Genomic DNA, 283,013 nt, shown 5'->3' with positions numbered 1-283,013 from the left:
AGGTGGTACCTCAGAGTGGTTTTGATTTGCATCTCTCTAATATTGAGTGATGTTGATTATCTTTTCATGTGGTTTTTTTTGGCCATCTGTATGTCTTCTTTGGAGAATTGTTTGTTTAGATCTTGTGCCCATTTTTGATGGGTTGTTTGTTTTTTTGGTATTGAGCTGTGGGAGGTGTTTATAAATTTTGGAGATTAATCCCTTGTCAGTCGATTCATTTGAAAATATTTCTTCCCATTCTGTGGGTTGTCTTTTTGTTTTGTCTAGGGGTTCCTTTGCTATGCACAAACTTTTAAGTTTAATGAAGTCCCATTTGCTTATTTTTGTTATGACTGTCTTTATTCTAAGAGGTGGGTCTGAGATGTTGCTGTCATTTATGTTGGAGAGTGTTTGGCTTATGTTTTCCTCTAAGAGTTTTATGTATCTGGTCTTATATCGAGGTCTTTAATCCATTTTGTGTTTATTTTTGTGTGTGGTGTTAGGGACTGTTCTAATTTCATTCTTTTACATGTGGCTGTCCAGTTTCCCCAGCACCATTTATTGAACAGGCTGTCTTTTCTCCTTTGTATATTCTTGCTTCCTTTGTCATAGATTAGTTGACTGTAGGTGTGTGGGTTTAATTCTGGGCTTTCTATCCTGTTCCACTGATCTATATTTCTGTCTTTATGCTAGTACTATGTAGTTTTGATGACTGTAGCTTTGTAGTATAGTCTGAAGTCAGGGAGCCTGATTCCTCCAGCTCCGTTTTTCTTTTTCAGGATGTCTTTGGCTATTCTGGGTCTTTTGTGCTTCCAAACAAGCTTTAAAATATTTTGTTCAAGTTCTGTGAAAAATGTCCTTGGTAATTTGATAGGGATTGCATTGAATCTGTAGATTGCCTTGGGTAGTATATTCATTTTGATAATATTGATTCTTCTAATCCAATAGAATGGTATATCTTTCCATCTGTTTGTGGCATCTTTGGTTTCTTTCATCAGTGGCTTGTAGTTTTCAGAGTACAGGTCTTTTGTCTCTTTAGGTAGGTTTACTCCTAGGTATTTTATTCTTTTGGATGTGATGGTAAATGGGATTGCTTCCCTAACTTCTCTTTCTGCTCTTTCATTGTTAGTGTATAGAAATGCCATCGATTTCTGTGTATTAATTTTGTATCCTGCAACTTTGCCAAATTCGTGGATGAGCTCTAACAGTTTTCTGGTAGAGTCTTTAGGATTCTCTAGGTATAGTATCATGTCATCTGCAAATAGTGATAGTTTTACCTCTTCCTTTCCAGTTTGGATTCCTTTTATTTCTTTTACTTCTCTGACTGCTGTGGCTAGGACTTCCAGAACTATGTTGAAGAGTAGTGGCGAGAGTGGACGTCCTTGTCTTGTTCCTGATCTCAGGGGGAATTCCTTCAGCTTTTCACCATTGAGAATGATGTTCACTGTGGGTTTGTCGTATATGGCCTTTATCATGTTGAGGTAGGTTCCCTCTATGCCCACTTTCTGAAGGGTTTTTATCAGAAATGGGTGTTGGATTTTGTCAAAGGCTTTTTCCACGTCTATTGAGAGGATGATATGGTTTTGATTCTTCAGTTTGTTAATGTGGTGTATCACACTGATGGATTTGCGGATATTGAAGAACCCTTGCATCCCTGGGATAAATCCCACTTGATCATGATGTGCAATCCTTTTAATGTATTGTTGGATGCGGTTTGCTAGGATTTTGTTGAGGATTTTTGCATCGATGTTCATCAGTGAAATTGGCCTGTAGTTTTCGTTTATTGTGGTATCTTTGTCTGGTTTTGGTACCAGGGTAACGGTGGCCTCATAGAATGAGTTTGGGAGTACCCCTCCCTCTGCAATTTTTTGAAATAGTTTCAGAAGGAGAGGTGTTAGCTCTTCTCTAAATGTTTGATAGAATTCGCCTGTGAAGCCATCTGATCCTGGACTTTTGTTTGTTGGAAGTTTTTTACTCACAGTTTCAATTTCAGTTCTTGTGATGGGTCCATTCATCTTTTCTATTTCATCTTGGTTTAGTCTTGAAAGATTGTATCTTTCTAAGAATTTGTCCATTTCTCCTTGGTTTTCCATTTTATTGGCATATAGTTGCATATAGTAGTCTCTTATGATTCTTTGTATTTCTGTGGTGTCCGTTGTTACTTCTCCTTTTTCATTTCTAATTTTATTGATTTGAGTCATCTCTTTTTTTTGCGTGATAAGTCTGGCTAGGGGTTTATTAATTTTGTTGATCTTTTCAAAGAACCAGCTTTTCGTTTCATTGATCTTTTCTATGGTTTTCTTTGTTTCTATTTCATTGATTTCTGCTCTGATCTTTATGATTCCTTTCCTTCTGCTAACTTTAGGTCTTATCTGTTCTTCTCTCTCGAGCTGCTTTAGATGTAAAGTTAGGTTGTTTATTTGAGCTTTTTCTTGTTTCCTGAGGTGGGCTTGTATTGCTATAAACTTTCCTCTTAGAACAGCTTTTGCTGCACCCCATAGGTTTTGGAGTGTCATATCTTCATTGTCATTTGCTTCCAGGTATTTTTTAATTTCCTCTTTGATTTCTTCAGTGATCCATTGGTTGTTTAGTAGCATGTTGTTGAGTCTCCACGTGTTTGTGTTTTTTGCAGTTTTTTTCTTGTTGTTGATTTCCAGTCGTATAGCATTGTGGTCAGAAAAGATGCTTGATATGATTGCAATTTTCTTAAAGTTACTGAGGTTGGATTTGTAGCCCAGGATATGATCAATCTTAGAGAATGTTCCATGTGCACTTGAGAAGAATGCATATTCTGTTGCTTTTGGATGGAATGTCCTATAAATATCTATTAAGTCCATCTGGTTTAATGCATCACTCAGGGCCTGTGTTTCCTTATTGATTTTCTGTCTGGTTAATTTGTCCATTGCTGTAAGTGGGGTGTTCAAGTCCCCCACTATGCTTGTGTTATTGTCTATTTCTCCTTTTAAGTTTGTTAGCATTTGCCTTATATATGGTGGTGAACCTGTATTGGGTGTGTAGATATTTAAAATTGTTATATCATCTTCTTAGATTGATCCTTTTATCATTATGTAGTAATATGCCTTGTCCCTTAAAATATTCTTCATTTTAAAGTCTATTTTGTCTGATATGAGTATTGCTACTCCAGCTTTCTTTTGATCCCTGTTTGCATGAAATATTATCTTCCATACTCTCACTTTCAATTTGTATGTGTCCCTAGAAGTGAAGTGGGTCTCTTGAAGACAGCATATATTTGGGTCCTGTTTTTGTATCCATTCAGCCAGTCTATGTCTTTTGGTTTGGGTATTTAGTCCATTAACATTTAAGGTAAGTATTGATATGTATGTTCTTATTGCCATTTTATTAATTGCTTTGGATTTGTTTTTGCTGCTCTTTTTTCTTTCCTTCTTCTCTTGTTCTTTTCTGCCTAGAGAAGTTCCTTTAGGATTTGTTGTAAGGCTGGTTTAGTGTTGTTGAATTCTCTCAGCTTTTGCTTATAGGTGAAGGTTTTGATTTCTCCTTCAAATCTGAATGAGAGCCTTGCTGAGTAGAGTAATCTTGGTTGGAGGTTTTTTCCTTTCATCACGTTAAGTATATCATGCCACTCCCTTCTGGCCTGCAGAGTTTCTGTTGAAAAATCTGCCGATAACCTTATCTGGGTTCCCTTGTATGTTATTTGTTTCTTTTCCCTAGCTGCTTTCAAGATTTTTTCTTTGTCTTTAATTTTGGTCAGTTTGATTAGTATGTCTTGGGGTGTTCCTCCTTGGGTTTATTTTATATGGTACTCGTTGTGCCTCCTGAATTTGAGTGAGTGATTCCTTTCCCATGTTAGGGAAGTTTTTGGCTATTATCTCTTGGAATATTTTTTTCTTTCCCTTCCCTCTCTCTTCTCCTTCTGGCACCCCTATAATACAGATGTTGGTGCATTTAAATTTATCCCAGAGTTCTCTGAGACTCTCTTCATTTGTTTTCAATCTTTTTTCTCTTTTCTGTTCTGCATCTGTAATTTCCACTAATCTGTCCTCCACCTTGTTTATTCGTTCTTCGGCCTCCTGTATTCTGCTGTTAGCTGCTTCTAGTGAATTTTTTATTTCAGTTATTGTATTTTGCATCTCTTCTTATTTAAGGTTTATATCTTGTATCTCTTTGGTCAGTGTTTCCTGTAAGTTATCCATCTTTGCCTCCAGTTTATTTCCAATGTCTTGCATCATCTTCAGCATCAACAGTCTAAAGTCTTTTTCCTGGAGGCTGAGAATCTCCTCATAGCTTAGCTGTTTTTCTGGGGTTTTTTCTTTCTCCCTCATCTGAGTTATAGTTCTCTGTCTTTTCATTTTTATAGGTTTTTGGTGTGGTGACCTTTTTATAGATAATAGAGTTGTAGCCTCTCTTACTTCTGGTGTCTGCCCCCCTTGTGGCTGAAGTCAGTATGGGGGCTTGCTGTAGGCTTCCTGATGGGAGGGGCTGATGCCTTCCCCCTTGTAGGAGGAGCTGATTCTAATCCCTCTGGTGGGTGGGGCTTAGTCTCTGGATGGGATTAGAGGCAGCTGTGTGCCTGAAGGGTCTTTAGGTAGCCTGTTTACTGAGAGGCAGGGCTGTGATCCCACCTGGGGTGTTGTTTGCCCTGGGGCTTCTCAGCAGCTGCTGATGGGTGGAGCCAGATTTTCCCAAAATGGCCACCTCCAGAGAAAGGCACTGCTGCTGAATATTCCCAAGAGCTTTGCTTTCAATGTCCTTCCCTTACAATAAGCCATGTTCACCCCTGTTTTCCCAGGATGTCCTCCAAGAACTGCATTCAGCTTTGACCCAGATTCCCTTGGAGACTTTACTTTGCCATGGGACTCAGTGCACGTGAAAGCGTGTGTGCACCTTTTAAGAATGGCGTCTCCTTTTCCCCCAGTGCCGTGGAGCTCCTGCGCACAAGCCCCGCTGGCCTTCACTGCCAGATGCTCTGGGGCTCTTTCTTCCCGTGCCAGATCCCCACACGTGAGAGTTTGATGTGTGGCTCAGAACTCTCACTCCTGTAGGTGAGTCTCTGTGAACCAGTTAGTTTCCAGTCTGTGGAGCTTCCCACCCAGGAGGTATGGGGTTGTTTATATCGTGAAAACGCCCCTCCTGCCTCTTGATGTGGCCTCCTCTTTTTCTTCTGGAGTAGGGTATCTTTTTTAAGGTTTCCGGTCCATTTGGGTGGAGATTGCTCAGCTTTTAGTTGTGAATTTTGTTGTTTTTAGGAGAGAAGTTGAGCTCCAGTCCTTCTATTTCACCGTCTTGATCCTGTCTCCTCAATAGAGCTTTGATGCAGACTAAATACTGTTGCTACTGTAATACCCATTCCTTGCACTACACCCTGTTTCCTAAGGACATAGCCTAGGCATAGTGCTTGCCAAGGGACCTTGCCTTATTCCTAAGCAGAGTATTGGTGCTAGTTTCCAGCCTCTGTTTCTTCCTGGGAACCTGAACTGTAAGAGGTGGGCCCTGGGAGGCTAGACCTAGGCCCCTGCATTCTCCCTCCCTCTGTCCATAGCTGACCACAAGCCACCTTTTTGCTGGTTCCTCACCCTGAACACCCCATCCCTGCAGAGTCATAAGTGCTTTCCAAGCAGAATGCCCCTCCCCTCCAAGAACCATCTCCTTTCTCGGGAAGCTTTTAGGGACCTTGTTCCCTCCAGAGCTCTGAAATTTAAACCCTTCAAGGGATCAGAAGCCCCAAGTGTCTGTCTTCTGTTCTATCAAAATTGGTCTTTGTGGGAGATTTCCACTCTTGACATGCCCTGGAGGTGCTAGAGTCATTCAGAGTCTCTTGCTGGAAAAAGAAGATACAGAAGAATGAGAACTTATGGACCCTAAGCCCTAGGCTGCAATTCTCAGCCTGTTTCTGATTCTCTGAACAAGTCATTCTGCCTCTCTGTACCCTGCTTTTTATTCTGTAAGGGAAGATGGCAATGGTACTCAACTCCACCAGACATTTGTCAAGCAAACGAGCTCTATTTCAGACACCAAAGAAGAATTGCAATGCCAAGTCTTGGAATTATCCTAAGGCCTTCCCAGCACCATGCCCTCCCATCTGACAGTACTGCCTGGGTGCCCCCTTGTGCCAAGCTGTGTTGACTGCTCTGGGAACCACAAAAGAAGAGGGAAACATGATTCACACCTTCCAGGAGCTCCTACAGGAAAAACTGACAGGTACACAAGTGTCTACCACAAACAGAATGAACCCCAAGTGCTATGTGTTGGAGTAGTGCAGAGGTGAAAGAAAGGCCCTTTTGGTATGGAGGAGGAGGAGACATCAGGAGGGCATCCTAGAGGAGACGATGTTGAGCTGAGCCTTGAGAAGTATGGGCATTTCCACAGGTAGACAGGGAGAGGCCTTCCAGGTAGAAAGACAACAAGAGTACATGCCTACTCATGATTTTCTCAGATTACACTAGATTTTCCCACAAAAATGATGTGTTCAGCAGATCTGTGCTCTGATTCTGGGATCAGAACTAACATCTAGAAACTTTCTCCTTAAAGTCAGGCAACTCTGGGACTTAAAGCAGCCTGAGTATTTATATACAAATACTAACTTCTGGCTGAACCCAGTTTATCCTATTTATTCTCCCAGTTGCAACTTCATCCTTATTATGAGGGATGTCTAGATGTTCCATGGAACTTTGGCCTACGCTTGATCCATAAGCATTTACTAGACATACCAACCCCTGCACTGTTGCTAAGGTTCAAGAACCCATATTTCTCTGAGTCAAAGAAGCAGAGGGTTGGAGTGTCTGTTAGGATCATATTGTCTAACTCTATGACCTCATTCTTAAACATTTATTGAGATGGGAACCTCACTACCTCCAAATATAGCCAATTTCAACTTCAAACCATGCTATCTCTTAAAAATGTCTCTCTTCTATGCAACCAAAATCACCTCCCAGAATATAGTTAGTATATCTAAAACTTTGATTCCATACCATGAGTGTTGTTATTAACAGTAATGATCATGCCTGATTTCATTAGAAACAGAAGCTGATGTTCTACAACATGTGTAGCTGCAACTACACATTTGTTCCAATAAACATCTGTATTGAGTCAAAGCATCCTATTTGGCTTGTACGTTTTTCATACACTGATGGTTCTGGTGAGTTGTGTTTTCATTTAGCAACATTTTTCTGTATCCAATTAGGATCCCTGTGCCATGAAGAGACAGGTCATGATGGGAAGATCAAATTATCAATACAAAAGCACTTCTTAGTCTTCTCAGGTCAGTTCTGATTGAATACCTTGTCCTGTTGTTCCTATAAGTTATCAATATATCCCAGGATGTTAATCTTTCAATATCAACATTGTATTTCTTGATTGTCACCCACACCTAGAATAGAAAGAAAATTTTTTTCCAGATCATTCATTCACTTGTTTGGTTCAGAAAATATGGCACCAGGTCCATGAGTGGCTTATTCTGAATTGGAGTATGTACTTTCCTTCTGTCATGAGTCAATCTTATTCCAGGTAGCAGTAATCAAAGAATCAATGCCACTATGTCCTTCAAGTAAAGGTAGGCAAAAATCATGAAAGGGAAAATCTATATCCTTCACACAGCCAATCTGGGTCTAGAAATCCAAAGACTTATGTTCTAATGCAAGCATAGGTTGAATTCTTTATCCATTTAATTTCTCCATCTATAAAGTGGCAGAAAAATCTTTGCCCTATCTCTACCTTAGAGTTGTTGAATCAGATGAATTAACATATAGGGAAGAACTTTGGAAACGAGATTAACTCAATATAAAAAGTTCTACAGGGAGTTCCCACTGTGTGCAAAAGGATTAGCAGTGGTGTCTCTAGAGCACTGAGATGCAGGTTCAGTGCCCAGCACAGTGGATTAAGGATATGGTGTTGCTGCACCTGAAGCATAGGTCACAACTGCAACTCAGGAATTCCACATGCAGTGGGGCAGCCAAAAAAACTTAAAAAAAAAGTTCTATGGGAAATAATCACTGGTACTTTTGGGTATTTACCATATGATTGATACAACAAGGGTCTTAGCCTTTTCTCTATTTTACTCCTCGTAATAACCAATGACAAAAGTACTGTTATTCTGTAGTTCCCATCATGGCTCAGTGGAAACAAATCTGACTAGCATCCAGAGGATGCAGGTTTTGATCCCTGGCCTTGCTCAGTGGGTTAAGAATCCGGCATTGCTGTGAGCTGTGGTGTGAGGTCACAGATGTGGCTCGGATCTGGTGTTGCTGTGGCTGTGGCATAAGCCATCATCTACAGCTTTGATTCAACCCTTAGCCTGGGAACTTCCATATGCTGCAGGTGCAGACCTAAAAATACAAAAAAAAAAATACTCTTATTCTCCCCATTTTATTGTGAGCAAATAGAAGCACAGTGAAATTAAAAATGTGGCCCCAGATATAGCAATGCCCCAGTAGCAATGAGCATGTGTACTATCCAGATTTGGGGCTCTAATATTACTCTCCAATGAAAGAAATAAAGGCTCCTTGAAGACATGGATGATTCTAGGACCAGGGCATGAAATAGACAAGATGAGACTGAAGTATCTTGTACCAGAAATTAAGGAAGTCACCTGATGATGGAGGTATGTCAACGGGCACAGGAACCAATTGGAAGAGCTCCAGTGGTAAAAGGTGGTACAATTTGAGCAGCAAAACAGATAAAATAGTATTGGATTATAACCCAAAGTATAAAATAAATATCCATAAATACATACTTATATGAATAAATAAATAGGGGGGAATAGCAAATTTATGTGAATACTTTTTCATAAAGGAAATGGGGCATAACTCCCATCCCTTAAGTGTGGGCTGTATATAATGACCTCTTTCCACAGAGTATAATATGGAAATGGGATGAGGGGAGAGCAACTTTATAGTGGAAAAACCAGACAAAACACTGCCTTAGGTGATCACAGTTAATATCAACAGTGAAAAGTCACATTGACAGTTTTTGATCTTGATATCCTGTGAGGAAAGGGTCACTGTACCTCTGCGTTCTTCTTCCCCATCATCTCATAACTCTCCTCTAATCATGAGAAATGTATCAGAAAAATTCCAGTTGAGGGGTATTCTACAAAGTATTTGACCAATACTCCTCAAAACTTTTAAGTTCATCAAAAACAGGGAAAGTATGAGGAAATATCTCAGTCAAGAGGAGCCTGTAATAGGTTTAACTGTATCCACCCAAAATTTATGTGGAAGTGCTAACCCTCAGTACCTCCAACTGGGGCCTTATTTGGAAATAGGGTCCTTGCAAATGTAATCAGGTAAAACAAGGTCATACTGGAGTGGGGTGGGCCCTAATCCAATATGACTGGTGTCCTTAGGAGAAAATGGGATCTCATACAACAACAAAATTACGACCAACTGCTGAAAAACCTTCAATAAAATAGATTGGAAACTATCAAAATAGATATCCTACTCCAGAAGACAAAGAGAAGGCCACATCAAGTTGATAGAAGGGGTGATTATGATTACATTATATAAACAACCTCCTACCAATCAGGAGGGCAGCCCACAGACTGGAAAGTAACTATGTCACAGAGGCTCACCCATGGGAGTGAGAGTTCTGAGTTCTATGTCAGGTTCCCATGCCTGGGAACTGGCATTAAGAGGAGGAGCCCCCAGAGCATTTGGTGTTGAGGGACAGCCGGGCTTGTGAGCAGGAGTTCCATGGAACTGGGGGAAATGGAAACTCCAATCTTAAGAGGCACACAAGGGTTTTTGTGTGCACTGGGTTCCAGGGCCAAGCAGAGACTCCCTAGGAATCAGGGTCGGACCTGCCTGCAGTTCCTGGAGGATCTCCTGGGAAAATTAAATGTGACTGTGGCTCATTGTGGGGGAAGGACACTGGAGGCAAAGGTCTTGGGAATAATCATCAGCATGTGCCCCTTTAGAGGTGGCCATTTTGGGAAAATCTGGCCCCACCCATCCGGGCTGAGAAGCCCCAGGCCAAACAACAAACCAGGTGGGAACACAGCCCCATCCATCAGCAAACAGACTGCCTAAAGTAAAGACACCTCCAGGTACATAGCCACCTCTAATCCCACCCAGAGACAAAGCTCCACCCACCAGAGGGATAAAAGTCAGCTCCACCTACCAGTGGGCAGACACCAGTCCCTCCTATCAGGAAGCCTGCAGCAAGCCCCCATACCAACCTCAGCCACAAGGGGGGCAGATGTCAGAATCCAGAGAGGCTACAACCCTATTGTCTACAAAAAGGAGTCTACACCCAAAATCCACAGACAATGAAAAGGCAGAGAATTATGACTCAGATAAGAGCACAGGAAAAAAATCCAGAAAAACAGCTAAGTGATCTGGAGATTACTAACTTCCATGAAAAAGACTTTATATTAATGAGAGTAAAGATAATTCAAGATCTTGGAAATATACTGGAGGCAAAGATTGGTAAATTACAAGAAACATTGAGCAAAGAAATAGAAAATTTAAAGATTAAGCAAACAAAGATGCAAAAGTAAGTAAGTAAAATAAAAATTCACTAGAAGGAACCAATAGCAGAATAAAGGAGGCAGAAGAACAAATAAAGGAAGTGGAAGACAGACTAGTGGAAATTGCTGATGCAGAACAGAAAAGAGAAAAAGGATTGAAAAGAAATGAAGATGGTCTAAGAACTCTGGGACAATGTTAAATGCACCAATATCTGTATTATAGGGGTGCCAGAAGGAGAAGAGAGAAAGGGCCAGAAAAAATATTTAAAGAGATAATAGCTGAAAACTTCCCTAGCATGGGAAAGGAATCACTCGTTCAAAATCCAAGAAGCATGAATACCAGATAAAATAAACCAAGGAGGAAGTTCCCATTGTGGCTCAGTGGTAATGGGCCCAACTAGTATCCTTGAGGATGTGGGTTCAATCTCTGACCTCACTCAGTGGGTTAAGGATCCAACATTGCCATGAGCTGTGGTGTAGGTTGCAGTCAAGGCTCGGATCTAGCATTGCTGTGGCTGTGGCATAGGCAGGCAGCTGCAGCTCCAATATGACCCCTAGCCCAGGAACTTCCATATGCTGTGGGTGCAACCCTAAAAAGAAAAAAGCCAAAAAAAAAAAAAAAAAGGCAGCTCGGGAAAAGAAACAAATAACATATGAGGGAATCCTGATAAAGTTATTGGCAGATTTTTCAACAGAAACTGCAAGCCAGAAGGGAATGGCACAATATACTTAAAGTGATGAAAGGAAAAAACCTCCAACCAAAATTACTCTACCCACCAAGGCCCTCATTCAGATTTGAAAGAGAAATCAAAACCTTTACAGACAAGCAAAAGCTAAGAGAATTCAACACCAATAAACTAGCCTTAAAGCAAATACTAAGAGAACTTCCCTAGGTGGAAAACTAGAAACAAAAATATTACAAATGACAAGGCTTATTGATAAAGGCATACATATAGTAAAAGTAGGAAATCACCCACACACTAATATGCTACCAAAACTAGAAATCATGAGAAGAGGGTACAAATGCAGGATACTAGAGATGCACTTGCAATTAAGAGACCAAAAAATTAAAACAATCTTGTATATATGTGTATATAGACTCCTATATCAAAACTTTGCAGTAACTGCAAACCAAAAATCTGTAATAGATACACACACAAATAAGAAAAAGCAATCCACACACATTAAAGATAGTCATCAAACCACAAGAGAAGAGAACTAGAGAAGAAGGTAGTAAAAAAGACCAAGAAAAACAATTCTAAAACAATTAACAAAATGGCAATAAGAACATACATATCAATAATTACCTTAAATATAAATGGACTAAATGCCCCAACCAAAAGACACAGACTGGCTGAATGGACACAAAAACAAGACCTATATATACACTGTCTTCAAGAGACCCACTTCAGTTCTAGGGACACATACAAACAGAAAGTGAGAGGGTGGAAGGAAATATTCCAGGCAAATAGAAATCAAAAGGAAGTTATAGTAGCAATACTCATATCAGACAAAATAGATCTTAAAGAATGTTATAAGAGACAAAGGAGGACATCACATAATGATCAAAGGATCAATCCAAGAAAGAGATATAACATTTGTAAATATATGCACACCCAACATAGGATCACGTCAATATATGAGGTAACCGGTAAAAACCTTAAAAGGAGAAATTGACAATATCACAATAATAGCAGGGGACTTTAACACCCCACTTACAGCAATGGAAGACCATCCAGAGAGAAAACCAACAAGGAAACACAGGCCCTGAATGAAGCATTAGACCAGATGGACTCAATAGATATTTATAGAACATTCCATCCAAAAGCAGCAGAATACACATTCTTCTCAAGTGCACATGGAACATTCTCTAGGATAGATCACATTCTGGGCCACAAATCAAGCCTTGGTAAATTTAAGAAAATCAAAACTATATCAAGCATCTTTTCTGACTGCAATGCTATAAGACTAGAAATCAGCAACAAGAGAAAAACCTCTAAAAAACACAAAAATATGGAGACTAAATGATATGATACTAAACAACCAATGGATCACTGAAGAAATCAAAGAGGAAATTTAAAAATTCCTAAGACAAATGATGACAGAGTTCCAAAATATATGGGATGCAGCAAAAGCAGTTCTAAGAGGAAAGTTTTTAACAATATAAGCCCACATCAGGAAACAAGAAAACTCTCAAATAAACAACCTAACTTTACACCTAAAGCAACTAGAGAAAGAACAGACATAACCCAAAGTTAGCAAAAAGAAAGAAATCATAAAGATCAGAGCAAAAATAAATGAAATAGAAATGAAGAAAACCAAAGAAAAGATCAATGAAACTAAAAGCTGGTTCTTTGTAAAGATAAACAAAGTTGATAAACCCTTAGCCAGACTCATTAAAAAAAAAAAAGAGGACTTAAATCAATGAAATTGGAAATGAAAAAGAAGTTATAACAGACATCACAGAAACACAAAGGTTCATAAGAGACTACTACAAGTAACTCTATACCAACAAAATGGACAACCTAGAAGAAATGGACAAATTCTTAGAAAAGTACAATCTTCCAAGACTAAGCCAAGACAAAATAGAAAAGATGATGGACCAATCACAAGAACTGAAATTGAAACTGTGATTTAAAAACTTCCAAAAAACTAAAGCCCAGGACCAGACGGCTTCACAGGCAAATTCTATCAAACATTTAGAGAAGAATTAACACCTATCCTTCTGAAACTATTCCAAAAAATTGCAGAGGAAGGAACACTCTCAACCTCATTCTGTGAGGCTGCCATCACCCTGATATTGCAACCAGACAAAGATACCACAAAAAAAGAAAACTACAGGCCAATGTAACTGATGAACATAGACACAAAAATCCTAACAAAAAAACTAGCAAACCAAATGCAGCAATTCATTAAAAGGATTGTACAGCATGATCAAGTGGGATTTATCCCAGGGATGCAAGAATTTTTCAATATCCGCAAATCAATCACTGTGATACACATTAACAAACTGAAAAATAAAATCCATATAATCCTCTCGGTAGATGTAGAAAAAGCTTTTGACAAAATCCAACACCCATATCTGATTAAAAAAAAAAAAAATCTCCAGAAAGTGAGCATAGAAGGAAACTACCCCAACATAATAATGGCCATATGTGACAGACCCACAGCTAACATCATTCTCAATGGTGAAAAGCTGAAAGATTTCCTAATAAGATCAGAAACAAGACATGGATGTCTGCTTTTGCCACTACTATTCAACATAGTTTTGGAAGTCCTAGCCAGAGCAATCAGAGAAGAAAAAGAATAAAAGGAATCCAAATTGGAAAGGAAGAAATAAAACTATCACTCTTTGCAGATGACATGATATTATACCTAGAAAATTCTAAAGACTCTACCAGAAAACTGTTAGTGCTCATCAATGGATTTGGTCAATTTGCAGGATACAAAATTAATACACAGAAATTAACTGCATTTCTATATATTAACAATGAAAGATCAGAGAGAGAAATTAGGGAAACAATCCCATTTACCATCGCATCAAAAAGAATGAAATACCTAGGAATAAACCTACCTAAAGAGACAAAATACCTGTACTCTGGAAACAATAAGACACTGACGAAAATAATCAAAGATGACACAAACATGGAAATACATACCATGCTCTTGGATTGGAAGAATCAATTTTGTCAAAATGACTATACTACCAAAGGCTATCTACAGATTCAGTGCAATCCCTATCAAATTACCAATGGCATTTTTCACAGAACTAGAACAAAATATTTTAAAGTTTGTTTGGAAGCACAAAAGACCCAGAATAGCCAAAGCCATCCTGAGAAAGAAAAATGGAGCTGGAGAAAACAGGTTTCCTGATTTCAGGCTATGGTACTGGCACAAAACAGAAATCAGAATGAATGAAGAGTATGGTACTGACACAAAAACAGAAATATAGATCAGTGGAACAGGATAGAGAGCCCAAAATTAACCCATGTACCTATCGTCAACTAATCTATGACAAAGGCGGCAAGAACATACAATGGAGAAAAGACAGTCCCTTCAATAAGTGGTGCTGGGAAAACTGGTCAGCTACATGTACAGTAATGAAATTAGAACCCTCCCTAACACTATACACAAAAATAAACTCAAAATGAATTAAAGAACTAAATATAAGACTGGATACTATAAAACTCTTAGAGGAAAATAGGCCGAACACTCTCTGACATAAACCACAGCAATATCTTCTCAGATCCACCTCCTAGAGTAATGACAATAAAAAATAAATAAACAAATGGGACCTAATTAAACCTAAAAGTTTTTGCTCAGCGAAGGAAACCCTAAACGAAATGAAAAGACAACCCACAGAATGGAAGAAAATATTTGCAAATGAAGCAACTGACAAGGGACTGAGGTCTGTGTCTAGGGCTGGAGCAGCAGGGCAGTTGCCTCACTTTTCTGTGATTCAGCAGCAACAGCGTAACTAAGGCATTTCTGCATCAGCAGACGCTGGAGAGAACAGTGCTCTTTTACTTTGCAGTGGTTACTGAAGAAGGAGAAAGCATTGCAGACAAGGCAGTGGCATATGCAGAAGCAGAAAGGTTAGTGAGTAAATGGGGAAAACTGAGCAGGGATGTGATGTCCCTGGAGAGCCAGACAGACTCGGAGAAAAAAGAACACCAGCAGAAAGTGTTGACCTGGGACGCTCAGTGTGGTTTTGGGACTGGGGAGACATTTGACGGTTTTAGACCAAGGAGAGACGTGATCAGCTTTACCTTTCAAATCAGACCGACTGCAGAGAGTAAACAGTGAGAAGAGCCTAAAGCCAGGGAGACTCAATATCGCTTACAAACAACTGGCGAGGGACCCCCTGGTCCTGAACGAGGGAGGCCTGAGGAGAGGGAGGGCAGGACTCCAACAACCTAGGGCTGGGCCTAGAGAAGCCAATTTAAAGAGATTCAAACCTCTGTTCACACTTTAGGGTGAATTAGTAGAGAGTGGAGGGGAAACAGGGCAGGGGCCAAAACTCAAAAGCAGTGATGGTTTTCAGATCCCTGAACTTTCTGTGACCCGCCAGCATCAGTGTTGTCTCCAAAAAGGAAGCCACGGCATTTTCTGAACTTGAGAGAAGGAGACAAACAGCCTTTGTGACCACCTCCTGTGTCTGGTATGTACTGGCCTTTTTTCAAAAAGATAGGGAAAATGTCTTTTGTATGCAAAAACACAGGCTCCAATCCCAGCAATGAGCTTCTGATCACAGGAAAAAGAGCTAGGGCCCTGTCAATATTTAGGCAGTTTATAAAGGCTTCAAGGGAGCCCCTCTGGGGAATGGGGTGTTAGGACAAGGTAGTGTTACGACAAAGGGAAGATGCCAGGACAGTGACCAGGGTGAGCATGTGGAATGATGAATAGATTCATGTGGCGTATCTCCCCTCCAACATCCTCCAGTCCTAATGGAGGCCTCTGCAAAGTAACAGGACAACAGGCCATCACAAACCAGAGCAAGCTCTGGAGATCCCAAGGGTGCAGTGTAGATGCTGTCCAAATCCAAGGTCTCAGAAGATGCTTATTTATTTTATTTTATTTTATTTTATTTTATTTTATTTTATTTTATTATTTTTTAATGGCCACATCCAAGGAGTATGGAAGTTCTCAGGCCAGGGATTGAATCTGAGCCGCAGCTGCCACCTACACAGCAGCTGCAGCACAGCCTATGCTGAAGCTACAGCAATGCTAGATCCTTTAATCCACTGTGCTGGGCAAGGGATTGAACCTACATTTCCGCAGGGACCTGAGGTGCTACAGTTGGTTTCTTAACTCACTGCACTACAGCAGGAACTCCTGACCTATTTTAAAAGAGTGGATTCTCACCTCCCCTTGAGCTATTTACCCTGTGACATTATTCCATCTTGCCCATCTCCTAGGCTTATCCAGCTTATTTAACCCATGCCCACTAAATAGTCACATGTGACCCAGGCCTGCCAACAGGATCCCAGACAACAAAATCCTTCCTTTGAACAACTCTGACAACAGCTTCCTTTGGTCTTAGTTTGCATGTCCAGTGCCCAGAATATATGTTGGTAGTCTAAGCCTCCCAGTCTTTTTACTTCAGTGCTTTTTAACATGATGAGATACTTTAAACGTATTGAAAAAAAAAAGAGACAGATCCCCCTCTAGGCTCAGATCTGATGAAACAACACATCCCATGAAGGGGACGGGATGGGGGCAGGATTCCAATCCAAGGAGTAAGCTGTTGCTATGGGAGAGGAGGTACTTTGGACCAGTAGAAAGAGCTCTGGACCCTGCCCCTGAAGACCTGCCCCAGCTCTGCTGTCTAAGGGCTCTGAAAGCTTGAGTGGATCATGTTCTCTGTGCCCCAGTTTTCAAGGTCCCCTATGGGTTTCTCCTTCTTTCCAACCTCTATACCCAGGGAGCCCCAGGGCTCAATCCTAGGGTTTACCATCTATACTCTCTACCCTTAGTTCCTGAGTAACATTTTGTAATCTCAGGACATTTGATATCATTGAAATGCTAATGACTTCACTTGCATCTCCTACCTGACCCTCTCCTCTGACCCACAGGTACGAACATTCAACCACCTTGGCATTTCTCAGTTCGAAATCTAACAGGAAGCCTTAAAAGCATTTCAGGCTTTATATATACACGACCAAGCTCTTGATAAGGTCCCCAAATCTGTTCCTCACATAGCCTTCCCCATCTCAGAACGTAATATCTCCACTCTTCCAAACAACCAGACCAAAAATATTAGGGCATCTTTGCCTCCTCTTTCTCTCAGACCCCACATCTGAGTTATCACAAACCCACTCAGTTCTACTTTAAAATATAGCCAGATTCTATCCCAGTTGCTACTATCCTGGTTTAGGTCCACACATCGTCTTTGCTAGATTGTTGCAGGAGCTTCCCAGATAGTCTTTCCTCTTCCATTCTTGTCCCTCTATGGTCATTCTCAATATAACAACAGTAAATTGGAACACATCACTCCACTTTTCAAACCCTTAAGTGTCTTATTTAAACTAAAAACCAATGTCCCAGGAGCTACCCTTGTGGTGCATTAGAAACAAATTCGATCAGTGTCCATGAGGATGTGGGTTCAATCCCTGGCCTCACTCAGTGGGTTGGGGATCCAGCATTGCCAAGAGCTGTGGTGTAGTTTGCAGATGTGGCTTGGATCCCACGTTGCTGTGTAGGCTGTGGTGTAGGCTGGCAGCTACAGTTCTGATTTGACCCCTAGCCTGGGAACCTCCATATGCCACAAGTGCTACCCTAAAAAGCAAGCAAACAAACAAACAAAAGCCAAAAACCAATGTCCTGATAATGACCAATGGATTATAGGCTCTGACCCTAATTGCCGGTTAGTAATGACCACTAAGCCTCAACTGCATGGTAGCCACATTGCCTCTTCATGGTTGAACACTCTAGGTTGCTTCTACCCCAGGGCCTTTGCACATGCCCTTCCCCTTACTCAGTTCCTTCATCTTTTTTCAAATGTCACTTTTCTTAGTGAGACCTACTCTAGCTACCTAAAGTTGTAACTCCATCCCTTGCCCTTCCCATCCCCCTTGCCTACTTTACCCTTCTCCTTAGTACTTAACATTGTATAGTATACCACATAGCTTCTTGTATTGTTTACTGTTCCTCTACTCTCCATAAGGTCAGTAATTTAGTCACTTTGCTTGCCAGTGTATCCCCAGTGCCTAGAACAATGCTTGACACACAGTATGTACTCAGTAAACATTTTGTCTAGTGAATGAATCTTGAAAATAGGAAATATTTTATTATGTCCTTCAAATAGTACTATAAGCCTCTTAAGATGGGAGTGAAGAATTATTTGGCTTTCCTTTTCCTGTCTTTTCTTTTTTCTTTTTAGGGCCCCACCTGTGGCATATGGAAGTTTCCAGACTAAGGGGTCAAATTGGAACTGCAGCTGCTGACTTACTTCACAGCCACAGCAGCATGGGATCCGAGCCACATCTGCAACCTACACCACAACACATAACAATGCCGGATCCTTAACCCACTGAGAAAGGCCAGGGATCCAGCCTGCATCCTCATGGATAATAGTCAACTTCATAACCCACTGAGCCACAATGGGAACTCCATTATTTGGGTTATTTTAAAAGTAAGAAGATGAGACACAGACTGAAATTCCTTATGTAAGGCGACACCTCTCAAGGTAACTGCTTTTCAAAATGTAACTACCTTTAGAGAAAGAGTAAGATATATATATATATATAATCTCACAATTTGCTTTCAGAAAAGAAAGAAAAGGAAGACATTATTGACATTCAGAGAAGCGGGTCAAACTCTGGGCTGACTGAGGCAGACTGAAATCTTGGTATAACAACTAGACTTGTTCAAGGGGTCAGGGTCAGCACACCATCCCAAATGACAAGGACAAATGAGGCTAAGCAGCAGTGTTTGAGCAATGTCAGAGCTAACAGGGATGCTGTAGATCACCTTTACCTCTTTGCTTTACAAATGAGGAAACCTATACCCAGGGGAGGGAAAAGACTAGGTCACTGAAGGTCAGCAGCCTAGACATCTGGATAACGACTAAACCAGGGCTGAAACCCAGGTTTCCAGCTCTCAGGCCTATGAGCTTTCTATACTACAACCACCTCCCCACCCACCCTCATGAGGCCCCGTCACAAAATAGTCATACTACAAGTGGATTTCATTTCCCCAGTGCATGTGGCTGTACCCACGCAATGCTGAAAATGATTCCAAAGGAAATTTCTTAGCTGGGAGTCCTACAGAGAACCAGAATGGGGCTTGGAAAAGAAATAAATTCCTTCTGGGGTATTTCAGCCAATGGGAATGGAGCCCAGAAATCACGGATGTTTTCTGTTTGGCAAGATTTTTTTTAAAATAGCTATCTTTGAAGAATGAAGAGTAGCAACCATGCTGCTAGAAAAATGAAGTCATTGCTTTGTAAGAAATATGAGGGGAAGAAAAGAAATGATGCTACACATATTAAACCAGTTCTAACCCTTGGGTTGGGAAATTAACCCTACTTTTCATTTTTTCCTAAAGTATTTACCAACAGAACTGAAATTACAAAGAGAAAGAGTGCTTCAGGGCTTAAAGGGGAGGTTGCCAATTGAATGGGAAAGGAGAAGAAAGAAGCAGCTATGTGTTCAGTCTCATCAGAAAAAGGAGAGTGAAAACAGGCTCAGGAATGTCACAGGTAATGTATTATTTATTCCTTACAATAACCCTCCATGGCAGGTAGTATTAGTCCCATTTCGACAAAGAGGAAAATTGAGGCTCAGGGAGCTTCACTAATTTGCTTAGTAACAGAACCAGGGCTCAAGTGCTTTTTAACCCCAGATTTCATGAGCTTACCTTATTCCATGCTGCATAGTGCTGGTCAGCTTTCAACTTTCAGGCTTTCTCTAGGCTTCTTCTCCATAAAATAAGGGCCCCACTGTCAAGACATCTCTAATCTGTCTTATAGCACTGATGGCCTGTGGACTTAACTATGTTGAAAATTATCCTTGGTTGGTGATCTGGGTTCTCAGGACTCCTGAGTTCCCAGAAGAGTTGTCCCATTAGGCTGGATCCCTGTCCTGCTGAGTCTGAGGGAAGTGATCAAGGCATCACTTCTTGCTGACCCTACACTAAGGACTGCAGCCTCTGGAATCCCATTTCAGTGCCTATAGGTCTCCTCCTGGCTTGAACACCAAGACCAATGCACAGAAGCTCCAGTGGGACAGGCTTGGGATTCTGGCATGTTCTTTAGGTGTTTATTTATAATACCTAGGGTACATCTAACAAGTTCATCATGTGGCCATGTGTGCAAAGAAAAACTTTCCCAGAGAAGTCTTTGCCAAGACCAGGGCTAAGCTGTGAGCAAGCCTAGAACCTCCCCATCTGTAGCAAGTAAAAGGGACATTAAGGGAGATAGGAAGCATTCATAGATTATAGCCATCTTCCTAGAGAGCAGGAAGAGGCTTAATGCTTTAGGAAAGAGTTCTGGACAAAACTAGGTGAGTGTTGGGCTCCTTGCTCTGCCACTACCTGGCAGTGGGATCCAGGGAAGTCACTACTGTGATCACGTTCTAGCAGGGACTATAGCCATAGAGAAGTAATTCCAACAAATTTGGATAAGCATCTGGCAAAGGGAGGCAGGGCTCAAAAATGGAGACTCTCGGAGCAGGATAAAGCCATTGTAACAGGTGGACAGGCAGAAGCGGGAGGTTTGAGGGAAGGTCAAGTTCCCAAGGCTAGGAGTGGAGAGTGAATAGGAAAGCTGCACTCTCATCTGGAGGACCCAAGGCAGGTCATCTAGGAAGTCTCAGGGCCAATTTTTATAAGCCTCTCTTCAAAAGAAAGCCTAGTCCTCAATCAGGAGGCATTATACCAGGCAGCTCAGGTGCATGGCCTGGGGGTCTTATTCTAATTCAGATGCTCAGGCTCCATGCCCAGAAAGTCTGATGCTATTGGTCTGAGGTAGTGGCTGGGCACTGGCATTTCTTTCAAAGATCCCCAGGATTTCTGAAGTACGGCCAAGGCTGAGAACTTCGGCGGTAAGCAGAGGTCTCTGAGAGACAGGGCCTGCCCCCTTAGTGCCCCCTGTTCCCAGCACCCACTTCAGGACTTGCCTGACAGAGGGCACTTGGGATATGCCTCCTGGACAAAGGAATGAACACTGCATATGTGAAGCAAAGGAAGTCACCAGCCGGTTATTAGAATCAGAGAAAGGGCAAGAGTCAGGCTGATTGTATGTTGAGTCTCTTGGATGACTGACCAAGGGCTACCTGCCTTCCTCCTGACTACATACACAACTGGCCCACACCTTGAAGCTGGAGCTAGATAAAGCTTTACATGGGGACCTCAAAAAAGGAAAAGAGGGGATGGGGGTGTCCAACAGCCCATGACAGTTCAGGGACACTGGAGAAACCCAAGCACACATTAATGACTACTAAGCCTGAGTGAATAAATACCATCTTTATTAAAGTACCCTGTCTTTATATAAGTGGCCCTCCTCCCTCTGCCACTACAGACCGTAGTGACTTTCCATTAGAAAGGGGGGTGGTGGAGGAAGGAGGAGGAGTCAAGTTATTAACAAAGGTGAGATGAATGAGGACCCCTCAAAATGCAGGGTGGCATCCCACTTCCTGCTTTCTGCCTTCCGCCAGACCCTATCTGCACCCCTCTTATCAGAAAGCCTTTTCCCTCTCCAAACCATATTACATCCCATTTGAAAGCAATCAGGATTCCACCACATATCTATGCACTTCTCTATGGATGAAACATGTGACATCTTTAATGCTCCCTTTCTTACTCATGACTCCCATCCCTGTGTTTCTAGGTGGACAGCTGATCTTTGGTGAGAGGGCTCATGTCTGGGCAATATGGGAAAGCCTCTCAACTAGGGTTTCAGCAAATAGTTCAGGAAGCCAGGCCCCTGTTTCTGTATTCTGACCATCAGAACCACTAAGAATCAGTCAGACTAGGTCCCTGAACTCTGAAGACTCTTCATTATAATGGAGAGTCATTAGATTTGTTTCCAGGAGATTTTGCACTTTGCTTCTAACACTCTACCTTCTAAACCGCTCCTGAATTCTCTGACAGTTCCTATGCAGTAGGTGGAAAGCCTAGCTCTATGGGACTCTACCCCACCACATCTCTGAGCCGATCAGGCCCCAGAATCCAGCCTGAGTGGAAGGAAGCTGGAAACCTGTAGTCTAGAAAACAGAAGCAAGGGACACTGGGTACCCAGGAATAAAGGGACAGCCTAGTGCCCCTCCCCCCTCGCTCTCTTCAAGAGGAACCAGAGCTATGGATGAGACTCATACTCTAGGCAGAGGCTAATTTAAGGCTACAGCTCCAGACATGGGCAATGATGAAGCATAGGGACTGAGGTTAACAAGAAAGCAAGGATGAGTTCATAATGGTGGGAAGGACTTTTGAGATCATCTGGTCCTGTAATTTTCAAACTTTTTTAAAGTAGTTGAATCTTTTTTTCATACAAAACTCATAATAAATTTCCATCTAACATGAAACTGTTCTAAAGCAAGAGGAGGAGGTGGGAACTGGGGATGGGCACTTTGACCAGGATGAGAAATCCAATCAGTCTACCTTCCAGATCCTGAAGTCCCTGAGGTACCCATGCAAAAGACTGGGGCCCTGAGTCTCACTTTGAAAAGCCAATGATCTAGCCAAACCTTTACTTTTATACATGGAAAAGTTGGGCGATTTGTCCAGGGCCCCCACTGAGTCAGTGGTGGCATCAGTGCCAGAACTTAACTCCACCCCCAATCCAGGCCTCTCTTCACCCCTCCGACCAGCTGGCAGGCCCCACAGGCCTTGGACCCCTAGTGTTCCCCTGCGCCCACCAAGAGACTCTTAGACGGAGCTGCGGAAAGAGAACTGCAGGTAGATGATCAGCAGCAGAACCGTGGCCCAAAACAAGCACCAGGGGATGGAGCAGAAATTGCAGCCAGAACTCCCCTCAGCCTGCTGCTTGGTGGGGCTAGGCGCCCGGGAGAAGGTGTAGGTGGTCGCCTCCTCCTCCAGCAGCTTCTCACTGGGCTTCCAGTGCACGATACCCTCCTGGCAGGCCTCACAGAACTCGCCGCGGTGCCGCCGGTTGTCTTGGCGGCTGGCCACATGGATGCGGTACTGGCCGCCGCGCTCCCCGTAGCACTGCTCGCGCAGGCTGGTGATGAGATTGTCCACCAGGCTCTCGATGTTCTCCTCCAGCATGCTCGACTCGTCCAGCCGCGACGTGCCACACTCGTAGCACAGCTGCTTGAAGACGCGCATGCGCACCGAGCCTGCACGCTGGGCACGGTCCAGGTGCATGTGGAAGAGGATGACCACGTGGGGCGACTGCCAGGTGTGCCAGCACCAAGAGCAATGGAACCTGAGAGGAACAGAGGCAGGAGGAGAGGATGGAAGGGAGGAGGTGGCAACAGACCCAAGAAGGAGGTAAGGCAGAGCCTGGAGGTGGAGGCAGTGTGTTTATGGTCCCCTGGGGTCATTAGCTTTCCGCAGGTGGCTGCCCAGCCCACCCCCTTGTGTGCTCTGCTGGGACCAGAGCAGGGGCCTCAGGATGCAGCTGGCATCCAGCAGAGCTTTGCCATCACTGGGCCCTCCTCTGTGATCTGCAGAAGCCTCAATGCCCTCTGTCTCAATGTCCTCAGGCCTTGCTTTGGGGCCTCTGGCTCTGAGCAGCTTTCTTCATCTGTAAACTGTGTACAGTGCACTAAATGAGTCCTTCCTGTTTAAACATCCCTTGAGGCTGGTAGCAGGGATGGTCTGCACCACATAGAAAATGCACAGTCCGTCCACCCACTCTTACCTGTCAACACTGTAAACAGGCTAGACCCGGGTCAGGGGAAAATGACACCATCTGACTTCCCAGCCTCTAAGCCAGTGCCAGAATTAATGCATCTACAGGACTGAAAGTGGAGGCAATCTATACCCAGAATGAATTGAGTGGGGCCAGCTAGGGATCTCAGGTCATCAGCCGTGTCTAGAAGAGACACAAGCCCCACTCCGCCTCACAAGATTTCCAGGTCTTTGAGGAGTTGCTGGACCCTGTCACCAAGTGTCCAGCCCTTAACATCCCTCCCACCAGTTGTTTCATGTTTTCATTCTCGTCTCTTAGCTTTTTCTCACATTCTTTGGGGACTGTGTCCCCTCTCCCAAACTAGACTACAGAACGTGGAATGGAAAATGTCAGAACTGGAGGGATCTTAGAAATCAATTAACCCTTTGTTTTACTCTGAGGCACAGAAAGAAAGCTGTCTACATAGCTAGTTAGAGGCAGAGCCAGTACCTAACATGTAACAGGTGCCCAATAGACATTATAATTGAATCGAATTGAAGGAGCTAAACCAGGAAAGGAAGGAAGGCCTTGCCTCTGACCTCCAGGCTGCATGACTCAGTCTCTCCATCTTATGCCCCAGAGGTAAGTATCTATATAATCCACCTGTGGTCAAGAGTGCTAGAAATTCATCTCAGTCATTATTGTGCATAGAATCACCTGTGGACCTTGTTTAATGCAAATTCTGCTTTGTAGATCTAGAATGGGACCCAAGAGTCTGCATCTTTAACAAGTTCCAGCCGATGCTGATGCTGCTGGTCCCTGAACCATGAGGCTAGGATCTAGGCTAATCTTCCTTCCACAAATAAGGAGAGTGAGGTCCAAGATGGAAATTGAATTGCTCAAAGGCCACAGAGTAAAGAGCAGAGATAGTTGCCAGCACACTTCAGGTGTTCAATATTTTATATTAAGTCAAGTGAAAGCTGATTGTTCCAGGATCAGAACACAACCTCTTGACCCCCAGTGGACCTCAAGGCCCCCTTTCTCTTGGTTTTCAAACATTTTTAAGAGGTTATCAAAACATAAAAAGATATGTAAAATGTCAGAGTTTAGAACTAATAAATAAATTCCACCTCTTTTCCAGAAGGGGAAGCTATGACTCAGAGAGAGAAACTTACCAGGTGTTCAGTGGAAGAGCTGGAATCAAAATCAGGTTTCTCACCTCACAGCTCACTAGTCTCTCTGCCTCCCAGTCTACGGTGACCCAATAGTGAGGCTGACCTTTAGCACCTGGGTTCTCCTAGTTTCTCTCTCTCCTAGGAAGGTGCTCCAGGGGCTGCCTGTGGGGCCCCTACTTTCTGGGATACTCACCTGCCAGAGGCATGCAATTCTAGGTACTGCTTCCAGCCAGGGGCCAGCACATTGTGCTTGAGATTGGGATCTATGATGAGGTCCCAGCTGTCAGCCGGCTTTGCCTCCTCCATCTTCTCATAGAAGACTTTCTTCCATTCCTCTGTGGTCACACTTTTACACATGGTCTCGTCAGTGGTGAGGGAGGGCAAACTCCACTTGAGTGAGAACACGGGAAGTGAGGGAAAGTGCAGGGCAGGGCAGCGCAGTCTCCACGGTCTAAAAATCCTCATTGACAGGACTGGGAGAAAGCAGGACCCAGCTCCCTCCTTTGTCCGCAGTGGAACCTGTTTCCACAGCAACCAGGCAGGGAGCCAAGAGACAAAGGCTGGGAAAGAGGGAGTCTCTGAAGGGGTATTTCAGGGCCCCAAGCTGAGGCTGCAGAGGCAGTGTTTGTGGTTCTGTGTGACCCAAGACAGGGTGGGGGACCTGAAAGGAGGCTGAACCTCAGACCATCTCACTCTGGCCTGCCAAGGGCATGCAGAGGCAAGGACCTGGGGGCTGGCTCAGCTTTACCCTGCTGCCCCTGGAGGAATCATCAGCATCTGGCTGCTATGGTAACCATGAAGCCTTAGGGAACCAAAGAGAAATAAGGCATGGGAAGATGTAGATCTGTTAATAGATGGAGCAATAATAATAAACCCTCTCTCTGTACCCTCACCTGTCTTCTTACCAGCACCTTGCCATTTACAAAAACTATTGAAGGTCTTTTGACCCACAGTTGTTACTGCCACTGTACCAATCAGAAGACTGGAACTTATTGAGTTGATAAATGGCAGAGCTCATAGCCAAATCCAAGCTATCGAGCCCACACTAATTCATTAATTCATTTGTTTCAAGCATACCCATGTGCTAGGCTCTATGTATGCCAGATATGTACCTAGATTTGTACCCAATAAGCAGAAGGCAGCAGGATCTGTGCTGTGACAGCCCTGTATAAGAGCAGCCACCTGTGCACAAAGGTGGGAGCCGTTGCATCAGCCTGGAAGGAACAGGAAAGGTGATGTTCAACTTAATTATGGAAGAGGAACATAATATCCAAGGGAAAAACAGCCTTTACTATTGGTACCTATTCAGCTCTTTTTTAAGAAATTATTTTTCCTTTATAAGTCATACTTTTAATTTTTTAAAAAGTTTTAAAATTATAGTTGATTTATAGTGTTGTGCCAATTTCTGCCGTACAGCATAGTGACCCAATGACACATTTATATACATTCTTTTTCTCATACTGTCTTCTATCATGTTCTGTCTCAAAAGATTGGATATAGTTCCCTGTGCTGTGGGAAAATATAGATAAAATATGGAAAATATAGATAAAATAATACTCTTCTAAATACCCATGCTCAAGAGCATCACTGTTAATTATGATATCTATACCCTGCCTTCTCTTTTTCTGTACAGGTATATATATAGGTGTGTGTACATATTTTTTGTACATGTACATATATACATTCTACATACTAGACTGTGATATGTTTTTATTTTCTATTTTATTTATTTATTTATTTATTTTTGGTCTCTTGTCTTTTTAGGGCTGCATCCACAGCATATGGAGGTTCCCAGGCTAGGGGTAGAATCAGAGCTACAGCTGCCAGCCTACACCACAGCAACACCAGATCCAAGCTGCATCTGCGACCTACACCACAGCTCACGGCAATGCTGGGTCCTTAACCCACTGAGCAAGGCCAGGGATCGAACCCACATCCTCATGGATACTAGTTGGGTTTGTTAACCACTAAGCCACCATGGGAACTCCTGTGATCTGTTTTTAAATAACGATGTATCACAAATATTTTTCTAGGTCATTTTCTAGGTCTAGGTAATTAATATTATTACATCTTGAAGGTGGCCTATATGCTGTTTTATGGTTGGGCATAATTTATTTGGCCAACCTTCTATTTGGAAGCATTAATTTTTTTTGCAATTTCTCACAGTTGTAATTTTTCTACCTATTCGAATAAAACTTATTGCTGAAGCTCACAACCTGCATTTCAGGCATCTGAGATGATGTTTCCTGCAGTTGGAAAACACATCTCTTGACTCTGTTCCCTGCAGAACCATGGCATGGCTAGAAGAATCTGAGCAGGCTCTTCAAACAGTATGACTTGTGGATACCCCTGAAGTTTAGGGATGAAAAAGAAGGGCCAGAATCTCCCATCTCCTACCGGAGACCATCTTCCAAGTGCTCCTCCTGCCTCTGCATGAATGCTTGATGCTTTGGCATCCTTTATTTCAGGCTCAGTTTATTCATCTTGGCAATGAGTTATTGAGGAAACAGTGTCTAGTGATTAGAAGCAGGGGTTCTAGAATTACTTGCCTGGGTTCTCTCCCCGCCCCCGCCACCCTCAGAATGCTCTTATAGGCTAATAATTAGCTATTCTAATATATTTAATAGGTAACATTCTGGCAAAACATGTGTTGATGTTTTATGTGAATATATTTTTAATTTGCATAGTAACAGCAATTATTATATAACACTAGGTATCAGGCACTGCCCTAAGTGCTTTATACATATTAATTTATTTCATCCTGATAGTAATCTCTGTACATAGGTAATATCAGTAGCAGCTCAGTTTTGCAAATGTATAAACTAATCCATAGAGGTTAGATAATTTATCCAAGATCCAACAGCTAATAATAAGTGGAACTGGGATTTGAACCTATATGATTGTCTCCAAAGCCCTAGCTTAATCATCGCTCTGCCCATCGTAGAACCTAAAACAAAACATTTGCTATGTAAATGTGTCTTTCTGCCATCTCATCACTGGATGTGGCCATTCCAGACTCAGAGAATTGAAATTCAAATAATTTCAGCAAATGGTTCACTAGGCCACCCTGAGATCCCAGCCCCTAGAAGACAAGGGAGTGTATTTAACCCTCTAGGCTCCCTGTCACCACTACAGATGCCACTTCTGCTGCTGAGCTTCATGGAGAAAGTGTCCACAGACTCCTGATGCCCAGTGCAAAGATTTTAGAGCTGAGACAGAAATTCAGCTTGAAACCTTACTAAAGGAAATACAGTGCATAAAGCCATCTCTAGGAACACCATTCTGTGAAGCTGTTAATCATTTGACAACAGGCACCAGGTTCAGTGGAAAAAGCACTGAACTGACAGGCAGGAGATATCAATATATATCCCAGCCCTGCTACTGGCTGGCTTTGTGACCATGGGCAAGGCACTTCTCTTGGCTTCAGTATGTTCACCTGTCCAATGAAGAGTTAAAGTAGGTGGTAAGGTTAAGGTCCCCTCTGGCTGTAGCCACATATGAGTTCAAAGAGCTGTAGACTCAGAAACCCGAATCCTTGGAGGGCAGGAGGTAGAATGGAGGCCACTGGATGGAAGAGGGAAGCTTTTACTGAGACACTGCAGGTAGTGCCTGAAGTTGGAGCTCTCTCTTTGGGGGCTGCTATATAGTTGAAGATCTCTGGCAAGGGATCACTCCACTAGCTTTGTACTAGACATGGTGAGCACAGAAATTAAATAGGAGCCACTGAACATTAACACTGGAAAGAATTTTTAAGTTCATTAAACTTTTTATTCTTCAAGTTGGCATTCTTGCCTCTGAACTAAGGCCATCAATGCCCAAAGAAGTAAAATGACTTAACCAGCCTCAGAGGTGTGATGGGAGCTGTCTTATGTTGCAGTTACAGGCAAGGAGAGAAGGGAAGCTGAGCACATTTCCGGAGCATATGTGAAGCTAGAGAAACTTATAGAATTTGCCCTGGAGACAAAGATTATTACTCAACACCAGAAACACATTCTCTAGAAGTGTTTTGCAGTTGTTGCTACCATAAACATCATGATGAAAAACAAGAACACAGAAGGTAAGAATCACTAGAGTTGTGTGTGTGTGTTTGTGTGTGTGTATGTGTGTATGTGCTTGTGTCTGCGTATGTGTTACCAGCTGATGCAATTCCCATTGGCACAAATTAAGTTTAATTTAGAACCTGAGCTTACTATGCAGAGAGCAATGTAATATATCCGTCTATAGAGAGAGTGTTTTCTCAAGTAAAACAGTATTTCTATCAAGACAAATAACCGTATGGCATTGCAACTTGCTCTTGAATGAACTCCAAGGCCATGAAATCCACAATTTGGAGATTCCCAGTCTAGACATCTTTAAGGCCAGTGGCCTCACCTCATCCAATTTCTTAAAGTCTGTGATCAAGATATAAATTCATAAAATGGTTCAAAACTAAATTCCCAACTAGAAAATAGAGTGGTAGGGGGAAAAAAGAGAGAGAGAAGAAAGAAAACCATGTCACTAATTTGTAATTAGGCTCAATACAAAATATTTTATTATGATTATTCTTTTATTGCTTATCAAACTGTTACAAAAATACGAATTGTCACTCTTTTTTTTTTTCCCACTGTACAGCAAGGGGGTCAGATTATCCTTACATGTATACATTACAATTACATTTTCCCCCAGCCTTTCTTCTGTTGCAACATGAGTATCTAGACAAAGTTCTCAATGCTATTCAGCAGGATCTCCTTGTAAATCTATTCTAAGCAAATTGTCACTCTTGAAATGATGCATTAATGACAAGTGATTGTCCAGGGATAATTCCATATCCCTAAAGGGCATTTGGGAAGGAGGAGGGGTATACTGAGGGTTGTATCAATGACTGGAAGTTTGTATAACCCAATCACTGTGCTGTATACCTGAAACTAACACAGCTACTGAAGTCCAAGTAATCACAAAAGCCCACTGATAATCAAGCAGTCCCCCAGCCTGACTCAAACACCCCCAGTGCCATGGATTGCGCTCTTTCCAGTGGCAGCGGATTTAGCTAAGCTCTAGCTGTTAGAAAGCTTTTCTTGACTGTATGCCAACCTCTCATTTCCTGAAAACCTCAGCTCACTGTACCTTGCAGTACAGAGCACTTCACATGGTCCTAGCCCGCAGTAAGCAGTCAATAAATTAACTACTTTTAGGGAAGGGGAGGAATATATTGTAGTTTTTCTATTGGGAGTCTCTATTTAAATAATTTTCAAAAATTTGTAGTGTCAGAGCACCAGTGCTTTTTTATTATATAAACATGAAAGCTTTTCTTAAGAATACCTTATATCTGGAGTTCCCATTGTGATGCAGTGGAAATGAATCAAACTAGGAACCATGAGGTTGCGGGTTTGATCCCTGGCCTTGCTCAATAGGTTAAGGATCCTCTGTTGCCATGAGCTGTGGTGTAGGTTGCAGTCAAGGCTTGGATCTGGCGTTGCTGTGGCTGTGGTGTAGGCCAGTAGCTATAGCTCCGATTAGACCCCTAGCCTGGGAACCTCCATATGTCATGGGTGCAGCCCTCAAAAGACAAAAAAATAAAATAAAATAAGAATACTTTATATCTACTCCCAGAAAGGAGGAGGCAGAAGAGGTGGTCTTTTCTGACCCCCACTCCCCTTGGATGATAAAACTGTATTCCATCTAATCCTCAGGGCAGAGCTGCCTTGGCTGCCCACTTGCATCTCTCACAAGTGTCCTATCTTAATAAATCTATTTCTTGCCAAAAAAAAAAAGAATATCTTTTATAGGAGCTGAATCACAACTTTAGGAGAAAGAGTGTTATTTATTCTATTCTCTGACATAATTTTCTGTAGTGGCAAAAGCAAAAGTTTCTATTTGTTAATCTACATATCATGGAAATTTTCAAACACATATAAAAGTGAACAACAAACAACAGAAAACAGTGGAGCTCCATGTACCCATCACCCAGCTTCAACAGCCATCAGGTTTCTGCCCCTCTAAAACATTTTCTGTAACATAATATTTGAGAGTTCCTTCAAAATAATATGGGTGGTGGCATAGATGAAACATGAATAACCATGAGTTCATCATTGTTGACTCTCAGTGAGGGGTACCTGTGCATTAATTACATTATTTTCTCTATTTTGATGTAAAAGTTTTTCATAGAAAGTAAAAAAATTAACATACTTACTTTTGCTCATAATCCTCTCCTACTTTTTTGCCTTGGAAACCATTAACTCATGCTTCTTGTAACCTGTTGCTGTAAGCATCTAGTTTAATCCTTTGTGATCTGAATTTTTCTGTATATCTGCCTATCACTGTAATAATAAGCTTATCTATACAAAATAGTCTAAATGTATTCCTTTTATAGCTTCACATGTATTCACCAACAAATGTTTATATTTGATATACACAGTGAACACATAGTATGTAGGTGAATCTGTTATTCAGATGCCTAGCTTCGTGGGACGTAAGGCTTTTATATTAAAGGAATTGGACAATCCTGGTGAACCATAAAAATTAGTTTCCTACATTCCATATCCATCCATTGAGTAACTTTATATGCTAGACGCTATGGCAAGTAAATGATGTAGCATGGCTATGGGGACACATAGACAAAGTATTCTTTGTTCTTGCAGGCTGTGTTCAGGTGAATCTTATAGTGTCAATCAAAATAAAAGACCACAGAAGGTTCCCACTGTGGTGCAGCAGAAATGAATCTGACTAGTATCCATGAGGATCTGATCTCTGACCTTGCTCAGTGGTTCAGGAATCTGGCATTGCCATGAACTGTGGTATAAGTTGCAGACATGGCTCAGATCCTGTGTTGCTGTGACTGTGGTGTAGGTCAGTGGCTACAGCTCCAACTTGAACCCTAACTTGAGAACCTCCATATGCTGTGGGTATGGCTCCCCCAAAAAAGGGAAAAAATGAAAGACCACAACAGTTCCCAACATCTAGAGTATGCTCAACATATAGTAAATGTTTGATAAATGTTTGTCGTGTATATGATGTATGAGTGCATTGCTGAATATCACATTATAATCCCAGCTACCAACAATGAATTAATTGTTGAGACGTGACTTGTGAACTCAGTGGGAAAAAAATGGGAGATTTACTCTCCCATATTCATCTTTCTAGGTCCCCAATTTTTGGTTGGCTTTGGCTTGGAGATTCATTTGAAAGTTTGACTTTGGCTGCAATATTTGGTATAGGTGAATGAAATTGGAGAGTTATGCACAGCACACAAACAGGAAAAAAGAACAGTGTGAAAAAAAAATAGGTACATCCATCATAGCCAGTCACATTGGTTAAGGCAATTGCGTTACCAAAATATGTTCTCACTTTCTCATAGCCACTAACATTGATCTTTCAAGGGCCTAACTTAACTGCTTTGTAGGAGCAGAAGAGTAAATGGGTCCTCACCTTTTTTTTTTTCCCTTTGTTTAGGGCTGCACCCACAGCATATAGAAGCTCCCAGGGTAGCTGTAGCCGCCAGCCTACACCAGAGCCACAGCAATGCCAGATCCGAGCCATGTCTTCGGCCTACACCACAGCTCATGGCAACTCCAGATCCTTAACCCACCGAGCGAGGCCAGGGATTGAATCTGCTTCCTCAAGGTTTCTGGTAGAATTCATTTCCGCTTCGCCACAACAGGAACTCCAGGTCCTCACTTCTTAGACATGTAATATGTTCAGAGTTCTTAGGATAGTATTTGCCACATAGTAAATGTTGAATAATTGTTAGTGTTATATCATCTTTGAGCTGGTATGGGCTTTAAAGTTCATCTAGGTCAACTGTCTATTCCAAGCAAAGAATCTTCTCTCTAATCTTGTTTCCAACTTCTTGAATATCTTCTCCTCTAGTCAACTCACTGCTTCATAACCTGCCTAATTTGAAAAGGCACTGTCTTCCCTTAAACTCTTCATTTCAGTGAGGTGAACCATTTGCTTTCCTGTTTCATCCATATGATGATCTTAGGTTTGCCTTATGAATCCTACTTAATGTGGATTAAGTAAATGATACACACTTCCTCCCCCCAACTCATGGCACCCTTCAGATATTTAAAGGCAGCAGCTGTTGTGGTCCTTGGGGCTTTCCTAAACCTCACTTCAAGACACAAGCCTCAGGAAATGGCTCTGTGAATAAACTATTAAATACAAGATGCTAAAGTCTTGGGAAACTTCTCTATACCTGTAGCTACCTGCCACCTTTGGAGTACTAATAAGTGAAAACACCTCCAAGGAAAGGTCCACTGGGCTTCTCTTCTGTTCCATTCTATCCATTCTATACTTTATCCAAAGTAAAATTCTGTAAAGGACATTTACTTTGAGAAATTGGGTCTTTGTTCATAATAATCTGGGCTTGAAGACCTGCAAAGTCTTAAAGCACTTCCAAATAACTCCCTGTCTGTATTCTTGCTACTACCCCTTATCTCTACTGATCAAAATCTGGCCTTTTTCTCAGGCCCAATTCAATGCTGCCTCCCTCAGGGAGCCGTCTCACATCATCCACTGAGGTGATATCTCCCTTTCTTGGTCTTACTCTTTTGTTATTTTCAGTCATTATCTCTTTGTACCTTGAATGAAGGCCAAATCCATGTCTGATTAGCCTCCGTCTCATTCATCACTGTGGCTGCAGGAGGAGTGAAATGTATGGGTGAAGATGAAATACCCATATTATGTACATGCCCTCGATATCACTCCAGATCTCCACCCAGATTCCCTCCTTTCTGCAGATGGCCCCATCCCTCAGCTAGGGATACTGGAAATGCTGATGGCTCACTGAGAATTGTCCTTCATGGTAGCTTCCCAAGGGCCAATGACTAGCTGATTCAAGGATCCAAAGGCCTGACCCGCCCCCCTGGCCTGATTTGAGGCAACTCTGAAAGACTATCTCACTTCCAGAGGCCCCCACAGGATAGACTGAGGCTTAGTTGCAACTGTATTGCATGTTCCTTTCTTGTCTCTCCAGCCCTGCCATCCTCCCCTTCCTATAGGTGTAACTGCCAAGAGCACTTCCCAGTAAACTCTGGATGGAACTCTCCATTTCTGAGCCTGTTTTCAGGAAACTCAATCTAAGGCACCCTTAGACTGTACATAAGGCATCACCACTGCCACACACCTGGTGCATTTTGCCTTCCTTAACAAGCCTCAGCAAGTGAATGTAGAGCCAAGGGAATCTGATGTAAGACATGAACTTAACCTCTGCAAAGGAGGGAGCCACAGGAAGAGAGCTTCCCCACCCCCTACCCCGGGCTCTGGCTCAGGGAGAGGACCAGGAACTTCAAACCCCAACCCTTCCTCCATAACACAGGATGGAGGATGAGGGGGAGATTTAGAAATGTCTACCATCTTGTCCTTAGCAGTGACTGTGTCAACTGAAAGGGATAACAGGAAAATAGGGAAAATTAGATGCAGAGGGAGGAAGAAAGGGAAGGAGGGAATGCGGAGAGGAAGAAAGAGAAGAGAAAGAGTATGGAATAATGAAAGCCTGGGGGAAACAAGGGAGCCACAGGAAGGAAGAAGCAGAATTGGAGAAAAAAGAACAAAAGCAGATTACTTTAAAGCATGTTTTTGCTTCCTATAGTAACTTCTTCTAAATTTGTACTTCCTTTGTAACTTTAGAGCATGACTATGCTTTTTGTGGCTTAATGGTTTTTAAAGATTCCATTTGGATTGGGTTTTTTATTTATATTTGGCTTGATTAAGGGGGAGTCAGTTTGCTTTCCTCTTTGCTCAAATTTGAAAGAAGATCCATGAAGGCTCAGTGTTTTCCAGCAGACAGATGCATCACATTGATTCCTTCCCTAGCCACTGCCTGCCTGGGGTTCCCCTCGTTCAAGTCACACCCTGGAGGGGGATGATCATCCTGTAGACATGCATCAGGAGTGACTCACTCAGACCAAGGAGGACTCTTTCTACTCTCCCCTTGCTCATTTGTACGACTGTGAAAAGGAGATAACTTTAGACCACCTTACAGTCATTCACTGCATAGCACCATAACAAAGAGAAGCACAATCCAAAAAGGCACTCTAAATAATTTATATTTTTATTGACATTTCTCAGAGAAGTGCCAGATGGGGAATTCCTTTGTATAACACAAAGGAACCTGTCCTAAACTTTATTTTCATCCATCCATTTCCCATTTACCATAGCATAGCCCTCTAAAATCCTTTTCTTTTTCTTTCTCCAAAGCAACACAGAAATCTATCCCTTACTGGCTCTCCTGGGTGCCTCCCTCAACAAAACTTGTTTACTCACCTCCTCTTCCAGCCTAGACCTGTTGTATTCCTTCCCAAATGGCCCTCCCCATCTGTGACTTCTCTTGGCACCAGAAAGCCTTATGGGGAGAGGGAGGAGCAGTGCAGTGCTGTCTCAGGAAGTCAAGCCCCCCAAGTGCCCTGCCTCCGAGGCTCTAATTCTCTGCTTGGCTGGGTTTATATCTTGTACCAGGAAGAAACAAACACAGCCACTTCCTTTGTTGTCCTCCCATCGAGGGAATTGCTGTCCAGTGGATGTGGTGACTTAGAGGTGAAGGGATGGCATGGCCTGGAGAGAGGAACTGGGGAGGGGAATGTCAGATCTGCTTTCCGGCCTCATCATGACTAGTCCTGCCCTTCTGTCTCACACGTCAAAGTGAAAAGTTTGTCATTTTAAACCATTCCACGTCTTGCTTGGGGAATTTCCCAGACACTAGCCAATGGTCCAAGACCATCCTTGATTTCCAGGGCTGTAGCAATTGTGTTCTTTGTGTGTTTTTAAACATTTTGGTGGGAAGTAGGGAGATGGCGCATCAAGGATGGTTAGGCTGGCTCTGTCTTAGATAGCCACATTCTAGAAGGGACAGTTGGTTGCCCGTATGAAGGGTGGATTGCCGAGGAAAAACAGCAGAGAGGCTGTTCGAAGGCCATGGTCATAGTCCACCCCTGGGAGGAGTTGGTGGGAAGCACAGAACATGCACTTTGTAGTCAGACAAGGCTGAATTAGGGCTCTGCCACTTACCAGGTGTGTACCTTTGGAGAAATTTATATCCTCCAAAGTCCTGTTTCCTCTTTCGGCTGACTTGGGGTAGGGGATGGGGGCAGAATAACGGTTCCTACTTCACAGGGTGCTTGTGAGCATGAATTAAATAATTTTTTATGGAAATTTTAAATTTACTTTTAAAACCTTGAGCTGAAACTAGCAGTGGGCAGAAAATGGGAGAGTTGCCTTCAGGGAAATGCCGTTATCAGTACAATGATCCAGAGTTAAACTTCAAGCAGAAGGAAAACAGTTATCAACCCAGATTCCCAGATGCAGCCTGGGACAAGGAAAGAAGCTAAAACATCACATCTCTGTGCCTTCTCCAGGCTACTGCAAATAGAAGTTTAAAAGCTCTCTGGGGGAGAGAATCCTGAATTCAGGCCCCAGGTTTTCCACAGATGGAGATCAACTAAGTAGAGGATTCCTGCAGGTCAAGGCCATCAGGGACAGGCCCAGAAGGCTCCGTTCCCAGGAAAGAATCCTGCACAGGGCAGAGGTGGCTGCTTCTCAAGCGTGGATCATGGGCAACCTGACCTCAGGTTCTTTTTAGGCGACAGTCACACTTGCCAATATTTTGACAACCTGGCCCATTCTGTTTAGTTGATACATTGACTATGCTTAGAGTCAGGCTTTATTTCCTGTTACCCTGTTTTTTTCTTTTTCTTTTAGAAATTTTGCCCTTGATTCATATACAGTTTCATTTCAGAAGATCTGGATTCAAGTATCAGAATGCGAGTGGACTTCCATATCTGATATGACTCAGGCTTGCCCTGTAGGCCTGCTTGTAAAGTAGACAGAGACATACCTACATTGCAAGTGTGTGGATGTGTTTCAGTTGGTACCCAGGGCAGTACATGCATATTGATTCATACATAACTGATTTCACACTGACAGCCAACTTAAATCCTAATCTAGTGTCTTCTGTAGATGCATTGAGTATTTACATTATGAAGACCTAATGCTCTAGTCCGTGAAGGTCCATCACTACTTGGCATCATGGTCAAGTTTGGCACTATGAGGCCAAACATGTAATTATAGAAGAATTTTATTCACTGGCTTTTCCAAAAGAAGAAAAAGTAATCAAACTCATAAGCTGTGGCAATATTTCTCATATTCCGTGTTTCTTCCCCTCCATGTATTAACCTTCTGTGTCTCCTACACCTCTCATTTGCTACCCCTATCTTTCCACCACATTGCCTACCTCCAGCCTCTGTGGCCTCAGTTTTCTTGTCTCCCATCCCTTTACCTTTCTCCCTAGGTCATTTCTCTCTGCCATAAAATCCTTAGGCCATCCTCACAAAAGCCTAGAAACTGGACTAGCAGTGACAGGCTTAGAATACAAGGGATGGGGAAAGCTTGGGGGAGTAGGGAAGGTTTGATCTGGCAATTATGGTGGTGTTTTTTGTGGACTGGGGGCGAGGGAAGTATATGGATAATCCTGCTTAATATTAATTTTCACAACAAAGTCTTATGTCTATAAATGATAGATATGCATATAATCATACATTTATTCAGTACCTTAAAAAGCATTATTACAATAAAGAAAATAAAAATGAATTCATGTCCTTGCTTGAAAAAGAGTTTAAAAGAGCTTTCAAAGATGTACAAAATATGACAGTAGGCTTTATATTTTGAAGGAGCCAAAAATACACAACAGAATATGAAATGCATTTCCCTTCAACCTAACAATCCCATGTTTAGAAATCTAGGCCTAAAATATACCGGCAAAAATAGAAAATGATGTGCACAAAAAGTTATTCATTGCAGTGTTTTTTATAGTAGCCAAAGACTGAAAACAATCTAAAGGCTTACCAGAAGGGTACTGGATGAATAAATATGGACTGTCCATCCAATGGACAGTCTATGGAGAACTATGAAGCTAAGCAAAGGAATGAGAGTTGTCTCTATAAACTGTTATACTCTCTAGGATATACTTTTTAACTTTAAAAAAGGAAAAAGAAAGAGAAAAACAAGGAGCAGAAATGTTTATAGAGATTGCTCTCTTTGGTCTAAGGATGAGAGAGAAATATTTGCATGTATTAAAAATAAATGGAAGAATAAACACAACCCAAAGTTCTTGCCTATCAGGGGAAAAGGGAATGGAGTGGCTCAATCATGAAAAGAAAGGCAACCAGGTGTCATGTGGCTCCTGATATAATGCTAGAGGAATTGTACAATTAGTCATGAAATATTCATGTCAAAAAATTAAATCTGAATCTAATCAGGCATCTAGGTAGTCTAGAGGAAATGCAGGTATGGGGAAGAATCTCATAAATTACCATGGGGATGCTATCAGCAAAGTCCAAAATGTGAAAAATTTTAAAGACACATAATTTTCCTCCAAATAAATAAATGGCAAAGGAAAAATAAGAGAGGGGGAACTATTACAAATTCGAGGAGAATTGAGATTTACAACCAAATATGATATGTGGACCTTCTTTGGCTACTGATTTAATTAAATAGACTAGTAAATATATTTGAGATAACATGAGAAACTTGATTATGGACTGACTTAGATGATTCTGAGGAATTCTTAATAATTTTGTTAGGAATGCTAATGTCACTGTGGATTTTTGAGAACCTGCCCAAAGTTTTTAGAGGTGTATGCTGACATATAATAAGAGTGAAATGGCATCATACTTGAGACTTGTTTCAAAATTCTCCAGGCATGAATAAAAAAGTAAAGGAACCAAGAATGCAAATGTGGCAAAATCTTGACAACTTGGGGGATGGATATGTGAAGGCTTATTGTACTCTTCTTTTTACTATTAGGTATGTTAGGAGATTTCATACCAAAAAAATTTTAAATCACTAGAGACAAAAAAGAGTACACTGTAGGATGGATCCAGGATTGGAGTTGGTGCACAAATGAATTCTGTGCACTCCTATGCACGTGTTACTTGAGTGGCTACATATCTGGCTTAGTGTTTGTAGCCACCAATGTGAGAAAGGAAATAGGAAGAGTGAGCATGTTCTCAGTGTCTACACAGCAAAAACAAACAAGATGTTCGGGCAGAGCACCATTCCCGATGCTGAGTCCCAAGCAAAACCTCTCCTATGGGTCTTCATTAGAGAGCCACTGAGAGGTGCCGTGAAAAGCACCGTCCTCAACAACACATTCAAAACAAACCCAGGCAGCCTTCCCTGGGGCTGTGACTGACCTCCTGGGCGCACTTCACTTCACCATCCTGTTCCCTTAGTTCTGTGAAACTTTGACCCTCAGAAATGCCTAGAGCTCAGGCAAGGGAAGCAGTGGAGATGAATCACCCCCTACCCTTTCCCTCTCTTTTCTCTGAAATGCTCTGGACAGAGGATGGCTCTCTGTTCTTCCCCTCTGGAAAGTCTCTGCAGAGCTGGGAGTTGGCCCTCAGTAATACCCACTTAATGAAAAATGAACACCGGGATATTAAGGAGCCTCCTAAGGGCTCATATGCTCCCAGAGATCGATTTTTCAGTGGTTTCCAAACTGAGCATGCTCTTTACCTGAAGTGACATGTCCAGCCATATTTTCCATCTTTAAAAATGAAATTCAGATTCTCTCTCTCACTACAGAATTCAAATCTAAGTGGATGAATTTTCACCAAACTCGGTGTATTTGAAATAGTCTGATTTAAATTAGAGGCTGTGTGGTATATATAGAAATTATGATGGTCCCTGAGTGACAGAGGAAAGAAATAGCCATCCTTCAGGGTGGCTGAAACAAAGGTATAATAAAAACTCATGATGAACACTCATCTGGAGAAGCACTCTATGCATACAAAGATTGTGCAGAGAAAAGAGTACTGTCACTCAGAGATACAGTGGTAATTTGGAAGCAAAGATATGTTTACTTCAGGATGATCGATGATGTTTCCAAGAAGCACTGGCACTGTCAGCCAGATCTAAACTCTTCACTCCCTGAATATGGCTTCCAAGCCCACACCATGTCTTTGATCATGCTCTTCCCTACCCCTAATTTTTCCTTGGATGAGGAAACTGGCATCCTGACAGTGACCATGGCCACAGAGCTACTACAAGGCAGAACTAGGATTCAGACACTATATTGTCTGACTCTGGGCATGACACTTTGCACAAAACCAAGACAATTCCAGAAAGAGAAGGCTTGAGGGAAAATGAAAAATAGGAGGGCGAGAGATATACAATGCAGAAGAGGTCGAAGAGAGCATCAAAGAGCATCCAACATTTTGCTGAGTCCTGAGTTATGAAAAAGCCTCAGTGGCATTCCCAAGGGATCAGGATCAGAGATCCAGCAAAGAGGGTTGAAGAGAAGAGTAAGTAACACAGGGCTACTCCAGCTCCCTAAATTGGTCCCGGTGATGTCACCTCCCTTGTCCATTTTTTCCCACAACAGTTCAGAAGTCCTCCTGCCATTGGCATTCTGCTGAGATGGACAGGCTGAGGCACTTGAGGATGGAAGGTTTGGTATAGCTGCCCCCATAGAATTGACCCAGAGCTTTCCTATCATCTGTAGTGGGCTGAGGGACCCAGAGAGTGGAAAGGGGAGAGAGAGGCCTGGGTAAACTCTATTTGTCCTGTCTGCTTTCCAAAAATTACAGCCAGGCCCTTTCTGAGATCAGCCAGGCTTTCTGAGAACTCCTTCCCACCCCCTCCATACACTGGGACTCTTTCCTTCATGGTTCCCAGACACAATCCCCTGGCTCTTCAGCATCTTGCTCAGTACCTTGTGATCTCTGCCCTGTGGCGGAGCCCCTATTACCAACCAGCTGGACATTCAGCCCTACCTCTGCTTCTAGAATCAATTCTGTGCTCTTTTGGAGGCAGGGCAAGGTTGAGGGGTAGATTTCTAGAGGCTCTACATTATTTCTAGTAATAGAAATTCTAAGCCAATATAGTATAAGCAATTAAGGGAACTTACTTAAAAGTCAACCTTTTAGGCACCCTTAACCATGGAGAGGTTGAGTTTCAAGACGGCTTGACCAAGTGGCTCAAGAGAGTCATTAAAGCCATTGTGTTTTGTTTTGTTTTGTTTTGTTTCTCTTTCTGCTCTATCTTTTGGGTCAGGAACTTAAACTAAGTCTGGCTGTCCTGGTAGTTGCAAGATGGCTGCCCACATGAAAGAGACAATATGTGTTTCTTTTTTCACATCCAGTAGAAGAAGAAAAGCTTCTTTCTCCCAATCTGAGAATAATGGTCCTGCTCTGCACCCCCCCCCTTAATTAGACCAACTAAGGCAATCACCCATACATGGTCCAATCACTGAGCAAAGAGGCAAAAATTACGCCATTGGTTGGGCCCAATTATGGCCCATCTTTGGAGCTGTGGGATGTAAGAGATGTCCGTGCTACTCAAACAGCCTGACTACTTGCTACCAAAGAGGAGAAGGAGGGATGCTAAGAAAGAACCTGACAATATGCACCGGTCTTCACTGCTGGTTGAGCCACAGCCAAGTCTTTCCCTCTTATCTCCAACCCTTTGCTCCACAGCCAACCCCGAGAGATATCTGTTGGTCCTCTGTATGTTCTGGCTGCAGGACAAAAATTCTCCACACTACAGATTTTCTTCAGGCTGAGCTTTGTAGTTCAGTGATGCTGCCAGTAGGGGGTTGGTTCTGCCTTCTTCTCTCTTTGTATTCCAAAGTTACTCCTTCCCTCCTTGAGGAAGTGCTACAAACATTTCAATAACTACATGGGTCAACTAAGAAATTATTACTTCCCTTATTTCAAAAAAAAATTAAAGCAGTTTTTAAAATTTGTTTATTATAGTTGTTTACAGTGTTCTGTCAGTTTCTCTGCATAGCATAGTGACCCAGTTATACATATATACACACTCTTCTCACATTATCTTCCATCATGTTCTATCACAAGTAATTGGATATAGTTCTCTGGGCTATACAGCAGTATGTAGTTTTTAAAAAATAAATAATAATTAAACAGTAAAAAAAAAAATTTACATTAAATAGGTGAGAGGAGTTCCCGCTGTGGTACAGCAGGTTAAGGATCTGGCTTTGTCACTGTGACCGTGAAGGTTTGATCCCTGGCCCAGCACAGTGGGTTAAGGGTTTTAACCCATGCTGCTGCAGCTGTGGTGTAGGTTGCAGCTCCATCTCATATTTGATCTCTGGCCCAGGAACTTCCATATGCTGCTGGTACAGCCAAAAAAGAAAAATAGGTGAGACAATGTGGTCAAAGAGAATTAAGAATGAAAAAAATAAGATGAAACAAATCTATAAGGTTATTAAATTTGTGTTTTAAAGGAGATCGTGTGCAAAATCACAGCCATTGGTTGGTAGGCCCTCCAGAGCCAAGACGTCATCCTGGTGACCAGAGCAGATAATGTCACATATCCAGTTAGTACTCTGTCTTCTTTTCTTTTTCTTTTTTCCTTTTTGTCTTTTTGCCTTTTCTAGGACCACTTGCTGTGGCATATGGAGGTTCCCAGGCTAGGGGTCTAATCAGAGCTGTAGCCACTGGCCTACACCAGGGCCACAGCAACGCCAGATCCAAGCCACATCTGTGACCTACAACACTGCAATGCCAGATCCTTATCCAACTGGGCAAGGCCAGGGATTGAACCCGCAACCTCATGGTTCCTAGTCAGATTCGTTAACCACTGAGCCACAACGAGGAACTCAAGTACTCTGTCTTCCAGTGACACATAATTTAGGGTGACCTTGTGTTTCCACTTAACTTTTCAACCACCTAGATGGAAAAAGCATTCTTTAAAACTTTCCAGTGGTTTTCCTGCCAGCAAACCAAGGAGGCAATTAAAAAATTTTTTCTTCGCCTACCTGTAGTGTAGCAGATATAAATTCAAAAGACACAGGAGCCCTTTGAAATATTAATTAATCTTTAGTAAGCTCAACTGCTTATAAACATGGATTGCATTTCTTAAAAACTTCTTGAATATCTTTACTCAGAATCTCTACATATCCCCTTCCTTGTCTTAATTCCATCCTTTACCAGCCAAGCTTCCATCCCATCACCTCTACTAAACTCATCCCTGCCCAAGTTTTCAATGACTTCCCCCTTGGAAAATCCATTGGTCACTCATCAATTCTCATTTTACTTGATCTCTCAATAGCATTTGAGGGAGGAGAGAGAGCAGTTCATTACTTTCCTTTTAAAACTACTTTTAAAAATTGGCTTCTAGGACACTGAACCATCTTGTTTCCCTCCTGCCTCACCGTTCATTCCTGTTCAGTTGCCTTTGCTGGCCCCACATCTCCTCTAGCCGTCTCAGTGTTGAGGGCCCCAGAGTTTGGTCCTCGGCCCTATTTTCTTCTACTCTCACTCCTCATATAATCTCATTCAATTCCACTTACTCCATGATGACTCCCACGTGTATCCCTCTGCCCTAATCTCTACTCAAGACTTAGGTCCCCCCCTGTCCACTGGACATGTCCCCTTGGATGTGTAATAAGCATCTCATACTTCATGCACCCAATAGAACTTGAGATATGTCCTTTCCCCTGACCACTCTGATCTCCACCTCTCTGCTACCAGAGAAGCCCAAACTGGGAGTCATCCTGAACTCCTATTTCTTCATTCCCCACATCTAATTCATCCGCATCCTGTGGGCTCTGTCTTCAAAATTCACCCTGAATATGACCACTTCTCACAGTCTCCACCATTTCACCCAGTCCAAAGCTATCCCATTTCTGGTCAGGATTGTTGCAGTAATTTTCTCTTTTACCACCCTGCTTCCACTTTTGTCCCCTTAGAACCATTTTTCTATCCCGCAGACACAGTGATCATTTCAAAATGTAAATTAAATCCTATCACTCCCCACTTAAACGCTCCAGTGGATTCAATGGATTTCCATCATCCTCAGAGTAAAATCCAATTTTCTTACCTCACCTACAGTGTCCTACCTATCTCTCCATCTCATCTCTTGCTGATCTCAGCCTCCCACCTCTGTTCTTATCAAACTGACCTTCTCACTATTCTTCAAACATAACTTTTTTTCCTTACTCAACATGTCTGCCTTGCAGTTCCCTTACCTACACTTTTCCCCTGGACCTTTACTCATCCTGCTCTGTTACCTCATTCACATGTCTTCATATCACCTTCTCTGACTGGCTTTCCAAGAACCAGCCCATTACCCTGTATTTCTTTCTTTTTTTTTTACATATATATATATATATATATATATATATATATATTTTTATTTTCCCACTGTACAGCAAGGGGGTCAGGTTATCCTTACATGTATACATTACAATTACATTTTCCCCCCACCCTTTCTTCTGTTGCAACATGAGTATTTAGACAAAGTTCTCAATGCTATTCAGCAGGATCTCCTTGTAAATCTATTCTAAGTTGTGTCTGATAAGCCCAAGCTCCCGATCCCTCCACTCCCTCCCCCTCCCATCAGGCAGCCACAAGTCTCTTCTCCAAGTCCATGATTTTCTTTTCTGAAGAGATGTTCATTTGTGCTGGATATTAGATTCCAGTTATAAGTGATATCATATGGTATTTGTCTTTGTCTTTCTGGCTCATTTCACTCAGTATGAGATTCTCTAGTTCCATCCATGTTGCTACAAATGGCATTATATCATTCTTTTTGATGGCTGAGTAGTATTCCATTGTGTATATATACCCCATCTTGAGAATCCAATCATCTGTCGGTGGACATTTGGGTTGTTTCCATGTCCTGGCTATTGTGAATAGTGCTGCAATGAACATGCGGGTGCACGTGCCTCTTTTAAGTAGAGTTTTGTCCGGATATGCCCAAGAGTGGGATTGCGGGGTCATATGGAAGTTCTATGTATAGATTTCTAAGGTATCTCCAAACTGTTCTCTATAGTGGCTGTACCAGTTTACATTCCCACCAACAGTGCAGGAGGGTTCCCTTTTCTCCACAGCCCCTCCAGCACTTCTTATTTGTGGATTTATTAATGATGGCCATTCTGACTGGTGTGAAGTGGTATCTCATGGTAGTTTTGATTTGCATTTCTCTTATAATCAGCGATGTTGAACATTTTTTCATGTGTTTGTTGGCCATCTGTGTATCTTCTTTGGAGAACAGTCTATTCAGGTCTTTTGCCCATTTTTCCATTGATTGATTGGTTTTTTTGCTGTTGGGTTGTATAAGTTGTTTATATATTCTAGAGATTAAGCCCTTGTCAGTTGCATCATTTGAAACTGTTTTCTCCCATTCTGTAAGTTGTCTTTTTGTTTTCTTTTGGGTTTCCTTTGCTGTGCAAAAGCTTTTCAGTTTGATGAGGTCCCATGGGTCTATTTTTGCTCTAATTTCTATTGCTTTGGGAGACTGACCTGAGAAAAAATTCATGATGTGGATGTCAGAGAGTGTTTTACCTATGTTTTCCTCTAGGCGTTTGATGGTGTCCTGTCATATATTTAAGTCTTTCAGCCATTTGGAGTTTATTTTTGTGCATGGTGTGAGGGTGTGTTCTAGTTTCATTGCTTTGCATGCAGCTGTCCAGGTTTCCCAGCAATGCTTGCTGAATAGACTTTCTTTTTCCCACTTTATGTTCTTGCCCCCCTTGTCAAAGATTAATTGACCATAGGTGTCAGGGTTTATTTCTGGATTCTCTATTCTGTTCCATTGGTCTGTCTGTCTGTTTTGGTACCAGTCCCACACTGTTTTGATGACTGTGGCTTTGTAGTATTTCTTGAAGTCTGGGAGAGTTATGCCTCCTGCTTGGTTTTTGTTTCTCAGGATTGCTTTGGCGATTCTGGGTCTTTTGTGGTTCCATATAAATGTTTGGATTGTTTGTTCTAGTTCTGTGAAAAATGTCATGGGTAATTTGATAGGGATTGCATTCATCTGTAGATTGCTTTGGGTAGTATGGCCATTTTTACAATATTGATTTTCCCAATCCAGGAACATGGAATATCTTTCCATTTCTTTACATCTTCTTTGATTTCTTTGATTAAAGTTTTATAGTTCTCGGCATATAGGTCCTTTACCTCCTTGGTCAGGTGTATTCCGAGGTATTTGATTTTGTGAGGTGCAATTTTAAAAGGTATCGTATTTTTGTATTCCTTTTCTAATATTTCATTGCTGGTATAGAGAAATGCAACTGACTTCTGAATATTAATCTTATATCCTGCTACTTTGCTGAATTTATTAATCAGTTCAAGGAGTTTTGGGGTTGAGTCCTTAGGGTTTTCTATGTATAGTATCATGTCATCTGCATACAGTGACAGTTTGATCTCTTCTCTTCCTATATGGATGCTTTTATTTCTTTTGTTTGTCTAATTGCTGCAGCTAGGACATCCAAAACTATGTTGAATAGCAGTGGTGAGAGTGGGCATCCCTGTCTTGTTCCAGATTTGAGTGAGAAGGCTTTCAGTTTTTCCCCATTGAGTATTATGTTTGCTGTGGGTTTATCATAAATGGCTTTGATTATATTCAGGAATGTTCCCTCTATACCCACTTTGGCGAGGGTCTTGATCATGAATGGATGTTGGACTTTGTCAAATGCTTTTTCTGCATCTGTTGAGATGATCATAATGGTTTTTGACTTTTTTTTTGTTAATGTGGTGTATGATGCTGATTGATTTGCGTATGTTGAACCATCCTTGTGAACCTGGGATGAACCCAACCTGGTCATGGTGTATAATTTTTTTGGTATGTTGTTGGATTCGGTTGGCTAAGATTTTGTTGAGAATTTTTGCATCTATATTCATCAATGATATTGGGCGATCGTTTTCTTTTTTGGTGGTATCTCTGTCTGGTTTTGGAATGAGGGTGATGGTGGCATCATAGAATGTCTTTGGGAGTGTTCCTTCTTCTTCAACCTTTTGAAAGAGTTTAAGGAGGATGGGCACCAATTCCTCTTTATATGTTTGATAAAATGCACCTGTGAAGCCATCTGGTCCTGGACTTTTATTTGTAGGGAGTGATTTTATGACCTCTTCAATTTCATTTCTAGTGATCGGCCTGTTCAGTTGGTCTGTTTCTACTTGATTCAGTTTTGGCAGGCTGTAAGATTCTAGAAAATTGTCCATTTCTTCCAGATTGTCAAACTTGTTGCCGTATAGTTGTTCATAGTATTCTCTTATGGTTTTTTGTATTTCTGCTTTATCTGTTGTGATTTCTCCTTTTTCATTTATAATTTTGGTTATGTGGGTTCTTTCTCTCCTCTTTTTAGTGAGTCTGGCCAGGGGTTTGTCAATTTTGTTTACCTTTTCAAAGAACCAGCTCTTGGTTTTATTAATTTTCTCTATTGTTTTTTGAGTCTCTATTTTATTGATTTCTTCTTTGATCTTTATAATTTCCTTCCTTCTGCTGACTTTAGGTCTTTTTTGTTCTTCTTTTTCTAATTCATTTAGGTGGAGGGTTAAGTTGTCCATTTGGGATCTTTCTTCTTTTTTGAGAAAGGCCTGTATTGCTATAAATTTCCCTCTGAGCACTTCTTTTGCAGCATCCCATAGATTTTGAGTGGTTGTGTCTTAATTATCATTTGTTTCAAGGTAGTTTTTAATTTCCTTCTTGATTTCCTCACTGACCCATTGGTTTTTTAGTAGCATGTTGTTTGGTCTCCATGTAGTAGGTTTTTTCTCTTTCCTTTTCCCATGGTTGGTTTCTAATTTCATGGCATTGTGGTCAGAGAAGATACTTGAGATAATTTCTATGCTCCTAAATTTATTGAGATTCGCTTTGTGTCCCAAGATGTGGTCGATTCTTGAGAATGTTCCATGAGCATTTGAGAAGAATGTGTATTCTGCTTTTTTTGGATGTAGTGTCCTGAAGATATCAATGAAGTCTAACTTTTCTATTGTTTCCTTTAGGATCTCTGTTGCTTTATTGGTTTTCTGTCTAGAGGATCTGCCCATTGATGTGAGGGGGGTATTAAGGTCTCCTACTATGATTGTATTCTCATCAACATCTCCCTTTATGTCTGTTAATATTTGTTGTATGTATCTGGGTGCTCCTGTATTTGGGGCATATATGTTGACGATAGTAACATCCTCTCCTTGGATGGATCCTTTAATCATTAAGTAGTGTCCTTCTTTGTCTTTCTTTATGTCTTTTGTTTTAAAGTCTATTTTGTCTGATATGAGCGTTGCGACTCCTGCTTTTCTGTCATGTCTATTGGCGTGAAATATTTTTCCCCACCCTTTCACTTTCAATCTATATGTATCTTTTGTCCTAAGGTGAGTTTCTTAGTAGGCAGCATATTGAAGGTTTTTGCCTTTTTATCCACTCAGCCACTCTGTGTCTTTTGATTGGGGCATTCAGTCCATTGACATATTGACATTTAAGGTGATAATTGATAGATGATTATTTATTACCATTTGAACCTCGTGTTCCAGTTGATTCTATGGTTCTCCATTCTTCCTTTCTTCTTCTTTTTTTTTTTTTTTTGGTTGGATGGTCTCCTGTTATTACCTGCTTGAGTGTATTTTTTTTTCATTTTTTGCACATGCAATATTTGGTTTTGGCTTGTGGTTGCCCTGTTTTTTAAGTATGCTAACCCCTTCCTATATAAGTGTGTGTTAGCCTGATGGTCCTGTAAGTTCAAACACTTCATTACTATATTAAAATTAAGAAGAGAAACATACAAACAAACAAAAAGGGTTATTTACTTCCTAACATCCCTTGCCCACATTTTATGGTTTTGATGACTCTTTTTTATTTTTTTCTTTTTAATTTTATTTTGTTTGAGGCCTGTTCATGATTAAATCTGTATGCTGGCTTATTTGAGTGACTGCTCTCTGATTGCGGTTTCCTCAGTCCTAGTTCTTCCTCTTCTTCTTTTTTTTTTCTTTTCTTTTTTCTTCCCTTTCCTTCCTTTCTTTTTGGTTTAGAGAAGCCCTTTCAATATTTCCTTTAACCTGGGTTTTGTGTTGCAATATTCTTTAAGTTTTTGTTTGTTGGAAAAAATTTTTATTTCCCCTTCTATTTTAAATGATATTCTTGCTGGATAGAGTATTCTAGGTTGCATATTTTTTCCTTTTAGCACTTTAAGTATCTCTTGCCATTCCCTCCTGGCCTGTAGTGTTTCTGTAGAGAAGTCAGCTGATATTCTTATGGGGGTTCCCTTGTAGGTAACATTCTGTTTTTCTCTTGCTGCCTTTAGGATCCTCTCTTTAGAACTAACTTTTGCCATTTTTATTATGTGTCTTGGTGTGGGTCTATTTGGGTTCAGTTTGTTTGGGGCCCTCTGTGCTTCTTGTATCTTGAACCCAGCATCCTTTAGATTTGGGAAGTTTCCAGCGATAATTTCTTCAAATATATTTTCCATTCCCTTATCTTTTTCTACTCCTTCTGGAATTCCTATTATGCGTAGATTGGCCTGCTTTATATTATCCCATAGGTCTCTTATATTGCTTTCCAGTTTTTTGATTCAGTTTTCTGTCTGTTGACCGGATTGAGTGATTTCCATTATTCTATCTTCCATATCACTGATTCGTTCTTCTGCATTATTCATTCTGGTTTTTACTGCCCTTAGTTCAGTTTGCATCTCTGCAAATGAATGTTCTAGTTTTTCTTGGCTCCTTCTTATATTTTCTAGTTCCTTTCTGAGGGTATCTGCATTACTGTTCATATCTTCTCTTAATTCCTTCAGTATTTTCACTATTTCTCTTTTGAACTCCAGGTCTGTCAGACTGCCGAGATCTGTTTCATTGTTGACTGTTTTAGGTGAGTTCTCTTGTTGGTTTGACTGGGGGTGGTTTCTCAGCTTCTTCATCTTGCTTGTTGTTTTCTTTCTCCTGAGGGAGTTGTACTCTTCGTTATCGGGCAGTGTTTGCCTTGTCACTGCCGGGGAGTATTTCCTGAGGGCTGGCATTGTTGGTCAATCTTTTTTGAGGCAGTGTGGCTTTTCTGGAGTGTTGATGGGGCTAACAGTGTTTCTTTGAAGCAAAGGAGGACTTCCTGAGGGCAGACAGGACTGGGAGGTCCACACCACGATGGTAGCAGATTTCACTTGGTCATGCAGAGCTTGCTCTGGTGTTTTTAGGCTGTGGGGTTCTTGCAGAGGGTTGGCGGTGTTGGGCAGCTGTTCCTCAGGAGTGCAGCACCCCCTGGGGGCTGGAGCAGCTATCTGGGTCACTGAGAACCTAAGAGGCTCTTCCCTAGGGCAGCCCAACTCAGAAGGACGGCCTGAGAATGTAGGCGGATCTTTTCACAGTCTGGCCAAGCTTGTTGCAGCTTTTCTGGGCTGCAGGGGCTCTTCCAGGGGACTGGTGGTGCTGAGCAGCTATTCCGCGGGAGTGCGGCACCCCCTGGGGGCTTGGGCGGGTAGCAGGGCCGCTGGAAACCCAAGAGGCTCCTCCCTGGGGCAGCCTGACTCAGAAAAACCGTCTGAGATCTTTTCCTGACTCGGCCAGGCTTGTTGCAACTTTTCTGGGCTGCAGGGGGTCCTGCCTGGAGCTGGCAGTCCTATGCAGCTGATCCTCTAGAGCTTGGCACCCCCTGGGGGCTTGGGCAGGTAGCAGGGCCACTGGAAATCCAAGAGGCTCCTCCCCGGGGCAGCCCGACTCAGAAAAACCATCCAAGAATTAGGCAGATCTATTCACTGCCTTGCTAGGCTTGTTCTAGCTTTTCTGGGCTGCAGGCCTTTTCTTGGGGGCTGGTGGTGTTTGGTGCTGCTCTGCAGAAGTGTAGCCCCTCCAAAGGGCAAGCAGGCCTGTGCAGGGACAGCCCCCGCGGTGGTAGGCTTCAGGCAATTGTTGAGGCCAGCCCTCCTGGATGGCAGGCAGCCCCAGGTTCGGCGAGAGGGTAGGGGGTGTTGGGGGTGGGGGGAGGGGATGCACTGGGAAGCACAGCTTTCAGCTAGCTAGTGGGCCTGTAAGCTTGCTGTGGCATGGGGGGTATTCTATGGGGACCCACCCCTTCTTCTCTCCCCTCCCCAGCATGGGCGCAGACCAGGCTCTTCTCCCAGGTTCCCTCTGATGCAGCTTTCCACTTCCCCGCCCCTAGAGTATTGCTCCCTTCCTCTGCCACAGCTTTGTTTTCTAGTCTCCCAGGCAGTCTCTGCCCCGTCAAATGGTTTCTAGACCTCCCAAGCAGTTTCCTCTCCGCCCCCCCCCAGCCCGGAGACTAACCTCTGGAGCTGAGGATTCGGTGCCCAGCCCCCACCCAGGCGTCTCAATTTTTGGTGACTGTGCCCGTATTTCAGATGGTCCGTTCGGTTCTTGATCGGCTTTTCCGTACTCCAACTTACTGCTACACTCTTCTCTGCATCTGGAGATTCCTCCAGTTCGTTTGATCTTTCCCCCGTGTAGGTGACTTTCCAGGGTGCGGGATCCCTTTCTCCTCCGCAGTTCCCTTTCGGGAGCGCCCGTCCCGCTCGGATTCACCTTCTCTCACTCTCCTCTTTTCTCCCGTTCTGCCCAGTAATGTCACGAACTTCTTGCCATTATTGGAGTTTAGGTTCCTCTGCCAGCGATTGGTTGCTGTTCTGTGCGAGTCATTTATTCTGTAGATGGGCTTTTTTTGGTGTGTTTGTGGGAGAGGGCGAGCATGTCCCCCTACTCCTCCGCCATCTTGTCCTCTTTCTTTTAAAATCTTCCATTACCCTGTATTTCTTTACCATTAATATTTTCTCTTTTTAATACTTGTCACTAACTGGTGATAAAATCACTATTACCTAGGCATTGCCTATTTGTTTACTGTTGAATTTCAGTGCCTAGGACAATGTCTGACACTCAGTAAGCATCAGGTGAATTAAAGAATAAAAAACTTATTAAAATGAATTTCCCCAGCCTGCTTTCAGAGTAAATCTTGGTATCTGAGTTAATAACATTGTAAAATGTATCTTTTTTTCCCCTTTTTTTAGGGCTGCAGCCACAGAACATGCAGATTCTCAGGCCAGGGGTCAAATCAGAGCTGCAGCTGCTGGCCTATGTCACAGCCAGAGCAATGCCAGATCTGAGCTGTGTCTGTGACCCACACCACTGCTCACAGCAATGCCAGATGCTTAACCCACTGAACAAGGCCAGGGATCAAACCCGAGTCCTCATGGATACTAGTCGGGTTCATTAACCACTGAGCCACAAAGAGAACTCCAAAAAAAAAAAAAAAAAACTTTCTAAAAAACATTCTTTTAGGTGCCTAAATACCTCCCAGCTGTATTTGGCAAATCTATTTCTGCCAAATTCTCTTTGGTGCTGGTGACTCAAACCACAGTAGAGTCAGCCCTGAGCTTGGTGCTGGCAATAAAAGCCTCCCCCTCCATCTATGCTAAAGAGCTCTAGTTCTTTGCAGCCGAAATGTGTCATTTCCTTGCCTTCAAGATGTAATTTGAGCAAGTCCACCTGGTGAAACTCTAGCTGGGTTTTGGAGCCCTTTGTTGGGCTGTAAGGAAAGGATATATACCATGATGTTGTTACAGTTGCTGAGAGACACAAGGGGGCAGCAAATCTAGCTCTTACTTTTAAAGGCAAACCAAGTATTCTAACTACAATTTGATGTCAGATAGTCGGATAAATTTCAGTATGTCCATCCAATGAGTAATAAGCAGCCATGAAAATGATTGAACTATAGCTTCAAGCAGCAGCATTAATGAATCTTACAAAGCTAACATGAAAGAAGCAAGACACAAAAGAATATATATAGTATGATTCCATGGGCATAACATTCAAAAATAAGCAAAACTAAACCACATTGTTTAGGAAGTCACCATAGGTGGTCAAACTATAAAGAAAAGCAAGGAAATGATAGTCACAAAAGTGAAGCTTGTGAGGATTGAGGTGCTTGTGGTCAGGATGGTACATACTGGAGGCTATAGATCTTGGCATTAATCTATTTTTCACCTCTGTAGAAGTTACATAGTGGCCAAATTTATAACTATTTGCTAAGATTTATATGAATGGTTTTTTCCCTTCTTTGTACATATATTTACATTTCACATTAAGGGTTTTTTTCAGGAAAAGGAAAGAAAAAGATTAAGTGAGCAAGAAGAGAGAAACACAGAGAGACAAGTAGAAAGAAACAGAGATTAAGAAATAAGGTGGCAAAGAGAAGTCTGAAGTTATATAAGAAGAAAAGAGAGATGCCAAGAGAAGGGGTTAAAAAGAGAGAACTAGGAAATTCCAGAAAGAAATTTTTAAAGGAGTATAGTGTGAGGAAGAGTGTATAACAAAGATTAGCAGGAGAGAGGGGGGAAAAAAAGAAGGGAGAAAAGATGAAGGGAGAAACAGAAAGAGATTAAGAATGGTGAAGATAGAAAGAGTGTAAAAGAGGAAAACACAGAGTTCCTGGAAAAAAATATCAAATAGAAAATCCAGAAGAACAAGGAGAAGCACCCTTAGCCAGGTGAGAGGTTGGGCAGTCAGCCCCGAGACATTAGAGGGGCTCAGTCTTGCAGTGGGCTACAGCTGGAATAGATGATGGAAAGGAAAAATACCAAGAAACATTCAATGTCAGGAGAGAGTTTTTTACCTATAGATATTTGGAACTAGGCAGGGATGTGAAAAGGCAGGGCTGAAGCCAAAGCAGGGGTGATGATCCTCATCAGAGGGGTGGACTCAAGACTTCACAACTGCCCATCTTATTAGAGACGTTTATGTAAACCCTATTCTCTCTCTCCTTGCCTACTTTCAGATTTAGTCTACAACTTCCCTTTCTCTCCTCCCCCACCATCCCTGTACCCCAGATTACTTGACAGGAATCCTGGGCCTCAGGAATTCTGGACACACTGCCAATACCCTGGAGCTCTCCATGGTCTCCATGCTGGGGAAACAGCTGGAACAATTTAGGGCACAATCCATCCTGTTACCCAAAGAAAGATGCTCACTCAAAATGATGCCATGAGCAGGATAAGTTGATCAATTAAACAGAAACTTGAGTCACCCTTGTTAAAAAACAAAATTCAACTAAATAAAATTGGAGGTCTAATTGGCTTTATTAAATGACTCATGAATTGAGCAGCATCTGGCAAGCAGAAAGATACTCTGAGGAGTTATACAAAATCTGTTTATAGAAAGAAAGGCGGGACAAGGAACTATCAGCAAGAGAAAAATGAAAGTTCATTGGAAGAAAATAAGAGTTCAGGGTAATGACAGCTTCTCCCTGGCTAAGCTGAGGTTTTTTTCCATTGGCTGAGCTTGTTGCTAGGCGAGAAGAAAATCTTCCTCCCTCCTGCCAGGGAGTAAAGTAATATCACTTCCTGCTGAAGACGCAAATTCCAGTGGGGTGTATAACTGAAGACAAGCTGTAAGGCATCAGAGTTCTCTCTATAGGCCTTCCTTACTCCAATTTTAGTTGATATTTCCATTATTAATTCTCACACCCTCCTCAGCACCTTATCACTACTCACTTTCTCAGCCACAAAGGTGGCTATGATTTGGAAAAATTCCAAGTGTTATTAGGAGCTGGAGTCTTAAAAAATGCCATTTTTATTTCTTATCTAACTCTGCCTCTTTCTCCTGGCCAAACTGTGCCTTCCCCATGTAGAGTATTTATCTCAAGGTACAACTCCAGGGGTCTGAATTCCAACTCTGATTTGTTTTAAGAGGCCTTTTCCTAGAGGACTCTAATAATTAGTCTAGCTGAAATTCAAGCCTTGGATCAAGTCATGAAAGATCAGACTGACCAAGGAATGAGAGTACAGGTGCTACAGGAGGGAGACAGCCTATGTGCTCTCTGGGGCCATCCAGAGCTTTGTGAGGGGGTGAGCCAGAGGAGGACGGGCTTCCCTGAGGAGGGAGTAGAGCTTATTGGAATCGGAATTGTGAGAAACTTAAGCCCAACTGCCATCCACTTGGGCCAGCCCACAGGCTGGGGATCTGCCAAGGTATCCCTTGCCAAGATGCTCTTTGGAATCCATGCTCTTAGTACCTCTTCCACCCAAATTTCATAAAAACACAGAAAAGGATATAACTATTGAGTGATCATCTGGAACAGCCCTGGACCACAAGGAATAGTGTCATCAATGAACCCAAAACTTGAAGACATTTTTTTTAAGAAATGATGCAGATAGGATGAGAATGAGAAACATCATAGTCACATGTGAAAAGAGGGCCTGAGAAAAAAATAAATGAGTAAGAGCCCTGCCAGAACCTGCAAAAACTGCAAAGTGGAGGAAGAGGGCTAGGGGTAAGGGCAGGTCCTGGGCAGCTTGGCAAGGGGGGCGGGGGGTTGTCCAGCAAAGGAAAGATGGGATAGAAGGGGAGTCATGGTAAACCAATGAAAGTAATCACTGTTAATGTAGTTATGAAACAATGTTAAGGTTACAGAATAATCCTTGAGAGATAAGATACACAATGGAAAAATTTAATAATCTGTATAACTTAATTATATTAGATGAGGCTTATTGATTAGTTAATGCACAGACTCTTGACATGCATTATAATTTAATCCTGATATATACCAATATAGTAGAGCCCATAATTACATCCATTTAAAGGATGAAGAAACCTAGGCTCAAAGAGAACTTGACCAAAACCTCTCAGCACCAAAATGTTGTCCATGGTGGTCTGACTCTGAAGCCCAGGCTTTTAATCAATTCAGAATGTTTCCTTTCATGCAACTCCAACAAAAACTAAGGTGTTCATGAGATGAGCAGAGAGTTCGGTGTTAGGAAACCTGTCTTTCTGAAACTACTCTGACTCAAGTACACCATGTGATATTATTCTATTTTCCCACACAAAAGAAAGTGTGATGTGATTAGAGCATATTCTTTAAAATCCATCTCAGCTCAAATTATGAAGTTGACCTCTTGTAGATTTTTTCAGGAGTCTTATTTCCATATTTTATTGTTTTACTGGGTTTTTTTCTAAAGTTCACACTTGATGGATGACAATAAACAAGTGCTATCAGTTTTAACCACAGATAATTCTCACTTAGTATTTTCCAGGGTCGGGGTGCAAATATAGTTAAAAAGTGCCCTTGAAAATTGTTGTCCTCTCACATCCAGCAGTTCCAGATAAAGCTCCACTACCCCCTCCTTGGCATCTCCCTGGCATCTTAGTAAAATGGAAGGTGCAAGGATGTGATGCAAGTCAAGTGACAGAACCCTTGGAAGACATGCACCCCAGGACACACAGGGTCTTTGGAGTGTTCTCGATCAGCCCTGCCATTCACATGCCAGTCCCAGTGCTGTGTATTCAAGGCTAGGAGGCAGCTGGAAGCTCGGAGGGCTTATGAACAAGCTATGACCTCACTAGCAAGCAGCAAGCACCAACAGGTTCCTCACTTCAGGTCACAAGCCCAGAGAAACCCTTTGTTCTTTAACCCTTCCTCATTCTGTATACCCATTTTATTTCAGAGACCTAATTTTTTTGTTCCCTCTGAGATCTTTCAAATCCATTTTAAACCCTAGGGTCTACTGATCAGCTTTAAAATAATCTGCAAAGAACTTCACTGCTCCTCTCTCCAGCTCCACCTGTCAAAGCAAATCCACCTTTCAGAGCCTAGCTCAATGCCACCTTTTCTGCAAGCTTTCCTCGATTCTCCTAGTCACAATTTCTCTCTCTCTTCTCTGACCCCAAGGATCATTTTGTGGTTTTCTGAAGTACTATAGTCACTTAATGATTCTTTTTATTTTGCAGATTATACTTACAATGCCAACAATGAACTAAGTTTCAGGAAAACAAGGATCTTGTTTGGTGACATCCAGGCAGCTCAGGTGGGCAGCTTCTGCTCAGCAGTGAAACCTCACAGTATGTAAGCTGCTAGATTGACACTTCTGGATGAGACTCACTAGGATGAGACTTGGAACTGTAATAAGTGATGGGGCAGGAGGAAACTCTGAGGAGGATCACAGAGAAGTGTTGAGGGTTGAAGAGCTCATGACCATCTGTCCCCTTTGGGGATTTAATAAAAAAAACTCTTTTGGGCCCAGTCTGACTTCTTCAAGTTTCATCTGGTTTCAGGACCCTATTCCCAGGCAACACTGGTTGTCACAGCCATACCACTATACTGCTGTGGCACTGGAGATCTTAGCCATGGCTACTTTCAGCAAGTTGAGATGTACAAAGTTAGTGAGGGCTCAGGAATCATCACAGTAGATAGAGAAGTTTGCCTCAAGGTAAAATAGAAGTGGGTAGGATGAATGAATGCATCAACTAATCAATTCCCTTAATTCACTTTCTACTGCACATCTGGGTATTATCTCTTCCCAAGGGATCTTTTGGGAGTGCACTGCTTAGATGAACTAAAACTGAGGGTTTGGCATCAAAATCTATCTGGATAAATAGTGAATGGGCTAAATTAGCTCATTAAAAGCTGCAAGCATGGAAAATGGGTGGAATATTTGGACAGAATGACTTGATGACCCAGTGACACCAGACAGGGAGAGACAATTTTGAGTATAACTCACTGCTGAGTGGTTTGTCATAGGTCTGGGGAATGGGGGTGGCATTGAAGGTGGAATGAAAATAAAAGCAATATTTCACTAAGCATCATGTTGAACACTGAGGCATCACATCATGGTTGTAACATCCAATGATCAAATGGAAAACACATGGGAGAAGGCTGTTCTCCCCCATGAAATGCTGGAGCTTTGACACCTGATAGCCTCACTGCATCATGATCAGCAATCCTAGTTGAAGATCAGAACAGCAGTGACAAAAAGCAAAGAGAACATAGGAAAGAAAAAATAGGGAAATTAGAGCATCAATCCAAGAGTTTCAATTTTTTGAGAAAACTCCATCCTGCTTTTCATAGCAGCTGCACAATTTTGCATTCCCACCAACAGTGTACAAGGATTCCAATTTCTCAAAATCCTTCTCAACCCTTTTTTTTCTGATAACCATCCCGACAGGTATGAGATATCACATTCATTTTGATTTGCATTTCCCTGATGATGAATCATGTTGAGCACTTTTTAATATATATCTGTTGGCCAGATATATATTATGTGTTTTTTGGCAAAAAAATATATTCACGTCCTTAGCCCATTTTTTAATTGGATTTTGTGTGGGGGGGTTGCTAATTGTGTTGTAGGTATCCCTTATGTACTTTGAAGATTAACCTCTTAGCTACTATGTGGTCCTCCAATCCCACTTTGGGGTATTTATCCGCAAAAACTGAAATCAGGATCTCATCAACATTAGCACTTGCATGTTCATGGCTGCACTATTTACAATGGACAAGATGTGAAAACAACACAAATGTCAATTGATGAATGTATAAAGAAAACGTGGTGTTATGCATACAATAGAATACCATTCATCCCTAAAAAAGAAGGGTATTCTGCAATATGTGGCAATATGGAAGAACCTTGAGAACATTATGCTAATGGAAATAAGCCAGTCACTGAAATGGTGCACGATTTCCACTTATTTGAGGTATCTTAAATAATCAAATTCATAGAATCAAACAGTAGAATGGCGGTTTCCCGGAACTTGAAAGAATGAAATGGGGAGTTACTAGTCAATGGTTATAAAGTTCTAATTAAGCAAAATGAATAAGCTCTAGAGATTACTCTACAACTTACACCCAGAGTCAGCTGCAGTGAATTATACCCTCAAAAATTTGTCAAAAGAGTAGCTCTCATGTTGTGTCCTGACCACAGCAAAATAAAATTTTTAATTCAAGATTCAACATTTGAATAGTGCAATTTCCAAAAACAGAAAATTATAAAAAGAAATAATTTTTCCAAAACTGAAAAATATGTATTTCTTGTTTTAAGGGAACCAACAGAGATGTGGCAATTAACTATAAAAGGAACCACATTAAGACATGTTTATGAAATTTCAGAATGGTAGCAGTAAAGAAAATATCCTAAAATTTCCCAGAGTAGGGAAAAGGGATTGTATACACAAGTTCAAGAATCAGTTAGGCATTGGATTGTTCCACAATCCTAGAAGCTAGCAAATAGAGTAAGACCTCCAACATTCTGAGATAAAATTATATCTCACCCAGAAGTTCATACCCAACCAGTTTTTTAATTAAAATGAGGGAGAAATAAAGATGTTTGACATATGATGTCTCAAAATCGTCTTTTCCTCTCATGTACTCATTCTCAGCAAGCTACTAGAGGAGGTGTTACACAAACAAAAAAAGACAAATCAAGAAAGAGGAAGATTGGAGTATATAGGAAACAGAGGCTCTATCTCAGGAGAATGAGGAAGGGAATTTTTAGTTTGACAATTTTGGGAAATCTGTTGCCCTAAGAAGCAGCTCAGGAAGGAGAAATCCCTTCACAACAAGAGTGTTGTAAGGCTTTGCTTCCCATGTCACAATCTAAAGTGTCTTTCTGTGGTTTCCTTTCCAGGAGGCAGGAAACACTGATTGACGCCCATTATTGGAAGAAGACATGAGGTACATCAAGTTGATCTCTGAAGGCAGGGTATTTTCAGGTGGCTTACAAACAAGGTGAGAAGTAAGGAGACAGCAAAGGTTCAGATAACCTGCATCATGCAGGAAACCAGGAACCTTAAAAATCATCCTTTATCTATGTAGGCTATGATCTAGGACCAACTATCTGGCTTAAAAAGCCTCATTACCAAGTCAAAGATCAGGGAAGAGGCACCAGAGAGATATTCAAAAGGAAATGTGCAGTAAAATAAATATTCCCCATTGGAAATTCCTCAATGGCCACATTTCCCTCACATACTCCTGTCTCTATATCCATCCAAAAATTCTCCAGCAAGTTATCATGGCTGGAACTTGGAAACTGCAATTGACTAAACTTCAGCCAAGTAGGAATTTAGTTTGAGGCCCTCTGGTTCGAGACAGGGCATAAGATTTCCATTTCCTCCTTTTCGTGGAAATTAACCTAAAGCAGCCAGCAGGATGAGAAGCAGAAATGCAAAATTTCCTTCAAAGAAAGTAGGATATTGCTGAAACCTCTAGTCACAAAACTAGAGGAAACTGGAAGAGTTAGGGAGAGTGTTGGAATTCCATGAGGAGTATGTGAGAAAGTGGAAAAGAGGGTACCCATTGCTACAGATCTCAGAAAGAGATCATCGAGTACATAAAGTAACTGAAGGTATATAGTGTACAGACAATGGCAGGTCCTTTGGACCTGGTTTTGATGTAAAAAGTGGAGGAGGCAAGGCTGAATGACACTGACAAAACATAATTCCAGGTAACAATCTAGGAGCAGAGAGAGAGAGACTTATAACGTAACAAGCCCTAGAGCTGCCTTTTTCCATTATTGGGGAAAACTAAAGGCTGTAAAAACTCCTTAAAACCCAGAATGAAAAGAAAACTTCTGCTTATTTAAAATGTATGCTGGGCCCCACCTCCATATGAATTTCCTAGATATAAATATCTGATGCAGAAAATAAAAAACATACCTCTGTCAAAAATGAGGTCACCAAAAGGAACTGCAAAAGATCTATGCAAAGGTCTCATTAAAAACAAGTGAGTGGAGTTCCCCGTCATGGCACAGTGGTTAACGAATCCGACTAGGAACCATGAGGTTGCGGGTTCGGTCCCTGCCATTGCAAAGTGGGTTGACGATCCGGCGTTGCCGTAAGCTGTGGTGTAGGTTGCAGACACAGCTCGGATCCCATGTTGCTGTGGCTCTGGTGTAGGCTGGGGGCTACAGCTCCGATTCGACCCCTAGCCTGGGAACCTCCATGTGCCGCAGGAGCGGCCCAAAGAAATAGCAAAAAGACAAAATAAAATAAAATAAAATAAAATAAAATAAAATAAAATAAAATAAAATAAAATAAAATAAAATAAAATAAAATAAAATAAAATAAAATAAAATAAAATAAAATAAAATAAAATAAAATAAAAACAAGTGAGTAAAAGAAAAAAAAAAGAAAACAGAATATGAAGGACATTTATCAGGGGAAAAAAGTTGCTTTGGATACCTTGAAAATTTTGACTATTTCACCATGAAATTAAAAAAACAAAAGATTTGATTGCAAAATTGAAAGGACACAAAATGTCCCAGGAAAAAGTGACACAGAGGCATACAGAAAACAAAGCTACTGAATTTCAAAGACAAAGAATTGTTTGGAGAACTGTGCAAAAGTACTAAGTCATTTACAAAGAAAAATAAGACTGATCTCTAGTTCCCAAGAGCAAATTTCCATACCAGAAAATAGTAGAGCAATGCTTATAAATCCTCAAGAGAAATTGTAACCAAAGAATATTTTATACACTCAAAATGTTACTCAAGTGCAAAGACAAGAAATAAACATTTTGAACATCTAATGAGCCCTTCTGTAGAAAATACTAGAATATGAACTTCATCTAGCCAGGAGATAAATGAGAAATGGCATTGAGACTGATGTGCTTTACTGTAGGACAAAGATTAAAGCAAATGTGGGGACTATGGTAATACTGCAGAATGTAAATGTAATGATCCTGACAAGATGGAAACAACATATCTAATGATTTGAGTAAGGGTTTGGGAGAATAAGTAGTTGGTAATATTTGCTGATTCACTAATACTTTATAGCAAGGGGTCAAAGATGTTGGAAGCTGATAAATGAAGTAAAAATGCTAGAAGTTTATTTAGCAATACAAAGGTAAATTTTAAGAAAAATGGCAACTAAAATTGATTGAAGGGAGGGAGCAAAAAGAAATACACTCATTTGTGACTATTCATGGTGTGGAGTTAGATTCTGCCTAAACAGACATAGGATTAAAGGCTTTATTTTAAATTACAGTTATAACAATAACCTTTAGATAAAAAATAAGTAATTATCAGGAGTTCCCTTCATGGCTCAGCAGTTAACAAACCTGACTAGTATCCATGAGGATGTGGGTTCCATCCCTGGCCTTGATCAGTGGGTTAAGGATCCAGCATTGCCATGAACTGTGGTGCAGGTCAAAGACCAGGCTTGGATCCTACGTGGCTGTGGCCGTGGCGTAGGCCAGCAGCTGTAGCTCCGATAGGACCCCTAGCCTGGGAACCTCCATATGCTGTGTGTGCGGCCCTAAAAAATAAATAAATAAATAAATAAATAAATAAAAATAATTATCAAAGTATTAGAATAAACACACTCAAAAATTACAAAATACATTGCATGGTAGATAAAATATAAAAACATTAAATAATATGACAGAACTAAGCTAAACCATTTGCTCTGTGAAAGACTATTAAGAGGATGAAAAGATAAGCTATATAGAATGAGAGGAAAATATTTGCAAAACACATATTGACAAAGAGCTACTATTTAGAATATATTTTTAAAACTCTCAAAACTCAATAGTAAAATGGGGACAGGTTGGTAAAAGGGAACAAACTTTTAGTTACAAGATGAATAAGGTCTGAGGATCTGATGTCTAACATGGTACCTATAGTTGATGACACTGTGTTATATCCTTGATATTTGCTACTAGAGAACTTAAATATTCCTGCCCCTCCCCCCCAAAAAAGGTAAATATGTGGCAGATGTGTTAATTCAGTAAGAAGAAACCTTTCCCAATGTATATGTATATTAAATTATTATGTTGTATACCTTAAATATCTTAGAATTTTATTTGTCAATTATGCCTTAATAATGCCAGGAGGAAAATGCCAACAATTTAAAAACCAAACAATCCAATGAAGAGACATTTTGCTGAAGAGGATAACCAGATTGCAAATCAATATGTGAAAAGATGTTCAACATTAGCTAATTGAAAATTGCAAATTAACTAAAACCACTGCCTATCCAAATAACTAAAATTAAAAACAGTGACAACACCCCCTGCTGGTGAGACTGCAGAGAAATTGGATGACTCAACTTGTTGGTGGGAATATAAAATGGCACAGCTACTTTGGAAAGCAGTTTGGCAGTTTCTGAAAAATTGAACCTGTGTTTTCTATGCAACTCACCAGTTGTATTTCTGGGCATTTATCATGCAGAAGCCTGTGCTCAACTGTTTGTAGCAATTTCATTTGTAAAGTCCAAAAACTATAAACAGCTTAGATGTCTTTCAACTGCTGAATAGTTAAACAGACTTTGATATTATTCCTCATGGAATGCTACTGGGCAACAAGACACAAACTACTGATACAGAAAACAACTGAGATGAATCTCCAGAGAATTATGCTGAGTAAAAAAGTTTATATACTCAGTGTTTCTGTTTATATTACTATCCTGAAATGACATAATTATAGAAATGGTGAACAGATTCATAGTTATCATGGATTAAAGATGGGGTGGAAACAGGTGGAAAGTGGGTGTGGCCATAAAAGAGTAGAGAAGGCATTCTTCTGGTGATGGAAATGTTCTGTATGTTGACGATGTGAATTTCAATATCCTGATTGTGATATTATACTATACTTTTGTTAAGATGTTACTTTTGGGGAAAATTGGATAAAGGGCACAGAGAATCTCTCTGTATTATTTCTTACAACTAACACGTGAGTAAACGTACATTTATCTCAAAATGTAAAATTTTTAAAAACGTCAGTAGAGGGTATTTTGGTTTGGGCCTTCAAAATTACTGACAATGGATGTGACAGAGCTGTTAACATTTGAAACACAAGTTATTTCAAGAGAACAATTTTAAAAATCACGTTTTGATATTATTATTTGAGTATCGGCTACAGTTGTTTATTAGTATGTAGCATAAACTGGTGGCACTATTCACCAACAACATGGTCACCAAAACTTTTAAAAAATCATAAGCCATGAGTATTACAGAATTCGTTACTAAAACTAAGAGGACTACCTGTGTCGCAAGACATGTTTCTTTGAAAACTCCATCTTGTCCTTCTTTACTTTATCACATCTTCTTGCCTTACTTTATCCCATCTTCCTGCTTGAAAAACAGTAAATGACTTAAGCTTAAGAACTGTTATGTGCCTAGAGGTCAGAGTAAGAGCTTAACCTTTTATCCCCAAAGTGGCTTTTAAAATAGTAAAAGAACTTATATGATAGTAAACAAAAACCCTGTATCATCCACCCATAGCCACTCCTCACTTGATCTCATCTAAAGAGCACAATAAAGGCAGTGTGGTTTCTTGAGGCAGGGCTCTTGGTCCCTGAGACCTTGAGTCCCCCTGTTCCCACCTTTACTTAAGATAAATGTCTCCGAGTTCCCGTCATGGTGCAGTGGTTAAGGAATCCGACTAGGAACCATGAGGTTGTGGGTTCGATCCTTGCCCTTGCTCAGTGGGTTAACGATCCAGCGTTGCCGTGAACTGTGGTGTAGGTTGCAAACGCAGCTCGGATCCTGCATTGCTGTGGCTCTGGCGTAGGCCAGTGGCTACAGCTCTGATTCGACCCCTAGCCTGGGAACCTCCGTATGCCATGGGAGTGGCCCAAGAAATAGCAAAAAGACAAAAAAAAAAGATAAATGTCTCTGTGTCTTGTTTTATGATAACTTTTTCTCCTTAAGTTCCACAGCACCCGTTCTTCAGCCCCATCCTGCTGAGCTGGCCTCGGCATAACTGGAATAGTGTTTTAAAATCTCACCAGCAATCCCACTACTGGGCATATATCCAGACAGAACTTTCATTGAAAAAGATACATGCACCTGTATGTTCATTGTAGAACTATTCACAATAGCCAAGACATGGAAACAACCTAAATGTCCATCAACAGATGAATGGATTAAGAAGATGTGGTACATATACACAATGGAATACTACTCAGCCATAAAAAGAACAAAGTAATGCCATTTGTGGCAACATGGATGGAACAAGAGACCCTCATACTAAGTGAAGTAAGTCAGAAAGAAAAAGACAAATACCATATGATATCACTTATATTTGGAATCTGACATATGGCACAAATAAACCTTCCTATAGGAAAGAAACAAAGTCATGGACTTGAACAGACTTGTGGTTGCCAAGGGGGAGGGGGAAGAAGTGGGATGGACTGAGACTTTGGGGTTAGTAGATTCGAACTATTGCCTTTGGAGTGGATAAGCAATGAGATCCTGCTTATAGCACAGGGAACTATATCTAGTCACTTGTGATGGAACATGATGGAGGATAATGTGAGAAAAAGAATATATATATATATGAGACTGAGTCACTTTGGTGTACAGGAGAAATTGACAGAACACTGTAAATCAACTATAATAGAAAAATAAACATCTTACAAAAAAATTAAAAAGTAAAAATCTCATATTAACAAATCAGATATTGAATGTTGGCTTGCATTGGGAAATCAGAGCAACATGCTACTAAACAACCAATGGATCACTGAAGAAATCAAAGAGGAAATTAAAAAATACCTAGAAGCAAATGACAACAAAGACACGACACTCAAAACCTATGGGATGCAGCAAAAGCCGTTCTAAGAGGAAAGTTTATAGCAATACAAGCCCACCTCAGGAAACAAGAAAAAGCTCAAATACACAACCTAACTTTACATCTAAAGCAGCTTGAGAGAGAAGAACAGACAAGACCTAAAGTTAGCAGAAGGAAAGGAATCATAAAGATCAGAGCAGATATCAATGAAATAGAAACAAAGAAAACCAAAGAAAAGGTCAATGAAACGAAAAGCTGGTTCTTTGAAAAGATCAACAAAATTGATAACCCCCCAGCCAGACTTATCAAGCAAAAAAGAGATGACTCAAATCAATAAAATTAGAAATGAAAAAGGAGAAGTAACAACGGACACCACAGAAATACAAAGAATCATAAGACACTACTATATGCAACTATATGCCAATAAAATGGAAAACCTAGAAGAAATGGACAAATTCTTAGAAAGATACAATCTTCCAAGACTAAACCAAGATGAAATAGAAAAGATGAATGGACCCATCACAAGAACTGAAATTGAAACTGTGAGTAAAAAACTTCCAACAAACAAAAGTCCAGGACCAGATGGCTTCACAGGCGAATTCTATCAAACATTTAGAGAAGAGCTAACACCTCTCCTTCTGAAACTATTTCAAAAAATTGCAGAAGAAGGGATGCTCCCAAACTCATTCTATGAGGCCACCGTTACCCTGGTACCAAAACCAGACAAAGATACCACAATAAACGAAAACTACAGGCCAATTTCACTGATGAACATCGATGCAAAAATCCTCAACAAAATCCTAGCAAACCGCATCCAACAATACATTAAAAGGATTGTACATCATGATCAAGTGGGATTTATCCCAGGGATGCAAGGGTTCTTCAATATCCACAAATCCATCAGTGTGATACACCACATTAACAAACTAAAGAATCAAAACCATATCATCCTCTCAATAGACGTGGAAAAAGCCTTTGACAAAATCCAACACCCATTTCTGATAAAAACCCTTCAGAAAGTGGGCATAGAGGGAACCTACCTCAACATGATAAAGGCCATATACGACAAACCCACAGTGAACATCATTCTCAATGGTGAAAAGCTGAAGGAATTCCCCCTGAGATCAGGAACAAGACAAGGACGTCCACTCTCGCCACTACTCTTCAACATAGTTCTGGAAGTCCTAGCCACAGCAGTCAGAGAAGTAAAAGAAATAAAAGGAATCCAAGCTGGAAAGGAAGAGGTAAAACTATCACTATTTGCAGATGACATGATACTATACCTAGAGAATCCTAAAGACTCTACCAGAAAACTGTTAGAGCTCATCCACGAATTTGGCAAAGTTGCAGGATACAAAATTAATACACAGAAATCGATGGCATTTCTATACACTAACAATGAAAGAGCAGAAAGAGAAGTTAGGGAAGCAATCCCATTTACCATCACATCCAAAAGAATAAAATACCTAGGAGTAAACCTACCTAAAGAGACAAAAGACCTGTACTCTGAAAACTACAAGCCACTGATGAAAGAAATCAAAGATGACACAAATAGATGGAAAGATATACCATGCTCGTGGATTGGAAGAGTTAATATTATCAAAATGACTATACTACCCAAGGCAATCTACAGATTCAATGCAATCCCTATCAAATTACCAAGGACATTTTTCACAGAACTTGAACAAAATATTTTAAAGCTTGTTTGGAAGCACAAAAGACCCAGAATAGCCAAAGACATCCTGAAAAAGAAAAATGGAGCTGGAGGAATCAGGCTCCCAGACTTCAGACTATACTACAAAGCAACAGTCATCAAAACTGCATGGTAGTGGCACAAAGACAGACATATAGATCAGTGGAACAGGATAGAAAGCCCAGAATTAAACCCATACACCTACAGCCAACTAATCTATGACAAAGGAGGCAAGGATATACAATGGAGAAAGGACAGCTTGTTCAATAAGTGGTGCTGGGAAAACTGGACAGCCACATGTAAAAGAATGAAATTAGAACACTCCCTAACACCATACACAAAAATAAACTCCACATGGATTAAAGACCTAATTAGGAGTTCCCGTCGTGGCGCAGTGGTTAACGAATCTGACTAGGAACCATGAGGTTGTGGGTTCAGTCCCTGCCCTTGCTCAGTGGGTTAACGATCCAGCGTTGCCGTGAGCTGTGGTGTAGGTCGCAGACGTGGCTCGGATCCCGTGTTGCTGTGGCTCTGGCGTAGGCCGGTGACTACAGCTCTGATTGGACCCCTAGCCTGGGAACCTCCATATGCCGCGGGAGTGGCCCAAGAAATAACTAAAAAAAAAAAAACAAAAAAAAAGACCTAATTGTAAGACCAGACACTATCAACTCTTAGAGGAAAACATAGGCCAAACACTCTCTGACATAAACGACAGCAACATCTTCTCAGATCCACCTATCAGAGTATTGACAATAAAAAGAAAAGTAAACAAATGGGACCTAGTCAAACTTCAAAGTTTCTGCACAGCAAAGGAAACCCTAAACAACACAAAAAGACAACCCACAGAATCGGACAATGAAATTGCAAATTCACTTCTTTGCAAGTGAATCTCCAAAATTTATAAACAACTTCTGCAGCTCCATACCAAAAAAACAGACAACCCCATCCAAAAATGGGCAGAAGATCTGAAGAGACAATTCTCCAAAGAAGACATACAGATGGCCAAGAAACACATGAAGAGATGTTCAGCGTCATTCATTATTAGAGAAATGTAAATCAAAACCACGATGAGGTACCACTTTACACCAGCCAGAATGGCCATCATCCAAAAGTCTACAAACAGTAAGTGCTGGAGAGGGTGTGGAGAAAAAGCAACACCAGTACACTGTTGGTGGGATTGTAAATTGGTGCAGCCTCTGTGGAAAGCAGTATGGAGATTCCTCAGAAAACTAAACATAGAACTACCATTTGATCCAGCAATCCCACTCCTGGGCATCTATCCAGAGAAAACCGCAGCTCGCAAAGACACATGTACCCTGATGTTCATTGCAGCACTATTTACAATAGCCAAGACATGGAAACCACCTAAATGTCCATGGACAGAGGAGTGGATCAAGAAGAGGTGGTACATATACACAATGGAATATTACTCAGCCATTAAAAAGAATGAAATACCAGCATTGTTAGCAACATGGATGGACCTAGAAACTATCATGCTAAGTGAAGTCAGCCATACAATGAGACACCAACATCCAACGCTTTCACTGACATGTGGAATCTGAAAAAAGGACAGACGGAACTTCTTTGCAGAAGAGATGCTGACTCACAGACATTGAAAAACTTATGGTCTCCGGAGGAGACAGTTTGGGGGGTGGGGGGATGTGCCTGGGCCGTGGGATGGAAACCCTGTGAAATCAGATTGTTATGATCATTATACAACTACAGATGTGATAAATTCATTTGAGTAATAAAAAAATGAAAAAATAAATAAATAAAAAATAAAAAATTTTGTTCACTATTTGAAATGACTGGAATGCTAATCAAAAAAGTGGAAGATTGAGTTAAAGTCCTTCTTGAACTGCAAGAAAATAAGATCAATCTTGGAAATTGTAGTGAAATTTATCAACAAATGTATATTAATCTCAGTTACCACCTTCTTTGCATGAGTTAAATAAAGATGGGCTTAAAGACATATTTGGAAATATACTTTGAGTATGATGATCAGATTTAAAGATCTGTATGATTCATACATTTGTGATTATGTAAAAACATCAGCCAAAATTTGCAGGATAACATAGGTAGATAAGATGCCTATTTATAAACCATTGTATAATTTGTATCAGTGTTATTTAGGTTTTCTATCTATAGTTCAAACTTTTACATCCACTTGTTTGGAAAGAAGATATAATTCTTTTAATAGCATCTCCAACTACATATTTGTTTGAAAAAGGTTTTGATGTACCACTGCAGTTACTGCAAAGATGAACAAGAGGTAAACTGCTAACGTGTAACGGAGATGTGACATTCCTTTAAATTTAGAACTAAGTTAGCATAGGCATTGACTTAGCAAGGATCTTAGTTTTGTCATACAATTTTTAAATAAAGTGCCGCTTAAAATTTAGTTGTCTAGGAAATCTGTGATGTGAGCTCCCAGCAGGGAGATGAGCAAATTGTGATCCAGGAAGAGAGGAGCTGAGAGCCTGGCGGTTGCTAAATGGATTGGAAGGCGCTTCCTTGAGGCCTGGGGAGGCTTCTTGCTTGTTGAGGGCTTCTGGCCCTCACGTGGGAAGGTATGCGGATCTCTTACAAATTTATCTAATGCATGAGCATGAGTCCTCACTGTGTGCCAAGCCCCTTGCTGGGCTGCAGATGACGCGCTGCGGTTAGACCGAGGATGGATGAAAAATAGACGGCGGCCAAAATCACAGCCGGAATCCCACGCGCTCCGGACAGGTCCGCGGAGGGGTGGGGTGTCGGCGCGGGCGCGCGCGCGGGGGGGGCGGGGCCTTTAGCTTGTGAAACCGCGTGCCCAGCCTCCGCTCGCACTTCAGGCTCCAATTGCGGTTGAACGGCCGCTGGTGAAAGCCTTCGGTAGTTGCTGGCCCAGACGCCAGTCGGGGGAGACGTGTCTCTGAGGCTCAGAGCCACCGAGGCCTCAGCTGCCCTCTGCGACGCCGCAGGGGGCTTCAGAGACAGTAGATGTGGTTTAGGTTGATTGCTTGGGGACTGGGTGTTGCCTCTGGTCCAGGTAGCCTAAGGCCCTGCTCTAATCTCTAAAACCTTCAGGTCTGGTGCCCCTGGTCTGGGAAAAGAAGACGTGGAGACACCGCCCGCCGGAAAGAGCCGCTGCTGGGAGTGGGTAAGAGAGTTCCCTACCCACTCTGCCTCAGCCTGGACCGCTGGAGCAGGGTCGTTGGCTGCAGACCATGTCACAGCTCAGACTCCCACAGCAGTAGCTTCTGAAGCTCTGCTCTCATCGTCACCACCTGTGTCTGGCTTGGAGAGGCGGAAGGTTGACTATGAAGGAGCTTTGAAGGGATTCCTGCTCAGGCCAGACAGTTGCCTTTCTCGGTGTCCGTCTGTTGTTGCCCATCTAGAGACCACAAAAGCTTGACCTTCGGAACACCTGGGATGTGAGTGACACTGATTAATCAGTGGTTTAATCAACAGAGGCAGGTGTCTTACCTACCTACTTCATCCCCTCACTACCTCTTAACCTGGGCTTCTCACCAGCTCAAAGTTTTCTCATTACAGCCGATGTGATTTTGGAGTCTCCTTTAAGGTCCCGTTCCTCAAAGGTAGTCCAGAAAATCGCACCACTTCCCAGCTTCCTGGAAAAACGTAAGTTCCAACCAGGACCAGCTTCATAGAGGGCTACCTGGTGCAGTCACAGGGCTCTACTCTCAGAAGGACACCTTGCTCAGAGTGCCCCTGTGCTTGTTTTAATGCTCTGTGGTAGAAATCATAAAGTTTTTTTTTTTTTTTTCTCCCCTTAAGGCTGCAGGTGAGACATATGGAAGTTCCCAGGCTACAGGTCAATCAGAACTGTGCCATAGCCACCGGCCTCCATAGCAATGCCAGAGCCAAGCCTCATCTGCTTCCTACAGCACAGCTCATGGCAATGCCGGATCCTTAACCCACTGAGCAAGGCCAGGGATTGAGCCCACATCCTCATGGATACTAGTTGGGTTCGGTTCTGATGAGCCACAACGGGAACACCTGAAATCCTAAAGTTCTTAATTTCTGAACAAAGGGCCTCATATTTTCATTTTTCACTGGGCTTGGCAAATTATACACCAACTCTCCTCTTTTCCAAAAGGCTTTCTTTGATGACATTCAGTTATATAAAAATATAAGAGTTTTCTAGCCCTCTCAGTAGCTACTAAGACGTCAAGAGACAGAGGAGGGATGATTCTATTGACTAAAGTCAGAGTTGTTGGAATCTTGAGAACTTTGTGATCCACTGCTCATTCCCTCCTCCTCCTCGTATTTTTAGGGCTTTTGAAGGATGTGCAGAATGTGAATGTGCCAAACCTCTGAAGGCAGCAATATTTGGCTCCTTGCCTAAGACGAGAGGAAGATGAGGAATCAGCTAATCCTGTATTAATGGGTGTTCGTCCTGGGACAGCTTTTACAGGTGCCCTGGAAGGGCTGGTGCAGGTGAGTGTGGGGGATGCAGAGAACAGAGGCTGCGTTGTTTGACATGATTCAGAGGAAGTAAGAGACTTGGAGAAGGAGGTTCTAAATCTGTGCTGTTCCGTTGTGTAGCCACAAACTACAAGGGGCCATTGAGCACTTGAAGTGTGGCTGTCTGAAATACATGTTCTAAATGTACACACCAGATTTCAGAGACTTACTTTTTAGCGTAAAATGTTCTATTTTTGAAAATTAACTGTGCATTGAAATACTTTTGATATATTAAGCATTAAAATTCATGTGTTCATTTTTACTTTTTAATATGACTATTGGAGATTTTTAAATTTTGTATGTGCTCACATTATCTTTCTAGCCTAAAGATTTGGAGTGTTAGAACCTGCTTATTTTAAAAGTTTAGAAAATGTTGCCTCTCCTCAAAAACTCACATTACCCTTCATCTTCCAGAGAGTAATAGTACCCTTACCCACCATTGCTCTTATCACCCACCTTACTAACCCTGTAACTTCAAACTAAAGGCCCTAGCATTTAAAGAAGTTGAGCCTAACCACAAGTGGTCTAGAATTGCAGAATTATAGTCACATTTACAGGAAAGAAAGGCTCAAATTTCTATCAGCTGTTGCCAGTAGAATCAATTCAGGTGATGGGGGAGCTATTTATGCTACTTTGGCTGTTTAATTGTTCAGATTGGCAGAGAGGAACATATTGAGAGACTGCAGAGAAGGTAAGGAAGAAATAAGCAAGGGAGGATGGCCACCTCACCAACCTTGGCTCCAAGTCGTTATATTGTTAATAAGTTGTGAGATTACAGCAGCCATGGCCTAACTTCTTTTGGTCAGTCACACCACCTTAAAAAGTAACTGGCTTCATTTAAGAATTTCCTGGTGCTCTAGTCTGAAGCATAGATAAGAATGGAAAGTAATCTGTAAATTAAGCTCTCACTTGAGCAGCTTCCTCTGGTTATAAAATGTACAACAGGCAGACTCTAGTCAATGTATGAATGGCTCTTAAAAGCAGTGTGGTGTGAGTGAAGATGTTAGCTCTCAACAGATGTGTATTAGATGCTGGTCTTAACCCATTCCTTCTAGAGGTTCTCATTCCCTGGAAAGCAGCTCCAAAGGTGTATGTAAGAGAACTAAGTTAGATGACTATCAGATAGACGTGTACTAAGAAGAGTTAGCTTGTTCTTATCCTGATCTTTGACTTTTGGCAGTGAAGGTATCTTGACCTATAATTTTCTTTGTTATAAATTTTTAACTAAAAATTCAGTATTTTCAGTGGACATAGGATTATTCAGATTATGTGCTTAATTGAGCTTTGGTAGTTTCTGCCTTGTAAGGACTTTATTTCATCTTTTTTTAATTTATGGGATTGTATTGTTTATGATACTGTCTTATCCTTTTAATGTCCTGGGACCTGTAGTGATGTCCCCTTTTTCATTCCACACATTGGTAATTTGTGCCTTCTCTCTCTTATTAGTCAGGCTAGAGCATTCTGATATTATTGACATTGTGGGCTGAATAATCCTTGGTTGTGTGACACTTGCCCTTTTAGGATGTAGGATGTTTAGCAGCATTCCTGGCCACTACTTGCTGATGCCAGTAGCACGGTACTCCCTTCCCTGACCCTACCTGTATGGTGACAAACATATCCTGACATTGCCAAATGTCTCCTCAGGGGCAAAATGCCTCTGGTTGAGAACTGCTGCTTTAGTGGTTTTTCAAAGTGATCAAAAAAAGAAAAAAGTATATCTTTAATGTTTTGCTTTAATACAATTAATAATTATAACTAGGAGTTCCTGTCGTGGCGCAGTGGTTAACGAATCCGACTAGGAACCATGAGGTTTCGGGTTCGGTCCCTGCCCTTGCTCAGTGGGTTAACAATCCGGCGTTGCTGTGAGCTGTGGTGTAGGTTGCAGACGCGGCTCGGATCCCGTGTTGCTGTGGCTCTGGCGTAGGCTGGGGGCTACAGCTCCGATTGGACCCCTAGCCTGGGAACCTCCATATGCCAAGGGAGCGGCCCAAGAAATAGCAAAAAAAAAAAAAAAAAAAAAGACAAAATAATAATAATTATAACTATTTTGGGATATCTTCCCTTTTTTGTGTGTGTAGTTGCAAGTTTTATTTGGTGTCATAGTCTTTCTGTTGGAGGAAAGTTTTTTTAACCTTTATTATCTGTTGATATTTCCTTCATATCTGAAATTCATTTTTACTGGGCATGGTATTCTCAGTTAATAGTATTTTTTCCTTCAGTGTTTTAAAGATGTCAGGCCATTGCATTCTGGGTTGCATGGTTTCTAAGTCCCCCAATGTAATTCTTAATTTTGTTCCTCAGTAATGTATCTTTTTTCTATGGCCACCCTCAATAGTTTCTTTTTAACTTTGATTTTTCAGCAGTTTGACTATGATGTGTCACGGTATGTATTTTTTTATATTTATTCTGCGTGAAAATCTTTGATATCCCAGGATCTGTGGTTTGGTATATTTTGTTATTGGGGGAAGATTCAGCCTTTCTTTCTTCAAATATTTCTTCTGCTATTCTCTTCTTCTGAAATTCTAAAGCTCTGCTGAAATTTCCTATCTGTTCAGGTCATGTTTTCCACTAGAACTTTAAGTATGTATGATTAATATAGTAAAGTTATTTTAAATTTCCTCTCTCATTGGTCTAACACTTAGGTTCTCTCTGAGTCTGTCTGTAAATTGCTTTCACTCTTGACATTGTTTTGTTTTGTTTTTCCTATGTCTCATATGCCAGGCATCTTGTGTAGGAAAGTAAAGATTGTGGTAAAGAGAATGTATGCCTCAAAATAAGCAGGTTTCTTCTGCTAGGTCAGTAATGTGGTGTGTTGAATGTGTTGAATTGATCTAACTGGTAGTTAAGTTGGATTTGGATTTTATTGTTCCACCTTCAGTATACGACTATTTTTTATTTTCTGTAGGGTTATTTTATGCTTAGGGTGTTGTTGCCTGGATAATCAGAGGGATTTCCTCAATGTTCCTGTTTCACTCTCAGCTTCTAGCCTTTCCTGTGAACATTCGTCTCAAAGGGATCTCTCTCCATGTTTTTGCTTTTACCTTTGCTGGTTGCCTGGTGCTTGCTAGCTTGGGAGTGGGGGCCAGAGATCTCTTGGTCCTTCTGGTCCAGCCTTTCTTAGGCAAGCCTTGTCTTCTTGGGCCTTGAAAGAGGGGGCTTTCTCAGACCTTTAGTCTCCCTGTGGCAGAGAACATTTCTGCCTTGTGTCTTTGATAGGTCTTGAGAAGACAAGAGTCTCCTGACCCTCTGCCAGTGCAGGAGCCCTCTAATTTTATTGGCATGGGGTCCTGGGCTAAGACCGTTTCCTGTTGTTGCTTACCCAGAGGTAGGAGTTATTTGTCCTCCCCTTCTTCTGCTCTTACTCAGTATCAAAGGTGCTTCATACACACCCTGGAGGAAATAGAGTTTGCTGTCCCTTCTTCCCCAGTGGCTTAAAGCTGTTATTTATAGGTAGAGGAGTGTCTGGGAAGTACTTGTGCCTTCCCCGCAGTGGGAGCTTACTCTTCCTACAACAGGCCTTCACTGCCAAGAGAGACTCTCTGGTCTCTGGTTTTGCCCTAAATCTTTCTCATCAGTACCCGGTAGAGAAGAGACTGAAATTCTAGCAAACTCACTTTTTGGCTGAAGCTCCCAGGGGTTCTAGATTCTCAAGCTAGTCTACATTTGGCCTTTAGCAATCTATTAACAATTTTAGCTGAATTCTTCTCACCTTGTGTTGTGCTTAATGTCTATTCTTCTGTGCCCACATCCTATTGGTCCTTAGTGGGGTCAGTCTTTCCCTGAATTTCAGGCTACTGGATTAGTCTTCAGCACTAGCTGGGGCGACCAACCATCCCAGATTGTCTGAGACTGAGGAGTTTCCCAGGACCTGAGACCTTTTAGTACTAAACCCAGAAAAGTCCACTTGGTCATCCTAACCTCAGCTCTCTGATGAGTTCAAGAAAGGTTATTTTGTAGTTTTTCTGGTTGTTAAGGTGAGAGCTCGCTCTTTTTAGATCTCTCCATCTTTCGCAGAAGCCAAATTTCTGAAATACTGATACATGTTGACTCTAAACAAAAATAGTTCTTGAGAGGGAGTTCCTATCATGGTTCAGCAGTTAACGAACCTGACTAGCATCCTTGAGGATGTGGGTTCAATCTCTGGCCTCCCTCAGTGGGTTAAGGATCTGGTGTTGCCGTGAGCTGTGGTGAAGATCTCAGACACGGCTCGGATCCTGAGTTGCTGTAGTGTAGGCCGGCAGCTACAGCTCTGATTGGACCCCTAGCCTGGTAACCTCCATATGCTACAGGTGTGGCCCTAAAAAAAAACAGAAAGAAAGAAAGAAAAAAAAAACAACTTTGAGATAGTAAGAAGCCATGTGGGAAACATGTTTCTTACTAAGGCAAAAGGGGTTCTTGTGAAATCTTCCCTAAACTTGAGAATAAGAAAAATGAGTTTAGTCTCTGTGGGTGAGGAAAAAGACTGAAAACAGTGATAAGCTTTCTGCAAGAATACTGACTGTCTTGGGTAAACAGTATGTGTGCATGCACCTGCATATGTAACTTTGCTCTCAGATGTCTGAGGATACATTTAATTTACTTTGCTGTGGGTGGGATGTCTGGTCTTGTATATTTTGTTTCATGTATCATGGGAGCCAGGAGTGTTTCTGACCTCTATGGCCAGCATCCATGGTTATGCTGTAAATAGCCTCAAGGCAGTGCTCTTTATTTTGTGTAATAAGGAAGGCTCTATCATTTTCTCAGTTTCTCTTATCAGTATCCTTTGCTGTTCAGGATAAATAACTCATGCCTCTTGATGAGCTTCAAACCTGTGTATGTGACATCTTCCTATTAAGTGATTGAGATAGTTTGATTAGTATAGCAAAAACAGCACAGAAATCGTAAGACTAGGAGCACGTATAATCTCAACAGTTATGGGGTTTATATGGCTCTAGATACAATAAATAATGTCTAAGACTTGTATAAATTTATTATATCTCAGGAATTACTCTAAGAGTTTTACATTAATTAACACATTGAATCCTCACACAGATAAATTTCATAATTATAACTTCATAACTATAATGCCAGCTATTACTTTCCACATATTACACATTAGTAAAATGAGGAACAAGGAGGTTTAATAGTGTTTTCTTTTTTTTTTTTTTAATTTTCCCATTGTATAGCAAGGGGATCAAGTTATCCTTACATGTATACATTTTTTTCCCACCCTTTGTTCTGTTGCAATGTAAGTATCTAGACATAGTTCTCAATGCTACTCAGCAGGATCTCACTGTGAATCCATTCCAAGTTGTATCCGATAACTGCAAGCTCCTGATCCCTCCCACTCCGTCCCTCTCCCCCCAGGGGGTCTCCAAGTTCATGATTTTCTTTTCTGTGGAGATGTTCATTTGTGCTGGATATTAGATTCCAGTTATAAGTGATATCATATGGTGTTTGTCTTTGTCTTTCTGGCTCATTTCACTCAGTATGAGAGTCTCTAGTTCCATCCATGTTGCCATAAATGGCATTATGTCATTCTTTTTGATGGCTGAGTAGTATTCCATTGTGTATATATACCACATCTTCCTAATCTGATCATCTGTTGATGGGCATTTGGGTTGTTTCCATGTCTTGGCTATTGTGAATAGTGCTGCAATGAACATGCGGATGCATGTGTCTCTTTTAAGTAGAGTTTTGTCTGGATATATGCCTAAGAGTGGGATTGCAGGGTCATATGGAAGTTCTATGTATAGATTTCTAAGGTATCTCCAAACTGTTCTCCATGGTGGCTGTACCAGTTTACATTCCCACTTAATAGTGTTTTCAAGGTCACACTGATAGCTAGTGGTGGCATTGGGACTTGAACCCATGCAGTCTGTTTCTAGAGTTCTTTTAACCACTACGACAGTGGTCAAAGACACATAAAAACAAGAAAACAAACAAAACCCACAAACAAATGAACCAAACTGAAGAAAAACAAACATGTAGATACAGAGAACAGAGGAGTGGTTACAAGAGAGGTGGGGAAGGGAGGAATGGTGAAATGGGTAAAAGAGGTCAACTGTATGGTGCCAGGTGGGAATTAACTTTTCATGGTGAGCAAGCTGTAGTCTATACAGAAGCTGAAATACAATTTTGTACACATGAAACCTACATTATATTATAAACCAGTGTTATCTCAATCATTGTTTAAGTGATTAAGACAGAGAGGAAATAAATATTTCAACCTGCAGGAGGGTGTATGGGAGTGGGAGTTGTGTATATGTGAAAAAAGGCTTTTAAATAACATCTTGCTTTTAGGTTATGTACCAAACAGAGATGTGCAGAAAACTAAAAGAGGACGTGCTAAGGAAAAGGATTCAGAAAATGTGCAGTGATGCCTTGGACTCACTATGAGTCACTGGAGTATGAATTACACTGGAGTATGAATTACACAGATGTGATCAAATACTGGATGAAAACTTCACGTGACACAGATAACCTGGTAATAGTGGAAATGTGGAAAAAACAGCTTACAGGAAGATTGCTACTTCATTGTCCAGTATTTTCTGTACAAAATACTTGAATACAAGATGACTCAGAAGCCACTTGCCATACAGAAAAAAAATTGAGGCTGACAAATTTTTATTAGTGTCATTATATGAGGAAATGTGAATGATATGTATTAAGAACTTTGAAAGTGACAAGGACATTGGCAGCTAACATGAAGCATCATAAGATTCACAAATGACTAGAAAATCCCACAACCTTCCAAAATAGTTCTTGTGACCTAGAGGATGCTTAGGAGAGTAGGACAGTCAGCAGGTATAGCCATAACTTTGGATGAATCTGTAGCAGAGACCCTGACTTCTTTGCAAGAGTAGGGCGCTTTGAGGACTTGTGATTGGTTTTCAGGCCAAGTGATTATTCCAACAAAATATAGTTTGTAACTATGGATGGGAGGCTTTTCACCTAGCCTGAGAAAATCAGTAATATCCTTTTTATACCTGACCAGGTGACCCAGATGACTTATATGGCTCTCACGTGGCAGTCATTTATATATGACCCTGACATTCTCACAGGGGCAGAAAGTGATGATATTTGCGTCTTTACCTCTTGGGAGTAGGAACCTCCCCCTTTCTTTTAACTTAGGGAAAAAAAAAAAAAAAAAAAAGCTTTATGTTTTTATATGGTACATGTTTTCGTTAAAAATGTTAGTTGTTTTGCAGTTTTGTAGGTATTTTTACATTGGGAATGAAGAATTAAGGCTGTAAATAGAGATAGCATCAAATCTCTGAGGTTTTTTTGTTTTTGTTTTGTTTTTTTTGTCTTTTGTCTTTTGTCCTTTTAGGGCCGCACCCACAGCATATGGAGGTTCCCAGACTAGGGATCTAATTGGAACTGTAGCCACAGGCCTCTGCCACAGCCACAGCAACACAGGATCCAAGCCGCATCTGCCACCTACACCACAGCTCATGGCAACGTCAGATCCTTAACCCACTAAGAGAGGCCAGGGATCGAACCCGCCACCTCATGGTTACTAGTCGGATTCGTTTCTGCTGAGCCACAACAGGAGCTCCAAATCTCTGAATTTTAAACAACTTTTTAAATGGAGCTTTCAGAAATGTAGATATTTTTCTTAACTTTGAATGCTAATTTTGAGGGTTAATTACATTGGGAACTAAAGTTGAAGTTATATCTTACAACTTTAATAACTTTTTACCCTTTCTACTTTAGGAATTGATTTTAAATAAGGGTGGCAGGATGGTGGTGGTGGGTAAGATTCATTCAGTGACATTTGACCTACATGACTGAAAGGAAGGACAGCCAGTGATCTCACTGTGCATTCAAATGTAAACATATCATTTGATGATTACGCTTGTGTAATCATCACTGAGATCAAGAGGTAGAAAATTGCCTGCATTCCAGGAAGTTTCTGCATGGTGCTTCCAAATTTCAACCCTTCTCCCTCCCACACATGACCACTCTCTTGACCTGTATAATAATTCCTTTTTTTAAACTAGCAGTTAAAGTATGGCCTGGCATTAGGATCATCTGGGAATTTGTTAGAAATGCAAATTCTGGGGCCCTTCCCCAGACTTAATGCACTTATACATTTTCTGTAGGATGCATATTTATGTGATTAAAGTGCAAAGCAGTGTCTTCTCAAACTTTAGCATGTATCATAATAACCCAGGGGCCTATTAATGCACAAGTCCTAAGAGCTACACTTCGAGTTTCTGATGACCTATTTGTCATCTGAAATTTGTTGTCTGTTTTATTCAGTACTTCTTTTTCCTATATGTTGGGCCTGTTTGGCTCTGTGTTAGCATTGCCTTTGAAAGCTTTTTTTGTAGGAATAATTGTGAGGTCTGTAATGAAAATACCTTGCTCCAAGGAGTATTTGGATTTGCTTCTACCAGGCACCTCTGGGCATAGCCAGTCTGGGACCAGCTCTTCAAAGTTTGCTGTTTCCTGGATAACTCAAGGGATTGTTATTCTGTTTTAATTCTCTTCAGATTATTCTAATTCTTGTTCACCTTCACTCGGAGATCCTGGAACTGATATTGTTGTAGCACAGGATCTCCTATCCGACTCCCCAACTTGCATAGACCCAGAATTTTGTTTTCTGTCCCCTTTTGCACCCTGAAAGGCCATCCGTAAGGAGATTCTTATTTTCTGGGATTAGCTCCAGGCATGTTGACTTCTCTAGATTCTTGGCTGCGCTTTACTTTTGCCTGAGAATTCCTTACTATTTTATCAACTCTTTGATGCTTTTAAAAAGATTACTTTAAATATATTTTATCCAGGTTTTTAGTTGTTTTCAGCAGTAGGACTGATGTGAACAACCTAAGCTACTGTTAGCAGAAATGGGAAATCTGGAAAATGCATTACTAGTGCACAACAGTTTTTCAAAATATTGTGCTTTTTCAAAACATTAAAAATACATGGATGTTGATATCCTTAAAAAAAAAAATCTGTCTTTAGCTTACAACTTTACCCAGACATGGGACCCCCAAAAGCACTCCTTGGGAACAGATTGCCAGAGTTGCATATTTGTGACCTTTAATCAGTCCAAGATGTTATAATATTTTATTAGTGGCTTCCAAGGTACACATCCCACAATTTCAGAAAGCCTCATAAAATGCAGAGATGTGCCTAGTTCAGGATTCACTTCACAGTTTGTGACACGTTCTATGATGTTTAATTTTTCCGTAGCTTTAACCAGTTTGGGGACATGAAATTCAAGAAGCATAAATGGTGTACACTCTTATCCCCAGGAAGGTTTCTTTCTGGGGTAGCATATGGAGTGCCCTAAACTATTTATGTCAAGTTCTAAGCAGTTGATGGATAATATTTTAACTACCCCCCCCCCAAAAAAAAGTATATCACATCATCTTTTTTTCCCGTGCCAGGTTGATCCCTTGGAGTAGGCAAGATGCTCAAAAAGAAAATATCCCTTCCCAGCCTGTTCCTGAAGAGTCAGAACACATTCTTTCTGGTCAAGGATGAGTCTGTTTTACTTATCTTTAGTTCTTTTGAAGGGTATTGGAAATGGAAGTACACTACTCCTACACTTCATTTGGAAGATAAACTGGTAGGCTTTTCAGAAGTCAGAGATTGTTATGATTTGGTGAGGCACATCCTCTTGAGTACTCTAATGAGGGCTTAACAGTGAGGATTTAAAGCAATCCCTATAGGCTAGGCTTGGGGTAGGAGTGAACAAGCTCTGACAGCTATTTCTAGGGTCTCTTAAGGATGCTTGACAGTTACTTGATGAATGCCAGGATTCATGTGAAGGTGGCAAGGGTTGATTGTGTTAGAGCCCATGCTCCCCAGAAGCTCGGGGGTGTAGATAAATGTCAGAATTTAACTCTGATGGTAGCAAGAATTAGCTTATCTCAGATGAAGGCTATTACTCAACTAGTTAGAGCCTTAAGGTAGTAGAGCAGGTGCTGCTTCCCAGTGCCTTTTCTTTTCTCTCCCTGAGATGTGCACTGAATTCGTGCACTTATGGGACTGGTGCAGGATGGGAGTCCTACCAGAGCAGAGGAACACTGAGTCCTCTCAATCTGTGTTTCTCTTTATCAGTTTAGAGGGCGATGTCATTGATAGGTAAACCAATGAATCTGTACTCTAGCTGCCTTGTTACTGGACCTAAAGTTCATGTTTTGAATACAGACTTTCACATTGAACGAAGAATGTAGGAACTCTCCAGCTCAGGGTCACAAATAATAGTTCTTTCCAGCCACAGAACTTTTTACATTGCAAGTCATGACCTACCACTATCCACCCCTTAGTTAACTGTTGTCTAGACCAACAGGTTTGACTCCAGACCAATATGATGCCGTCAGTGTTTTCATATAAGTCATCACTGAAAAATAGAAATACTGATTTTACAAATAATAAACTTCTTTAATACAAATTCCCACTTTATACAAGGTATAGAGAACCAGGACCATGTGAAACCCCTTTAGTTTAGCCACTTCCTTATGGATATATCTCATTGAATCCCATGTGTTTTGGGAGTTGTCAAGATATGGTTATTTTCCCCATTTAATAGCACATGGTCCTTCCTTCCTTCCCAGATATAATATAGTATTAAGGACAAATGGTTTTAGACCACTGCTGCTGCATATACAGTAGTTGTATCACAGATCACTGAGGTTACGTCATCAGTTTGAACTTTGGAGATTATATAGTGAATTCTCTTTCTGAGCCTAATAAGGATTTTGAGGAGACATTTAGTGGCTCCCAGTGCTAGTCTGGTTAGTCGCAAATAGCAACTCCCACTGTATTCCTCAGGCAGCCATTGGTGTGCATGTGGTCCTCATGTCCAGTTAGCTGGGATAGTTAGGAATGGCTCTACACTTTACCAAAACCCTTAATATGGGTGTTATAGGATAGGACCTTTTTAAACATCCTTGATGTTACAAGTACTAGTGCCTATTCTGTTCAGTTCGGCCCCAGGGGAAGCATATATAGATAGGATTGGAGGCTATGCTTAGGACAGGAATGGCAGGGACCAAGAAGTGTCTCAGGGTTTGAGGGAATGGGTCATTTCTCTGATAGCTGCAGTTAAGTGGCAGCTACATCTAACCCTGTTCAGGCTAATAGAGATTTCATAAGTCTAAAGTACCCCCATCCCCATGTATATTTTCTTTCATAACTCCAGTAGGGCCTCTGTTATCACGTTTAAACTTAGCCTTTGCATAAGCTATCCAGGTTCTGAAATTTGCCTGGTTTTACTTGGTACCATGATTTCCTGTCTTCAGTTGTTCTGGAATGAAGTATGTATCTTCACAGTTAGGATCTGTCTTCTATATATGCACCTATTGACTAATTTGGTGACTTGGCAAACAGCCAAATATATATAGTTGAGTCTTTTCTTGAGAAAAGTCAATTATTAAGGGTATTCTCATTTACCTGAGATGTCTGGTGCAATCATTTCTTCAAGGGAGAACTGCTATGTTAACCAGTATTGTTGAACCAGAATGAGGACCTCTAGCTTACTGGCTGTAATAACTTTGTGTAAATTGATGTCATGGCCAAACCTTCTAAAATTTATCTTCAGTGTGGGTACCAGATATCTCTTTGAATTTCTTCCCAAGTTTCAATGCAGAGTTAGCTCCAGCCCAAAGCTATATGTCATTGGCATTGAGCTTTTGGGCAACCATAGCCCAAGCCCTAGAGGAAAGGACTCTCCTATTCACTGCCTTTACTGGGAACTGATACCTGGCATAGTACACATGTCTGTCCTGCTGCACACCTTTGTCTTACTACATTAGTTTTCACTGAGAATACTTTCAAGCAAGAATGACCTCAAGCCAGTGCAGCCATTGTTTCCAAGGAAGGGGATGGTACTCTTATTGGGATTGGCGGCAGCTCAGTTTCTTCCCTTGTATCCTTCCAAGCTTTTTCTGAGTGGTTGGATCCAATTAGCCAGTCATAGGAATTGTGGTAGAAAGAATGGTGAAATAATATGCTAGGAATAGATCACAGTTAGCTAGATGCTTTCTGTAACTAATTGAAATGATTTGGTCAGCCTAGGATGAACTGTGATAGGTAGCTTTTTGTGTGTGTTGTGGGAGAAGAGGGGATGATGGAGCAGAGATAGTAGTATGTCTTTCCTATCTGTGTTACCCATTCAATATTTCCAGGCCTATCTGCTGTTAGCTCTCTTAGCCTATAGACTGCTGCAGGGGTACCTGTGGCTTGCTTTCCATGAAACTTTTTTTTTTAATTTATTTAAAAATTTTTTTTGTCTTCTCTAGGGCCATACCTGTGGCATATGGAAGTTTCCAGGCTAGGGGTCTAATTGGAGCTGTAGCCACAGGCCTATGCCAGAGCCACAGCAACACCAGATCCAAGACACATCTGTGACCTACAACACAGCTCACAGCAACACCAGATCCTTAACCCACTGAGCAAGGCCAGGGATTGAACCCGCAACCTCATGGTTCCTAGTCAGGTTTGTTAACCACTGAGCCATGACAGGAACTCCCTATTTTTTAAATTTTTAAAAGATTTTATTTTTTTCCATTATGGTTGGTTTACAGTGTTCTGTTTCTGCTGTACAGCAAAGTGACCTAGTCATACACATATACATATATTCTTTTTCTCACGTTATCCTCCATCATGTTCCATCACAAATGACTAGATAGAGTTCCCTGTGCTGTATAGCAGGATCTCGTTGCTTATCCATTCCAAATGCAATAGTTTGCATCTGCTGTCAGCAGACTTCCAGACCATCACACTCCCTCCCCCTTGACAACCACAAGTCTGTTCTCCAAGTGCATGGGTTTCTTTTCTGTAGAAAGGTTCATTTGTGCCATATGTCAGATTCCAGATATAAGTGATAAAATATGGTATTTGTCTTTCTGACTGACTTCACTTAGTATGAGAGTCTCTTGTTCCATTCATGTTGCCACAAATGGCATTACTTTGTTCTTTTTATGGCTGAGTAGTATTCCATTGTGTATATGTACCACATCTTCTTAACCCATCCATCTGTTGATGGACATTTAGGTTGTTTCCATGTTTGGCTATTGTGAATAGGGCTGCAACCAACATAGGGGTACATGTATCTTTTTCAATGGAAGTTTTCTCCAGATATATGCCCAAGAGTGGGATTTCTGGGTCATATGGTACTTCTGTATTTAGTTTTCTGAGGTACCTCCACACTGTTTTCCACAGTGATGGTACCAATTTACATTCCCACCAACGGCACAGGAGGGTTCCCTTTTCTCCACACCCTCTCCAGAATTTGTTATTTTTTGACTTATTAATGATGGCTATTCTGACTGGTGTGATGTGGTACCTCATTGTAGTTTTGATTTTCATTTCTCTTATAATTAGTGATGTTGAGCATTTTTTCATGTGCTTGTTGGCCACCTGTGTATCTTCTTTGGAGAAACGTGTATTCAGGTCTTCTGCCCATTTTCAGTTGGGTTTGTTGTTTTCGTTTTTGTTTTTCTGTTGAGTTATATAAGTTGTTTGCATATTTTAGAGATTAAGCCCTTGTCAGTTGCGTCGTTTGAAACTATTTTCTCCCATTATGTATGTTGTCTTTTTTTTATGGTTTCCTTTGCTGTGCAAAAGCTTTTAAGTTTGATTAGGTCCCATTTGTTTATTTTTGTTTTTATTTCTATTGTCTTGGGAGACTGACCTACAAAAACGTTTGTACGGTTGATGTCAGAAAATGTCTTGCCTATGTTCTCTTCTAGGAGTTTTATGGTGTCTTGTCTTATGTTTAAGTTTTTAAGCCATTTTGAGTTTATTTTTGTGCATGGTGTGAGGTTGTGTTCCAGTTTCATTGACTTATATGCAGCTGTCCAGTTTTCCCAGCACCATTTGTTGAGAAAACTTTTCCCATTTTATGTTCTTGCCTCCTTTGTTGAAGATCAGTTGACCCTAGGTGTCTGGGTTTATTTCTGGGTTCTCTATTCTGTTCCATTGGTCTGTATGTCTTTTTTGGTACTAGTACTACACTGTATTGATTACTGTAGCTTTGTAATATTGTCTGAAGTCTTGGAGAGGTATGCCTTCTGCTTGGTTTTTGTTCCTCAGGATTGCTTTGGAAATTCTGGGTCTTTTATGGTTACATATAAATTTTTGGATTGTTTGTCTAGTTTTGTGAAAAAATGTGGGTAATTTGATAGGGTTTGCATTGAATCTGTAGATTTCTTTGAGTAGTATGGCCATTTTAATGATATTAATTTTTCCAATCTAGGAGAATGAAATATCTTTCCATTTCTTTGAATCCTCTCTAATTGCCTTGATTAATGTTTCATAGTTCTAAGCATATAAGTCTTTCACCTCCTTAGACAGATTTAGTCCTATGTACTTAATTTTTTTGACTGCACTTTTAAAAGGTATATTATTTTTATATTCCTTTTGTAGTAATTCATTGTTAGTATACAGAAATGCAACTTATTTCTGAATATTAATCTTGTATCCTGCTCCTTTGCTGAATTTGTTGATCAGTTTAAGTAGTTTTTGTGTTGCAGTCCTTAGAGTTTTGTCTATAATATCATGTCATCTGCAGAGAGTGACAATTTTACCTCTTCTCTTCCAATTTTGATACTTTTTATTTCTTTTGTTTGTCTGATTGCTGTAGCTAGGGCCTCCAATACTATGTTCAATAAAAGGGTGAGAGTGGGCATCCTTGTCTTGTTCCAAATTTTAGCAGAAAGGCTTTCAGCTTTTCTCCATTGAGTATTTTATTTACTGTGGGTTGGTCATAAATAGCTTTTATTATGTTAAGGTATGTTCCCTCTATACCCACTTTGGTAAGAGTGTTTATCATGAATGGATGTTAGACTTTGTCAAATGCTTTTTCTGCATCTATTGAGATGATCATGTGGTTTTTTATTTTTTTGCTAAAATATAGTATATGACATTGATTAATTTTCATGCATTGAACCATCATTGTGAACCTGGGATGAATCCCACCTGGTAGTGGTGTATGATCTTTTTTATATGTTGTTGGATTCCGTTGGCTAAAATTTTGTTGAGAATTTTTGTGTCTATATTCATCAAAGATATTGGCCTATAATTTTTCAATAGTGTCTTTGTCTAGTTTTGGTATTAGAGTGATGGTGGCTTCATAGAATGTCTTTGGGAGTGTTCCTTCTTCTTCAGCCTTTTGGAAAAGTTTAAGAAGGATAGGTATAAGTTCTTCTTCGTATGTTTGGTAGAATTCACCTGTGAAGCCATCTGGTCCTGAAATTTTGTTTGTAAGGAGTGTTTTTATTAAATATTCATTTTCATTTATACTGATTGGTCTGTTCAATTGATCTATTTCATCACAATTCATTTTAGGTGGGCTCTATGTCTTTAGAAAGCCATCCATTTCTTCCAGGTTGTCAAATTTGTTGGCATATAATTGTTCATAGTATTCTTATTTTTTTTATTTCTGTAGTATCCATTGAGATTTCTCCTTTTTCATTTTTTATTTTGTTTGAGTTCTTTCTCTCCTTGGTGAGTCTGGCCAGAGGTTTGTCAGTTTTATTTACCCTTTCAAAGAACCAGCTCTTGGTTTTATTGCTTTTTTTCTATTGTTTTTTGAATCTCTATTTTATTGATTTCTTCTTTGATCTTATTCTTTCTTTCCTTCTGCTGACTTTAGGTTTTATTTGTTTTTCTAATTCTTTTTGGTGGTGGGTTAAGTTGTTGATTTGAGATTTTTCTTCTTTTCTGAGGAAGGCCTGTATCACCATGAACTTCCCTGTAAGTACTGCCTTTGTGGCATCCCATAGATTTTGAATGGTTGTTTTCATTACAATTTGTTTTAAGGTATTTTTTAATTTCAGTTTTGAGTTCCTCATTGACCAGTTGGATTTTTAGTACCATGTTGCTTAGTTTCCATGTAGTTTCATGGCATTGTGGTCAAAGATACTTGAAATAATTTTTATACTCTTAAGTTTGTTGAGGTTAGTTTTGTGAACCAGTATGTGGTCAGTCCTTGAGAATGTTCCATGGGCAGTTGAAAAAAGTGTGTATTCTGATTTTTTTTTTTGGACGTAATGTCCTGAAAATGTCAAGCAATTCTTAAGCTTTCTATTGTGTCATTTAGGATCTCTGTTGCCTTATTGATTTTCTGTCTAGAGGATCTCTCCATTGATGTGAGTGGGGTGTTAAAGTCTCCTACTATTATTGTATTCTCATTAGTTTCTCCTTTTATGTATGTATTTGTTGTATGTATTTGGGTGCTCCTATAATAGGGGCATATACATTGACATACAGTGTAATAACCTCTTCTTGAATTGTTCCTTTTTTATCATTAAATAGAGTTCTTCTTTATCTTTATGGCCTTCATTTTAAAATCTATTTTGTCTAGTATGAATATTGTAACTGCTGCCTTCCTGTCTTTTCCATTGGCATGAAATATCTTTTCCCATCCCCTCACTTTCAGTTTATGTGTCCTTTGCCTTAAGGTGAGTCTCTTGTAGAAAAAGCATATTGTAGGCTCTTGTTTTTTTATCCAGTCTGACACTCTGTGTTTTTTGATTGGAGCATTCAGTCCATTGACATTTAAGGGAAATTACTTATAAATATGTCTTTGTTGCCATTTTAAACCTTGTTTTCCAGTTGATGCTATGTTTCTCCTATGTTCCTTTCTTTTATTGGTTGGACGATTTCCTTTTATTTTATGCTTGTGTCCTTTTTCTTTTTTGTGAATATAATGTTTGTTTTTGATTTACGGTTGCCCTGTTTTTCAAGTATGTTAACCCTTCCTGTATCTGCTTGCTTTAGCCTGATAATCATATAAGCTCAAACACATTCTAAAAAAAGTCTAGATTTTCTTACTTTCCTTCCCCACATTTTATGATTTTGAAGTCCTTTTTTTAACATCTTCATCATGTTTGTCCTTTTACTGTTTCTTGTGTTTATCATCACTCTTACTTACAATAGGTTTTTGGGTTTTTTTTTTTTTTCCTTTTAGATCTGTATACTGGCTTATTTAAGATATGCTTTCCAATTGCGATTTCCTCCTCTTTATTCTTACTTCTCTTTTATTTAGAGAATCCCTTTCAGTATTTTCTTTTAGAATGGATTTAGTATTGCTGTACTCTTTTAGTTTTTGTTGGGGAAATTATTTATTTCTCCTTCTATTTTAAATGATATTCTTGCTGGGTAGAGTATTCTAGGCTGCAAATTTTTCCCTTTTAGAACTTTGACTATATCTTGTCACTCTCTTCTGGCCTGTAGTGTTTCTGTAGAGAAATCAGCTGATAGCCTTATGGGGGTTCCCTTATAATTAATGCTTTGTTTTTCTCTTTCTGCCTTTAGAATCCTCTTTTTAACTTTGCCATTTTGTTATAATATGTCTTGGTTTGGGCCTGTTTGGGTTCAGCTTGTTTGGGGCCTTCTGTGCTTCCTGTATCTTGGTATCTGTTTCCTTTAGATTTGAAAGTTTTCAGCCATAATTTCTTCAAATATATTTTCAATCCCTTTTTCTTTTTTTTCTCCTTCTGAAATCCCTATTATGCATAGATGGGTCTGCTTTATATTATCCCATAGATCTCTTATATTGCTTTCATGCTTTTTCATTTGGTTTTCTGTCTGCTGTCTTGATTGGATGACTTCCATTATTCTATTTTCCAAGTCACTAATTTGTTCCTCTGCATTACTCATTTTGCTTGTTAGTGCCTTTAACTCAGCTTCCACCTCTGCAAATGAATTTTCTAGTTTTTCTTGGCTCCTCCTTATATTTTCTAGTTCCTTTCTAAAGTAATCTGCATTACTATTTATATCTACTCTTAATTCCTTCATATTCATCCTTAATTCCTTCAGTATTTTCACTATTTCCTTTTTGAACTCAGTGTGTATTAGACTGCAGAGGTCTGTTTCATTGTTGGCTCCTTCAGGTGAATTCTCCTGTTCTTTTAACGGGGAATGGTTCCTGAGTTTCTTCATTTTGCGTATTTTTTTACTTTTCTGTGGGTTTAGGGAAACCAACTACTATAATCTTGGAGGGCTGTTTCTATTCAAGAGTGCCCCTTTGTATTTTGTGGGGGCTTACTATTTATTTTTGGTGTGGGAGTTTGGATATTTGCTATCTCTTTCTTCAGTGTGATCAGGCTGTTACCCCACTGATAGGGTGCTGAGTGTGTTTCCAGGGAGAGGGAGGCAATGGGTAGGGCTAGTAGTCAGTGCCTAGTTGCTGGGCTCTTGACAGTAGCAAGGACCTGTGGGAAGGTGGCTAAGGCTACTCCTAGTTGCAGGGCCCTAGGAAGTAATAAGCCTCAGGTAGATATAGACAGTGCTTAGGGTTTTTGGCAGTGGCAGCAGCAGGGCATGTGAGTTCCCAGGGGAGTTAGAGCAGCAACGGGTGGTGCTTAGTTGCATTGCCCTCCTCTGTGGTATCCTCTAAGGTAATTGGGACCACAAGCGGTGTCTGTTCACGGACCCCTAGTGGTGGTGGGCCACGCCCACCTCTGGAGTCAGAGGTAACTATGGTGGCCACCTATACACCACACAAGAAGTTCACTGTCTGCTTAGCCCATGCAGGAGAGGCTATGCAGGCTGTTCCTAGTTTCAGCATCCTTGGAAGTGACAGGGATCAGGCTGGTGTAGGTGGTACCTAGAGCATTTGGCAGTGGCAGCAGCTGGGCAGTTACATTTTCAGGGGAGTGAGGGCAACAACGGTGGTGCTTGGTTGCAGTACCCTCTTCTTTGTCAACCTCTGAGGTGCCTGTGGTTGCTGGTGGTCCCTGTTAACAGACCCATAGTGGTGGTAGGCCCCACCCACCTCTGGTGTCTGAGATGACTGCTGTGGTTTACCCCCATCACCTGTGGACCATGCAAGAGGTGTCATGTTATGTTTAGCTACCCCCTGCTCTTAGCCCACACAACAGTTACCTGACCACCCGTAGCCCATAGAAGAGGCATCCTGTTGCCCATAGCCTGCACAAGTGGCGCCTAGTCATCTGTAGCCTGTGCCAGAGGTGCCCCACCCTCTGCGAGTCCGTGTTCATGTGCAAGCAACAGATTCTTATGGCGGTCTGCCCCACCTCTCTTGCTCTCTGTAACAATGGCATTTCCTGCAGGTCCAGACCTCTTTCTAGGTTCCCTTGGCTGTGGCACTCAGCTCCCCAGCCCCCTGGCACACTGCTACCTAGCCCCTCAGGCTGTCTCCACACAGCCAACACTAGTCCTGTACCCAGAACTGACCTCTGGAGCCTGAGTCTCAGCACCCAGCCCCCGCTTAAGCATCTAAGGCTGTAACCGCAGGGCGTGGTGCAGATGATCTGTGCGGCTCTAACTCTGCTTTGCCTTCCTCAGTCCAGCTGCTGCACTTTTCTCTGTGACTTTGAGATCCCTCTGTCTCGGCTGATCTCCTGGTCAGTTAGGTGGCTTCCCAGGGTGTGGGTTCCTTTCCTTTTTAGCAGCTCCCTCTCAGGAGTGCTAGTCCCATCCAATTCCTTTTCTCTCTTTTTTTCCCTTTGTTCTACCCAGTAACGTGGAGGGGTTTTTGCCTTTTTCGGAAGTTTAAGTTCTTCTTTTTTATTTATTTATTTACTCTTTTTTTTTTGGTTTATTTTCTTCTGCCAGCATTCAACAGATGTTCTGTGCAAATTGTTCTACATGTAGATGGTTTTTTTGGATGAGTTTGTGGGGGAATGTGAGTGCCACGTCTTATCTTTCACCATCTTGATCCTTCCCCTCCATGAAACATTTCTGTCTCAACCACACCCCACTTTGTATCCTACTATACATACCCATTAGTCTGTTACTTGCACATAAAGCCTCCTCATAAATTCTTCCCGGTGGGAAATGTGTCCTAGTCTGAGGACAGTGGCCTCCCCTCTAGGGTATTTGTCTCAGAACTGTCTGAAGTTTGGATGTTAGGGTTGAAGAGTAGATGATGGCTGGCAATCTCTGTTAGTGTTCCTGGTATTTCTTTACCATAACAGTTATGAATTGCCCATCAATTAGGCTTTTTGTACCTCGTCTTTTAATAGCCAGAGCAATGAGTCTTTGTACTGAGAACCTCTTCTTTTCTTTTTTACATTTTCCCCCAATTTCCTTTGGTTATTTTGAGAACTTAAATTCCTAAGTCATCTTCCTAAGTCATCTTTTCCAAAACTGCATATAGGAGAGACTGCTAGTTAACTACGCCTTTATTCTTTTTATCTTCTTCATCAATAGAACCATGAATTTCATGGAGGTAGCAAAGTGTTCAGCCAAAAAACTACACTGTCCATATTCCACTACTGATAAGGATGACAGTGTGACACAGTTCTTGTCAATAAAGTGTAACTAAAGATGTCGAGGGGGGCTTCTACCCCTTAAAAAGGGGTAACCTCAGGGCATGTGCCCTTTTGCCCTAGTTTCTTGTCAATAAAGTATAACTAAAGGGGTTGAGGGGGGCTTCTGCCCCTTAAAAAGGGGTAACCTCAGGGCATGTGCCCTTTTGCCCTAGTTTCTCCCCCTTCTTTCTGTATTCATCTTAGGAGATGCTAGACATAGAATAGACATGTAGCAACAAGATGACCATTGTGAGAAATGCCAAGAGACTAGCTTGGGTCACATCTGAAAAGGCTAGGTTAACAGGCAGACAGGCCCTCTGTCTATAATTTTTGCACACTACCACCCTGCCACCCTAGGGCTGGGGGAAGGGTTCATATCTGCAGCTACTGGTTTTTAAAATAATAGTATTATGAATATACCATGAGATCATTTTATAGCACACTACCAATTGAAATGTACACATTTGTATTTTAAGTTTTACGGAGGTGAATTAGTTTTCTTTTTACATTCCTCTTTATTTTCAACCAGCTAATCCTGTTTTGTATTATTTGTAAAAGTGGAACACTGAATCACATTTAAGATCTCCAGATATAAAGGGTTATTACAGTAACTTAAATTTCCCAAAAGGTCATGTATTAAGAATTGTGCCTTACGGAGTTCCCGTCGTGGCGCAGTGGTTAACGAATCCGACTAGGAACCATGAGGTTGCGGGTTTGGTCCCTGCCCTTGCTCAGTGAGTTAACGATCCGGCGTTGCCGTGAGCTGTGGTGTAGGTTGCAGACGCGGCTCGGATCCTGCGTTGCTGTGGCTCTGGCATAGGCTGGCGGCTACAGCTCTGATTGGACCCCTAGCCTGGGAACCTCCATATGCCGTGGGAGCGGCCCAAAGAAATAGCAAAAAGACAAAAGAAAAAAGAAAAAGAAAAAGAATTGTGGTTACAAAATTGTATTTACAAATATCTCCATTTATAGAAAGAAAATTTCTGCGTGCACATATGTATTATCTAGAAGAGTATTATATCAGGTTGTTATTTTCTTTCTAGCTAAGTGGGATAATAGATTTTCAGTGTTCTATTTAATTTTTCTGTAATGAGTTTTGTGATTAGAATACTTTTTTAAAGATTAAAAAACTTCCTCATGATGGATAGCAAGAGAAGCAGAAGAGTGTTACAGAGAAATGAACAGCAGGAACAAGGCAGGGGCTGCAGGAACCAAGGGGAACTACTTTTGTTGCTAAGGCACTGTCATAGCTGCTGGATGACTCAGATAACTGTGGGCTCAAGAACTGCTCCTGAACTGCTGGGGGATCTGAATGGCGATTAGCCCTGGCTTTTATGCTAGGGAGGCTCTTCCCTATTTGCTCTTACTTCTTATTTCCTCATGTTCTCTTTCCCCATGCTATGTTAACATGTCTCTCTGATCCTTAAAAATTGTACTTTTATTTATTCAATAAACATTAGAATCCAGGCGATAGGCCAAATCCATCCCTATGTGATGCTGAGGATATACCAGTGAGCCAAACAGACCTGCATGGAATTAGCATCAGTAGTAGGGGAGATAGGTTGTAGTCACTGGATCATATAGATGCATAGATTTGGAGAGAATGGGATAAGGACTGTGAAAGAAAAGAATAGGTTGCTGGGAAGTAGAGTTACTGGACAAGATGGGAAATAGGCATTACACACTCAGTATGCCAATCAGAACTGAGTTTAAGAACTGTAGGAGGGGCAAGAGTCAGGTAAGTGGCTGTCATGGTGGGAAAAGTATTTTCAGCAGAGGAAACAGCATTGTGAAAGCCCTGAGCAGCAGTGAGCCTCATAGACCTAAGGAAGTGGAAGGACGGTAGCCGGAGCATGACTCCAGAGTTTGCAGAGGTAAGTAGAGGCCAAATCACATAGGGCTTTGTAAATTATGATAGAATTTTCTTTTTTTCCTAAGCAATAAAACCACTGAAAGCTTTTGAACTGAAAAATACCTTAATCGGATTAGTTTTGATGCTGGCTGTTGTATGACAAATGGATTGGAGGAAGAGACAAGAATAGGATGAGAAAAAAAACAGCAGATAGATTGTAAATATCATAGTGGTCCATTAAGGAACAGTCACAGATTCAGTCATTTATGTTGCTACTTGGTTAAATAAGACAGTATTCAAGAAGCAATTGTAGATGCTAGCCCAGAATTTGTAACCATAGCTAACTATTGTATTTAGCAGTCTCTGCTTTTGAATGGGCTGCCCATCTTCACTCTTCTTACAAGGGTCCCCATGTTTGCCATAGATAAAAATTCTGGACAGTGGTCATGTCTTGAGTTATAAAGTAAACTTTTTGCTTTGCCCAAAGAACTAATGTTATGAAAAGGACTGAACAAATAATGAGTGCTTACTATGTACCAGGCATTATAGTAGGTGCTGGCATAAGGAGTAAAAACAGTTGCTATCCTCAAAGAACTAATTAAATAGACTGGGACAGATATTAAATCTTTCAGATATAATTACAGCCACTAAACAAAATTTAAAATAATTTTGTCCATGATCCCAGACTGAGGGCTACCTGATATGATTGTGCAATTGAAGTATTACACAAAAATGCCTGGCCAAGGAAGTTAATGGAGACTAAAACTCAGAATTTCCCTTGCCAAGCCATGCCCTTGTGTGGGACTTCATCTTCCCAAAGGAAAAGCATGTTTGTCTTTGTACCGTGTCAGCATCTCTTATTTTCTGACCTCAGAATTGAATGGGAGACTCTACCTTATAAATGTGTAGCTGCCTTGAGTACAGAAATGTATGTTGAGGTGAATACCAAAGGTATGAATGGGTGTAATTGTAGGCTTAGAAAAAAATGGGGGAAGAGACCTAGGAATTGACATTTTTAGGACATTTAAAAAATATATATTTCCTACTTCTGCAGGAATTAGAGCAATGTTAATAGACCTAGGACAAAGTAGACAACCCAATGGTGGGACAGTGGAGGAAAGAGCTGGTTTGTGCAGTACAGGAGTGGTTGTACTAGGTTGAATGAACTTGTAGGCATCTCATTGGGAAAGCTGTGATGGAGGAAAAGGGTATCCATATATAAAATTATGTATTTTTATATCCCGAGCCTGGCTAATTGAACAAATATATACTCCCCTATCTTAAAATGTCAGACTCAGTTCCAAAAACATGGATTTTCATTTTATGGGAGAGGTCCTGCTTCTAGGAATAATCGTGCTAGAATAAATCCAGAAACAAAAAGCAAAGAACAAGGAGCATAGTATCTTGAAGTCATGGCTCTTCCCAACAGTTGTATTGTGTTGGGCAACTGAAGCAGACCTCTCTGAGTCTTAGTATTCATGAGAAAATTAGAGGCTGCTTCCCTTGGTTGTTATGAATCTTTAAAAGTATTGATTAAAAAACTAAACTGTGAGGCAATGAAAAGGGTAAGTTTTTCCTTAAATGCTGGGTTTGAGTGGCCTAGCTCTGGCTTGACGGAATCTCCACCTTGGAATTGTCTGTTTCTGAGTGGAGGGTTGGGCTTACCTGTCTTCCGGCTGCAGTAAGGGCTTTGGCTATACTCTGGCTTTGACAAAAGAAAAAAATTTAGTCATAAAGATCCAAGATAGTAAATTTCCTGATTCAGAAAGGTTATGTTCTGAGCCCAGGCCATTTTCCTTCTGATGGAATCTGTGGTCAATTAGAATCTTCTTTCCTTTTGATGAGACCCATAAAATTGAGGTTACTCTCAGGCACCAGCACCTTAACAGATGTGCTAGAGAGCGCCCTCCCCCTAGGCCCCTGATTTGTTGGGCATCTGCACCTGCACGGGACAGGCCTACTGCTCCTCAGGCTCAGTGTCTCACTTGCCTTCTTTCTCTGGCATATTTTGAGCTGGTGGGGATCATAGAAAAGAGTGGCGAAGACAAGTAAGAGCATCATTAGCTTTTTCCCCCTCTAGTGGTCATTGATAAGGCCAAAATGAACTTTAATCCCTCTGTAACTTCTGACCAGAGAAGGAACCCTACAAGGCATTTCAGTGCACCGTCCTACATTTATGGGAAGATTGCCTTTCCCCTCTTTCCAGGTTTCTAAGACAAAAGAACATTGTTTAGTCCATGCCCATTTGAAAGGATATTGAATTTCAGTTTGTGTGAGGACACTACAAAGGTCAGCAAATTGACGAGGTGGTCCAGGTGATGAGATGTGTCATCCATATTTAAAAATATATAAATATAAATGGATATATTCATGTTTATTCATAAACATATACAATGTCTTTATGAAGACCCTTGGAGAGATTTCCTTGTCTCCACATTAAATATAATTTTGCTTCTTCTGAATGGAAAAATCCCCTATTTTTGGAAACCCCCATCTTATAACAGCAAGTTCCTCATTTTCATGGATTGTTCTGATGCCCAGAGCACACAGATGACAGAAAAATGGACATAAGATTTTAACAGCACATATATACACACACAAAGATATAAAAATAGGTCTTAAACTTTTAAGAAGATATCTAGCCTTACTTGGAAATGCAAATTAAGATAACAGTGAAATACCATTTCTCATCTCTTAGAGAAAGTTGTATAATGTATCCCTAGAACATTTAGCTCTGGTGACCAGAGGGAAGTGAGCTGCTGGGCCCCGTAGGATGTCTCCTACTTAAGCCACTTCCCCAAGATCAGGGAACATAACTGAACTACCTAATACTTAGAAATAAAACAGAGAATGAGGCAAAATGAGGAGACAGAAAATATGTTCCAGACAAAGAAGATGAAACCCCAGAGAGATAAACAGTCTATTCAATAGGGTTCAAAGTAATGTCATAAAGATAACACCAAACTCAGGAGAAGAAAGGATGGACACAAAATTTTTAGGAGTTAGAAAATATAAGAATCAAACAGAGCTGAGGAATACAATAAATGAAAAAATATACTAGAAAGTATCAACAGTAGATCAGATGGTAACAGAAGAATGGATCAGTGAATTGGAAGATATAGTAGTCAATATCATCCAAGCTTAAGGGATAAAACAACAATGAGATATCACCTCATATCTTTCAAAAGGGCTGTTACCAAAAAGACAAGTGTTGACAGGGATGTGGAAAAAAGGTAATCCTCATGCACTGTTGGTGGGAATGAAAATTGGTGCAAACACTATAGAAAACAGTGTGGAGTTTCCTCAAAAAATTAAAAATAGAACTACCATATGTTCCAGCAATTTCTGAATATTTATCTGAAGAAAATGAAAATATTAGTTTGGAAAGATAAATGCACCCTAATGTTCATTGCAGCATTATTTAAAATAGCCAAGATATAGAAGTAGTCTAAATGTTCATCAACAGATGAACAGATAAAGAAGGTGTGGTGCATATACACAATGGAATACTACTCAGTCATAAAAAAGAATGAAAGCTTGACATTTGTTACAACATGGATGAACCTAGAGTCTATTATGCAAAGTGCAATAAGTCAGAGAAAGACTACTGTATTTCACCTACATGTGGAATCTAAAAAACAAGACATAACAAAAGTAAAACATACTCATAGATAACAGAAGAAAAACAAGTGGTTTCCAGAAGGAAGAAGGTAGGGGGCTGAGTGAAATAAATGAGGGCGGTTAAGAGGTGAAATCTCCAGTTATAAGTCAAGGGAATGTAATATACAGCATATGGAATATAGTCAACATTGTAGTAACTTCGTATGGTGACAGATGGTAACTAGACTTAGGGTGGTGATCATTTTGTAATGTATAAAATGAGTGAATCACTAAGCTGTACACCTAAAACTAATATTGTAAGTCTATTATATTTTTTAAATGTTCAATACATAACTGTTTATAGTGACATAAAATAAAAACTAGAAATGACATGAATATTCTTCTGTAAAGGTTGGATTGTACAGCCAAACCATAACATTGTGGGGCCACTAAGTTGTATCTGTACCAGCTGACAGAAAATATTTTTCAGAGAGGAGGAAGGCAAGATGGCAGAAGAGTAGGGGGACACGCTTGCCCTCTCCCCAAACACAACAACAAAAAAAACCACATCTACAGGTTAAACGACTTGCACAGAACAGCAATTAATCGCTGGCAGAAGAACCTAAACTCCAATAACGGCAAGAATCTCGTGACATAACTGGCTAAAACAAGAGAAGAGAGAGTGAGAGAAGGGGAATCAGGGCTGGATGGGCGCTCCCAAAAAGGAACTGTGGAGGAGAAAGGGATCCCACACCCCAGAAAGTCACCTACTTGACGGAAAGATTAACTGAATCAGAGGGATCTCCAGATGCAGAAAAGAGCACAGCAGTAAGTCTGAGTTTTGAAGAGCACAGTGAGAACCAAACCGATCATCTGAACTACTGGCACAGTCACCAAAAACCGAGATGCTTGGGTGGGGGCTGGGCACCAAGACCTCGGTTCCAGAAGTTAGTCCCCAGGAGTGGGCTGGGGTGGGTGGTGTGGAGACTGCTGGGGGACTAGGAAGCTGAGCATCACAGGTGGAGGGAGCAATATGCTCTAAGGGATTGGCGTTGGAAAGCTGCATCATAGGGAACCTGGGAGAAGAGTTGGATCTGCAGGAGAGACAAGACGCCAGTGTTGGGGAGGGGAGAGGAGGAGGGGTGGGCCACTATAGAATACTCCTCACACCACAGTGAGTTCACTTGCCTGCCAGCTATCAGAAAGTTGTGTCTCCCAGTGCATCCCCCCTCTGCCTACCCTGTGCACACATGCCGGACCTGAGGCTGCCTACCATCCTGGAGGGCTGGCCTCACCATTTGCAGGAAGCCGACCACTGCAGGGGCTTTCCCTGCCCTGTCCTGCCTGTCCTCTGGAGGGGCTACACCCCTGCAGAGCAGCACCCAGCACCACCAGCCCCCTGGAAAAAGCACGCAGCCCAGAAAAGCTAGTACAAGCTCAGCCTGGCCGTGCAAAATCTGCCTCCATTGTGGGGTGATCCTGCCAATCCAGGCTACCCTGGGGAAGAGCCCCTTGAGTTTTCAGCAGCACAGCCAGACGCTCCAGTCCTTGGGAGGTGCTGCACTCCTGTGGAACAGCTGCCTAGGACTGCTAGCCCCCTGCAAGAGCCCCTGCAGCCCAGAAAAGCTAGAACAAGCTCAGACTGGCAGTGCAAAATCTGCCTCCATTAGGGGGTGAGCCTGCCAATACCAGCTGCCTGGGGAAGAGCCCCTTGGGTTCTCAGTGGCCCAGCAGGCCATTCCAATCCTCAGGAGGTGCTGCACTCCTGTGGAACAGCTGCCCAGCATCACCACCCCCTGCAAGAGCCCCTGCAGCCCAGAAAAGCTAGAAGAAGCTCAGCCCAGCCATGAAAAATCTGCCTCTATTGTGGGGTGATCCTACTAATCCTGATTGCCCTGGGGAAGAGCCCCTTGGGTGCTCAGCAGCACAGCTACCTGCTCCAGTCCTCGGGGGTGGGGGCTGCACTTCTGTGGAACAACTGTCCAGCACTGCCAGCCCCCTGCAAGAGCCCCTGTAGCCCAGAAAAGCTGAAACAAGCTCGACCCAGCTATACAAAAGCTGCCTCCACTGGGGGGTAGTCTGGCCAATCCTGGCTGCCCTGGGCGAGAGCCCCTTAGGTTCTTAGTGGCCCAGGTGGCCGCTCCTGCCCTTGGGGGGTGCTTCACTCCTGTGGAACAGCTGCCCAGCACCGCCAGCCCCACAGAAGAGCCCCACAACCCAGAAACACCAGAGCAAGCTCTGCCCAGCCACGTGAAATCTACTTCCATTGCGGTACAGACCTCCCAGTCCTCTCTGCCCTCAGGAAGTCCTTTGCTTCAGAGAGACCCTGTTAGCCCTGCCCACACCCCAAAAAAGCCATGCTGCCTCAAAGAAGACAGACCAACAATGCCAGCCCACAGAAAACATTCCACAGCAGTGCCAAGGCAAACCCTACCCAGCCATGGGGAGTACAACTCCACCAAGAAAAAGAAAACAACAAGCAAGATGAAGAAGCTGAGAAACCACCCCCAGTTAAACCAACAGGAGAACTCACCTAGAGAAGTCAACAATGAAACAGACCTCTGCAGTCTGACAGACTTGGAGTTCAAAAGGGAAATAGAGAAAATACTGAAGGAATTAAGAGGAGATATGAACAGTAATGCAGATACCCTCAGAAAGGAACTAGAAAATATAAGGAGGAGCCAAGAAAAACTAGAACATTCATTTGCAGAGATACAAACTGAACTAAGGGCAGTAAAAACCAGAATGAATAATGCAGAAGAACGAATCAGTGATATAGAAGATAGAATAATGGAATTCACCCAAACAGGACAGCAGACAGGAAATCAAATGAAAAAACATGAAAGCAATATAAGAGACCTATTGGATAATACAAAGTGGGCCAATCTACACATAATAGGAATTCCAGAAGGAGTAGAAAAAGATAAGGGGATGGAAAATATATTTGAAGAAATTATCACTGGAAACTTCCCAAATCTAAAGCATACTGATTTCAAGACACAGGAAGCACAGAGGGCACCAAACAAGTTGAGCCCAAATAGACTCACACCAAGACACATTATAATAAAAATGGCAAAAGTTAGTGATAGAGGATCCCAAAGGCAGCAAGAGAAAAGCAAAATGTTACCTATAAGGGAACCCCCATAAGGTTATCAGCTGATTTCTCTACAGAAACTCTACAGGCCATGAGGGAATGGCAAGAGATATTTATAGTGCTAAAAGGAAAAAATATGCAACCTAGAATGCTCTATCCAGCAAGAATATCATTTAAAATAGAAGGGGAAATAAAAAACTTTTCCAACAAAAGCTAAAAGAATACAGCAATAGAAAACCCAGGCTAAAAGAAATATTGAAAGAGCTTCTCTAAACCAAAAAGAAAGGATCGAGGAAACCAATCAGAGGGAAATCACTCAAATAAGCCAGCATACAGACTTAATCATGAACATATTTAAAACAAAATAAAATTAAAAAGGAAAAAAGAGTCATCAAAATCATAAAACATGGGCAAGGGATCTGAGGAAATAAATAGACTTTTTGGGTTTTTTCTTTTTTTCGTCTGTTTCTTTTCTTAATTTTAGTATAGTAATGAAGTGTCTGAACCTACAGGACCATCAGGCTAAAACACATAATTATAGGAAGGGGTTAGCATACTTAAAAAACAGGGCAACCACAAATCAAAACCAAACATGGAATTCACAAAATATGAAAAGAAAAACACTCAAGCAGAAAATAATTGGAGACCATCCAACCAATAAAAGAAAGGAAGAATGTTGAATCATAGAATCAACTGGAACACGAGGTTTAAAATGGCAATAAATAATCATCTATCAGTTGTCACCTTAAATGTCAATGGACTGAATGCTCCAGTCAAAAGACACAGAGTGGCAGATTGGATAAAAAAGCAAAAAGCCTTCAATATGCTGCCTACAAGAAACTCACCTTAGGACAAAGACACATATAGATTGAAAGTGAAGGGGTGGGAAAAAATATTTCATGCCAATAGACATGACAGGAAAGCAGGAGTCGCAATACTCATATCAGACAAAATAGATTTTAAAACTAAAGACATAAAGACAAAGAAGAACACTATTTAATGATTAAGGGATCCATCCAAGAAGAGGATATTACTATCGTCAACATATGTGCCCCAAATATAAGAGCACCCAGATACAACAAATATTAACAGACATAAAGGGAAAAATTGTTGGGAATACAATCATCGAAGGAGACTGTAACACCCTGCTCACATCAATGGACAGATGCTCTAGACAGAAAACCAATAAAGCAACAGAGATCCTAAAGGAAACAATAGAAAAGTTAGACTTAATTGACATCTTCAGGACACTACATCCAAAAAATAAGAATACACATTCTTCTCAAGTGCACATGGAACATTCTCAAGAGTCAACCACATATTGGGACACAAAGCTAACCTCAACAAATTTAGAAGCATAGAAATTATTTCAAGTATTTTCTCTGACCACAATGGCGTGAAACTAGAAGTCAACCACAGGAAAAGAAATGATAAAAAACCTACTACATGGAGACTAAACAACATGCTACTAAAAAGCCAATGGGTGAATGAGGAAATCAAGAAGGAAATTAAAAAATACCTGGAGACAAATGATAATGAAGACACAACCTCTCAAAATCTATGGGACACTGCAAAAGCAGTGCTCAGAGGGAAATTCATAGTGATACAGGCCTTTCTCAAAAAAGATCTCAAATTGACAACTTAACCCTCCACCTAAACGAATTAGAAAAAGAAGAACAAAAAAGACCTAAAGTCAGCAGAAGGAAGGAAATTATAAAGATCAAAGAGGAAATCAATAAAATAGAGACTCAAAAAACAATAGAGAAAATTAATAAAACCAAGAGCTGGTTCTTTGAAAAGGTAAACAAAATTGACAAACCCCTGGCCAGACTCACTAAAAAGAGGAGAGAAAGAACCCACATAACCAAAATTATAAATGAAAAAGGAGAAATCACAACAGATAAAGCAGAAATACAAAAAACCATAAGAGGAGGAGAGAAAGAACCCAAATAAAATTAGAAATGAAAAAGGAGAAATCACAATGGATACTGCAGAAATTAAAAACACCATAAGAGAATACTATGAAAAACTATATGCCAACAAATTTGACAATCTGGAAGAAATGTTCAGTTTTCTAGAATCTTACAACCTGCCAAAACTGAATCAAGAAGAAACAGACCAACTGAATAGACCAATCACTAAAAATGAAATTGAATATGTCATAAAAACACTCCCTACAAATAAAAGTCCAGGACCAGATGGCTTCACAGGTGAATTCTACCAAACTTATAAAAAGGATCTGGTGCCCATCCTCCTTAAACTTTTTCAAAAGGTTGAAGAAGAAGGAACACCAGATAACGATACCACTAAAAAACCAGATAACGATACCACTAAAAAAACTATCAGGCAATATCTTTGATGAATACAGACGCAAAAATTCTCAACAAAATTTTAGCTAACCAAATCCAACAACATATCAAAAAGATCACACACCATGACCAGGTAGGGTTCATCCCAGGTTCACAACGATGGTTAAATATATGCAAATCAGTCAACATCATACACAACATTAACAAAAGAAAAGTCAAAAACCATATGATCATCTCAATAAATGCAAAGAAAGCATTTGACAAAGTCCAACATCCACTCATGATCAAAACTCTCGCCAAAGTGGGTATAGAGGGAATATTCCTTAACATAAAGGCATTTATGACAAACCCACAGCAAATATAATACTCAATGGAGGAAAAACTGAAAGCCTTCTCAAATCTGGAACAAGACAGGGATGCCCACTCTCACCACTGCTATTCAACATAGTTTTGGATGTCCTAGCTGCAGGAATTGGACAAACAAAAGAAATAAAAGGCATCCAAATAGGAAGAGAAGAGATAAAACTGTCACTGTATGCAGATGACATGATACTATACATAGAAAACCCTAAGGACTCAACCCAAAAACTACTTGAACTGATCAACAAATTCATCATAGTGGAATATAAGATTAACATTCAGAAATCAGTCGCATTTCTATATACCAACAATGAAACATTAGAAAAGGAATACAAAAATACAATACCTTTTAAAATTGCACCTCACAAAATCAAATACCTCAGAATACACCTGACCAAGGAGGTAAAGGACCTATATGCTGAGAACTATAAAACTTTAATCAAAGAAATTAAAGAAGATGTAAAGAAATGGAAAGATTTTCCATGATCATGGATTGGAAAAATCAACATTGTAAAAATGGCCATATCACCCAAATCAATCTACAGATGAATGCAATCCCTATCAAATTACCCATGACATTTTTCACAGAACTAGAACAAACAATCCAAAAATTTATATGGAACCACAAAAGACCCAGAATTGCCAAAGCAATCCTGAGAAACAAAAATCAAGCAGGAGGCATAACTCTCCCAGACTTCAAGCAATACTACAAAGCTACAGTCATCAAAACAGTGTGGTACTGGTATCAAAACAGACAGTCCAATGGAACAGAATAGAAAACCCAGAAATAAACCCTGACATCTATGGTCAATTAGTCTTTGACAAGGGAGGCAAGAACATAAAGTGGGAAAAAGAAAGTCTATTCAGCAAGCATTGCTAGAAACCTGGACGGCTGCATGCAAAGCAATGGAACTAGAACACACCCTCACACCATGCACAAAAATAAACTCAAAATGGCTGAAAGACTTAAACATAAGACAAAACACCATCAAACTCCTGGGAAAGAACATTGTGAAACATTCTCGGACATCAACCTTACAAATGTTTCCTCAGGTCAGTCTCCCAAAGCAACAGAAATAAGAGCAAAAATAAACAAATGGGACCTAATCAAACTGACAGGCTTTTGCACAGCAAAGGAAACCAAAAAGAAAACAAAAAGACAACTTATAGAATGGCAGAAAATAGTTTCAAATTATGCAACTGACAAGGGCCTAATCTCTAAAATACACAAACAACTTATACAGCTCAACAGTAAAAAAGCCAACAACCCAATTGAAAGATGGGCAAAGGACCTGAATAGACATTTCTCCAAGGAAGATAAACAGGTGGCCAACAAACACTTGAAACAATGCTCAACATCACTGATTATTAGATAAATGCAAATCAAAACTACCATGAGATACCACCTCACGCCAATCAGGATGACCATCATTAATAAGTCCACAAATAACAAATGCTGGAGGGGATGTGGAGAAAAGGGAACCTTCTTGCACTGTTGGTGGGAATGTAAGTTGGAACAACCACTATGGAGAACAGTAGGGAGGTACCATAGAAAATTATACATAGAACTACCATATGACACAGCAATCCCACTCTTGGGCATATATCCAGACAAAACTCTACTTAAAAGAGACACATGCACCTGCATGTTCATTGCAGCACTATGCACAATAGCCAAGACATGGAATCAACCCAAATGTCCACTGATAGAAGATTGGATCAGGAAGATGTGGTATATATACACAACGGAATACTACTCAACCATAAAAAGAATGACATAATGCCATTTATAGCAACATGGATGGAACTAGAGACTCTCATACTGAGTGAAATGAGCCAGAAAGACAAACACCGTATGATATCACTTATAACTGGAATCTAATATCCAGCACAAATGAACATCTCCACAGAAAAGAAAATCATGTACTTGGAGAAAAGAGTTGTGGCCCCCCGTGGGAGGGATCAAGAGCTTGGGGTTATCAGATACAACTTGGAATGGATTCACAGTGAGATCCTGCTGAGTAGCACTGAGAACTATGTCTAGATACTTATATTGCAATAGAACAAAGGGTGGAAAAAATGTATACATGTAAGTATAACTTGACCACCATGCTGTACAGCGGAAAAATAGGTAAATTTCAAAAAATAAAAATAAAAAATAGATATACTTTTAAGGAAAAAAAATATTTTTCATTTAATAGGGAAGTTAAGGCATTTATTTATGACTGATATATTCTCTAATTTTTGATGATTATCAAATATATTTTCTGTTTCTATGTAATGCATTTTTTTACTTAGAAAGAGTTGTATTTTTTTCTAGTAGATACCTCTGTACTTAGATATTTTAATGCCCTTATACATCAGTTTTCTTATTTAACTTTTAAATATTTTTATTGAAGTATATTTGATGGAAATACTGTATCTTACAGGTGTGCAATATAGTGGTTCACAGTTTTAAAAGTTATACTCCATTTATAGTTATAAGTATTGGCTATATTCCCTGTGTTATACAGTATATCCTTGTGGCTTATTTTATACCTAATAGTTGGTATGTCTTAATCCCCTATACTTATATTGCCTCTCCCCTCTCCCTACTGGTAACCACTAGTTCTCTATATCTGTGAGTCTACTTCTTTTTTTTTATTTTATTCACTAGCTATATGTTTTAGATTCCATTATAACTGATATCATACTGTATTTGTCTTTCTCTGTCTGATTTATTTTACTTGGCATAACATCCTCCACGTCTATCCATGTTGCTGCAGATGGCAAAATGTTATTCTTTTTAAGGATAGTAATATTTGATTGTATGTACATACCATATCTTCTTTATCCATTCATCTGCTGATAGACACTTGAGTTGCTTCATATCTTGGCAATTGTAAATAAAACTGTTATGAACAATGGGGTACATGTATCCTTTCAAATTAGTGTTCTTATACACACACACACACACACACATGCGAGTGGAATTTCTAGGTCATGTGGTAATTCTATTTTTAATTTTTTGAGGAATATCCATGCAACTTTCCAAATGGCTGCACCAGTTTACATTCCCACAAACAGCATAGGATGGTTCCCTTTTCTCCACCTCCTCATCAACATTTGTTAATTTGTGTTCTCTATGATCATAGCCATTCTGACAAATGTGAGGTGGTATCTCATTGTGGTTTTGATTTGTATGTCCCTGATGATAGGCGATATTGAGCATCTTTTCATGTGCCTATTGGCCATCTGCATTACCTCTTTGGAAACATGTCTATTCAGTTCTTCTGCCTGTTTTCTATTTGAGTTGTTTTTTTGATGTTGAGTCATATGAGCTATTTATATATTTGGATATTAACCCCTTATTGGTCATATCATTTGTAAATATTTCCTTCCATTCAGTAGGTTGTCTTTTCATTTTGTTAGTAACTTTGCCCTTTAAGTCTAAGTAGATCCTATTCATTTTTGTTTTGCTGTGCAAAAGCTATTGTTTAATTATGTCACATTTGTTCATTTTTGCTTTTATTTCCTGTGCTTTAGGAGACAGATTAAAAAAAACTGTTACAATTTGTGTCAAAGAGTGTTTTGCCTATGTTTACCTCTAGGAATTTTATGGTTTCCAGTCTTACATGTAGGTCTTTGATCCATTTTATGTTTATTTTTGTATAAAGTGTTAAAGAATGTTCTAATATCATTGTCTTACATGTAGCTGTCCAGTTTTCCTAGCACCATTTATTGAAGAGACTTTTCTCCATTGTGTCTTCTTGCCTCCTTTGTCATAGATTAATTGACCATAAGTATATGAATTTATTTCTGGATTCTGTATCCTGTTCCCTTGATCTATGTGTCTGTTTCGGTGCCAGTACTATACAGTTTTGATTACTGTATCTTTGCAGTACAATCTGAAGTCAAGGAGCATGATTCTTCCAGTTCTGTTCTTCTTTCTCAAGATTGTTTTGGCTGCTTAGGGTCTTTTGTATTTTCCATACAAATTTTACAATATTTTTTCTAGTTGTGTGAAAAATGCCATTGGTATTTTGATAAGAATCTGTAGGTTGCCTTGGGTAGTGTGGTCATTTTAACAATATTACATCTTCCAATCTAAGAATACAGTATATATTTCCATATGTTTGTGTTACCCTCCATTTCTTTCATCTGCGTCTTATAGTTTTACAAGTACAGGTTTTTTACCTCTTAAGGTGAATTTATTCTAGGTATTATATCATTTTTGAATGTGATGATAAATGGAATTGTTTCCTTTCTCTTTGTGATAGACATTTTTTTGTACATAGAAATGCAACAGATTTCTGCACGTTAATTTTGTATCCTGCAACTTTACCAAATTCATTGATGAGCTCTGGTAGTTTTCTGGTGGCATCTTTAGGAGTATCTGTGTATAGTATCATTATCGCAAACAGTGAAAGCCTTACCACCTCTGGTCCAATTTGGATTCCTTCTATTTCTTTTTTTTGTCTTATCACTATGGCCAGGACTTCCAATACTATGTTGAAAAGAAGTGGCAAGAGTGGGCATCCCTATCCTACTTTTCAGTAGTACCTCTAAACTCCTGTGTGTTGCCTATGCAATAGATAGGCTCTGCTTTCATCTTTACTGCTTCCTGAACTTTCCATTTTTTTCACTTTCTAAAGTTTTATTACAGTATTGTTGATTTACAATGTTGTGAGAATTCATGATGGACAGCAAAGTGATTTAGTTATACACATATTTATTCTTTCCCAGATTCCTTTCCTATGTAGGTAATCACAGAATATTAAGTGGCATTTCCTATGCCATATACCAGGTCCCCATTGACCATCCGTTCCATATACAATAGCATGCATATGATTTGGGATTGAACTTTCCATTTTTTAATTTGTCAAAACATATTATTTTCAACTCAGACTTTAAGTCTTGGATCTATAATGTAATATCTATAATATATTAAAAACTTACAAACTTCTGGTTCCATCTGTTCAGTAAGGAGCTTTGAGGTCACCAGTTTGTCCCAATAATAAGCAAAAAGCTTAACATACTGAAAAATCAACAACTCCTCTTAGACCCATAAGTAAAGGGTGAACATGGAGCAAACGGTTTCTCCCATGATTGGACAGAGACAGGTGAATACAGGGAGCCATGGTTTACCTAAGCAGAGACACAAAGGGGAACTAGTGCCAGAGTAGGAAAGTATGAACTGTAATTTGACAAATTACTCAAGGCTTAGTGTGGACAACTCTGAGAATTAAAAACTCCGGAGATACCTAGTCATGGGGAAGGGTAGTGTCAGGGATTGGCACAATTTTTTGAGTTTACCAGATTTTCACCATAAATATTGGAGGAAAATCTCCTTACATTTTCCTCAGAGGGATGGGAAAGAAACCATTTCAGAATATACCAAAGCACTCTATTCTTCTTAACAAGGCCTACCTGCAGGAGAAACTAGTTAACCAAAACTGTGGGGAGCTGAGAAGATACAAGGAGCCGAGGAAGGGAGCTTGCCTGAATGGTGCAGTTCTGAGGACAAGCTCCTAATCAAGAAAAGGGGCCTGTCTGAATGGTGGAATTCCGAGGGAAGATTCCTAAACAAGGAGATGTCTGCCTATATGGCACAATACCGAGGACAGGCCCCAGAAGACAATAAGGCTCTCCTGCTGACATAGGTGGAAAACTAAATTTCCCAGAAAATAATTTCCATTTTGTATTGCTGAGTGGGGATTGTTCCATGGATGTCTTAGTCTTTTCTGTTATTCACTTGTTATTCAGTTTTCCTCAGTCTTTCCTGATTATTTACTTATTATTCTTATTTTCCATTCTTATTTTCCTGTGGTAATTTTTGATTTAACAAAGTTACAACAATAATATAATAAGAATTTCATCCTGAAGGACTTTCCCCTATTTAAATCCAACTTAATTAAAACATAGTGTTTATCTAACTAGTTATATAGTAAACTTTAGAGTTAGGATTTTAATGAGGTTCATAAAGTTGGACATATATTATTCATGACCAAAAGACACCTAGCTATGAGTTATAGAAGCTTTTAAGTGATAGCTAGTTAAGTTGGTTTATTTTCTTACACTGTCTCCCTGCCATAACACTTTAAAGATAAGCACTAGTCTAAAAACAAGATTTGTTATGTCTGTGACCTCTTCAACTTGTGGAGACTGACTGGCCATAGGATGATTTGTACTGAGTCTCCTCCTTTCCACATGATGTATTGTACCTAATTGCCCTTAAATTGTACTCACTAAATTTAGTTAAGACAAAGATCTTAGAATGTGATGTATAGCTGCTGTACCATGTAAAAGTTAGCCAATGTACCTTTAACACTGTGATATAATCTGCAGTGAAAAGCTGTCTATATAATCAACCACTTATGCCAATAAAATTTGAGCAGTCCAGTGCCCTGAAAGAAGGACAAAGAGGCTGTCTCTGTATGTACATTCACCGACATGCGTCCCTCTCCTATCGGGAAAAAGTGTACACTCCCTGGCCACCGGAGCTGGCCTCTGGCACAAAACCTAGCCTGCTGGGGTTTCATCAGAGTCTAACTATCACAGGGAAGGGGAAGTATACCATTCCAGCCCACTCTGGCCTTCCTGCTCCACCTAAGAGGGGAGAGGAGAAACTACGAAACCCTTGTGAAGGTCATAGTCCATAGTTCATAGCCTATGCCCACTAAACAACTGAGACCTAATCATAGAGCTATAGAATGCTTCCCCTCCCCCTGCACCTTATCACCATATTTCTAAAGGCCATCTACAGCAGATACTTTTAACCAGTATATCACATCAGCTATCAGGGAAAAATTACAAAGCATACTGAAAGCAAAATCAAAAAAAAAAAAACACAATTGGAAGGCACAGAGAAAGCATCATAACCAGTTTAGCAGGAATGTTGGAACTATCAGCCAGGGAATTTAAAACAACTATGAATAATATACTAAAGGATCTAATGGATAAAGTAGACAGTGTGCAAGAGGAGATGGACAATGTGACAAAGAGCAATCAGAAACACTAACACAAATGAAGAATGCTTTTGATGTGCTTATTAGTAAACTGGACAACTAAGGAAAGAAGCTCTGAGCTCGAGAATATATCAAAAGAAAGCAAAACTGAAAAACACAGAGAACAAAGACTAAAAAAAACAAAAACAAAAACAAAAAAAACTAAAACAGAATATACAATGGCTTTGGGATACCCAGAAAAGCTGTACATGTAATGAGAATATCAGAAGGAGAATAGAAAAAAATATGAAATAATAATGACTGAGAATTAATGCCAGGCACCAAACCACAGATCCAAGAAGCCTGGGTAATACCCCCACGTAGGATAAATGCAAAATTTACCACACCTTGGTGTGTCATTTTCAAACTGTAGAAAATCAAAGATTAAAAAAAAATCCCAAAAGAAGCCAGAGGAAAAAAACACCTTATTTATAGAGGAATAAAGAATTACATGCCACTTCTCAGAAACCGTGCAAGCACGAGAGTAGAGTGAAATATTTAAAGTGTTAAGAAAACTACCACCCTAGAATTTTAACTCAATGTAATTATCCTTGAAAAGTAAAAAAGAAGACTTTGCCAGGGAAACAAAAAATGATGGAATCTATTTCCAGTAGTCCTTCCCTGTAAGAAATGTTAAAGGCAGTTCTTTACAGAGAAGGAAAATATAGGTTAAAAACTTGGATCTACATATAGAAAGTAAGATCATTGAAGAAGTAATAGGTGGAAGTAAAAAACTTTCATTTTTCTTATTCTGAATTGACCTTACACAGAACAGTTTTTAAAATAGTAGTCAATTGTATATGTTCATATATCATCTCTATATATATACACACACATATACAAGCTATAAGTGAAATGAATGATACAAACAACAGGAGGGAGGAATTGGTTATTATAAGGTACTCTTTAGTGTTATACTCTTCAAAAGTAAATTTGGATTAGATGTAAATGTATATTGCAAACTCTGGGACAACCACTTAAAAAATTTTTTAAAAAAAGGATAACCGATATGCTAAGAAAAGAGAGAAAATGTATTAACATAGAATGCGCAATTAAAACTGCAAAAAACAGGAAAGAGCAGAAGACAAAAATAGGAACAAAGAGAAGGGCAGCAAATAGGAAACAGTGATAATTTTGGTAGATATTAATCCAACTATATTAATAATCATGCTGAATGTCTAAATGCAGCAATTAAAAGAGGTTGCCAGGCTAAGAAAAATTCAACCATGTGTTTCCTACAAGAAACCCACTTTGCATACCCACTTTGCATACACATATAGAGTAAAAGTAAATGGATAAAGAAAAATATAGCATCAATCAAAAGAAAGCAGGAGAAGCTATATTAATTTCAGACACAGTGGACTTCAAAGCAAAGAAAGTTATCAGAAGTAAAGAAGGGCATTACATATGGATAAAGGAGCCAATTCTCCAAGAAGACATAACAATCCTTAATGCATCTGTACCTAACAACAGAGCACCACACTATGTAAAGTGTGGAGTTTCCTGGTGGCCTGGCAATTAAGGATCCAGTGTTGTCACTGCTACAGGGCAGGTTTAATCCCTGACCCAGGAATTTCTACATGCTGTGCATGTAGCCAAAGAAACTCTATATAAGGCAAAAACTGACAGATGAGAAATAGATGAATCCACTGTTGTAGATGGAGACTTCAACACTTCTTCAGAAATGGATAGATCCATCAGGCAGAAAATCTTTAAGAACATGGTTGAATTCAACAACATCATTAATCAACTAGATATAATGGATCTCTGTAGCATACTTCATTCAACATCAGCAGAATACACATTCTTCTCAAGCTCACATGGAACACTCACCAAGATAGACTATATTGTGGACTACAGAACATACTTTAACAAATTTGAAATAATAGAAATCAAACTACAACGGACGTAAACTAAAAATCAGTAATTAGCAGATATCCCAAAATATGTGAAGATTAAACAACACACTTCTAAAAAACACATGGACCAAAAAAGAAATCACAAGAAAAAAATTTAAATATTTGGAACTAAATGAAAACACAATTTAAAAAAAATCAATAAAATTGATAACCCTCTAGCCAGGCCAACTAATATAGGCTTAGGATATAGAAATCTGAAAAAAAAAAAATCACTTCCATTATAACAATTAGAAAAAGCTGAACAATGTACAGAATTGCAACTATTCTTGAACTCACTAGATAACTAAAGTTACAGAATGACTGGTTATCCTCACTTTAAGGAAATATAGGAGTCTTTAAAGAGAGACAAGACACAACACTAACTCAGTCATAGCGAAGCACAGGAAGAAGATGGAGCCAGATCACAAGCAGAGAAGAAGAGTCCAGCTAATATGTTTAACTAATTGCTAAAGTCTGAATGTGAATATAGGATAAGCTGAGAGAAAAGGCTCCTTAGGAGCCACAGAAGTAAGTTTATACCTTTTTGCAGGCTTTTCTCAGTGGACCCCCACAAGCTATTTATTCACAAAAAAGACTGGCCGGCAGGGCAGGAGACTAGAGGAGAAAGCATCCCTTGAAGTACAAGCCGGCAGGAAGGGAGCAGTCACGACTGCAGGAAAGGTAGATGGCGCTGCCTTGAAACTTCCCCCTTTCAGAACAAGAGAGTTAAACTGCTGGGCTACGTAAGGACGGGAAAACCGATTGTGGTGGGAGGAAGGGAAAGAGAAAATAATCCTGGGCTCAGAGTACTAGAAGTCCCCTACTGCTGGAAGAGGCAGGGTCTCACCCCCAAAACCCAGTGATATAAGGTAGGGCCTACCTAAGACTGAGGTGGGGCAAGGCAGGAGAGAATCATCCTGCCCCAGCCGGGCCACGGAGCCCTGGTGTGAGTAAGGAGCAGTGCAGTCTACCGCTAGGTGAAGGGTAGGAGGGTGGAGAGACAGCCTCTCTGAAACACAGGCAAACAGCAAAGGCCGAAAGCTCAGAGTGGAGCCGGGATATTGAAGAAAGCTGCCAGGTATACACCTTGATTACAGGCTCTGGCCTCCAGAACAGGGAGAGAACCAATTTCTATTGTTTTAAGTCACCCAGTTGGTGGTAATTTGTTAAGGCAGCCCTAGGAAACAAATACAGTTACTTTCTTAAAATTTATTTTTCAATTCTGAGAGAATTTTTCTTTTTGTTTTATTTATTTCTTAAGTTCAAGCAACTCTTTTCAAAATATCTTTTTTTCTAAATCCATTGATGTTTTTAATTTCTGATTGAAGATAATTTTTCATATGTCCAAATACTTGTGAGTTTATTTAGTTCAGTCTGAAATGTTGTGTTGCAGTTTTCTGTCACTTCATGGTTGTTTGGGGGTTTTGTGTGTGTATATACATTTATATATATGTATTTTATATATGTTATATAGTATATATATTATATATATATAAAATATCCCTTGGAATGACGGAGGATTTTCATCACTTGAAATGTTTTATTCTCTTCCTCTTTCCCCTCACCACCCCCAAACTTATTCCACTTTCTTCATTTCTTTTTGTGGATTTGCAAGTAACATTTGTATAGCCAAAGGTTCACCAGATTCTTAGTTTAATGGTGCCCTCTTCTGTCAGTGTGGCAAAATACAGCTTTTTTTTAATGCTTGTGTTTTATGTTTCTATGTTTAAGGTCTAAGCCTGTTGTGTGTATGGAACAATATAAAGATTATCTTAAGGCCCTCACCTTCCCAATTCAGAATGACTGAAGAGCTCCCAAAAGCACATGTATTCTCCCATGACCCCAGAGTGATCTCAGCACGTTTCCTTATAGGGAGGTTTTCTCTGAGCCCTCCCCACTCAACTCCTTGCCTCCCTTTCTCCTTCTACATGCCCCCTCTCTCTGGAAACCACTGTTTAGGTATATCTTACAAAAACAAGGAGGTTGAAACCAACAGTAAAGCATATGTAGGGAGAAAAGGGAACAGAATTAATAGAGGAGAGGGGCAGAGGGAAATTCCTGAGATGATGATGATAAAATGAAGTTCTGTGACGCTTGTTTACTGTAAGATTAGAGATGACCAGCTCAGGGGGCTAGCTCCTCATATCCCGCTTCAAAAAATAAAAGTAATAGAGTATCTAATATTTATAAGTAAATATGCTGAGAAGAGCTCTACGGCCCTGTCACAATTGGGGAATAAACTGGTTATATTACCAAAACAAAACCCCATTGAGCAAAGCAAAATGTAATCATGAACTCTTTGTCAGGGGCAGGGTTTAAAGAAGGGACATGAAACCATGAACTATAGGTCTGCTGCAAGTAACATTTATATAGCCAAAGGTAATCATTGCATATTGATTTAACCAAGTATGATACAATTAAGACTACATTAGGAGTAGGGTATAGGGTAAGTGTGTAGGGGTGAGGGGTGAATCGTAAGATAACTCAATTATCATTTTCCAATGTGGCAAATAATAATTTCTAAAACTGAAAAACTTCAAAGTAGCCATATAGTCAGATTTTTAGAAAAAAAAATGGAAATGAATACCATGATAAATGCCTGGAAATCAGGAATGGAGAGGTGGGATGGGAGAAAATACATGGAGAATGAGTGCTTTTGTTATGATACTGATGTGGTGATCTGAGGACCAAGCTTAAAAAGCACTGATGTAGCCTTCTCCTGTCTCTTTCCTCCACACCAGGTACTTCACACATGCTTTGGCTACTTAGGAGGCAATTCCCCTCCACCTTCTCTACAGCTTATCATAGTCTAAGACTCAGATCAAGTCCCATATTCCTCTGAAGATCTTCCCTGTTTGCTTGAACAAAATTGGTCTCTGAACTCTCATATTCATTGTCTAGTACACTTTTATGGCTTCTCATCATATTTTGTTTTATATTATTAGATAGCAGTGATTTGAAACTTGCAGCAAATGCTGAGCCCTCAGAGGAAGCAGGGGGATAATAGATGTTAAACTGATATAGATACATCTCAAGAGAGGATGAAGTGTCTTACTTCAAAACCCTTAGCTGGGTGACCAGCACCCAGTGCATAGAGGAGAGTGAGGATGGAAAAGACAAGGGGCTGGGAGTGGGATGGGGAGCAGGGGAATTAGGCCAAGGTGCTCAGCACGTACTCAGCCTAAAGATAGTTCCTAGAAGAGGCCCTGAAAGAGATGTGAAGGAGAGATTAGTGAGAAAAGGTGGATGTTTGAGATGGTTGTGGTTTTGTTCTTGTTTTTTCTTCCAGCCTAAAGAATCTAGAGAAAGTGTTAGAAATCTCAACCACAACTACCATGGTCATCTGACCCCTTCCTTCAGACCCTTTTGTGTCCATTCACTACTGACAGCCCCACTGAAAGTAACTGTGATGCCCTTGTTAATACAATTGAAGTCTCATGTCCACCATCTCTCAGTAAATCTACCTGAAGTTGTACCTTGTCCAGGGAGCCTTCTCTGAGCATTCCATCTCCCGCATGATCTCTTGATTCTCTGAACTCAGAGTGGTTCTTCCTGTATCACTTTGGGGCAGGCATAAGGGTGCCCTGCCCAGATCCCCTTAACCAGCCCAAGCCTTCATTTCCCACTTTCTCCATGCTTTGCAGCTAACAGTCAAACACATGTGACCTTCAGATGCTTTCCATCCTAGGCAGTGGGGCCGCCTCCCCTTCCTGAGAGCAGTAAGTGCCTGGGTGTTTTACATCTACCTTCTCCTCCTCCTGCACAGCTCCTTGGCTGTGACACAGACAATGAGGAGTCCCTTACTCTCCACAAGTCTCTACAAATTGCGGATGAAGCTGACACTTCCTCAGAAAGTGCAGCCTTGCTCACTTATCCTGCTCTTTCTCTATCCTGCTCCTCCCACGTCCTTACTAGTTTCTTCCTTAAAAAGTCACAAGGTCCTGAATCCTTGATTCAGGATATGATTCTGGGAGAAACCAAATTTAAGACAGTTAGTGTCAGAAATGGCCCTAGGAAGCACTCTAAAGATGAGATACTGGAGTGGGATCATACACTGGAAGACAGAAGTGACTCCATGACTGGTGTTTATAGGCCCTGGCGTGCTGTCGCATTGCAGTTATCAAATCTTTCACTCATGGTTAACTGAGACAGGACACAGGTAGAAGGGAATGTGTTAACTTGTCAATATCTTCAGGATTTGAGAGATACAAGGGAAATCATAACTATGATGGTATTTGGTCATTATCACTGAGTGTCCTTGTTACAGTGAAGAAAGAAAGGCCATGCCATCTGCAGTGTAGAGTTATACACTATTCGACAGAACAAAACAAAGAATAGCTCCTGGCATGATACTGAGCTCTGATAGTAATGAACATCTGATTGTAGGAAATCAAGTAACTCTGGGGCAGGTCCAGCAGCAAGCCATCATGTGATAGAGTACTTTATTCTGGACACAGCTGGTTCTGGTCCAGAGGGCACAAGTGATCTACATGAACTGGCAGCCCAGTTCACACTCATCACCAATACACCATTACTTCTCTGCTAACAACTGTGGCCTCATGGGGAACTTTCCTTTGATCAGCTGACAGAGAAGGAAAATAACCAGACCTGATTCATGGGTTATTGGTTTAAGCCTAAAATCAACCATGTCTACACTCAAGGGTGGCCCTGAAAGATGGTGGCAGAAAATTCTCCAAGTGGACTGATTTTGGACATTGCATCTGGTTATCTACCTTGTGTAGAGAAAGAAGTGGCCTGTGGTAAGGAGATTATTTATAAATATATGAGAGGGAGAGGGGTGGGGAAAGGAGAGAGGAAGGGAGGAACTCATGGTCAGCCATAAATGGTTTGGCTTATTGGTTAGGGACCTAGAAAGAGAAAGATTAGAAAATTGAGAATAATTCAGTCTGGAGATGAAACATGTAAATGAACTTCTGAGAGTAGGCTCAAAATGTAAGCATCTTTGTGTCACATGTTTGAGGCTTATCAGCGAGCATCCACACAAAAGAGTCATCAAGAAACCAGCTCAGCAGAGTGACTCTTCCAGTGGATGTCAGCTTGCCTCTACCTTGGCCATCCCAGGGTTTGTGCCCATGAACAAAGCAACCATGATAACAGAGATGAAGACACTGGTTATTGGCCCATGGCCTCCCTCTCACAAAAGAGCTAACTGGTGGCATTACTGAATGTCTGACCTGTCAGAAACAGATACCAACACTCTCAAGTAGAACACACACCAGTACATAGCATCAGCTCTCAAGTTGAACATGAAATGAGTTACCAGTCACTTGGTGGGAAGTTGATTACATTGGACCCTGTCCACTCTGTAAAGGGAAGCATTTTCTTCTGATTGGGATTGATGAGTATTCCAGGAATGATTTGCCTTTCCTGCTCACAGGGGCCATATCACTATCCAGGAGCTTTCAAAACATCTGATTACCTGTATGAAATACTGCATAACAGTGCCTTGCACATGTGGCCATAGGTACAAGACGGAGGGAGCCACTGGACCTACCACACACTGCATCACCCAGCACTGCTGGTTTAACAGAATGTTGAACCAGCCTCTTGAAGACACAGCTGAGATGCTATCTTGAAGGTGATACTCTACTAGGGTAGGGTCCTGTGTAATCAGCAGGTAGGGCATATGAATCTGGCAATCAACTGGTAGAAGTAAGAAGTGGCGCCACTTACCATCACTCCCACTTGAAAAATTTGTCCTTCTTATCCCTGCACACCTAGGTTCTGTGGATCTAAAAGTCCGGAATCTCAGGGAGATGTGCTTCCACCAGTGGACACATAAGAATCCTATTAAACCTAAAGCCATGGCCACTACCTAGTTAGTGTTGGTAGACCAAGAGAGATGAAATAAGTTACCATACAATTGGGGAAATTGGTTCTGGTCATCATAAGGTGGCGGAATTGTGCTATATAATAAAGGTGGGGAGCAGTATATTTGGTGCTCAGGAGATTCACAGGGACATTCCTCAGTGTTCTCATGGCATTATTGTGTCTAATGGGTAGCTACGGAGCCATGGCCTGATGAAGGCATGGTAACCAGGGGCTCAAACCCCCGGGGTTGAAGGTCTGGGTCACTTCACCAGGCTAGTTACCTAGACTAGCAGAAGTGGTAGCCAACTGCAACAGGGTATCTAGAAAGGGTGGTAGAGGAGGAAAACAACAAATATTAGTTACAACCTCAGGTCCAACTGCAGTAGTGAGGGCTGCAGCTTACCTCATTCATATTCCTCTTGTAAATTTTACCCCAGAAACTTTAACCAACAAAATTTGAGGGAAGCTGTGATGGGATGGAATGGATTTAATGACAGAACCAAGCTCTTTTGTGAGGTGCGAGAGGTGGGCTCTAGCAGATACTGTGAGTACACCCTCCAGATCCTCTCAGATGGCCTGTGCAGTTCTGTGCACCCATCCCCCAGCTTCTGCATGCTTTGCTGCAAATAGCTTAAACCCTAGACCTCCAGAGATTGATCTTAGGCAATGCAGCTGCCTCATCTGTTCCACTGCTTTTGCACTTGGGTCAGACCTAGAGTGTCTGAAGCTTGAACATTCTCCCAACCACAGGGAACCTCATTAGCAGAAGGCTGACCCCAAGTGGTCAGTTTTTGCTTCTAGATAAGACAAACTTTAAGGTGCAATCTACACTCCAGAAACCTCAGTGGGATCAGACTGAAGCTAGAACTTCACCTGAAAGTGCCCCTTTGCTGACTCCTCACTCTTGCCTGTCTTGCATCCATTCCTTACTGATTCCTTAGAGGGCACTTCCTTAATCACTACCATCCGCCTTAATTCAGTGAGGAGAACCTAAGTGACCTAGACACCCCCTTGTCCTATTTGGAACTATCTATGTCATTACTTTTGCAAGCATGTGTTAATGTTTAGGTCAAACAATGTTAATTAACTTCACTCTTTTCTGAACATATAGTTTTAACTTCTTAACTACTCTGTAAATACCTCTGAAAGGGGAGATCTTGTCTTACTAATTTTATTTCCCTATTTGTACAATGGGAATAATAATAGTACTTTCTCATAAAGTTGTTGTAAGCATTAACAGTAAAAATGTGAAGTGCGTGGATGTGTTCCTGGTATGTGACAAATGTTATGCAGGACTTTGTCATTATGGGGTTTTTCTTTGGCTTTATTGAGATATAACTGATATATAACATTGTGTAAATTTAAGATGTACAACGTGTTGATTTGATACACTTATATGTTGCAAAATGATTACCACCATAGCTTTAGCTAAAACCTCCAGTATATCACATAATTATCATTTATTTTTTGTAATGAGAACATTTAAGATCTACTCTCTTAGCAACCTTCAAGTGTACAATATAGTATTATCAACTATAATAACATACTATGCATTAGATCCCCAGAGTATATTTTTGTAACTGCAAGTTTTTATCCTTTGACGAATACCTCCCCATTTCTCCCACCCCCACCCCCCACCCCTGGTAACCACCACTCTACTCTGTTCTATGAATTTGATATTTTTAGGTTCCATATATAATTGATACCATACAGTATCTTCCTTTCTCTGACTTATTTCGCTTAGAATAATGCCCTCAAATTTCATCCATGATGGTCACAAATAACAAGGTTTTCTTCTTTCTCATAGACGAATAAGATCCCTGTGTATGTGTATTTATATGTTACATATATATTTATGTTACATTTTTAACCATTCATCTGTTGATGAATACTTGGGTTGTTTCCATGTCTTGGCTTTTATAAATAAGATGCAATGAACACAAGGGTGCAAGTGTCTTTTTAAGATCCTGTTTCCATTATTTTTTATTCCCAGAAGTGAAATTTTTGGATCAATGGTAGTTATATTTTTAGTTTTTTAAGGAACCTCCATACAGTTTCCAAAATGGCCATACCAATTTACATTCCTACCAAGAGTGTACAAAATTTCCCTTTCTCTATGTCTTTACCAAAACTCGTTGTCTCATCTCTTTGACCATAGCCATTCTAACAGGTGTGAGGTGATGTCTCATTGTGGCTTTGATTTGCATTTCCCTGATGATTAGTGATTCTAAGCACCTTTTCATGTACCTGTTGGCAATTTGTACGTTTTTATTGGGAAGATGTTGATTCAGTTTTTTCATTCTCTGCCCATTTTTTAATCAGATTGTTTGGTTTTTATTATTAAATTTTATGAGTCCTTAATATATTTGAGAATATTAACCCCTTGCCAGAGATATGATTTGCAAGTATTTTTCACCATTCCATGGTTTCCTTTTCATTTTGTTCATTGTTTCTTTCGCTCTGCAGAAGCTTTTTAGTTTTATGTAGTCCTACTTACTAAGTTTTGCTTTTTTTTTCTGCTGTACTCATTGGCATGAGGAAATAACCAGGCCAGGGATCAAACCCATGCTACATCAGTGACCAGAGCTTCAATGCCAGATCCTTAACCTGCTCCACCACCAGGGAACTCCAAGTTTTGCTTTTGTTGTTTGTGCTTTTGGTGTCAGATCCAAAAAGTTTTTGCTAAGACCAGTGTCAAGGAGCTTTTTCTATATGTTTTCTTCTCAGAGTTTTATGATTTCAGTTCTTCTGTTTAAATCTGTCATCCATTTCAAGTTAATTTTTGTGAGCGGTGTAAGACAGGGGTCCAGTTTTATTCATCTGCATGAACAGAATAGTTTTCTCAGCATAATTTTTTTGAAGAGACTATCCTTTTCCAATTGATTATCTTATAGGCAGCATATAGTGAGTCCATTTTGTTCTGCAAATAAGTTCATTTGTACCCATTTTTTAGATTCCTCATATAAGTGATATCATATGATGTCTGTCTTTTGCTGACTTCGCTTAGTATGATTAAACTCTAGGTCCATCCATGTTGCTGCAAATGGCATTATTTAGTTCTATTTATGGCTGAGTAATATTCCGTTGTATATGGGTTCCACATCTTCTTCATCCATTCTGCTGCTGTCAGTGGACATTTAAGTTGTTTCCATGACTTGGCTACTGCAAATAATACTGCAGTGAACATTGGGGTAAATGTATCTTTTCAAATTGTGGCTTTCTCTGGATAGATGCCCAGCAGTGGGATTGCTGGATCATGTGATAGTTCTGTTTTTAGCTTTTTTTGAGGGACTTCTATACTGTTTTCCACGGTGATTGTACCAATTTACATTCCCACCAACATTGTAAGAGGGCTCCCTTTTCTCTGCACCCTCTCTGGTATTTATTTTTTGTAGACTTTTTGATGATGGCAATTTTGGCAGATGTAAGGTACACTTCATGGTAGTTTTCATCTGCATTTCTCTAATAATTAGCAGTGTTGAGCATCTTTTCATGGTTTTTTTTTTTTCCACCATCTGTATGTCTTCTTTGGAGAAATGTCTGTTTAGATCTTCTCCCCCTTTTTTTTTATTTTTTTTTATCTCGAGCTGCAGGAGGTGTTTATATATTTGGAGATTAATTCCTTGTCTCTTATCAGTGGCTTCATTTGCAAATATTTTCTCCCATTCTGTGGGTCAACTTTTCATTTTGTTTATGGTTTCCTTTTCCATGCAAAAACTTTTAAGTTTAATTAGGTCCTATTTGTTTATTTTTCTTTTTATTTCTCTAGGAAGTAGATCTGAGAAGATATTGCTACAGTTTATGTCAGAGAGTGTTTGGCCTATGTTTTCCTCTAAGAGTTTTATAGTATCTGGTCTTATATCTAGATCTCTAATCCATTTTGAGTTTATTTTTGTGTATAGTGTTAGAGAGTGTTCTAATTTCATTATTTTACATGTAGCTGTCCAGTTTTCCCAGCACCACTTATTGAAGAGATTGTCTTTTCTCCATTATATATTCTTGCCTCCTTTGTCATAGATTAATTGACCTTAGGTGCATAGGTTTATTTCTGGGCTTTCTATCCTGTTTGATCTACCTATAGTTCTGCTTTTGTGCCAGTACCATGCTGTTTTGATGACTTTAACTTTGCAATATAATCTGAAGTCAGGGAGCCTGATTGCCCCAGCTCCATTTTTCTTTCTCAGGATGACTTAGCTATTTGCAGTTTTTTGGGTTTTCATACAAATTTTAAAATTTGTTGTTCTAGTTCTGTGAAAAATGCCATCAGTAATCTGAAAGAGATTGCATTGAATCTTTAGATTACCTTGGGTATATATAGTCATTTTAATAATATTTATTCTTCCAATCCAAGAGCATGGTATATCTTTCCATCTGTTTTTGTAATCTTTGATTTATTTCATCAGCATCTTATAGTTTTCAGAGTTTAAGGCTTTTGTCTCTTTAGATAGGTTTATTCCTATGTATTTTATTTTTGATGTGATGGTACATGGGATTGTTTCCCTAATTTCTCTTTCTGATCTTTCATTGTTAGTATATAGAAATGCAATCAGTTTCTGTGTGTTAATTTTTGTATCCTGAAACTTTACTGAATTCACTGATGAGTTCTAACAGCTTTCTGGTAGCATCTTTAGGATTTTCTATGTATAGTATCATGTTATCTGCAAACAATGATATTTTTACTTTCTTTATAATTTGGATTACTACCATTTCTTTTTCTTCTCTGATTGCTGTGGCTAGGACTTCCTACATTCTTGTATTATTCTGATTTTAGCAGGAATTATTTCAGCTTTCACTGTTGACAATGATGTTAGCTGTGGGTTTGTCATATTGTCATGATACCTTTATTATGTTCAGGTAGGTTCCCTTTATGCCCACTTTCTGGAGGTTTTTTTTTTTATCAGAAATGGGTGTTGGATTTTGTCAAAACCTTTTTCTGCAAATACTGAGATGATCGTGTTTTTTATTCCTCAGTGTGTTTATGTGGTATATCAGACTGATTGATTTGTGGATATTGAAAAACCCTGGCACCCCTGGGGTAAATCCTACTTGATTATTGTGTATGATCCTTTTAATGTGTTGCTAGATTCTGTTTGTTAATATTTTGTTGAAAACTTTTGCATCTGTGTTTATCAGTGATATTGGCCTGTAATTTTCTTTTTTTTTTTTTTTGTGGTGTTTTTGTCTGGTTTTAGTATCAGGGTGATGGTGTCCTCATAGGATGAGTTTGGGAGGGTTCTATCCTCTGCAATTTTTTGGAAGAGGTTGAACAATAGGTGTTAACTCTTCTCTAAATGTTTAATAGAATCCACCTGTGAGGCCAACAGATCCTGGACTTTTGGTTTTTGGAAGTTTTTTAATCACAATATCAATTTCAGTACTTGTGATTGGTCCATTTATCTTTTCTAGTTCTTCCTGGTTTAGTCTTGGAAGATTGTACCTTTCTAAGAATTTGTCCATTTCTTTTAGGTTGTCCATTTTATTGGTATATAATTTCTTGTCATAGTCTCTTACGATCCTTTGTATTTCTGTGAAGTCTGTTATAACTTCTTTTTCATTTACAATTTTATTGATTTGAGTCCTCTTTTTTCCGTGATGAGTCTGGCTAAGGGTTTATCAATTTTGTTGATCTTTTCAAAGAACCAGCTTTTGGTTTCATTGATCATTTCAATTGTTTTCTTCATTTCTATTTCATTCATTTCTGCTCTGATCTTTATGATTTTCTTCTTCTACTAACTTGGGGGGGTTGTTTTGTTTTTCTTTCTCTAGTTGTTTTTGATGTAAAGTTAGGTTGTTTATCTGAGATTTTTCATGTTCCTGAAGTAGGCTTGTATTGCTATAAACTTGCTTCTTAGAACTGCTTTTGCTGCATCCCATAGGTTTTGGATCTTCATTGTCACTTGTCTCTAGCAATTTTTAAATTTCCTCTTTGGTTTCTTTAGTTATCCATTGGTGGTTTAGTAGCATATTGTTTAGTCTCCAAATTTTTCGTTTTGTTTTGTTTTGTTGTCTTTTTATCTTTTCTAGGGCCACACCCGTGGCATATGGAGGTTCCCAGGCTAGGGGTCTAATCAGAGCTGTTGCCACCAGCCTACGCCATAACCACAGCAATGCCAGATCCAAGCTGTGTCTGCAACCTACACCACAGCTCACAGCAGTGCCAGATCTTTAACCCACCAAGTAAGGCCAGGGATTGAACCCGCAACCTCATGGTTCCTAGTCAGATTCGTTTCTGCTGTGTCACAACAGGAACTCCAAGTCTCCAAGTTTTTGTCTTTTTTTAGTTTTTTTCCTTATTGTTGATTTCCAGTCATATAGTACTGTGATAAGAAAAAATGCTTGGTATGATTTCAGTTTTCTTAAATTTACAGAGGCTTGATTTGTGGCCCAGAATGTGACACATCCTAGAGAATATTTTGTGTGCACTTGAGAAGAGTGTGCATTCTGCTGCTTTTGGATGGAATGTCCTATAAGTATCTATTAAATCCATCTGGCCTAATGCATCATGTAAGGTTGGATTTCCTTGTTGATTTTCTGGATTATTTGTCCATTGCTGTAAGTAGGATGTTAAAGTTCCACACTATTATTGTGTTATTGTTGATTTTTCCTTTTAAGTCTGTTAGCAGTTACCTTTATATATTGAGGTGTTCCTGTGTTGGTTGTATATATATTTACAATTGTTATATCTCCTTCTTGGATTGATTCTTTGATGATTATTTAATGTCCTTCTTTGTCTCTTATAACCATCTTTATTTTAGAGTCTATTTTGTCTGATATGAGTATTGCTACTACAGCTTCCTTTTAATTTATGTTTGGATGGAATATCTTCTTCCATCCTCTTACTTTCAGTTTGTATGGGTCCCTAGAATGGAAGTTGGTCTCTTTTAGATAGCATATATTGGTCTTGTTTTTTGTACCCATTCATCCAGTCTGTGTCTTTTGCTTGGAGCATTTAGTCCATTGACATTTAAGGTAATTACTGATTGTGTATCCTCTTATTGCCATTTTGTTAATTGTTTTGGAATTGTTTTTGTTGGTCTTTTTTCTTCCCTTCTTCTCTTGTTTGTTCTCTTGTGGATGACTGTCTTTATTGTTGTGTTTGGATTGCTTTTTCATGTGTGTACCTATTGTAGATTTTTGGTTTGGCATTACCATGAGGTTTTGATATAGGAGTCTGTATGTATACAAGATTGTTTTAAGTTGCTGGTCTCTTAATTGCAAATGTGTCTCCAGTATCCTGCATTTGTACTCTCCTCTTTTCGCAATTGCTGGTTTGGTATCATATTCACATATGAGTGATTTCCTCCCTTTGCTATATGTTTGCCTTTACTGGTGAGTCTTCTCTTTTGTAATTTTATTATATTTAGTTATGACCTTTTCTTTTTCCCCTAGAAAAGTGCCTTTAGTATTTTCTGTAAAGCTGGTTTAGTGGTGCTTAATTCTCTTAGCATTTGCTCATCTATAAAGCTTTTGATTTCTCCTTCAAATGTGAATGACAGCCTTGCTGGGTAGAGTATTCTTGATTGTAGGTTTTTTCCTTTTATCACTTTAAGTATGGTGTGCTATTTCCTTCTGGCCTGCAGAGTTTCTGCTGAAAAAGCAGATGATAATCTTATCAGGGTTCCCTTATCTGTTATATTTTGTTTTTCCTTAGCTGCTTTCAGTATTTTCTCTGTCTTTAATTTTTTGTCAGTTTGATAAATATATGTTGTGGGGTTGTTCCTTCTTGGCTTTATTTTATATGGTATTCGTTGTGCTTCTAGGATTTGAGCGAGTGATTGCTTTCCCATATTAGGAAAGAGTTCAGCTACTTACTCTTCAAATATTTTCTCCAGCCCTTTCTTTCTTCTCCTTCTAGCACCCCTATAATGTGAATGTTGGTGCATTTAAATTTGTCCCAGAGTTCTCTTAGACTATGCTCATTTCTTTTCATTCTTTTTTCTTTATTCTGTTCCACGTCAGTGATTTCCACCAGTTTGTCTTCTACCTTGCTTATTCATTCTTAGGCCTCCTGTATTCTGCCACTGGTTCCTTCTAGTGAATTTTTTATTTCAATTATCATATTTTGCATCTCTGCTTGTTTAATCTTTAAATCTTATATTTCTTGGTTCAGTGTTTCTTGTAAGTTATCGATCTTTGTGTCCAGTTTTTTTTTTTCTTTTTTTGGGAGATTTTGGATCATTTTTATTATCATTACTCTCAAGTCATTTTCATGGAGGTTGATTATCTCCAGTTCACACAGCTGTTTTTCTAAGGTCTTATCTTGTTCCTTCATCTGGGTCATTTTCATTTTGTATAAATTTTTGTGTGGGCTATTTTTTGCAGGCTGTAGGCTTATAGCCTCTCTTGTTTCTGGCATCTGCCCCCTTGTGAGTGAAATTGATTCAGGGGCTTTTGGCAGGCTTCCTGGTGGGAGAACTGATGTCTGCCCACTGGTAGGTGGAGCTGAGTGTTATCCCTCTGGTGGGTGAGGCTTTGTCTCTGGGTGTGGTTAGAGGTGGCTGTGTGCCTAAAAGGACTTTAGGCAGCCTGTTTGCTGACGGGTGGGGCTGTACTCCCACCCTGTTTGTTTTTTTGGCCTGGGGATTCTCAGCCTTGATGGGTAGGGCCAGAGTTTTCCAAAATGGCAGATTCCAGGGGAGCACACCAATGATTATTCCCATGACTTCCACCACTAATTCTGCCCCCACAGTGAGCCACACCTGCTTCCTGCTTTCCCAGGAGACCCTCTAAAATCCACAGGTAGGTCTGACCCAGATTCTTATGGAGTCCCTGCTTCGCCCTAGGACCCAGTGCACACAAAACCCTGTGTACACTCTCCAAGAGTAGAGTCTCAGTTTCCCCCAGTCCTGTGGAGTTCCTGTGCAGTAGCCCTGCTGGCCTGTAACACCAAATGCTCTGGGACTCCTCCCAATGCAAGACCCCCAGGATGGGAACCTGATGTGGGGTTCAGAACTCTCACCCTTGTGGGAGAGTCTCTGCAATATAGTTATTTCCCAGACTGTGGGTCAATCACCCAGCGGGTATGGGATTGTTTATATCATGAATGCACCACTCCTACCATCTCAATGTGGCTTCTTCCTAGTATTTGGGTGTAGGATATCTTTTTTGGTAGTTTCCTCTTTTTTGTTGACAATTGTTCAGCAGGTAGTTGTAATTTTGGTGTTTTTGTGAGAAGAGGTGAGCTGGAATCTTCAACTCTGACATCTTGTCTCTGAATCCCCAGTCTACCCTTTTACTCTCTCTTTCTGTTTTTGGTAGCACTATTTAATATCTTTTTATATTGTATATCCATTAACAAATTGTTGTAGCTATAAGCTATGGCTATTTTAAAAACTTTTGTCCTTTAACCCTCATACTAGAGTTATATAATTAACATACCACCATATTACAGTATTAGAGTATTTGTAATCTGAGTGTAAGTTTATCTTTACACCAGTGTGTTGTATGCTTTCACATTTTCATGTTACTAATTAGCATCCTTTCATTTCAGCTTGAAGGACTTCTTTAAGCATTTCTTATAAAGTAGGTTTAGTGGTGATGAATTCCTTCAACTTTTTGTTTATTAAGGAAAGTCATTATCTTGCCTTTATTTCTGAAACAGTTTTGCTGGGTAAATTATTCTTGGAAGTTTCTTTCTATCAACACTTCGAATTATATTATCCCATTCTCTCCCAACCCACAAGATCTCTACTGAGGAAAATTTTTTTCTCTTATTCTTTAAAAAGATTATTTCTTTGTATTTGATTTTAGACAGTTTTGTTACAATGGGTCTTGAAGAAGTGCTCTTTGGATTGAAATTTGGGGTGACCTATTAGCTTCATGAACTTGGATGTGCAGTTCTCCCCCCAGGCTTGGGAAGTTCACAGACCTTATTTCTGCAAATAAGGTTTCTAGTCCTTTTTCCCTCTCTTCTTCTGGGACTCCACTCATTGTACATTATATCTCTTGAAGGTGTACCATAAGTCCCATAGGCTCTTGTCATTCTTTTGTCTTTTTGCCTCTGTGATTGGATAATTTCAGTTAGTCTGTCTTTATTCACTTATTCTGCCTTCTGCTTGGTCAAGCTGCTTTGGAAACTCTCTCTTGAATCCTGCAGTTCACTTATTGTATTCAACTCCAAAATTTGAGTCTTTTTTTTATGTTTTCTATCTTTTTATTATTGTATTGGTTTCCTGTTATCATTAAAATTTTAATCTGTGTTCTCTTTTGGCTCTCTAAGCATCTTTAGAAAAAAAAATTTGTTGTTGTTTTTGTCTTTTTGTCTTCTTAGGGCCGCACATACAGCATATGATCTAGGGGTTGAATCAGAGCTGTAGCTGCCGGACTATTCCACAGCCACAGCAACACCAGATCTGAGCCTCGACTGTGACCTACACTACAGCTCATGGCAATGCCAGATCCTTAACCCACTGAGAGAGGCCAGGGATAAAACCTGCAACCTCATGGTTCCTAGTCAGATGCGTTTCCACTGTGCCACAACGGGAACTCCAGAAAAAAAAATATTTTGAATTCTTCATCAGACAATTCCTGGATTTTCATTTCTTTGGAGCTGGTTACTATAGGTTTATTCCTTTGATGGATTCTTCATGATTCTGGTAGCCTCGTTTACGTGTCTGCATTTGAAGAAGCAGTTGCCTCTTCCAGACTTTGTAGACTGACTTTGGTAAGGGAAGTCTTTCACCTGTGGTTGAGGGTGCACTGGAGCTGCTGTGATGTCAGGTCTAGTGGTACAGGGTGCCAAGTATGGGAGCATATGGCAACACTATATGTAGCGGGTGGGGGGGGGGCATACTCTCTTCAGCTCAAGCCACTGGGATTCCCAGCATCAACAACTGTATGTCCTTGGCAAGGATTGCGGGGAGTCTGCAGTGGTTGCAAGACTTCTGGGGTCTCAGTGGTGCCTCCAGGTTTAGCAGTGACGAACCAGTTGGCAGTGGTGATAGTGTACACATACTCTGCCGCAGGTGCCTGTGTCATGGCAGTGGCCAGTTGCAGGCACACACAACATGGTAGGAACTGGAGCAGGCAGCAAGGGGTAGGGACAACTGTAAGCTCACTGGCAGCTACTGGAGCCCCAGCTATCAGCATGTTTTCCCATGGCTGCACAGTCCTCCCCTTGGTGTGTAAACTTCAGTGGAGGCCAATGATGGGGATTGGGCTGAGGGTATACAGGCACACAGTTAGAGGAACTAGCTGAACTATGCACAGTGCTTCAGGCCGGTAACATGAGGCAGGGCCTGATCTGGGCCCACAGGTATTGTGGGAGCCCTGGCTTTCAGCATGCTCTCCCAGTGGCAGTATAATCTCCCTCTGGGATGGGGACACTGGGTGAAGGCAGTGATGGCTGTCAGCCTAGCAGCATAAAAGTGAGCTGGAGGGGCTAGCTCTGAGTGTATGCACAGCAGTAGGGGTCATCCACGGGGTCTAAGTAGGTGTTCTGCACTGTTGCAGTCTCAGAGGCCTAAGCCAGGCTCTGGTGGGAGCCAGGGTTCAGGGGATGGGGAAGGTAATGGAGCAGGGAGAGGCTCAGGCAGCTGGCATCAGCATATACACATACCTAGAGCAAAAGCTTTTTGAGATCTGCAGGGGGTCTGTGGCAGCTGTGTTGGCTGTTGGTTCTTCCTCAGTGGCAGAGGCTGCTGGGTTTGTCTGTAGAGTGGGTCACTGTGAACTGTGGTCGCTCCTGCTACCTGCTTTTCTTTTTGTTTTGGGCTTTCTCTATACATCTCAGCTTTTCCTCTCGGAGTCAACCTAAGCAGATCCTATGTATGATACCCCAAAAGGCTGGAGAAGCTGGCCACCCCACTATTTCTTTCCTAGAAAGGGCAATTCTTTCTAGCAGGAAGTTTTCTCTAAGAAGTGCCAGTTTAGAGGGATGGGATGATGCGGACAAAATGAAACTAATTTTCTTCTCTTCTTGTGTATTTATCCTTCCATTTTTTGCTAAGATTTCTTAAATGGAATCCAGAGCTCTCCCAGAGCTATTGTTCACGACTAGCTGTCTAATTGTTGGTCTCTGTGTGGGGATAGAACTTGGGGTCTCCTATGTTTCCATTTTGGTGCCGTCACTCTCCTTGTTACTACTGTCATCAGTGTTTTCTCTGTAACTTCATCACAGAACCAGGCATGGTGTATATGCACACCAATATCCATCAGTTGAACCGATGAGTGGCTGGGTCGATGGAGGAATACATTTAATTTTTTTTTACATTCTAAAAGAAAAGGGTGCAGAGATAGCTAGCAGGATTGGTGGGTGCTAGATCCAGAGTTTTAAGTGCACTTTAGCTCTGGACTAGAGAGTCTTCTAAGTGAAGGTTGCTGAGTTAGGCAATAGTAGACACTTCAGTGTAATGATAAATTTAGAAAGTGATACCACTCTTGAGTAGTGGGCTGGCAGTGTTGGTGTTCTTCCAGTTGGTAAACATGAAATACTGCTCTGTGGCTTCTGATGGAATTTACCATTATCTGACAAGAAATAACTCACATGAGTGAAACTGAAGGGAAAAAAGCTGAGGTTACTAACTGCTCGCCAAGTACAGCAGACAGTGAAATCAGCCTGGTCACCACCAGCCAAACCACCAACTCCCTTCTCTTGGTAAGCACTGCCTGGAGCACTGTAAGCTACTACAGTTGGATTATTTTATGGTAAAAGTGGCTACTCAGTGTTTCTCTATGTTTTTACTTTCACCTAGAACTCTCAGTTGAAAATACTTTATTACTCTGCTGCCAGGGCCACCCACTTTCCCTGTGAAATGTGTTCCAAGAATGGAATATTTCCTATTTGGAGAAAAAGGGTTCATGTAAAAACCTAGCAGATATTTCCCTTTTGATCTACTTCCAGAGATTCAAGAAGGTGCACAACCTTTCTTCAGCCTAAGTTGCACAGTATAGCAATCCTTCAGCTATTTTCGTGTTTGTGCCTAAGACTGCTCCTTTTCCATTTTTCTAATCATGTCTCAGGCTAGACCGTTGACAAGTGAATTTCAGGGCTTCTCAATAAAGACCTTTATGGAACTTTTCCCCACCTATTTTAGGATTCTTTCAGTCTTTCTTTGGCAAGAGGTAAAAACAAACATCTGAGGGTGAGAGCTGTGCATGATTCCGGGACAGAGCTTTCAGCCCCGACTCTGTTTGTTCAGCTGGACAGGTGCACCTGTAGACTGCTCGTGGTGGGGGGGCCATTACTGGTGTGGGTGGAGCCTACTGCTGGGGTGTGAGGCATTCCCTAGAACAAAGAGCGTGGAGCTGCGCTTCAGTCAGTAAGAAGAGCTCTTGATGGGGTGGGTGTGGAGCTTGCAGGTGCACGTCTCTCTCTCTTGACTGGCCTTTCTCTTTGTGGCTTCTGGCTGATGAGGTAAAGAGGAGCCAGGATCTCATTTTTCCTCCCTCACGCCTAACATACACATCTTAAAATAAGCAGCAGATACAAGGTAAAGGCAGCCTGGGGAGGTTGCAGAAGCTCCCTCCAGACCTGAACAGGAAAGCCCAGGGCCACCCCAAGGCCCAGATCTCCAGCTAAAAGCATCTTACAGAAATTTAGGGCCACTGTAAATTTGGCAAACACAAATCTCTGTTTCCAAACTACTTAACATCTCCTTTTCTGTCACTTCTATTTTGTGCTCCCATTGTCCTGGGACTCAGGCAAAAACCCAATCTCAGCCAAGGTGAAATTACATCTGAGTTCCAGGGAACTTGCAGTGCTAAGGGGTTAGGGTCAGGAAGTACAGTCTTGTATATTATCTGACCTTATAGCACTGCTCAGGCATCCCTCATTTATGATCTGGTCAGGAAGGGACATTCATTCAGCTGCTTCTCTGCCTCTCCATGCTTGGGATCTCTTCAGAGCTGTCTATGGTCCCACCTGCCTGGACCAGCACCCTGTGATGCTTTGCTCTCCTGGGATTTGCAGGTCCTTCCTTCCTAGAATCTCGGCTAGGGACAGGTACAGGGCCCTCTCTCCAGGCCCTGAGGCTGCCACCTTCCTCTCACTGTTTTTTCCAGCCTGGGTTCGGGAACTCTGCTGTAGAGGGGGTGGGGAGTTACAAGCCAGGGTGGGGGAATGTTTGTCTGCTAGGGCTGCTGTAACAGTGCCACTGACTGGGAGATTTCAACAGCAGAACTTTATTATCTGACAGTTCCAGAGGCCAGGAGTCTGGGATCAAGTTGCTTGGCTGATCCTTTTGAGGGCCATGAGGGAAAATGTCCCGTGCCTCTTCCCTGGTTTCTGGTGGTCTGCTGGCAGTTTTCAGTTTGTGGAAGCAGCACCCTGATCTCTGCCTTTATCATCACATGGCATTCTCCCTGTGTGTATGTCTGCCTCCAAATTCCCTTTTTATAAGCATACCATTCATGCTGGATTAGGGGCTCATCCTGCTCCAATATGACCTCATCTGAACGAATTACCTCTGCCACAACCCTCTTTCCGAACAAGGTCACATTCTGAGGTACTAGGGGCTAGGACTGCAACATAAGAATTTTAGGGGAATATATTCAAGCCATCAAAAGGTGGGCAGTTTATGGGGAAAGGAATTATTTTGTTCTCCCCTTACTCCTGCTCCTCCTCTAGATTTGATCCAAACAATCGGGCTCTTCCCTGAGGATATCATTCCTATAAAGGTGTTGGTTAGGCTTTTGGAAATCAAAGTGAGGACCTTCCTTTCATTCTGCTTTCTGCCCTACTGCAGCCCTTCCCTGAGGTGTTGGATGAACAACAGCTTAGTCCTTTGACTCCAAGCAAGAGCAAAAGGAAGAAAAATTAATAAACCAGTCACTCTCTCCAAGATGCTGTCCTGCCCCGCGAGTGAGCACTCCTTTTCCTGGAGTATTGAGAAGAGAGGCAGGGTCCAGAGGAGGATTTGGGGATTCAAGATACCAGATGTGTCTTCTTCAGAGACAAGAATTTACATTGAGCAGTCATTTCCTTAGCAAGAAGTAAAAGAGGGACAAGCTTTTCTAAAAAATATTTATTTAAAACTTTTACATAATCATTTGGTAATTCAGAATTGGTTTAGGCCTTTTGCAAACATTTGAGATGGATGCCTTAACTCCAAACCTGTAGCAATAGCTTATTTGATTGATGGGAGCACTTGAGGGACCCCATGATATAGAAGAAACAGATGGCTAGAAAAGAGAGAACCTGTTAGAGACAGGAGCTTTTCTGAAGGACTCAGTTGTAATTTTGAAATTATCTGTCACAAACATTCAGCATCTTAACCAGACTAACAACAATAGCCCCAGCTTAATTTGCATTTTACCAGTTGCATATCGAGAAAGCATAGAATTAAAAGTTCTGTCGACCTCAGAATCTGACTTAAATTAATTTAATCCCTTATCTTAATAACAATTAAAAACTAGCATCTACCCAGTGTAGTCTTAGCGTCACCCCAGCACCTGTCTCCTGATGGAATGCCGTCTCCCTTTGTGCTCGGTACTCAGAACCCAAAGGTCACCAGGAGTTCGTGTAACCAGAGATGTGTAAAAGACTCATGCCACACAGCCAACAGTGGCCCAAGTGCTCTGAGCAGATCCGGCCTGAGCTGCAGGTGGCGAGGGGCATGTTCTATACCCTCCACTGCCTCAGATGGTTTCCAGGGTGTTCCAAGTAGGGTAAGTGATGTCTCCCAGTAAGACAGTTACTTCCCTGAGGACAAGGCTCTCTCTCCAGCCTCCTTTGGAGCAGGGTCCTGCCAGGTGTGAGCACAGAGCAGGCCTTTAGTAAAGGAAGAGAGGAATCCAGCATGTACTAAGCACCTGCGACATGCCAGGTAACCCTCACGACAGCCCTGTGAGGCAGGTTCATCACCCATTTTACAGATGTGGAAACAGAGGCTCAGGAGAATTTGCCCATGGTGGTGTAGCTAGTAACAGGGAGCATCAGTTTGAAACCCAGGGCTTCTCACTCCAGGGCTCTTCTGCCTATGGGAGCCAATGGTTTGGCACCAATTGAGTACTCCAGCTCCACCACAGCTGGTCTGGAGCTCAGACACACTCAAGACCCTGGAGTGCGTGGGACTAGCTTTGGGAGTCCAGAAGCCTGATTCAGTCCAGTGTGGCCCCCCATCAGAGGAGGGGACCTAGCACAATGTTCCAGGGAGCGTGTAGACAGACAACAGCGGGCAGGCCTCTGCCTGGAGACTTGTGTTGCCACCTTGCAGAGGGGCTGGAGGGCATGGCCATTTGGAACACATGGTGTGAGGGTCAGCTCTGCTCTCCAAGGTCCTGACCTCTGAGAGTGCCTTTAATTCCTAGAGAACCACATCCCACTCCCTGAGAGACTTCACAGAAGGTCCACTATGTTCAAAGAAATTGGATGAGGCTATTTTAAGGTGGAAAATGCTTAAAAGTAATTTGAGGGGGGGAAGACTAAAAACAGATGGCAGGATGAGGTATAGGGCTGGCCATCAAAAAGGAAGATTGGCCATAGTGTGCACATGTATAGGCTAGGCTTAGGCCAAGTGTGCCTGGGGAAATCAAGTTTTTGGCATGTGGCTTGCCTGGCATCTGCCACAGGGCTGCACTTGCTGCCTCAGACATGAGTAGGGCACTTCTTCCAAAGTAGCTTGAGCCTGTGAATTCAGGTAGCTCTTAGAGAATAAATATGGGTAACAAAGAAAGACGGGAAAACACATCTTCAATAACTAATCTTAAAACTCTGCCTCTGTTTTTCCTCTTCTAAAATCCACTCCACCAACCCCAGGTCTGTGAAGCCTTCTATGACCTATACCTGTCCTGGGGGCAGAGGCAGCAGTACAGTAAGCCCACCCCTCCTGCAGGCCCCCAGCACACTGCATCCCACCTGTCACATGCACTGAGCCGTGAGTAACTTGAGGGTGGGGACCATACCTTATTTTCTGTCCTCTCCTTTCACATGGGGAGGGTTGTGGGTTCATCAAGACCCTCTGCTCACAAGCATCCAGGCCAAGGGCCGCCAAACCACCTGGCAGGTTCATCATCCATTTTACAGATGTGGAAACAGAGGCTCAGGAGGAACACTGCCTCCCCCAGGGCATAGGCCTTTGGAACAGCTTTGTTCTGGAGGAACTGAGCATGTTTCCCATGCCCAGTGCCACTTACTTGCCCCCCCCCCCACACCAGAGGCACTGGGCACAGTCATAATTTGGGAGTTTCTTTAAAACATGAAATCAGCATCTAGGTGCAGATCTCAGGCATTATAAGAGCACTGGTTTGCGAGAATAACAGCACTCCAGTGGGGAAAGCAGCCCAGCTTTGGCTACCCTGGTGGGGATGGTGGACCTTGCATTTATCTGTGTGGAAGGTGGGGAGGACCCCATCTGGAAGGAATAGGAAGCGTGAATACATGGTGTGTAGAGGGAGACTCTGGGCTCACACGCCTCTGCGGCACAAGGGTAGGCTAGATCTGCCCTTGGGTCCTGAAGCCCCAGGGCCCTTGCTGCCCAGAGGGCAGGCTCTGATTACTGGGACCACTCAGCTGTAAAATACCCAGTGGAGAAGGGCGAGGGGGCTAACAGGAGGCTCATGCTCCACAGTGAATGCTCCGGAAGCCTGGCAGCGTGGCTTTCCCAAGCAGGTAGATGTCCTCATCTGGGCCCCTGTTGAGGTGCTTCACCATGTTCTTCTCAAAGAGTAGCGGGTGGTAGGCACCCATGGTGCAGGCGCTGTCAAAGAACTTCTGGTAGTAGTAGCACACGTCAGTCTTGCGCTTGGATGGGAGGAACTCATAAACATCCACCTGGTCACACAGCGTCATCATGATGATGATGCCTGGAGAGGGGAGCAAAGGTGAGTCCTGCTCTAGTGAGCCCAGCAGCTCATGCCCTCAAATCTGGGGACATGAATGTCTAGAGTTTCTATCCATGACTGTGATTCTGAGTGGTTCTGGGTGGCTAGTCCAGCAGGCTGTTCCTTGGAGTGCAGGGCCCAGTGCATGGCCGATCCTCCCTAAACACTATTGGATCAAAGGGCTGCATCATCAGTCAGTGAGTTGATCACTGTCAATGAGCCACATGAAGAGAGAGGACAAGGCGACTGAGGAAACAGAACCAGCCCAGCAGATCGTGGACGAGGCTCTCAGATGGTGCTCTTTGGAAGACACTGGTACTTCCAGAAATACTAAGGGGAAATAGTAAGGCGTTGTCCCTCAGGTTGGCAAGGAGCATGCCACGCACAGTCTGGGCTGATGGCTCTGCTCAGTTAGGCAGGAGAAGGAGCCGAGAAGGGGTGGCCAGGTGCTGCTCTCAGGAGTATGGGAGAGGTGCAAACCCAAGAGGCAAGAAGACACTTCCCACCACCATGCTTGTCCCCATGGGGCTCAGTCATCTCCTGCAGGACAGGTGCTCGGGTTCCATCCGCCCCAAGGGGACGATCTACCCACTCTTCCCACCACGTAGGCTACGGTGATGGTGTGATAGGGTCAAGGCCCTAAGGCTCCTTTTCCTCAACCATAAATATAGGTAGTCTTTATGATGAACAGTTCTCACTAACAGCAAATTATAAACTGCTGGCAGCAACTTTGTTCCAGAAGAATCAGACATGAGAAAAGCCCTTCCTCTCCCCTCTGGATGCCTGTGGTCCAACAGGGGAGAAAAGACACCTCTGCAACTAACTGACAAAAGCACAGCAGAAGTGCTTCTTGAGACCAGGGAGGGCGCCTTCCCTATGAGGGGGCTCTAGTAAGCCTCCCGGAGCCCTGATGTGGAGTGTAACAGGGGTCCGTCCACGAGGCATGGGCTAGGGGAACAGCCTGGGCAAAGGCAGGAGTAGAGCCATGGGAGGGAGGCCCCAGGACGCTTTGCACCTAGTGCTCAAAGGGCTCCAGGAGAGCCCCAAACGTACCCATAGAAAAGTTGAGGGAAAAGGTGTGAAGACGATGGGGTGCTGAAAGAGCCCCCATCTCTTTCTGTCAGGGGATCCTCTGAGCCCCGTGGGGACAAGCATGGTGGTGGGAAGTGTCTTCTTGCCTCTTGGGTTTGCACCTCTATTTGCCATTTACTCAAGGAACATCTACCTCAGGGCTCTCCTGTGCCAGATCCACAAGGATGAGGCAGACCGTTCCTTCCCGAGGGAGTTTGCCGTCAGGCAGGGAAGGTGGAAAGCAGCAGCCCAGCACATACAGAGCCTGGAGCCTCATGGAACATGCCCGAGGTCCACCCAGACTCAGAGTGAAAAGGAGGGAAGGGCAGACAGGCCACGAGGGCGAGAGATGTGGAGAAAGTCCAAGAAAAGTCTGCAGCAGTCTTCAGGGCCCTCAGACCCCAGCCCAGCCCACACTGACACCCCCAGACCCAGTAAATCTTCACCAAGCTCCATCTCCTTGACTAGGGTGGCCCCAAGGGTAAGCACATTTTTGAAAATCTGAATAAAATACTATTGATTCTTCTTTTTCCTCAGATCCTAGTACGGCTCAGCATGACATTATTATTTGATTTTGTCTTTAAAATTGTCATATTTTGTTTATTGTAAAATTCTGCATTGATTGTGATTTTTTTAAAGATGCAGTATTATGACATCATTTGTTTCTGAATTTTTTGGTACCTCTTTAAATTGTATGCTGAGGCCTTAAGTACCTTGCTCTCCTTATTCAAGTCCCATCCCTGCTCTTCCTGTTTTCCTGCCTCCTCTGGTCTGTGTTTCCTTTTACTCCACCTCCACCTGCCACATCCTCACCCCTCTCCCCAGCCTTCCCAGGTTCTCAGACAGTCCCTCTAGTAGGGGTCCCCTTTCCTATGGCACCGGGATGGTCGCTTCTTCCTGGCACAACTTGAATGTTGCCTCAGACGCCTGACTGAACTCCCCCACTGGACACCCTGAAGGAGAAGGATTCTAACTTACTGATCTGTGTGTCTTAGCTGGCACTTGCCTCACTGTACAAACACAGCAAAAACCTAGCCACTGTTTGGTGAACAATTGAATGAATAAAACCAAAGAGGAAAGCTAATCTCTGCTAGAAACAAGCACGAGTGGTCTTTCCCAGACCTGGACTCACCAAGCATCCCAGAGGATGGGGGGTTGGGCTGGATGGCCTCTGGGGAGATTTCTTGAATGATGTCCCACAGCTCCCAAGGCATCTGGGGCTTCAGGATGTAAAAGGGCTGATCAGGATGCAGCTTACGATAGCTCTTAAAGTTATCGAAGAAATGGTAGTCGGGATTCTTGTACCACTGAAAAAGAAAGAAGAGGTCTTCTCAAGGAGAGCAGCGTGCCAGTGCCTGCTGCCCCTGAGCAGACATCCTCCTATGAGGACTTGGGGGGAGGTGGGGAAGGACCAAGGCTGAATCCTGAGAACAGCCCCTTCATCAAAGCAAATTCCAGACTTCTCCTCCAGGTCATGGCTCTTGCTGTATATAGCACAGGGGACCCAGCACACAGCCTGTGCTCACAGGGAATTTTGAGCATGGGGACCCTGGAACAGCTTCAGACTTAAGATCATAGAATCTGGGAATGATGTCAGAGCTGAGAGGGGCCCTTGGCCCCATCTGACCCCACCTCTCAACTTTGAAAGAGGAGAAAACCTGGGCACAGCTTGTCACACCTGTGGATTCATAGTCCTTGCGCTGACCCAGGCAAGTTTCAGTTCAAAGTGAGATCAGTGAGAAGAGGTTGCCAGAGACCACCAGAGCCCATCAGCCACTGGTGTGGCTGGCTTAAGAATCACGTGTCCCAGAGTTCCTGATGTGGCTTAGCAGTAATGAACCTGATGAGGATCCATGAGGACACAGGTTCGACCCCTGGCCTCGTTCAATGGGTTAAGGATTGGGCGTTGCTGTGAGCTGTGGCATAGGTCACAGATGCGGCTCAGTTCCCATGTCACTGTGGCATAGGCTACCAGCTGCAGCTCCTATTTGACCCCTAGCCTGGGAACTTCCATATACCACAATGGTGGCCCTAAAAAGAAAAAAAAAAAAATCGCATGTCCCTAGAACAGTGCTTTCCACCCTTCCTCCCCTCAGCCATTCTCCTGCAGCACCTGCAGCCTGTATCAGAGAGAGGCCAGTTGATATGCATAAGAAGCAGTAAGAGGGCCATTGTAGAGGAGCTGGAATCCAGCAGGCCTGAGGCTGTCTCCTTCTCTGGAAAAGCTGAGGTTGCAGATCTGGGCCCTCTGCTAAGTAAATCAAGTTCCTGGGCAGGTGGCCCCTCTCCACCTTCCAGTTTCCTCACCTGTAAAGTGGGAACAACCATGCTTCTGTCTGCTTTCTGTGTGATTATGAGAGTGAGTGAGATGCGTCTGGAAATTGGAAATGGGACGAGTGTGGTATTATTACATATGGGAGTAATAGTAACCACAGTCTATTCCTGCTGATGCCCATCAGGAATAATTGTATCACATGAACACAATCCACCCTGCATGGTGGCAAGTGCAGCCACTGTTACTCCTGATACAGGCTGTGATTGGGAGACAAATTCCTGGCTGTGTAGGACAGGAATCCTTCTGAATGGCTAGTCCAGATGAAGTGGTGGGCCCCAAAATGGAAATGGCCAGTCCTCGGGCATGGCCCAGGTCAACCAAAACTAAAAACTCAGGATGTTGGGGAAATCTGTAGACAAATAGGTGACCCAATCCCAATTTCACATGGACACCCACTTACCTTTGGGATGTCTGAATGGTAAATAGACGGGTCCCACACAATTAGGATTCCTTCACCGTACAGACTGTCTTTGAGGAAGCGCTGTTCTGTGGTGACCAACTGCAGGAAGAAATAGATAAGTTGTCACCCAGACATTCACATGTGAACACTGGCTTATAGTAACACCCGACCCATTGTAAGTACCATCTGAAGCCCCGTAAAGTGTGTAAGTTTTGATTGTAGCACTTAACTTCAGTGAGAAGGCGGCAAGGATGCCAGCCAGAACTGTGTGGACCTGAAAGAACATTTCGTCATAATCCATCAGCTGTAGAGCAGAAAGGGTTCCACTCAGACTTTGAGATTACTGGGGGGAGGGTACAGTGAAAGTGACCTGGCATATTGTCCCCTGGAGTCACACCCTGTGTGGGGATCAGGGGTGTGAGGTTTAAAGTCAGAATTTCGAAGTTCCCACTGTGGCTCAGTGATGACCCAACTAGTATCCATGAGGATGCGGGTTTGATTCCTGGCCTTGCTCAGTGGGTTAAGGATCCTGCATTGCTGTGGCTGTGGTGTAGGCCAGCAGCTGCAGCTCTGATTCGACCCCTAGCCTGAAAACTTCCATATGGTGCATGTGAGGCCCTAAAGAGCAAAAAGATAAAGTCAGAGTCTCACATAACAAAAGCGATCTCTGGGAAGCCTTTCCATCATTGATAAAGTCCAATATGTGGTTATTACAGAGGATGATGGAAATGGACCTGGAACTCCAGTATGGGCAGTGGTTTCTGTAGCACTGGCACGGATCACACAAAATGAAGCAGCTGGCTCATGTGGAGGGGCCATGGCATATGAAAAAACATTCATCCTCAAATACAACAACCTCACCAGGAGGAGCTATGCTCATGTCCCCCCTGCTGGGATCCAGCTACAGTCCCCTTCCTCCCCACACTCCCAGATCCCTGCCTCTTGGGCTGGCCTGGGCAAAATGTGACTGTGATAAAGACTCAATGGACAACCCTGCTGGATCAATCTTGCAAAGTGCATTATTAACAACCTTAAAAAAGCAGTTATACCCTTGACTCAGTAATTTCACATTTTGGCATTTATCTAAGAAAATCTAAATTTGGGGGGAAATTATGCACAGAAATGTTCATTATATTACTATCAAAATTAAGAAAAGTGTGGGAGCAGAAGGTGAAAACTACTAGACTTGGCTATCTGAAATAATTTCCCAGCCTCTCTCACAGCTAAGTATGGCTAAATGACAAAATGCTGGCCAATGATGTATAAGCAAGTGTGACTTTCAGAAACGGTTATTAGAGGCAGGGTCATGCCTTTCCTTGTTCCTTCCTCCTTCCTGCTGGTGAAAAGCAGATGTAATGAATGGAGCTTGAGCAGCCATCTTGGACCATGAAGTGGAAGTCACATGATAGAAAGGCAGATGCATGAGACACTAGAAGCCTGAGTTCCTGCCCATGCCAGCTTTGGACATTTTTACATGAGAAAAACATTTTTATCTTATTAAGGTAGCTTTGCGATATAGATGGTTCTGTCACTTGCAGCCAAACCTATTTGAAAAAAGTGAATAGCTTTTTTGGGACTTGCACATTGTCTAGTGTGGCTCAGATACAAAGGGAAAATGAAAGGGGTAGGAGATGGGTAAGCAGAAGCCACACCAGGGAGCTCAGAGTTTCCTCAGTAGATTACAGGGACAGCGAAAGCTTGTAAGTGAGAAGGACCTAAATAGACCACAGTTCTGGACTGGAATTTTTGGAGAGAAGGAGATCATATAGAGAAGCTTCTAGGTGTTGAAAGTGAAGGAAGGGGGACATAATTCATACAAATGTTTTCTTAGGTCAGTCTCCCAAGGCAATAGAAATAAAAACAATAACAAACAAATAGGACTTAATCAAACTTAGAAGATTTTGCACAGCAAAGGAAACAAAACAAAAAGACAACCTACAGAATGGGAGAAAACAGTTGCAAACAACGCAACCGACAAGGGCTTAATCTCCAAAATATGCAAACAACTCATACAACCCAACAACAAAATAACCCAATTGATAAATGGGCAGAAGACCTAAATAGACATTTCTCCAAAGAAGACATAGGGGTGGCCACTAGGCACATGAAAGGATGCTCAACATTACTATTAGAGAAATGCAAATCAAAACTACAATGAAGTACCACCTCACGCCAATCAGAATGGCCATAATAAGTCAACAAATAACAAATGCAGGAGAGGGTGTGGAGAAAAGGGAACCCTCCTGCGCTGTTGGTGGGAGTGTAAATTGTTGCAACCGCCATGGAAAACAGTATGGAGGTTCCTGAGAAAACTAAATATAAATCTAATACATGATGCAGCAGTCCTACTCCTAGGCATATATCTGGACAAAACTATAATTCAGAAAGACACATGCACCCCTATGTTCATAGGAGCACTATTCACAATAGCCAAGACATGGAAACAACCTAGCTGTCCATCAACAGATGAATGGATTAAGATGTGGTACAATACATATATACAATGGAATACTACTCAGCCATAAAAAAGAACAAAACAATGCCATTTGTAGCAACATGGATGCAACTAGACATTTTCATAGTAAGCAAAGTTAAAGAAAGACAAATACCACATGATATCTCTTATATGTAGAATCTGAAATATGGGGGAGTTCCTGTCATGACTCATCTGGTTACGAATCTGACTAGCATCCATGAGGATGCAGGTTCAATCCCTGGCCTTGCTTAGTGGGTTAAGGATCCAGCCTTGCCATGAGCTGTGGTGTAGGTTGCAGACACACCTTGGATCTGGTGTTGCTGTGGCTGTGGTATAGGCCAGCAGCTGTAGCTTCGATTCAACCCCTAGCCTGGGAACATCCATATGCCACAGGTGCAGCCCTAATAAGCAAAAAAAAAAAAAAAAAAAAAAGTACAAATAAACCTATCTACAAAACAGAAACAGACTTATAGAGAACAGACTTGTGTTTGCCAAGAGAGGGAGTGGGATGGACAGGGAGTTTAGGGTTAGTAGTTGCAAACTATTATATTTAGAATGGATATGCAAGGTCCTACTGTATAGCACAGAGAACTATATCCAATCTCCTGGAATAGACCATGATGGAAAGTAATATAAAAAAAGGATATATATATATATTACATAAATATATGCACACATATATATCTGAATCACTTTGCTGTATAGCAGAAATTGGCACACTGTAAATCAACTATAATTTTAAAAAGTTTTTAAAATAATAAAATTTAAGAAAAAAAGAAAGTGAAGGAAAAGGGGATGGAGGTGACTCCTGGACCTCAGGCCATATCCTAAATGAGAACATGGAAGAAGCAGCTAGTATGTGCTGGGGGGGGGGGGGGGAGCGGAATTTGAAGTTCAAGGATGAGGCAGCTGGCCTACAGCCCCCATGTGACAGGCCTTAGAAATTATAAGTGGACCCCACATCTTCCAACGCTAAGTGTGTCCTCTTTCCATGGGGAACACTGTAACTCCCAGCACAGGTATCCAGTGCTGTAATCCAAAGGCAGAGCGGGCATCCTGGAAGACAGGGTTTTGCAAGGTAGACACAATTGAGTGGGTGAGAAGGAGCCTGCTGGGCAGATATTTGATATTTTATACATGTCTTCAAGACAGAAGTCTACAATTTCACTCCCTATCCCCATCCTACTCCACCCCGGCAAAAACTGCTGGTATACTGAAAGTGTTAGTTCTTTTCTTAAGCTATGCTTCTTTCTGTGCAGAGGAGTGACAGCAGGAGATTTATCCCTACTCATGAGGGTTAGAGATGACTGGGATTCTTAAAAAATTTCTCCTGTCCCAGGCCCTCTCAAGCAGTTTTCTTAGTATGCAAAGCAGGAGGCCAGGGGCCGCACTTACTGCACCCAGGAACCCTCCCAGGAGCTGTGGCTTTACCGTCCTCTGAAATCCCAAGAGAGATGCACAAAATTTTCCCCTATACAATAAAGGAGAACAACAATGATAACAGATGCTACTTAATAACGTTTATCCCAAGTCAGGTACTTTCATACATTATTTCAGTTCTTCTTTACAATAGCCTTGAGTGGAAAAATGTCAAAACAGCAATTCTTAACAGTGAAAACAAGACTATCACAGAAGTCCATTTTGAAAATTGATTAGTTTCCTTTCATTGGAGTGAAGAAAGTGAAATTATAACGAATTCTGCTTTGGGTATAAAGAAAACATTTCTATTTGAAATAGTATTATGGGAGTTCCCATTGTGGTGCAACAGAAAGAAGAACTCAGCTAGGATCATGAGGATGTGGGTTTGATCCATGGCCTCGCTCCATGGGTCAAGGATCCCTCATTTTAGTTAGCTGTGGTGTAGCTCACAGACGCAGCTGGGATCCCGCGTGGCTGTGGCTGTGGCGAAGGCCTGCGGCTGTAGCTCCGATTTGACCCCTAGCCTCAGAATTTCCATATGCTGTGGGTGTGATCCTCAATAAAATAAAATAAAAATAGTGTCGTGAATTTAAAAAAAAAATAGCTTTGGGTAGTAATTATTAATATACGCACTTTATAGGTAAGGAAATAGACTCCAGGAGGCTACGCAGCTTGCCCAAAACATAGTCAGTAAGTAATGGAGTCTGACCTGGAGCTCTTTTGTCTGGTTCCCAAGTCTAACTTCTAATCTGCATACTTTTACCGCCTCACACAGAGAGGGTCAAATGGGACACCCACGGCAGAAGGTGTCAAAGAGAGCATTTGACGAGAGGTATGGAAGTGTCATGAGGATTTTGCTTCCTGTCTGAGCTGTCATGTGTCACATTTGGAAATCCTCAAGGGACGGGATCCAAACCCATGATTTTCAGATGGGTGAACTGAGATCCAGAGAGAAGTGAGATTTGTCTGAGGCAGAGCCAGGCCCAGATTACAGAGGAGGGCGCTGAAGAGCATTGTCTCTGCTCCCTCAGGGCTGCATTCATAAAGCACGAGACATCTCAATCAGCCAGCACACTCTCAGGATAGAGGCCATCCTCGGTTCTCTCCATACACAACGGGGAAATGGGCATTCACTTGAGCTACTTGAGGCAAGTGAAAAAGTAACCCATGAGACTGAGAAATGGAGACAATAAATGCTACTTTTGTCCAGAGAGAAGGAAAAGAAAGCAGCCAGGACTGGGGCTTGATAGAGGGAAAGGGGGAAAATGAGCAAGCAGCCCTCGGCCTTAGGTGGATATGGCTCTGAGCTTGCTCTTCAATTCTGGCAGCCCTTCATGTGTGATTCAAAGGTTTCCTGAAGGAAGGAAGGAAAAAGGAAAGAAGGGCAGAGAAGAGAAAAGAAAGGAGAAGAGAAGGAAGAGAAGAGAGGCAAGAATGCCTCAGAATGCTTGGGGGATTGGGAAACTGCTTTGTGTCTAATTCACTCTGGGTCACTGGCCCTCTCCAGACCCCAGATTGCTTATTTCTAGGACATCGCCATCCTGTAAGGCCCTGTCAGTCATTCATTTGCCCAACTGCAGCAGAGGGGACTCAGGAGAGGAGAAAGTGCTTCTCCAATGCTCCTGTATTTAGCCACATGTGGAGACTGACCTGAGTTCAGGGATCCTGGGGGAGCCTCATGATGAGGAAAGTAAGTCATTGCCAGAGCAACAGAGCCCCAAGGAGCACCTGCCAGGAAAAGACTACACCAGGGAGATGGATTGTTGCTGTTTAAAGTAACCTTTCCAGTCATAAAGTAAGAAAGTAACCACTACAGAAAATTAGAAAATACAAGAATGTGTGTGTGCACACATATCTGTCTACAAACATAAAGAAGAAAATAATAACCATGCATAAGCGTATTACTCAGATACTCCTAACTGTGAATATGTTAGTCTTTTTTCTCCAAATCTTTCTTCCTCCCTGTTATGGACTGAATTCATATGCTGAAGCACTAACCCCTGATGTAACTATAGTGGAACAGGGCCTTTGGGAGATAATTAAGGATACATGAGGTCATGTGGATGGAGCCCTAATCTAATAAAACTGATGTCTTTATAAGAAAAGGAAGAGGCGTTTCTGTCATGGCTCAAGGGTTAATGAACCTGACTAGTATCCATGAGGATGAAGGTTCGATCCCTGGCCTTGCTCAGTGGGTTAAGGATCCAGCGTTGCTGTGAGCTATGGTGTAGGTTGCAGACATGGCTTGGATCCTGCGTTGCTGTGGCCGTGGTGTAGGCTGGCAGCTGTAGTTCCAGTTTGCCCCCTAGCCTGGGAACCTCCATATGTCTCTGGTGCGGCCCTAAAAAAGAAAGAAAGAAAGAAAGAAAAATAGAAAGAAAGAAAGAAAAGTCAGAGACAGCAGAGATTGAACTTTCCCTCCCCCTTCTTCCCCCACAGGCACACAGAGGAAAGGCCACATGAAGGCATAGAGAGAATGTGCATCCACAAGCCAGGAAAAGAGCCCTTATCAGAAACCAACCCTGATGGCACCTTGATCTAGTACTTCTGGCCTCCAGAACTATGAGAAAATAAATCTGGGCAGCTTCAGCCACTCTTTGTGGTGTTTTGTTAAGGCAGGCCTAGGTAACTAATATACCATTTTGTGTGTGTGTGTGTGTGTGTAGATACTGATATCTCTTAACTCTAGAGTGTATAGACTTGGTGGTTTTGTTAAACTCACACAGTCCAGTTGGATGTTGTCTCATTTACTCCTCACAATATTTCCAAGCCCCAAACAGGGCTTGAAAAGGGTGCTCTAACAGGTTTTGGAACTGGCCCAACATCACACAGCTCAGAAGGGATGGAGCTGGGATGCAAATCAGCGCCAGTGTGACCTTCTCCCAATGTACTAGCAACCTCCATTCAGACATGTTAAGTGATGACAAATATGGTGTGTGTGCCAGCTGTCATATTTGCAAATTTGCCGTAGTTGCAAAGCCAGCTAGTACTATAGGAAGACAAAGAGGTGTTAGAGACTTGAGTAGATCTGAAAAATAACATGGAGTCTCTGTGTCTTAAAGAAAAGCCTGACCATTGTAAACTGGTGTGAGATGCACACTGCAACAGAGAGCAAGTCACCGCAAATTGAAGCCCACCTGTAATTTTACCTAGCATCACAGTAAAAGTCATCAAAAAACTGTCACGTCTTAGAGGAAGTAGATGTTGGGAAGTACTTAAATCTTAAATGTTCAAGCAGAAGCAATTGATAGAAGAAGCTATGGAACGAACCCCCAAAGGAGTGCTATGCAGCTGCAACAAAGAATGAGGAAGATCTTATGAACTGATATGGAGTGACTTTCAGAAGGCATTGGGGAAAAGCAGTGTGTAAAAAAGCATATATAGTCCACTACGCTTTTGTGAGGAATAAGGGGAATTAAGAAAACATATACATTTATATGTCTTTACACATAGAAACACAGAAGGATAAATTACAGAACCATAAAGTCATTTGTGGTGGTGAAACAGGGTGGGAGAAATGGGGGGGGGGTAACCCTTCTCTGAGTATACCTTTTTGGATAGTTTTGAATTTTGGAGGCATCTTAATTTTATTTTTAAAGGAAAGAAAAGAGAAACCTGAAATAAACAAAATGGATACATGTAGAAGGACTAATTGAGGTCACCTAGGTACACATCATTTGGTCAAATAACCTCCGTCTTGGTTGGGGTGCAGAGGAGAATTGCAAATAAATCCTGAACTCTCTTTAATAGATTTGTTTTATGTAGAGATGTGTAAAGCAGTTTTCAAATTATTTTAGATGCATTATAGATATGAGCAAATAAATCCATATGCTAATATTAGAAGCAGGATTCTCACTGTGAAACAAGCGGAGATACACATGCAGAATGGGGAAGGCAAAGAGTACCTTTATAAGGATTGAGTCTATCATTCCTAAAATAGGCATTTTTGCATGTATATTCATATGTCCATGTAGATGTGTACATATAAACACAGGTATGTAAATGAATGAATACATGTATATATGCATCGTGTGTGTACATGCATATATTTCCTAGCCCTGCCTGCTGAAAGGGCCAAGAAACAAAAAACAGGTGTGTTAGGCATGAACACACCTAGTGCCCAGATCTTGATTTCTAATACTGTTTTTTACTTAAAGGAACCAGGCTCTTTGGGAAAAAAAAATGGCATATCTCAGAACTCAGGGGTAGGATGGTATAGGGAAATAAAACTTCCCTGGATCTCTCAGTGCTCCGGCAAAAGGCCCTAAACTCCTGAGACTCTTTATAAACCACAAGAATAAAATCTGCACCTGCTTGTCTAGTTAATTACTCTGCTCTGATTCAAAATAAAACTCTGCTTCTCTCCCCAGGAAGCTAAGTGGTTATAGCTCAGACTACATATCTAGGTTAATACAAAGATATTCTAAGAGATCAGGAGGACTGGAGATGAAGCAGAGACCCCAGAATGTAAAGACATCTCTAGGTAAATTTATTTACATTCCAAAGGGTATGAGTAAGAAGGGGACTCTTTCAGGAGGAGAAGAGGACAGCTACTTCCTGCCTTTCATAAGCAGGGAGGGAAATCACTTATTTTTTGTCCCTTGCTTATGGGTTCTCTGGCTACTCATGTAGGATAATTGGCCCTGGCTCTTATTGCATTGCCCTAGGTGTAGGAACTTGGGGAGAGAGAGAATAATGTATTTATTTTTTATGGTAAGGTAAGGAGTCTCTGATCCAGAACACTTTGTGTGTATATTCAGGATAAAATTAATATAGGTGAACCATTAAAAACCCAACAGATAGGTATCAAATGAACTGGAGCATCTTATTATGCCAGAACATATAGAAGTAATTTTTTAAATGATGAGGGCATGCATATCACAGGGCAACAAGAGCCAGCCTGAAGGCACTCCCACTAGCCAAATCTGGGGCAAGTTGAACATGAAAATAATTCAGAACAGTCATGAATTATAAACCAGTAAAAAATAGAAATCTATGAGTTCTTACCAATAACAAGTACAGAAAGAAAGGAAGGGAGAGAGGGAGGAAGGAAATAAATGAGGAGAAGGGAGACTTCTTGCTTATAATTGAATTCTGAGTGCCAGCTGGATGATGTAGAGAAGGGTGAGGTGGAGTTAAAAAGATTATCATTTTGGAATTCCCGATGTGGTGCAGAGGGTTAAGGATCTGACTGCAGTGGCTCGGGTTGCTGCAGAGGCAAGGGTTCCATCCCCAGCTGGGAACTTCATATGCCACACATGCAGCCAAAAAACAAACAAAAGACTATTATTTTGCAAGCATCATAGTAAAGATTGTCTCAAGCAAAAGTGATCAATGACTTAAATATAGGAGGAGATTTTGATAAGGAGCAGCGTAACAACACAGTGTTAATTCATTCACTCAGAGATGGCAAGGGAAAATGTAATTGTACAGCAGCCAAATCAGACACCACCACATCCAGGTGACCAAAATTAAAATCAGCCCAGGGGGAGGTAGACACTGGATGCCTCCTGAGGTGATGCTCTTAGGAGGACACAACATCATTGGTGTAGTTTGCCAGCCAGGAATGCAGAAACTGAATTTAATATTGAGAAAGCATCAGATAAATCCTGAGTTTAAAAGAAAATTCAGGAGTTCCTATCATGGTGCAGTGGAAACAAATCTGACTAGGAACCATGAGGTTGTGGGTTTGATCCCTGGGATTGCTCAGTGGGTTAAGGATCCAGCATTGCTGTGAGCTGTGGTGTAGGTCACAGATGCAGCTCGGATCTGGCATTGCTGTGGCTATGGCATAGGCTAACGACTGTAGCTCCGATTCGACCGCTAGCCTGGGAACCTCCATATGCTGTGGGTGTGGCCCTAAAAAGACAAAAGACAAAAAAAAAAAAGAAAAAGAAAAGAAAAAGAAAATTCAAAGAAAGGACTTTATTCTTTTTTTTTTTTTTTTTGCTTTTTCTAGGGCCTCTCCCACGGCATATGGAGTTTCCCAGACTAGGGGTCTAATCAGAGCTGTAGCCACCGGCCTACACCACAGCCACAGCAATGCTGGATCCGAGCCACGTCTGCGACCTACACCACAGCTCACGTTAATGCCGCCAGATCCTAACCCACTGAGCAAGGCCAGGGATCAAACCCGCAACCTCATTGTTCCTATCCAGTTTCGCTGACCGCTGCACCACGATGGGAACTCCAAGGATTTTATTCTTAAAAAATGTCAATGTCTTAAAAGACAAAGGCTATGGAAGCATTCTGGGTTAAAGGAGACTAGAGAGGCAAAACAATGAGAGGCAACACCTGATCCTGAACTGTGTCTTGTACTAGAAGAAAAAAAAAAGCCGTAAAAGACATTACTGAGTCAATTAACAAAACTGCCATGTAGCTAGATTAAAGCATGGTATCAATGTAGATGTATGAAGTTGGTAACTATATTTTGGTTACATAAGACAATATTCTTAGGAAATACACATAAAAGTATTATCTTAGTCCAGGCAACTATAACAAAATACCATACACTGGGTACCTTAAACAAAACACACTTATTTCTCACAGCTCTGGAGGCTGTGAGGTCCAAGTTCAAGGTATCAACAGATTCACTTCCCAGGTGAGGGCCCAATTCCTGGCTTGCAGATGGCTGCCCTCTCCTGTGTCCTCACACGGTAGAGAGCAAGCTCTGATGTCTCTCCCTGTTTTTATAAAGACACCAATTCCAATCACGGTATCTCAAGACCTGTCCTCTGCCTAATTATTTTCCCAAATCCCCCACCTCCAAATACTATCACATTGGAGGTTAGGACTTCAGCTTATGAATTTGGGGGAGAAACATTCAGTCCATAATGTTCTGCCCCTGGACCCCCCCAAATCACATCCTTCTCACACATGAAATACATAAATTCCACCCCGACACCCCCCAAAGTTTTAACTCATTCTAGCATCAACTCTAAAGTCTGAAGTCCAGAGTCTCACCCAAATATTACCTAAACAAGATAAAGAGTGAAACAGCTCATACTGAAGTAAACCTCATACTGCAAACCTACGAAACTGGATAAATTATGTGCTTCCTAAATGCAATGCTGGAGCAGGCACAGGATAAAGATTCTCATTCCAGGGGGAGGTTTTCTTCCTTCCTTCCTTTCTGGAAGGAAGAAAAAAGTGACAGGTTCCAAGAAAGCCCAAACCTAGCAAAGCAAATACCATTAGATCTTAAGGCTTGAGAATAATCCTCTTTGGTTTGATGCTCTGCCTTCTGGGCATAGTACAGGGGTGGGGGTGGGGGGTGGCATCAGTCCCACATCCATGGCTCTGCCAGGCAGGAATCACTCCCTGAGGGCCCTGGGCAGCTGCCATCTGGCCTAGTGAAGTCAAGGCAATGACTGGCCCTCCCGACTTTGAAACCAAGGAGGCCACCCTGATGATTTCTGAATCCCCATTAGGATCATTCTTCCCTTGTCTTGAAGAATAGCACACGTTTGCAGTCAGAGATCTATGGTTTGGTCCTGTAGAATCTAAGTCTGACAGCCTGTCTTCATCTCATCCTGCATCTGTTTCAGTTCACTAGTTTCAGTTCAAATTAGCAGTGTTTCTGCTGGGGTGGCTGATTAGGTCTGTAGTTCACTCCCACACTGATCTCTTTATCAAATGCTCATTAGCCCACCCACTAAGTGTTTTTCGTTTTTTTTTTTTTTTTTCAGAACAGTCTTTCTCATTTTTTGAAATATAGATAAGCTAAGAACTTTCCAAATGGTTAATTTCTCTTTTCTTTTTGCTAAACAATTCCTCTTCAATTCATTTCTCTCCTCTCACATTTTACTAAAAGCAGTCATGAGGAACCAAGCCACTCCTTTAACACTTTGTTTTAAAATTGCTCAGCTAATTATCCAATTTCTTCACTAGCAAGTTTGACCTTCCATAAAACATTAGGTTGCAGTTCAGCCAAGTTCTTTGCCACTCGGTAACAAGCAGCAATTTTTCTCCATTGTTCAATAACATGTTATTTCCATCAGGGACTGCACCAGAGTGGCCTTTGTCATCCCTATTTCTGCCAACATCCTGTTCATGATTATTTGTCTTCTCTAAAAAGATAGAAGCTTTCTCTCCAGCTCTCCTCTTTTCTGAGTCCTCTCCAGAATGTCCCACTATGTCTGTGTTTCTAGCATGCCCTTCAAAACTCCTCCAGCTTCTACTGGTTCCCCAGTTCCAGAACCACTTCCACATTTTTAGGTACTTGTTACAGCAGCACTCTACTTCTCAGTACCAAAAAATCTCTCAGTCTGCTCAGGCTGCTATAACAAAATGCCACAGACTGGGTAGCTTACACAACAGATACTGACATCTCATAGTTCTGGAGGCTGGGAAGTCCCAGGTCAAGGTGCCAGCTGTTTTGATTCCTGTTGAGGGCCCTTCTCCTGGCTTGCAGATGGCCACTTTCTCACTGTGTCCTCACATGGCAGAGGGAGAGGGAGCTCTGGTCTCTCTTCCTTTTCTTTTTTCCCCCTGCTTTTTAGGGCCACACCCGTGGCATATGGAAGTTCCCAGGCTAGGGGGCAAAACAGAGCTGCAGCTGCTGGCCACAGCCACAGCTACAGGCATGCAAAATGCAAGCCACACCTGTGATCTGCAGCACAGCTCACAGCAATGCCAGATCCCTAAGCACCAAGCAAGGATCAAACACACACCCTCATGGATCCTAGTCAGGTTCTTTAACTGCTGAGCCACAAAGGGAACTCCCAGCATTCTTTGTATTAGTCACATTATTGTCTTTTCTGGAGGTTTTTAGGTATTTCCAGCTAAAAAGTTCTAAAAAATGGAGGAAGTTTGGAGGCAATCCATTGAGTGAGCAGAAGATTCTCTGGACTGTACTTCATTCAGTAAATATTTGTTGCACATCTGTTATGTAATGGGCATTATTCTGGGCATATCATCGAACAGAACAGAAGAACAGACAAGAAATGTCTCCTCTCATAGAAGGAGAGCAAGGCAGCAATTGAGATGGGTAGATAAGATGATGGGAGCAAGAAACACGGACTTGGAGGCAGTCACCAGAGCTGGGGAAGAGCCCCAGGCCAACTGGTAGGAGGGCTGCAGCCTGCACAGCAGCCTTGCAGGTCACCTTCTCTTCTCAGGCCTCAGTTATCTCATTTGCAAAATGAAATGAAAAGGCAAGACGCTGGGCTTCACGAGGGCAGGGAGCATGTCTGTTTCTGTTTTGCTGTTGTTGGCAACTGAGTTCTAGCTCTGCTCACAAAGTCTGGCATGGAGTAGGTGATCGGTAACTCGTTCTGGAGTGAATGAATGGCTAGTGGGTCTCAAGAGCCCTTTTCAGCCCTGGGATTTCCGGGACCATTTGGATCACCTCAGAGGCAAGGCTGTCACATCACCTCAGATATCAGGGCCGATTCCATAGGTATTAGAAGGATAATGAGGGAATGTTATGAACAACTTTATGCTAACAAATCCAATAACTTCAAAGAAATGAACACATTTCTTGAAAGATACAGACCACCAAAGCTCAAGAAGTCAAGAAGAAACAAGTAACACAAATAACTATATCTATTAAAGAAATTGAATTTGTAGCTAAAAACCTTCCCACAGGGTAAATCCTAGGCCCAGATGGCTTTACTGGTGAACTCTACCAAGCATTCTAGAAAAAAGTAATACCAGTTCTACACAGACTCTTCCAAAAGATTTTAGGGGAACAATTCTCAATCACTTGACAATGACAGCATTACTCAGATATCAAAAATTCAGACAGACATTACGAAAAAGGAAAGTTTTGAACCTATATCCCTCATGAACATAGATGCAAAAATTCCTAGCAAATCACCTCAAAGTGTAGACATTTTACAGTTGAGTGAGATGCTGATGTAAGCACTGGTTGTGGATGGTGGCTGAGCTATTTTGAAATAGGGTGTAAGATCAGATAAGAGGTTATTTCAAAGATAGCTCTTTTCCACCACCTAAATATAGGATTTGAATGTTCCCTCCTAGAGTCGGTTGTTCCCTCACAGCAAGAACTCCATGCTAAAGATTGCTTTTGCCTGGTCCAAACTTTCAGGTCAGGGGGTACAGCCCCACCTCACAGTACACCTTGATTTTATTTATTTATTTATTTATTTTTTAGGGCCATACCTGAGGTATGTGGAAGTTCTCAGGCAAGGGGCTGAATCTGAGCTGTAACTGCCAGCCTACACCACAGCCACAGCAATGCCAGATCCAAGCAATGTCTGCAGCCTACACCACAGCTAACAGCAATGCTGGATCCTTAACCTACTGAGTGAGGCCAGGAATCAAACCTGTGTCTTCCTGGATACTAGTCAGATTGGTTTCCGCTGAGCCACAATGGGAACTCCCCGGCTTTTTTTTTTCTTTTTTGTAATTGCAGTGGGAAATGCTTAACATGAGATCTGCCCTCTTAACAAATTTTTCAGTGTGAAATACGGTACTGGTAACTAGAGGCACAGTGTCATAGAACAGATCTCTAGAACTTGTTCATCCTGTAGAGTTGAAACTTTATACCCATTGGCCAGCAACTCTCAATCTCCCCCTCTACCCCAGGCAACCACCATTCAACAGTCTATCTCTATGAAATATTACTCAGCCTCAAAAAAGTAGGAAATTCTACCAAGTCTGACAACATGGATGAACCTGGAGGACATTATACTAAGTGAAATAAACCAGACCCAGAGCAAATACTGCATAGTTCCACTTGCATGAGGTACCTATAACAGTCAAATCATAGAAAAAAATATATACCCTGCTTCTGCACTGCACCTTTACTGGCTCTGCGTGTGTGTGTGTTTGTGTGTGTGTGCGTGTGCGCGCACACGCCTGTGTGTTGTCAAGGGGCTGGGTAAGGGTGTCTTTTTCTCTTCAGCTAAAGGGAAGCCCTTATGAGGAGAACACTTCATTCTCCTGCTCTTCCCCATACTAGGAAGGGTCTGGTGGGTGCTTATTTGATTGACTGGATGGAATCTAGGTAGCTGGCTGCACACCAGACAGATGGGCTACAAGGCAAAGAAGATCAGGAGCAGTTCTGACATATTGAAAACCACTTATGACCAGAGCTTTGGATTAAGAAGGCACCCTGAGTCCAATATCATCAAGTCAAGCTCCTTCTCTGGGTCTGAAAAATATCGGTTACTTGGAAAAACTTAAAGAAAGCTTAGGGGTATGGAAGTACCACCAGCAAACATACCTAGATCCAAATCCACCTTGATTGCTGGGTTTCTGTGCTACCATGAGCAACTCACTTAAACACTTTGAGCCTTAGTGTCCTCGAGTGAAATGGTGTTTGGTGCCCACAGCTCACAGGGTTGTCATGAAGATCAAATATGATAAGACAGGTCTTATCATACATAGATAGTAGAAGTATTTAATAAGTGGTACCAGCTGTTATCTCAGGGTAAGTTCCATTAAGTGATCTGGGAGCCCCCCAGGGTGAAGTCCAGTCAGCATGCTCTATCACTCTGCTCAGGATGCAGTTTTTCTCTCCCCATCCTGGACAAGGGCATCTGAGGAAGCCAGCCACCGGGTGCTGCTGGGGCTCAGCATCACCTCGCAAATGTTTTTTTTTGTTGTTGTTGTTGTTGTTTTTGTATTTTAAGGGCCGGCATATGGAGGTTCCCAGGCTAGGGGTCCAATTGGAGCTGTAGTCGCCAGCCTACACCACAGCAACGCCAGATCTGAGCTGTGTCTGTGACCTACCCCACAGCTCATGGCAACGGCAGATCCTTAACCCACTGAGCGAGGCCAGGGATTGCAACCTCATGGCTCCTAGTCGGATTTGTTTCCACTGCGCCACTATGGGAACTCCACCTCACAAACCTTCTTACACTTACAAGTCAGAATTGAATTTATTTAAAGACCCAGATTTAGATATACATAGCTTTCCTGTTGAATCTCAAAATAGCACCTGGCCCATACATGCCTAAATAGATCTGCTGAAACTTCACAGTGTGACACTGTCCTCTGTAAAAACCCATCTTCTGGATGAGAAACCACCTCTTTGTTCCCCAGGGCTTTGTCACAGGCCAGATGCATAAAAAAGGCTGTCCTCTGCCTGTGAGGAGGCTGGGAGCTGAACAAACCAACCCAGGCCCAGCTACCGTCAGAAGACAGCTGGTGTCCAGAGGAGTGCTCCATGGGGAAGGGAATGAGCTCCTCGAGGGCACAGCTAGCTGTCCCAACCACAGCCATTCCTCCAGCGACTCCAGAGTGCTATCTGGGCATCAGAGTGGGGACTCCGTTTGCTCAGAAACAGACATGAAACAGCTGGGATAGCCAACCAAGACAAAAGAGAAACGAGACAGACCCCCAGCCTCCCAGAGTATCAAGATGAGAAAGGGCAATAATAGAAGAAGGGAGTCAGTCGCAAGTCAGTGTCACCAGGAGCAAGGTCAAGGGGCTGCCCAGGACCAGTGTTAAAGGAACAGGCTGGATGTTTAGTGACACTTACAGAAGGGGAAGAAGGAGAATGGGGAGGGAGGAGTACCCCCCCCAGCCCCCGCCCCGCCCTAGCAGGACAGGGAAGGGCTTTCTTGACAGTGGACAGTGTACCCTGGGAAGTCAGCCACCCCCCTCTCAGGCCTGGCAGAGGGAGCACTGGAAAAAATGCCCTACTCAGGAGAAAACTATGCACCTTCTCAGCACACCCTTCCTCTTTATCAGATGCTGATCCCTAGGGAGCTGTTTTGCAGCTCTTTGTAAGGCATAGCTGACTACTAACAGGCTTATTCCCTTTTGCCCCATAGTTTCAATTAAATTCCCTCCTCCTGTCCACCTTAGGGAAAAAACAGTTTCATTCCTGTATTCAAATTTTAACTTGTCCTCTTAACTGGTTATCATGTCTGCGTGGTTCTCTCGCACGAATAGAAGAGACTCTATCTGTATGATAGTCATGAGCATGCTTTTTCCTGAAAATTATCCTTTCATTTTCTCCCTTCTGCTGGGCAGCTCCAAAGCGGCCCCAGGCTGGCTGCATCGGGTCTGGGGGACTGGAGACCTGCCTCCCAGAGATATGGGCAGGCACGGCGACCCCTCTGCAGACAGAGGCAGGCCCTCACGCTGCACTGGTAACCACGGCCACCCTTTACCAGCCCTTGCTGCAGCACACGGGCCTCTAAGAGGCATGCCCCACACTCAGCAATCTCAGTGGATCCTACAAAGACCCTACATGGTAAATTTTCTGACTTCCTTTACCGATAAGAGACTTGAGTCTCAGAAAGATAAAGCAGTTTGCTCACTTCACTCACATAGGAAGTGCTAAGGGAGAAAATGATTAAGGTCTGTCTCTTAATTCCAAGTCAACTTTACCTTGGCTTAATTTCTTTTCCTTTATTGAGATATAGTTGATTTAGAATAATGTATAAATTTCAAGTATACAACATAGTGATTCACAATTTTTAAAGGTTATACTCCATTTATTATAAAGTACTGGTTATATTCTCTGTGCTGTACAGTATTCCTTGTAGCTTATTTATTCTATATATATATATGTGTAGTTTGTATCCTTTTTAATGAATATTATTACATTTATAGTTGTACAATGATCATCACAACCCAATTTTATAGCACTTCCATCCCAAACCTCCAGCACATCCCCCCACCCCCCGAACCTGTCTCCTTTGGAAACCACAAGTTTTTCAAAGACTGGGAGTCAGTATTTATACTACAAAGCTACACTGATCAAAACCATATGGTACTGACACAAAGACAGAAATATAGATCAGTGGAACAGGATAGAAAGCCCAGAATTAAACCCACACACCTACATCAACTTATCTATGACAAAGGAGGCAAAGATATACAGTGGAGAAAAGACAGCCCCTTCAATAAGTGGTGCTGGGAAAACTAGACAGACACATATAAAAGAATGAAATTAGAACACTCCTAACACCATGCACAAAAATAAATTCAAAATGGACTAAAGACCTAAATATAATACCAGATACTATAAAACTCTTAGAGGAAAACATAGGACAGATTCTCCAACATAAACCAGAGCAATATCTTCTCAGATCCACCTCCTAGAGTAATGACAATAAAAACAAAAATAATCAAATGGGACTTAATTAAACTTAAAAGTGTCTACACAGCAAAGGAAACCCTAAACAAAATGAAAAGACAACCCACAGAATGGGAGAAAATCTTTGCAAATGAATCAACTGACAAGGGATTGACCTCCAAAACTTATAAACACCTTCTACAGCTCAATACCAAAAAAAACACACAACCCCATAAAAAAAATGGGCAGAAAATCTAAACAGACAATTCTCCAGAGAAGACATACAGGTGGCCAAAAAACACATGAAAAGGTGTTCAACATCACTATTAGAGAAATGCAAATCAAAACCACTATGAGTTTGTATCTCTTAATCCCCTACATTTAACTTGCCCCTCCCCCCAGTCCTTCTCCCCACTGGTAACCACTGGTTTGTTTTCTATATTTGTGAGTCTGTTTCCTTTTCATTATAATCACTAGTTTGTTGTTTTTTAGATTCCACATATAAGTGAGATCATAGTATTTGTCTTTCTCTGTTATACTAATTTCATTTAGCATAAGACCCTCCTAGTTCATTCATGTTGTTGCAAATGGCAGAGTTTCATTGGCTGAGTAGTGTTCCAGTGTATACACACCCCACACCTTCTTTATCCATTCATCTGTTAATGGACACTTAGGTTGCTTCCATACTTGGCTATTGTAAATAACGCCATGAACACTGAAGTGCACATAACTTTTCAAAGCAGTGCTTTCATTTTCTTTGGATATATATGCAGGAGAGTAATTTCTGGACATTACAGTTTCAGACTCTTTGAGGACTGAGGTTCAGTTCTTAACTAAACACCTGAAGAGTTGCCGGGGGTGGGCGTGGGGGTGGGGGTGGGGTCGGGCCTCCGGAATCCAGGAGAGTGTGCAGCCTCCCTGCATGCTTCCGCTCTTGATTGCAGCTGCCAACTGGCTGGTCTGCAGATCATAGGACCCCTGAGCACACAGAGCTTGATTTCTCTCTGCATCCATGCTCCCCAGGCTCAAATTGGCCGGCATGGCCTGGAGACCCTAACTCCATTCTCCCTCCTCCACTCTCCTCATTGACAATTTCTTTGTTTTTTTGTTTGTTTGTTTTGTTTTGTTTTTTTCAGGGCCGCACCTGAGGCATATGGAGGTTCCCAGGCCAGGGGTCTAATCAGAGCTGCAGCTGCTAGCCTACACCATAGCCACAGCAACACCAGATTCAAGCCATGTCTTTGACCTACACTACACCTCATGGCAACATGGGATCCTTAACCCACTGAACGAGGCCAGGGATCAAACTCGCAACCTCATGCTTCCTAGTCGGATTTGTTTTTGCTGTGCCACGACGGGAACTCCCTCATTGACAATTTCAACCTTTCTTTACTCAAATCTCCTTTTTGATAAAATATACTTAAAATACCATTTTGTCCTTTTTTTTTTTTTTTTTTGGTCTTTTTAGGGCTGCAGCATATGGAGGTTCCCAGGTTAGAGGTCAAATCAGAGCTACAACTGCCGGCCTACAGCACAGCCACAGCAAAGCCAGATCCAAGCCAAGTCTTGACCTACACCACAGCTCATGGCAACGCAGGATCCTTAACCCACTGAGCAAGGCCAGGGATCGAACCCGCAACCTCGTGGATACTAGTTGGGTTCGTTAACTGCTGAGCCATGATGGGAACTCTGTAACTGTCTTTCCATTGACTTCTAAACATATTCAGTTCTCTCCAACCTAAAAAAGAACAGGAGTTTCCACTGTGGCTCCCTAGTAAGGAACCCAACACGGGTTCGATCCCTGGACTCACTCAGTGGGTTAAGGATCCAGCATTGCTGTGAGCTGTGGTGTAGACTGGCAGCTGCAATCTCGATTTGACCCCTAACCTGGGAACTTCTATATGCCGCATGTGTGGCCTTAAAAAGAAAAAGGGGGAAAAAAAGAACAGAAATTGGCCCTGGAAGGTCAACTCTCTACAGCTATTGCCCTATTTCTCTCTGCACTTCAGGGTCAGACTTCTTGAAAGAACTTTCTACACTTGCCTTCCTCACTTACTCCTCCCTAAACTCCAGTCTGGCTTCTGGCTTCATCACCCTCCCCTCTACCAGTGGCCTCTGTTTTGCTAAGCAGAGCATGATGCTTTTCAGTCTTCATCTACACGGGTCTCTCAGCAGCACCCAAGCCCCCGCATGGATCCCCTCTCTCCACACTCCCTCTTGTGCTCTCCTCTGGTCCCGCTGTTTCATTGCCACATGGACAATTCACAGTCCTCATCTGCAGCCAAACCTTTCCACTCAGCTCCAGGCTCATGTGTACAACTGCCTACTTGACCTGTCTTCACAGATACGTAAGAGACAGCTCAGATCAACCATCCCTAGAACCACATTTTTTCTCCCTCCTCCCTGACCCAATGCTGCACAACCCAAAACATCTCCAAGTCCCCCTTCCGGTCTCACTGGCTTCTAGCCGGCCAGTTACACAAGCCAGAACCCCAGGTGCACCTGGGGCCCCTCTCACTTCACCCCTGACACCCAACCCAACACTAGATAGTGCCTGTCGACAGCACATAAAAATAGCCCTGAGATCCGTTCCTTTCTCACAGTCACTTTCATTTCCACTCGGGTGCAACTGCCAGCGTTCCTAGTCTAGACAATTCCAAGAGCCTCCCAATTGTGTCTCTCCATCCACCGCACCCACTGCACAGATCAGATGAAGCCAACGATGTCTATAAAATGCAAGTCTGGTCATGCCTCTGAGAAGAAAGCAAGGACTGTGGCCTGGCTCCTTCTTACCCCCAGCCTCATCTCTCTACAGCCCCCAGACTCCCACCTCCTCCTAGGTCCTTGCACTCCCTTCATCCGTGGCCTCCCCCCCAACCCCCGCCCCATTCCATGCTGCCGCCCCTTCTGAAGAGCTCTTCTGCACCCTTCTCACCACCCTTACTCCTCCTACACAGCAAAGAATGACCCCCTTGCTCTTCCTGGCTGCTCTGTCTAGGGAAAGTTCCCCTTTATGGGCTCTGGTAGCATCACGACCTGCTCCTTTGTGGTTCTCTGTTGGACTGGACTATATCTCTAAGTAACACGAGCACAGGCTGAGTCTGTTTTGCTCCCCATTGTACCCTTCACACCCACCTCCATGCTGCCCACATAACTATCAGAGTAGCTAACATTTCTGTGTAAGTACCAGCTACTAAATGCTTTGCATGGATCTTCTCACATATTCCTCATAACAACCCTGTGAGGAGGTACTATTCTTCTCCCCTCTTTACAGAGGCAGAAGTAACTTATCCATGATCGTTTAGCTAATGAGAGGCAGAGCCAGGTTCCAACTGTAGGCAGGCTACCTGCAGAGTCTCTATAGTGACCAGTGCACTCTACTCAGCACTGTCCATGTCTGGGTTAGGGAGGGAGGGGAGCAGGGAGGGAAGGAGATGGGGGAAGAAAGAGGGAGAGAGGGGAGGGAGGGAGGAAAAGGATTGGAGGAGGGGAGGGAAGGGAGAGAGGAAGGAGGAAGGGAGGGAAGAGATGGAGGGAGGGGAGGAGGGAGGGAGGAAAAGGATGGAGGAGGGAGGGAGGAAAGGGAGGGAGGAGGGAGAGAGGGAGAGAGGAGGGAGGGAGGAGGGACAGAGGGGAGGGGAGGAGGGAGGGAGGAAAGGGAGGGAGAGAAGGGAGGAGGGAGGGAGAGAGGGGAGGGTAAATAAACACTTCTGCTGGATATTTCGGTGCTATCTTACACAGAAGTAAAGTCAGGCTTTAATGCTCCCTGAGGAGCCCTCCAGCTCCAGGTGTCTGTGACTGGGGCAAGTGAAGGGAGAGGAGAAAGAAGGAAAACCTCATCCCAACCCCAAGCCTGATGTTCTACATTTGCCCAGATCTGAGCAGCCATGAAGCTCCAGCCTGGCCTCCCTCTCTAGCACAGGGCAAGCCCAGACCCCACCCCCACCCCACCTGCCTGTCCGAATGCCCTCATTTTCTGAGCATCTCTGTCCTGCCAGTCCCACTGTTTGGATGTCTCCCTATTACTATTTCTCTAGATTCTGCCCATGTTTCAAAGTCTAGTTCCCTTGCTTCAGAGAGTCCTGTGCTGACCAATCTCTTTCTTTTAACCTGTCCTCTGATCATTTATCCTAAAAGTAATGTAAAAACCCCAGATACAAGGTTGGACAAAGACAGTAGAAGCACTTAGAGGCTACCAGAGGATATTATAGTGTGAAAATGACACCACCATCAAATAATAATGAAAGTGTTAGAAAAGAAAACAAGATGGCGGCCGCTTGCAAAGAAGTTAAATCCCTCAGAAAAGGTTCCTATGATTCTAGGCCTCAAACAGAAAGCAGGCCATGCAGAAGCAGCTCCTGCCCAGCTGCTGGGTTCCTGAAGGCCAGGAAGACAAACATCGGTGGGTGGTGGTGGTGGTGAAGACCAGGCAGGAAAGAGATCACTCAGACAGAGAAACGGAAGTGAGGGCCTGGCGGGGGTGGGGCACACATGTTCTCCTGGTGCTAAGAGCTGAAACAGCCTAGGGCCCATAGAAAGGGCACGGAGCCTAAGCACTGACACAGACGCACCCAAGGCTTACAGGAATACTCAGAAAAAAAGACAAACGTCAATGATGGTGAAGGGCATGGGCTTACAGCCCTATCCTGCTATTTTTGATATATGTATGAATTCAGTTTTTTCCACTAATTAAATCTATTAACAGAACTTTGTGGCAAGAGTTATTTCTCAAGTTCCCCTTTGTGCTGAGAAACCAGCATATGCTACCTGGAAATACTTCAGGAAATTAATTGTCTAGGAGTATGCATGAGGTAATACCTGAATTCTAATGCCGTATTACATGTAGGCACATAGTGATGCTATCTTATAGTATTTGCATTACATTTTAAAGCTATAAAGCATGACTGTATTCATGGCTTCATTTACTTTTCACGACACTCCTCTGTCCTGGCTATTCTCTGCTGTGCTGTCCCTCAGGCAACACTCTGGATGTGACCTTGTGGCCACAGGGACAGCAGAACTCGGCTTTCTCTGGGCACCGGACACCTCCATTAATGCAGACTCATGCCACCGAGGCTTTCCCACGACCACAGCACCAGGGTGGGTCATGGAATCACTGTCTCCAACTGAGGAATCCAAGACTCAGGAAAGTGCATGGGATGTAATTAAGATGATGGCTCGGATGCATTCCTAGGAAATACTTTCTACTTCACACTCAGTGGATTTTCTCACATATCCCTCACAACAACCCAGTGAGGAGGTATTATTATTCTCCCCTCTCTCTGAGACAGAAGTAACTTCACGATCATTTAGCTACCGAGAGGCAGGGTCTCTGCATTCACTCTACCCAGCATTGTCCATGTCTGTGGCAGGAAACTTCTCTCGCTGAGTGTCTGCACAGAAGAAACTTTACCTGAGAGTTCATCAGACGAACGGTGGTCTTCGTGCCCACATCTTGTTGGAAGGTGGTGGTGGGCGCCCCATTAAACCTCAGGACTGCCTCATGATCATCTAGAAACCACAAGGAAAGAGAACACAGGTGATGAGCATCAGTGGGGCATAGAGGGAGACGTTCTGGCGGGAGGGAGGGCGGGGCAAGAGAATTCTACTTGCCAGTCTTTGTCTCGTCAGGGCACCCAGAGGAAATGACCAGTCTGTATGGGGCAGTCAAGAAAAGTTCACAGACAGAGATGACCACCTGTCTGCTCAACCATGGCAAAGGCTAAAGAGGACCACCTGGTGGTATTCCTGAAATGCATTCAGTGATGCCAGTGTGTCCAGGCACAGGGAAAACGGGCACAGGGCCAGTGCTCTGCTTCTAGTAGAATCACTCTTCCAGTTACCAGAGGAGCAAACCATATATTCTCTCAATATTACTAGTAGGTCACACTTCTATCCCTGTCAGAACAATGAAGTTACCAATAAGCTTGGTCTATCCCACAGTGCAAAGCACCCCATAGCACTCTGCAAAGCTCACGGTGCTTGGCCAATGGGAGGGACTCACTGTGGCATCTGAGACAACTCCCCATGTGTTCCATTTAGGAACCCGAGGCCCAGGAAGGGTCACAGACCTGGGTGCTGGTGATGGAATGAGAGGCCATAGAACTAAACTAAACCCCATGTTTTCTATTTTAAAAAAAACCCACAAAACTGGAGTTCCCATCCTGGCTCAACAGTAACGAACCCAGCTAGTATCCATGAGGCTGTGGGTTCAATCCCTGCCTCGCTCAGAGGGTTAAGGATCCAGTGTTGCCATGAGCTGTGGTGTAGGTCATAGATGCATTGCTGTGGTTGTGGCTGTGGCTGGCAGCTACAGTTTCGATTTGACCCCTGTCCTGGGAGTTTCCATATGCCTCAGGTGCAGCTGTAAAAAAAGCAAGCAAACAAACAACAACAACAAACCTCTTTGTCAGAAACAATGACTTAAGTCCAGCCAAGATCAAACACACCATCTTTTTTCAAAATCTACTCACTCCCCAGCTCTTGGTCCTTATCCTTGTAGCTGTTCAAGCAGAGTTTGGAAGACTTGGAGGTGATTCTCTGCTCAACAGTGACCAATCTGATGAGAGAGGGAAGCAATGACTTCTAAGATCCATCCTAACCCTGAAGCCCTGTGATCCTATGAGAGCTCATCTGAAGCTCTTTGATCAAATAAGCTTTGGCTCAGGGCTGAAATCTGCACAAAATCTGTAGGTCAGCCCAATCCTTTGTTGTTCTAGTTCTCTCTGTGTGGGTTTGTTCTTCATGCACAAAGGTGGCATCAGGGGAAGGGTAGGGGTGGATTTTGGCCCAACATAAGAGGACCTAAAAGGAGACTCCCCATAGAAGTAAGGAGGAAAGCCCCCCCTTTATCTCAATTCTAATGTATATCCAAAACCTCAGGAATCTAGACATCTGATTCACAAAAACAACCCTGTCCTCAATCCTAGGACAAAATATTATCAAGATAGTTTGAAAGTTACATGAGACGTGCATAGTTCAAACACTATCAGATTACAGGACAGGCACACAGAACTGCAAATAGAGCTGGAAGTATATCTTTACACAACTCAGATTGCAAAAATTTTATTGGAATTAAGTTTTTCAAAAGTGACCATGAATCAGAAATGATTCATTAGCAGTTTCACTTAGGAGTTTCTGCTGTAGTGCAGAGGGTTAGGAATCTGACCACAGTGGCTCAGGTTGCTGTGGAGGTGCAGGTTCTATCCCCAGCCCAGCTCAGGGGTTAAAGGATCCAGCATTGCTGCAGCTGGGGTGTGGGCACAGATGCAGCTGGGATTCAATCCCTAGCCCAGGAACTTCCATATGCCATGGATGCATATAAAAAGAAAAGAAACTCACTTAGCCGACGTTCCCATTTAACAGGTGAATAAATGATCAATCTGAGCATCTTAGTAGAAAAGAAAGATAAGGAGTTCCCTGGTGGCTCAGTGAGTTAAGGACTGGCATTGTCACCACTGTCAGGTCACTGCTCTGGCATAGGTTTGATCACTGGGGCAGAAACTTCTGCATGGAGTGGTTGTGGTCAAAATAAGAAAAGAAAAGCATGACAAGCTCCGCATTTGATCTTAGCCAAAAGACCAAGAGGCAATGACAAGCTCAAATGGAGTAACTGAAAGTAGGAAAAAAGAACTATTTACAAAGTTGTAAGTAGAGTTTAACAAGGTAGAACTCACCAAGGATTGGGACAGTACCCTGGAATTGGCTCCAGCAGGAAAGCAGTCCCACCTCTACACCTGACACAGCAGGAGGAGCGGAGACCCGAGTGGACGAAGGCCACCCTAGCACAAACCACAGCCTTTAGGAGGATGCAGCTCTAAGAGGGAATCAACACCCCAACCTCTCTTTCTCCTCCCTCTGACTTCCAGGCCTGGAAGGGAAAGGGAGTGAGTAGGGCTCAGGAACAGAGAGGGCTGCTTGAAAAGGGCTGAAACTTTTAGTCAAGGGAGAGAAGCAGCCTGTGGTTACCTGGCAAAGAGAGGTGGGGGGGGGGCACAGGCACCCCAGCCTCACTCTCCATCTTCTTCTTCTCAGTGTTATACCATGCTTCTTCTTTTTTATTTTATTATTTTTTTTTTGTACCAGTGCTTCTATTGTCCGGTCCCAAATAAAAGCCAGAGGGCAAGGACACCCAGGTGACACAGTCCAGATTTCAAATTCCCGGGCACAGAGTTGAAGAGTGGATTTTGGGGGGCAGGTGAAGAACACCCCACATAGGAGACTTAGGATGGGTCCTTGGTATTGACCACGAGAAAGGAGAATGGTTTTGTTCCTTCAGTAAATACTGAAAAAGCACCTACTCTCTGCCAGGCACAGTTCTAGGAGTTGGAAACAATGGTTGTGAGCGAGAAAAACAGAGTCCTTGCCCCTCAAGACCTCAAAACATACTGCAAGGAGAGAGGCAATAAATAAGCACAACCACCTATATTCAAGATAATTATAGATTGTGATTATCACCATAGCACAAAATAATAACCTATAATGGAAAAGAATCTGAAAAAGAATACATTACACACACACATAACTGAATCACTTTACTATACACCTGAAACATTGTAAATCAACTATACTTCATTAAAAAAAAATCTTTTTAAATACCGTGGCACAAATAAATTGAGCTGTGTAACAGAGACCCCAAAGGAATCTCCTTTAAAAAGAGGAATGATTCCGGGGCTGCCTCTGAGCTGAGACCCACAGGGCCTGGGAAGGGCCCAGAAAAGTAAATGCTAGCCAGAAGATGCAGCAGTGTCAAGACCCCAAGGAGGGTAAGGATTTGGCTGCACACAAGTGAGAGAAAGGAAAATAAAAGATGTAATGAAATAAGTTGGCAGAAAGCAGATCATATAGGCTATGGAGGCCAGGTATGAAGTTGGGATTTTATTCTAAGATTTTTAAAAAATCAAAGAAGAAAACTTTAAAACAGGTCACCAAATTTGGGCTCATAAAGAGAGGGGACAGTATCCTTGTTTACCAAGTTTCCCTTGCTATCGCTACTGAAAACAAAAAAAAATTTCAAACTCAAAGAGGTCTCTAGGAAATCACCAGGAAAAATCCCCAACAACTGGGATCCCCGTCAACAAGCCTTGTAAGGGAGAAGGCTGTAGAAAACAGGGCCCTTCCACTTCTCTTTAACTTAGAATTGGAAAGCAGAAAAAGATTCAAATTAGAAAAGGAAGAACTAAATCACACGATATGACAGCATGCCTAGAAAATTCAATAGAATCAGCTCGTTAATACAATCATAAACACATCAAAATCTACTGCCTCCAGGTGTAACTCTAAATAGCTAGAAATTACGGTGCAAGAAATTTTATCCATTTTTGAACCAGATATGTTTTATATTTTCCGATTAGATTAATGGATCATATAACCATTTATAGAAGACTACATTCTGATTCTGGTTAGGAAAACTAGATATGCTACAGCTCAGGGCTGGCAAACTATGGCTTGCAGGCCAAATCTGACCTGTCCCACGCTTGTAGATAAAGTTTTATTGGAACATAGCCAAGTACATTCATTTACTACTGTCTATGGCTGATTTTACACCAGAATAGGAGAGTTGCATTATTGTGAGAGACACTATTATGTCCTCCGAGCCAAAAATATTCACCATCTGGCTCTTTATGGGAAGTTTGCTGACCCCTGTATCAATCAACCATGCTCTCTAAGCTACTTAATCCAAGGGTGTCTTCCCAGCAATCCTCTGCCCAAGAACTCCATCTGCCCCCAAATATGCCCAAACTCCATCCCCCATTGCTTTCCATCATATGGTACCACCCACTTCTCTTTCAGCCCTTCTCATTCATTGGACCTTCTGAATTTTATTTTTTGCTCGTCCTTCTTCTTCCCTGTCCTTCAAATGTAAATTTTTTCCCAGTTTTCTCATCAGTCCTCTTTCCTGGGCTACAACGCTCTCCTTGGTACAATGACTTCTCAATCCGATCTCCCACCCTGACCCTTTCCTGGAAGCCAATGCCCAATCGCACAGATATCTGGCCAGGGAATTTGGCAAACACCTCAGGCTCAGCACACCTGAGAGGAAGTCTGTCCTCCTGCAGAAGCAGGCTCCCCTGTGACAGGACATAGCCTGTTGGCAGGCCAGAGACCCTGGCTCCTGCCTCTCACTCAAGGTCCTTTCCAGTTAAAACCAAATCCTGTATCTTCTACCTCAAGATGCCTCTCAGATCAGACCATTGCTCAACAGGCCTGGCCCCTCTCACTTGCGTGTGGCAACAGCCTAACAGCAGAGAGACTATACAGCAGTCCCCATAGAGAAGTGGACTCGGAGAAATAAGAAATCTCTACAAAAGACACATATCCCATCACTTGCTTACTCAAAAGCATTCTAGGGCTCTCCATGGCTTAAAGAACAAAATCCAAACTCTTCATCATGACCGACCATCAATGTTCTCTTAAGAACTGATCCCCAGCTACCTTTCTGACCTTATTCCTCAGCCCTCTTCCCCCTATGGGGCCCCACCTCCCAGCCAAATAGGATTATTCATGATGCTTAAACATACTCTGCACTTTTTCCCCATGCAGCCTCTGCCTCATCTCAGAATACACTTCTCCTTTCTTCTAGGTGAGCAAATCAGCAAGAATACCAAGGGATTATTTTAACCTGGCAAGGGTTCATCCATTATTATAAAGTTGCAGTTGCCATGAGAAGCAAGAGCAGAAGTTAGGCTAAGCGTGGGGGCCTTGGAGTCAAACACCCCAGTATCAAGCCCCAGTCTGCTATTACCCAGTTGTGTCACCTCTCTGAGCATCACCACTTAGCTCATCAGTAAAATGGGAACAATAATCATATGACCTCATAGGATTACTGGAAGGATTAAAAGAGCAAGACTTGTCAGGAACACAGCAAGTGCACAACAACTGTTACTCCTATGAGTTATAGAATTTTTAAAATGTTATTGCTTGACATAAATATTCAAACAAATCTGAGATACTTTATACATATACATATCAAAATCAAATGACAATGACTCTGCCCACCACTGGCTGGTTTGTGGGACCTCTGGAGACATAACACATTATTATAAACCCTCTGGTAAACAATTTTGTAATGGACCAGGAAAAAAAAAAAAATGAGCCTTAAAACCTGTCTTTCTTTGGTCTTCGAGCCCCTATCCTAGATCCTGAGGATATTTCCCCTTCGGGTGTCAGCAGCAGTCACTTAAGTAACCTTCACAAAAACTTCATTGGCAGTGTTATTTATAAGAGCAAACAATTTGAAACCATCTGATATGTTCAACAGCTGGGAACAAGCTAGGCAAATTCCAGGTGTGGTGGGAAGGCGTTGTGTCTGGCAAGCTCGGAGGCCTTTAACAAAGGGCCTTTCCTTTCACTTTCTTCTTTATAGTCTAAGTTCCTTTTTGGCATTGTTGACAAATTCACAAATGAATAAAAGAATACATGAATGAATTTCTGAAAGTATATGCTAGACCTTAAGAAATACCCTATAAAAGGAAGGTAAAAGAAACACCTTATAAAAGGAAGAACATTTGAAGTCTAGCATGCAGTTTTCATTAGCTCTCAGGATCAAAGTGCTTCCGTGGAAACATATACTTGAAATTATAACTGCGGTCTATAGAAAAGACTACTTTAATTAATGTTTGGATAAATGGCTCCAAAGTTTTATGATGTGCCCACAAATAAAGATTATAGTTCCAGTTCGTGGAAGTAGTAGGCTCTGCCTGAAACTTCAACACAATCCCCGCCAGGCAGACAGGGATGACTTGAAGAAAGGGATCAGCTAACAGCTGGAATATTCTAAACACTCCCATTAAAGAGCAAACATGGGGTAGAAAGAAAGACATTTCACTCCATTATGGATGAACAAAGCCCAATTATATTCTGTTTCTAGAAAACGAAGTCCAAAAGAAACCAAAAAAGCAAAAGCAAAAGTTGGGGTGGGGCTGGTTATCTTGGCAGCTTTTATTCCAAAGTGTTGCCTATTGGGGACATATAAAATGTGATCTCACCACTTCTTTCTGCTCTAGAGGATCCAATTTGGGACTACTTTTCTTCTTTTGAGAGCCTGTGCTTGGTTTCAGACCATTTTTCCTGGCAGTCACACGAAGGAAATAAAAAAGGAGACATATGACCTCACCTGCTCCAGCACCTTCCAGAGCCTGACAGAAGAGCGAGGCTTCCTGTGCTTTGCTTTCTTTAGCCTGATTCATTTCACACTAATGGAAAACACATTCTCTCAAAATACAGGAAATCCTTCAGGAGACTTAAGCAAATCCATAGCACTGTGTGGTACACATGTTTATCAATCTGGATAAACTTCCAATATTTTTAATTGATTTTTTAAGTTTATTTTTTGAATTGAAGTACAGTTGATTCACAGTGTTGTGTTAGTTTCAGGTGTATAGCACAGTGATGCAGATAAACTGAATTACTTTTTAAAAATGGAATCACTTTTTCCAGTTCTTTTCCCAGATAGGTTATTATGAAGCATTGAATACAGTTCCCTGTGCTGCACAATAGGTCCTTGTTGATTACCTATTTTCAACATAGTAGTGTGTATCTGTTAATCCCAAATGCCTAATTTATCCCTAATATATATATCTCTATTAACTGCGAAGGATTTCAGAGTTCCTGTCATGGCGCAGTGGAAACAAATCCAACTAGGAACCATGAGGTTGCAGGTTCGATCCCTGGCCTCACTCAGTGGGTTAAGGATCTGGTGTTGCCATGAGCTGTGGTGTAGGTCGCAGACGCGGCTGGGATCCTGTGTTGCTGTGGCTGTGGTGTAGGCTGGCAGCTGTAGCTCAGATTCGACCCCTAGCCTGGGAACCTCTAAATGCTGTAGGTATGGCCGTAAAAAGAAAAAAGAAAAAAAAAAAAGCAGAAACTGTGAAGGATTTCAAGAAAAGCAAATTGAGTTCCTGTCACGGCTCAGCGGTAACAAACCTGACTAGTATCTATGAGGATGTGGGTTTGATCCTTTGCCTCGCTCAGTGGGTTAAAGAGCCGGCATTGCTGTGAGCTGAGGTGTAGGTCAAAGACACTGCCCAGATCCTGCGTAGTTGTGGCTGTGGTGTAGGCTGGTAGCTACAGCTCAGATTCGACCCTCAGCCTGGGAACTTCCATATGCCGCAAGTGTGGCCCTTAAAAAAAAAAAAAAAAAAGAAAAGAAAAGAAGACAAAGAAGACAAGAAAAGCAAATTGATATATTCTGACTATTGATTTTTAACCTTTTGTGGGGGTCACAGCCCCCTCTGAGAAGCAACTGAAAGCTGTGGACTCTATCTTTGGAAAAAAGCAGACTGATTACACATATACACACACATCAAACACACACCTAATCAGCCCTATTTTTGCACATGATTTTAGGGATTCATGAACCTCCTGAAGTTGATCTACACTCCCCCATTTTCAAAAAGAAAAACCAAAAATTACCCAGATATTGGAGGCCAAAAGAAACAGTTAGTTGCTAATTAATCAGTAGATGTACAGAACTTCAGGACCCAAAGCTAAAGTAGAGACCTATGCTTTAAATATCTTTAAATACCAGTGTAGACTTTTGCTTATTGAGAGCAGTGGAACTTTCTTTTTAAATAAAGTCTTCTGCACAACACCTGGGTTTAAGACAGACAAGAATAAAGCTATTCTAATTGATCAAGATGCTGGAAGACTGGCTCCTCATTCTCTCAGTGGCCCCCATGGAACCTCTGACTCTTGAAGGACAGCTGAAAAACACTGATCCAGGCCCAATCTGCCCATCCCATGGAGCCACACCCCCAGTCCCCTGTCCCGTCCCTATGCCCAGATGCTCCAAGTGGGCTCTGGCTACTCAGATAACCGTTGAAACACCCCAGAACCCACCTATTTCTCGACCCAGTTGGGAGGACTTGAGAGATCCCGCTGATGAGACGACAGCACACCTGCCCCACGGCCCGGCCTTGGTCCTGATGTTCTCCTTTGGCAGGTAACCCTCCCACTCAGAGGTATTGAAGGGAAAATCTGTGGCTTCTACCATGGAAACGTTCACATTGTCCCGGAGGTGGCAAAGCAGGGCCTCAGCACTGTACTTAACACCGGGCCCTGGCCCCTTGTAGGACACTTTATACTTGTTCATGCTCAGGTAATTCTTCCAGATCTTTTGCAGCCTAGGGATAAGGTTTTTGGAAGAGCTGTCCTTGTTCCACACCTGGAAGCTGGCCTCTGGCTTGGCCTTGGCTGGGCTACTGGGACTGCCGAGGGCCTGGCTGCCTCTTTGGGTGTTCTGGGTGCCGCTGGAGGATGCAGACTGGGAGCCAAACCCTGCAGTCAGTTTCTCCAGACTCCTCAGCACCTGGAGCTCCTTGGTTTGCAATTTAAGGGACTCATAGTAACTCCCTTTCTTCTTTTCCTTCCACACACAAATGATCGCAAACAGGAGAAAGACCAGCAGGCAGCAGCTGAATTTTTTCTTCAAGCTGGTGTGAATCATAATGAAAGATGTGTTCAAGGAAACCACTCTGTCCTGAGCAGGAAAGCAGGCCTGAAATAAGAGTGAGACAAGGAAAAAAAAAAAAAAAAGATATAAAGAAAATCTGAAAGTAATGATGGGCTGAGCAATGGCTTTAGAGTGACAAGCATTGAATTCTAGCCCAGATGTCACTCCTACCAGGTCCACAATCTGCAGCAACTCTCCAAAAGTCACCCTTAGTTTGGGCTTAAAATGTAGAAAGCTGTCCTCAAACACTGCCGTCTTCCTCCCTGAGCATTTTACAGACCCTCCCACCACCCCTTTGCACACCCTGACTCTTAGTTTCGACGTGTCTTGGTCTAGCTCGCTGGCTGCTCTCTGAGCTTCTTGAGATCTGGAACCACATCTTACACATGCGGTTCCTAGAGTCTTATACTCTTTGTTCCATGAAGGCATAAATAACTTGAGAAACTAAAAGAAAAAGGTAGAAAAAACTGATGGGTCTACATCACAAAAACCCACACTCCCTAAAAAGGGCCAGCATCCTTTTTTTAAAAAAATTTTTAATTAAAATATAGTTAATTTACAATGTTTCTTCTATTCCTATTATACAGCAAAGTGACCCAATTACACACAGTTCCCTGTGCTGCACAGAAGGGCCCCACTGCCCAGCCATTCCAGATATAATAGTTAGCATCCAAAAACCCCAACCAGCCCATTGTTTCAAAACGGCCAGAAAGAGACTTCTCGCCACAGTGTCACAGGTTTGTGATGCATCTCTCTAAGGGCTGTGATGCGGGACTTCTGCATGAGAAGAAAACCAAAGGTTTGCTTCACAACATAACATTCAGGTTTATGGCGTTCTGCAAGAGTCCTAGCAAACAGCAGGAAACTGATTCACCTCATGGTAGAAAGTAGGAACTCTTGGTAAGATAGCAGACATATGACCAATTAAGGAAATGAAAATAAAAATGCATTAAGCACAAAAGATGTTATTTCATTTAACTTAATCATAATTCAGGGGCACTGTGGTCTACAACTTTAGTGAGCCCATGTTTATAATAATCTAATACAAAAGGCAGCTTCTTTGCTGTGCAGAAAGGCCCTGTCACCAGCCATGAAGGTGCTATAATCTCCATTTTTATCGAATAGCTACCAGAGGCTCTGAGACGTTAAGAGAAATGCCCAGGACCACAGAGCTGAGTGAAACAGTACCATTAGATTCAAATCCAAGTGCACTTGATTCCATAATCCACGACCCTTTCACAATGCCATGGACGGAACATCTGAAAGTTCCAAAAAAACGGATTTCACTAAGCAAATAGAGCCTAAACAGCCCCGTTTGTATCTGGGTAAAGACCTACTTCGTTTTCCCAGAACTTATTGTGAAACTGAACAGAAAATGGAAGCACTTTGAACTCAAACAATGTATTTTTCTGGGAAACATTAAATTCTCCCCGAAGTAACTAAGGTTACTTACCTTAACGAGTCAAAGATAACACCCCCCGGGTTTTGCTAACGGATTAAGAATCTATAGTCCATTTCTACAAAGCCTGCTCCTAAGGATACCCAGGATAAGTAGGAATACTGAACTGGGTATCACAAAACCTGGCTTCTTGTCCCCATGCTTGGTGACCTTAGGCAAGTCTCTTAACCTCTCTGCACCTAGGTTGCTGTGGAGTAATCATCTCTGCCCTGTCTCGTTCACTGAGTGCTGGGACAGCCAAACAAGAATGGCGTTAGTGGGCTTAGAACTAGGTAAATGTACGGGCACAGAAGGTTAGAGCAGCCTCTGGGCATGAGGGCCATGTGGAGGAAATGTGGGACAGCAAAGGATGGCAGAGTGGAGCACTGGCCATGGCTCATCAACCTGAACTTCAGGTCCTTCATCAAGTATAAGTGAAGAATAATTGTAATCAAAGCATAGTTCACTTATACTATGATGTATTAGTTGCAGGTGTAAAACACAGTGATTCAATACTTTTATAGATTACATACCATGCAGTTATTACAATATAATCACCTGTAATCCCTGTGTGCTACATTACATCCTTGTGACTTTTTATTTTATAACTGGCACCTTGTACTTCAAATCCCCTTTACCTATTTCACCCATTCCCCCACTGCCCTTCCTTCTGGCAACCACGAGTTTGTTCTCTGTATCTGTGAGTCTGTTTCTGTTTTGTTATACTTATTTCTTTGTTTTGTTTTTTAGATTCCACATATAATGAAACCATATAGTATTGGTCTTTCTCAGTCTAACTTATTTCACTTAGCATAATACCCTTTTAGGCCCATCCACATCACAAAGTCAAGATTTCATTCTTTTTACGGCTGAGTAACATTCGTGTGTGTGTGTGTGTGTGTGTGTGTATGTGTGTATCACATCTTTATCCATTCATCTGTTGATGGATCCTCGGGATGTTTCCATATCTTGGCAATTGTAAATTGTAAATAATTCTGCAATGAACATTGGCGTGCATAAAGCTTTTGAATTAGTGTTTTTGTTTTCTTAGGATAAATACCCATGAGTGGAACTGATGGATCACATGGTGACCCTATTTTTAATTTTTTAAGGAAACTCAATACTATTTTCCATAGTAGAGGCATCAATGTACATTCCCACCAAAAGTGTACCCTTTCCTCCATATCCTCGACAACACTTGTTATTTCTTGTCTTTTCAATGATAGCCATTCTGACAGGTGTGAGGTGCTATCTCATTGTGGTTTTGACTTGCATTTCTCAGATGATTGGTGATGTTGACCATCTTTTCATTTGCCTGTCAACCATCTGTATGTCTTCTTTGGAAAAATGTCTATTCAGATCCCCTGCCCATTCTTAAATTGGAAAGATTGTTTGTTTGATATTGAATTGTATGAGTTCTTTATCTATTTTGGATATTAACCCCTTATCAGATTATCCTTTGAAAATGTCTTTTGCTATTCAATAATTTGCCTTTGCATTTTGCTGAGGGTTTCCTTTGCTGCACAAGAGGCTTTTAATTTGATGTAGTTCCATTTTTAAATTTTTCTTTTGTTTCCCTTGCCTGGGGAGCCAGATCCAACAAAAATTATCATTAAGACCAAAGTCAGGAATTCCTGTCCTGACACACTGGACATGAATCCAACTAGGAAACATGAGGTTTTGTATTTGATTCCTGGCCTTGCTCAGGGGGGTAAGGATCCGGCGTTGCTGTGAGCTGTGGTGTAGGTCACAGACATGGCTTAGATCTGGTGTTGCTATGGCTGTGGTGTAGCCGGCAGCTGTAGCTCTGATTAGACCGCTAGCCTGGGAATCTCCAAATGCTGAGCGTGTGGCCCTAAAAAGAAAAGAAAAAAAAAAACTGAAGTCAAAGAGCATACTTCCTATATTTCCTTCTAGGAGTTTTATGGTTTCAGGTCTTACATTTAAGTCTTTAATACATTTTGAGTTTATTTTTGTACATGGTATGAGAAATGGTTGCAGCCCTGCATGGGCCAAGACTTCTCCCAGGGCATATGAGGGGCTGCTGCCTTGGCAAAGGGGGACAGTTTGAGAAGCCAGGTACATGCTGAGGAGGGGACTAGGGGTGTGCTAGTGAGGCCTTGGCGGGCTGGCTAGAGGGCCGGCTGCTTTTCAGCCCACTGGCTCACACTGAGACTGGGAGCAAGTAAGCTCATGCCCAAGCCCTTCATGAGCATAGTCTCAGTTTCCGACAGTGCTCCAGCTCTCCCGCTCATAACCCCACTGGCTTTCAAAACCAGTTGAAGGAGTCCTTCTGTGGGCACCAGTGGGCCAGCAAACAGCAAACAGCAGCTGGCGCCACCACTGCAATCACCCCAGTTCTTGCTGCACTGCTGCTACAGCAGCAGTCTGCGAATCCCGGCACCTAGCCAGCCTAGGGGAGGCAGCGCCGAGCCATGCCCCAGGCTGCTGGCAGCGGCAGTGGCAACCATGGCAAAAGTTTGATCAACGTGGGCGGCATGTGCCATGACACATACCACTCAATGCTGCGCACTCTGCTGGGGTCGTGGCTAGCTGGCTGGCTGGAGGAAGCCCGAGGAGGCCGCACACTTCGACTACGACCTGGGTACCAACCAGTCCTTCTTTGACCGGCATCTGGATGTACAGTACAGAGTGAAGAGACAGCAGATGAATTATTCAGCAAACATAAGCAAGCACTTCCCACATGTCAGGAATTTAATATGACATGTCCATAATCCTCACAACTCCAGCTAACCCCTAACTCCACGCATTCATTCATTCATTCACTCAACAACAAACGATTGAGGGTACAGTTCCAGGCCCTGGAGGTTTGACAGGGCACAAAACAAGAATCTGCCATCACAGAGTTAATACACTAGAGCCTGGGTCAGCATACTACAGCCAAGGACCAAATCTGTCAGCCAGCTGTTTTGTAAACAAAGCTTCATTGGAACACACACACATACACACACACACACACGTGCACAAAACAGGTTGAGGGGTCTCATCTTCCTGGTGCTGGTCCCCAGGGCTAGGGTCCCCAAGGTGGCTTGAACACTTTGTTAGGAAGGACCTCCAAGTTTGTGATACCCCTTCTGCTGTGGATCACCTGCCAGGTGTGTGGGTTCTGACTCTACCCCCTCCTTGCTGTGGTTTTTTTTTTTTCTTTATATCCTTGATTGTAAAACTATTCTAGTCTTCAGGTCCTCCTTAGAAAAAATCATCCTATATGTAGTTATAGTTTTGGCATGTCCATGGGAAGAAGTGAGCTCAGGGTCTTCCTACTCTACTGTCTTGACCCTACTTCATTGATATTCTTTAAGTGGCATCCAGACCATTCCTGGAATCCACTGACAGTACAACCAAACAGTGGTTACCACCACCCTAGACCTCAGGAACCAGTGGCTCTGGGAAGGATCCTGCCTTGGGCGCTCAAGTTTTGGAAGTGATGAAACGTACACAGAGGGAGAATTCAAACTTAAGATCATGAGATGGGGGAGGGGCTTGTGGCATCATCAGAAACCGAAGCAATTCAATTTCCCCAGACACCTAACACAGCTAATCACAGGACTCTATGACAACGGAAGAAAAACCAGGAGAGAGAGGAAAGTAGGATTTCAGAAGCACCAACTATCTGGTAGGCACTTTACCTGCTTCATTGCACTTAATTCTTACTGTACCACGATGGGCTAGATACTAATAGCAACTCTTAAGACAATGGAGAAACTGAGGCTCTGCACAATTAAGGGCTTCTCCAAAGTCAATAGCTAACTAGTGCTAGAACCAGGATTCCAACCCAGGTCTGTGTGACTAAAAGTCATTGGTCTTTGCACTAAAAGACAGGCATCTGTGAAAAAGCACAGTGAAAAGTCAGTGTGGACCAACCACGACTCAGAAAGCAGAGTCACTGGAGAGGCAACTTAATCTGCCAGACAATCACAGAAAATCACCCTAACCCTCAGCACTGACATTACTCACGTTGCACTGTTTGACCACTCAGGCAACCCTTTCATGTACTTAGGTTTATGAGACCCAATACAGCCCTGTGAGATGAGCAGAGAAAATTTTACTAGTTCCATTTATAACTGAAAAAACTAAAGTTTTCCCTTTTTTTTTTGTCTATTTTGTTTATTTGTTTGGTTATTTGCTTTTGGCCACAGGTGTGCAGCGGCTTGATGTTGGATCTCAGTTCTGAGACCAGGGATTGAACCCAGGCCCCAGCAGTGAAAGTGCTGAGTCTAACTGCCAGACCACCAGGGAAATAAACCTAAAGTTTTGAAAATATAAATAATTTTCAAAGTTGCTAGAGTGATTTGGAAATGGAAGAATTGGGACTTAGATTTTATGTGCCTGGGTGAAATAAGACAGGGGGTAGGGAAGTGGAGCCTGGTTCACTGGCTCCCTGAGCTGAGACCCAGAAGAGCTTCCTGCCAGCACCTATCCTCCAAGGCTGAGTTTCCCAGGAAGGAAGAGTTCCCCAAACACTCAGCCACAACACAGTCCTACAGCTTTAAGACAGCCTCAGGCCAGTGCTCTGCCATGAATGCCCCAGGGAACTCATCTGAAAGCTCACATGAAGGCTCCCAGCTCTCTTGACCACCACCCTCTGTTGAGGCTCCAAGCCCACCAGCTGGCATCCAGAGCTTCAATCTCATCTCTGAAGCTGCTCTAGAGCCACAGAGACTGAAGAAGTTTCATCTAAGCAGCCCAAACTGAAGGAAAGGAGTGGTAAATATTCCATCCCAAATCCTTCAGGCAAACACCCCAAGCTTTGAATTTCCCAATTGCATCCCTCGGGTGACCCCTTAAGCCTCTGGTACTTTACACTGTTGCAGTTTCTCCCCTGTCCCTTTGCCTGGCAACCAGACAACATTATCTTTCGGTTCCTGGCCTCCTTCGTCACTATTCTTACTCCCTGCTGCTCACATCTAGTGTCTAGGAATGCTTGCTTTTCCTGCTGACCCCCCTGCTAGAGGGAAACCTCTCCTGGCTCACTTCTGAAACCCCAGTGCTCCACACAGTGCCTGGAACATGGTAGGTATTCAATAAAGGATTATTGAACCAATGGGACTGTCTCAACGAATACTCACAATCCCCACTAGGCTTCCAGAAGAATAAATAACAACTCACTTTATTACCTACAGAGAACAAGCCAACACTGAACCAACAGAAAATCCCAGCCAGAGGATGGCTCCCGCCCCGGGGGCTAGTCATCCATACATGCCCAGTACCAAAGGCGGGGCCTAGCACATAGTAGGTTCTTTTAAAAGGTAGACTGATTTACGGAATAACTTCAAGTATTTTATATTTTATAAATACATATATGGTTTATAGAAATAGGCAAACCAGCTGTCGTCACCCCTCATTGACTAAGAACTAAAATAAATAAAGGAAGGAAGGAAGGAAGAAAACACCAAAGCTGTGGCCAGACATTGAGACTCTGTGACCCCTGCTGGCACACTTCACTATGTCATTTCTGAATAAAACATGAACTGCCATGTTGCCTCCGTACCCCTCTCCTCTAGGTGTTCCTTACCTGCTTCTGGCTCATTCCCCTGGGGCGGCAGGCCCTCCAGGTCCTCAAGAACCAGCACAATTCTCCATGGGAGGGATGTTTGGTTTATTGGGTCTGGCGGCCAAGACTCACTTCTCTCAGAATGATCAAAAATAAGTAAATAAAAGAGGAGGTAAGAGCTGTTTCCCAGCAAGGGCAGAGTTAAAGATTAACAAGATAGACAGACACTTCTGCTAGACTCCAGGGTGGCCCCAGTATGGCTCAAGCCGGCAAGCCCTGAGGGCTCAAAAAGAGAGAGAAAAGAGGCAATTACAGGTGCAGGGCTGAGGTCCATGAACAGCACAGAGAGCCTAGAAATAGTCTGATTCTAGATAAGGACATGCTGGAAAGACAAAGCAAGCACCACAGGCCAATCTGGGAAGAAAGAACTGTTTAGTCACTGGTTTGGCATATGTAATAGCAGTCTGGGGAAAAGGGGATACAGTTCATCCCAAAATGAACTTGAGACAGACTTTTAAAAAATTATTATCAAGAGATATTTGATAATAGGTGAAAGTTCTAGCAGTATAATGTTAACTGAAATTCAGAAAAAAAAAATCATTTTTTAGTATTAAATGTGAGGAAGAGAAAGGAGGAAAAAAACGAACAAAAAACACCCTGGATGGCAGAATAAAGGGTGATGAGTGTTTTCATCTTTTGTAATTTTTTGTATATTCCAAAATTTCTAAAACGGAGTTGGAAAAATAAAAATATAATTTCAAAAAGCTAAAAATAAAACTATATTTGTCAGCATTCTTCTTTCTGATGGAATGTAGAAAAACAACAAAGGAAAAGTTTTACAGAGTCAGTTGCATGAAAATTCTAACCTCTATACAGTAAAAAATACTGTAATAAAAAGTAAAACAGGAGTTCCCGTCATGGCACAGTGGTTAACGAATCCTACTAGGAACCATGAGGTTGCGGGTTCGGTCCCTGCCCTTGCTCAGTGGGTTAATGATCCGGCGTTGCCGTGAGCTGTGGTGTAGGTTGCAGACACGGCTCGGATCCTGCGTTGCTGTGTCTCTGGCGTAGGCTGGCAGCTACAGCTCCAATTAGACCCCTAGCCTGGGAACCTCCATATGCCGCAGGAGTGGCCCAAGAAATAGCAAAAAAAAAAAAAAAAAAGTAAAACAATACTCAAGGTGTGCAAAAGGTACATACAGTAAAAGCCTCCTGAAATAAACAATCAACATGAACAAACAAATCACAAAATAGGAAATTCAGTTAATGAGCATATGAAATTATGATTACTCTTAAGAGAAACCCAAAAGAGGCAACGGAAACATTAAGGCACTCGTTTATAAAATTTATATTAGCCCACAGTTTTCACAATGATAATACTCATTGCCAGACAGAGTACAATTAAATTGGTATATTTCAAGGGAGCAGTAGAAATTAATTTAACTTTTTTAGAAAGTAATCAGGCCGTAGAATTAAGAGCTCCTGACTATTAACCAAGTTATGTATTTCCAGGAAATAAAATGGAATAAATAATTCAAAGGGAGAAAAGATTATATATTTCAGTTTCCTCACATGTAAAAAAATTCTCTACCTTAGAGAGATGTGGTGAGAGTTAAAAGCAGATTAATGGAATTAAAGAATTAGTTTCAGAAGGCACTATGCATGTGCAAAAAGAAAAATAGCTTTCAGTTTCAAAGTTATTTATCTGAAAAATCTAAGGTTAATAATTCAGCTTCCAGCAATAGGGAAGTAAAAAATTGTGGTACATTCTCCAGATGGAAAAAAATATATATATATATAGAGAGAGAGAGTGTGTGTGTGTGTGTGAACTGAAGTAGCAACAGGGAAGAAAATGCTTAAAATATTACAACACTAAAAAGTGAAACACAAGATGTTACATGGTGCATACAGCATTGTGACTAAAAGTTACGCATGTCCAAGTAGCTAGGGAAAATGTACATTGCTGAAACCTGAAAACAGGGGATGAGCAAACTGATAAGAGATTAAACCCTCATCTTTCATTCTGTCTGCTGGATACACTGAGGGACAGGAAATTCACTACCTCCCCAGGGTCACACACACACAGCTGTGTGAACAGCTTTATCTCTTAGAAAGGTCTTAAAATGAAGAGAAAGCAACCTCCCCATAAAAATAAAACCAATGGTTTAATCTCTGTTCTCTGGAGCTACTTAGACTCAGAATGAAAACCAATAAATAACACTTGCTGAGCCTGGGAACTTCACGTGCACTCACTCGTTTCATCCTCGCAGCAACCCTGTGCAGATCACACTGCCTACTTCCCATCTTGATGCTGTATTTCTCCACCTGGAACACTCTTCTTCATTCCCTGAATGTTAGCTCTTGGCTCACTATAATTCTAACACTACTTCCCTCATTAACATCCATTTACAGAATTACTCTAGCTCCCTGGTCTCTCAGTTCTTTGATCCTCAACTCCAATGATTATAACCTCAGTATCTCCCAGGGTTGTGTCTTTGAACTTGTCATTTCCAAAAAGTTAACTCCCTTCCCAGCCTTGATTTCAAGTATCCCTTCTCTAATCACCACTCCTCCCTCTGCAGCAGAGTCCAACCAACACCTACTCCAACAATCTTATGGATTTGACTCTACCACCTTCTCACCGTCTCTCCCTTCCTTGAGGTCCTCCTTCTCTTATCCAGTTTACATTCCATGGTCAATCGTTCAGTTAACCTCTCTCATCATACATGGTTGGGTAAACCCCAATCCTGGTTAAATCCAACCAACTCTCTGTCCTGCTCCACACCTGCAAGCATGTCACTGAATATGGCTAGAAACAATCATGCAACGATGCTGATAATTTTCACCCCAAGTTCATGATCATTAACTGCAAGTAGCTCCTTAATGCTTCTCAAGTAGCTCCTTAATGCTTCTCAGTAATCATATCCTACTTTTTCAGTCAATTCATCTGCCTCTCTCCTAGAGGACGTATCATTTCCTCCACTTGAAAAATCCTCTTACCCTCCCCCTCCCCAATGAACTTGCTGCTTATTCATAGAGCAAAAGGAAACAACCAGAATAGAATTTCTACATGCATGCCTTTGTACCACAGCTACCCACCTTACCTGCACTATGCCCAGATGATCTCATTACTATGAACACATTGGTTGCATTCAACACTTGCAAAATCCAACATTTTTCCACTAGATCCTACACACTCTTGTCTACTTAAGGACATTCTTTAAAATCTGCCTCCCTTTTCTTGCAGATCCATAGGTAGCCCTCTCTCAAAGGTCATGCTTATCAGCATACGGGAATGCTATTATTTATCCTATCTTTAAAAAAAGAAAAAACACTTCTCCTGATTGAGGCAGGCACTGCCTGCACCTGATCAGTCTTAGCATCACTAGCAATGGGACACCTAGACAGTATGTGCCTTTTGAAGTCAGACAATATGAAGCACACAGCACCACACATGGAAAATTCTTGCCCAAAATATGATCGAGCCTTTATATGCAATTTCAATTTTTAAAATAGACAAGAAAAAGAAGAAGTTAAAAGACACCCTAGGAGTTCCCTGGTGGCCTAGGGGTTAGGGATCCAATGTTATCACAGCTGTGACTGAGGTTCCATCCCTGGCCTGGGAACTTCCACATGCTGAGGATGTGGCCAAAAAAGGGAGGGAAAAAGACGTCCTAAGTTATCAGAGAAATCCAGAAAGTGGGACATTCTACAGAACAATTCAACTAGTTTCATCAACAAGCCAATAGGCATGAAAAATAAATGGCTTAAGACACACAACACTCACATGCAATCTGCAGACCTTTGAAGAAATTAACACTGGTGACAAGCAGGGATATTTGAATATAGATTAGGTATTATATTAAGAAATCACTGTTAATTGTGTTAGGTATAATAATAGTACCATTATATTATGTTATATACATGGTTATGTTTTTCACAAAGTCCTATGTATGTGAAGTAGTTGGAAATGAAATCAGCTTTAAAATACTTCAGCCAGGGAGTTCCCTTCATGGCTCAGCAGTTAACAAAGCCGACTAGGATCCACGAGGTTGCAGGTTCGATCCCTGGCCTCACTCAGTGGGTTAAGGATTCGGCATTGCCATGAGCTGTGGTGTAGGTCGCAGATGTGGCTAGGATCCTGTGTTGCTGTGGCTGTGGTATAGGCCAGCAGCTGTAGCTCTGATTGGACGCCTAGCCTGGGAACTTCCATATGCCAAGGGTGCAGCCCTTAAAAAAAGAAAAGAAAACTACTTCAGCCAAAAAGTGATAAAGCAAATATGAAAACAATGCAATGTCATTTTCTTCAAATATATTCACATTAAGCTGTGTAAGGAACAAGAGTGATCTGAAGACTCCTCTTTGACAGTAACATCTGGAATTAGGGAGAGTTTGAAATAGCTTGAAGAAAAAAGTTATGGGAGACAACGTTTCTGTTTCACTGAAGGAATTAACTGAAAAAGGTATATGGCATTGCAAAAGTCACATACTTGGCCATCGCATGTGTTACAAATAAACTCCATTTCCCTGTCCCTTCTACAAAACCTCTTGATCCCATTTCACTCTCCAGCCCCTGCGCTTTTTCTTTCCTTTATGGTAAAGAACTATCCATAGTCACCGTTTCCAACTTCCCTCTTCCCATTCTCACTTACACTCACTCTGTCAAGGATCCCTCATCTTGATGAACTGCTTGTGTCACGTCCCCAAAGCCCTCTATTACCTCCGTGTTATCAATCAAGTGGTCAGTGCTCAGGCTTTATCTTATTCAGCCCTTCAGCATATTTTACACACTTGGTCATGACCCCCTGCTGGCTTCCAAAACTTACAGTTTGGGGGTCTTTCTCCACCTTCCCGGGTGCTCCTCCTTAATAATCTCTAATGCTGGTTCCTCCTCATCTCCCTCACCTCCATACTCCGAAGCGCCCCAGGTTCTGTACTTTGTTCTGTGACACTTGCTCTCTAGTGGGTGCAGGCACCTTGCGGTCTCTTCCACCTCTACCCAGCCTGCAGTCTGCACTCAAAACACGTTTGATGACCGCACTAAAATGAGATCAGGAAGCAGGTTCTACAGTGAGTCAGTGAGTTTCTACAGAAAGGAAGTCCCTAATAATTTTCGAAAAATAAACAAAAACAAAATAGTGGGGCTGGGGTTGGGAGACAGAGAATAACACCCTGTACTCATGCCACTATTCATTGTCTAGAATCTGCAGAGGGGAGGCTGATTGCAGAGAACAATGATGATCAGATTTAGAACATATTCTTAAAAATATGTGCTAAAATGCACCTTCCTGAAGTCCACCTCGGTCATTCAGATCCAAGTAGTGTGGAATGGGGTTCAGAAAGCACCCCCAGGTGATGCTGAGGCAATCTGAAGTACTAGCCCGAGAAAGCTTTATCAAGATCCAGGATGGGAAAAGTATAGCAATCACACCTAATTGACTTTTATAGTAATTTAAAATAATCGCTGTATGCCTGTTGATTCTAGTAATAACTTTAAAAATACAGCTTGTATTTTTAATATCTTTTTCATTCCATTATTCCAATAATTCCTTTTTATTGTATTTTATTTTTTAATTAATTAATTAATTTTTTTCTTGCTTTTTAGGGGCTGCACCCTCCACATATGGAAGCTCCCAGGCTAGGGGTCGAATTGGAGCTGTAGATGCCGGCTTACACCACAGTCACAGCAATGCCAGATCCCAGCTACATCTGTGACCTACACCACAGCTCATTGCAACACCAGTCCCTTAACCACTGAGCGAGGCCAGGGATGGAACCCACATCCTCATGGATACTAGTTGGGATCTCCCTTATTGTATTTTAAAAACTATTAATATACAAGTGGTTGGGGAAAAAACCCAGCTCTTCACCAATAATTTGAGAAGCTTCAGCGTTGGAGAAAGAGCCTAGACTTTGGCATCTCGAAAGCCCAGATTCAAATCCTGGCTTTTTTATCCGTTAGTTATATGATGTCAGGCCAGTTTTATCAACTTCTGTAAGCCTCGTGTCTTCAGCTGTGCTGTATGGATAAGAGTCTTCTAAAAATTGCCTCCACAGGGTTGTGCTGAAAATTTAATGATAGACTTTATCACTTTATTTCAGCTAATCATTATTGCACTTTTACCACATGCTAAGTACTTCACACACGGTAAAGCTCCTGGAGTTGGGTAAAGCTCATTCAATCCCTGCAGCAACACTAGTGCTTGAGGTAGGTGCTGCTGGCTCAGCTTCCAGGGTCCCTGGCAGAGCCAGTCCAGGTTGCTATTGGACACAGCATCCCAGCTCCCAGCCACAGCTCTCCCGATGGGAGCCAGCCTAAGTCACACGTTAAGAGTTGTGGTGAAACATTTCTAACAAATCGCAAGTTTACTCAGAAGAACAGGAGAAGGCAGAAATATGATAAGCAACGGAAACCAACTGATAGCTGATGAATCTGAGGAGAGAGTGAAAGGAAACCATAAGACACTCACAAAGCACCTGTGTAGCCGTGCTGACAGATATTTTCTGAGGACCAGCCCAGCTGCAGGCTAGTGTGGGGGAAAAGAGGAAATCCTCCCTAGATCAGAGCCCTGGAGATAAAAGGGTCTTCATTCCTGCCTGCCCCAACTGTTCCAGAGCCAGGCTGCCCCCCAAAAAAGGGGTTCTCAACAGAGATTAGATCTTTTTCCAGCCAGGCAGGCACTGCTAGAGACGGTTGTGAAATGGTTGAGTATATCTCCCTGAGGTTATCTAAAAACGTGTTGAATAGAGCTCTTTCTGTGGAGGGTGCTGAGTCCCCACCACAGAAAGACAGATGCTCCATGGTCTGAGACTCGAACCAGCCATTCAGAACAGGTAAGGAGAGCTCTGAACTCAGGACGGAATGGATCCAGGGCGAAGGAAAATCCCAGGCCATTTGCTATGATCTTCAACTCTGTGCCTGTAGCAGACACATATTTATAGAAATATTTGTCTTCCGATTTGACAGGTGCCTAGAGGAAACTCCCCACACCATCAGCTCCCTTTCTGTAGGACACCCACTTCCCAGCACAAGCAGTAGAAACCCTGGCCCCAGCAGGCATCTCGCCCAGTCTTACCAATTGAGACGGCTCCACTCCACTCCATCAGTCAACGGTCAGCCAGGAAGGAACCAAACAGGCCTATAAGGAGGGTTGAATCAATACCACGCTCCTCCCAAGCGACACACCCACGCCTCTTTCCTCCACACCCAACCCACACCCATAGAGACACAGAGAAAAAAGCAAATAGGCCTCCCTCATCCCCAAGAAGAAGTGTTTCATCTCCCCCTAATATTGAAAAGAGAATTAAGTTTGTATTATGTAAGTTTTACACATACAAAAAGGTACAGAGTATAGCACAATGAACATCCATGTGTTCATAACCCAGCTCCCGAGATTAGCAACAGTTTGCCAATCTTATTTTCTCTATGCTCACCCCCCTTTCTTTCCTGGAGTAATTTAAAGCAAGTGCCAGGCTTCATATCACTTCCCCTCACCAGCTCTTCTCAACTGGGGTGCCACAGAAAATTAAACCTTGATGTCTTAAGACATCCATTTATGTCATGAATTAAGTTACCTCCCTGACATCTAGAATAGGATTCGCTATGTAGCATCTTTGGGAGAACTGAGAGTAGAGGCCCTCAAATCATTTTCTGTGGAGTTGAATTGTCTGTAATACTACCCACCCACGCACTGACCCTCACAGAATGGAGTTTGCCAGAGAAGACATGCAAATATACACACACATGTGCATGCGCGTGCACGCGCGCACACACACACACACACACACACACGACCACAAGGTCATTATCACCCAATATCCACTCCACCTTCAAACTTTTACCAGTCCCTTCAAAAGTATCTTTTATACTAAATTCCTTGAATGAGGATCCCAACAAGGCGGGCACATTTTGTCCAGATGATATGCCACTCTCAACTCTTTTAGTCTATAACATTTCCCCAGGCCTCTATCTTTTCTTTTTTGTGCTATGTATTTGTTGATTAAAACTAAGTCATTTGTCCTTGGAATGTGCCATGTATGGAATCTGGCTGTCGACCTCCCTCTGTGTTTCCTGTGACCTTGCTGTTAGACTTCAAAGTTGCCTGAAATTCAGTGGTTTCAAGTGCAATTGTTCTCTTAATGTTTTCGTATCTAAGAGGAGCTAAGCCCTTGTTACCTAGGGAGTCTGGGATGAGGAAATGAACAGGGAGGCCTGAGCTCCTCCGAGTTGCCTTGGTCCCAGAGCCTGTAACAGCAACACACTCCAATACTCACAGTAGGTTCAGTCACTCAGAAAGTGCTTATTTTCTACTGGGAGCAAAGTAGAGATACGACAGTGCAGAAAGCAATCAGAAATCCCTAAGCCCCCAGAACATGCCTTCCAGTGAAAGGGTAAGTAAAGACTTTAAAACACACACACACACACACACACACACAGCTTCGTAAGGGGATAATTGCTACACAGAAAATTAACACAGGGAAGATGGAGAGGAAAGCAGAATGTTGCAGGGAGACATTATTATTATTATTTTGTCTTTTTAGGGCCACACCCATGACACATGGAGGTTCCCAGGCTAGGGGTCCAATTGGGGCTGTAGCTGCTGGTCTACGCCACAGCCACAGCAACACCAGATCTAAGCCACGTCTGTGACCTACACCACAGCTCACGGCAATGCCTGATCCTTAACCCACTGAGTGAGGCCAGGGATAGAACCTGCATCCTCATGGATGCTAGTCAGATTCCTTTCCACTGAACCATGACAGAACTCCAGGACACTCATTTTAAAATGGGTAGTCAGAGAAAGCCTCACTGAGAGTTCTTAAGCAAAGACTGAAGACCAAGGAGGGCTCTTGCAGATTTTTGCGGGAAGAGGATTCGAGGTGGAGGGAACAGCAAAATTCCTAGGCAGGGGCACACCTGACCTGCTTCAAGCACAGCACGGAGGCCTGGAGAAGAAGTATAAGATGAGCACAGGGACGCGTGAGGTATGGATCACAGAGATCCTTAGACTGCTGTAAAACTCTGCCTTTCATTCTAAATCAGACTTGGCTGACTTATGCTGGAAAGGGATCATTCTGGTTGTTGCACTGAGAATCACTGGTAGCAGGTGACAGGTTGGGGAAAGTTTAAAAAAAAAAAAAGGAAGAAGAAGGCCTTTTGAGAAGCTGTTGCAACAATCCAAGTTTGGAAGGCCCAGGACCCTGTTTACTGAGCTTTTACTAGATGGGAGCAAAGTAACTTGGTAATGTTACCAAATTTAATTCTTACCACCACTCAGTGAGGTGGGGTGTTAAAAATACTCTTTTAGAAATGAAGAAACTGAGGCTTAGATATTGTAAATCGTCAAACTGGGGCATGAGCCAGACTGTTCTAACTTGCAAGCTTGGCTGTGCTATCCAGCTTGGCACCTTTTAAACAACCTGAGAGTCTCTCTGCTTTAACTGGTCACTATAGTTGCCAGTGACCATCGTGGACCTTCTGGTAACACCTTGTTCTCTGCCCCAAACCCCACCTTCTTAACCTCTCATTGTGCAAACTTCACCTTCATCTATACATTAGGATCCAAACTTTATGTCCCTAGACTAGAGACTTTGGCACCATCTTGCTCCCAGAAGCTACCTTAGTCAATCATAATGCAGTCTGTGTGTCCTGGCCTCCAGAAACCTCCCTGTAATGGCTTCCCATTTCTTTCAGATGACGAATTCTTGAGTTGCCACTTAACTTTGCAATGACCCCTCTTCCTGTTTCCTTGTGTCAGTGATGGCTGGCTGCCCCACCAAAAAAACTGTGCTCTTTCCGCCATATAGAATTGTTGCTTAAAGCAGTGGCCCAGCCAGGGATTATATTTTTCAACAAGTGTGCAGGCACGCACATCCTGTATCTAAGTGGAACCGGGACTGTTTGACTAGTTATCAGCAATAGAACATGAGTAAACACAACATGCATCGCTTTTGAGCAAGGTGATTAAGAAGTGAGTCTATTTGTTGTGACAGCTAGCATAATGGTACTAAAGGAGTTATTAAGTAGAGACTTTCCATGTATTTATTTCTACTGGCCTAAGTAGAGTCCTGAGAATTTACCACAGTCCTCAGCTGTAGATTTTTCATCATGCACATAGTTTTCTCTTCATCCCAACATGTAATTAGCACAGTGACATAACAGAAGCTCCCCTTATTTAGTCAAAGCCACTGATTACTAAATTCTTCCATCCTGAGTACCTCTTGTTATTTGTTTCCCCCTGCTATGATTGCCAAGTTTTGAAAGAGATTGTCATCCAAATTCAATTAACAACTTGCATTCTTATTTGTTATCAAATGGACAAGAATGTTGCTTCCAATAAGAGGTTCTGACCAACATGAGACTGTCATTGTTACCACAATCAGATGATACAAGTTCAGCCTGATACAAAGAAACTTGATGATTTCCTTGGTCTGTATAAGTTTGTTGATATAAATGTAATTCCCCACCTGTTTTTTTTTTTTAAATACTGAGCATGTCTGATGGGTTTCTGGAAACCCTGGGCAAGGAATTCTTGTTTGTCCATGGCCTGAAACTTACCTCAATAAAAAACTTTCTGATCCCAGCTGGCCTCCAAAACAAACAAACCAAAAAAACTCAAAAACAAAACCCAGGTTCTTCTAGTTGGCTAGATATAGAAGGGTGCTAAAAATTAAAATAAAATAAAATAAATAAAACAAAAACTACTCCTAACTACCCACCTAGTCAGAATTAAGGCTTTCTAAGCTTATCTGGAAGAATATGGCTCCTAAGTACTTAAAAATCAGAAGAACAGCAATGTTAAACCAGAATTATACTGACTGCCAAGTCAGACAGCACAATCCTCTCCTTCCATCATCTCAGTTCTCAACAGTTGAATGCATAGCATCAGTTACATCAGAAAGATGCCCCCTGGGACATAACAGCAGTGCTGTGATAGCTGGGCAGGGGAATTAGCTGAAGAGGAAGGGAAGACCAAACAGCAACAGCGTAGGAGGGAAAGAGTTCTACTGAAAAACCAAAGATTAAGAATTTTCTCTTCTCTTCAATGTAATCCGTATCAAATTACCCATGACATTTTCCACAAAACTAGAACAAACAATCCAAAAATTTATATGGAACCACAAAAGACTCAAAATTGCCAAAGCAGTCCTTAGGAACAAAAACCAGGCAGGAGGCATAACTCTCCCAGACTTCAGGCAGTATTACAAAGCCACAGTAATCAAGACAAGTTTCTGTACTGGTACCAAAACAGACATACAGACCAATGCAACAGAACAGAGAACCCAGAAATAAACCCAGATACCTATGGTCAATTAATCTTCAACAAAGGAGGCAAGAATATAAAATGGGAAAAAGACAGTCTTTTCAGCAAGTGGCACTGGAAAAACTGGACAGCCATATGTCATATCAATGAAACTGGAACACACCCTTACACAATACACAAAAATAACCTCAAAATGGCTTAAAGACTTAAACATAAGATAAGACACAATCAAATGCCTAGAAGGGAACATAGGCAAAACATTCTCTGACATCAACCTTACAATCAGTCTCCCAAGGCAACAGAAATAAAAACAAAAATAAACCAATGGGACCTAATCAAACTGACAAGGCTTTGCACAGCAAAGGAAACCATAAAAAAAAAACAAAAAGACAACTTACAAAATGGGAGAAAATAGTTTCAAATGATGCAACTGACAAATGCTTAATCTCTAAAATATACAAACAACATATTTAACTCAACAGCAAAAAACAAACAACCCAATTGTAAAATGGCCAAAAGACCTGAATAGACATTTCTCCAAAGAAGATATACAGGTGGTCAATAAGCATATGAAAAAATACTCAACATCACTGATTATTAGAGAAATGCAAATCAAAACTACCATGAGGTACTACCTCGCACCAGGCAGAATGGCCATCATTAATAAGTCCACGAGTAACAAATGCTGGAGAGGGTGTGGAGAAAACAGAACCCTCCTACACTGTTGTGGGAATGTAAATTGGTACAACCCACTATGGAAAAGAGTATGGAGGTACCTCAGAAAACTAAATATAGAACTACCATATGACCCAGCAATCCCACTCTCGGACATATATCCAGACAAAACTTTCTTTGAAAAAGACACATGCACCCGCATGTTCACTGCAGCACTACTCACAATAGCTAAGACATGGAAACAACCTAAATGAGCACCAACAGATGATTGGATTAAGAAGATGTGGTGTATATATACACAATGGACTACTACTCAGCCATAACGAAGAACAAAATAATGCCATTTGCAGCAACATGGATGGAACTGGAGACTCTCATACTAAATGAAGTAAGTCAAAAAGAGAAAGACAAATACCATACGATATCGCTTATACCTGGAATCTAATATACGGCACAAATGAACCTTCCCACAGAAAAGAAAATCATGGACTTGGAGAACAGACTTGTGAGGAGGAGGGAGTGGGATGGACTGGGAATTTGGGGTTAATAGATGCAAACTATTGCCTTTGGAATGGATAAGCAATGAGATGCTGCTATATAGCACTGGGGATCATATTTAGTACTTATGATGGAGCATGATAATGTGAGAAAAAAAGAATGTATATATGTATGTGTGATTGGGTCACCTTGCTGTACAGTAGAAAATTGACAAAACACTGTAAACCAGCTATAATGGAAAAAATAAAAATCATTTAAAAGAAAAAAAAAGAATATTCTCTTCTCAATGAGATCCTGCTGTATAGCACAGTGAACTATATCTAATCACTTCTGATGGAACACGATGGAGGATAATGTGAGAAAAAGAATGTGTGTATATATACATACATATATATATGACATACATATATATGACTGGGTCACTTGGCTGTATAGCCAAAACTGAGAGAACACTGTAAATCAACTATAATAAAAAATAAAAACCTAAAATAAATAAATAAATTTAAACCAGTAAGAATAAAAATTCTATAATTTCCCTACTCATTTAAAAATTCTTCAAAATAAAATTGATTTTTAAAAATCTGTAGTTTATGGAACAGCCTTATCCATGATCATATCAATAGATGCAACAGAAGCTTTTGACCAAATCATTATCTGCATTGTTCCTTCTGTCTCAGGTTCCTATATTCTGGATAACACTCCTAAATAAAGCACTTGAATTAAGAAAAAAAAAAAAAGAATTTTCTCTTCACTCTTGGTAACAGTTGTCTGATGATTTACATTTTTCTTCAACCCCCAGTTTAACTGTATCTTGAGTGAGAACAATGATGTCTGCTGATGTCTTAAACATAATTTCCTCCAGAAATTCCCAGGCATGGAATTGCATCAGGGGCTGTTTCTTGTTTCCTTCCACATAGTTTTATCTGTTGGGCAGGAGGCAGTCAGAGTTCCTTAACATTTCTTAAATGCCAGAATCACTGAAGTGATCAGTCTCTCCTTAAGGTCACCAAAGTGACAACTGTTTTCCCGTCCCACCTTAGCAAATTGATCTCTTTCCTAGGACCAGCCCAAGGCCAAATGTGCCACCATGCAAAGAGAAAAGGGAAGAAGTGTAGAAGAGAAAGAGTCTGATCAAGTCTGTCCTCAGTCCCATAGCCATGAAGTTCATTGTGGGTAAAGGGAACCACTTAGAACATGGCTTCTCCATCTTGTCTGAGCATTAACAGCATCTGGGAAGCATTTTAAAAATATTGATGTCTTACCCAAGACGTTTTTCACAGAAGTAGAATAAATAATCCTAAAATTTATAGGAAACCACAAAAGTCCCAGAATTTCCAAAGAAATCCTGAGGAAAAAGAATAAAGCTGGAGGCATAACCACCACCCCAGACTTCAGACAATACCATAAAGCTACAAATAATCAAAACATCGTGGTATTGGCACAAAAACAGACAGAGGGATCAATGGAATAGAATAGAAACCCTAGTAATAAACCCAAACACCTATGGTCAATTAACAAAAGAGGCAAGAGTATGTAATGAAGACAGTCTCTTCAGCAAGTGGTGTTGTCTTTCTCTAAGTCAGACAGAGAAAGACAAATATTATATGATATCACATATGTGGAATCTAATAGTAAGTCTGTGACGTTAGAACACATCCTTAAACCATGCACAAATATAAATTCAAAATGGTTTAAAGACCTAAACATAAGACGTGACACCATAAAACTCCTAGAAGAGAACATAGGCAAAACATTCTCCGAGTTATAGCAATGTTGTCACGGGTCAATAGAAATAAATGCAAAAACAAACATACGGAACCTAATCAAACTTCTAAGATTTTTCACAGCAAAGGAAACCATAAACAAAACAAAAAGAATGTTTGTTTCTCCCATTTCACAGGGAGAAAATATTTGCAGACAATGTAAATGACAAGGGCTTAATTTCCAAAATATACAAACAGCTCATACAACTCAATAACAACAACAACAAAAAAAACCCCTAACAACCCAATCCAAAAATGAGTATAAGACCTAAACAGACATTTCTCCAAAGACAGAGATGGTCAATAAGCCCATGAAAATATGCTCAACGTCACTAATTAGAGAAATTCAAATCAAAACTATAATGAGGTACCACCTCACACCAGTCAGAATGGCCAACATTAAATAGTCTATAACTAATAAATGCTGGAGAGGGCGTGGAGAAAAGGGAATCCTCCTACACTGTTGGTGGTAAAGTACGTTGGTACAGTCATTATGGAAAACAGTATGGAGGTTCCTTAAAAAACTAAAAATCAAGTTGCCATATGGTCTAGCAATCCCACTGCTATGCATACACCAGGAAAGATGAAAACACTAATTCAAAAAGATACATGCACGCCTATGTTTACAGTGGCATTATTTACAATAGCCAAGTCATAGAAGTGGCCTAAATGTCCAGCAACAGATAAACAGACAAAGAAGATACATATACACAATGGAATATTGGCCATAAAAAAGAATGAAATATTGCCATTTGCAGCAACATGGATGGGCCTAGAGATTATCATACTAAGCCAGACAGAGAAAGACAAATATTATATGACATCACATATGTGGAATCTAACAAATAGTACAAATGAACTTTTTTACAGAATAGATTCCCCCAAAAAACAAACTTATGATTACCAAAGGCGAAAGGTGGCAGTGGGAGGGGCAGCCAGGGGAGGGAGTGGAAATAGGAGTATGATATTAACATATGCACACTACCATTTATAAAATAAACAGCAAAGATTTACTGTATAACACAGGGAACTATATTCAATATTTTGTAATAACCTATAATGAAAAACAATCTGAAAATAGAACCTAAGCACTTTGTTGCACACATGAAACTAACACATTATTGTAAATCAACTATATTTCAATAACTATACATACATACATATGTATGCATACATATAAATTTATATACATATGTGCCTAACAGTCTCCTCAGTGGATTCTGATCTAATTGGTCTGAACCAATAAACATTAATAGAGGCCTTGAAGAATGTGGCACTCACAGGAGTGTATCCCGAGGTAGAATAGGAGAAGGGTCAGGCTTTTCCTGGGAGGCGAGGGGAGGGGCAAGACCAGCCCAGCGCAGGTGGACATGGATGTGTCAACACATGGCTTCAGGTATTTCAGTGCCTACTTAGCCAGGCTCCTCCACATTCCCAGGAGCTTGCTGCCCCATGATGGCCCAGAGTTACTGAGATGCGGGGTGGCAGGGCCTCCATTTCAATCCAAGTCTCTTAAGAACTTCAGGCCAAATGTCATCAACTCTGGGCTCCCCGCCCAAAGGGGAGATGTGATTAATTCCCATCTACTGTGAGGCCAGAGGAGTTGATGCTAACCCTTGCATCGAGGTGGACTGTCTACCTTTATCTCCCCCCAACTGTGATCTCGAGTGTGGCTACCAGGTTACACAGGCAGCTGGGTAGCTGAAGACTCAGGCCAGGTTGAAAGAGTGTGCTTCTCTCCGCACCGAGATGGGGGCGGGAGCTCTGCTCCCGCTCTTGGCCCACGGGCATTCCCTCCTAGGAGGCAAGGGCTGGTTTTCTGGGTCTTTTCACTTCCACTTCCCTGTCCACCTCCCGCACACAGAGACCACTTGATATCTGCACCTATGATGGCAGGTGAAGGTTTGTCTTTAGAGGCCAGATCTCAGTACCTACTGCTTAATCCTACCCCCAGCCTCCGTCCCTTCACCGTCCTCTGAGGTTGGCACTGCTATCATTTCCATTTCACAGGTAAGGAAGCTGAATCTTAGAGAGGTTAAAAGGCTTTTGCTAGTGAGTGGCAGCACCAAGACTTAATTTCAGAACCTTCCGAATCTAAGGCCATGTTCTTGATGGTTGCTCTTGGAAGTTTATCTTGTTTGACTCATGACTCTCAGCCACAGCCCCCTAACCCCAGAAGCAAATGGTTTCAGTTAAAAAGGAAACCCCCGGTCTGAAGTTTTAACCCCAGGGCACACTGAGGATGCCATAGACACTAGATAGGTCGTCTCAGTGAACCTTTAGCAGCCCTGGATGGTGGTTATCCTTCCAACTGACCTTCAGCATTTAGAGTCAACATTTGAGATTTTGACTATTTGAGAACAGTCCCAAAGGTCAGAGACATAAAAAAGCCTGCATTTGGGAGTTCCCATCATGGCTCAGTTGTTAACAAATCCGACTAGGAACCATGAGGTTGCGGATTTGATCCCGGGCCTCGTTCAGTGGGTTAAGGATCCAGTGTTGCCATGAGCTGTGGTGTAGGTCGCAGACGTGGCTCGGATCCCGTGTTGCTGTGGCTCTGGTGTAGGCTGGTGGCTACAGCTCTGATTAGGCCCCTAGCCTGGGAACCTCCACGTGCCGTGGGAGCGGCCTTAGAAAAGGCAAAAAAGACAAAAAAAAGACAAAAAAAAAGCCTGCATTTTCTCAGAAGAGAATATGAAGAATGTGCAGTGGACAGGTGGCAGGAGACAGTCCCTTAGTCTGTGAGGTCCCGTGCCCCTCATGTATCAGGGTGTGATAGAAATAACTGCTTGCTGGTGAATCACTGCTCTCAAAGCCACCAGACTGCTAGGGCATAGTGAGGACAGTTTATACTCCACAATGAATTTCTTTTAATAGATTTATAAATGCCTTCAGCTCTGTAGTTATGAAATCAATAAAGGACAGAAATCACTTAAGTTGCTCAATTGTGCCTGGATGCATACACAGGGGAAATTCTGTGCTCTGGTAGCATGTGGCTGATGTCCCCATCTGTCACATGAGAACAATATGCCTCACCTTAGGGCTGTTGTCAATAAAGGAGAACTTGGTAACAATGATGAAGCCGATATGGAGAATTTTAAAGATCTCCAGACAACTGTCATATGAATGTCGAGTCTACGGCTTTAGCATTTTATAGAAGAGGAAACTGAGGCTGGAGGAGGTCATAGGACTTTCCCAGGAAGGTCTGGCTCTAAAGCCAGTGTGTTTCCCTCCCTACAAGTGATCAAAAATGTGCCAACCCTGTGTGCTGACTCAATCACAGAATGGGACTTGGGGGAGGAGGGGGAAGGAGGGCCATAGAAGGGAGAGGGCGGCCCCTGGGCTCCTCACCCCTCTCTAAACCCCCACTGGGGCTGGCCTGGCAGTGCCAGAGCTGTGAGCTTACCTTCTGACCATATCTATTCAGATCAATCAAATTAACCAAGAGGCTGGTAACCATGTGTTCAGAACAGCAGCCCTGGAGGTACTTATTACTTCCTCCGCCCCTTATATGCTAATAGTTCTAAATACTATGAGAAATTAAACAAGGACCAAATACTTAATGCACTATTTACTTTGTTTCCCCCACTAGAGAGTGAGCACCTGAACCATCGAGTTACCTCTCTGTTCCCAGGACCTGGGTCAGTGCCTGTGATTCAGCTTTGTTTGACAAATAAGTGAATATTTGCTTCTTGCAAAGAAGGTGCTCAAGAATCTTAGCCCAGGAGGAAGGGCCCAAATCCAGCCTGGGATCAAAGAAGCCTGAGGGATGGGAGGGAAATGGCCTGGAGCTGGATGAGGGTGGGGCACAGGGGCACAGAGAGGGTCAAGTCAGCGCATGCAGGTGCAGAAAGCTGGCCTCGCCGGGTGGCACCGTATCAGAGGGGAGAGCCTGGTCTTCATCAGGTCTTTTGGTGGAGAGGCAACCAAAAGCCTGAAGGCAGGGAATGAACTGATGAGCCACTGGGCAGTTGTGCAAGTTGAGCAGTGGGCGGGGGTGGCAGGCCACAGCCCTGATCGTCACAGCACCCCTTCTCCCCTCCCTGACAGTACATGACCAACAGCGAACACCTGTCACTGCTTCTCAGGCACCTACTACGGGCCAGTCACCCGTTTCATGTTCAAAATAGATCCATAAGGCGGGTAGTTGATGAACTTATTTTACAGGTGAGGAAACAGGCTCAGAGTTGATTTGCCTACAATCACTCCACTGTGAAGAGGTAGACCCAGGATGTCAACTCAGATTTGACTCTAGGCCCAGAAGCCAAGAAAATCTAGGTGCATCCTATTCCCTGCCCATTGTCTCCCACCACCACTACTGCTGCCCCCACTGCCCCGTGCTGATGAGGCAAGGACCAGGACTGAGACGAGGACAATGCCCACACAAAGCCCAGTTTGGAAGAGTAGTACTACCTTTCAGGTGGACCCAGCTTTGGAGTCAGATGAATCTAGATTTGGAGCCCAGCCTCATTAGTCATCACCATGTGATCTTAAATAACAGGAGCGCTCTGGACATCAGTTGCCTTACCTGTAAAATGTGCACAAAACCACCTACCTCACAGGGCTGCTGGAAGGGCTAGAAGGAGGGATCCTGCCATGCCTGGAACATGGCAGATGCTTAATAAATGGTGCCTAGTAAAGCCAAACCTGCAAGAATAGGGGAGGAGGGACAGGAGGTTGGGTTGTGGCTTAGCTGCTGCAGCTGAAGGAAGTTTTCATTTCTGTGAGAACAGGACATGAACTTTCCAGGAGTGTATGAGTCAACATTTGTCTGGATAAACATTAGACTTTGACGTCCATCTCAACAAAACCGGTATTGGCCACTTTCACTGTTAACCATTTCAAACACTGCTCCATACCAAAGAGATCTGAAACTTGGTTGGGACTCTCAAAGGAGTTAGAGACAGGGGGTGTTACGGGAAGGGCAGAACTTATGGGAAAATCCAAAACCATTACAGAGACATGAGGTCCCCCAGCCCTTTGGCCAGATTACTCTGTGTCCTCAGAAGTCACTCATCCTCTCGGAGCCTCTGTTTCCTCACGATAAAAGGGACTTAATAATCCTGACTTCGCAGGGTTGTGATCGAAGCATAAGGGAATTAATAGATGAAAAGGAGCTTTTAAGCTCCAAGATAATGCCATGAGTTCACCACCTCTATAAAGCCATAGGAGGCAGAGCTGCACGTTATCAAGTACCCCTCTGTTCGGAAGAAGAAAAAGAAATTTGTGCTATTTGACAAACTTTACCTAGGACAGACTTTACATAAGACACTAGTGTTTCTTCTACTAAAGGGTCATTCAACTACTCAATGAGATGAATTACAGCTGGTATAAGAATCATGTCTCTATGATAATCAAAAGGAAAACACAAAACCATTCAATTCTCTCAGAGCGTGGACACCCCTGAGAGCCTTCTGCAGACAGATGCCTGGGGAAGTTCTGCTTTCACCACCACGGACTGGCTTATTGTCTGAGACAGGGAAAGTCAGCAGGCCCAAATTCTCAAAATAAAATCTGCTGACTTGCTTCTGAATTTTCCTGCAATTTAGAAAATAAGCCAAACTCACTTCCCCTCCCAGCCCCACCCTCAGGTCTCCTGCAAGTGGGATGTGTCCAGGGAGGACAACAGGACATTGATGAGGTGCTCCTAGAGCAAAACCAGGGCAGGCTGACAGCCCCGGGCCTGGGCGCCCGACCTTGATTTCAGGAGAAATACTCATCTGTCCAGTCTGCTGCACCCAGGCTCCAAGCAGACTGCGCTGGGCTCCCTGGCCTCACCTGTGATCCTGTGTCTGGATGGCCTACTCTGCTGTGTTCAAGAACCTAAGGGGAGCCCCATCTCGACCAATCCAAAGAAGTAAATAGAAAAATACTTTGGGAGTTCCCATTATGGCTCAGCGGTAACGAATCCAACTAGTATCCATGAAGATGCAGGCTCGATCCCTGGGCTCATTCAGTGGGTTAAGGATCCGGCATTGTCACCAGCTGTACTGTAGGTCACAGATGCGGCTTGAATCTGGCATTGCTGTGGCTGTGGTGTAGGTTGGCAGCTGTAGCTCCAATGAGACCCCTAGCCTGGGAACTTCCATATGCCAGAGGTGCAGCCCTAAAATGCAAAAAAAAAAAAGAAAGAAAAATACTTTGGGTTCTCTCTTAGGCAGTGGCCAGACAAGTTATTTAAAGGCACAGCCCCCTTTTCTGTCTCAGTTGTTCTTAACCTTCAAGAGGTATGTAGCAAGAATGGGTCCAATGTAGGGACTCTGGATAGAGAAGGAGTGTAGAAAGATAAGGGACAATGAATTGAGTCAGAGCCCCTAGCTTGACTGGGCTGTCCTGGAAAGAGCCCATTCCTGTTCTGAATTCACCTCCAAAGATTAAGGGGAGACACTGCCAAACAAACTGACCTGAAGTTCACCCTGATCCTGTGCCAAACTCTGCAGGGGGCATTCCCACAGAATTAGATAAGTCCATTAGTAGTCAGACTTCATTCCCCTAAATCACCCAGTCCCCCAGGATGTGTATCTTGGCTTGGGATAGTTGCCTCATCATCCAGCGGGGACTAGAAGACGGCTGAACAGGGAGATTGCAAAGAAGGAAAGGTGAAGAGGTGGTGACCCAAAGTCGAGCAGCAGCTCCTGCAGGGGCTGTTCCTGGACAGAAAAACCAGCTCTGAGACCCTGGCTGCCTCTGCATCAGGAGGTCCTTTATATCCTGAGCCTCAGTTTCCCAAAGACAAAGGCTACCATCTTCAGATTGACCACCACACACTAGGCTCTTTCCCTATAAATCTCTATGATGTCACCTTCCTGGAAGCCAGTATGACTACTGTTTCTGCAGTGAAAAAATCTGAGGCTCACAAAGGTGAAGGTTGGACAAAGCCAGTAGCTTGGAAGTTGCAGAGATAGGATTTGAACCCAGGGCTCTGTGCCTGATTTTGCTTTTCATATTCAAAGTGAGGAACGGGGAGGGGGGCAATAAATCTCTTTTGTTCTAATCTTTCCCCTGCTTTTTCCCTAAAAGGGGGGGGGGGACCAATTCAATGGCAGGGTTGGGGATTCAGTGTCACTAGAAATCAAAGAAATATACATTAAAATAATAAGATGGCACCTCCCCTTTTATTAAATTAATCAAAGCTAATAGTTATTATATATAATATATATAAAATATATATTATATATAAAATGTATTATACATATAAAATAAAGAGCTGACAAGGACATTCTCATATACCTCTTAGCAAAAGTAACATGGAACATCTCTTCTTTTTTTTTTTAAATATTTATTTATTTACTTATTTATTTATTTATTTATTTTATTTTCCCACTGTACAGCAAGGGGGTCAGGTTATCCTTACATGTATACATTACAATTACATTTTTCCCCCAGCCTTTGTTCTGTTGCAACATGAGTATCTAGACAAAGTTCTCAATGCTATTCAGCAGGATCTCCTTGTAAATCTATTCTAAGTTGTGTCTGATAAGCCCAAGCTCCTGATCCCTCTCACGCCCTCCCCCTCCCATCAGGCAGCCACAAGTCTCTTCTCCAAGTCCATGATTTTCTTTTCTAAGGAGATGGAACATCTCTTCTGAAAGGCCATTTGGCAAAATGTATCAAAACATTAAAAATGGCCACTCTCTTTTAACTCAGTAATTACATCTCTGAAAAGGAAATCAACAAAGAAGCTGTCAAAGACTTCAGTTCAACCTCAACCCACACATAACCTGACACAACCTCAATTCACAACAATAGCAGGATAGTCCAACTTTATGGAAGGGCCACAGGACGGGATGTGATTAAAACAATTTAAAAGATCACAAAGGCTTCTTAAAGCTTTTTAATTAAAAAAAATGCATACAGAAAAACCACAAAAAGTAGTATAAGGAACCTTTCTGTACTCATTACCCAGCATCAACAATTACTGATTTATGGTCAATCTTGTTTCTTTGATACAAGAACCCAGCTCTCCATCTTGGGTTTTTTAAGCAAATCTCAGATGTCATATCACTGCATCCATAAATATGTCACTATGGATCACTAAAATGTGCTCTTTTAAAAAATATAACCAAAACACCATTATCAAACGCCCAAAATAAGATTTCTTACTGAAATAGGAAAATATTCCTAATATGAATTGATAGAGAATATTATAAAACTGTATAGTCTTAGTTGAAAGAGAGAAAAAAAGAAGGGGAAGGAAGAGGGGAAAAAACACTTATTGACAAAGAAAAATGACTTGAATACATTCAAAATACTGCCAGTAAGCTATAGTTACTTCTGCGTCATGAGATTAGTTTTCTTACTCTTGTGTTTTTGGGTTTTTTTATTGTCTTTTAAGGGCCACACCCACGGCACATGGAAGTTCCCAGGCCAGGGGTTGACTCAGAGCTGTAGCTGCTGGACTACACCACAGCAACGCCAGATCCAAGCCGTGTCTGCAACCTACACCACAGCTCACAGCAACGCTGGATCCTTAACCCGCTGAATGAGGCCAGGGATGGAACCTGTGTCCTCATGGATACTACTCAGATTTGTTTCCACTGCACCATGACCAGAGCTCCCTATTCTTGTGTTCTTGTATTAAACTATCATGGAAGCTACTGTGTTGGATATTTATTATTCCTCTTGCTTTTCTTTCATTCCTCACATTCAAAGTTTCCCTCTGATAGCATTTTCCTTCACCCTGAAAAACTTCTGTCGGCATTTTAAGAATGGGTCTACTGGAAATGAAGTCTCTTGGATTTCCTTCATCTGAGATTTCCTTTTTTTTTAACCTTCACTCCTGAAGGATATTTTTTCTATACATAAAATTCTAGCTCAATACTTCTGTTTTTCTAAGACTTTAAAGATAACCTACTGTCTTTGGCTTACCGAGTTTTAGATGAGAAGTCATGCAGTATTTGACTAGGTTTCCTTTTTATATAATGTGTAATATTTTTCTAGCTGTTCATATTTTTAATTTTTGACCTTCAGCAATTTGATTAAGATGTAGCTAAATAGTTGTCATTGAGTTTATTCTGTTTGGGATTCAATAAGATTCAGTACTTTGTAAATTTATGTCTTTCACAAAATTTGGGACCCTGTCAGCCATTCTGTCTTCAAGAATTTTTCTGCACCAATATCTTTCTTTTTACCCTCTGGGATGGGACCACGTAACCCAAATTTTCAACTTTTTTTATGTTGGTCTACCATATTCTAAGACACAATCCACTTTTTTTCTGATAAAAAACATATTTACGCATATATTTAAAATAGTGCACAATTTCTATTGGTCTATCTTCAAGTTCACTGATTTTCTTCTCTGTCATCTCTATTCTGCCACTGAGCCCATCCAGTGAGTTCATAGTTCAGATGTTATCTCTTTAGTTCTAAACTTTCCATCTGGTGATTTCATATAGTTTCCATTTTTCTGTTGAAAACTTCTATCTTTTCATCTCTTTCAAGAGTGGAGAAAGGTTCTAACAGATATTTTAATATTTCTACCACCTGAGACATTCCAGGGTTAGCACCTGTGGATAGGCTTTTCCTTGAGTATTGTTCAGATTTTCCTGGTTCTTTTTCTATTGAGTAAATTTGGATTGCATCCTGGACATTTGAATATTTATGTAATGAGACTCTGAATTCTGTTAAATTCCTCTGGGAAATGTTGATGGTTTTATTTGTCTTAGCAGATAATTAACTCACGTAGGTTCAAACAGAAAGTTCCATCTCACCCTTTGTGATTTGTAGCTCTAACATCATGTTCAGTTTTCAAAGCCTTTGCTATACCAATTGGGTCTGCAAGTCACATAGGCCACTCAAGGGCTTATCGGGGACTTGGGTAATGATTAATATCACAGATTGATCTCAAAATCTTTGTGGTGTTTCTTTGGGTCTGTTCCACACAGTGCACCCAGGACTTAGACCAATCCATACACAGAGTTAGGGGGTCCCCTTTTCCAGCTCTTTCCTATTAGGAATTTCTTCTCACTCTCTGACTTCTAGTAGGTCACTTTCCTGGTTCCTCTGGCTAGAAAGATGAGGTTATCTCAGAGTTTTAACCCTTCAAACAATTGTGCAAGTCCATGTGACAAGGGCCATCATGGTTCATGATTTGAGTTCTGACTTCAGTATTCTACCCGCCTGCTAGTACTTTTCAAGTTCTGATGGAGTTGGTTTTTGCATTCTGTCCAAGTCTTAGTTATAAACATGGTAGAGAGAAGTTGTAGTTGGATTATTTCATCTTGGCTAGTACCACCACCCTTCATTCTCAGCAATTTTAACTTCTCAAAATTTCATCTGTTTCTCAAAGCTCCATTAAAATTCCACTTCCTTCCAAGATCATCCCAACTAGAAAAACTTTCCCCTACCTCTGAATTAAGGAAGATTCAGATTTAGCTTTATACTGAGATTTAGAAGTTATACTGAGAATCAAGCTGAAAGCCAGGTCTTTTCATGACCATCTTTGTTCAAACATTCAGGTTCAAGGACACAGCTGGAATGAATCAAATGCAACCCAGAAGTATCATGGTGGTTAAGAGAGTGAACTCCACTTAAATCCCAGCTTTGCTAATTGCCAGATGAGACGTGTGACCTCAGGCACATCACTTATTCTATGTACTTCAGTTTCCTCATCTATGAAATGGAAATAATAATAGAAATTACCACATAGAATTGTTGGGAATATTGAATTAATAGTTGTAAAGCTCCAAGAGAAATGCCGTCACCTAAGTGTGATTATTCTCCACCTCTCACATGTACCATAACTTTACTGTGCAGATGAGACAGCCCAGCAGAGACAAGAGGAAAGAACAGAGAGCAGCTCTAGCCCCACCTCGTACTATGCTCTGAAAGGGACTATAATTTTTGCTTTGGACAACTCTTGGAAGAACCCAGCTTATGTATCTGTGTGGACCTTTCTGAGAGGCCCTGTGGTGGAGTGGGAGGATAATTGCATGAGACAGGTTGGGAGATCTGGCTTCCAGGACCAGGTGTCCTTTGGGTCTGTGTTTTCTGTTATAAATCATGACTGCCTAGGATAGGCTGGTCTACCTGCATATAGCTGATGGTGGTCTTCATGAAAGGCAAGTGGAATAGAGTCATTTCTGTTTACCATCCAATGCCTTCCTGAAAGACACAGAATAAATTCCAATTCCTTAAGCTGTCCCATAGACCTTTTGCAATTTTTGCTGCTACCTATGAACCTCATCTCCAGCCACTCCTCCACAGCCCCCATATTCTTGCTGCTCTGACCTCAGGCTCACCCATCCCACCTCACCATTTCTCCCTTGTGCCCTCATCCTTGAGCTCCAGTATTTTTCCTTACCATCCTGTCAATATGTACCTGCCTCCTCTCCCATGCAGACTGCTCAGGGGCAAATGTGAGCCTCTCCCAGACTCTCTGGCATCCTGTTCAGTCAGTACCTCCTACTTCTTTGTGTCCTAGGGTGCTCTGTATACATCCTGGGAGCAATTTGAGGTAGATGGTAATCACTTACTATAAAGGTCCTTCTTTTCCTCAAGATACCAGTGTTTTTCAAAATACTTACCTTAGTGGATCTCAAAATCAGTTAAAGGCATCACTATCAGCTTTTTAAAAACAGAGTAAACTAGTTTTGAAAACATCAGAATTCACTGCATGTAATAACAGTGCTTCAGGAAATTCTGTCTGAAATAGATGATTGGAAAGATATATGATGACAGATAACAAACCTCCATGGGACCAAGACCCAGATTCAATAATCATCAACTATGGGAGTTCCTGCTGTGGCTCAGTGGTAATGAACCCAACTAGGATCCATGAGGATGCAGGTTTGATCCATGGCCTTGCTCAGTGGGTTAAGGATCTGGTGTTGCCATGAGCTATGGCCTAGGTCAAAGATGTGGCTTGGATCCCGTGTTGCTGTGGCTATGGCATAGGCTGAAGCTGTATCTCTAATTGAACCCCTAACCTGGGAACTTGCATACGCCATGGGTGCAGCCCTAAAAAGCAAAAAAAAAAAAAAAAATCGACCATAGCCTTTCTAATTTTGTTTCTATTTCAAGTTACCCCTGGACCCCCTAGATTATTTTGAAACAAATAGCAAATAGCATGGCATTCAAGCATAAATATTTCAGTATGTATTTCTAAAACATAAAGACTTAAAAAAAAAAAAAAAGTAACTGCAGGAGATTCCTGGTGGCTTAGCGGTTAAGGATCCAGCATTGTCACTGCAGTGGCTCAGGTCGCTGCTGCAGGGTAGGTTTGATCCCTGGCCTGGGAACTTCCTCATGCCACGGACACAACCAAAAGGAAAAAAAAAAAGTAACAGTATCTCCATAAAATCCTTATTGTTGCTAACAGTCAAAAAAGTTTGTAAGAAAATTCCAGGGAGAGCTACTCGCTCATTTATCTCTGCACATGAAGGGCCTGGTGCTCAGTAATGGAGAGAAGAAGAAGAGGACAGACAAAGGATGGACATTGGAAAGGTTGTAAAAGAAAAAGAAAAGGGACAGAATCTCTTCCTTTTTAGTGTTTAATCCTCTTGGAAGTTGGTGAATTTCTCAAAAGAGACAAAATACCCAGTAACTTAGTTTCCTTATCCCTAATTAATTCCTGAATAATTAAGGTTTCTGTGTCTGCTGTTTTCCCTCTGGGAAGCCACACGTGACTGGGCAAGGTGTTCGTGGCATACAGGCGTTTGGCCCTGGTGGAATGGCCTTTTCCTAATAGACATGAATGTACCCTACGGGTTGACAGTGACCTTGTTCACCCTCCACACTCTAGGAGTTTATATACAGTTACCTTGGTCCACGTTTCTCCCTCTCACATCTTCTTCCCTTCCTTCTACAAGGTCACAGGCAGGAGGTTCTCCGTAAAGCCAGGTGCCTTTGTGGTGTGTTCTCAGTAATAGCTAGAAAAGGCCACCTTTATATAGAATGACTTTAGCATCGAGAGCAGGATCACTCTCTTAGGAAAAGTCCTGGGTTCTGGGGCCAGCACTTGCCCATCTCAGGACTTTTAGATAATATCCTTGGGGCCAAATTTTCATATATGAAAAAAGGAATAGTTCCCGTCTCTCTCTCTCTCTCTCTCTCTCTCTCTCTCTCTCTCTCTCTCTCTCTCTCTCTCTCTCTCTCTCTCAGAGCTCTTGTGAGGAGAAAAGTAAGGAAACACTTTGGCAGTATAAAGTAGCATACACGTGAAAAGAATATTTAAGTGCTGACTTAGGGTTCTGCCCAGAATGGCAGTTCCTAAACATCACTGCTGTCTGACGGATTGGGAATCATGCTTCTCCTAAAAATTCTGTATTCTTTAAAAGTACGAGTTCACAAATAATTGGCAAATATAGCTTACATGCAATCTATAATAAAACATCAAATGCCAAGAAGCAAATTTAATTAAAGTTAGACAAGACTTCTTACTGAAAGCTACAAAACCTTACTGAGGGAAATTAAGGTAAGACCTAAATAAACAGGAACATGTACCACGTTTTTGAATTGGAAGGCTCAGGTTTGTTAAAACATCAGTTTCCCCCCAAATAGATGGTGATGGTAAATTTTATTTGTCAACTTGACTGGGCCACGGGTGCCCAGATATTTGGTCAAACTTATTCTGGGTCTGGCTGTAAGGGTGTTGATAAGATGAACACTCGCCTATCCTGTTCGTTCTGTGTCTCTGGAGAACCCTGACTAGTACATTGATTCATAGCTTCAGTGCATTCTCAGTCAAAATCCCAGCAGGAGTTTTGTAGAAATTAGCAAGCTAACTATAAAATTTATAAGAAAATACAAAGGACCTAGATAGCAAAAGCAACTGAAAAGAGAACAAGAGTTAAAGGATTTAAATTATTAGACATTATAAAACCACAAGACCATGGTATAAGGACAAACAGATTAATGAAAAAGAACAGAATCCATAAATAAAAGTAACAATTTTTTATAATAGTTTTAATTTTTTACAGTGGTATCAGTGAAATTCAGTGAAGAAAGTCTTCTTAATAAATTACTCTGGATTGTCTGGACATCTGTATGGGGGAAAAAGGAAGCTTGAACTTGAAGCTTCACTCTATCCATCAATTTAATTTGAAGTGGATCTTAGACTCACATGTGAAAATTCAAACTATAAAATTTCCAGAAGAAAAGATAGGAGACTATCTTCATGATCTTGGGGTAGGCAAAGATTTCTCAGACAAGACACAAAGGCACTAATAATAAAAGGAAAAATAATGAATACAAACTTCAACACATTTAAAGTCCAAGTAAATAACTTTTAAATAAAAAGTGACCCTACCAATTAATTTTAGTTTTCAGTGTGAGAAAGACTTAAGATCCAGGCTTAGAGATGACTGTCCCAGAGCGAGTACATGCACCCAAGATGTTTTAGGACCTCACATAGGGTACCAGCCTTGTATCTCGCCAACATGGTAGGCTCAGAATTAGGAAACATTTACAAGAACAAGACAAGGTTTTTGTCACTGGGCCATCAGAGTAGCCCTAGGAGATAGACTCACCTAGACTACTGAACTATGTAATTCCACCTGCAGTCCTAAAGTCACTCAGGCAAAGAAGAAAGCAGGTTGGGTTGGAGTTGACACACTGAGAGCCAGAAACACAGAAAATTTTAAAAGCACCTGATCACTCTCCCTCCATTTTTTTTTTTAATAGCCACACCCACGGCATATGGAAGTTCCCAGGCCAGGGATGGATTTCAAGCCACAGCTGTGACCTACATCACAGCTGTGGCAACACCAGATCCTTTATCCCACTGTGCCAGGCCAGGGAGAACCCGTGCTTCCACAGTGACCCAAGCCACTGCGGTCAGGTTCTTAGCCCACTCCTCCAAAGTGGGAACTCCTCTATTCCATTCTCATAGACGGAAAACTGACGTCCAGTGCAACAGAGAAGGCTACAGCACCAGTTTGTGACAGTGCCAAAATGGAACTCAGATTTCCTGGCTCCCTGTCAAATCCTTCTGTCATCACGTCTGGCTTCAGGGTCTGGCCAGACTTCCCAGAAGATGGAAGGGACTCACACTGGTCCTAAAAATGTGAATACTTGAGCCAGTGTTTGTGAAGTTCTCGGGATACTGTCCAACATACAAGAGGCGTTCAGGAAAGAATACTATTACTAGGTTAGGTTGGACTTGCCAGATAAGCAGTGACAAAGGCGGCCTCGAAGCCAACATTTGAATAGCCAGGCTCATTTCATACCAAGATTATTCCTCCACCTGCCTAGCACCTCACACTACCAGGCACTTCCATCCAAGGAGAGCCAGGGAGGCCTGGGCCTTCTCGAACCCACAGAGTATGAAGACTAAAAAAGGAAATATCTCTCCTTTCTGTTGATATGCTCAGAGTCCATATTTACCCCTGGGGCAGAGGGGGTGGGGACCGGAAAGCTACAGATTGGACATGAACAGACCACAGAACTGTCGTCATCCCAAATGCCTGGCAAGGACGGATGGAACAGATGGGAACTGGCGAATTGTTGAAAGAGAGAAGCTGCTTAGGGGTGAGAAACCGTTGGGTTGAGGGAAGACCATTGCCTCCCAGGGTATGTGGAAGTGCAGGCACAGGGAAGTCCTTTCACCTTCCCAGTCAGAAATATGATTGAATTCATTTGCCTCAACCCACTTTGCAGCCCCACCTCCCTCTATGCTACACATACCTTCTAACATCACAGGCAGGTTTTTGCAAGTCTCTCCACTCAGCCAACACCGACTTATGAAGGGCTACGCTGGTCAGGCCCCGGGCTGGGCACTGAGAATGCAGGGGTGACTGCAGAGGAGAAAAGGAATCACAGCGCAGTGGGTAGCACTTGGAGAAGCTGGTCATCCAGTCTGGATGGTTGGAGAAGCCTGCTGAGGAGGCATCACCACTTGAACATGAAGAGGAGGAAGAGTCGGGACAGACAAGGCGGGGTGGATGGAATGAGTCTTTTCAGGTACCTCCTTGGTCACGTTTTGCTTTTCCCTAAGAATGTGGGTTCACCTTATCAGTTAGACAGTCTTGATTTGTGTTGCTGAGCATAAAGAAACACTTGATACCTTCCATAAACCTGACAGCTGATGCTAACCATAAGTGAGAGCCCTGGAATCAATAAGTATGTGAAGTATCAACCATTGTCTGTGAAATGATGCTCTCGCTAACCTTAAAAACAAGATTTCCTTAAAAACCTGTTCAAAGCTTCAGGGACGTGAAATTGTTGACTCGCCTCCCATTTGTTACAGATTGATCCCAAACCTGCAGTGTGGATAATGAAAATACAATGTACCCACACCTATGGTAAGATCTGAGCTAATTATAATAGAACAGCTGCTTAGACCTAGGGGACAACGCTCTGCCTTTTGAGGAGCAGAAAATAAAAGTAAAGCACAATGCTTTTCTTTTCATTATATTTATGGAGGGCCTTTTATGTGCAAGATGCTGTGTGCTAAAGGCTCTATATACATTATCTCACTAAAACCACCTGATGTCTCTGTGAGGCACGTGCTATAATCCCATTTTACAGATGAGAAAGCTCAAGGGCAGAAAGGTTATGTAATTTGCCCAAAGACAGTACCTAGAATGTGCTGGAACTGAGATTTAAACCCACATTTACATTTGATTGAGTCCAAATTAGGTGTCGGACCCTCTTCTTAGTACTCTTCAAGTCCTGACTCCTTTAAGCCTCCCAGGGTTAAAGGAGCTGCCACTGTCCTCCCCATTTTAGACGAAGAAATGAAGCAAAGAAAGACTAGATAGGGTGCTCAACGTCCCACGTCTTCCTCACTCCAAAGCCCATGATGGAACCACGTGCCTTTGGGATGTGGAAGGAAATGGGAAGTCATCCCCTCCCCGCAGTCTCTGTGCAGTTCGGAATGGAGCTCCAGCCTGTGGCTTTGGCAGGCTCAGGCTGAGCTTCGGGGAAGTGCCTGGTCTAGAACTAAAGGTTTTGAGGATTACACTTGGCCCTCACCATCAGTCTGAAAAACAAAACAAAACAAAACTAAAAAAACCCATTTAACCAACCTTCCTCCAAGGAAGGTGTCCTGCACTGACGGTGGCCTCACCTGCTCCTCTGGTCAGTTACATCAGGGATGCTCTAAGAAGCACGTGGGGAAGGACATACAAACCCTTGTTTACTTGAGCAAAACTGTGGGTAAATTTTCACACCCAATCCTGGTGATTTTACGACAAAACTGAGGAGCTTATATGTCAACTGCTGCTGAGAAACAAAAGCTTGTGCTGTACGTCTTAAACTTATACAGTGCTGTATGGCAATTACATTTCAATAAAAGTGGAGGGGAAAAAAAAGCCAGAAGCAACACCTTAAGAAAATGGAAGTAATATGCCAGAACAACCAATACATTTTTTAAATGTTTATCAGCTTTCTGACTTAGAATTCAAAGGTTGGGGTATTGCTTATAAAAATATGGTTTTAAATTTATGATTATGACTATCCTTATAAATAATATATAATTACAATTATAAATTGATAATTTTATAATCTAATTATAAAAGATATAAAGGCAAGTAAAGGAATTCCCCGGTGGCCTGATAGTTAAGGACCTAATCTTGCCACAGGATCCTTGGTCCTGGGGAGTTTCCACAGGCTGTAAACATGGCCATAAATAAATAAATAAATAATAAAATGAAGTTGCAGGCAGTTGCATCAAAAACAATGCCATTTTTTTTCCTTTTTTTTTTGTTATTATTTTTGGCCACACTCATGGCATGTGGAAGTTCCCAGGCCAGAGGTGGAATCAGAGCTGCATCTGCGATCTATGCCACAGATGAAGCACTGCCGTTTCCTTCACCCACTGCACTGGGCTGGGATCAAACCCGCAACACCACAGAGACAAGCCAAGCCGGATCATTAACCCACTGCACCAGAGGGGGACCTCCAAATGTCAAGACATTTTGAAAACAATCCAAACATCTAGACATAAGAACAGGCAAATTGTGATAGATAGATATATATACAGCACTTAACAATATTTCCTGAAGCCACAACATATATGCTTATAAAGATGGAAACATTTTTATGATAACAGGAGAAATAAAATAAACTTTGTCCATACTAAAATTATAGTTATATGAAAAACTTTTTTTTTCCACAAAAGAAAATGATTGCAAGAAACCATTGTAAAATGAACAGCAATGTGTCAGGACACCAGGATTTTCAAGAATGTCTTTACACCTGTTGCCATATTTGTGAATAAAACAAGAAAAACAAACTCAGAACAAATTTGAGTGATGAGCACACGGCCTTCCTAATTCAGTTTCTCCTGCATTAGGATATTGTAATCTTCCTGGAAAGGGATAAAATGGGGTTTCTCCACAGATGCCCTGCTTTATTTAGCCCAGAGAAGGGCAAACACAATTACTTGGCACCTGACAATGCAGCCCTGGCTAGCTGAGCTCTTTCTGTGTTACAACAGAACCCTCACACAACCTCTAAAAGGAATGTGTCCTTAAGGGCCCCTGTCCCCAACGTCCAAGAGAGAGAGGTTCTCCGTCCACCTAGTGAAAGGACACTCTTAACTTCCTTATATGCATTGAAGACAATGGTTTCCTTTTGGAAATGAGCTACCTCTGCTTTGCCCTTAGGCCCCCTTCCCCACCACGCACAATACTATTTACACCTGCAGCAGCTCAGTTACTCAGGGGAAAAAATCACAACATCAAGAGCACCACAAGGAGTTTCTGCTGTGGCTCAGCAGAAGGGAATCTGACTAGCATCCATGAACATTCAGGCTTGATCCCTGGCCTCGCTCAGTGGGTTAAGGATCTGGCTTTGCCATGAGCTGTGGTGTGGGTCACAGATGTGGCTTGGATCCTGCATTGTTGTGGCTGCAGTATAGGCCAGCAGCTGTAGCTCTGATTGGACCCCTAGCCTGGAACCTCCCTATGCTGCGGGCGTGGCCCTAAAAAGACACACACACACAAACACACACATACACACACACACACACACGCACACAGCACCACTCATTTCCACCTATTCAATCCTGAGGTCCTTGCAGGCGTGATAGAGCAAGTCCTTCTTTCCTCCTTTCCCAAGGGTTGGCAGACCACCAGAGTGGGAAGTGGAAGGGCGGACCTGGGTCAGGGTCCAGCTCTGTCACTCTCTAGCTTTGTGACCCCAGGCAAGCTACCTAACCTCTCCCAGTTTCATTTCCTCAGCTCTGAGGTAGTACCAAAATCAATTCTTCCCATGATTCCTGAAAAGCCCGACATATAGAAAAATTACTGCACTGCCCAGTGCAATAGCCACCAACCACATGTGTCTACTGAGCCCCAGAAGTGTGGCTAATCCCAGTTTATAAGAGTTGTAAATGCAAAATACACACGGAGTCTGAAGATTTCATGTGGGAAAAAAATATGCAAGATGTTGGATTCATAATATTTATATTGATTATGTGATAAAGTAAATACTATTTTGGACATATATTGGGTTATGTAAAATATACTATTAAAAGTGACTTCATCTCTTTATGTTTTTATTATACTATAACATTAAAAACTACCTATGTGGCACATTTGTGACTTGCTTTTATTTTCTTTGAACATAGTAACGGCTCAATGTTCTTTCTCTTCTTTTCCTTCTCCATTCATTGGCCACAAAAAGCACTTGGCATTGCCAGCACTATCTAAAATATATCACATCTGTAGTTCTAGGTGGGTCCCTTCTCCTTGCCAGGCCTCAGGTTACCAATTGAGACTAGTGATGAAGAGTACAAAGGAAACTAGATTTAGAATCAGAAGACTGGGGCCCAGTCCTGGTTCTACCATTCCTAGTTGGACAGCCATCAGCCATGTCCCTGCATTTCTCTAAGCCACAGTTTTTGTCATTTACGAAACAAGGGGCAATGATATCCTGTTCGTGGCCCAAGAGAACCCAAGTGATAGTGCTGGATAAACTCTAAAGGACTGTATAGGCCAGGATAAAGTAGTATAATTTGCATAGGAAGGAGGTTGAGCAGCCCTGTCTGCCTCCTCTGAGAGTCTCTGCCTTCCATTTTGTACCGTTATTTAACTATTTTCCATGACTCATGTCTCTAAACACAAGTTTCCCCAAGAACGCATTTCCTCTTTCTTACATGCCCCCCAACATAGCCCAATTAGAGTGCTGCTAGCAGCTCCCCCACCCTGCCCTGCCAAATCACCACACAAGATAAGTGTATGCTGTGTAGCAGGCAGTCAGCTTAAAGCACTCTCAGTACACTGGTACAGATAGATAGCCTTGCAAAACAGTAAACTGACAATGCACCATGGTGTGTCCTGGGGGAATCAAATCAGTATAAGTGCACCAGGGCCCAAGGGGAGGGTGCGCTTTACTTGGGAGAAGCAGAGAAAGGGGGGTTGTGGAAAAGATGCATGAAATGCCAACAGGAAGGGCTCTTGGGAATTTGCAAAACAGAAGGGCATAAAGATATGAATGAACACGGAATGCTGCAGCAGTTAATCCAAAGTAAACAGTAGCACAGGCAGTACAATGGGCCACCTAACAATCCTGGACCCATTGTGAGAGGCTACTGAGGTGGCTACTTCAGGTTCAGCCCATTCCCTGCACAATCCACTCAAGGATGTGTACAGTAAGCCCTTAAGAACAGAAGTTTCTTCACCTGTGGCAACTGCATAAACCTCAGCTATTTGCACAGAGAGACTTGTGAGAACAGGGGCCCTGTCTCAAAACACCCTGTTACTATTTTCACCCAAGAAATACCTCCATATCATCTACACTCCATCTACTTCCAACCAAGGCATACGAGCAAGAAAAGCACAAAGCCTACACCTACGGGTGGGTGACAGAGCAGCCTTCTCTACGTCATAACATGCTCCTTCCCAGTTCCCATGTGAGATCCAGATTATTTCTAATTAAGCTAAGGTGCAAACTTTCACTTCATCAAAAACACAATGTCTGGTGTGGCTCAGGAAAAGCAAGGACAACAGAGCTTCTCAGGTGGAGATCTGAGGTTGAGATTTTGGCAGCTGAACTTGCTCTTCAGATTGGTATTCAAATATTTAAAGGAGAATCTCAAAAGATCTGGAAGTAGAGGTTTCTGAAAGGGATGGCTAAGCAGTGGGAGGAACGAGGCACCTAAACAGAGGTGGCATCTGTGTAAACAAACAGCAGAGCCGCACCTCACCTGGCAGTTAGTGATGAAATCCGTACCAGGGCTCGAAAATTCCCCTCTCTTGGGAAATTTTGATTAAAAGTATTTTAAGAATTTTAAAAGTCACAGTAACCTCTCTAAAGAAGATATACAGATGGCCAACAAGCACATGAAAAAAAATGTTCAACATCACTGATTATTAGAGAAATACAAATCAAAACTACCATGAGGTACTACCTCACACCAGGCAGAATGGCCATCATTAATAAGTCCACGAGTAACAAATGCTGGAGAGGGTGTGGAGAAAACAGAACCCTCCTACACTGTTGTGGGAATGTAAATTGGTACAACCCACTATGGAAAAGAGTATGGAGGTACCTCAGAAAACTAAATATAGAACTACCATATGACCCAGCAATCCCACTCTCGAACATATATCCAGACAAAACTTTCTTTGAAAAAGACACATGCACCCGCATGTTCACTGCAGCACTACTCACAATAGCTAAGACATGGAAACAACCTAAATGTGCACCAACAGATGATTGGATTAAGAAGATGTGGTGTATATATACACAATGGACTACTACTCAGCCATAACGAAGAACAAAATAATGCCATTTGCAGCAACATGGATGGAACTGGAGACTCTCATACTAAGTGAAGTAAATCAGAAAGAGAAAGACAAATACCATATGATATCACTTATATCTGGAATCTAATATATGGCACAAATGAACTTTAAACAGAAAAGAAAATCTTGGACTTGCAGAATAGACTTGTTGTTGCCAAGGGGGAGGGGGAGGGAGTGGGATGGACTGAGAGCTTGGGGTTAATAGATGCAGACTATTGCCTTTGGAATGGATAAACAATGAGATTCTGCTGCATAGCACTGGGGACTATATCTCATCACTTTTGATGGAGCATGATAATGTGAGAAAAAAAGAATGTATATATGTATGTGTGATTGGGTCACCTTGCTGTATAGTAGAAAATTGACAAAACACTGTAAACCAGCTATAATAGAAAAAATAATAATTTAAAATGAAAAAAGTCATAGTAACCTATTGCAATGTAGGGAATTTATTTGGATCCTGATTCGAATAAACACACTGTTTTCAAAATTATATATATCTTATATACATATATACACACACACGTAAATATACATACATATATGTACACACATGCACATATCCCCATATGACAATTGAGTAAATCTGAATACTGACTCCATATCTGATGGTTCAAAGGAATTATTCATTATTTAAATGTGATAATAGTATATTATAGCTGTTTTTATTTTTGAGTCCTGATCTTTTAGAAACACATACTGAAATATTTACAGATAAATGAAAAACTAAATTTGAATTAATAAATCTGAATTAAAAGTCAGTTAAAATAAGACCTTATTTTGTCGGGACATCCATGTGCAGTAAAGGAAAATGAGACCAAAAGTCCCCCTACCTCATATCACCCATAAAATGCAGAATACACGGTCTGTTTATACGACCCTGGAACACTCATATAAAAGTTCACTCAGCCAACATGCTGGCTTATCCTCTGGCCCTGGAGGAGGTTTTGATTTCTTCTTCTGGGAACCAGAAGAAATAATTATCTTGAGTTTAGTACCATGTAGCACAAAAAAAAAGACAAATATTTCAACCCTGGGATCATATCCAGCACAAGACACGTACCCTGCAGAGGCTGAGGCAACTCTGGATTCATGCCTCCCCATCTGCACTTGTTCAAGTCTTAAATTAAGCTGATGGAGTGGCTATCAGAACTGTGGGCACTACTATTTCCATTGCTCTCTCTTTCCCAATCTCTCCCCTTTCAAAAAATGTGCCAAGGCATTCCTGCTGTGGTGAAATGGGGTCATTGACATCTCTGGAGTGCTGGGACATAGATTCAGACTCTCGCTGGGCACAGTGGGTTAAGGATCCAGCACTGCATGGCTCAGATCTGATCCCTGTCCCGGGAACTCCATGTGCCTCGGGGAAGTCAAAGAAGGAAAAAAAAAAAAAATGTGCCTAGCAGAATTGACATGCACTCTGTGTACTTGCATGCACCTCCCTGAGATGAGGCTCTTAGAGTGGATATTTAGGAGAAGATAATCACATCTAAACACACAGGAACATATGGATGATAAGGATCAGGCAGGTCCCAGACATGGTATCTGATGAGGAAGCATCGTCATGGCTACCTATACACATCACCATTATCATAAGTCTCACTGTGTCCCAGTGCCGGGCTGGGTACTCTCTAAGTCTTCTGAATAACTCTGTGGTTAGTTTATAGGTGAGAAGGCTGACATTCAGAATAATTGAATGATTTTCCAAAGGCCACATAGCAAGGAAGGGATGGAACCAAGATTCAAATCTCACACCACGTCTAGCAGGCTGCTACCACTGCTTGCAAATGAGGCCTCTCTGGCACAGTTATTTAACTGTGGCCCCTTTATAAGCCCCCTTTATTTTATAAAACATTTTTAATAACAAATTCACTTTTGAAAAATATCTATTACATTGCCTGACTGAAAAGCAGACCAAAAACTCCACTCCGTGATCCCACAGGATGACTTCTGCAAGTCTGCAGCCCTATTGAGCTTTACTTCCAGCTTCCCTGGCATGCCCTTTGCTATTCCAGCATCCCTTGGCTCCATCTGACATGCTTGAAAGAGCAGAACAGGAAATGACTTTTTTGATTGGAATGAGAGAAGTCCCAGTGACCTCATACCCCATCCCCCCAAAAATAAAACAGGCTCTGTAAGACAGTTTTTTTTTTTTTTCATTTAAATCTCAAGTCCATTGGGTTATTTATGGAAACTTTAATAGTCAGACTGACTGTTCATGAAAGTGAACTAACAAGGATGTGCTCTGTCCAAGGGCCAGACAGGCAGTGACCACAGGGACCCCACAAGGAGTTTGCCCTTGGAATAGATTCCTTTACGAACTTGATACTTCAACTGCTCATGCAGGTGTTGATCAAGCCCCTGCAAAGGAAGCGCCCACCCCAGGCTGGGTGCTGTGGGCACAAGAACACTCAAGTCAAGAGTCCCAGCCCATAAGTAGCTCCAGGCATCGTGGGGAGAGGGTATGGGGGAAGAGCCATCCTCTGTCATCAGGGGGCCAGTAAAGGGTTCATCTCCTAAGTGCCAGCCAGCAGTGGCAACCATCTTACTGAGATGCAGAGTGGACCATGTGTGCTTTAGGGGCAAAGACCACATCTAATTTGTTTTTGTGTTCCCAGCAGACTAGCCCTGAGATATTTGTTGTGGATATTTTAGATCATGGTCATGTACTATGTTTAGTTTTTAAAGATATTTATGGTCGAATACTGAAACTGTTCTCAGGTGCCACAGCAGAATCTGGAGGGCTCAGTTTGATCAACTGGATTCCTGTCCTCAGAATCATTTTGGCCACATGGGAGGTCAGCTGGAGAGGAGGGAAGATGGCAGAGTGGCACCCAAAAGGCCTCTCAAAGGGTGGGCTCCACTGATATCCCAAAAGATTATGGGCAGATCACCCTGTGCCCCCAGAAGGGATGGAAGGTGGCTGGGGAACAGAAGCCCATGCTGGCTTCTACTGTGGGAAGGTGAGCAGAGGCCAAGCTCTGTGGCTCAGCGGGACTCACCTCTGTCCACAGGCTCAACTCCCCCTGCCCACTCCCCGAGGTGGATTTACAGAAGCAAAGGAAGCAGGATGAAAAAGGATCATCACAGAACACACCAGGGCAGCTCATACCCCTGCCCCGGGTAGGATGAGACCATCAGGTGACTAATCCTGGCTTCCAAGGAACCCAGGTCACAGAAGTACCCTCTTTACCTGTGAGACCTGGGGAAGCTGGAGGAGATCCTTATCAAGTGGGGTGACCATGAAAGGTCTCTATTGGGGCCTTCCAAGGAGAGGCCATGGGCATCCTCTGACTGAACATGTGGGAGGAACCAATGGGTCTGACTGGTTCTTTTTTTTTTTTTTTTTGTCTTTTTAGGGTCACACCACAGCATATGGAGTTTCCCAGGCTAGGGGTCGAATCAGAGTTGTAGCCGCTGGCCTACACCACAACCACAGCAACACTAGATCTGACCCACATATGCAACCTACATCATGGCTCACGACAATGCCAGATCCCTTAACCCACTGAGCGAGGCCAGGGATTGAACCTGCATCCTCATGGATATTAGTCAGATTCACTTCCACTGAGCCACAACGGGAACTCCCTGACTGGTTCTTAAGAGCAGGTTGACTAGGAGGTAATTTAGTACAGAAGCCAAAGGCTCCCCAACCCCACCCCACTCTGAGACAGGAGCCCCTCTGCTGTAGTCTCATAGCACCCATGCAGACCCCATCCTAGAACCCCTCTCACTGTTTCTAGGTCTGTCTCTACAAGGGTGTGACCTCCAGGAGTGCATGAAGCATTCTAATCCTGTCTGAAGCCTGGGCACCTACCACACCAAAAGGTCTAGACTGGATCCCCAGCAAGGGCTTTTACATGCCCTGAACCAATGACTCATGAATGAGGTGCCAGCATGAGAATCACACTCCACTTGAGAGAAAAAAAAATGCCTGGCATGGCTGGAAAGCTGAGTCCGAGAAAGTCCCAGAGAAAGGACCTGGCTCCTCATACTTGCCTCTCCTGTATTATAAATGAATAGCTTCAATGGAACACTATTTCACACAAAAGAAAAAAAAGAATTAGTTACTACCAGGTACCCAGAGTAGGAACCTGGCAAGCTGATGCCATTACTGGAAACCCTGCCCACCTATTTGCAGGTGACCTGGAAGCAGAAGTGGAGGAGGTGGGAGACAGGCAACTGTGACAGTCAATGATGGAGAACTCACTGGAACTCGTATCTGAGTTAGCTAGATCTGAGATAAAGCCAGGATCGGGTTTATATTATTTACTGAAAAATTTTAGAGAAAATCAGAAAAGACCAGGCTGTGGAAAGGACTGCAGTGGATAATAAGAGAGGGACTGGAGAAAGTGATGTTGGCAAACCTCATCTCACTTCCAACAATTTCTGGCCAGGGAATTCTTCACAGCAGGTAACCATCCTTGGTGTAGGTTGACCACAGCTGTCAAACCTGATGCCTGTCAATTATCATCATAAATATTAAATCTGAGCATAAACTATGTGCTGAGGTTAAGGCTGTGCTAAGCCTTTTGTCTCTCCAATTGTAACGACATTGAAAAGTAGATACAGGTCACCTGCATTTTATAGGTAAAGATGCATATCCTCAGATGAAGAGCTAAGCCCTTTGTTCAAAGTCATGCAGCTAGTACAGCAGCTAGTTAGGCTTCAAACCCAACCCATCTAATTCTCCAATGCCCATGTCTAACAGGCACAGAGGCAAGACTAGTTCTATACAGATAAGGATGGGTAAGGAAAGGCTTCCTGTGAAGATACAGGATTGGTCCTGGACCAGGTTTGGACCTGCGAGGCTACGTAAGATGTGGGCAGCTGAATAGGGCTGGAAGGACATCAGGAGGTCCCAAAGGTCCCTGAGATCCTGTGGGAGAAGAGAATCAAATTCCAGTACCCTGTAGTTATACCGCTATTTTTTCAAATAGTAAATGCTCCTTGTAGGTACTTAACAATTCAAATTGTGCATTAATTGCAGAGGAAGTCAAATATAGGAAGATTTCAATCATCAGCTCTTTGTCCAAAGTCCAAGCCTTCCACACTGCCCCCTCCTATCAGATGCACTGTTATTCCAGTTCCCCTCTACTTGATGCCTTAAGTGCAGTAACCCCATCACAGTTAGAAATGACCTTAGGACAGTCAGGTGGTTAGCCTACCGCCTGCTGAATGAAATCCCCACTCCACAGCAACAAAAAATGGCCAGCCTGCCAGCATCTGTTTCACACCTGTAATAATATCAACTAAACTTTCTTCCAAGGCAGCCTATCTGCAGACAGCCAAATATTAGTTTATGAACAGCTTTTTACTTATACTAGACTCATCTCCTCCCGGGCCCCTCAGCTTGCACCTGCTGCTTCTATACCCCCCTCTCTAGAGGACAACATACATCTGCTCTTTCTTCCAGAAAACAACCCTTTAAAATGATATTCCTGAACCTTCTCCTTTTTAAGCTAAACATTCTCATTCTTTGAACCATTCCTTAAATAACATGGTTTCTGAACTCTGTACCAGGTCCAGGTGCGGCCTGACTGGGGTGGAAAAAGACATCCATTACATTACCTACCATGCAAATGTGAAGAGTTTCTGGTTAGTTCTTAGCAGTCTCGTGACTCTCAGTTAGCTGAATGTCCACTGAACTCAAGCTCAATGGTCTGTCTTACAAGCCCTACTCCTGCTACCCCGCCTGGCTGGGCGACCTGAGTGGGCCGTTGTATTTGGAGGTCACCTTTTAAGCTCTATTTATCCTGGTGCAGCCTCTCTCTACACTCAATCCCCCTTCTAGCCTGTGAAGCTTACAGAGAACCCAGACCCTGGCACACACAACATTTGTTCTCCTCCTGGCTAGTAAATCATCCATAAATGGGATCGGCAAGCCCTGTCTGTGTACTGCTCTGCATCCCGGGTTAGATAGACACTATCTTCCCAACAGACATAAATTAGTATTCTTTCACGATAGTTCTAGAAGCACTGCGTTTAAGCCCATCGAAACACCGTCTAGTCTACAGTTCCCATCTTGTTGATGAGAATATAAATCCTCAGGTACTGAGGATACAAATACATTCTTTGTCTGACAGAAAAGGTCTAAGTTAATTATCATCATAATCAACATAGTTTCTCTATGCTTTGGTATCACACAAAAATGTCTGGCCATTGAGGGGATACTTGGGCTGGTCTTTAAAATATAGGTTGTTTAGAATGTGTACATGTATGTGAAACTGGGTCACCATGCTGTACAGTAGAAAAAAAATTGTATTGGGGAAATAACTATTAAAAAAAGAATAACAATTAAAAAATAAAATAAAATAAAAAATAAAATATAGGTTGTGGGCTAATACCTGAGTTTCCTTGTGAGACATCACAACAAGCCACTAAATTAAGGGGCAAGAGGCTGGGACCACCAACTGGGAAAGGTATTATCTTCCGAACTAAGACACTGTGGATAGATAAAAGCTGTGGAGCTTTCCAATATGAGCCCCACATTGAAAGTGTCAGGTCATGGAACTATATGTCTTCTGTCCCAGGGTGAGGAGAAGTGGCAGGGATGTAGTGATTTAATAATTACCTCAGGCATCAGCTGTCACTTATTGGGTACTCTAATGTGTGTGCATTTTGCAAAGGTCATCATAGTCAGTGCCTGGTGCTGATGGTTTGGAATTACCCCTTTTGAAAATTTAAATGTTTCTTTCTCCCTGGGTTTCTCCCGTTCTCTACAAGATGTTGAAGACCGCCAATAGCATTTGACCAAAATACTTGCACGTTTTTTCAGGGCCCCAGTAATTCACTCTAACTATCCCTTTGATGAGTAAACATTTCTCAAGATTTCCCTGAGAATAAAGACAGTGTGCTGGAGGTTAGGGAGTCTGGCTGACTTCAAGTAGCTACATTTCTTAGATTCATCTCTCTCTAGCCCCAGGCTTCAGTCTTCTTTCTCCTTTGCTGGCTGGGTGGCACTGGGTAGGCTACACTGAACACTGATACACTGCCCTTGACATAATGAGGATGAGGATACTGTGACAAGCGCCCGGCATTATTCCAGGCACATAGGCTAGTTCATAAATAGTAAGGAGGCTTTCTTTCATTCTTCCCATGCAGGCTGCCAATGTCTTTTCAGAAAATGTAGGAATAAAATAGGAGTCCAGTTGTTCTGTCTTCTCCCTGGACATCTGTGAACTTTGTGTCATTTGCCACCATCAGGGAATGTAACCTGCTTTCTTTGCCCATCATTTTTTTAGAAAGGAAAAAGATAGGCTTTCATTGATGCCTTTTATAAATCATAGTTCCTTTGATTTCTTCCTTTCCTGACACTATTCTATTTATCAAATCCAAAGGAAACAAACTTAGATCATTTCAATCCATCATCTCCCAGAGGTGGTACAACTTGGTGTGAGATGGAGCTTGGTTTAATGCCAGGCTTGGACGGAGTCAAACAGTCTTTCTGCTGCCCTTGCCAACTCTTTTGTTCCCCATGTTCCCTGGATTTACCATTTGCTACAGTCTGAATGTTTGTGTCCCCTGCCAAATCATGTATTGAAATCCTAACCAGAACCGAAGGTGGGGCCTTTAGGACATAATTAGGCCATAAGGGTGGAGTCTTTAATGAATGGGGTTAGTGTTCTTATAAAAAAGACCCAGAAGAGTGCCATCACCCCTTCTGCCACATGAGGACACTGCAAGAAGGTGCCAGCTGTGAACTAGGAAATGTGGCGTCACCAGAACACCACCGTGCTGGGGCCATGATCTCAGACTCCCCTGAACTGAGAACTGAATGTCTGCTGTTTATGAACAGTCTGAACAGACTAAGTCACCATCGTATCCCCTATGTCTACACAGGACACTTGGGTGACATGTCATTCTAGTCACTCAAGTGAGTCACCTGCAGATTTATCTCCCCAAAACATACCCATGGTGCAGTAAAGAGGAAACCAAAATAAAACCACATGCAGCTGCTCAAAACACTAAGGAGTGTGTCACGAGAAGGAGAGAAATGTCACTTGCCCACAGTCAGTGTTTCAGAAAGCAATCTCCTTACATCAGACATTCTTGTTATTTTGTTGTTATTGTCGGTATGGTGACCTGTCACTTAATTCTAGAGTGTTTTATATTGTATCCAAAAAATATCCACTGCAGACCCACTAGGTGCCAGGCATTCAGCTAGGGGCTTGGACTCAGTAGCAACTCTTTGGCAAGGACCAGAAATCACTTGCTCTATATCCGTTTGCCAGTCTGGAGGTTCTCAGCTTGCTTACGCTGTCCCTTCCCCACCTCTTCCAGTGTCACTTCCCCAGTCCTCCTCCCCCACCCACACCCCAAAGGTTGTTTTTGTACAGCTAAAAAAAAAAAAATCCTTCAAGCAAATCACTTCCTCAAACAACTTAATCTCTCCTTCCTCACAGTAGGGCCTCTTGAGATGCTTATACTTCCCCACTTTCCACATGTTCTTCAAATATCTGGAGTCAGCCCATATCATTCCACTGAAATTATATTTCTAATTGCAAAATCTGACTCCTCTCCAGCACCAAAGTTCAGTGAGGCCTCTCTGGTTCTTTTTCTTCAAACTCCCTTCCTCTAACAGGCATCCTCACAGCTTCCCTCCTCCCTCCCCAACCCAGCCTCCTCTGGTGACCGGCATCCTGCCAGTCTTGAAATGCCCACATCCCCAGTGGTCCAGTCTCAGCCCCTCCAGTTCCCCTCACTCTGTACTCCCTTATACAAGAGGAGTCCTGCATCCATGGGCACCTCCTCCACACTCTAGGCCATGTGGGGTTTTTTTTCTGTTCTACTTTTTTTCAACCAGACACCTGTATGGAAACTTTACACCCTATATTTACACATTTTTTAAATTTATTAACCACTAAATTAGGTGCCCAGCATAATTCTTAGGGCTTAAGCAGATAAAGATTGCTGCCCCCAGAGCTTTTCATTCTAGCAGAATGAGGCACAGAAAACCATAAATGTAATAAGCAAATTATGTAGTATCTTAGGGGATGTTAAGTGCTATAGGAAACGAAGCAGAGCATGAGAAGAGGAGAACCAGAAATGCTAGGTTGAGGCAGGTCTCTGTTTTCAAAAGGGCAGAGAAGCCTCATTGAGAAGTGGACACTGAGCCAAGAATCAAAAGTGGCAAAGGAGTGGGCCCTGCAATCTCTCAGGAAGGGCATTTAAGGCAGAGGAAGGTCCGTGCAAAGCGAGCAGGGCTGCACTGCTATATACTGGCTGGAAGGAAAGGAGCGGAGGAGGGACAGAAAAAAGGGATCCTAGTGGAATGGAGGCAATGGGGTGGGGCCTTAAAGGTCAAGATAAGGACTTTGGGTTTTACTCTAGTAAAATGGGAAACCACTGCAAGAGTTTCAGCAGAGGAGCAACCTAATCTGATTCAATGTCGTCAGGATTGCCTGTGTGGATAGGAGAGAGGACAAGGGCAGAAGAAGGCAGACCATCAAGAGCTCACTGGCATGATCCTGGTGAGAAATGCCCATAGCTTGGACCAGGGACCGGCAGCAGAGGTGGTAAGAAGGGGATATATTTCAGATGTGCTTCAAAAATCAAGCCTGATGTTTGCAGAACACCTGAAACCCTGTCAATCAACTATACTTCAATACAAAAGAGCAGTCAAAATAATAAGTCAAGGCTGATGGACTGGATGAGGCTGTGAGGGAAAAGTTCCAAGGAGGACGCCAAGGTTTGGGATCCAAGCAACTGGAAGGATGGCACTGCTTTCAACAGAAGAGAAGAAGGTGAGGGAAACACAGATTCAGGAAGAGAAGATGAGGAGTTCAGCTCTGGGTATCCTGAATTTGAAATTAGCCCACGAAGGGAGTTTAAACAGGCAGCTTGATAGGAAATTAAAGATGTCAGGAGGAAGGCCCAGGCTGGAGGTGTAAGTGTGGGGTTTATCAGCACCAAGGGCCCTTTGAAGGTCCTTGATCAGCTGACTAAGTTTTTCTACCCAACTACATGGATATTTACTCTGGAGCAAGAGTCCCTGGGTTTAAACCTGACAGTACCACTTCTCAGCTATGTGATCTCAACAACTACTCAATTGCACTGATGCGGTTTCCTCACCTGTAAAATGGAGAAAATAGTACCTACCTCTCAGGGTTACGATGAGGAAAAAATGAGGCAATTCATATTAATTACCCTGCACATGGAAATCAGCATTCAAAATACATTAATAACTACAAACCTCTCCCTCAGCTTTTCTATCACTTACTATCTTGCTAAGCTTGGTATCTTCATTTTGTCCTTCTTTCTTACCCAAGAGTCAACTCACCCTTCATCTAGGGTACTCCTAGATCATTTGTTCATCCTGGTACTTCATTGCTTCTAGAACAAGCCCTTAAAGGTACTGAATCGATAAGAAACAAAGCTCTATTATTTCTACTCTCAAAACATTTCTCAAATCTGTCTCCATCTCTCTTGTCCCATTATTATTTCTCATCTGAGCTACCAATAAATTTTACTTAACCCTCAATTAGAGCTCAGATAAGATCAAAGTGTAATTTTAACATGCTTACATGTCTATCATCCCTTAAAACTTCAAGCATTTCAACCAAGTAAATGATTACTTCCGTATCCCCAGTGCCTTTGTTTCCAGTGCTCAAACCATGGCACGTATTCAGTAAACACCAGTTAAATGAAAAAAACATGTTTATTGGCTACCCATTAGCTGCTAGACACTGAAATTAAAATACAATCATTACCACCTCCACATAACTACATTCCCTGCCTTTCAAGAGTTTTGAGAGGCCAATGGTGTGCTGGAGGCAGAAAACAAGACAGCTGAATACATGTAATGAGATTACCCTAATGACGGAGCCAGCTATAGGCTCTGGACCATATGTACACGAGGAGCCCAAGAAAAGATACCATCTTGGCTAGAGTGTGAAATGAAGATTGGCATGGTTATTGGGATGACTGTCTATAACCAGAAGCCTTCAAGAAGGAGAAGATGGGGGCAGGACTGCCACATAGAAGGATGGAGATGGAGAAGGGACGCAGACCCCGGGGGCTTCGTCAGCAGTCAGGGATAGCAGAGGAGAGAAATGGTAATGTGTAAGGGTTCCCGGCCCAAACTGGAGCCCAGAGGAGCTGCTGGAAGAAAAGATGGCAGATAGGCAATCAGAAAGGAGGGTGTAGTGGAGGATCCTCCATCCTGAGTGCTCGAACGATGTGAATGGAAAAGCAAAAAAATAAGATCTATTCACAGTTACAGAAAATATAGCTGGAGTCAGTGAACGCCCTCCAATTCCCTGGCCACTTTTGAATGATTTTTTTTGTTTTTCTAACACAAAAAAAGCTTTGTGTCAGTGGACGGAGATGAAAGCTCAAATGGTCCCCTTTTCCAAGTTAACACACACAGGTGCCCTTTGAGCTCAAGCTCAAGGTTGACTAAATGACCCACAGCCCATGCTCCTGGCCTTTTATTTCACCTTCCCGCCTGTTTTGACTCCTCATAAACAGTCAAACTCCTGGCCCTCAACATACATGCCGCAGAGTCCAGCTGTCTGCAGACATGCATTCCCCAACGTGGTGGGCCACCATCCTTAGCATTAATGGACCCTCAGTGAGAGTCACCAGTAACCCGAGATTTCACTCACCAAGAGATAACTTGAGGAAGGTCACGGCTATTCACATTAATAAAGGTCAGTGATAGCTTCCAATGCGAACATAGGGATCTGCCATCCCTGTGATACGCTCTATACATAGTGTATACACACAGGGTATTCAGAGGAATACGTGCAATGCTATTATTGGAGTTCCCATTGTGGCTCAGCAGGTTAGGAACCCAACTAGTCTCCATAAGGATGAGGGTTTGATCCCTGGCCTCGCTCAGTGGGTTAAGGATCCGGCATTGCCGCCAGCTGCGGCACAGGTCACAGAGGCTGCTCAGATCCTGAGTTGCTGCAGCTGTAGCATAGGCCAGCAGCTAAGGCTCCATTTCAACCCCTAGCCTGGGAATTTCCATGGGCCACAGATGTGGTCCTAAAAAGAAAAAAAAAAATGAAATACTATTATTCACTTAGCCCAAGGCCTATCAATAGCGTCATCGTCATTGATCCTCATGACTTCATAGCACCCCTGTGACTTTTGCTCAGTGCTACACAATTTGTGATTAGAGTACCTGAGATAAAGGTTTAAATTCAGGTCTGCCCATCTCTAAAGTCTAAGTGCACCCAGCAGCAGGGGAAGGAGGAAGACATGGGTGGGAGGCCCAGTGGCATAGAATGACCTACATATGCGGCTGCTAGCTCCAAATTCACACTCGAACTCAGCTCATATTGCCTTCTCAGGAGCTGCCATCACACAGGAGCTCTGGCCAGCAAGATGCCCCCAGAGCCACAGTGAGGAAGGAGAGGGTACCTTGGACTTCCTCCTGCCTCTGCTTCTGTTCTTCTCCCACATACCCCACCCCCACCTTCCCTTCCTTTAGGGACCATCTTGAATGCCCACTCTTCTTCCAGCTCAGGACCCAGCTCTCACCTATGGAGCTCCTGTCCTGGGAGGCAGGCTGGGGTGCCACTGCTAGGCCTCACAGTGTTATTTTATTCCTCTGGGACGCTCTCTCTCTGCTTCGGGGCCCATTTGCAGTAGTGCTCTCAGAACACTGTGGGGCTCACCTGTCCATCAGTCAATAGCCCCACATCTTTAGCCTATCACTTCCTTCTCTAAAGTCCCGTGACTTTGCATTTCACTGAAAGTGAGGCCACTTGTGACTCATACTTAATAGTTTAATATGCCCTCATTCATTTGTTCACACTAATGAGCCCCAAGTACAGGTGATATACAAATAAATAGGATCCAGTTCCTTCTCCTGAGGCTTTAGAGAAAGGGGAAGACCCATAAATTGGTAGGTGGAAAGATCATGTAATGACTTAAGAACTAAGGGCTGGGGTGGTGCCAACTCTGCTACAGGAAGTCAGAAAAGATAATGCTCATCCTAGGCTTTGAAGGATGAATAGGAATTTACCAGGCAGAGAAAGGTATGCCCAACAGAAAAGAAAAGAAAAAGATGATAGAAAGGCTCAGTCATGGAAGCAGGTCTATTGAACTCAAGGAATGGTGAGAAGCTGTGAGGGGTGAGGGTATGAGAGCTGCACTGATGGGAAATGGGTTTAGCAGGATTATCTGCCCCAGACATAAGTGTACCTACCTAATCTCAGTTTATCCTGGAAGAAACTGGGACTGTTGGAGTTTTTCTAAACAAGCAAATGATGTTAGATTATTTTCTCTAAACTCAGAGTTGAGCTCTTGGCACTAAAAAGGAGCTTTGATGAACCATTTCACTGGACAGAGGAGAAGGTGCCAGAGACCATTTCTCCTCAGCCCTGGGCTGGCCTGCAGCCCCACATCCACACCACCAACCCCTGACCCAACTGATGCTGGGCTGGCCTGCAGCCTCACCATCTATCCCACCAACCCCTGACCCCACTGATACTCAACTCTAATCAAGTCCCCACTGGAACACCAAGCTCCAGAAGTGTTTACAGAGTGTTGGGAAGAGACCAAGATGAAAGAGATGCTGAGACCAACTTCAGGGATAAACCAGAGGAGGGCAGGGCAATATTTTATATCTGGTGGTTCACAATGTCCTGAAAGGATCATGAGCTTTTGGCCAGACAGACCTGGGTTCGAGTCCCACCTCTAGACTTACCCACATGATCTTGTGTAATTCACTTGACCTCTCAGAGGCTGTTTCTCATCCATTACATGAAGACAACAAACCCCACCTCAAAGTCTTGTTCTGAGAATTAAAACTCCATCACTTATGTCAAGTGGCCAGCCTAGCAGCCACTTTGAGATGGATCTCTAAATATTGCTAAACTGATTTTCATATGCTCATTTTTGTCTTATGGAGGAGAAGACCATCAGACTAAAAGACCTTCAAAAAACTGCGAGTTTCACTGAAGCACCGAGATGGAATCAGCCCCATGAGACAGACAGACACTCAATGGGCAGTTGTGAATTCCTAGATGAGACCCTGATCTACTCCTCCCAAGTTTCTCTCGGCCCTCGTTGGCTGTTTGCGGCTTGTATAGGATAGGATCACATTTCCCACCTGAAGCCCTGGGCCCAAGAGAGCCAGGGCCTTGCAGCCCAGGGCTTTTCAGAGGGCTCACATGACACCCTGGCAGGGGACTGCCGTTCCCGGCAAAGGCATTAATAATACACGCCTTTTTCCACAAACTCTGGCAAACAGTCTAAAGTGACAAGTGAAAACACTGAGTCCAAATTCTCACGGGGGCTGAGGACAGAGGAAGCCAAAATAACTTGCTTTTATCAGGGCTAAATCATGGGGCTGGGTCAGAGTTCTGCTCAGGGGTGGTGGCCAAAAGGAAACAGCTGGTGATAAAAAGCTAAGAAACGTAGAGGAAACCATATTCCTTGCAGAACAAACTGCGTATGTTGCCTGTGAGTGGTTTCAGTGGAATGTGTCAGAGACCCAGAGGCACAAACAGGCCTGTGGGACACGCGGGCTGAGGCATGCATTCAGCCATGGATGTCATCTCAGCAAGGGTCCTCAAATGCAGTGGCCACCACCGGTAACTCAGAAGACCTGAGGCAGGGCAGGCCAGACCCCTCACAAGCAGGGGGACAAGCAGAGTAGGTTTCAGCAGGACTTTTGTCTCCTTCGTACTGTATCTGCACCCAAACCAGCAGCCGGCCTCAAGGCACTCAGGCGTATGATTGACAGAAGTGGTGGTGGAAGAACAGGGTCTTCGGATCCAGCAGCAAACCTAAGCAGGACCCTTGTCCTCTCTGAGCCTCAGTCTTCCCATCAGGAAGATGGAACAATGACAAGTACTTCTCATAATGAAATAACAAACAGAAAGCCCCTCAAAGACCGCTCAGTAGGCAGCAGGCACTCTAGAAACGGCCTTCTCGGAATCAGACCTCCGTCTTCCAGTACAAGCAAGTCTTTGAGTGTCAAGGTTGTCAGTTCTCATAGTTGAAGGAGGGAGGAGATCAGGAGGAACAATGAAAAGAAAGTACAGTGACTGAAGGTGATAAAGGTAAGCGAAGCAAGACCCCTAAGCTCCCCCCTCCCCGTGTGGCTTTGGACAAGTCACAACTTCTCTGGGTCTCAGAATTATCTGCTAAACGGCGGGGTGGGGTGGGGGTGGGGAGAACAGATTTAATCAGTGTCTTCACACAGTGCTTCAGGAACTCTAGAGGGTCCGTGGAGACCCTGAGGGGCTGTCTTGGGGCAGGGTGGGGGCGGGGTTTCCCATCAGCTTCAGGAAGCTTTCTAGGGAAGAAACAGTTCCATACTCAGTCCTTAAACTTTTTGAAAGCTCATGTTTTCTCCAAAGTCACTGGCATCCTCCACGTTACCAGTTCTCTCCAGAAAGCGAACCCAAGATACTCGCTTTCCGGGCTGGGCCAGTATAGGCTTGGCACCCATGTGCCTCCTTAAATGTTGCATCCGAGACAGCTCCCTTGCCTCAGGTAGGTACCAGCCCTGAGTTCCCAGCCCTTCTTCTGCACCCGTGCTCACTCACCTCTTTAGCACGGGGCACCTCCCTCCCTGGAAATCTCTTGCCACCACCTTCTAGGGCACTGCCTTCCAATGAGAACAATGTCACACTTCTTTCTAGCTCCTCTCCTTCCTCCTGGTCAAGAGGGGTGGTTCAGGGAGAGAAGTGGAGAGGAGAGAAAAGCATGCCAGGCAAGGGGAAAGCATGATGTGGAGGGGCTGTTGAGTCTGGCTTTGGGACAGGAGGAATCTGAGGGGTAGTTGGAATGCAAGGGGCAGAAGGGCGAGGCAGGTATGGACCCCCAGAGAAGAGGCTGGGAGAGAGAGATTTCTCCCCTACCCATTTAATTCTTCTTTCCTTGCCCCACTGACCCTGCCCACATCAGATCCACATCACTGAGAATTAGGATGCTCACGATAGCCTCCTAACCTGTGCCCACTTCCTGTCTCAGCTCATGAGAGATTAATCCCCCAAGCCCAGCTCTGAATAATCACGCCCCTCCTCAGAAACTTAAAATAGCATCTTCCCTGTTTGCGTCACCAAATCCAAATTCCTCAGTCTAGCATCCAAGCCTTCGGGCAACACCCCACTATACGCAGATGTGCCCCTAAGCTGTAAGCCACCTGATGAGTCACCCCTCCCTGACTTTGCCTGCACCCCTTTCCTCCTTTGGTCCACCTCACCCCAATCCCACCTGTCCAATCTTCACACCGTAAACAACACACACAATCTTCTCTCTTCCCAGATCGTCCGCCCAGGCTTGCCAAAACAGCGCTATTCGCAGATGCTAGATTCCTGTTCCTCTTTCTGTCTGAACAGGAATTTCAGCGCAATAGCAAGTATTGCAAAACAAGGCCCTTGCCTCATCAATTAGGAGCCACAAGGTAGAAAACAATCTCCTGTCCTGCACCGGCCACAGGTAACCTGTAACCTGCAGGTAGGTTACATTTACCAGGGCATCTCCAGCAGGAAGCTTGTCAGCCACAGGGAAGCTGCCTTCTCCACTTTGTTATCTCTTTATTCCCTTTTGCACCTAGCCCAACTGTGGGCTCCAGCAGGCTCTCAGCAAATACTAATTGAATTAATTAATGAGAGTCTCCTGCTGGGGAGCCCAGAATTAATTCCGCAAAAAAAGAACGATGAAACTATTTCCATGAAAAATCATTTCTTGCCTTTTCCTTTTTTTTTTTTTTTTTGTCTTTTCAAGGCCTGCACCCTTGGCATATGGCAGTTCCCAGGCTAGGGGTCAAATCGGAGCTGTAGCCGCCGGCCTACGCCAGAGCCACAGCAACACGGGATCCACGTCTGCGAACTACATCACAGCTCACAGCAATGCTGGATCCTTAACCCACTGAGCAAGGCCAGGGATCGAACCCAAAACCTCAGTGTTCCTAGTTGGATTCATTAACCACTGAGCCACTATGGGAACTCCGCTTTTTCCATTTGAAGATGACCCAAGCAATGATGAAAATGTTCTAAACCTGGATTTTGGTGATGGGCGCACGACTCAGCAAATTTTCTAAAAATCCCTGAATTTACACATAAAGTAAGTTAATTCCACAGAATACAGATCATACCTCGATAAAGTTTTTCTTTAAAGATCTATATGATGAATAGCACAGCCATGAAAGCTCATTGTATGCCCTGAGTAATAAGTTGACTGAGTCTTGAGCAAATTCAAAAGTAAAGAAACTACAAAAAAAGATGACCAGCCTCGTGAGGTGTGGCTCTGAGTTCAGTCTTGGTCCCCACAGGGTCAGGAGCAGCTGTGAGTGGTCAGGTTTGGGAAACCTCACGGAACAGCCAGGTCTGTTGGGTGGAGAGAGCACCAGGGCAGCCAGAGGTCGGGTCAATCTATAGTCAGGATGCAGCAGAAAGTGAACTGATTCTGCAGAATGCTCCACATGGGCCTCTGGCAGTAGATCAAAGGCTAAGGAATCAGACTCCAAGCCAGAATCACATCCCTGAGGAAGCATCATCCGACCTCAGAATGTGGTTCACTCATACAAGACCAGAGAACTTCCTTCATAGCAATCCCCCAATCCATGGGTTTACACTCAGTTGTGTCATATAATTCATATCTGTCTCTCTCTGTAGACCCCATGCTGCACGAGATCAAGGACTGTAGCTCTGGTGCTCACGGTGCCTGGTATAGAAGCGAGCACACTGTAGGTCTCGTTCTTCAAGTTGATTGGATGCTGAATGAGTGGATGGACACTCTTCTTTGACTGAAGTGGGACAAGGTACACACACGGTCTGTTTTCTTTCAGTGCCACACTGCCATGCAGCCGGGTGTTCACGATTGTTAAGGACCCCTGGAGGGGGACAGGGAACCAGCATTCTTTAGGACAACTCACTATACCACCCCTACTGAGCCCTCCCAGTCTACACCCTAGGAATTGTTAGTGCCCTGTGTACAGGTGAGGAAACTGAGGCTCTGCACCTGAAATGCAGATCTATCAGGCTAGAAAGCCCTCGGTCTACCCCAGGTATCCCTGGTGGGTGGGGTGGGAGGGAGGGTCCCTAGAGTGCACGGTCAAGGTGACTACTGCACAGGCAGGTGCTTGAGAGTCTAGGAGCCCATGCAGTCACGTGATGTCCCCCAAGGTCAGGGCCTCCGAGGCATTCTCCTCCAGCCTCCTTCCACGGCGTGTGTGGACCCATCCTGAGTACCCAGCAGGCTCAGGGAACAGGACTGTGCCTTCAGAGTCTGAGCCCCGCTCCCACCTGGACAGCTCATGCCTAGCACAAGAATTCCCCATTCCCCCTGAGAAAGCACTTCCTACCTACACCATCTCCCAACTGCACATCACAAAGTGCCAATGCCCCGGAAAATGCCCATAGCGAGCTCTCCTCCTCCTCCTCCCACAGGCTCCTCAGGGGAGAGCCCAAGGCCCTTCAAGTTCACACAGCAGGACATGAACTACTCCAGGTTTTACCCACCTAGCTCAGTATAGCATAGTGAGTAAGAGGAGGCTCCTGGGTGTCAGACTGTCTGAATTCAAATACCAGCTTATTCAGCCACTTGCTAGCTGTGAGGCCTCTGTGCTTCAGTCTCTGCTTTTATAAAATGGAGAGATTAATAGTACTTAACTCTTAGGGTTGTTGTGGGGATTAAATGAATAAATATACATAAAGCACATTGCACCTGGTACCTAATTAAGCCGTATATAGTTCTTAGCTGCCATTATTATTTTTGCAGCACATTAAAGCTGCCTCTACATCTGTAAGTGAAAAAAAAAAAAAAAGAGAGAGAGAATCCTGAGCATAGGCAGGGCCTGAAGCCATGGCAGCTTCCCTTGGTACCTCAGACTTCTAAACACCAAGAAGAATCATCCTGGGAGTTTCTGTCATGGCACAGCGGAAACGAATCTGACTAGGAACCATGAGGTTGCGGGTTTGATCCCTGGCCTCACTCAGTGGGTTAAGGATCCGGCATTGCTGTGAGTTGTGGTGTAGGTAGAAGATGTGGCTCAGATATGATGTTGCTGTGGCTGTGGTATAGGCTAGCAGGCATAGCTCTGATCTGACTCCTAGCCTAGGAACCTCCATATGCTGTGAATGCAGCCCTAAAAAGCAAAAAAAAAAAAAAAAAAAAGAATCATCTCAGCTGCCAGTAAGCACAGGTGCTGGCACATAGAGACCAAAGAAGGATAGGGTAGAGGAGAACTTACCCTACAGCCCAGTAAAAAATCAACACTTAGAGATTATTCGCGCATCTGTTGGAGGGGGGAACACCCTCCCTGGAAAAATACTCAGTTCTATAAAATATCACTTTCCTAGAGCCACCCAGGACAGTGAAAAAAGATCCTGTAACCTGCTAACTGGATCCAAAAACAAGGGGAGTCCGACTTTTGGGCAGCCCCAGAAATGGTGGGAGGGGGCTGTCAGCACTAGGTCCTTTTGCTTTTCCCTCTTAAAAAGTCCAGGCTAGGGTCTAGATTCACAGAGCTGACCAGAGAGCAGAAAGGCTGAGTCACACAACTCATCCTTAGAGAAATACAACTGAAGACCACAATGAGATACCACTACCACACAGCCAAACTTAAAATAGGACACCCCAAAACACCGGTGAGGAGGTGGAAAAAGTGGCCCTCTCCTACAGTGCTGGTAGGAATGGAAAACGGTACAGTCACTCTAGAAAATCGTTTGGCAGCTCGTTAAAAATGAAAGATACACTTGCCATACAACTTAGTCATTGTACTTGTCCTGAAAAAACAAAATTTTATGTTCACACAAAAACCTGCACACAGAGTTGCCATCATGGCTGAGCAGTAACAAACCTGACTAGTATCCATGAGGACAAGGGTCCAATCCCCAGCCCCACTCAGTGGGTTAAGGATCCTGCATTGCTGTGAACTGTGGTGCAGACCGGCAGCTGCAGCTCTGATTAGACCCCTAGCCTGGGAACTTCTGCATGTCATGGGTGCCGCCCTAAAAAGACCCCCCCCCAAAAAAATTGTTTGTAGCAGCTTTATTTGTAATAGTCAAAAACTAGAAACAACCAAAATGTCCTTCAATAGATCAAGAGTCAAAGTGTGGTATATCCATACCATGGAATACCTCTCAGCAGTAAAAAAGGGCAAACCATTAGTACAGTCAACAACCTAGATGGACCTGAACTGCATTAGAGGGAGTGAAAACAAGCCGAAAGTTTGCATGTCGTATGACTCTATTTACAGAGCATTCTCAAAATGACAAAATTATAGGGATGAGAAAAGGGAGAAAGGGCGAGGTTGGTGTGACGATGAATGGGTGGTGTGATGGAGACTCTGTGGTGATGGAATAGGTCTATACCTGATGGCATGGTGGCTCCCCTAATTAAAACGTGAGAAAACGACATAGAATTCTATACATGTTGTACCAACCTCAGATTCCTGGTTTCGATAATGAAACCAGTGGGAGGAACTCAGTGATGGATACACCAGACCTCTCTATACTATCTTTGTAACTCTCCTTGAATTTATAATTCTTGCAAAATAAAAGTTAAAGATAAATAAATAAAAGAGGTTCACAGCCAGTAAGAGGGCATCTGGGATTCCAGCCCACATCCTTCTCCCAGGGCATCAACCAAATGACTTGGAATTTGGCATGTGCCATGACATTCTCTCTTTGTGCCTTTGCACCAGCACATTTCTACCTAAACTGCCCTTCCCCCACCTAACTTAATGATTGCCTTTAAGATCCAATTCACATGCCTTCACCTCCAGGAAGCTTTCTGTACTTCCCATCCTAAGATTACTGTCTTCCTTTGTACTTCCAGTGCATAGCACTTAACTGAGCTGAACTATAATTATCAGTTGATGTGTTATTGTCTCCCACCACCACATGCAAGCCTCAGAATTGGAAAATATATTTGCAAACTCTCCAATAAAAACTTGTCTGTAAAATAGATAAAGAATCTTTGCAATCCAATCATAAGACGATCCAGGAGTTCCCTTGTAGCACACTGGGTTAAGGATCCACTGTTGTCACTGTAGCAGCTAGGGTTGCTGCCATGGTGTGGGTTCAGTTCCTGCCCAGGGAACTTTCACATGCTGCAGGTGTGGCCAAAAAAAAAAAAAAAAAGGACAGTCCAATTTTCCAATTTTTTTTTAATGGACCAAAGATCTGAACAGACATTTCATTGGAGTTTTGCAGATGCCAAGTAAGCACATGAAAAGATGGTCAGCATCATTCATCTTTAGGGAAATGCAAATAAATCCATGAGATGTCACCCATTAGAATAGCTAAAATTAAAAAGACTGACCACACCAAGTGTTGACAAGGAAGTGAAGCACTTGGAACGCTCATGTGCTGCTGCTGGGAATACAAACTGGTACAACCTCTCCAGAAAAAAGTTGGGCAGCTTCTTAAGAAGTTAAACATATACCTACCATTCTACTCCTAGGTATTCACCCAAAAAGAATGCATATGCACCCATAAGCATTTTTTCACAAATGCTTATAGTGGTTTTATTTTTTTTCCAAAACAAACAACTTTTTATTGAAGTATAGTTTAGTTGATTTACAATGTTGTATTAGTTTCAAGTGTATAGCAAAGTGATTCAGTTTTATATATATACGTAACATATATTACATATATTACATATATATTCTTTTACAGATTCTTTTCTATTGGAGATAATTGCAAGATATTGAATATAGTTCCCTGTGCTATAGAGTAGGTCCTTGTTATCTATTTTTTATATAGTAGCCTATATCTGCTAATCCCAAACTCCTAATTTATCTCTCCCCATACCCTTTCCCCTTTGGTAATCATAAGTTTGTTTTCTGTGTTTGTGAGTCTATTTCTGTTTTGTAAATAAGTTTCTATCATTTTTTTAGATTCCACATATTAGTGATATCATATGGTGTTTGTCTTTCTCTTCCGGACTTATTTCACTTACTATGATAGCATCTAGGTCCATCCACATTGCTGCAAAAATATACATAGTGGCTCTATTCTAACAGTCCAAGATTGGGAACAACTTCAAAACTCTGTCAACAGATGAATGAATAAATAATCATGGTATTTTGATGCAATGGGACACTATTCAGCATAAAGGAATGATCTATTGATACACAGATGTGGATGAATATCAAAATCACGACGCTAAGTATAAGAAAAGCATATGCTGTATTATGCTATTTATCTAAAGTTCTAGAAAAGGCAAACCAATCTAAAGCAATGAAGTGATTGCCTAGGGATGGGAGGCAGAACACAGAGAGGGAGAGATTTGGTGAAGGAAGAAACTTTGGGGGATAATGGTTATGTTCATGAATTTGACTTGTGCAGAGCATTTCATCATTGTGCATGTATCTCAAAGCTCATCAAGTTGTACAATTTAAATGTATGCAGTTTTTCATCTGCCAATTATACCTCAATAGAGTTGCATGAAAAAAAAAATGATGGGTACCATTTAATAGGCATCTACTTGGTGGGAAGAACAGTATATAAATAATTATGAATCCTCATTCAAGGTAGGTATTATTCAGCCCATTTTACATATGAGGAAACTGAGTCAGAAAGCCTAGGTAGTGGTACAGCTCTGGTCAAGCCAGGCTCAAACTCAGATCAGATGTCTTCAAAGCTGGGGCATTTTTGTCTGCACTGTGATGCCTTCCCACAACAGTAGCTTTCTAGCATGAAGCCATAGGCGACGGCCCTTGGCCTGTGTAAGACATCTAGGCGGGACTGAAAGAGGAAGGTAAAAGGCTGCCATCACTGGGATACCAAGAGATCTCTGGCAGCACTGAAACAACACCCACCCCTTCCGGCTGAAACTGCCACACGTCCCTTCAACAGCCAGACCCAGCCCATCACAGGTACTAGGCCAGACAGGCTAAAGCAGAGAGTGGGCTGCACCCCCTCCCCAGAACACTCTTCCCTCTGCAGCCAGAGGGTTTTGGTGTGAAAGCCCCCACCAGACATTCAGAAGAACAGACGCCAGTTCCACTTCTGTCACAGACAAGGCTCTTCCCCTTTCTGCGTCTCCTTTCCCTCAGACTTAAGACTCAGAGGCCCACCAATCAGCTCTCCCAGGAACTCTCTCAGCCTAGATTCACATTCTGCATGCCCTGCTGAGGTGGGCTTTTCCGCCTTCTGAAGCTGATCAGGCTCCACAGAGAAAGAGGATTCTTAATAATCTACAAAATGCCCCATCAATGCCAGCTCTACAAACACCCGTCACATTTCACCTGCCCACATTGCTCCTCCCACCACTCCTACCCCCTTTCAAGGATCTTCCAAAGACCCTAACCCACCATTTGCTGCTTTATTCCCCAGTTTTCAGGGCTCTGGGACCCCTGGGACACACAGTGAGACACAGTATTTCCCTTTAGAATCCTCGCAAAAGAGGTTGGAGCTGAGCAGTATGTCACACAGTCTTGATGTTGGCAGCCCCTCCCCTTGTCCCTTGTCACATCCGTAGCCCCAAGGCTGCGCCTAAATCTCTTGCCCCAAATCTCTTGCCCCAACAGGCCAGGATATTTGGCCAGGTACACACTAGGCTTTCAGTAAACATCTATAAAACTGAAGTAAATCCCTCTCACCAAAGGAATAATCTCTTACTTAAACATAGCCGAACTCTTTCCCCTGGAAAGAAGGCTGAGTGCGGAGGCTAAGAGAGGCCCCCTTCTCACTGTCTGGGAGGCCTGAGGTCACGAGCATCTTCTCCACCGCCTGGGGTGTCGAGCCAGTGAGGGCACTAAAGGACTCTACGGAAGCCCCCCCTCCCCGCTCTGATGCTCTTACTGCACAAGGAACAGCCCTTGGGATTTAAAAGGAACAGTGCAGCCTTTTGTAAAGGTCCAGGCACTTTGAGCTGCAGATGTTCACACGGCCTCAGTGATGGAAGGATGTTTCTGGAGGGAAAGGACCAGGCTTGCTGGAAATGGATTTGGGTACGGCCGCCCTTTACTTGCTGTCAAGAGCCCTCACTAACACTGAGAAGCTACGGAGGGCACAGACAGGCTGAGTTTTACATCCCTGTAGCTTATGAATTGTGGAAGCTTATGCATGTAAGTCTCTTTTACCTCTGAGACTCAATTTCCACATCTGCCATATGGGGATAGTAATACCTACCTTAAAAAAATAATAATAAAAAAGGACCCGCCTTGTTGGGTCATTGGGGAATTAAGTGAGATCAGGGAGAGAGAGTTCAAGCACAATGCCTGGAACTCAACCAATGCCTTTTCCTTTCCTTCCTCATCTGTGGACCTAAACATCCTCAGCCAAGATCCCCCCAGCTCTTTCACTGACCTAGAAAGCCAAGCCTCTGATGAGGAAGGAGACCTAACCCCAAGTGAACCAGAGGGGCAGGTCCTAAAGTCTGTGGCTGGGGTCCCTGCAGATGCAGGGGCAGGGCTAAGGAGGTGAGGTGGTAAGCTGGGCTGGAGAACACCCCCATGTCCCCTTGCCAGTCCCAGGGTTCAGTGAGCAGGTCGCCTCAGGAGCAGTGCCCATCTCACCAGCCTGTGTCCTTCCCTCCCCTGGAGCACAAGCTTCACCTCAGGCACCAGTAACCACCAGCCATGTGACCTGGCTTCTTTTCTTTTTCTCAGAGCTGCACCCACAGCATGTGGAAATTCCCTCTAGGGGACATTGCTCTATGCCACAGTCACAGCCACAGCAACCGCATCTGCGACCTACGTCACAGCTCACGGCAACACCTTCAGACCCTTAACCCGCTGAGCAAGGCCAGGGATCATACCTGAGCCCTCATGGATGCTAGTGGGATCCGTTACCACTAAGCCACAATGGGAACTCCTGACCTGGCTTCTTAAAGTAAGAGTGTGGGACCAGAAAGCCTCTATGGTCCTTTCCACTGTTACAATTTTCCAAACTACAATTCTACCCAGCAAACAGCTATGTAACCAGTGGCCTGCCTTCTCCCCCTCCCTTCCTTCAGGACACATAAAGGAGGTGGGGAGAAGGAGCCAGAAGGTTCAGAAAGCAGAGGGCAGAGGCTGGGGCTCCATTATGCTAATTTAATTAGCTCTAATCTGCTGACAGCAGGGCCCTGAAGAAAGAGGATTTTGTTTAAAATTCACATTTGGCAGGAAGTGCCCCTACTCCTTAACCACCCCATCAGAGCTTGGGAGTGGAAAGCTGGCTCTCACATCCAGCAGTGCTGGGGCTTCCTTTTCACACTCCTCTGACTTCTTGATTTTTCCAGGAAGGAAATTTGCCCCAGATGCCGGTCAGTAAATGGAGTGTTTTCATCTGCCCTTATGAAAGGGTGTCAGTAATTCACAGATTCCCCAGGAAGTAAGAGCCAAAAAGGGGGAACGCCAGCCAACTTCTCTCTGTCCATCAACCAGAGGCTTACCAATCAATAAAACCCCCTCCCCCCACAGACAGGGAAATCCCAATATGCAAAACATTTCATGCTAATGGGACCCCCGCCTTATGGGATAACAAAAACAGATATCTCAGTCTTATTCATTTATTCAGCTAATGCTATTGAGCACCTACAGTCCATAGGAGAAGAAGCGGAGGGATGCACAAGTGAAGTGACTTATCTCACGCCTCCCAGCCCTTTTGCTGCAGGTAGAGCAAGCTCTGAAACCAGTGGGGTGCTGGTAGTCTGAATCTCCAAAACAAAAAAGCCCTGGTTTGTAAGCATCTGCTAATTTCTATGGCGTCAATTTTTCCCATCATGGCCAATTTCAACAATTGCTGCCAACAATTTTCAACAACCAGTTTGCAAAATTCCTGCACATTTAAAAATCAGCTCTGGAAAGCCTAGACTACAGGCAAGTTCTCTTGGCCCCTACCTGAGTGTTTTTCCGCCTCCCCTCTCTACCTCCATGCAGGAAGAGTCAACAGGCTGTGGAGGCTTAAAGACTAACTTTGATGAAAACTACCTAAAAGACTGTTAACAGGGGTAGGATTTCAGGTGTGTTTTCTTTTCCTCCTCATCAGTATTTTTGCAAATGTCCTATGAGCACATTTTACTTTTATAATCAGAACATATCAAGGTAATTAAAGTCAGTTTTTAGTGAGCTTAGTGGAATGTTTTGCAATAACCTCACTACATAATTTCTGTCACTGTCTTCCTTGGTGAGAAGAGAGAGAATATGTATGGGTGTTTCCTAAAAGCTCGACTTTCCTTGCAGAACAGAGCAGGTGCACCAACAGGTAAAGCATTCATCTGAATCTTGAGCAGTCTTAACTGGAGGATAAATTCATCCTCTTTGGAGTTCAAATTTCACCAGCAATTGAGAAAATACAACTTCCTGTTAGTATTCCAAAAGACCTGCTCTGAAAAATCAAAGCCTCTTTGGCCACCAAGTGACCTTGCCTCTGATTGGGCTGAGGCGGAAGCAGATGGTTTGAACCAGAAACAACTGCCCCTTCTTTCCTGAGCACGGAGAGATTTCCACCCCCCGAAAACCCGACAACCAGACAACCAGAGGCATTCTGTGCTCTCTGGCCCCAAGCTGGGATTCAAGGTTTCTTACCTCAGCACCTCAGCGCTGGGACAGAGGACTTACCCCAGGGCTTGGGCGGGCTCAAGTAGGCCAATTCATTTCAGCTGTGGTCCAAGACGCCACTGCTGCTCTCTGGGCTGCTCTCTGCAGGTCTCTGCACAATTCACTCTACTCTGCCTGCAGGGGGGAAAAAAAACAAAGCAAAGTTGGCAGCTGAGCAATGCAGGCACATATGTTAATACATACAGGGGGGTAAACACCCTTGCTCCTCCCACTCCTGGCCCCGGTCACTCCTGCCACTTCAGGACCCCTTCCAGAGCTCCAGCTCCTTGCCAGAGCTCAACCTGGCCATCTGTTCACCCAGACCTACCCCTTCCGAGGCTGAGCAATTTCAGAGTGAGCTGCAGATTAAGCAAAGCAAACTGTACTGCAATCACTTAATCCTTGTGCTACTTGCTATTATTGGTAAGAAAAGCAAGAATAAGAAAAGCAGCAGTTCTGGCCCTAAATCTTGTATTTAGCTAAGGCTTGTGGACAACTGATTTCAATCAACAACTACATCCAACTTGCTCTCAGTCTCCCTTTGACCTATAGTAATTTTTTTATAATGTTACAAATGTGAATTCAATTTCTAATTTATTTGGGGAGCATTTTTAACTAAACCTAAATTTTCAACCTATATATTATTATTATTGTCTTCTGGGTGGATAGTGTTTGTTTTTTAAAGTAATGGTTTTTCCTGGTGCCAAAGAAATGCATGTTACTCTAGAAACTTCAGAAAATATAACTTTCAAAAGAAGGGAAAAAAAAACCACCCACTCTTCTCCACCCAAGATGACTATAGATAACACAGCCTTCCTGGTTTTATTTTGTTATCCAGATTTTTTACAAAGATCCCATAAAACTAGACATGCTTTAGTAGTCTTCTGCAGCATCATTTTCATGGCTAAATATATGCCCCTGTCCCCAAAGGCTGGCCAATTAAGTCATCCTGAACTTTTTTTGCAAATTACAAAGAGTACTTAAGTCTAAATCTTTGGAGGGAAAACCATGGTTATTTCCTTAAGACACACTCTTAGAAGTCAAATTGTATGGTCAAAGAGTTTCCAAATTTCTCAGGCTTTTGAAGAGTCTTGGCAAGGTACCTCCAGGACGTTCTGGATAAATTCCCAGCAATGGAAAACTGTGCCCATCCACCTAACACTCTTCTCCTCCCCCAGTCCCTCTCTCACCCACACCTCTGCTCACCATATATAACATTTCTAGCGGAAATGAGTCTGGGAGTCTGGGTTTTCATGTTTCACACTTACACTCAGCCTAGCCCAAAGCTAAGACAAGATCTATGGTGAGAAAATAAGCTTCCCTGATCAAGCTTGGGGAGGAGGTGCATGAGTAAGAATTGATAAAGAGGGAAAAAAGTGAGAAATACACTGAGAAACAGAGAAAAAGTTATAACACAGAAGGATGATGTCCAGGAAAAAGATACCCTGAGATGCTGAGAAACAAGAGCCATCCTATGAGAACACAGACACTGAGGGGAACTGACATCAGATGAAACTGAAGCTGAAGCAAGCCGTTTGAGGAGGTGGAAGTGGCAAGGTCTCACCAAGGTTCAGGGCAGAAAAGAGTAAACAACAAAGGCATCAGGTGAGGTGGAAAAATAAAAAGTCACTTAGGCATCTGGGCATTTTGCTGCTGTCTATAATTAATGCCAACACTGGGTGGGAGCCAGAGTCACAGTGGGGACAGCGGGCAAGGCCAGGAAGAGGTCTCTACCTGCAAACACAGCTGAGCTGGTGGCTTACCTGGGAACCTTCCCCAGGGAGCAGGACCAATGTGCCCACAGGGTGGGGCTGCTGACCCACCTGCCTCCTCAATAGGGGGAAGCCCTCCACTCTCCGTCTCTCGCTAGCCAGTCTCTGGTAACCTGTCTTTCGCTCCAGGCCAAACCTTCAGTGAGAAATGGATAATTCACCAAGTAATCTGCCTAAATAGATTGAGTGGCTTTCTGTGGCCCTGTGACCCAGGCAAAGACCCTGGGGAGCCAAGTCTCAGGCCCCTTCCCAACTGACCAACCTCTCTGCAACTGCACGCCATGCACTATGCACTCCAGCCACAGAAATCTGCAAACTAATGAGGAAATGCAGGGGCCCATTAGCGCTTTTTTAATCCTTTGGAAGATGGCTTGCAAACCTCCCATATTACTCAAGTAGGCAAGTCAGTCAACCTGCCTACCCTGCCATGACCCCATCCACTCACACATTTGGGCCTCACTTGAGGGACAAAAGGTGGAACTTTGGCTTAAAAGCAACTCATTATGCAATGGAGAAAAACTCTCTTCAGCAAGTGGTGCTGGGAAACCTGGACAGCTGCAAGTAATCAATGAAGTTAGCCCACACCCTCACAACATATGCAAAAACAAATTCAAAATGGCTTCAAGACTTAAATATAAGACATTGAGACCATAAAACTCCTAGAAGAGAAAACAGGCAAAACATTCTCTGACATAAATTGTAGCAATGCTTTCTTAGGTCAGTGTGCCAGGGCAATAGAAAGAAAAGCAAAAATAAACAAATGGGACCTAATCAAACTTATAAGATTTTTCACAGCAAAGGAAACCATAAACAAAGCAAAAAGACAATCTACGAAATGAGAGAAAATATTTGCAAACAATGCGACTGACTTACTTTCCAAACAGCTTGTACAACTCAAAAACAAAAAACAAACAACCCAATCAAGAAATGGGCAAAAGACCTAAATAGACATTTCTCCCAAGAAGACAGATTGTGGCAATGCCAGATCCTCAACCCACTGAGCAAGGCCGGGGATCAACCTGTGTCCTCATGGATGCTAGTCAGGTTTGTTCCCGCCAAGCCACAACGGGAACTCCACAGCACTCATCTAATGCACAACAGCACTGGGACCTGCATGTCTTCTGCTTCCTGACCTCCCTTCTACCACACAAGGGTCACTGGTTGACATCCAGACATAGCTTGGCTACTTTCCCCCAGCCAGAATTTCTCCTTCCTCATAGTCAGGGCCTGTCCTTTGCTTGCTCTCTCCCTGCCATCACTCCTGCCTACATTGTCCCAACACTTCACAGCCCCTGGCAGCTCCCCCGCCAATCCTCGTCCTCCTCTGAGCTCAGTCAGACCCGAAAGCCTCCAAACATAACTCTAAGGAAGAGACTCTTGACCTCATGAACTCCCTCATGCCTCCAGTGAACAGTTCCTTCCCAGGTACACTGTGTGAGGCTCTGACCCCGGACCGGAGCCAGTGTTTAGAGATCCCACCCAGAACCAAAGAAGTTCATAAAAGGAGCCAAGAACATACACCCTGAGAACTTCACACCCCAGCACGGAAGCTTTCCCCTAGCAAGATCAGTACTAAAGTGCTCAGTTTTGAGCCAGAGATTAGGTGAGCCTGTCATAGAGTTAGGGTCCTGGCCCCAGGTCCCCTGGCTTAAATAAACAATCGCCACTAGGCACACAGGAGCCTTGGGGTGTAAAATAATCCTGTTAACCCCAGATCCATTGTTCCATGTAATCTGGGATGTGGGCACTTGTGTTTGGACGTGGAAGCTAAGTAACGTAAGAGCTTTTATGGATCCTTGGGCAGAAAACAGACCAAGATCTGGGTCTCTACAAGTTTCCTGAGCCCTACAGTCCAACCAGAAGAGGCTGTACCCAAAATACAGTAAGAATTTCTTCTGGGGAGTCCCTGCTGTGGTTCAGCAGGTTATGAATCCCACTGGTATCCATGAGGTGCAGGTTCACTCCCTGGCCTTGCTCAGTTGGTTAAGGATCCAGCGTTGCCATGAGTTGTGGTGTAGGTTGCAGACGCGGCTCAGATCTGGCATGGCTGTGGTTGTAGTGCAGGCTGACAGCTGTAGCTCCAATTGGACCCCTTGCTTGGTAACCTCCATATGCCACCACAGGTGCACCCCCCCCCAAAAAAAAGAAAAGAATTTCTGCTAAAAATCAGGGCTTTCCTGGATTCTTCCTGCCTCACCATCTCCCTCCCAGAGCTCTTATGCCTTCTGGATGGTTCATATGGGAGGCCAGGCCCCAACATTACAGGGTTCTTGTCCTAGACTAAGGGTTAACCAGTATTCCTTGTTTGTTTGGTTTTTTTTTTTTAATGTAAAATTTTTTAGCAAAAACTGTGCCACTTTATATACTAAATTATTCAGTTTACTCCCCACACACTCCTATGAGGCAAGGAACATTTCTCCATTTTCAAATGAGGAAACAGAGCTTCAGCAGCCTACGCCCAGAGCCGGTGAGTGACTAACCCCAAATTCCACACACTGGCCTGCCTCCTCTCCAGCCTTCGGAGAGAGCTAGGCCGAGCTCATTCAACAAAAGAGCTGAAATTAAAGATGAGTCGAGCATGGAACACACGGGTTCTGACAAAAAGAGAAATGGCCTAAGATGTTATTTTCAGAGAGCCAGAAAAGGGAAGTTCTTCTGCAACTGCCATATGCAAATTACCTAAAGGAGGGTGCTCCTGCTCAGAACATCAACTGTGTGCTTAATTTATTCTCTACAGCAAACAATCTCTACATTTTTTTTTTTTTTGGCCTCACCCATGTCATGGGAAAGTTTTGGGGTCAGGGACGAAATCAGAGCCATAGCAGTTACAATGCCACATCCTTAACCACTAGGCCACCAGGGAACTCCAATCAATCCATTTTGACTGTGCTCATTTCAGGCGCCTGTCTCGATGTAGGAGACACTAAGCCCTCTGCATAGACAATTTCAGAACCTGACTCCACCCCTACATGCCCCTGATTTCTGCTGCTCAAATGTACCGACTTTCGGCTCTTTTATCTATTTCTGGAGTTACATCTGAGTGTCTGAAGAGTGTGCTCTTATGCTTCTGTTTTTTTTCAATGTTAGATATTATCCACTGAGCTCCTATTACAGAATATGAGGATTTAACTTCCATTTATCACACCCCACATTCTTCTTTTTCCCATTCTCCTAATAGCTTTTTACCATTTTTTATCAAGGCAGCACTAGAAGTCACATTATTATGACCATATAAATTACTGTTCACAGCTGAGACATGGAGCATGTGGCATGTTATGCTTAATTCCTTTTGTGTACATTCCTTAGTTGTCATTGCTAGAGTCCTCTATTGCTTCTTTTCTTAATTTGCTAATTTCCTATGTACCTATCACTAATTCAGCCCTCAACTTTTCAACAATTGTTTTGTTTTGTTTTGCATTGCTTTTAATTTCTTGAAGCTCTTCCCTTAGGAAACTTCTGTCCTCCTATTCCATCCTGAGCTGGTTGCTCTCAAAGCTTAAAGGAAGAATCCATTCCTTCCGTCTTAGTTTACTCCCTAATTTTGGAGGAACATATCCATAGTAGCTTCCTGGAAAGGATGCTCAGAAGGGGAGGTAAAATAATTGAGACTTCTCATGTCTGAAAATACCATTCTTCCACCCTTACATTTGATTAATAGTTCATCTGGATATAAATTCTCAGTTGGAAATAAATTCATCTCAGAATTTTAAAGGCATGACTTCATTCTCTTCTACTAGCTTCTAGCACAGAATCAGATTTCTATTCTTGTATGTAACCAGTTTGGGGTTGGTTTTGTTTTTGCTTTTATTTTACTGTGCCTACAGGTTTTTCTTCTTCTTCTCCTTCTTCTTTCTCTTTTTTTTTTTTTTTCGACATATGGAATTTCCCAGGCTAGGGGTCAAATCAGCACTACAGCTGCCAGCCTACACCACAGATCACAGCAATGCTGGATCCTTAACCCACTGAGCAAGGCCAGGGAACCTGCATCCTCATGGTTCCTAGTTGCATTCATTTCTGCTGAGCCACAACGGAACTCCCTTCTTCTTTTTTCTTTTCCCCACAATAATACGCTTTGATACCAGTCCTTTTTCAGTCATAGCCCTGGGCACTCACATGAGCTTTTCAATCTAAAAGTTTGTGTCTTTAGTTCTGGGAATTTTTTTCCCATGGTTTCTTTGATGATTTGTCCCTTCCATTGTCTCTATTCTCTGTGTAAGTCCCCTATTCAGATGTCGAACTTCTTAAAACGATCCTTTCTTATTTTTCACTTCATAGCCTTCTTCTGTTTGACTTCCAAAAAAATTTCTTCAACTTTATATTCCAAACCCTCTCCTGAGTCATTTATTTCTGCCATCATATTTTTAATTTCCAAGAGTTCTTTCTTATTCTCCAAATGTTCCTTTTTTTTTTAATCTTACATTTTTATTTTATTTTTATTTTTTTATTTTTTTGTCTTTTTGCATTTGAGGGCTGCTCCCGCGGCATATGGAGGTTCCCACGCTAGGGGTCTAATCAGAGCTGTAGCCGCCAGCCTACACCACAGCCACAGCAACTAGGGATCCAAGCCACATCTGCAACCTACACCACAGCTCACGGCAACGCCGGATCCTTAACCCACTGAGCAAGGCCAGGGATCGAACCCAGAACCTCATGGTTGCTAGTCAGATTCATTAACCACTGAGCCACGACGGGAAATCCCAAATGTTCCTGTTATTGTACATTGCCTTTGTTTTATTAATGGGATCACTTCACTTACCTCTCTGATACTCATAATCATTTTTGTGACGTTTTCTTCTGCTTTCTGCATGAGCAGAGAAGCTCTGTTTCTCATGAGCTTCTTTTTATGTTGTTGTTATTGTTACATGTCTTGTTATTTGTCTCTTGGTTTCTGTTGTTCATGGTTCAAACTTTCTCCTGAGCTGTCTTTTTAAATAAAGCAAGACATTAAAAAGTTGACTAGAAGCTCCATGTGTAAGGACTACTGGACTGGTAGATCTTACCAGTGGGGGATTGAGAATAATCTGTCCATTTTATTTAAAGAACTGCAAATATCGGCACGTGTGCATGTGTGGCAGGGGGCCAGTGGGGAAGGATAGCCAGTGAGATCCCGAGGTGAGCCTCACATGCCCTCCCCTGCCCTGGCCCCCAACTCCCACCCAGTGGGCCCAGCTCAGCCATGATCAAGGTGATGCTCATCTTTAATAACCAGGGGAGGCAGCAGCTCCCCAAGTTCTACCAGCCCTACAGCAGAGATACACAACAACAAATCATCAGGGAGACATTCCATTTGGTATCTAAGAGAGATGAGAATGTTTGTAATTTCCTAGAAGGGGGATTATTAATTGGAGGATCTGACAACAAACTGATTTATAGACATTATGCAACATTATATTTTGTCTTCCATGTGGACTCTTCCCAAACTGAACTTGGCATTTTAGATCTAATTCAAGTATTTGTGGAAACATTAGAGAAGTGTTTTGAAAACATCTGTGAATTGGATTTAATTTTCCACGTAGATAAGCTTCACAATATTCTTGCAGATATGGTGATGGGAGGAAAGGTATTGGAGGCCAATATGGATGAGATTGTTACCCAAATTGATGCACAAAATAAACTGGAGAAATCTGGGGCTGGCTTAGCAGGAGCTCCAGCCTGTGCTGTATCAGCTGTAAAGAATATGAACCTTCCTGAGACCCCAAGAAATATTAACACTGCTGACATCAGTATAAAAGTGCCAAACCTGTCCTCTTTTAAATAAAAAATTTAAAAGGCCACTCCCAGGTAAAATCCAGGGGGAAAAAGTTATCTAAGTTTACTATGCAGTTGTTTACCAAAAACAGAGGAGATGAGTCTTAACTTTTGCTCTTGGATTTAAGTCAAGGTACTGTATAGAAGTTATGTAAAATCTGTACAGAAGCTCAACGTTGCTTTTCTTGCTCAGTGATTCTGAAGAAATTCCGAGTGTGATTTTTTTCTTTCAATGTAGTTCCAAGTGTGATTTTTTTTTCTTTCTTTTCTAAACTGCATTCCTATGGCCATCTAAGGCATGCCTCTATGTATTTACTACTACAGTTTTTTTTTTTTTTTTTTTGGTCTTTCTGCCTTTTCTAGGGCCTCTCCCGCAGCATATGGAGGTTCCAAGGCTAGGGGTCTAATTGGAGCTGCGGCTGCCAGCCTACGCCACAGCCACAGCAACGCGGGATCTGAGCCGCATCTGTGACCTACACCACAGCTCATGGCAATGCCAGATCCTCCACCCACTGAGCAAGGCCAGGGATCGAACCTGCAACCTCATGGTTCCTAGTCGGATTCACTGCGCCACAACGGGAACTCCTATTTTGGAAAGCATTTGAGACAGTTCTTTAAGTTATGTACAACCCAAAATGTTGGTGTTTTGTATGGATCGCAAGTGCAGCATTCCTTAATTCTTTCTGTTATTTGTCACATCTGCTATTTAAAGAACCAAGTATGTGTTGCATGAAAACATTATCACCCTTTTCTCTTAGTTTAAATAAACTCCAGGGTAACTGACTTCTAGAGTACATTTCAATTTGCCTAATATCTACTTTAGCAATAATTTTTATGACCCTCTGACTCAACAAAGTAAATTTTATCACTGTTAAAAAAAAAAAAAAAGAACCGCTTTTTCTCTCGGGCTATTAAATTTAACCGGAGAGGCTTCTCTAAGCTCATGACTAGGGAAGTCTCATAACCAAAGCTTGCCAGCACTGTGGGAACCAACAAAAAAGGGGGGTGAGAAGGGGTGGTCTCACTGTTCAGTATGTAGACTCTTATTCATTCCCTCTATTTTAGAATGGCATCTCATGCATGCCCTCCTCAGCTTGGCTCACTGTGCTTGATCTTAATCAGATCTTAAAATTGAGTCTGTTCCTGGAAAGATTCTTAAAGAAATTATAGTTACTAGGAAAAAAAATTTTTTTTTTTTAGGCACAGTTTCAAATGCTTTAGGAAAGCATTAACATGGGTTCACAACCACATATCAGGAATCTATGGGGCCTGATAAGCGTCAGAATTCAGAATTTTTTATATTTTAGAAAAACGGTATGTTGCCTAAACCATATATTATATAACACCTGCAGCAGTCAGGGCAACTCTCCATGATTATATGGATTAATGTTTCTGCAGCAAAACAAATAAATATTTTAACTAAGTAGGTTAAACAAGGATTTATAAATAGCCTCACGTTAGTCGGGATCACGTTTTGCCACCAAATGGGTTAAGAATAAAATGCAGTTTTCACAGATCTGGAAGTTTGGGAATTGCAAATAAAGGATTGTGTATGCATTTCCTATACACCTCCTACACCTCCAGACACATTTGGGGCATTTTCACAGGGATTTTGTCACTCTGTGGGGCTGCCTGCTTGCAATGAGATGTGGAAAAAATGAGGCAAGTTGAGCTGCAGATGTTGGGGGAAGGCCAAACTCAACAGGGAGACAGTCTGATGACAGAGTCGCTTAGAAGATTTGAGTCTCTACGCTACCAAGCTGTGCTACTTTGAAAAAGTTACTTAACCTCTCTGAGCCTCAATTTCCTCATCTATAAATTATGGGTTATTCCCACTAATTTTGAAGTGTTGTCATATGGATTCAGTTACATTCAGCCAGCAATTATATATTCTGCCTATCATTCCTAAGGCTTTGCTCTAGGTCCTAGGGAAATAGTCATGAACAAAAGAGATGAAGCCCCTGCCTCATAAAAAACAAATTCCTAGTGAGAAGGGACACAATATAAATAAGTCAGATGACCATCTATGCTAGAGAAGAACCACAAAGCAGGATTAGAGAGAAAGAAAGCCAGGCATGATGGCTGAGGAGGGGGGCACCAGACTACGATCTTATGTAAGGTGAACAGAATGACTTTTCTAAGATGCTAACATTTAAATAGTGCCTCAAGGAAGAGATGGAGAAAACAATGGGAATATAGGACGGAAGAATGCTCCAACTAGAGGGAACAGCAAGTACCCAGACTCTGAGGTTAAAACGTGCCTTATGTTTAAGGAGCAAGGTCAGTGAAGTGAAGCAGAATTAAGATGTAGAAAAAAGTAGGAAATGAAGTCTGGGAGGACCTGAAGGAGGACTCATGTGGAAGCCTGGAGGCCCTTCTAAGAACTTGGACTTTGCAAAGTCAAACGGGAAGCCTTTTTTGGTTTTAAATGGAAAAATGAGACAATTCCTCTGGCAACCCAGTTCTGAAGCTGTTCCCAAAATTAGAAGTAGAGAATGACTGTCTTGGACGTGTGTGAATTTGGTGGATCAAATAAGCAGTCAGTTTCTTGACGTATTGTGCAAGTATGGCTGGAGTGGATTGCCGACAGGCTGGATGCAGCATGAGGGAAATGGAGTCAGGGGCGACTCCAGTGTTTTAAGCCCTAGCAACTGCAAGGATGGAACTGCCTTTTACTGAAGCAGGGAAGGCTGTTTGAGACAGAAAAGCAGCCATGGACTTGTCATCACTCAGGTGTCTGTTAGACTTGTAAGGAGCCTTGTTGAGTAGATGGTTGAATATGAGTGGCAGTCAGGGCAAAGGTCTGGATGGAGTTATCAATTGAGAGTTGTCAGCACTTGGGTGGTAGAAGATCCCCAGGAGTGAGGGGACAGAGAAGAGGCCAAGTCCACCCCTTGGGGTGCTCCAACTTGGACACGTGAAGATGAGCCGGCACAAGAAACTGAGAAGGGGAAGCCAGTGACAGAAGAGGAAAACTAAAGAGAGTGATGTTCCAGACCCAAGAGAAGAAACCTCTTCTGGGGGGACGAGTCAGAGGGCGGGGTAAAGAGTCATCAACTACATGAAATGCTACTGACAAGTCAAGATGAGGACTGAGATTTGACCACTGGATTTAGCAACCCCAGGTCACTGGTAGATCTGACAGGTATAGTTTTTGTAGTTTTTGTGGAGTGATGGAGGCAAAACACTAGTTAGAATGGGTTTAAATGAAAACGAGAGAAGAGGAACCACAGGGAGCAACCACAGATGACTCTTTCAAGGAGCAGAAAAAGAGGCAGTAACTGGAGGGGCAAATGCAGTCAAGAGAGGGTGTGTGTGTGTGTGTGTGTTTCAGTGGGAGAAACAACCACTGTGGATAGAGAAATGTTGGGGTGGGGGTGGGCAAGTAAGAAAGGTGGATGGTCTATAAAGAGAGGAACATCAGAAAGAGAAGGGAGGGAGTTTCGGTTGTGGCTCAGCAGGTTAAAAACCCAACATAGTGTCTGTGAGGATGCAGGTTTGATCTCTGGCCTCGCTTAGTAGGTTAAGGATCCGGCGTTGCTGCAAACTGCAGCATAGGTCACAGATGCAGCTCCTGTTGGACCCCTACCCCAGGAACTTCCATATGTCACAGGTATGAGCATAAAAAGGAAAATAAGGAAGGAAGGAAGGAAAGAGAGAGAGAAGGGAGAACTGCTGGAGTCATATCCTTAACTAAGGAAGAGAAGAGGGGGCGATGCTCAAGTGGAGGGGTCAGTGAGCAGGAATAATTCATCATCCACAGCAACAGGCAGAAAGTAAGACATATGGGCATAGATTGGGTGGTGGAAAGGTGTGAAGGCTCTCCTCTGCCATCATTTTCTCAAGTAAGTGGGAAATAAGTTTCTCCACTGAGAATAAGGATGGGAGAGGAGGTGTTAAGGGTGTAAAGTGAAAGAAAAAGGTGCCAAACAGTGATGGCGATTAGAGAGAATGGCAGTGGTTCTCCATCAAGGCTGCCCATCGGAATGAATGCAGAGCTTTCAAAAAGGACACTGATGCCCAGATCACCCCCACAAAAATTTAGTTTTCCTTAGTTTGGGGTGGAATTCAGGCAGCAGTATTTTCCATAATCTTCCCCAAGTAATACTAATGGCAGCCAGAGTTGAGAACCACTAGACAAAGGGAACAGAGCAAGATGACCTGACCACACCAATGTTCACTTAAGGGTCATGGTCACGAATTAAAGTGGGATCAGTCAGGATGGCGGTGTGAGTTCAGTAAATTAAAGCTGCTATGTTTATTATAATACCAGCTAAGTGACAAAAACCATGCTTGTGGCAAATATAATTTAGTTTTTATATCATCCAAATGGTTCATCCCATTACTGTATAACCTAATGTTTTGAAGTCATTTACAAATAACAAAAACCACAAATGTATATCCTTGAATCTCAAGGTCCCCTCTGGTTATTTCTCTGTGACACTGACATTGAACACAGCACTTGGGGTCACCAGGCTTCCTGACAACTGCAGAAATCACAGGTCACACCCCCCCCCAACTTACCCTCCCAGTGTCCCCAGTGTGGATAACAACAGTTTTGTGCCAGTGTTTCATGAAACCCTCTCCAGTCCATGCCTCCCAGAGCCTGTGTTTTAGGAGGTTCCATGTTTGCAATTTCCATCTGGTGTGTTCTGCTCCTCCAGGGAAGTCTACCCTTTATCATAGCCCTGAGTCTGGAGAGATCTCTGTGATGCTTAAGTGCCACCTCAACACTCTCCGCCCTGGTCCAAGCTGGCTGAGTCCCCATACACGTTCACCTCATGGAAAAAGACTGCAGACTACCCTGAGCCCAACTGCATGGGCTGGAGCACCAGCAGAGGGCAGAAGCCCTGGGGGCTCGCCTGCTGGGGGAGCCTCAACTGTCAGCACCTCTCCCCCACCTATGGGTGGACCTACCGCCACATTCCAGCTGTGAACCTCCTTCTATCTGCTGCTGTTCTTCTGGGGAGAACATTCTAATTACCCAGCAAACTCCTCCTGCTGGGGTCTCACTCCTTCTTCCCTGACCCCACCCCTGCTTCCTGCTCCCGTAGCACATTGTGCAACCCCTGTGCATCTGGTCCCTGATCCCACAGGCTTGTCTATCCTGCTAGATGGAGGCTCCTCCAGGGAGAAACTGGTCTCATGTATCCTCATAGCTGTAGCAGAGTGCCTAGCAGAGTGTCTGGCCCATTCAGGGACGAGTAACTGAGAATAACCATTAACAAGTGCTGCCATGTTAAAAAAAAACAGCTACCATTTACTCATCACTCATCACAGGCTGCACTACACTAAGCACTACATGGTACTCATACCAAGGCCATGAGATAGGAATGATTAACACCGTTTACAATGAAAAACTGAGGGTCAGAGAAATTCCCAAGATCACACAGCTGAGAAGTGGCACATCCGGAATTAAACCCAAGCCTGTCCAACTGCAAAGCCTATGATTTTTTTTCCCCAACATCAGGGCTTGCTGAGAAAGGTGACCCTACAGATAGTGATGGAGTTGCCTCCCAGCCCAGACCTCCCACCACGAGCCCCTCCCCCACTGCCCCTGATGATTGGCTGGGAAAGCAAGGGTGGGACTCTCAGCCCAGAAGCATTTCCCTGGGAGGCAGCTTTCATCCATCTCCTCCCTACCTGTTATTTCCTCTCCTCCAAATGTACAGGCCAGAATAAGCTGTTCATTGTGTAGAGCAAAAAAGGAACTGCCACAAGCCCTCTGGCAGGAAGCATCTTCTGGAGATTTATTCCTAACATCATCATTAACCACCCCCAGCTCCGGCCCTGGGCCAGCAACATCTGCTCAGATACAGGATGATTCAGCCTAACTGCTTTTGTCAGAGCTCCCTCACTGCCTGCCCCTCATCTCTCCTGTAGGACACACTCCTTTGACCCTGGTTTCTGAGCAAGGTTCCAAACTTGACTCCACGCCAGAGCTCAGCCCCACAGATAAGCCCAGAGAACACTCCCCATTTCATCGTATGCAGCTTATCTCTCACTCCCAAAGCCAGAAGTGACAAGTAGAAAAAGGACAGTGCACTGGGGCAGAAAAGCCCATCGCAGCACAGGGGTGCTCCCCAGTTGGGGCTGGGGTAACGTCCCTGATGAGTTCTCACACCTTGGCCTCAGCCAGAGCACCTGCGCATGCTCACTGGTGGCTGACCCACACCCTGGCCTCAGAGGCAGGATGGGGCAGAGCTGAGCTCAGTCCAGCAGGCCTCCGACGGGAGGGGCGCTATGCAGAGAACCTGGTCAGTGTCCCTGCTGTCTAGGAAACATTGTGTAATGTAGCTGGCTGCACAGAATACCGTAAGTACAGTGTGGCAGATAAAAGGTCTTCTCTTGGCTTCGGGTGCCATTAATTTGAGGGACTCCTCCAGCACTGAGGCTGAGCTGAAAGGCCTGTCTGGGCAGAGCAGAGACCAGTGGGTGAGGAAAGAACGGATTGCAGTAATGACCAGCTTGGCTCTCTCTAAAACCACCACCACCTCCAGCCCTTGGGCACACCCCCTGCCCCCCACACACACCCACACCCCCCAGTACTCACACAGCAGGGCTTTTGGACCCCCAGGAGCCTGCCAGGCCTCAGCCCAGACCTTGGAACAATGCTGATCCTTCCTAGAATAGATGTAAGTCACCTTGGGCCACTCTAGCTGGGTGTCCAGGGCTGGCTGCCAGTCCACCCTGATGTGTTGGACCAGAGCACTGTTTCTCTGGGGCCAAGACCCTGCCATGTCTTCATCAGTACTTCTAGAGGATAAAGACTGCTCCTAATTCCCTGACGGCTGTCCCTTTTCCAGACCACGAGCCTCTACCAGACAGACGTGGCAGGGGCCTGCTCGCCTGGCAGCACAAACATTCCTTCCTGCAGCCTGGCATGTCTGAAACACCCTCCCTTGCCCCGTATAAATCATCAAGCCATGACAGCCATCCCATCCCGACTCTACTCTCCCACCCAGACTTTCCCAGCAACCAGGGAGGGAGGCCAGAGCACTCCCCGACCTAGCAGTCAGGGAGCCAGACAGGCCTTCCTCCCGCCCCTGCTCCTCCATCGCAGCCCCCAGCTGATTATCTGAGCCAGGAGAGAGCAGCTTCTGGCCGGTTGATCAAGTTGTTTGTAGCAAGCTTGAGGGACCGTGTCCATGACCATGGGAGTTTTTTACAGACACCTGTGGGTGCTCTAACAGATGTCTGGCCACTCTCAGAAGAGCAAGGGGTGTGTCAGCAATAACAAATCCTTCTGTGTGGCTCTTTTATGCTTTCTCATTTTTTTCACACCTGTGATTTAACTAGAACATAAAAATGAGTCTGAGGGAGTTCCCATCATGGCTTAATGATTAACAAACCTGCTAGTATCCATGAGGATGAGGGTTCGATCCCTGGCCTCACTCAATGGGTTGAGGATCCACCCTTGCCGTGAGCTGTGGTATAGGTTGCAGAGGCGGTTTGGATCCCATGTTGCTGTGGCTGTGGTGTAGGCCAGCAGCTACAGCCCTGATCTGAGCCCTAGCTTGGGAGCCTCCATATGCCGTGGGTGCGGCCCCAAAAAGACAATAAAATAAATAAAATAAAATAAAATAAAATAAAATAAAATAAAATAAAATAAAATAAAATAAAATAAAATAAAATAAAATAAAATAAAAATCTGAGGATAGGCAGCACCACAATCGTTATCCCCTTGTATAGATAAGGAAATAAGAGTTAGGACTGAGGAAACTGGGGCTACCCAGCTGCTAGACAGAGGATTCCGAACCACAAAATTTTGGCTTTTATATTTACCTAAAAATTTACCTATAAAATTTACATGTAAAATATATAGATATGTCATGGGTTGATAGAAAGGTAAATATCTAAAACATATTTACCTGTAAAAATATGTTTGGATATTTCTTTGTATTTGTATGTGCTGTGTTTCACAAAGGTGGGGAATGCAGGTCTTCTGTGCACTGCAGGCTACAGCACAGGAGAGAGACTGCAGGCTCTGGAGTACTGAGCTCAAGGCGTTCAATCACAGTCTCCCCACTGTATGACTCTGGGCACATCAATCTCAGCTTCACTTTCCTCATCTGCCCAGTAGGATTAATTATTACCCATTCTGTAGCAGGCTGGGCAGCCTAAGAGATCTGCATGTCATACCCAGAATGCTGTGGGCACTTAATGAACAGGCTACTCTTTCACTCACCCTTTGTTCTCTAACCACAACAGACTACCCAGGGCAACCCAGACACACCACGCACCTGCACTGCTCCCTGCTGATGCTCCTGTTGCCCCTGGGCCAGGAATACCCCGCCTCCCGTCCTCCACCTATGAAGACTCTTCCCATCCCTCAAGGTCCAGTTCAAACTCTATCTCCTTCATGCAACCTTCCCCATTGTCCTTGGGGGCCCAACACCTACCTGTCTGATTTACAAGTGTTTTGGTCTGCCTAGAGTTTGGTGTTCACATAACTGACTCACCAACTTCTCCATGAAAAGACAATGTCTTGTTCATCTACTGTATCTCCTACCCCTCACCCTGAACATTAGTATATAATGATGCCTTTTTTTTCATGGCTACACCCTCAGCAGATGGAAATTCCCAGGCCAGGGGTTGAATCCAAGCAGCAGCTGTAACCTCTGTGCCCCAGCTGTGGCAATGGCAGATCCTTTAACCCATTGCACCAGCCCAGGGATCAAACCCACACCTCCACAGTCACCCAAGCTGCTACAGTTGGATTCTTAACCCACCGTGCCCCACTGATCACTGAGGGAGACCGAATACTATTGCTCACATGCCATGTCTTCCACCTTCCCGATCCTACCCATCCTTCAAGGGACAGCTCAAGGCCCACCTGCTCCAGACTCATCTGCCCTGCACAGATTGCTCCCTCTGCGGTCTCCCAAGGGCTTCTCTGAACTAGAGGATTCACAGGTAATGCCAGGGCTATTTAATGAACTTGGACCTTCAGAGAAAGGGGAGGAAGCTTCTCCTTCTCCCTTGTTATACCTGGTTGGGCAATAAAGGTTTTCTTTGAGCTACTGATTTTCTGAATGAAAAGGGGGACAAAAACTTGAACCAAGACTCAGAAGAGGCCTTCAACATCAGACTCACTAGTCCCAATTTAATTGTAAGTTGGGGAAACCACGAGGCAGGAGGAAGGAAGGGGATTCAGCAAAGGTAGAACCTTTGAAAGATGAATAGATAGGGACTAGGCACTGTGATCAGCAAGGCAGACCTTCTCAGCCTGCTTCTGCAGGCACTGTGGTGAGGGCTGAGAAGGGCCACATTCAGGCTCAAGCATCTCAACTCACTCACCATCTGCCTTTCAACAAGTCACCAAACCTCCTTCGGCCTTTGTTTCTTCACCTATTAATGGAGATGATAATAGCGATATGCCACCATAGGGAGGTTATGAAAACGATATGTGACGATGCATGTAAGGGCTCCAGCTTCATCTCCTAGCATTTCCTGCCTTATGTACTTCCCTCGGGGAACATCAGCTGGCTAGTAGCTCCCCTGCACGTGCAGTAAGCCATACCTCACCCCACACCTTCACCCCTGCACTCTCTTCTCCTTCAAATGCCCTTTTCCCAGAGGCTAACAGCTAAGGGCCAGCTTGGGTATCACCTCCTCTGGAAAGCTTTCCCAAACTCTCTGTACCTTTTTCCCAACCTCTGCGTACACCTAAATCATAATAGTCATCACACTACATCATTAATATCTGCATATCCACCTCAAACTAAGTTCTCAAAGGAAGAGAACTGTGAGAATATTTGGGTCTAGGCTCTAAAAATGAGCATCGTGGGAGTTCCTGTCGTGGTGCAGCGGAAATGAATCCGACTGGGAACCATGAGGTTGTGGGTTCGATCCCTAGCCTTGCTCAGTGGGTTAAGGATCCGGCATTGCTGTGAGCTGTGGTGTAAGTCACAGACGCGGCTGGGATCCCGCATTGCTGTGGCTCTGGCGTAGGCCAGTGGCTGCAGCTCCAATTAGACCCCTAGCCTGGGAACCTCCATATGCCATGGGTGCGGCCCTAAAAAGGACAAAAAGACAAAAAAAAAATGAGCACTGTGCATGGACTACAGCAGGTGCCTTATGCTGCTTGAAAGGTTTGGAGCGGTTAGGGATTTTTTTATTGGAGAGTAGCTGATTTACAATGCAGTATTAGTTTTTGGTGTACAGCAAAGTGGTTCTTTTTTTTTTTTTTTTTGTCTTTTCTAGGGCTGCTCCCACAGCATATGGATGTTCCTAGGTTAGGGGTCTAATCGGAGCTGTAGCCACCAGCCTACACCACAGCCGAGTCTGCAACCACAGGTCACAGCAAAGCCGGATCCTTAACCCACTGAGCAAGGCCAGGGGTTGAACCCAAAACCTCATGGTTCCTAGTCGGATTTGTTAACCATTGAGCCATGATGGGAACTGATTCTTATAGATATATACATGTATATATTCTTTTTTGTCTTCTTTCCTATTATGATTTATTACAAGATATTGAATACAGTTCCCTGTGCTACAGAGCACGTCCTTGTCATTTATCTATTTTATATATAGTGGTGTGTCTCTGCTAATCTCAGACTCCTAATTTATCCCTCCTCCACCCCCTTTCCCCTCTGGTAGGCATAAATTTGTTTTCTATGCCTATGAGTCTGTTTCTGTTTTGGAAATAAATTCATTTGTATCATATTTTAGATTCTTAATGTTGGTTGAATAAATGGACAAAGCAAGGGCTCTGAGAAAAGAGGAAGAGGGTGATACAGAAAGTTTGTGTGCCGCTAACTTGAAAGGCCCCGCTAATTACACAGAATGTGTATTCATATCTACACTGTATTTTCTTTAGATAGATACTCACAGTGCCTACTACACAATAGGCACTCAATAAATATTTGGTGAACAAAATAATGTTGAATAAGCTTTACAAGCAAAGAAACTGTTCAAGAGACTACAAGCACAGCTGCAAGATAAGCCCTTAACAATGCCAACATTGAGTCCTCCCTACCACCTAAAGGCCTTGAAGTCGGATGAGCAATGGTACCGATCAAACTGTGGCCATGCTCACTACCAGTGCCTTTATTCCAGTTGTAACCAGATAATGAGACATCATAGCTTTAAAAGGCAGATGGGAAAGAAAGAAGAAAAAAAAAAAAGGCAAACAAGGCTTGATGAAAACATCTCTTACCAAACATGGGAAGAAGCAAATGTATGCTGGATCCAAACATCAAGCTATTCACACATGGCTGTCCCATGAGTTGCTTCATTCATCTGTTCTTAGGGGAATGGTGGAAAGCTTTCATCAGCCCCAGCAGGAGAAATTCAGCCAGGATCCCAGTGAAATACAAGGAGGAAGCACTTTGCAGCCCCAAAGGACTGGGAATGATTAGCGGTGGAAAAACCTGTAACATGATATATAGGGAAAGAGCTACACCTGATGCCAGCATCACTACTTAGCAGCAGTGAATCTCAGGGTGATTCTCTATCCCTCTCTGAAGCTCAGGCTTCTCATCTGCAAAATGGAGCTGATGATATTAAGACATCAAGACTATGAGGACTAGATAGAGAAACAAACACAGTGTCTTTTCAGGGCCAGGAGGACAGCAAAAGCCTGGAAGATGGTAAATTTGCCATGTTTCCTTCACCAAGACTTGGCTAAGACTTAAGACCAAGACGTTCTTCCTCATCCACAGGAAAGAACGGGACAAGCATTAAACATGGTGAGTGCTGTCAACTTCAGCTCAGAGGACCTTTGAGAGGTTGCAAGGGTAGAGTGTTCCTAAAATTGAAGCTGAGTGATATCTCGGTCCTGTCTAGAGAAACCAAGAGGCGGACGCAAATTTAGAAAGACCATAATAAAAAAATTCTTTTACTGTCATCCTCCTGGGACATGTAGTCCTTTTCTGATGCCAGATTTTCTGGTCATCCTAAGTGTATGTGATATATTTATTCCTGTGGAAATGATTTATGAATACGAAGTCAAGCAGAGCTGAAGCTAAGGACAGAACAGGAGGAGGGCTGCCAAGATGGAAGCAATGGTCTAAGCCTCCTTTGAAGGCCTCCATTTCAGTCCACATTTTTAGAGCCGGTGAGAACGACTTCAGACAGGTTGTCCATAACTTGTCCCACCACCTCCCCTCAGTCCTATTTCTGCATCTTTCTGCTTCTTGCCCCACAGTCATAAACTCTCCAAACTGGAAGAGGCCTTACCAGACATTTCGGTCAAACTCTCTGCAAAGCAGGAATCCTTGGACGGCAAATGAGTTTACTTGCGACTTTTGCTTAGATACTCCCGTGGCAGGCAGTTCCCTGCCTTGTGACCTAGCCCGTTCCATGGTTGGGCAGTTTTGCTGAGTAAGTTCTTCCTTATCTGTCATTCTGCAACTCTGCATTGGTTTTCCTCTCCCCAACAGCCACTCAGTGGAATTCTAATCATTCTTCCACATGAAGCAAGTGCCCGTCTCAGTTTTCACATATATCCCACCTCCGATACAGTGTCCTGAACCTCCATCTTCCGAGTAGCCCTGTTCCGGCTGTCTCCATTTTATCATGATTGGTATAGGACCCAGGGAAATACAACACTCCAGATGGGTCCAAATACCCTGCTAGAATAGAGAAGACCTGGCACATTCCCTCCTGCAGAGCCTGAGATCAAATCCTCCTCTTCTTCACTGCTCCCTCCTCCTCCCCATCACTCCAATTCCAGTCCTCCCTTCAGATGCCATGGACCCTGGGAACAGAAACACATTCGAAAGAGCCAGGGATGGTGGAAGGAGGAGGAGGAAGTGATGACGCAGCTCAATTCCTTGCACTTGCAGCCTAGGGCACCGGAGCGCTCAGGCCATCTCCGAAAATAACCTTCCATCCAAATGCTGGCTCTTCCCAGGAGCCCTAGATTCCTTCCAGCTTTCCAGGGCACAGTTCTCAGTGTCCCCGCACCATTCCCTCACCACACTTTCCAGAGCTTGAAGGACTGACACCTTTTAACCATGACATGTACAACCAACATTCTGCATGTCCAAGGTCTGAGTACACCTAGAAATATATTTTTGTGGAAATAGATAAATACCCATCAACAGAAGATGTGATGCCGCTATGAAAAAAAAAAAATCATCCGTATATGTTAGTATGGAAAGACTTCCAATATATCAACACATATGGTAAAGTGAAAAGGGCAGGTTTGTAAAGTTGCAGTTATAATGTCATCCACTGAGTTTTTAAAATGTATCCACCCATAACTATGAATATGTACATATGAGCATCCAAAGGGGGCTGAAGGACCCACAACACACTGCAAGCAGTAATCACTTTGCAGAGAAGTGGGACTATGGAAAAATGACAGAAGGTAAGGGGCTTAATTTGTTACCCTATTTGAACAATCTGTGAGAGATTACATTTATTATTTGTATGAAGAAGCCCCTAAATTTATGTATAATTTCCACCTTTGTATGCTTTTCCCCATTTGATGACCTCAGAGCAGGAGGTTAGTCCTTGCAGTGGCAAGCCCAGGGTGGCATGTGTCTGCCCAAGGCCACACAGCTAGCTGATGACAGCTGGAGACCACGAGTCACAATGCAGGCCCGGACATAATGGGAGTCCCCGTGGATTAAGGAGAGGACTTTAATTCAATTACTAAATGAAATCAATTCCTCCTTTGAGTCAAACGTTCCTCCTTGGGTACAATAGCGAGTTAGGAGGGACCAAGACTCATCAAAATTGTAAGGGAAAGGGGAGCCCTGAGATGAGGAAAAGAGGCATCACGGAAGGTCTGTCTCTCAGGAACAGCTGGCAGGGCCCTACCTTCTCTGGGCTTCCTTGTGCTCAGCCATCAATCAGAGGGAAGTGGCCAAAGACGGGAGAGTCTAGCAAGCATCAGGGACTCTGTGTGCCAGGCACTCCTCAGACAAACGGCCACAACTTCAGGATGAGAGGGGAAGCAACACTGCTTGAACACATACCAGTACAGCCAGGTTGTGCGTCTCTGACCAGCATTCCGTATGGAAACTCTGCCTATCCAGAGGGAAGGCTGGATTCAAGCCCAATTCAGGTCCAACTAATATGAAGCTGCTTGGGCTGTCACATGGATTACCTCATTTGCTAGTCACTCAATTTTTATAAATGTGGTCAAAGAAATCCCAAAGTCACTTACTTGCCAAAACACAATTGGTAAAGGGTGGGACCCTTATGCAAAACCAGGTTTCCTCACTCTAATTTAGTGCTTCTTTTACCCGTCTCTATTTAGTGCTTCTTTTACCCGTCTCTTTGGGACACAAGACATGACAGGAAAATTCATTTGAGCAGTAAAACTTGAGAAGTTCTCAGGTTGGTGCTCCCTCTCCCCACCTTCCCAACAAACACACACATGGTTCTATAACAGTGACAGCAGAGTTGGACTCCAAGAGCAGTAGTACCCGATGCCTCAAATATGCATCCCTGGACATAGTTATGGCTGAGCTGCAAAGACGTCTGGGCTGCACTTCCAAAGTCATGAGAGGTAGGGAGTTCGCATCGTGGCGCAGTGGTTAATGAATCCGACTAGAAATTATGAGGTTGCGGTTTGATCCCTGGCCTTGCTCAGTGGGTTAAGGATCCGGTGTTGCCATGAGCTGTGGTGTATGTCACAGACGTGGCTCGGATCCGGCGTTGCTGTGGTTCTGGTGTAGGCTGGCAGCTACAGCTCCGATTAGACCCCTAGCCTGGGAACCTCAATATGCCGTGGGAGCAGCCCAAGAAATGGCAAAAAAAAAAAAGACAAAGTCATGAGAGGTTGAGTGTGGAGTGACAGACCAGCCATGAGTTTTTCTAACTGTTGAAAGTACCTGAATATAAAGGGGGGGAGGAGGCAATTACACCATTCTTTTTACTTTTGCATGTTTGAAATTTTCCATAACAAAGAGACTTTTGTAATGCATCATGCAATGGATCATTTTTCTCTGTTTGTGAGCTAGTAGGAAGTACCACCTTAAATTAACTTTCTGCCTGCTATCATGGTGAGAAAATATTATTAGGACTGAAAGTTTCTTCAGCTTGTGAAAAATCCCATTTATAACAATAACGGTTATCACTTACAGTGTCTATGTACCTGGCACTGTGCTGGACCCTTCACCTGTGATTTCATTTAATCCTTACAATGGTCAGTGAGGTAAGGGCTATGATGCCCATTTTACAGAGAAGGAAACTGAAGCTTCATGAGCTTAGGTACCTTATTGAAGTCTATATTGGTGATACTTGGTGAGCAAGAATTCAAATCCTAAATTACTTGCCCTCTTAATTTCTACTGTTCCCACAATACATAATACTTAGGTACTTTTAGACTTTAGGTGTAACTGAGACTAAATCTACAAAGTTTTTAAAACTGATCATACCCTTTCAAGTATGACCCTAATTCCAACTTTAGGAATGTATCCTATGAGAATTATCTGGAACGTAGACAGAGATTTTTTTCACAAACATGTTAATCATGGTGTCAATTACAACAGCGGAAAATTGGAAGTGGTTTGACTGGCCCACAGTGGCCCTAGTCCAGGAGGCCCTCCCACTGCTCCTGTCTGGGGAGAGGCCCCTCCTCTGCATTCCCATGCTGCCCTGCACTAGTCTCTTGTTACCCTGCCTCCTCCATTAGACTATGAGCTTCTGAAAAGCTAAGCTCTTCTTATACAGCTTTGGTTTAGAGCGGGCACTCAAATATGCAAGGAATGAATTAATAAACAACCTGGGAGTTGCTTATTTTAACACATACAAAAACTGAAAACCAGGTGTTAAAGTAAGTTGCTGGAAGTCACAAGGGCAGGACAAAAACCCAAGGCCATAGGCAGGGCTCTTCTCTCTCCATTAGACTTGAAGCTTCCACTAACATGAAAAACAATTTTTTTTTTTAAATGGCTGGTGTCTGGATCCTTAAGGCAGAGTTGGGAAAGGGGATGGAAGTTGGAAGCTCCCTCCTCAACAGGCCTTCACTGACGTGATCACTAGACTGATCAGAGCCCGTGGAACCACGTGACCCTGGAGATGCTGATATGGTAACAAGTGAAAAGGCCCACCTTTAATGAGGATGTAAACTATGACCCATGCAGTATGTTTTCTACCATTTAGAGAAAGGAAATCCACTTAAAAAAAAAAGACAAGAAGGAAAATTGCCAAATGTTAACAGTGGTTGTCTTTGAATGACAGAATTCTTCTTCTGTTTCTCTGTTTTTTTGTACTTTCCAAATCGTCCTCAATGGGCATGTTTTTTTGTTTGTTTGGGTTTTTTTTTTTTTTTTTTTGGCTTTTTAGGGCCACATGTGTGGCATATGGAAGTTCCCAGGCTAGGGGTCGAATCAGAGCTACAGTTGCCAGCCTGTACTACAGCCACAGCAACATCAGATCTAAGCTCTATCTGGTGTAGGTGCCAGCCTACACCACAGCTCACGGCAACGCTGGATCCTTAACCCACTGAGAGAGGCCAGGGATGGAACCCACAACCTCATGGTACCTAGTCAGATTCCTTTCCACTGCGCCACGACAGGAACTCCCGGAATGCTGTATTTTTATAATCAGAATTTAAATAAAAATTCAAATCACCAAATATATTTTAAAAGCTAATCTGACCCTTCTAGGAATGACTTAGAAAATCACACCAGTATTTTAATGTGGTGACACTGCATTGCTTACTATGTTACCTTCATATATGAAACTAAAAAGTACATCTATCTGAGTCAGAATACATACAGTATACATAAAGGCCAGCAAGAAAAATGTATTTTTCCCCAATTCAGTTCTTACTGAATAAATCACTGATACAAAGTCTAAGCAAATTCTCGGGACTCTAATGTTCAAGATTACTGTGAATTTCATTAGTGAACTAGTCCTGCCACTTTTTTTTCTTCTCACAACCTCACCTGTGGCATATGGAAGTTTCCGGGCCAGAGGTCAAATTCGAGCTGCAGCTGCAGGCTACGCCACAGCCACAGCAATGCCAGATTTGAGCTGCATCTGTGACAGCAGCTTGCTGTGGCAACGCTGGATCCTTAACCTGCTGAGCGGGGCCAGGGATGGAACCTGCATCTTCATAGAGACAATGTCAGGTCCTTAACCTGCTGAGCCACAATGGGAACTCCTCCTGCCACTTTTTAATGCAACCACATGCTATTTACAAAGATCCATATTCTCTTTGAAGCCTTCCCTCTTCCATGTTCTCATTTACCACCTGTTCTTAGTTTGAGTCTTGAAGAAAAAGGCCAATCCTGCTCCCACAGAGGTCAGTTCTACGATAAATTAAATCTATTTTCTGCGGACTCCTGAGGGTAATTTCCAAGGGCAGATCCAAGAGTGTTCCAAGCCAGGGTGGTGGAGCAAAGAGTGGGTCTGGTTCTTTATAATGCCAGGTGGAGCACAGGAACCACCCCACCCACACCCCCACCGGCCTGCTTGTTAGTAAATATGAAATAAATGAATGGAATGACTTTACATTGTACCCACTTGGGCATGAAATTTCTGGGTTAGTTTTTTGTTGTTGTTTTTACTAGGTTTATTTACCTTAGACACACACACACACACACACACACACACACACTTCACAACCACCCAAAAGCCCCCTTTACAGTCTGGAAGACATTCACCCCTGCTGATGACTAGCTTGGGTCTCCTCCTGTGAGCACAGGGCTTACCCTCTGGAGTTATTCTCCCACCATCATTCTCTACCATTAAAAAGCTGGTAAGCACCCAACCCCTCCAAGAGAGGTGTACTTGGCACGGTTGGGTGCCAACCACACCCTCGGGAGATGTGTACTTGTTCTTCACCTTACGTTATACACTGTGGTTGCAGCCTGCTGGTTCTCAAGGAACACAGGAGAGGGGGGTTGATCCAAACCCAATCCTCTGCCTCTAGACCCAAGCAGTTTCTACTCCACCAGAAACAGCCTGTACAGAAACTACGCAGAAGGGACTCTTATGTGCAAAGAAGGAAACTGGAGCCCAAGAAGTACACAAAGAACTAAGTGAGATCTCTCTTCTGACTGTTTGCTGCCTTTTGTTTTATGATTAAACTTAAAGCAGCTCCGACCAGGGAAGGTACAAGACATTCTCTGCCAGAGGTAACGGCAAGTGTAAAGCGAACCATTTAGTAAATAGTAACCATAATATTCCTCACCATATCTACCAGTGGGATCCATGGCTTTGTTTAATAACCAAAACCTATGAAGTCCTTAAGGAATTCATTCTTTGACTTAAAGGCTGTTGTTATAACAACCATCATAACTTTGACTTTACTCTGGGGTACCAACAAGCAACAGTTTCCCTTTCATGCAAAAAGAGGCACTAAAAGCAGATGCTTGCTAGGTGTCCTTAGGCAAGTAATTTTTCCTCTCTGAGCTTCAGTTTTTCCATTCCGAAAATAATAGGATCTGACCAGTTGAGTTCCTAAGGTCCTTAAAGGGCAAGTATCTTGATATGAACTAGACTCCAGTACCAAGTGGAATTACCACAAAAATGAAAACCTTGGAAACCCGTAAGAAAGTAAATAAATGTAGCCAGGAGATAAGAGGGACAGGGCGAAATAACACGTCAGCTCTGGGGAAATCCAGACTCCAAGTGTTTTCTTTGATTTTCCAACTTTTCCTCTGCCAAATACAAAAATAAGTAGCTACTTCCATGAGACTTTCATTTTTAAAGGTTTATTTAAATAAAATCACTGAAAACAATGCTTTGTTCTCCCTCAAGTGGCTCAGGAGTAGCCCCCTAGGAGTCACTTTCTTCCCAGCGTGCTTATGCCCAAACAAAGGCCTCCTGGCACAGGGATGAGAGGCAAAACATCTAAGTCTCCATAGTTGGCCAGGCTCCAACTTGAGGGCAAGGGGCAGCCAGAAGAGAAAACTAACTAAGCTTAGGAAAGGCTAGAGAGGGAGTAAGGAATTACTAAATCTATCTTTTCTCAATGGATAAAGAACTCTTGAAAGGGATAATGGAAGGGTGCAGCTTTCAATCTGAATTACTTGCTTTGTTTAACTCTATTCTGCCTAAGGCCACTGCCTTTTCAGCCAACTACAGAATCCAGATTCTGCCTTTAGTGGTGAGCAAGGCAGTATACCCACGTGGGAGTTGGAGGACCCAGACCCAAGTCCTCTTTCGCTGTCGGATTTCACTTGGTTTAAATTTGGACTAGGAGCTGAATTCCCCCGACTTCCTATTGTTTCCTTGCTTGTACAGAAAAGGTTTCACTGGATGCTCTCTGTCTAGACTCCCAATAACCGCGGTGCAGGGCTGGGGGCTTTCCAGTGCTCACCAACCGCCCCCCCACCCCCCGCACCCCTGACAAGTGTAGCTAGGAGACAGGTTAATCTTCAGAGCTGCTGGCCAAGGTGAAACTGCAGTCCGGACCACAAGCACGGTCAGTCGGCGGTGCCTCCGTTCCTGTGCACACCACCCACTACCCAAACCTGACTGGCTTCCTTCACACCATCACCTGAGGGGCAAATGCATGCCCCCCTCCCCTCGCCCAACCATCTCACTGCTGCCTGAACAGGTCTGAGGAACTAAAATCTGCAAAGCTGAGCTTACGTAGGCAAAGAAAAAGCAAAACAAGAGGCCTCTCTTTCCAGATCTCGGAATTCCTCTTAAATAAACTCGGATACTCGGATAAACTGAAAATAATAGCGTCCTCACCTAGAACAAGAGGGCTTGGCTGGCCTTGCTTCTAAAAACACAACCACCTCAAAGGGGCCAATGACACCGGGACTGGCTAGACACACCGACCTACAAGGCAAAGCGCAAGCAAAACCCGGGACGGCGCTGGGCACGGTTTAAATCGGACTGTTCTTTCTCCAGGCTGAGGGGGCGCTCGCCGTCCCCAACAGAGACAGTGCAGGGACAATGGTGCGCTAGGCATGATCTTTTTCTTTGGAAGGAAACCCATAGACCCTTAATTCAACCCCCATCCCTAAGAAACCTTCGTGAGGTGGAAGAGAGGAGTGGTCCAGGTCACATCAGGTTATGCACCGCGGCCGGGGACGCACTCTTGGCCTGGGGTAATCTTTGTGTTTCTTCTCCTTTCGCGTTTCCCTTTTTAAGTCTGGCAGTTTGGTCTGATGCCCAAGAAGTACCTTTTAAACGTGTCTGTCGTCCTCCTCCAGCAAGTGGCGTCCCCGGCGCCGCACCCTCCCCAGCAGCTGAGACAACGGCCGGGTTCCGCAGGGCGGCTGCTAAAGGTTTGCGGTGCGCCAGGATCCCAGGGTAGGGCGCACGTGCGTTTGTTGTGGTGCCTGTGCCCCCACCCCCGCCGCAGCCCTCAGTTTCTCCTTCTGTAAATCTAGTAGGCGAGATCTGAAGCCGCTCCCATGTTGACGGTGCAATCGAGACAGCGGGGTTCCCTGGGGCCGTGCGCACGTGGGTTTGTTGTGGGTCTTCGGGCTCGTGGAGCTGGGGAGAAGCCAGGACGGCCCTCCGGCCCAGATTAATACACAAATGCCCCCAGCCAAAAGGTGGAAGGTCCGCGCGGCGAAGGGGGCTGAGGGGTGCTGAACACGGACACTCTAAGCCCTAGGCGAGCCGGGGGCCCCGCCTCTCCACTCGCGTCTTGCGCCCTTTCGCTCCACTCCTCCCAGGGGGCCCGGGCCACGCCGCCGCCCTCCGCAGCCCTACTCACTCGCTGCGTTCTCGGCTGCCGAAGCTGCGGCTGCTCCGCCCGCTCCGCGCCCCAGCCAGCAGGCAGCCAGTTCCCTTTGTTAGAGCTGGGCTGTGCCCCGGCGTCTTACCCAGCCCGGCCCAGCCCAGGACTCCCCTCCCCCGGATGTCTCCGGACTCCGCGCTCAGCGGCGGGGGGAGAACCCGGGAGCTGGGAGCCCCCCCGGGGGAGTCCCAGAAGAAGGGTCTGCTGGGGAGGAGCGGGGAACAGGGGATGAGGCGTGGAGGGGATGCGGGAAGGAGGGAAGAGGAGTGGAGGCGAAGGGGCGGGGGAAACGAGCGGTCTCAGCTATGCAAATAGTCGAGAAGACCGGGTGGATCCCGCGCCCCACCGGCCCCAAACCCGCCCAGCCCTCCAGACGTAGCTAGCAAGGGGGCCTTAGGATTAGGGGTGCCTGGTTAGGAGGCGCGCCTAACCCCCGAGTGAAGCTTGGATCCTACTTCACCGCCCCCTTCCCAGGAGGGCGGGCCGAGGGCCAAGGGGGAGGAGTAAAGTCCCAAAATGCTGCTCCTATCCCAGCCCCACAGGTCCGGGAGGGTGGAATCCAACACTCTCAGGCTTTGGGTCCTAGCAAGCTGGACTATAAATCTTGCCTCTGCTAATGACTGGCTGCGTGATCCTGACCACGCCCCTTAACCTCTCTGAAGCCTCGAAGTCTTCTTATGTAGGATATGAAACAGCAGAATCTATTTCACAGGATAGGGCAAGAACCTCCCAACAACGTTGGGCACACTTGAACACCCCTGATACAGAAGGATCAAGAAGGACCGGCCCGTCCCTACCCATGGAGATTTCCACCCCAGGCTGTCTGCAGGCTGGTGAGCAGGAGGTCTCAGGTGTGGTGGGAAAGGGAGCAAGTTTCCTTTCTTCACGGGGGATAATCTAGAGCTGCTGGGAGAAAGCAAGTGGAAACCACTCATTGAGCAAGTGTCATTGCCACACACTGACCATCCCTGGTGACACAGGGGCCACTTCCCTAAAGCAGAAAACTGTCCTCTAGGAGGGCCAGGAGTGGCCTTTGGCCACCACTGCAGAGCCCTTAGAGGAGATGTGACTACCAGAGGCAATAGTCATCTCCCAGAAGTCTATCGAGGACCCACTTGGCTCCAACTCTATATTGAAGGGAAGGAGTGGAGGGGGTGGGGACAGGGAGAGTGGAAGTTTGTCTGGGCCCTCTAGGAACACCAAGTCTGGTACACACTAGAGTGCTTGAAGCCCAGACACAGAACTTTCCAAATCGAGTTTTCCTCTCCTACCACCATCCTGGAAAAATGGAGGTGGCATCCTCACCTTATTCCCAACATCCTTCCAAACACTGCTTCCCTTACCCCAGATCCTGGCCCCCTCCAGCTGTTGCTGCTGGTGCTTTTCAACTGCTGAGGATGCTCTGAGCAAAGAGCTCCAGTTGGAGAGGGTGACAAGCAGAGTGAATTCAAATCTCTATGACCAACTAGCTACACTCTCTTGAGTACGCTCCTCAGTCTGTATGTCTGGCATAGAGAAGGTGCTTATCACAGTAAGATGTATGAGTTAACACATGGAAACTGTCGAACTCTTAAGACTATTTCTGGGAGGGTGCTATACTGACTTCCTGCTGAGAAAATTGTGCAGGGGCATGACATAACTCTTTGTTTTACACTGATTTCTCTGACAGCAAGCATCCTGGAAATGGATGGCAGAATCAGAGACGGTAAGTACAGAGCACAGAGACCAGTTTGGAAGCTGACATCAGTGAAGATATAATCAGAGCAGTGGCAATGACAGAGGGAATGGAAAAAGGATGCACAAATGATGGCTACCATCTGGGGACCAAATGCTCTTTGCTTACTATATTGTCTCTCCTCATCATAAGATAGGTGATGGCCTTTGCCCCATTTTATGGATGAGGAAATTGAAGTCACTTGGAAGTGGAAGAGCCAGAACTGGAACCCTTTTCCACATTCATTAAAAATCCTCATTTCCCTTCTCAGCATCACTCTGTGTCCACCCTACTTAGGAACCAAGAACAAGAAACAGGGGAGAGGCTTCCTAGAAGGTGGTTTAGTCCCCACTCCATAGTTCTTTTCACTGGAAGGACTCCGGCCAGTAATGAAGAAAGCAAGGGACAGGGTCATTCGGGATTCTTGGCTTGCAGGATTGAAATGACTGCAGATGATGTGATAAGCCCAAGAAGTTCCTGGGGCTCTGAGGCAGAAGAGCAGACAAGTTGGGGTGCCCCGGGTGAGTTTCCAGGTTGGAAGCAGCTGTGGGTTATTTCCTTTGGGGGCTGCTCCCTTCAGGTTACTGTGTCTTCCATTGGGAACTTCTCACCTGTAAGTGAGACGCAGGAGGCTGGACCATGGGGTGGGGCTTGGTCCTCTCCTCCCCAGGCCTCCTTTATTTCCAAGGCTTCCTCACCCATTGTCCCTGGGATCCCTGCCTTGACATCGTGTTTTCTTTAGTATAGATACCTACCTTCCCTCTGGACACTATCTCAGCTCCCTGGCCCCCCACTGACCTCAGCCTTTGCCCATGAATAATATTTTAGGTCGTGCCTTTCTCAATCATCATTTCAGGCAGTTTACTGGCTAATACAAATAATGCCCTGCCTTTTGAAGTTCGTTTACAACAGTCCACTTGCAACCATTATTATCATAGCACTCTTGAAGTGGAGGTTGATGTTATTACAAAATATTGCAGCAGGAAAATAGAGATGCAGGCAGTTGGAAATGCCTTTCCAAACACTCATTCCAGAGTTCCTGCCTTGGCTCAGAAAAAACAAATCTGACTAGTATCCGTGAGGACACAGGTTCAATCCCTCGCCTCACTCATTGGGTTAAGGACCCGGCGTTGCCGTGATGTGTGGTGTAGGTCACAGACACAGCTGGGATCTGGCATTGCTGTGGCTGTGGCATAGGGCGGCAGCTATAGCTCTGATTCCACCCCTAGCCTGGAAACCTCCATATGCCATGGGTGCAGCCCTAAAAAGACTAAATAAATAAATAAACCCTCCTTCCTCACCCCACTGTAGATGCTCTTCAAGACCCATCATAGCCCCCCATCCTCTGCACACTTTCAGCATCTTTGTCCAAAATAAAGGTAGCTGGAGGTTAAAAGAACTACTCCGGGTTCTGCCTGCACCCCCTACCTTGGGCCTCAGTGCAGCCAGCTTTGGGGTTGAAGATACACAGACACAGCTAAGTCTCTAGAACCCAAATCAGAAAATAGAAATGGAGTAACATCTTCTCTAAATTAAGCATCCAGGGACTGTTCCTGCTGTCCCAACAGGGCTGGGCCAGTGAAGCATGGAGCAGGGCAGGGGAGAACACCAGAAGGCAGAGACTGGACACCAGAGACCAGCCTTGTGAGAGGATTGCAGCCACAAGACAGGGAAATGGGTGGTTCAGCAAACAGTGGCCTGGTGGCTCCAGGTGCTCAGCGTGGGAAATGGGGTGGTATGATCAGCATGAGTCAGAGAGATGGACAGACTGTGTGGGCACATGTGTCAGCTCCTGTCCAGCTCTGGCCTAGAAGATACAAGGAGAAACCAGGTCTCTATTCTAAATCACTGACATTTTAGCAAACTAGCTCTTGGTTCATAATAATAATAATTGCCACGTACCAAACATCTGTGTTCAAGGCAGACTCTGTGCAGACTCTTGTTCAGTCCTCACTTGGGGGAGAGTAATCATTCTAGACCTTAGTGTGCCTAAGTCCTCTTGGGCTCCTTTTCCTATTCTTGCCATAAGGCCAATCTTAGCAAGAGGTTAATGTGGAGGGTGGGGTGGACAAAGGAATGTCTATAAATCTCACTCCAAGAACATTAAAAAGTGACAAATGTCTTCTCAGAAGTTTTCTTAAGAGGACAAACGGGTGCTATACCAAACCACTTGAAGCAAGACTTCCTAGACATCTGCTTACAACATCCTTACCTTCCTGCAATGCTCTTCCAGCTCCCTCCCCTTTCCCACATTCTTCTGTCTAGCCAGCTCCCTTTATTTGAATGTTAATTCACTTGAATTTTAGTTAAATTTTTCTGGCTGTATCAGCAGCATGTGGAAGTTCCCGGCCAGAGATGAAACCTTTGCCACAGCAATGACTACACCAGATCCTTAACCACTAGTCCACAGAACTCCAATTTTAGTTAATTTTAATTTGTCTCTCTCTGACTCCAAAAGGTATGAGAAAGAGAATGGAAAACTACAAAAAGAGGAGTTCCCGTCGTGGCTCAGCAGTAAATGAACACGACTAGCATCCATGAAGATGCAGGTTCAATCCCTGGCCTCCATCAGTGGGTTAAGGACCCAGCGTTGCCATGAGCTGTGGTGTAGGTCGCAGACATGGCTTGGATCCTGCATTGCTGTGGCTGTGGTGTAGGCTGTCAGCTGTCGATCCAATTGGACCCCTAGCCTGGGAACCTCCATATGCCGCTGGTGCAGCCCTAAAAAGACAAAAAGACCAAAAAAAAAACAAAAACAAACAAAAAAAAACTCTAAAAAGAAAGAAAGGAAGAACAGAAGAAAGAAAAAGGAAGAAAGCAGGTGAGAAGGAGGGAGGGGAAAATGAAGGAAAGAAGGAAGAAAAAATTCACAGGACTACAGTCCTTTATATTTACAAATGGCTTGCATATACATTCTCCCACTTGAGCCTTCTTCAGACTCACAATAACCTATGAGGTGGATTTGCCTCTTTTTCATCCTCATTTACAGATGAGAACACTGAGGCTCAGTGGTAAAGTGAGTTGCCGGAGCCCACCACCAAGTGCTAAGCTGTGCCTGGAAACCAAGGCCTCTATCCTTCATACCGTCTTTGTCCTCAAGCCTGTGGAGACTGAACAAGCCAAGCCCATCACCTCTAACTGACACCTCACAAGCTGCAGCTGCTCAAACTGTTGCCCTGCTGCCCTGGGGGCAAGACCTAAAAGCTATGCCCAGAGACCAGATGTACCAGCAATGGCAGGAAATACAGGGGCAGAGGAGCTCTGGAGGAATCACAGATGCTTGTAATAAATTCCCTCAAAAGATCCAGGAAATTGGCTTTTCTCAAGGGATGTCTGCCAGAACCCAAGTGGAAGCTGCCTCCTTTTTATTCATGACCTGAGGATGACCGTCAGAATAACCTGCAAGAAAGTTCAGGCTTTGTGCAAGAGAGTTTGTGAGCTAATGAAACTTCTTTGAAATTAACAAATGGGTTTTTTGGGGGGAAAAAAAAAAGTGTTTGATGCCCACTGATAATTCATCCCAAACCTGCCTCTGCACAGCCTCATGTTTTTAAACATCAATTTTTTTTTTCTTTGTTAGGGCCACATCCGAAGCATATGGAAGTTCCCAGGCTAGGGGTCAAATCAGAGCTAAGCTGCTGGCCTTCACTACAATCATAGTAACACCAGGTCCAAGCTAAGTTTTCGACCTATGCCACAGCTCATGGCAATGATATATCTTTAACCCATTGAGTGAGGCCAGGGACTGAACCCACATCCTCATGGATACTAGTTGGATTCGTTTCCGCTGAGCCACGATGGGAACTCCTAAACATCAATTTTTAATAGCTTTTTTTGGTCATCTTACAAAGTTTGCTTTAGGAAATTTAGAAAAATCAGACACATATACAAAGGCAAGGGGCGAAAGTTGTCATCCCATCGGCCACAAGCATAGTCAACCTTTTGGCCTATTCTTTTTCAGTTATTTCCTATACAGTTTTCTTTCCATAATTGAGATCCTAATGTATATAAGGAATATCCTGCTTTTCTACAGGCATGTACATCGTAAGTATCGCCTATGTATATTGACCAATAAATGTATTCATTCCCTTCAGCCCTTATGAGGTGCAAGACAAACATTCTTAGGCATGTTATTAGTGGTTTATTGTACTATTTGTTAGCTGTACGAGACACAGTTTAGTTTAGTGGCTAAGGGTACTACTGACTCTGGCATCAGGCTGCCTGAGTTTGAATACTGACTCTGCTACCTCCTTGCTGTGTGATCTTGGACAAATTAATTAACCTCTCTGGCTCTATTTCCTTACCTGTAAAATGAGAATCATAGTATCTACCTCAAAAAGTGGTTCTAAAGAAGAAATGAGGAATTCCCATCATGGCTCAGCAGTTAGCAGACCTGACTAGTATCCGTGAGGACATGGGTTTGATCCCTGGCCTCGCTCAGTGGGTTAAGGATCCATTGTTGCCGTGAGCTGTGGTGTAGGTGGAAGACATGGCTCAGATCCCTTGTTGCTGTGGCTGTGGCATAGGCTGACAGCTGCAACTCCGATTCAACCCCTAGCCTGGGAACCTCCAAATGCCTCGGGTGCAGCCCTAAAAAGACAACAAAACAAAACAAAACAAAAGACGAAATGAGTTAATTACATGGAAAGTGCTTAGAATAATACATGGCTTGGTAAGCATGTATGAATGATAATTATTAGCAATATTTGAGAGCATCATACATTATTCAAGCATTCTCCTGCAGCTTGATATTAAAGTCGTTTCCAATTTTTCTATTATAAGTAGTTCAGCGATAAACCACTTACAGCATGCCTAACAGGAGGAAAAGTGGGTTGAAAGTCCATTGCGAAGGGACTTGAATGCCAAGATGAGGCATGAAGCATTAAGAAAGTCAGGATAAATGACCTAGGAGAAGAATGTTTCTCGGGAGATGGCATCTGATTAACTTAAAGAGCTGATATTTAATGCTACTTGACAAACACTTATTGAGCACTATGGGCCAATAAAGGGTCTAGACTAAGTCAAGGAACACCAAGATGAACAAGGGACAGGCTCCACCCTCAAGGAGCTTTAATAGATTTACCACAATTTCACAGGCGTTACCTCCAAGCAGATATTTTCACCGTGATGTATTTCTACTATCACCTATGTGGACAGAAGTCACAGAATGCCCAATTTCAAATGACCAGTACAGCAGAAGGTACAGGCTCAGTCGGCCCTCCCTAGATGCTTATTGGGGAGGCTTGATCAGTAATGCCTGCTACAAAGAAGGGTTGGACCTTGGGAATGGCAGTCATCAAGCTCTTAATACAGTGCTGGCATATGGTGTTTACTCAAAAAATAAAGCTAACAGTTACTGAGCATTCCCCGCATGCCAGGTATTCCATCCAGCACGTTTCAGACATTCTGCCATTGAATCCATTAGGTAGATACAATTAATTTTAGTATTCATATTGCATAGATGAGAAAACTAAGAGGTGTGACTTAATCAGGGTCACACAAGAAGTAAGTGGTGAAGCTGGATTCTTAACCAAGACATTTGACTCCTTACAGTAAGCTTATGCCTAGTGTTAGGTACTGGTGACTTCGACATTCAAAGGATTATGCCATTATTTACTGTGCTTTGTCCTTGTGTGTTTTACACATCTCTCCCCAAGGCCAGATGAGGTTGTATAAAAGAAGCCACACAACACACAAGATATTTACCTATGAATCGACGGACTGAATTTTACTCCTAATTCTCACATTTCAGCTTGCAGTCCTCAACCAAGACACTTTGCTTTACTAACTTTTATGAAATGAGGGCAGTTAGACTAAATAAGTTGTTTCCAAACCTGGCTGAGCTCTGGAATCACCTACAGAAATCCTTTAAAATACGAGTTTATTCTTCCCCCCATGGATCTGGAGTCAGACCCTGAGTATCTGGAATTGTTAAAATGCTCTCCAGGCAACATTCATGATCAGCAGAATTTGCAGACAAATTATTGGGTTACTTCTAAGGATTCTAGGTTGTCCCAGAGATGTTAATCCAGGTAAAAAGCCACCGCCCATACCTAAGCATTGTGGTACATTGGGAGCCCTCTCTCCTGGCACTGCCTCCAGCAGGGGACCCTTTGATGAGGGATTACGGGTGTGAGACAGCGGAGACACAGCTGCAGCCTCAATCACTATCTCGTTAACCATCACTGCGCAAGAGTTAATTGATCACACCCAGCTGGGCAATAACCTTTACCCAGGCCACATTTCCCCATTGCTGGGATAGTTCCTAAAGTCCAGATGCTTCCTGAGAAGCTACATCAATTTTACAACCCCTCTGTGTACCTGGTACAGCTCAAAATCTTTGGTAACTTCCCATGAGAAACCTGAGTGTAGAGCTGCAGCATTCTCCCACCAGGCACTGGTGGAGAGATGGGTGATTTGCATTAAGCCGTAAGAGCTACCTCTGCTCAGCTTTAAGTGTGTGGGCAATTAGGCATTTTGGGAGCACTGACACAGTTTATTTCAAGAAGTAGACACTGAGTGATGCAACAGTATCTATTACATGGTACTATCATAAACTGTCTAGTTCAGTTAGCAAGCAGAAAGTCCATACAGCTGATAACATCCTGCACCTCCTTAACCTCAATGGCTCAGAGCATCACAAGGCCGTGACCTGAAGGCCTCAGAATGACTCCACCCAGAAGGCAGGGACACCAGGGCAGGTTCCCTGAGGCAGAAGATTTGTAGGTGTTTGTGAGCCTTTGGGGATGGGGAATACAGGCACTTGTATTAAATACATGTTATTGCATTTAAAGGGTTGTATCAACATCATAGGCTTGAGATCCCATCAAATGGGCTATAATTCTAGGCAGCAAGGGATATCATCTGAGTATCTCTTGGGCAGTTCCTCTGGGAAGTTTTTCTCAAACTTACAGGAAGGATGAATACTATGAAACTCATAGATGCAAAGGTCATAAGTCCACATTCAGGAGGGATTTTTATTTGCAGGATCTGGGACTCATCTGAGAGTTGGGTTGAGGAGAACACCTGCTTGATTTTAACCTCCTCACTTCAATATGCATTATCATTTGGAGAACTTCTAAGGCACTTTCCCAATACATCTTGCAGTTGATGTCTATTTTACAGATAAATCAACTGAAGTCAAGAGTCTTGAATGGTCTGCCAAGGAGCACCTTACTGACAAGTGGCAGAGGCTGGACTGGACTCCTCATCATCTGACTTTGTTGCAAATGATACTAAGGGGCCCCAGAACAACCCAGACAAGAGAAAGAGAACCAAAGACTTGAGAGAAAGCAAAAATTGCTATAAGCCAGCCTGCTGTAATGAGGTCCCTGAGAGGGATCTGAACCTGCTCATTATCTTCTGACTTTTCTTAGTGGTCAGGGATGATCAGCCTGTCTCTTCAAAAGACTAAGAAAAACACAGAAAGTGACAAGTGGGGATTGTAGGCAATGGCTAGAAGCCTGGTGGAATGTTATTGCTGCTTCCAGGAAGAAGGAAATCCTCATCCTTTGTGTGAAGCTTTGTGTGAAGCCAGACCTCTGACAATACATTTCCTTCACCTCAGTGTTTTGGCACCAAGGGGGAGAAGGCTTTACTGCTTCTTAGCTCTCAGGAGAGAGATGAAATTTTAATTCTTAGTTATTGATTGCCAAGGTGAAACAGAGCATGTTAAGATTAGGATCTGCATATTCCAGAATGATTGGAGAGATAATAACTTCCTCAAATTACTGTACCAGGAACTGAAACTATGCGGTAGAAAAACATCACACAGCCCCTATGCAGAGTCTGTCATTAACTGCATTTGGAGATAACTGAGGCTTCAGGAATTTGAATAATTGGCCAAAGACCAATTGCAATTGGCAGAGCTAGGGATTGAACCAAAGTGTGTTTGACTTCAAAGCCACTCATTAACCACTAAGCTCATCAGTTTTTCTTGGAGGCAAAGTGATGTGAGGGTGACCTGATTCATCTCCCCATTATCTTTTCACTAGGACTTGCTTATACTTTTTCATTCCTCTGAAGTGCTCCCTACATCTCATTCCACCTGCATGAACTCAACCCATCCTCTAACGTCTAGTTTAACCCTAAGCCTCTCCAGGAAGCCTTGAATCCAAAATGATCTCTTCCTTCTCCAAAGTCTTATTACAACTGAAGAATTCCCTGGGACCGTACTTTTTTTTTCATTCAGTAAATGTAGAATTGAATACTTTTTCAAATAAAATGCATTAGATACTTCTTAGAAATGCTCTTTGTCTTATGTAAATAAATCCATAAATTTGAACAAATTTTCCTATAACAGATTCAGAGAGATGATTTGAATCAGGTCAGAAATTTCTCCTCACTTAGCCATTCCCCAAATTTGGACCCAGCCTCACAGGGGTAAAGACATGGACGTCAGTCCTGACTCCATCCAGGGCCAGGAAATAAATTTGCTCATATTAGCTGGCATTTTCTTCTGTGGTCCCCACCAAGGTCTTTAGTAAAATTCCAAAGAAGGCTATGCCTCGGGGGTGTGCCTCTCTCTTGTGTTGATGACACAGCTCATTACCTAAATAACTGAGGAAATAGCTAACTCTTATAGTGGGACTTTGGCAGGCTTTGGGACCAAGCAAAAGAGAGTTTGATTGTTGCCTTGCTTTATGCTAGGGCAGGTGGGTTTGAGAGAGGCTATTAAAACTTCTGAGCCTACAAAACGGGGGTATCATAATCCTTGAAGGATCACAGTTAAGTATCAGCAAACATGCTGTTATGTGCTGTGCCAGGCATCTAATAGGTACTCAAAGATGGAAGCTGTTATAACTGTTAGATGTGAACCCAACCCCAAAGAGGTGAAAAACTTTTTTTTTTAACCTTAGGGCCAGTTAAAAAACACACAATACTTATGACCTTGCGTAAGAAGGGATCTTCTTTTCTTCTTTTAATCCCACTAAAAATTAAACATTGTAGTTATGATTATCAACTGTTTTAGACTGAATGCTATGTCTTCCCAAAGTTCATATGTTGGGGAAAAAAAAAAAAACTACTAATACCCAAGGTGTTGGTATTAGGAAGTGCGGTCTTTAGGAGGTGGTTGGGTCATGAAGTAGAGCCCTCAGGAATGGGACTAGTGCTTTTCTAAAAGCTGCCTGAGAAATCTCCCTTACCCCTTCCACCACACAAGGACACAGTGAAAAGATGAACTCAGAAGCAGGCCCTCCTCCAGACCCTGAATCTGCCAGGATCTTCTTGAGTGTGGACTTCTTAGCCTCTAGAACTATGAGAAATAAATTTCTGTTCTTAAGAATCCACCTAATCTATGTTATTTAGTTACTGAGGCCCAAATAAACTAAGATACCTGCTTTATGAGAAAATTAGCACTGTTTTTTAGCATCTAAAGATGCTTGCTCACATCTGGACATATTGAAAAAGAGGCCACATGGAGGCAACTTACCCATGTTTAACCCTGAAATTATAGATGTTGGGCTAAATCAGAGAGCTAGAGGCCACAGAAGGATTTTGTGCTAGTGGTTGCTCATCACCAAGAGAGAAAAACCTGAGATACTGCTGGGAGACTTTACTATACTCATAGGAGGTCAAAAATGATCTCATTTCCCTCATAAGGAAACAGACTCCAGGGTGGTAGAGGAAACTCCCTGCAGAATGACAGAGCTCAAAGCAAAACCCGAGCTATATATACTCAGATCTCTTTCTGCTATCTCCCATTCATCTGTTTAGAGACATTAGTGAGCAATCCTTGGGCCCTAGCTCTGTGCTTCTTGGAAGTGCAAGGCAGGAGGAGACGGGGCCCCAGCCCTGCAGGAATTTACAGGATGCAGAAGCAAGAGTTACCCACAGATAGCCATGAAGGAAGAGCTCAAGACCTTCATGACCCAGAACTCAGTGGGGCCCCCAAGCTCTAAGTAAGCTCTATGCTCCAGGAGGTATACTGGCTTTTTTCATTGTTCCACCTCTAGTTTCTAGAACTTTCCAGCTGAGGCAGCAGGTATAACTGTCAATGCAATTAATGGACTCTGGTACCACACTGAAACTGAATCCTAGGTCACCCAAGAAATAGCTGAGCAACCTAGGGAAAGTTGCTTATTCTTTCTGTGCTTAAACTTTCCCCTAGGTAAAGCATAGGTAGTATTATAAAGATGGAATGAGATAAACCAATGTAATTTTTTAAAATGTCAGCACAGAATAAGTACTCAATGGACATTAGCCATATTTTTTATGTGAGTAGTTGCATTACTAGAGAAAAAATTAATCTTTATGAACATTTGCATATACATATTTGATATGCCGTCAAATGATATTTGATGGATGAATGAATGAATGAATGAATGCAATTAGATTCAGAGAAGGAAGGGAGTTTGGCAGGCTGAAGTGCTCAAGGAAGCACTTTCCTAGCAGAGACCAGAATTGAGCTCAGCACTTAAGGAAGTGTAGGATCTGAGTAAGACAAAAGAAGAAGAAAAGAAAAATTTGTACACTTTCGAAGGATCTTTTAAACAAAGACTTACGTTGAAGATGATTATTGTAGTGTTATTTTTTTTTTTTTGGCAAATATTAGAAACAGCCTAAATAGCCACTGAGACAATCAAATACAATTTGATGAATTTATAAACTGAATTAATTTTAATCCATTAAAGTGATACTTTCAAATAATACTTAATGACAAACATGCTCAGATTTTAAGTTACAAAAAAAAAAAAAAGAAAGAAAGAAAAAAAAGCATAGACAATTTGTATATAAATAGAAAGAAAATTACCAAAATGTTAGAAGGGAAGGTTAGGGATCATTTTGTTTCTTTAAATCTTTCTGAGTTTTTCAAATTGTCTGCAATGGGTATGTATTATTTTAATAATTTTTGTTTTTAACTGTGGTAATGTATAATATAAAATCTGCTATTTTGACCATTTTTATGTGTCTAGTTCAATTCATAATTTTTTTTTTTTTTTTTTGGACTGTGGCATGTGGAAGTTCCCAGGCCAGGGGCTGAACCAAACCACAGCAATGACAAGGCCAGATCCTTTAACTGGCAGGCCACCGAGGAGCTCCAGTTAATATTTTTAAGAGTCTTCTTGTGTTTTCCTTGGGGGAAGAAGGTTCCCAGACCCAGGATCTTGTTGACACTGCCATCCCCTCAGGGTAGCCCAACTGATGCTGTGGGGGGAAGCACGACCACTGCTAGGACCCACACACACACATACCCACCCCCCCCACCCTGGCAAAGACCATAATGATTTTGGATCGTGTAACTGCCTGCTGAGGGTTGGCACTTCGGCCCTCCAGTGTGAGCAATAATTCTTCCCTAAAGTCAGAGTGTTAACAGGCTTGTCATGTCTGAACAATGAGGGGCCTCCCCCATCCCTGAGCCTCTTCATTTTGTCTCCAATACTGCTCCACACAATTGCAGTGTTCAGCTATCGCCTCCAATGCTCACCAATCAGAGAGTTCCCCACCCTCGCCCCCACCCCCAGGGTCCAAAATACGCCCCCAGAATTCCCTGGTACCTCCTGGGAAGTGTAAAAAGCAGGAATATGGAGACTCTTCACCTAGTTTTGAAGGCTTAGCCTCATGCTGCAGCTTGCATAATGAATCATCACACCTCATGTAATAGAAGCCTGGCCAAAGGGAAGAGCTACCTGGCCACAGGCCTGTGTGTCTGCTCCGTGCCCAGGTCCAAGGGAGAAATAATCACCATGAAGTTTCTCTTCCATTTTCCTGTGATTCCATCATTTCTTATATCCATTCTCTCCCTTCTCCATTTTTACATGCTAATTCATTCATTATTCAACAATCATTATCTACCCCTTACTATGCCCCAGGCCCTATGCTAGGGAAGAGATATTGACACCAAATATAATGATAATCTATTAACTGCCAGCCCTGTGCTAAAAAGCTTTCTCTGCACTATCCCATTTAACATTGGCAACAACTCCACATAGGAGACGTTTCCTCCATTTTATAGACTATAAAGCCGAGGCTCAGGAGAGATAAGACATTTCCACAAACAAACTTCTGGGTAAAATTGTCAAAAATGCCTCTATATTAGAGGATCTCTCTCACTCAATATTTTACACAATGAACAGCAAAAGTGAAAACAACAAAACAGTAAAAAAAAAAAAAAAAAAAATTACCAGCAATTTCCACTTTGGGTATGAACAAATAAATAGCTTCCAGATTCTGCTCTCCCAACAGATAACGGCTATAAACTCTAAATAAAATACCAAAACATGGCAATCTGAAGACTTGCTGACAATAAACAAAAGCAGGCAGAGTCTGGAGGGCAGTCATATCTTGGAAGAAGTTAATGACAACGTGTGAGCTATCTATTTTTGTAGTTTTTCGCATGGGAACAGGCTGAGGTCAGCACCATGTGCAGTGGCTAAAACTCTGATAAAAAATTCATAGTCCTTCTGGCCTGAAGAACCAAAGGACAGAGTATGCTGGAAAGTAAGAGAAGAAGGAAAATACCGGAAAGGAATGCTTTAAATAGAGACAGCCCACAAACTTTGTGTACAACCTCTGATTGAGATTATGTCAGATTCTGAACCATACAGGGGGAAGGCAGACTCAAAGCAGCAGAGCTAGAGACAGAGGAAATGAGCTGAGACCCAGCTGCTCCCCAAAGGGCAGCGTTGAATCTGAGTCCAACTAAGTGCTTTTACTTGTTAAAACTAAACATCAAGGAGTTCCCTCCGTGGCTCAGTTGTTAACAAATCCGACTAGGAACCATGAGGTTGCAGGTTCAATCCCTGGCCTTGTTCAGTGGCTTAAGGATCCGGCATTG

General features: G+C 42.8%; 3 protein-coding genes and 1 long non-coding RNA gene across 7 annotated transcripts; 2 read left to right on the top strand and 2 right to left on the bottom strand.

Annotated features, from left to right (window-relative positions):
* Window positions 1-22,786: 22,786 nt before the first annotated feature.
* On the bottom strand, window positions 22,787-25,354 carry RTP1 (receptor transporter protein 1). The gene is made up of 2 exons (XM_047755434.1): window positions 25,083-25,354; window positions 22,787-23,306 (listed from the first exon to the last, which is right to left on the bottom strand). The coding sequence occupies exons 1-2, from the start codon at window positions 25,352-25,354 to the stop codon at window positions 22,787-22,789; spliced, it is 792 nt and encodes a 263-aa protein (XP_047611390.1).
* Window positions 25,355-132,129: 106,775 nt separating this feature from the next.
* On the bottom strand, window positions 132,130-268,976 carry ST6GAL1 (ST6 beta-galactoside alpha-2,6-sialyltransferase 1). Of its 4 annotated transcripts, none has more exons than XM_047788580.1 (6): window positions 267,956-268,976; window positions 240,406-240,519; window positions 162,055-162,152; window positions 138,748-138,846; window positions 137,145-137,319; window positions 132,130-134,923 (listed from the first exon to the last, which is right to left on the bottom strand). In XM_047788580.1, the coding sequence occupies exons 3-6, from the start codon at window positions 162,064-162,066 to the stop codon at window positions 134,676-134,678; spliced, it is 534 nt and encodes a 177-aa protein (XP_047644536.1). In that variant the 5' UTR covers window positions 162,067-162,152; window positions 240,406-240,519; window positions 267,956-268,976; the 3' UTR covers window positions 132,130-134,675. The 4 variants fall into 4 exon arrangements, with proteins under 4 accessions (XP_047644536.1, XP_047644532.1, XP_047644523.1 ...); XM_047788576.1 differs by lacking the exons at window positions 240,406-240,519; window positions 267,956-268,976 and adding exons at window positions 170,481-171,138; window positions 178,068-178,464; XM_047788567.1 differs by lacking the exons at window positions 240,406-240,519; window positions 267,956-268,976 and adding exons at window positions 170,481-171,138; window positions 171,265-171,394.
* Window positions 247,253-247,914, top strand: LOC125131830 (AP-3 complex subunit sigma-1-like). The gene has a single exon (XM_047788590.1). The coding sequence runs from the start codon at window positions 247,333-247,335 to the stop codon at window positions 247,912-247,914; it is 582 nt and encodes a 193-aa protein (XP_047644546.1). The 5' UTR covers window positions 247,253-247,332.
* Window positions 267,149-270,508, top strand: LOC125131840 (uncharacterized). Its single transcript, XR_007136034.1, has 3 exons — window positions 267,149-267,880; window positions 269,234-269,354; window positions 270,191-270,508. It is a non-coding gene; the product is annotated as an uncharacterized LOC125131840 (long non-coding RNA).
* The last annotated feature ends 12,505 nt before the right edge of the window (window positions 270,509-283,013 follow it).

Source organism: Phacochoerus africanus, chromosome 1 (assembly GCF_016906955.1).
Source record: "Phacochoerus africanus isolate WHEZ1 chromosome 1, ROS_Pafr_v1, whole genome shotgun sequence".
In the NCBI taxonomy this organism is placed as follows: Eukaryota; Metazoa; Chordata; class Mammalia; order Artiodactyla; family Suidae; genus Phacochoerus; species Phacochoerus africanus.
Note: the sequence above shows the minus strand (reverse complement) of the source record. Positions and strands in the feature narration are given on the sequence as shown.

What these genes read in the sequence shown, in the direction of transcription:
- RTP1 (XM_047755434.1), bottom strand. Translation starts at nt 25,354, where the DNA reads ATGAGGATTTTTAGACCGTGGAGACTGCGCTGCCCTGCCCTGCACTTT. An exon ending in GAATTGCATGCCTCTGGCAG is followed by an intron (nt 23,307 to 25,082) that starts GTGAGTATCCCA and finishes TGTTCCTCTCAG; the next exon opens with GTTCCATTGCTCTTGGTGCT.
- ST6GAL1 (XM_047788576.1), bottom strand. An exon ending in CCAACTGGGTCGAGAAATAG is followed by an intron (nt 162,153 to 170,480) that starts GTGGGTTCTGGG and finishes TGTGGTTTCTAG; the next exon opens with ATGATCATGAGGCAGTCCTG. An exon ending in ACCATTCAGACATCCCAAAG is followed by an intron (nt 137,320 to 138,747) that starts GTAAGTGGGTGT and finishes TTTCTTTTTCAG; the next exon opens with TGGTACAAGAATCCCGACTA.
- LOC125131830 (XM_047788590.1), top strand. Translation starts at nt 247,333, where the DNA reads ATGATCAAGGTGATGCTCATCTTTAATAACCAGGGGAGGCAGCAGCTC.